This window comes from Gobius niger (genome assembly GCF_951799975.1).
Source record: "Gobius niger genome assembly, chromosome: 7".
In the NCBI taxonomy this organism is placed as follows: Eukaryota; Metazoa; Chordata; class Actinopteri; order Gobiiformes; family Gobiidae; genus Gobius; species Gobius niger.
This window is the reverse complement of record NC_136858.1, coordinates 697,012-975,301: the sequence shown is the minus strand read 5'-3', so window position 1 is coordinate 975,301 and position 278,290 is coordinate 697,012. Positions and strand designations below refer to the sequence as shown.

General features: G+C 41.4%; 3 protein-coding genes, 1 long non-coding RNA gene and 1 pseudogene across 5 annotated transcripts; 3 read left to right on the top strand and 2 right to left on the bottom strand.

The window, feature by feature from the left end:
- Positions 1-4,747: 4,747 nt before the first annotated feature.
- On the top strand, positions 4,748-11,007 carry LOC306965105 (protein fem-1 homolog B-like; the record flags this gene model as incomplete). The annotated part of the gene is made up of 5 exons (XM_079559348.1): positions 4,748-4,756; positions 5,021-5,159; positions 5,295-5,392; positions 8,464-8,576; positions 9,384-11,007. The coding sequence occupies 5 exons, from the start codon at positions 4,748-4,750 to the stop codon at positions 11,005-11,007; spliced, it is 1,983 nt and encodes a 660-aa protein (XP_079415474.1).
- A 33,969-nt stretch (positions 11,008-44,976) lies between these two features.
- On the top strand, positions 44,977-51,226 carry LOC306965104 (protein fem-1 homolog B-like; annotated as a pseudogene). Its single transcript has 5 exons — positions 44,977-44,985; positions 45,250-45,388; positions 45,524-45,621; positions 48,709-48,821; positions 49,611-51,226. The product of its transcript is annotated as a protein fem-1 homolog B-like (transcript).
- A 10,610-nt stretch (positions 51,227-61,836) lies between these two features.
- met (MET proto-oncogene, receptor tyrosine kinase) lies at positions 61,837-193,349 on the bottom strand. The gene is made up of 22 exons (XM_079560402.1): positions 193,149-193,349; positions 177,904-178,237; positions 174,959-175,810; positions 128,439-128,642; positions 119,331-119,450; positions 119,080-119,256; positions 117,557-117,714; positions 115,889-116,003; positions 114,013-114,149; positions 112,401-112,565; positions 108,993-109,092; positions 92,958-93,167; positions 87,102-87,242; positions 82,799-82,952; positions 80,622-80,756; positions 75,912-76,169; positions 72,255-72,335; positions 69,127-69,308; positions 67,466-67,575; positions 67,229-67,394; positions 65,870-66,006; positions 61,837-62,202 (listed from the first exon to the last, which is right to left on the bottom strand). The coding sequence occupies exons 2-22, from the start codon at positions 178,234-178,236 to the stop codon at positions 61,917-61,919; spliced, it is 4,221 nt and encodes a 1,406-aa protein (XP_079416528.1). The 5' UTR covers position 178,237; positions 193,149-193,349; the 3' UTR covers positions 61,837-61,916.
- LOC306965866 lies at positions 114,908-115,355 on the bottom strand. The gene is made up of 3 exons (XR_013793072.1): positions 115,318-115,355; positions 115,206-115,270; positions 114,908-114,945 (listed from the first exon to the last, which is right to left on the bottom strand). It is a non-coding gene; the product is annotated as an uncharacterized lncRNA (long non-coding RNA).
- Positions 193,350-255,551: 62,202 nt separating the features above from the next.
- On the top strand, positions 255,552-264,766 carry cav2 (caveolin 2). Its single transcript, XM_079560180.1, has 3 exons — positions 255,552-255,750; positions 261,097-261,284; positions 264,391-264,766. The coding sequence occupies exons 1-3, from the start codon at positions 255,589-255,591 to the stop codon at positions 264,539-264,541; spliced, it is 501 nt and encodes a 166-aa protein (XP_079416306.1). The 5' UTR covers positions 255,552-255,588; the 3' UTR covers positions 264,542-264,766.
- The last annotated feature ends 13,524 nt before the right edge of the window (positions 264,767-278,290 follow it).

Below are 278,290 nucleotides of genomic sequence, written 5' to 3'. Positions count from 1 at the left end.
ACGCGCTCGGAACTAAGTGGCGCTTGTTTCCGCACGGCCGCTTCTCAAGAGCACAGCTCTATGGTTGTAAACACCAGAGCGGAGCTCGCTGTGCTAAAACTCGTAGCCGGGCAGAGCCAGGTAGCGGAGCGGAGAACCAGGCTGTTGTAATCATCAAAACACGACTCAAACAAGAAGAAACTCCACAACGAGAGGCGAAGACAGGACGGAGGCGAACGAGGCGAAAGGACAAGACTCCCCCGCTACCGCCACAACAATACTGACAACTGCATCAGTGATGATTTACCATCAGGACCATCTACACTTTCATCCACTGTTACTTCAAAGTGTGACATGATAAAGTAACTTCTCTCCTTCCACCCCTCACCAAACACAGACTTTTACATCCTACTGTATCTACTCCTCCGTCGCTGCAAAGTGGTTTGCGCTAAATATCTTTACGCTGTAGCTACGATTTAAATTAAGATAAATAAAAACACAGATTTACGTAGCGTGACCACCTGTCCCTCTTTTGACTGTCCTGCAGAGCCATGTCGTTCTCCTCCATGCTTAACATGTCCCACTTTATCACTGAAGCCTTCATGATTTTTGTGTTTAACTGCTTAATAATATATTGCAATCTGTTGCTCGCCCAGTGTTATAAAAGTTGTAATAATGAAAAGATGTGTCTTTTTAGTGGGATAAAAAAAATACCTGATCTATAAAAAACTAAACTAATTCCTCTGTACTTCAAAGTTCTGCCAAATTGTCCCATTGGTCTGTTTAAACTATTTATGGTGGTCACACTATTTCAAAAGCAGAATAAAACTCCAACAGTCACACTGTTTCATCCGTACTTTAAATTTTTCATATCCATCCTTTCATGGCTCACAACAAATACATTTATGAACCATAAACACTGACACATTAATCCCTGCTATAGCAATACTGTGACAAAAATAAATAAAATGTTTCTCCTCTTTTAGGAAACCCCTCTGGTTGAGATCCTGGGAAAGAAATGAATCACCTGAGCTTCAGCAGAACATTTCAAGATTCTGTTTCCAGTCAGGACCTACTTCACCTGAATAAGAACAAAAGTACTGAATAATATAAAGACACTCTGAAGCTGCTCTCGCTCCTCGTCATGGACATAAGGACAGGCGTCTCTTAATGAGAGTCAAATGTTGCTGCTTTTGGGACAAACTAAGAAATTAAGAATAAATGATGTTATTTCTAGCAGAAAGATCCTTTGTTTAAAACATTTTTTCTCCTTTTATAATCTGCTCTAAAGTCATGAAATGTAGTTTTTCAATATAAATGCAATACATATCTGATTACTCGACAAATCGATGTAAATAATCAATAGTTGCAGCCCTAATATTTATGTAAGCGAGTGTGCATGCTCCCCTCTTCCTATAAAAGAGCGAGAGCTCTATAAAATTCGGGACGGTTCACATCCATTTCGGGGCGATGCCAAATGGTTTTCGGGACGGTGTCGGGACGGTCATGAAAAAAGTTAGTGTCGAGCCCTGGTTACGTTCTCCGTGAATACAATGGAAGCTGCTAAACCCGCGATGTCAGCCGGTCACAGTAGCATAACGGTCATATGAACGTGCAAGGCAAGGCAAGTTTATTTGTAGAGCACAATTCATACACAAGGCAATTCAAAGTGCTTCACAGTTGCATAAATATAAGAAAACAAATACAATCAATAAAAACATCAACATAGAATTAATCAATTACAGTAAGAGGCAAGAGTGTAGATAAAATACTTTCAGTTATATGCATTTTTAAGTCTTGTTTTGACTCGCTCTGTCTTGAGCACTATTTTTAAGTCTTGTTTTGACTCGCTCTGTCTTGAGCACTATTTTTAAGTCTTGTTTTGACTCGCTCTGTCTTGAGCACTATTTTTAAGTCTTGTTTTGACTCGCTCTGTCTTGAGCACTATTTCGCTCTGTCTTGAGCACTATTTTTCTTGCTCATTCACACAAAGTTACCTAACCTCTGTTTATGTCGCTCCTTCTCCTCTGGACATCAACATAAAATTTAATCAATTACAGTAAAAGGCAAGAGTGCAGATAAAATACTTTCAGTCATATTCACGGGCAAACAGAACTGTTTTCAGCCTGGATTTGAACATTGTCAGAGTTGAGGCCTGTCTCACATCCTCGTGAAGACTGTTCCAGATTTTAGCTGCATGAAACTGAAACGCAGCCTCACCGTGTTTATTATTGACTCTGGGAACCACCAGGAGGCCCCTCCCTGAAGTTCTCAGGGCCCGAGATGGTTCATACGGCTGTAACATGTCAGAGATGTACTTTGGTGCTAAACCATGAAAAGACTTGTACACAAGCAGAGCTGTTTTAAAGTCTATTCTCTGAGTGACAGGAAGCCAGTGCAGAGACCGGAGCACTGGACTAATATGGTCGTATTTCCTGGTCCTTGTCAGGACTCGGGCAGCAGCGTTCTGGATGTACTGTAGCTGTCTGATAGCTCGTTTAGAGAGGCCAGTGAGCAGGCCGTTACAGTAGTCTAACCTGCTGGAGACAAATGCATGGATAAGTCTCTCTAAGTCTGGTTTTGACACTATTCCTCTGATCTTAGCAATGTTTTTCAGATGGTAAAAAGTTGCTGATGTTATTGCTTTGATGTGGCTGTTTAAGTTCAGGTCTGAGTCCATGATTACTCCTAGATTTCGAACCAGATTTTTTGGTTTTAGGGAGAGAGACTCAAGGTGACAGATAACTCTTTGTGCCTGTGGGCCAAAAACAATTATCTCAGTTTTGTCTGAGTTTAGTTGGAGAAAGTTGTTTTGCATCCACAAACTGATCTGTTGGATGCAGTGACAGAGAGTATCTACAGGACGTGCACGCGCTGCTGGAGGTGGAAAAGGCGTCAGGAGCCACGTGCACTAACGTTACAGCGGAGAAAACAGCGGTGAGGGGAAGCGTGGTACCGCAGTGATAGAGAGATGCACGTACAACTTTGAGCTTTACACCCAGTCACACCGCCTAGCTTTGTCTGGTAATGCAAGTAATGTGATTGAAGTGCTTATACAGCGTCAGTGATTATGCGCAAATAAAGTTGTCGTTGGTTTGTCTGTGGTTTACAGCCACCTCTAGTTTGGAAATCAGTGCAGACTACAACAGCTTCTAGATATAATTGAATCATTATTATAGCAGTCTTATAAGCCTACTAGCATAAAGCAATCTGAACTATTCTACTATTTCACTAACATTAAAGCAGTACTAAGTAACGTGTTGACCTTAATAAATCCTTTCCGTAGTCCCTGTGGGGGTAATACAAGTGCTTATGGGATGATTGGAGGGTCTTTCATCTCCCCCTGGTGTCTCTGGACAGAAAACCATGTTTGTAACTTGACTGCCCCCGGTCCGGAGAAAGCAACACACACTAATGGAATCACGAAGAAGAAGCTAGCATGCTAACGGGCAAAGCTAACTGCGGGCTAACGTCACTTTAAACAGTATTTACAGCCAAGTTTGAGTGAAAAAAAATATTTCCATTGTATAATTGGATGCACAGTAACCCTCTCTCCCTTCGCCTTTCCTGTCAGTGTAGTATTTACTCTGCAATACATTTAATAAGTTAAAAAATCATAACTTGCTATGACACCTGCAGTTAGGCTTATGGCCTCTAGGGGGAAGAGTTACTTACTACTGCTTTAAATGTTATGTGAATATATACTGTAACATACTACGTAGAAAGGTGCAGCCTCTGTATAAACCTGAGTGTTGATTTTATTATAGGAAAAGTTTAAATTTTCCATATCAGTTGTCATTGAATTAACCTCTTAACCCCCACCTGAACTGAGCACATTTTCTCCAGTTTAAAAAGGTCACGATCAGTTTTGTAGGTCTTAGCTTTCAAATGAGGCATTAGTCTATAGGCTGTAAGTTTCAGAACAGAAGCTTTTACATTTGGGTAAAGCTAGACTGGAGAAAATGCACTAAGTTAAGGCGGGGGGTAAGAGGTTAAATTAGGGGTTGTTTGTAACTGTACTCACCACTGTGAGCTTTATCTATTAAAATACACACAAATAGAGGAACTGTCACATCCTCCATTTTATAAGATTATATTTAATTCTTGTTTTTAACCACTTTTTCATTGTGTGTATTTGGTCATGTTGCATCTGCAGTGTGAATGTACAAAATGTGAAGAAGAGCAGCACCACTGAAGGAACAGCCAGGAGTCACGTGTGTGTTCACTGCACACAATCAGGAACTTGAATAACCTTTGATACAGGTTAATATACGCTGTCATGGTGTGGTTATGCCGCGTCATTGCTCTTACGTTTTACTCTTATATTAAACAGAAATATTGTGACCCTCAGGTGGAAAATTTTGTCAGGGCCAGGGGAGAAGGAGGAGGACAAAGACGAAGATGAGAAGCAGAGGGAGCTGCGCAGGAGGAAGGAGGAAGTGGAGAAGCCCACCAGTGCGGGACACCATGCTCTGAAACCGGGACAAACTCAGGAAGCGATGCAGCGTTTAAGAGGAGCACTGGAGGCAACCAACCAGGTTTCACCTCCAAAAACATGCTGGTCAGGTTGGCCCACAGTTACAGCGCAGAGTCGCAGTGTTTCAGTGTTTCAGGACTAATTCTACATCTGGTAAGTGCAATTGTATAATGACAAATAATACTGTGAGTTTTACTTTTAATAATATGTTACTTGTTAATATTTTGATCATTTTTACTGATGTTGATGTGTTGTGTATTTTGCAGGACCTCAGGAAGGCTCTGAAGGACCATGGGAATGGTGAGAATGGAGAGAGTCCTGTTATCAATATTTTAGCATGTGCACAGAGCACAGAGCTTCAAGATTTTTGAAGTTTGGGCATTGGTAATATGAGTGAATTTGAGAGTGCGTAGCATCTATACAAGACAGCAAGCACTAGCTTGATCTTCTGTAGAAGCAGGTAACATGTTTCAGAGTGATCACAGGGTGTATGATCTGTAGGTGATGTGTAAACACACATTTTCACTGCATTTTCTGACATTTGTACTTTTATTCTTTAAACAGATTGATCTGGACTTTGAAGCACTGTTCAGTGATGAGGCTGGACTTTCAGCTAAGTACAAGAGCCAACTGTACAACCCCAATCTGACACCTAGTACTGAGCCGGACAAGGGGGAAATGGAGGACTACTCGCTATCCTGGGGTGAGTGCATGAACAAGCATCATTTTAGGGGATATAGGATAGTGTTGTACTGGACTGCTGGTCTGGAAGCATTTGAATAAGATTATCAGTAGCTGCTATAATTCCAATTGCTGTTATTATTTGTTTGCACTGCAGAAGAAGCCTGGCTGCCCCCACGACCAGTGTCCACACAGACGTCAAGGAAGAAAAGGCGGAGGCTCAGCATTGCCAAGGGATGCATCGACAAACAGAAGGTGTGCACGTGCAAAAAAGGGCTGGGTGCATTATTTTATGTCAGTCACTGACTTCAATGAAATATTGTATTTATATTTGATGTTTGAGAGTAGTGGCTAAAACGAGGCGTGATTGACTGATTATTGCTTTTGTCAGGAGGGCCAGGCCTGGGAAAACCTGAAAAGATGCATCACGTTCATCTCTGACGAAGGCGGTATTACAACTGTTGAAACATCTGAGGTAACAACCTTAATAATAAACCGCTTTTTCATATAGGCTAATATCTACTAATGCCTTTATGAAATAACCAAAAGTGATGTCTGAGTAGTCCACACATTCAATAGTTTATTGTGTTAAATGCAGCAGCAAATGCCCTGCTAAAAGTTAATGATGTTCATTTTGAACACAAACTTTTGAAGTTCGAAGGGTCTTGGCTGATTCTAGTCAGAATAGTTGCATGTAACAGTGACAATGTTTGGAGAGGTGTTTAAATGCACTAAATTATACAACCAGATCCAGGTGCTCCTTCTGTGCTCTGCTATGATGTGAAGTATAGTCACAGAAAACCTGGAAAAATAATGGACCCTCCAGATCCAGTGTTTGTTATCATACTGCCAATTTAAAAACCATTGCTGACTCAGGTTCTATTGTGACAAAATGACTCTTGGGTGGTGGTCGGCGGGGCCGATGGCACAGACTCGTTGCCTCGCTGCCATCAGTCTACCCCAGGGCAGCTGTGGCTACAATAGTAACTTACTACTACAAAGTATGAAGTGAATGAATAATGCACACAATTGTAAATCAACTTTGAGCATCTTGAAAAGCGCTGTATAAGCTAAGCTAATGCATTATTATTACCGTATTTTTTGCACTATAAGGAGCACATAAAAGCCTTTAATTTTAACAGTGCCTTTATATCCCGGTGCTCCCTTTGTATCAACTTCATTCGTACTGAATCGTGCCTTTGTTTGCAGATGAACCAGCATTAATTAATGCACCTTGTATTCCTTATTTATGAAAATAAACATTATCATTGATAATGCGCCTTATAATCAGGTGCGCCTAATGGTGCAATAAATACGGTATATAATTTAAATACTTTTTTCATATTAACGTATTTAATGACTATTTTATTAGCAGTTTTTGGGATTGCTGGATGAAGGAAAATCGCAAGGACCCCTCATACTGCGAGACACATCTCATGTATGGACAACTTGCCAAAAACCATCATTCATATGGACTGTTGGAAAAAGACTATTCTTCTAACCTACAACTACAATATCTGCAGCGAGTACTATAGTACTTTTCAACACATGCCTGTAAGTAGACCTTTGCATACGGGTTAAGGTATCGGGCGTTTGGTTCATCCTGCAATGCTAGTTCTGCTTACTAAAAGTGGCCCACAGAATACTGCTTTTGTCATTGAACAGTTCAACAAATATTGTACATTAAAAGTCCCTTATCAATGTCAGCACTTAGTGCTACAAAAACTAAAGTCTTTAACTGCATGTAAAAAGTGCATAAGCTGTAATTTAAACAAATGTATTGCAATAGTAGTTTTAATTGTTTATTTAAGGTAGTTTACACTATTGTTTGATTTTATATTGTGTTTGGAGCTAAAGACCACGGCTGCCTGGTTTATAAAAAAGACAAAGTGATACAACATTTTTCATGGTAGAAATCTGGCAGCTGAATAAAAGGTTGCATCTTTACATTTTAATCATGAAACATGTAATTTAATTTAAAAGGTTTAAAAGCCGTTTTGAATTTATATACTGATTCCTGAACCTTGTTTACATGTTAACTGTATTTTTTACGAAAATATTCTGGCAACCACAGCGTAAAAAGAAAAACTTTTTTTTTTTAGCTGTAGTTGCCATTTTTTCACCGTTAAAAATACGGTAAGGTATTCTGTAACATTTACGGTAATTCACTGGCAGCTGTAGTTGCCAGTGATGTAAACAGAGATGGACCAGAGCGGTGAGTCAATCCAAACGCGTGTTAGCTTGTGTGTTAGCATATTAGCATGTGTGTTAGCATATTAGCATGTGTGTTAGCATATTAGCATTTGTGTTAGCCATTTATGAAGCTGTGTTGCAGATGTCAACTCCTTAAAACTGCATTGTGAAGTAACTTCACTTATTGCTGTTTATTTATATTACGGCAAAGTATGTGCGGAGAGAGGGGGCGGAGTTAACTGAATCAAAGCGTTGTGTCTTCCGGGTTTGAAAAATACCTCCAGAAAACATTTATATTTATCACAAAAATGAGTGCTCCATAATGGTAGAGGTACAATATATCATATGAATGCCTATACTTAACTTTGGAATGGCTAAAATAGCATGATATAGATACAGACGGCATCGCGTCATAGAAGGGGGTGTGGCTTCGCCGAGGGGGAAAATAGAATCTTTAGAGAAACACAATTTTCCCCTCTTTTTTGCCATTTTCTGGTGGAATATGAACTTATTTATCATGCAAATAAAGTCAAGTGTAAATCGGGTCCATATGGATATTTTCTCACAGCAGATTGTTCAGTAGAAGTGAAAAAACGGCAGTTGTAGCTAGCTCGAGCTAACCGTTAGCATTAGCCCAATGCTAACATGTAGCATCAAGTTGCATCATTTTAGCATTCCCCGTTATTCATGTATTTATGGGCTGTTGAACCACTTTGCTCCTCCCCATGTCTTTGTATCATTATTTAGTAGAAACTATGTTCATATTTCAGCGTTTGTTAAAGTAGTTTTTGAATAATTAGAGAAAATATACATTTTTTCTAAATTGTTTTCCCCCTTAACTGGTTTCAAACATGACCATATATGGGCGACTCCAGAGATGCCGTCTGTATCTATAGATCCTTTAAATTAAAAACAAACATAAACTAAATTTTAAAAAACATGTTTTTATGTAAAGACTGGGTTGCTATGGTCACCAGCCACAGCCAAAGTGTTGTTACTGTTACTGTTTGTTTTACACATTAAACAATCGTTTTCTGGATAAAAAGATGGCGTCTCTGGAGGTAAGTAAACGTTTCCCGCGTCAGAGCTAGTGCTACATGTATTAACTGGAGGACGACCTGCTTCTCTCACAGACGTACGATCCACTGATGGACGCGGCGAGACACGGCCACCATGAGACGGTGGAACAGCTGCTGGACAGTGGTGGACTGGACACGGAGCAGCTGGGCTCCATCGACTTTGACGGGTCAGTGGATACTTTATTCAACTAACCAACAAACACGCTGCTAGCTTTCTGTCGGAGCATCTGAACTTAAATTAGCTGATGATTGTTCATGCACGATGCTGTTCCACCTCGTTCTCATTAAAGGGATATTTCAGGATTTTTGACATAGGGCCTCATTTCCTACTTATCCAGAGTTCTTATGTTTGAAGAGTTACGTGGCGCTAGGCTAATGCTAGGCTAGTGCATGTCTATGTCAAAGCACATCCAGCTGCTCCGTGTGCAGGTCAGTCACGCCTCAAAATAACTCCTCCCACCAGCGCGAGCGTCTCGTCTTCTCTCGGGTCAGTCTCATGATCGATCACAAACACAAACGCTCCGTCTAAACTCGCTTTTACACTGGATGCTGGATTTTTGTCTTTTTTTGCTGGATTTTTGTCTTTTTTTGCTGGATTTTTGTCTTTTTTTTGCTGGATTTTTGTCTTTTTTTTGCTGGATTTTTGTCTTTTTTTGCCTGATTTTTTTGTCTTTTTTTGCTGGATTTCTGTCACTTTTTTGTTGAGTTTTTGTCATTTTTGTCGCTTTTTTTGTCACTTTTTAGCTTTTTTTTGTTGCGTTTACATCCTCATTTTCTTCTCGTTTTTTGCCTCTGTTTTGAAGAAGCTTTTAGATTTGGAGAACAGGAGAAAACATGTTCAGGTTGGAGTTAAGAGGTTTACATGCATGTTCTTTAATGGATCATTTTTAGTCTGAAATATAGATTGATTGTGATGGATTATTGGCTCCATGTTGTTGGAACGTCTCTCATGTCTGAGTGTGTCCTGTGTGCAGGACGCTGATCCGCGGGGTGACCGCCCTGTGGTGCGCGGCCAGAGCAGGGCACTTGGAGGTGGTCCGTCAGTTGGTTCATCACCAGGCCAACGTCAACCACACCGTCCCCATCACCGGCTCCACCCCGCTGCATGTGGCCTGCACCTACGGGCACCTCGAGGTCGTGCAGTGCCTGTTGAAGCATCACGCCGACATCAACGTCACAGACCACACCAACAACACGAGCCTCATGGCCGCGGCGATGGAGGGCCACACCGGCGTGGTGCGGGTTCTGCTGGAGAGAGGAGCCGACCCCGACGTTAAGTCCCTCGGAGGAGCTACAGCGCTGCACTACGCCGCGGAGGAGGGGCTTGTGGACATCGTCAGGGAGCTGGTGGGTCGACGGGCTGCTGTGGTGGAGGGCGAACACGGCATGACGCCCCTGAAGCTGGCAGCAGTGAGATGCAAGGCTGATGTGGTGGAGTTTTTAACGGAAGAATGTGACGCCAAGAGCCGCGTCGAGGGGCTGGAGCTGCTGGGAGCGTCACTGGCCAATGATGAGGAAAACTATGACCTCAAGAAAGCGTTCCATTACCTCCATGCGGCCATGACGGAGCGTTGCAGAGACCCGCGGAGACCGATCCTCAAAGAGAGGCTGCCACACGTCGAGGCGTACGGGCCGCGCAGGGAGTGTGAGAGTCTGGAGGATCTGGAGAACATCCACGAGGACCAGGAGGCGCTGCACTTGGAGACTCTGATGATCCGAGAGAGGATCTTGGGCTCAGACAACATCTTTGTGCTCGACCCGCTCTTCTACAGAGGAGCGTGTTTCGCAAGTAGCCTGAAGTTTGACATCTGCATGAAACTGTGGCTGCACGCGCTGCGGCTGGAGCAGAGATACAACAGGAACTCGCACAACGCCATGCAGAGGTTTGTGAGGATCTTCTTCCAGATGGTGCGCCTCCACGAGCCTCTGGACGCAGTGTCTGTGGAGCAGGCGATGAGCTGCTCAGTGCTGGAGATGGAGCGCCTCATCAGTCGCGTGGACTCTGCAGCCAAGAAGGAGCGGCCTCAGGCTCGTAAAGACTACAGGTTCAACATCTTTGCCTTCCTGTTACTCTCCTTCATCTCCACCAAGACGACCTGTGGGGAGGAGCAGCGTGTGCAGATGAACAAACACATCTATCGCATGATTAAGATGGACGTGCGCTCTGAATTCGACTGCACGCTACTGCACCAGGCCGTCAGCTCACTCACCGTCGTCGACGGCAACTACGAATTGTGCAGATTCCCCGACGCGCAGGTGGTGAAGCTTCTGCTTGAATGTGGAGCTCAGGTCAACGCTGTGGACAAGGACGGTAACACGCCACTGCACATCATCGCCATTCACGACCAGTCCGTCGACTTCCGGACGCTTCACACCATCATCAGCAGCCTGGTGGAGGCGGACGCACACATGGACATGGCCACCAGGTTTAAGAGGACTCCCCTGGACTTGTGCTCCACCAGTGAGGCCAAGGATCTGCTCAGGAGCCAGACCAACATGAGCCTGCAGTGTCTGGCAGCGCGAGCCTTGAGGAGGCACAAGATCCCCTTCAAAAAATATCTCCCCAAAATCCTGTGGGACTTTGTTCAGATGCATTAAAGACGTTTTGAAGCAAACTAAAGCAGTGTTCATTCAGTTTTAGTGTTAATCTTCTGACAAAATTGTAATATTGAAAACAGTTAAGGGGGAAAACAATATGGAGAAAAATCTAAACTTTCTCTAATTATTCAAAAACGACTTTAACAAATGCAGAATTATCAACTCAATTTGATTTGTATAGCGCTTTTCATACATGTCATGTAACACAAAGAGCTTTACAGATTTAAAAACATTCTCTCACACCGACCTCCTTCCAAAAATACTAGTGATGCACGATAATGCCAATTTGAACCGATAACCGATAATTCCGCATGTCCCGATACCGATAACCGATAATTATGTATATATATATTTGCACTTTATTTTGTGACAAGAACTCAATGTAACAGTTGACAGTTCTGCACAAAATGTACTAACTCTACCAAGTTTTACTTTGGGTTTGGGTCTCTAACTTTTTCTAAAGCTCTGTTTTTTTTTACAGTTCCATCATCTGAGCAGGTCTGTCTCTGTTCATCTGTGTCACATCTTATTTTAAAAAAAAATAAAATAAAAGAATAATATTACTACTACTACTTCATTCCTAGTATTTTTCTTTTTGTGGACATCATACTAATGAATTCTTATTTACAATACTGGAATATAATCCTGCATTGGGCTCATTGTGGTTAAAAAAAAACATGCTGCGTGGCTCATTTCATCAATGTAAAACTTCTCTCGTTCATAGAGCTTCAATCGCGGGGCTATTGTGTTTATTTGATCAGAAATACGAAGATGATTATGGGTTTTTAGGCCCCGCTCTGTTCCAGTAACTTACGTGAGCGGATCCGCGGTTCACATTTCCTCGTCTTTTTCTCATTTTGTTGCAGTGCTAATGTTGAAGTTACTTCGATGTAAAAAGTCTAAAAACTCTTCCTTCACGGAGAGCGCCTGCACAGCTGTTTCTCTGGAATACTCGTGTTTTTCAGCTAAATACGTGCAAAGTCGGCCGTGGAGAGCGTGTATCTGACTGCTGCTGTAAATGTGCTGTCCTGAGTCTGCTGCAGCTCCGGGCTGCAGGACGTGGGGGCGGCGCCGCCGCCTGTTCTAATGTTTTATAGGTACATAGAAACCTTTTAGATAGAGACGAGACAAAGGCAAGTCCAAGTCCAAAGCGGAACATTTTATTGTCCTCCCCCCAGGAACATACAGGGCATACAAGGGTTCCTACCCAGCCTGTCACTACACCGCCGAGAGAAAGGCAGCGAGCTGGAGCCGCAGATTCAATGTAATTTGAGCTTATAATTATCGGGCCTAATTATCGGCCGAATTTTTTTTATCGGCTTTATCGGGGATGGCGCCAAAATGCCGATAAATGCCGATAATTATCGTGCATCCCTAAAAAATACAGACATATTGTCGCATTCACACTCCCCCCACCCACTGTAACTGCATAGGTTTTACACAGGAAATAAAGGCCCACGTCTCGTACTGATGTCTTGATGTTTCACTTTTATTCTGTATACAACAGCTCTCTCTCTCTGGACATCGTGAACACCGTGAAAACTAAAACAAATCAAACCGTACTTTGTCACTCTCTACCGTAGCTTACAGTAAACATTGCAAACACATTTTAAATGTTCATATTTACCGTTTGCGCCTCGTTAACCTAATTGCAGAAATCCATGCTCTCGGACCATGGCTCAATCCGAAACCATCAAATTGTATCCTCTAAGCACTAACACTAGCAACTGACTCCTTAACCTTTCATGGGGTCAACTGTTAGACCTCTATGCAGTTAGTGAACTAGACCTTCAGCAGCATTTGAATAATCCGTCCGTCCTTAAACAGGGGAAAGGGAAGTGACATCACATTTCTTCTTCTTTAAAGTTATTGGTGGAGTGCAGGCCAAACAAAAGCACAAGTCGCCCCCTACTGTACAGTGTCCAACAACAACATAGTGTCCAAACAAAGACATTTAAGGAGAAAAATAAATCCAAATGATCCAAACATTTCCCTTTAGTGTTATTTTATTTCAACAGCTGTTTCATAAAACTACATTATGCAAATGATCCATGTGGCTTAAGTTTCTACTAAATGAAAACAAAAGCATTTAATCTGTTTCCTGACTTTACTCTTTAACACTGACATGTGACTGAGCTGTGGGGACGACAACATGGATTTATCACTTTTATAAAGTTGTGCAGAATCTTAATTTTTAATTATTATTAGTTTTATTATTAAATGTGCTCCTGTCAATCAACAGTGGTTGCGCATGAATCACTCCAGGGTGGGGGCGAGGGGGGTGGGGGGATTTGGCGCAGTGGCTTGTGGGATGGCACATAGCTCCTAATCACTGGTTAGTTAGCATCAGAGGTCCCTATGCTAAAGTGGCCATGATAGTTAGCATCAAGGCTCCTTTTCCTAACTACTTCCTAACTAGGGATGGGCACCGTTAAACGGTTCCTACTTGGAACCGACCGAAAAGCTCCGGTCGGAGGCGGTATCGAAAAAATTTAATTCTTTCGGTGCCAACTTTCGGTTCTTTTTCTCTCCAGACGTCAATATGTGACCCGCAGTGAGTCTCAAAAAAGCTACATGAACGTGTGCGCAGATACTGACCCGCTTCAGCGCAAATGGAGCGAAGCAAAGATATATTTTATAGATGTAACTTTTAGCGAAGCAAAACTTGCTAAACTTTTGTAATAGAGATGACAGAGCCGCGGTCTGCGTCAGGACTGAGACAGGACGTAGACTACACCGGTTGTAAAACCCAGAGCTAAACAAAACCAGTTATAAACCAGGACTAAACCAGGACTGAATAAGAAACTTGAGCGTTTAGTCAAAGTGAAAAGCAAAAGAGAGCAGTGACAATAAGAAAGACGTCTTTACCTTTAGCGACAGACCCGGAGGCTGAGCTTACGTGCTCTTGTTTACAACTTTACAGCAGCTGCAGCGACAGGAATATCAAAGATGGTTTGTTGAAAGTGAGCGCTCACTCTGTATTAGACATTGTTGGTCCAGTTTTGGTAAATTGTCAGTGGCAGAGTGAGCGCTCACACCATATAAGGATCTTTGACGTGTGAAGTTGCTTTCGCTTCGTCGAACAGCACAGTGAGTTTAGAAAAGTTTAGCTGAAAGAAAACCATGTCCTGATGTGGATCTGTCCTGTCTCTGCAGCTTAAGAGGTAATAACGTCCTTTCTTTCTTTTTATCTCTGCTTAAGTGGAAATTGTGCTCAAAACACGAAGTCACAGGCGACGCTGCTGCTCCTGTGTAGCTTCTGCTGTGCTGTTTTAGGATTTTTTCCAGAACTATACTTTTATACACGTCATTTTTATTGAATTAAAATAACATTGGTATCGAAAAAAGTACCGTTAAGGCACCGGAACCGAAAAGCAGGTATCGTAAAAGTACTTGGTATCGAAAAAAAACGAACGGTACCCATCCCTATTCCTAACTGACTTACCAACTACGGTCATGTGACAAGTTACAATCAAAATAATAACAGTGTATGTTTTAAACAGAAGACTATTGGCTTTTAACCCCTTTTACTTACTATTTATATTTTTAACTAAGTAATTTTACACATTCGAGTACCCTTCATCGGGTACTCGAGGGTTCGTGGTGCCCTGTGGGGGGTGCTCCGGGAGTATGGGGTCCGGGGCCCTCTGCTAAGGGCTGTCCGTTCCCTGTATGAGCAGCAGGAGCTTGGTTCGCATTGCCGGCAGTAAGTCAGACCTGTTCCCGGTGCGTGTTGGTCTCCGCCAGGGCTGCCCTTTGTCACCGGTTCTGTTCATTACTTTTATGGACAGAATTTCTAGGCGCAGCCAGGGGCTGGAGGGTGTCCGGTTTGGGAGCCTCAGAGTCTCATCTCTGCTGTTTGCGGACGATGTTGTTCTGATGGCTTCAACGAACCAGGACCTTCAGCACGCACTGGGGCGGTTTGCAGCCGAGTGTGTAGCGGCCGGGATGAGGATCAGCACCTCCAAATCCGAGGCCATGGTTCTCCACCGGAAAAAGGTGGTTTCCCCTCTACAGGTCGGTGGGGAGTCCTTGCCTCAAGTGGAGGAGTTCAAGTATCTCGGGGTCTTGTTCACGAGTGAGGGACGGATGGAGCGTGAGATGGACAGACGGATCGGTGCGGCGTCAGCAGTGATGCGGTCGCTGTATCGGTCTGTCGTGGTGAAGAGGGAGCTGAGTCGGGGCAAAGCTCTCGATTTACCGATCGATCTACGTTCCCACCCTCAACTATGGTCATGAGATTTGGGTAATGACCGAAAGGACAAGATCGCGAATACAAGCGGCCGAAATGAGTTTCCTTCGCAGGGTGGCTGGGCGCACCCTCCGAGATCGGGTGAGGAGCTCAGTTACCCGGGAGGAGCTCGGAGTAGAGTCGCTGCTCCTTCACGTCGAAAGGAGCCAGCTGAGGTGGCTCGGGCATCTGTTTCGGATGCCTCCTGGTCGCCTCCCGCGGGAGGTGTTCCAGGCATGTCCTAGTGGGACAAGGCCTCGTGGAAGGCCCAGGACACGGTGGTGGGACTATGTCTCCGAGCTGGCCTGGTGTCGCCTCGGGGTCAGAACAGCTGGAGGAGGTGTGTGTGGAGCGGGAAGTTTGGGCATCTCTGCTGAGACTGCTGCCCCCGCGACCCAGCCCCGGATAAAGCGGAAGAAAATGGATGGATGGATGGAATTTTACACATGAGATTTACATTTTAAACCATCACTGGTAGTTTCGTAGCCTGACCACTACGTGTCCTGTTAAATGACCTCTTTAGCGTCAGCTACACTCCCACCAAATTACCTTGAACACTTTGAAGATGTTACTCTTTACACTCTTTATACAAACATCAATGGTCATTTCCAAAACAAAACATTTATAACCCGTTCATTAGCTGTCGGTTTACTCTTTAACTACTCTCAATAAGAACAACCAATTTTTGAATAGGTCTTTCAATAACAGATGGCTTATGTAAGCGTTCACCTTTCTTTCCCAGTTTGTGGTCTCCGACTTGTAAAGTCACCTTTCTCACCAGTCCATCAGCACCTTCATGTGCTTTAATCACTCTTCCAAGTGTCCATTGATTGCGAGGAATGTTCTCATCTTTGACAATCACAATGTCACCAACTTTCAAGTTACGTTTTGGAGCATGGCAACGCTGCCTCAGTGTTACGTTAGCTAAATACTCTTTTTTCTTCTTCTTTTCTTCTCCAGCGTTTCTTAGCAAACACATCTTCCCGAACAAAGTTACCAGGTGGGGGAAGTGGTACAGAACATTTCATGGTGATAAGATGGTTAGGTGTTATGGGCTCTAAACTTGTGGGATCACTTATGCTGTCAACAGTAAGTGGACGACTGTTTACAATGTACATTGCTTCATACAGAAAAGTTCTTAAGGATGCATCGTCCAGTCTTTCAGCACTTTACTCAGCACGCTCCTCACAGTTGTGATTTGACGCTCCCATGCGCCTCCAGCATGACTTGAGCTTGGTGCATTCATGAGGAAGTCGCATTGCCTTTCTGCAGGGCACGATTTTACTCTGTCATTGTCCATTTCATTTAGAGTTTTCGTCAGTTCATTCTTTGCTCCGATGAAGTTGGATCCTTGGTCAGATCTTATCTGTCTGACATGTCCACGGATTGCTATAAAGCATCTTAAAGCATTAATAAATGCGTCGGTTGTCATATCCTCTAGCATCTCCAGATGAATCGCTCTTGAGCTCAAACATGTGAACAGAAGGCCGTACCGCTTGTAAACCTTACGACATTGTTTGGTATAAAAAGGGCCAAAGCAGTCCATGCTGCAATAAGAGAATGGTGGCGAAGGCTCAATGCGGTCGTTAAATCTGCCATTATCTGTTGCTCTGGTGGAGTGCGAACTCTCCTGCACCATACACATTGCTTGATGTACTGAGCTACTGCTTTGCTTCCTCCAACAATCCAGAAGCCGTTCGCTCTGATCTCCTTTAAAGTTTGGCTTATTTTTTATCAAAATCACTATTTCAAAGGCAAATCCAAGGCTCTGTAAGTTGCTTTTTCAATAAGGGACGGAGGTAGGGGTGGTTTTTCATCGTTGCAGGAGCACATGGGCCGCTCTGTTAACTAGTAAACAATATTGAAAATTCCAGCCGCGCCGTTTTTCTGCGGTTTTCAGGTATTCTTGGGCGGGTTTGGCTGCCCAGACCTGGCAACCCTGCCTGGAACGCACCATTACTTACCTACTTACGGGGTCAGCGTAGCTGCTGCGCCGTTAGCATTTATCTCCGCTAACGCTAAATACCGATTTTGGTAAATATGACTTTTATAGCTGCAGGTTCATGTTTGGCTCATGGTTCTGATTAATAAGTCTGTTCAGTAACTCTCTGTTGAGTTTCACAAATATTGATTGTCGTATTAAAGAGTTTTTTGTAGTTTCTCGCACATCTGTGAACCAGGAGGTCGAGCTGTGACGTCACCACTTAACAAACGTGTTTCTACACCTGAAGTGAAGACCAGACAGGTACACATGAACTCGTCTATGCTCAGGCAAGAACATGTCTCAGTATGGAAAAACGGTGGCCTGTTCCTTTAAAGGGGGGTATTATGCAAAATGGACTTTTTCAAGCTTTCCATCATGTTATTATGTCACTCCCTCATTAAAAACATGCCTGAAGTGTTGCCTTGGCACATTCACGTATTTCTGAGTAATCTGAAAAAACTCTGATGGCGGCCATTTTAGGGATAGGTTTGCCTGAGTCCTCCTAGGAACGCCCCCACCTCCTGGAGACGCCTCCGAGCTTTCGTCACCAGCCGAGTAACCGACCACTGCTCCTCAGCAGAACCCCCTCCCCACTGATGCCACAGACAGCGTGTGGAGGGGGCGTGTCCGAAAGGGTCAGAGGTTCTTAAAGAGACAGAGGCCTATTTCAAGACATTCACTACAGCCATTTTGAGAGAGACATTTTATACAAGGCAGTTATTCTAATTTACTGCATTTACAGACCAACAGAAGGTTTTCTCATCATTGTAGTGTGATATAGACTGGTGCTATGGGACTGAAAAAAGCAGAATACCCCTCTTTAAAGGTAGTAATCAAATGTTCAATATCAGGCATCGTAACATAGTTCAGTATCTGGTAAATTATCAGGCAGACATCAGCATGAAAGACAACAAGGGCAACACGTGCCTCATGGCCGCAGTACAACACAGGCGCTCTGACGTGGTGCGCTTTCTGCTGGAGAAAGGAGCCGACGCTCAGAACTGGGCGGAAGCTACAGCGCTGCACTTTGCTGTGTGTAATGGACATATGGACGTAGTGAAGGAAGTATGGAGTGAATGAATAGTGCAATGTAAAGCGTCTTTGAGTGTCCAGAAAAGCGCTATATAAAACCGATGCATTATTATTATTATTATTAAGGAGCTAGTGAGGGGACGGGCTGCTGTACTGGAGGACACATGCGGCATTACGCCCTTGAAATATGCAGCAATGAGCTGTAAGGCTGGATAGTGGAGTTCATATTAGCCTTTGCTGATTGTAACGCCAACAGAGGATTCAAGTACGCAGAAAGCCTGGAGTGTGACGACTGCATGAAACTGTGGAGATACAATGATACAATGACGAGCCACATCTGCTGTTTCCTGGAACTCCTCTGTGAGATGTTGCACCTCGACGAGCCCCTGAATGCAGAATATGTGGAGCAGGTGATGGTTTTCACAAAGCGGAAGTATCGTCTTTGGCTCTAATGATTATATAATCAACAAAAACATTCTCAACTTCCTTTACATCAGCTATGTCTTCATCAAGATGACCTGTGACGATGAAGAGAAGCGTAAGCGGATGAAAAAACTGATCCATACCGTGTTTAAGTGGAACCTGCGCTACAGATGCAGTGCCACACTACTGATGCTGGCTACTAGATGGACACCCCTGGTCAGAGACAGCTACTGTAAGAAAAGTCTGTAAATTATACAGTAAAAAACTCTAATTTACCTACAGAAAAAGCATGTTAATAGTTTCATGGAAAATTACTGTTTATTTTACAGTGTATAACTATTTTTTTGAAAAAAGTGACATACTGTACATTTTACATACATTTGCTGCAAATATTACTGGTTTACTCTGTTATTGCTGAGTAAACTGTACTTTTTACAGATCAATTCTGTAAAATTATTTACCGTTAATGTAAATTTTACAGTTAGATAATGTAAAATGTACATTTTTACACTGTTAAATTTAAAGAAATGCAGGTTTTTATAATGACATATTCTGTAACCACAATTACGCCCATTTACTGTATTTTTCAACATATATTTTCTGTAATTATTACAGGTTTCCTCTGTTAATATTGAGTAAACTGTACTTTTTACAGGTCAATTCTGTAATATTATTTACAGTGAAGAAAGCCAACTTCACAGTTGGATAATGGAAAATGTACGTTTTTGCACCGTTAAATGTAAGGAAATGCAGGTTTCTATATTATATATTCTGTAACAACAATAACTCCCAATTTGTTGTATTATTGTAAATATATTTTCTGTAACTATAGGAGGTTTACTCTGTTAATATTCATAAACTGTACTTTTTACGGATCAATTCTGTAATATTATTTACAGTGAAGAATGTCAACTTCAGTTAGATAGACCCTAAAAAATGATTGGTTATAAAAAACTACCAATCTAGTTGGTTAAGCCAATATTGGCAAGATTAATGGTAACTGAGACACAACACCTCAAAACATACTTAATTCATAAATAAATACGTACATAGACCACATCTAAAATTATTATTTATGTGTCACAAACATTAACGCAGTGTATGAGTCAATCTACCCCTAAAAACATGTTAGAAATGTTTTGCCCATTCACTGTACATTTTTGGCCACCACCAAATGTTGGCGCTGTTGAGTCTCATTGTCAGAAAAGAAGAAGACGTTCAAAATAGGCACCGGCGTCAATGTTAGAGGAGCTTCAGCAGCACAAATCTGGTCCTGGACACAACTTTTAACGGTGAGTCTATGAACTTTAGTTGTATACTTATGCAAAGTCTATGTAGTCACTGTTTTTTTTGACAGTGTTTATTTTTTTGTTTTTTTTAAAGCTCCGAATTGTCAGAATTGATGGATGCTAGGCGATTAGCAGACTGAGTAGCAGAAGCTAGCCCTTTGTTGAAACAATATGTGAAATGTTGGGCTCCATCGGCTTTCTGCAGAGACATTAGTCATGGCTTTGCTAACGTGCTCTCTGTTAATGTGGGTTAATGTCACGATCGGTTAAGTCTCCGTTATTTTCTGCACTGGGGCGCCTAGCTATCGCCCTCCGTTAGCTAAAGTCGGTTTTATCATGGGTTACGTTCTCCGTGAATACAATGGAAGCTGCTAAACCCGCGATGTCAGCCGGTCACAGTAGCATAACGGTCATATGAACGTGCAAGGCAAGGCAAGTTTATTTGTAGAGCACAATTCATACACAAGGCAATTCAAAGTGCTTCACAGTTGCATAAATATAAGAAAACAAATACAATCAATAAAAACATCAACATAGAATTAATCAATTACAGTAAGAGGCAAGAGTGCAGATAAAATACTTTCAGTTATATGCATTTTTAAGTCTTGTTTTGATTCGCTCTGTCTTGAGCACTATTTTTAAGTCTTGTTTTGACTCGCTCTGTCTTGAGCACTATTTTTAAGTCTTGTTTTGACTCGCTCTGTCTTGAGCACTATTTTTAAGTCTTGTTTTGACTTTTTTTTCCTTGCTCATTCACACAAAGTTAACTAACCTCTGTTTTTGTCGCTCCTTCTCCTCTGGACACCAACATAAAATTTAATCAATTACAGTAAAAGGCAAGAGTGCAGATAAAATACTTTCAGTCATATTCACGGGCAAACAGAACTGTTTTCAGCCTGGATTTGAACATTGTCAGAGTTGAGGCCTGTCTCACATCCTCGTGAAGACTGTTCCAGATTTTAGCTGCATGAAACTGAAACGCAGCCTCACCGTGTTTATTATTGACTCTGGGAACCACCAGGAGGCCCCTCCCTGAAGTTCTCAGGGCCCGAGATGGTTCATACGGCTGTAACATGTCAGAGATGTACTTTGGTGCTAAACCATGAAAAGACTTGTAACAAGCAGCTGTTTTAAAGTCTATTCACCCAATGCGTGTGACGTCACGCCCCCCATTGGAACGCCCCTCCACTACGACAGACGTCAAAACAAACCGTGCGCGGCTAACGAAGAACAAAGTTTGTGTGAAAAACTAGCCAAAGTTGCCCTGTATTTTGTTGATTTTTGTTGTTGTAAAGATGGTCATAGCTGGTTGCGCGGTCGGCTGCGTGAACAGACAAGGGTGTAAGCCCAATTTATCTTTTTACCACATACCTACTAATCGAGACAGAAGGCAACGATGGATAGCAGCCATCAATCGTAAGGACTGGAAACCCTCCAAGTATTCACGTATTTGCAGCGAGCATTCTTTTTTATAACTCTTATATTTATTGATTTTGCAGCATAACACATTACATGATGATCTCAGTTTTATGTATGTTTACAAAATGAAAAAATAAACTAAAATGAACAAGTAAACATAAGACAGCGACCATTTGTCATGATAAAGCAAGAAATTCGAGTTACACAGATTCTAATGCCGTTTTATATGCTGACCATTTGCTCCATTTTTCTTTAAATTCAGCTTCTTTCAATCTTAAAATAAAGGTCATTCTTTCCATGGTGAATATTTCCTGCACAATGTCCATCCACTCGGTATGGCTGGGTGGCTCAGGTTTAAGCCATCTTCTTGTTATTGCTTTCCTGCCTGCTGACAATAATATCTTAACCAAATATTCATCATCTTTCTTCACATTAGACAAAAGGCCCAGATACACTGTGGCAAAAGATAATGGTACAGAATACTTCAGTACTTTGCATAAAGTAAAGTGGACAGACTTCCAGAAAGGAATTATCGCTATGCAGACCCAAAAGACGTGCGTGTGGTTAGCGTCGACAGTGCCACATTGCCTCCAACACATTTGTTGGGTGGACAGTTGTTTACTTTTAATAGATGGCGTGATAAAGAATCGAATGAAATTTTTCCAATTGAATTCTCTCCATTTTTGTGAATTTGTAGATGACTGAGACGTCTCACAGATTTTATACCATTCTTCATTTGAGATCGTGACGGCTGCTTCTTTTTCCCACTTTTCTTTGACATACAAAGTTGTGTTTTTCTGACAGGACATTAGGCTACTGTACAGCTTGGATATGATTTTGCGCGTTTTCTGTTGATATGCACCACACAGTGTCTCTAAAACTGCATTAGGTTCATTTTTAGTCTTAATTTCTTTATTGTAATATTCTCTTAGTTGCAGGTATCGGAAGAAGTCTCGATTTTCTAGTCTAAATTTGTCTTTAAGATATTGAAAACTTCTTACTTCCCCATTACTAATTAAATTACAAAAGGCTGTGACCCCTCTGTTGATCCAGTATTTGAACACTGAGTCATGCATTCCAGGTTTGAAGTCATTGTCATGGGCTACCCATCTTAGTATTTTTCTTTCTTTCTTCAATTTTACTTGTCTTGCTACACTATACCAAATTTCCATTGTGAATTGTACAATTGGGCCAAGTAATTCTATTAGATTAGTTGGTATCTTGTCCTCTCCCATGAGTGTCTGAATATTGTATCCAGGGATGCATGTCTCGATCTCTTTCCATCTGGCAAAATATCCAGGGTCACACCAGCAACACAGGTATCGCAATTGAGCTGCATAAAAATCCTTTTTTAAATTCGGAAGGGCCATGCCCCCCTTATCTTTTGGAAGCTGTAGTGTTGAATACCTAACTCTAGCCTTCTTCCCATCCCAAATAAACTTTGATAACAGTTTGTCCCACTCTGTGAATTGTTTTGGCGGTATATTCACTGGAAGGGCTTGAAATAAATAAAGCAGCCTCGGGAGGACGTTCATTTTTACCACATTTATTCTATCACTTAAGTCGAGTGGATAAGTAGACCATCTCTGGATGTCCGTTCTAACACTTTCGTTTATTGGATTGTAGTTAAAATTATATAGTAGTGAAGGATCTTTAGACAGAATTACTCCGAGGTATTTGATTTTGTTGGTGTTCCATTTTAGATCATATGTGCGAGCAGTATCGTTTGAGGGTGAATGATTGAACAGTAATATTTGAGTTTTGGAAATATTCAACTTGTATCCAGCATAAATATTATACTCTCCCAAAAGATCCAACAGTTTTGGAAGGGATATGTTAATATCTTCTAAAAATAATAGTATATCATCCGCAAACAATCCGATTTTTGGTTCTCTTTCGTTGATCGTAATCCCCTTTAAGTCTTCTTTCTGCCGAATCGCTTGAGCCAGGGGCTCGATGTATAAAGCGAAAAGGGTGGGGCTTAATCCGCAGCCCTGCCTACAGCCTCTACTGAGTTCAAACCTATCTGTCAGAGATCCATTCACTTTTATTCTTGCAGTTGGCTTATTATAAATTGCTCTAATACACTGAATGGAGTCATTAGTGAGGCCAAATTTCTCCAACGTTAGATATAAGAAATCCCAGTTTACTCGATCGAAAGCCTTTTCTGCATCGAGGCTGATCATGGCCGCTTTAAGCTTATTACTGGAAATATTGTGAATTACTTGAAGACTTCTTCTGATATTATCTTGTGTTTGCCTACCGATTATAAAGCCAGTCTGATCCTCATCAATTATATCAGAAATAAAGGTTTCAAATCGTTTAGAAATAATAGATGTATATAGCTTATAGTCCACATTTAAAATTGAGATTGGCCTATAATTGGCACAATTTTCTCTAGCTTTATTTTCTTTGGGAATCAGTGTAATAATTGCTTCCTTCCATGAGGGAGGTGTGTTGCCTTCTTTATGGATATAGTTTAAAGTTCTAAGAAGAAGTGGTTTCAGTTCGTCATTAAATATCCTATACCACTCACTGGGGAAACCGTCACTACCTGGGGCTTTATTTGCCTTTAGTCTACTTATTGCTTTATCCAGTTCTTTTGATGTAATTTCAGCTGTTATTGTTTTATTTTGAATTTCTCCTATACAAGGAAGGTCTAATTTATCTAGGAATGCTCTAATTGACTCTTTGTTTGGGGTGTCCTCTACTGAGTAGAGTTTGCTGTAATACTGATAAAAAATGTTTTCTATTTCTTTTGGCTCAGTTTGAAGCTTTTGCGAGGTAGGGTCTTTGACTTTCAGAATTGCTGAATCTGCTTGCTGTTTGCGTAATTTTCTAGCAAGCAACTTGGTAGATTTTGGGCCTAGCTCATAGTATGCTTGTTTTGTATATCTCGCTTTTTTCTCTACATCATCATCTAAATATTTTTCAAGTTGCAATTTCAATTTTTTAATTTCTTTTTGAGTGTCCTGATCCTTTTTCAGAATGAATTTTTCCTCTTGGTCCTTTAAATCTTTGATTAATCTTTGATATGCTTCAGTCCTTGTTTTCTTGATGTATGATGCCTTAGCTATTAGTTTTCCTCGTAAGACAGCTTTTAACGAGTCCCATAATATTGATGGGTCCACCTCCCCATTGTCATTCTCATCTATAAATGTTTTGATGTCCTGTTTGACAGAGCCAACGACTGATTGGTTATTAAGAAGGCCCACATTTAAACGCCATACAGTATGTTTTGGGTTATTCTGTAAATTAAGGGTTAAATAGATTGCGCTATGGTCTGAAACATCTGTGACTCCGATCTTAGATTCAGTTACTCGGTAGAGGTCTTCCTGTCTCATTATAAAATAATCTATTCTGGAATGTACCAAGTGAGGCACTGAATAATGAGTATAGTCCCTCATAGTTGAATGAAGCTTCCTCCACACATCCACCATGCCAGTCTCTTCAATCATAGTGTTAAGTAATTTTGTGAGACTTTTTTTACTTCTGTTTTTACTTGTGGTATCTAATTTCAAATTTAAAACTGAATTCCAGTCCCCTCCAGAAACACAGATCCCTTCCGCTTCAGCTGTGAGCGTGTTAAAGAATTCTTTATAAAATGTTGTTTCGCTTTCAGGTGGTGCGTAGATGTTAACCAACGTCATAAGATTATTTTCTATTTTACCCTTTACCACAATATATCGCCCCTCCTTATCCTTTACTTCTTTGAAAATGTTAAACTTAATTTTTTTGGTTACAAGTATTGCCACTCCCCTCCTATGACTTTGTGAATATGAGCTATAAAATATGTTATAACCAAATTTTGTGATTTTTTCGTGCTCTAAAGCTCCTAAATGTGTTTCCTGTAGCATGATGATATGCATATCATCTTTCCTTATCTTATTCATCACCCTTGCCCGCTTTACTGGGTTACTTAATCCATTGACATTCAATGACATTATTTTAACCTTTTGACTGTGCATCATGAAAGTAAGATGGATCAATTTGGTCGCTTGTCTTATAACCAACTTTAAACAAGAACATTGTAAATAAAAAGAAAAACAAAACAAAACTTAAACAAACAAAACAAACAAACTCAGTTGACTTCCAAGGTAGGGTATTTGTAATTCCCTTACTTTTGCCTGTATAGGGTAAGGGGAAAAGCCTCCCTCTCAGAGAGGGCCCCTCCCAGAACCAGTGTATAAACCTACAAAGAGCTTTTCCACTAATTCTACCTTAGGCGTTTTAGGTCCATCAAGTCAGGCCATTTGAATCATAAAAAAGGATGACAATACTAATGTTTAAATAGTTAACAGAAAGTGTCCAAATGCAATTCAACACACAGCTCTTTGGATCATAGTTTGTACCTAATTCCTTCTGGCCTCCGCGTCTTTCTCATCTCAGCTTAAGTATTGATCTTCCGTTGGAATTCCTGTAGCCGCTCCCGTGCTCTCTTGGCTGTCTCCCTCTCTCCGCGCCGGGACATGCGTTGCCATGTCGATGTTTGGTCCAGTCTTCGGGTCACTGATGTGCCGGTGTCGCTGGCGTTATCCTCCCCGTGGTGGTCCCCAGATAGAAGACCTCGGCGACGCAGCTCTCTTTCGGCTTCTTCCGCGTTGTTGTAGGTTTGTTGACCGTTCTCCCAATGGATACGCATTCGGGTGTATGGCGTCTGGAAGCGGATGCCATTCTCTTTCAAAATAAGCTTAACCTTTTTATAAGCTTTGCGTTGCTGAATCACGTCTGTTGTGTAATCGTGGTCAAAAAAGAGAGTTTTATCCCACAGCTGAATCTTCTTTTTCTGTTTCTGAGAACCGCTTCTTTGACTCTGTACTGTAGAAAGTTGACAACTATTGATCTCGGGGGTGCGTCGGGGGTCGGTTTCGGACCAAGTGAGCGGTGTGCACGTTGTATTTGGGCATCAGTCCCTTCTCCGATAAGTTTTTCGCTCACCAACAGTTTCTCGACAAGTTGAATGACAGAATCACCTTCCGTTTCCTCGGGTACCCCGTATATTCTGAGGTCGTTTCGCCTCCCCCTTGATTCCAAATCATCAACTTTTTCAAGCAATGCCCTTTGATCTTTTAGTGTCTCTTGGAGTACTTCATTTGCCGCTGCCGACCAGCTTTCCAGCTCTTCAATGCGTGCAGCCGCCTCCTCGAGTTTATTGTCATGTTCTTGCAGAGTTAGCGTCGCAGAAGCTAACTGTTGGCTCATCTGTTGGCTGAACTCTGACAGTTCTTCTTTTACTTCTCTCTTTACATCTTCTTTAAACGATGTTAGATCGGAGTTTAGCTGCGTTCGAAGGTTGCTTATTTGATCACTTATATCTTTCAAGCTTGGCTGAGATATCGAGTCACTGCCGTGTGCGTTCATGCTAGCATAGTTAGCATCAAGTGCATTTGCTTCGCCTCCTTTTTGCGTCCCTCTTGTTCCGCTTTTCCAGTCATCGTTTGGCTTCTTGTTTTAGCAACCCCACTCATATTCCGAGTCTTTTACCAAAACTTAGAATTTATTCGCTGAATTCAAGGGGTTTTAATCGCCTGACTTTACGGAGCCCTCGCTTCACGCGTCCATCTTGTTTCGTTGCATACCGGAAGTCGCAGCGAGCATTTTTTACAAGGTAAGAAGGTTAAACGTAAATATATTCCATAAGCAAGAAGACACAATCATAGCGTGTAAAAGAAGGATAAAGATAATAAGCAACAATCAGTAACTGAAATATGTCCCTACAGATGCTATGCTAAGTGCAGCCGCATTGGATTTGTTTGTTTATTTCGTAAAGGACTATCAGTATCAATTATAGTGCACGTGGTTACATTTGAATTGTTCTTAGTAGCAGTAAACCATGGATCTATTAGTGGTTAACACACTGATGATCACTAAACTACTCATTTATTTTACCAGGAGAGAAGAGCCAGGACCCCTTGTCACCTGATTATGTGCCATCTGTATTTGCCCACACCAAGTCTCCGACCAGAAGACATGCCCTGAAGACTCTCCAGAAATATGGTATCAGGCAAGAAATAAAGAGAAAAAGGAAGCTACTGTCATCTCAAAATGAAGACACTGGAGCACTCGTCAATCTCACTGTTGAGGCAACTGAACCTGAAGAGAACCATGAAAATGAAGCTAACATGTGTGAGAATGACACTTCCAATGGTGATGTGATGTGCCAAACGGACCTCAGTGCAGAGTACATTGAGGTACTTCAGAGTGAGTGTCAGGTTCTCCGAAGTGAGACATTTGCACTGAAAGAGAAGCTAAGCGTACACCTCCTTGAACAAAACAGTTTCAAAAACAAAGAAAAACTAAAAACACTTACAGGACTACACAGGTATGAAGTGTTTATGGCTGTTTTTGACCTAGTAAAGCCATTCCTCAAAGACACTAAACACATGACAAGTTTCCACCAACTGCTTATTACCTTAATGAGACTGAGAGGTAATTTGATGGTTTCACTTTTATCTTATCTTTTTGATGTTCATAGTTCCACTGTTTCCAGAGTTTTTACCAATGTGATTAATGTACTGAATGATATCCTTGTACCAGCATGTGTGGTATGGCCAGAAAGGGAGCATGTCGAAACATCTATGCCTATGTGCTTTAGAAAATCCTTCAAACATTGCATATCAATTGTAGATTGTTTTGAGATATTCATGGATAAACCAAAAGATCTGAAGGCAAGGGCACAGACATACTCTCAATATAAATCTCACAACACCATGAAATACCTTATAAGCATTACTCCTCAAGGCGTAATTTCCTTCATCTCAAATGGCTGGGGTGGACGCACGACAGATGCACACATTACAGCAAACAGTGGCTTTTTGGATCACCTTCTACCTGGAGATGTAATCCTCGCTGACCGTGGTTTCACAATCCAGAACCAAGTCGGGCTGTACTGCGCAAAAGTTGAAACACCTGCGTTCACACGGGGCAAAAAGCAGCTGGGTGCAGTTGAACTGGAAGACAGTCGAAGACTTGCAGCAGTCCGCATACATGTTGAGAGGGTCATTGGACAAGCACGCTCAAAGTATAAAATGTTGCATGGACCGGTGCCCATTAGTCTTTTGACCAGCGACGATGCAAAGTACACTACTTTGGACAAAATAGTGAGAGTAGCATGTGCCCTAACAAACCTGTGCCCTTCTGTTGTGCCAACTGATTAACAATCATCTTGAAATGTTTACTACACATCTACTGTACAGTTAGTAAAATGAAATCAGAAGAAAGAAGAAAGTGCAAAATCTAATTTATTTGTGTACTGTAACTTCACACATCAATGAATAAAAATGAAATTGAACATGTGTGTTTTTGTAAAACAGGTAACATTGTGCAAGAACTGCAATTATTGACATATAGACAGTAAACAGTATATTCCAAATATAGACCCGATCAGTTAATATCTTGCTCTTTCAGCGATTAGTAGCTGAAACAAATCGATTTTAAAACCTGAACTATGAATACATTTTTTACAAATAGGTTGCGTTCACATTATGGAATTCTATTTCAGATGGAGGGTAGGTGTCAATACAACAGAGAGAAACAGTTTATGAAAGAAATTCCCAAAAAGAATATGTCCAAATTCACAGAGGGTTCTCCCGCTGAATCAGTGAAGTGCGTTGCTTTGTTTTGTATATTACCTTGTCTGTCAGCAAGACATGTTTAAGTTTGTGCTCCATAACAAGTATATGGTGAAGAGCTAAAAAAAATAATGAAAACAAACCTGACCAACATCTCGCACGTGTTTTTGAATATTGTTTCTCCACTTTTTTACGACTTTATGAGGAAACCATTAGCCCATAGTTCATATGTGTTGGATGATATGAATTTGAACTTTGTGACAGTTTATTTTTCATGTGAATCGGCCCAATAATTACAGATAAATTGGCAATAAACTATAACAAAAAATGAACAGTTACACTAGTTACTGCCAACAAATTTTCAGTTGCCCTCCATGTGACATATCAACATTCTTAAGAGCCTACAGTTTAATATTGAGGTGAACACAACCTATTGCACAGTCTTAACACTAAACACTGTAAACAAGCATGAAGAGAGCTATTATAAACTTGGCTTTACTACTCCTTCTCTCCCACCACTGACTCTGTGCTCTGTGTGGTGTCTGATAGCTGCATTTCTGGACATGTATATATTTTGGCCAATAGCTCAGGTAAAATTGCTGCCCTATAGAACATTTCTACATGTTGCAATGCTTCTGTAAAGAAGACACTATCAGGAATAATCCTTTGTAAAAAACAATCTGATTCAGACCACACCATGAAGTCACAGTACATTCGCTCTGTCACAAACAACTGAGTTTGCACCTGGTAGTAGTACGCGTGATCTCTGCTCAGTGTGTAAATCCCATTTGTGTTGTCAAGGCAGAAATGCTTCTTGTCTGCGGCACCGAGAACTCCAGCACCTTTGGCACAATGTGGACACTTAATCTCCAAAACACCATTACCACAGCAGGTGCAGGAAAGCAGTGCATCTGGAGAAGCTCCGAGGTATGGCCATCGAGGGTTGATGTGCAGTCCGGAGTCACAAACTCTCAGGTCCTGATGCTGTGGTCCAGCGATGGCTTCATATGTCTGCCTCGCTATTTTTTCATGTTCGCATCCCCATCTAAACAAGAAAACCAAGTTATTATGATTTCAACCATTTCCTTTAAGGGTTTATACAGACAGAAGAGAGTTCAATTTAATGCTTTTTAATGTCATTTCTTAGAATTTGCAAACATTTCATCAAAAAGAGGAAAGATAATTGTGACTTCTATGTAAAAAAAAAATCGGTACATTTCAGCAAAAGCATGTTTTAGACCATCATTTTGGTATTTTTAATGAACTTATACAGTAAAATATGTTGAGTGATGTCATAATTTTTCCATAAATTAAATGCTTTTGAATGACTGCCTTGATTTTGGCTCAATACATTTTTTTGTACCCGCAGAAACCCTGTTCTCAGTCTTTAACTACAATTTTCCTATAAGCTCCTGAGACCGTTCCCTGAAAATGTCCTTAACATTGTAACACGTGTAAATAACCATCCATGGGAGACCCTACCAGGGGCACAAAGCCCCCAACAACAGAGCTCCAGGATCATTTGGGTGCTCAAACCCCTCCACCACGTTAAGGTGGTGGTTCCAGGAGGAGACGTATAAATGTGCTAATTCATATTTGATTTGAAAGATGTAAGCATAGTTTCACTATAAAAACATGTCTTGAATGTTCGTGTCATCATACTCATGCCTTGTTGCCACTGTCGAAAAGCGGCCCTGGTTGGGATAACATATCTGCCTAATCAAAGATTTGGAAGGATTTGTAGGGTTGGTTCTTGCTGCTGATTTGAACCTGGACGCTGTCACCCTGCCACCTCTCATGTCAAACCATAGCCTGGACTGTCCCTGTTGCCGTGTCTCTTCCTCTACTTTTACTCCCTACAACATTCAAAATAGCATTAAAACAACAATCGCAAATCAAATTTCAGTATAGCTTTGATTAAGAAAATCAGTTACCTGCTCCTGTGTGACTTCCATGTTCATGAATTCCTCATCACATTTCACCATGAGGTCAGAGGCAAACAACCCGCGGTTATGAGACTTGTATAACTCTGTCAGAGGCTTTGGTAGTTTGAGAGAAATCACCTTTGGCACAAACTGTTTACAGTACTCTGGCAATACCCTCAGGAGGCCACTCTTCTCTGATGCTGTTGGGGCTGCATTGTCCAGATCTTTATAGAATTTTTCTATGGCAGCCGTAGACACATCTCTTTTCGCTCTTTTCTTTTCAGGTTGTCTTGTATGGGATTTGGTGTTTGTGTCATGTTTCTCGGCTGGATTTGAAAAGTTAATTGCGGTTGCTTCTTCATAAAGAGCTTTGCCTGTTTGGACAGGAGGAAGGCCCCACTGCCTAGGTCCATCGGTGCAACTTTTATCCTCTAAACGTTTCACCCCCGAGTCAAGTGCGTAGAGGAGCGCTGTGACATGAGAGCACACTTCTCCCAGACCTGCTTTGCATGTGCAGTGGCCACACATTACTGTTCCATCCTTTTTACCGACACCCATGGCTTGAGAGGAGCTTCAGACTGACTGTGATGAACCTGAAATGATAAATAAAAGAGACACCTTTATATTGTTATAGTGGTGGACAGTGTTAGTCAAGTTTCTTAAAAAATTGAATATATTCTAGATTAGTAGTTACAGCTTTACTGTTTGTATTACATATTCCTGTATTAAAAATGTAGCCGAGTTACACTACATTACAAAAAATTGCAAAATATAAACTGAATATAGTAATGAAGCCACCGAGCAAAAGTGCAGTCAGAGATTTCCCTTTCCTCCATTCTCTTGTGTTTTGTTTAGACGACATTAACTACAGGCTGCAGATCTTATTCACCAGTGTCCAACTTGTTTGGCATTTTTTCCTTCATACATTTAAAAGCTCTTGTAACTCGAGTTACTTGAATTGTAATGACTAGTATATTCCTGTATTTTGTATAAGTAATAGCTATGTTATATTCCTTAGTTTCTGAAAAAAGTTAAACAAAATTGTAACTCGCTACTTTTGTAATACGTTACCCCCCAACACAGTGCACATGCTTTTCTGTGGGTTATTGTAAAAATAATATTGATCCAAAAAGCCTAAAGGCGTGCGTGTTAACACAAATACTGTAATTAATAAGCATTGATTGAGCAGGTCTTACCTTTGCCATTATGAGATACATTGTCCCTCCAGTGTGACAGTAGCATCTCGTCGCGGTGACCCAGCCAGCAACAAAAAACTGGTAAGCGTCAAGACTTTTATAAGCTTTTAAATCAGCTCCAGTATAAGGAGACACACCGTTTACCACATAATGGTATAAATCATGAGGGGTGAATTCTGGCAAAGTTGGCGATTTGATCAAATCGGTAAACAAAGCAGGAGGTACGGGTCTGTTGGCAAGCTAGCTATCGCTAACTTCTGTATATATCTCTGCCTGTGAGTCCCGACTAAATGTGCTACTTCAGCTGATAAGTCCACCGCGCTCGGACTTGCTGAAGCCATGGCTTTATCTCCAAAACAAAAACAACAACAATCGCAATCCTGGATCTTTCCCTCAGTGTAACACTTCCGTCCTGACTCCCGTCGCTCTCCGTGACGTCCGTTCCGGCTCACTCACATGATCACGTGACTACACGCAACGGGTCAATTCTCTGAGTGACAGGAAGCCAGTGCAGAGACCGGAGCACTGGACTAATATGGTCGTATTTCCTGGTCCTTGTCAGGACTCGGGCAGCAGCGTTCTGGATGTACTGTAGCTGTCTGATAGCTCGTTTAGAGAGGCCAGTGAGCAGGCCGTTACAGTCGTCTAACCTGCTGGAGACAAATGCATGGATAAGTCTCTCTAAGTCTGGTTTTGACACTATTCCTCTGATCTTAGCAATGTTTTTCAGATGGTAAAAAGCTGCTGATGTTATTGCTTTGATGTGGCTGTTTAAGTTCAGGTCTGAGTCCATGATTACTCCTAGATTTCGAACCAGATTTTTTGGTTTTAGGGAGAGAGACTCAAGGTGACAGATAACTCTTTGTGCCTGTGGGCCAAAAACAATGATCTCAGTTTTGTCTGAGTTTAGTTGGAGAAAGTTGTTTTGCATCCACAAACTGATCTGTTGGATGCAGTGACAGAGAGTATCTACAGGACGTGCACGCGCTGCTGGAGGTGGAAAAGGCGTCAGGAGCCACGTGCACTAACGTTACAGCGGAGAAAACAGCGGTGAGGGGAAGCGTGGTACCGCAGTGATAGAGAGATGCACGTACAACTTTGAGCTTTACACCCAGTCACACCGCCTAGCTTTGTCTGGTAATGCAAGTAATGTGATTGAAGTGCTTATACAGCGTCAGTGATTATGCGCAAATAAAGTTGTCGTTGGTTTGTCTGTGGTTTACAGCCACCTCTAGTTTGGAAATCAGTGCAGACTACAACAGCTTCTAGATATAATTGAATCATTATTATAGCAGTCTTATAAGCCTACTAGCATAAAGCAATCTGAACTATTCTACTATTTCACTAACATTAAAGCAGTACTAAGTAACGTGTTGACCTTAATAAATCCTTTCCGTAGTCCCTGTGGGGGTAAAACAAGTGCTTATGGGATGATTGGAGGGTCTTTCATCTCCCCCTGGTGTCTCTGGACAGAAAACCATGTTTGTAACTTGACTGCCCCCGGTCCGGAGAAAGCAACACACACTAATGGAATCACGAAGAAGAAGCTAGCATGCTAACGGGCAAAGCTAACTGCGGGCTAACGTCACTTTAAACAGTATTTACAGCCAAGTTTGAGTGAAAAAAAATATTTCCATGTATAATTGGATGCACAGTAACCCTCTCTCCCTTCGCCTTTCCTGTCAGTGTAGTATTTACTCTGCAAGACATTTAATAAGTTAAAAAATCGTAACTTGCTACGACACCTGCAGTTAGGCTTATGGCCTCTAGGGGGAAGAGTTACTTACTACTGCTTTAAAGGGGGCCTATTATGCAAAATCGACTTTTTCAAGCTTTACATCATGTTATTAAGTCATTCCCTCATTAAAACCATGCCTGAAGTGTTGCCTTGGCACATTCACGTATTTTCGAGTAATCTGTAGAAACTCTGATGGCAGCCATTTTAGGGATAAAACGCCTGATTCCTTCAGGAAACGCCCTCGACCTCCAGGATACGCCTCCGACCTTTCGTCACCAGCCGAGTAACCAACCACTGCTCCTCAGCAGAACCCCCTCCCCGCAGTGTCTAGCCCTAAGATGTAAACAGAGTCATCATGGATGATTAGCTTCATGTGTTGTGAACCGGAGCCACAGCAGACTTTTACAAAGACACACATCAGTGTTTCTGTTACCGAAACACCCAGGATTAAAACCGGTGACAAGAACGCTTATTTCAGTGTCTGGTTCTGCGCTGGCCTTGATGATGCACAGAGCCTCCGGAGAAAGCTAATGCTAAGCTAAACCTCGAGTCATCACGTGAAAACGAGAGATATGCACACATAAAGTCAATAAAACCACCACACACATAAAGAACCGTTTAACAATGATCACACACGGAGCCAGGCTTGTTGATTTGGAAGTTTATTGCTCACATTTCATCTACAATGGGTCATAGCCGAGTGGTTTTCTCCCGGAGCTAACAAGCTAGCCGCGACAAGCTAACGGGAAAATTCACTGAATACAAGCATATTATGCATTGAAAACGTCACTAAAACAGGCAACTGCTTGAAGCAGCCTTTATGATGATCACACACGGAGCCTGGCTTGTTGATTGTGTAGTTTATTGCTCACATTTCATCTACAGTGAGTCGTAGCCGAGTGGTTTCTCTCGGAGCTAAGGCACTATTAGCCGCGACAAGCTAACAACCTTCACCTTCACAACATTCATTGAAAACAGGCAGCATATTATGCACAAATAACGTCAATAAAGCCGGCAACTACTCGAAGCAGCCTTTACGATGATCACACAATGAGCCTGGCTTTACACATGTGTGGTTTATTACAGACTTTTCATCAACAATGAGCTGTAGTCGATTATAACAAGCTAACGGGGTAACCTCGAAAAACCATTGTCCACTTGCACAGATAATGTCCGTCTTTGAATCGTATGGGCTCCTGCAGATCCTGGTGTCGTCCATGGGGGTATAGTTAGAGATCCATAGGGCATGGCAGATGCAAAGAGATAGCCTCCAAACAGCAGTTATTTTTCAGGCAAGAGCCCCTTCCAAGCGTCCGGTGTGGAAGGTTCGTCTCCAAATAATATCCTGTGTGGCCATTGTTCACAAAGTGATAAACAGTAGGTCCTTTCCAACAATAAAAATTAAAATGCACCGATCGTAGTTTCAATACTTGAGACAACGAGCGGAGTGTTGTTGTGATGCCACAGACAGCGTGTGGAGGGGGCGTGTCGGAAAGGGTCAGAGGTTTTTAAAGAGACAGAGGCCTATTTCAAGCCATTTGCTAACGCCATTTTGAAAGAGCAATTTTATACAAGGCAGTTATTCTAATTTACTGCATTGACAGACCAACAGAAGGTTTGGTCATCATTGTAGTGTCCTATAGACTGGTGCTATGTGGCTGAAAAAAGCATAATACCCCCTCTTTAAATGTTATGTGAATATATACTGTAACATACAACGTAGAAAGGTGCAGCCTCTGTATAAACCTGAGTGTTGATTTTATTATAGGAAAAGTTTAAATTTTCCATATCAGTTGTCATTGAATTAACCTCTTAACCCCCACCTGAACTGAGCACATTTTCTCCAGTTTAAAAAGGTCACGATCAGTTTTGTAGGTCTTAGCTTTCAAATGAGGCATTAGTCTATAGGCTGTAAGTTTCAGAACAGAAGCTTTTACATTTGGGTAAAGCTAGACTGGAGAAAATGCACTAAGTTAAGGCGGGGGGTAAGAGGTTAAATTAGGGGTTGTTTGTAACTGTACTCACCACTGTGAGCTTTATCTATTAAAATACACACAAATAGAGGAACTGTCACATCCTCCATTTTATAAGATTATATTTAATTCTTGTTTTTAACCACTTTTTCATTGTGTGTATTTGGTCATGTTGCATCTGCAGTGTGAATGTACAAAATGTGAAGAAGAGCAGCACCACTGAAGGAACAGCCAGGAGTCACGTGTGTGTTCACTGCACACAATCAGGAACTTGAATAACCTTTGATACAGGTTAATATACTTGAACTCCTCCACTTGAGGCAAGGACTCCCCACCGACCTGTAGAGGGGAAGCCACCTTTTTCCGGTGGAGAACCATGGCCTCGGATTTGGAGGTGCTGATCCTCATCCCGGCCGCTACACACTCGGCTGCAAACCGCCCCAGAGCAGCTGAAGGTCCTGGTTCGTTGAAGCCATCAGAACAACATCGTCCGCAAACAGCAGAGATGAGATCCTGAGGCTCCCAAACCGGACACCCTCCAGCCCCTGGCTGCGCCTAGAAATTCTGTCCATAAAAGTAATGAACAGAACCGGTGACAAAGGGCAGCCCAGGCGGAGACCAACACGCACCGGGAACAGGTCTGACTTACTGCCGGCAATGCGAACCAAGCTCCTGCTGCTCATACAGGGAACGGACAGCCCTTAGCAGAGGGCCCCGGACCCCATACTCCCGGAGCACCCCCCACAGGGCACCACGAGGGCCCCGGACCCCATACTCCCGGAGCACCCCCCACAGGGCACCACGAGGGACACGGTCGAACGCTTTCTCCAGATCCACAAAACACATGTGGACTGGTTGGGCGAACTCCCACGAACCCTCGAGTACCCGATGAAGGGTATAGAGTTGGTCCAGTGTGCCACGACCAGGACGAAAACCGCATTGTTCCTCCTGGATCCGAGGTTCAACTATCGGCCGGATCCTCCTCTCCAGCACCCTGGAGTAGACCTTACCGGGGAGGACAAGATCGCGAATACAAGCGGCCAAAATGAGTTTCCTTGGCAGGGTGGCTGGGCGCACCCTCTGAGATCGGGTGAGGAGCTCAGTTACCCGGGAGGAGCTCGGAGTAGAGTCGCTGCTCCTTCACGTCGAAAGGAGCAGCTGAGGTGGCTCGGGCATCTGTTTCGGATGCCTCCTGGTCGCCTCCCGCGGGAGGTGTTCCAGGCATGTCCTAGTGGGACAAGGCCTCGTGGAAGGCCCAGGACACGGTGGTGGGACTATGTCTCCGAGCTGACCTGGTGTCGCCTCGGGGTCCCCCCAGAACAGCTGGAGGAGGTGTGTGTGGATCGGGAAGTTTGGGCATCTCTGCTGAGACTGCTGCCCCCGCGACCCGGCCCCGGATAAAGCGGAAGAAAATGGATGGATGGATGGAATATTGATACTACTCTGATTAAGATGATTAAAACTCCCTAATTCATAATAAGAATAAATATTGACTAAAAAAGTATAGAAATATAAATAGATAAATATTGTTAAAAATATAATTTAAAAAGACGTAATATGTATTTTAGTTTGACACCCCGAGCAGCCAATAGCGCTTTAGTCTAAAATCATCATTAACCAATAAGGTCAAGTCTCTCTCGACCTCTACGTGCTCTGTACGTGCTAGTCAGACATGCCAGAGACGCAGACTGAGAGAGACCTTGTACCTGCTCCGGGGAAGCTAACGTGTTAGTAGCAGCCTTTTTGGTGGAAAATACACGGTGCTAGGTAAGCAAATTCCAACCCTAATTAAGTAAAATATTGCTATATGCAGATGAATGACAATTCGTTTTATTAATTTAAGATTCTGAGAGTCCCAAAGGCTGCGAACCCATGCGAGCTGCGTAAACTCGTGTCCCACGTGTGAAGTAGCATGGTGAGTGCCATTCATTGTGTATGGGGGCTAGTTAGCATGCTAATCTCCGGATGCTAATCTCCGAGTGGTATCTCCGCCAGCTTTTCATTACAAAAACACACTTTTTAGAGTTAGAAACGATAAGCCAAGGTCCCAATTCATTTGATACGAAATACTACTTGAAGGTTTATGCAAAGTCACTTTTGTAGAGTTGTAAAATTTCCGTTTCTGTGCAAGATTGCTTATTTAGCACATGTTATTTCTTACCCCAGTGGTGCTAATGTGGGTTAGCCACTGTACAAAATTAGTAGGGTAATGTCAAGTGCTGGTACCTGCTTTGCGCCTGTTTTTTTTGAAGATTTTTAAGTTATTTTGGAAGAGAAATGTTTAAGTTTATGCATTTAAAGCCAAGAAGTGCTATTTTTGAACTTAAAGTATACTTGCTATACATTTTTGAGAAAAACTATTTTGTTACGGAATGTAAACTAATGTAAATTGGTTCATTTTAATTGTGTAATTTTTGAAGCCTGATGTTGTACAACTAGAAGATATTTTGAGCAAATGTAATAGCTTTCTAGTAGCCTGTAGTCATTATAGAATAGAATTTAAGCTATCGTCTGACCTGTTTCCAGGTCAGGTTTTTTATCGGAGTTGGATTCCAGAAGATTCTCCAGATCTGGATGGCGAGCCATAGCCCGAACCACACTAACTGGTATTGGTCCTGGACACAACTTTGAACGGTGAGTCTATGAACTTTAGTTGTATACTTATGCAAAGTCTATGTAGTCACTGTTTTTCTCCGAATTGTCAGAATTGATGGATGCTAGGCGATTAGCAGACTGAGTAGCAGAAGCTAGCCCTTTGTTGAAACAATATGTGAAATGTTGGGCTCCATCGGCTTTCTGCAGAGACATTAGTCATGGCTTTGCTAACGTGCTCTCTGTTAATGTGGGTTAATGTCACGATCGGTTAAGTCTCCATTATTTTCTGCACTGGGGCGCCTAGCTATCGCCCTCCGTTAGCTAAAGTCGGTTTTATCATGGGTTACGTCAGGGCTCGACACTAACGTAGTCCCGTCGTCCCGGGGACGGAAAAAAAAATGCACGGGACGAGATGAGATCTTACCCGGGACGGTCTCGGGACGATAGGCCTTTTATATATGTATTTTTAGGACTGCAATGATTCATCGATTAAATCGATGAACTCGATTAGTAAAATGCTTTGAATAATATTTTCCTGCTTCGATGATTTGCTTAAGTAATATTTCTCATTAAAACCGTATGAAACGGGGCCTACGCGCTCGGAACTAAGTGGCGCTTGTTTCCGCACGGCCGCTTCTCAAGAGCACAGCTCTATGGTTGTAAACACCAGAGCGGAGCTCGCTGTGCTAAAACTCGTAGCCGGGCAGAGCCAGGTAGCGGAGCGGAGAACCAGGCTGTTGTAATCATCAAAACACGACTCAAACAAGAAGAAACTCCACAACGAGAGGCGAAGACAGGACGGAGGCGAACGAGGCGAAAGGACAAGACTCCCCCGCTACCGCCACAACAATACTGACAACTGCATCAGTGATGATTTACCATCAGGACCATCTACACTTTCATCCACTGTTACTTCAAAGTGTGACATGATAAGGTAACTTCTCTCCTTCCACCCCTCACCAAACACAGACTTTTACATCCTACTGTATCTACTCCTCCGTCGCTGCAAAGTGGTTTGCGCTAAATATCTTTACGCTGTAGCTACGATTTAAATTAAGATAAATAAAAACACAGATTTACGTAGCGTGACCACCTGTCCCTCTTTTGACTGTCCTGCAGAGCCATGTCGTTCTCCTCCATGCTTAACATGTCCCACTTTATCACTGAAGCCTTCATGATTTTTGTGTTTAACTGCTTAATAATATATTGCAATCTGTTGCTCGCCAGTGTTATAAAAGTTGTAATAATGAAAAGATGTGTCTTTTTAGTGGGATAAAAAAAAAATACCTGATCAATAAAAAACTAAACTAATTCCTCTGTACTTCAAAGTTCTGCCAAATTGTCCCATTGGTCTGTTTAAACTATTTATGGTGGTCACACTATTTCAAAAGCAGAATAAAACTCCAACAGTCACACTGTTTCATCAGTACTTTAAATTTTTCATATCCATCCTTTCATGGCTCACAACAAATACATTTATGAACCATAAACACTGACACATTAATCCCTGCTATAGCAATACTGTGACAAAAATAAATAAAATGTTTCTCCTCTTTTAGGAAACCCCTCTGGTTGAGATCCTGGGAAAGAAATGAATCACCTGAGCTTCAGCAGAACATTTCAAGATTCTGTTTCCAGTCAGGACCTACTTCACCTGAATAAGAACAAAAGTACTGAATAATATAAAGACACTCTGAAGCTGCTCTCGCTCCTCGTCATGGACATAAGGACAGGCGTCTCTTAATGAGAGTCAAATGTTGCTGCTTTTGGGACAAACTAAGAAATTAAGAATAAATGATGTTATTTCTAGCAGAAAGATCCTTTGTTTAAAACATTTTTTCTCCTTTTATAATCTGCTCTAAAGTCATGAAATGTAGTTTTTCAATATAAATGCAATACATATCTGATTACTCGACAAATTGATGTAAATAATCAGTAGTTGCAGCCCTAATATTTATGTAAGCGAGTGTGCATGCTCCCCTCTTCCTATAAAAGAGCGAGAGCTCTATGAAATTCGGGACGGTTCACATCCATTTCGGGACGATGCCAAATGGTTTTCGGGACGGTGTCGGGACGGTCATGAAAAAAGTTAGTGTCGAGCCCTGGTTACGTTCTCCGTGAATACAATGGAAGCTGCTAAACCCGCGATGTCAGCCGGTCACAGTAGCATAACGGTCATATGAACGTGCAAGGCAAGGCAAGTTTATTTGTAGAGCACAATTCATACACAAGGCAATTCAAAGTGCTTCACAGTTGCATAAATATAAGAAAACAAATACAATCAATAAAAACATCAACATAGAATTAATCAATTACAGTAAGAGGCAAGAGTGTAGATAAAATGCTTTCAGTTATATGCATTTTTAAGTCTTGTTTTGACTCGCTCTGTCTTGAGCACTATTTTTAAGTCTTGTTTTGACTCGCTCTGTCTTGAGCACTATTTTTAAGTCTTGTTTTGACTCGCTCTGTCTTGAGCACTATTTTTAAGTCTTGTTTTGACTCGCTCTGTCTTGAGCACTATTTTTAAGTCTTGTTTTGACTCGCTCTGTCTTGAGCACTATTTTTAAGTCTTGTTTTGACTCGCTCTGTCTTGAGCACTATTTCGCTCTGTCTTGAGCACTATTTCGCTCTGTCTTGAGCACTATTTTTCTTGCTCATTCACACAAAGTTACCTAACCTCTGTTTATGTCGCTCCTTCTCCTCTGGACACCAACATAAAATTTAATCAAGTACAGTAAAAGGCAAGAGTGCAGATAAAATACTTTCAGTCATATTCACGGGCAAACAGAACTGTTTTCAGCCTGGATTTGAACATTGTCAGAGTTGAGGCCTGTCTCACATCCTCGTGAAGACTGTTCCAGATTTTAGCTGCATGAAACTGAAACGCAGCCTCACCGTGTTTATTATTGACTCTGGGAACCACCAGGAGGCCCCTCCCTGAAGTTCTCAGGGCCCGAGATGGTTCATACGGCTGTAACATGTCAGAGATGTACTTTGGTGCTAAACCATGAAAAGACTTGTACACAAGCAGAGCTGTTTTAAAGTCTATTCTCTGAGTGACAGGAAGCCAGTGCAGAGACCGGAGCACTGGACTAATATGGTCGTATTTCCTGGTCCTTGTCAGGACTCGAGCAGCAGCGTTCTGGATGTACTGTAGCTGTCTGATAGCTCGTTTAGAGAGGCCAGTGAGCAGGCCGTTACAGTAGTCTAACCTGCTGGAGACAAATGCATGGATAAGTCTCTCTAAGTCTGGTTTTGACACTATTCCTCTGATCTTAGCAATGTTTTTCAGATGGTAAAAAGCTGCTGATGTTATTGCTTTGATGTGGCTGTTTAACTTCAGGTCTGAGTCCATGATTACTCCTAGATTTCGAACCAGATTTTTTGGTTTTAGGGAGAGAGACTCAAGGTGACAGATAACTCTTTGTGCCTGTGGGCCAAAAACAATGATCTCAGTTTTGTCTGAGTTTAGTTGGAGAAAGTTGTTTTGCATCCACAAACTGATCTGTTGGATGCAGTGACAGAGAGTATCTACAGGACGTGCACGCGCTGCTGGAGGTGGAAAAGGCGTCAGGAGCCACGTGCACTAACGTTACAGCGGAGAAAACAGCGGTGAGGGGAAGCGTGGTACCGCAGTGATAGAGAGATGCACGTACAACTTTGAGCTTTACACCCAGTCACACCGCCTAGCTTTGTCTGGTAATGCAAGTAATGTGATTGAAGTGCTTATACAGCGTCAGTGATTATGCGCAAATAAAGTTGTCGTTGGTTTGTCTGTGGTTTACAGCCACCTCTAGTTTGGAAATCAGTGCAGACTACAACAGCTTCTAGATATAATTGAATCATTATTATAGCAGTCTTATAAGCCTACTAGCATAAAGCAATCTGAACTATTCTACTATTTCACTAACATTAAAGCAGTACTAAGTAACGTGTTGACCTTAATAAATCCTTTCCGTAGTCGCTGTGGGGGTAATACAAGTGCTTATGGGATGATTGGAGGGTCTTTCATCTCCCCCTGGTGTCTCTGGACAGAAAACCATGTTTGTAACTTGACTGCCCCCGGTCCGGAGAAAGCAACACACACTAATGGAATCACGAAGAAGAAGCTAGCATGCTAACGGGCAAAGCTAACTGCGGGCTAACGTCACTTTAAACAGTATTTACAGCCAAGTTTGAGTGAAAAAAAATATTTCCATTGTATAATTGGATGCACAGTAACCCTCTCTCCCTTCTCCTTTCCTGTCAGTGTAGTATTTACTCTGCAAGACATTTAATAAGTTAAAAAATCGTAACTTGCTACGACACCTGCAGTTGCGCTTATGGCCTCTAGGGGGAAGAGTTACTTACTACTGCTTTAAATGTTATGTGAATATATACTGTAACATACTACGTAGAAAGGTGCAGCCTCTGTATAAACCTGAGTGTTGATTTTATTATAGGAAAAGTTTAAATTTTCCATATCAGTTGTCATTGAATTAACCTCTTAACCCCCACCTGAACTGAGCACATTTTCTCCAGTTTAAAAAGGTCACGATCAGTTTTGTAGGTCTTAGCTTTCAAATGAGGCATTAGTCTATAGGCTGTAAGTTTCAGAACAGAAGCTTTTACATTTGGGTAAAGCTAGACTGGAGAAAATGCACTAAGTTAAGGCGGGGGGTAAGAGGTTAAATTAGGGGTTGTTTGTAACTGTACTCACCACTGTGAGCTTTATCTATTAAAATACACACAAATAGAGGAACTGTCACATCCTCCATTTTATAAGATTATATTTAATTCTTGTTTTTAACCACTTTTTCATTGTGTGTATTTGGTCATGTTGCATCTGCAGTGTGAATGTACAAAATGTGAAGAAGAGCAGCACCACTGAAGGAACAGCCAGGAGTCACGTGTGTGTTCACTGCACACAATCAGGAACTTGAATAACCTTTGATACAGGTTAATATACTTGAACTCCTCCACTTGAGGCAAGGACTCCCCACCGACCTGTAGAGGGGAAGCCACCTTTTTCCGGTGGAGAACCATGGCCTCGGATTTGGAGGTGCTGATCCTCATCCCGGCCGCTACACACTCGGCTGCAAACCGCCCCAGTGCAGCTGAAGGTCCTGGTTCGTTGAAGCCATCAGAACAACATCGTCCGCAAACAGCAGAGATGAGATCCTGAGGCTCCCAAACCGGACACCCTCCGGCCCCTGGCTGCGCCTAGAAATTCTGTCCATAAAAGTAATGAACAGAACCGGTGACAAAGGGCAGCCCTGGCGGAGACCAACACGCACCGGGAACAGGTCTGACTTACTGCCGGCAATGCGAACCAAGCTCCTGCTGCGTCATAGAGGGAACGACAGCCCTTAGCAGAGGGCCCCGGACCCCATACTCCCGGAGCACCCCCCACAGGGCACCACGAGGGCCCCGGACCCCATACTCCCGGAGCACCCCCCACAGGGCACCACGAGGGACGCGGTCGAACGCTTTCTCCAGATCCACAAAACACATGTGGACTGGTTGGGCGAACTCCCACGAACCCTCGAGTACCCGATGAAGGGTATAGAGTTGGTCCAGTGTGCCACGACCAGGACGAAAACCGCATTGTTCCTCCTGGATCCGATGTTCAACTATCGGCCGGATCCTCCTCTCCAGCACCCCGGAATAGACCTTACCGGGGAGGACAAGATCGCGAATACAAGCGGCCGAAATGAGTTTCCTTCGCAGGGTGGCTGGGCGCACCCTCTGAGATCGGGTGAGGAGCTCAGTTACCCGGGAGCTCGGAGTAGAGTCGCTGCTCCTTCACGTCGAAAGGAGCCAGCTGAGGTGGCTCGGGCATCTGTTTCGGATGCCTCCTGGTCGCCTCCCGCGGGAGGTGTTCCAGGCATGTCCTAGTGGGACAAGGCCTCGTGGAAGACCCAGGACACGGTGGTGGGACTATGTCTCCGAGCTGGCCTGGTGTCGCCTCGGGGTCCCCCCAGAACAGCTGGAGGAGGTGTGTGTGGATCGGGAAGTTTGGGCATCTCTGCTGAGACTGCTGCCCCCGCGACCCGGCCCCGGATAAAGCGGAAGAAAATGGATGGATGGACAGGTTAATATACGCTGTCATGGTGTGGTTATGCCGCGTCATTGCTCTTACGTTTTACTCTTATATTAAACAGAAATATTGTGACCCTCAGGTGGAAAATTTTGTCAGGGCCAGGGGAGAAGGAGGAGGACAAAGACGAAGATGAGAAGCAGAGGGAGCTGCGCAGGAGGAAGGAGGAAGTGGAGAAGCCCACCAGTGCGGGACACCATGCTCTGAAACAGGGACAAACTCAGGAAGCGATGCAGCGTTTAAGAGGAGCACTGGAGGCAACCGACCAGGTTTCACCTCCAAAAACATGCTGGTCAGGTTGGCCCACAGTTACAGCGCAGAGTCACAGTGTTTCAGTGTTTCAGGACTAATTCTACATCTGGTAAGTGCAATTGTATAATGACAAATAATACTGTGAGTTTTACTTTTAATAATATGTTACTTGTTAATATTTTTTTTACTTGGTGGTTGATCATTTTTACTGATGTTGATGTGTTGTGTATTTTGCAGGACCTCAGGAAGGCTCTGAAGGACCATGGGAATGGTGAGAATGGAGAGAGTCCTGTTATCAATATTTTAGCATGTGCACAGAGCACAGAGCTTCAAGATTTTTGAAGTTTGGGCATTGGTAATATGAGTGAATTTGAGAGTGCGTAGCATCTATACAAGACAGCAAGCACTAGCTTGATCTTCTGTAGAAGCAGGTAACATGTTTCAGAGTGATCACAGGATGTATGTTCTGTAGGTGATGTGTAAACACACATTTTCACTGCATTTTCTGACATTTGTACTTTTATTCTTTAAACAGATTGATCTGGACTTTGAAGCACTGTTCAGTGATGAGGCTGGACTTTCAGCTAAGTACAAGAGCCAACTGTACAACCCCAATCTGACACCTAGTACTGAGCCGGACAAGGGGGAAATGGAGGACTACTCGCTATCCTGGGGTGAGTGCATGAACAAGCATCATTTTAGGGGATATAGGATAGTGTTGTACTGGAATGCTGGTCTGGAAGCATTTGAATAAGATTATCAGTAGCTGCTATAATTCAAATTGCTGTTATTATTTGTTTACACTGCAGAAGAAGCCTGGCTGCCCCCACGACCAGTGTCCACACAGACGTCAAGGAAGAAAAGGCGGAGGCTCAGCATTGCCAAGGGATGCATCGACAAACAGAAGGTGTGCACGTGCAAAAAAGGGCTGGGTGCATTATTTTATGTCAGTCACTGACTTCAATGAAATATTGTATTTATATTTGATGTTTGAGAGTAGTGGCTAAAACGAGGCGTGATTGACTGATTATTGCTTTTGTCAGGAGGGCCAGGCCTGGGAAAACCTGAAAAGATGCATCACGTTCATCTCTGACGAAGGCGGTATTACAACTGTTGAAACATCTGAGGTAACAACCTTAATAATAAACCGCTTTTTCATATAGGCTAATATCTACTAATGCCTTTATGAAATAACCAAAAGTGATGTCTGAGTAGTCCACACATTCAATAGTTTATTGTGTTAAATGCAGCAGCAAATGCCCTGCTAAAAGTTAATGATGATCATTTTGAACACAAACTTTTGAAGTTCGAAGGGTCTTGGCTGATTCTAGTCAGAGTAGTTGCATGTAACAGTGACAATGTTTGAAGAGGTGTTTAAATGCACTAAATTATACAACCAGATCCAGGCGCTCCTTCTGTGCTCTGCTATGATGTGAAGTATAGTCACAGAAAACCTGGAAAAATAATGGACCCTCCAGATCCAGTGTTTGTTGTACTGCCAATTTAAAAACCATTGCTGACTCAGGTTCTATTGTGACAAAATGACTCTTGGGTGGTGGTCGGCGGGGCCGATGGCACAGACTCGTTGCCTCGCTGCCATCAGTCTACCCCAGGGCAGCTGTGGCTACAATAGTAACTTACTACTACAAAGTATGAAGTGAACTAATAATGCACACAATTGTAAAGCAACTTTGAGCATCTTGAAAAGCGCTGTATAAGCTAAGCTAATGCATTATTATTACTGTATTTTTTGCACTATAAGGAGCACATAAAAGCCTTTAATTTTAACAGTGCCTTTATATCCCGGTGCTCCCTTTGTATCAACTTCATTCGTACTGAATCGTGCCTTTGTTTGCAGATGAACCAGCATTAATTAATGCACCTTGTATTCCTTATTTATGAAAATAAACATTATCATTGATAATGCGCCTTATAATCAGGTGCGCCTAATGGTGCAATAAATACGGTATATAATTTAAATACTTTTTTCATATTAACGTATTTAATGACTATTTTTTTTGCAGTTTTTGGGATTGCTGGATGAAGGAAAATCGCAAGGACCCCTCATACTGCAAGACACATCTCATGTATGGACAACTTGCCAAAAACCATCATTCATATGGACTGTTGGAAAAAGACTATTCTTCTAACCTACAACTACAATGTCTGCAGCGAGTACTATAGTACTTTTCAGCACATGCCTGTAAGTAGACCTTTGCATACGGGTTAAGGTATCGGGCGTTTGGTTCATCCTGCAATGCTAGTTCTGCTTACTAAAAGTGGCCCACAGAATACTGCTTTTGTCATTGAACAGTTCAACAAATATTGTACATTAAAAGTCCCTTTTTAATGTCAGCACTTAGTGCTACAAAAACTAAAGTCTTTAACTGCATGTAAAAAGTGCATAAGCTGTAATTTAAATAAATGTATTGCAATAGTAGTTTTAATTGTTTATTTAAGGTAGTTTACACCATTGTTTGATTTTATATTGTGTTTGGAGCTAAAGACCACGGCTGCCTGGTTTATAAAAAAGACAAAGTGATACAACATTTTTCATGGTAGAAATCTGGCAGCTGAATAAAAGGTTGCATCTTTACATTTTAATCTTGAAACATGTAATTTAATTTAAAAGGTTTAAAAGCCGTTTTGAATTTATATACTGATTCCTGAACCTTGTTTACATGTTAACTGTATTTTTTACGAAAATATTCTGGCAACCACAGCGTAAAAAGAAAAACTTTTTTTTTTAGCTGTAGTTGCTTTTTTTTCAGCGTTAAAAATACGGTAAGGTATTCTGTAACATTTACGGTAATTCACTGGCAGCTGTAGTTGCCAGTGATGTAAACAGAGATGGACCAGAGCGGTGAGTCAATCCAAACGCGTGTTAGCTTGTGTGTTAGCATATTAGCATGTGTGTTAGCATATTAGCATGTGTGTTAGCATATTAGCTTGTGTGTTAGCATATTAGCATTTGTGTTAGCCATTTATGAAGCTGTGTTGCAGATGTCAACTCCTTAAAACTGCATTGTGAAGTAACTTCACTTATTGCTGTTTATTTATATTACGGCAAAGTATGTGCGGAGAGAGGGGGCGGAGTTAACTGAATCAAAGCGTTGTGTCTTCCGGGTTTGAAAAATACCTCCAGAAAACACTTATATTTATCACAAAAATGAGTGCTCCATAATGGTAGAGGTACAATATATCATATGAATGCCTATACTTAACTTTGGAATGGCTAAAATAGCATGATATAGATACAGACGGCATCGCGTCATAGAAGGGGGCGTGGCTTCGCCGAGGGGGAAAATAGAATCTTTAGAGAAACACAATTTTTCCCTTTTTTTTGCCATTTTCTGGTGGAATATGAACTTATTTATCATGCAAATAAAGTCAAGTGTAAATCGGGTCCATATGGATATTTTCTCACAGCAGATTGTTCAGTAGAAGTGAAAAAACGGCAGTTGTAGCTAGCTCGAGCTAACCGTTAGCATTAGCCCAATGCTAACATGTAGCATCAAGTTGCATCATTTTAGCATTCCCCGTTATTCATGTATTTATGGGCTGTTGAACCACTTTGCTCCTCCCCATGTCTTTGTATCATTATTTAGTAGAAACTATGTTCATATTTCAGCGTTTGTTAAAGTAGTTTTTGAATAATTAGAGAAAATATACATTTTTTCTAAATTGTTTTCCCCCTTAACTGGTTTCAAACATGACCATATATGGGCGACTCCAGAGATGCCGTCTGTATCTATAGATCCTTTAAATTAAAAACAAACATAAACTAAATTTTAAAAAACATGTTTTTATGTAAAGACTGGGTTGCTATGGTCACCAGCCACAGCCAAAGTGTTGTTACTGTTACTGTTTGTTTTACACATTAAACAATCGTTTTCTGGATAAAAAGATGGCGTCTCTGGAGGTAAGTAAACGTTTCCCGCGTCAGAGCTAGTGCTACATGTATTAACTGGAGGACGACCTGCTTCTCTCACAGACGTACGATCCACTGATGGACGCGGCGAGACACGGCCACCACGAGACGGTGGAACAGCTGCTGGACAGTGGTGGACTGGACACGGAGCAGCTGGGCTCCATCGACTTTGACGGGTCAGTGGATACTTTATTCAACTAACCAACAAACACGCTGCTAGCTTTCTGTCGGAGCATCTGAACTTAAATTAGCTGATGATTGTTCATGCACGATGCTGTTCCACCTCGTTCTCATTAAAGGGATATTTCAGGATTTTTGACATAGGGCCTCATTTCCTACTTATCCAGAGTTCTTATGTTTGAAGAGTTACGTGGCGCTAGGCTAATGCTAGGCTAGTGCATGTCTATGTTAAAGCACATCCAGCTGCTCCGTGTGCAGGTCAGTCACGCCTCAAAATAACTCCTCCCACCAGCGCGAGCGTCTCGTCTTCTCTCGGGTCAGTCTCATGATCGATCACAAACACAAACGCTCCGTCTAAACTCGCCTTTACACTGGATGCTGGATTTTTGTCTTTTTTTGCTGGATTTTTGTCTTTTTTTTTGCTGGATTTTTGTCTTTTTTTTGCTGGATTTTTGTCTTTTTTTTGCTTGATTTTTTTTGTCTTTTTTTGCTGGATTTCTGTCACTTTTTTGTTGAGTTTTTGTCATTTTTGTCGCTTTTTTTGTTACTTTTCAGCTTTTTTTTGTTGCGTTTACATCCTCATTTTCTTCTCGTTTTTTGCCTCTGTTTTGAAGAAGCTTTTAGATTTGGAGAACAGGAGAAAACATGTTCAGGTTGGAGTTAAGAGGTTTACATGCATGTTCTTTAATGGATCATTTTTAGTCTGAAATATAGATTGATTGTGATGGATTATTGGCTCCATGTTGTTGGAACGTCTCTCATGTCTGAGTGTGTCCTGTGTGCAGGACGCTGATCCGCGGGGTGACCGCCCTGTGGTGCGCGGCCAGAGCAGGGCACTTGGAGGTGGTCCGTCAGTTGGTTCATCACCAGGCCAACGTCAACCACACCGTCCCCATCACCGGCTCTACCCCGCTGCATGTGGCCTGCACCTACGGGCACCTCGAGGTCGTGCAGTGCCTGTTGGAGCATCACGCCGACATCAACGTCACAGACCACACCAACAACACGAGCCTCATGGCCGCGGCGCTGGAGGGCCACACCGGCGTGGTGCGGGTTCTGCTGGAGAGAGGAGCCGACCCCGACGTTAAGTCCCTCGGAGGAGCTACAGCGCTGCACTACGCCGCGGAGGAGGGGCTTGTGGACATCGTCAGGGAGCTGGTGGGTCGACGGGCTGCTGTGGTGGAGGGCGAACACGGCATGACGCCCCTGAAGCTGGCAGCAGTGAGATGCAAGGCTGATGTGGTGGAGTTTTTAACGGAAGAATGTGACGCCAAGAGCCGCGTCGAGGGGCTGGAGCTGCTGGGAGCGTCACTGGCCAATGATGAGGAAAACTATGACCTCAAGAAAGCGTTCCATTACCTCCATGCGGCCATGACGGAGCGTTGCAGAGACCCGCGGAGACCGATCCTCAAAGAGAGGCTGCCACACGTCGAGGCGTACGGGCCGCGCAGGGAGTGTGAGAGTCTGGAGGATCTGGAGAACATCCACGAGGACCAGGAGGCGCTGCACTTGGAGACTCTGATGATCCGAGAGAGGATCTTGGGCTCAGACAACATCTTTGTGCTCGACCCGCTCTTCTACAGAGGAGCGTGTTTCGCAAGTAGCCTGAAGTTTGACATCTGCATGAAACTGGCTGCACGCGCTGCGGCTGGCGCAGAGATACAACAGGAACACGCACAACGCCATGCAGAGGTTCGTGAGGATCTTCTTCCAGATGGTGCGCCTCCACGAGCCTCTGGACGCAGTGTCTGTGGAGCAGGCGATGAGCTGCTCAGTGCTGGAGATGGAGCGCCTCATCAGTCGCGTGGACTCTGCAGCCAAGAAGGAGCGGCCCCAGGCTCGTGAAGACTACAGGTTCAACATCTTTGCCTTCCTGTTACTCTCCTTCATCTCCACCAAGACGACCTGTGGGGAGGAGCAGCGTGTGCAGATGAACAAACACATCTATCGTATGATTAAGATGGACGTGCGCTCTGAATTCGACTGCACGCTACTGCGCCAGGCCGTCAGCTCACTCACCGTCGTCGACGACAACTGCGAATTGTACAGATTCCCCGACGCGCAGGTGGTGAAGCTTCTGCTTGAATGTGGAGCTCAGGTCAACGCTGTGGACGAGGACGGTAACACGCCACTGCACATCATCGCCATTCACGACCAGTCCGTCGACTTCCGGACGCTTCACACCATCATCAGCAGCCTGGTGGAGGCGGACGCACACATGGACATGGCCACCAGGATGAAGAGGACTCCCCTGGACTTGTGCTCCACCAGTGAGGCCAAGGATCTGCTCAGGAGCCAGACCAACATGAGCCTGCAGTGTCTGGCAGCCTTGAGGAGGCACAAGATCCCCTTCAAGAAATATCTCCCCAAAATCCTGTGGGACTTTGTTCAGATGCATTAAAGACGTTTTGAAGCAAACTAAAGCAGTGTTCATTCAGTTTTAGTGTCAACCTCTTAAGTCCCAGATCAGATTTTTTTTATTTTTCATTTTTTGTCAAATTTTTGTCTTTTTTCATCCATTTTTTTCACGTTTTTTTTATCACATTTTTGTCGCATTTTGTCACATTTTTTCGTAATTTTTTAAATCAAATTTGTGTCATTTTTTCGTCAATTTTTTGTCAATTTCTTGTGGCATTTTTGTGACATTTTTGCCACTTTTTCATCCATTTTTCGTCACTTTTTTGTCACATTTCCATCATTGTTTTCGTCTCAGTTTTGTTGCTATTTTCACAGCTTTTTTCCAGAAGCTTTTGGACTGGGGTAGAGCCAAACTGGAGAAAATGTGCTCGGTTCAGGTGGGAGTTAAGGGGTTAATCTTCTGACAAAATAGTATTATTGAAAACAGTTAAGGGGGAAAATCTAAACGTTCTCTAATTATTCAAAAACTACTTCAACAAACGCTGAATTATGTGTAAAGTTTTCTACTAAATAAAAATACAAAGACATGGGGAGGAGCAAAGTGGTTCAACAGCCCATAAATACATTAAAAAAACAGAGAATGCTAACATGATGCTACATGCTAGCATCGTGCTAATGCTAGCGCTAGCTAACGCTTGCTATGACTGCCGTTTTTTCACTTCTACTGAACAATTGCTATGAGAAAATATCCATATGAGCCTGAGTTACACTGGACTTTATTTGTATGTGATAAATAAGTTAATATTAAACCAGAAAATTGAGAAAAAGAGTGAAAAAGTGTGTTTCCTAGAAGATTCTATTTTCCCCCTTGGCGAGGCCACGCCCCCTTCTATCACAAGATGTCGTCTGTAACTTTAATTATTCAAAAACTTCTTTAACAAATTCTGAATATAGTTTCTACTAAATAAAGATACAAAGACATGGAGAGGAGCAAAGTGGTTCAACAGCCCATAAATACATTTATATAACGGAGAATGCTAACCTGATGCTACATGTTAGCATCGGGATAATGCTAACGGTTGTCTAGCGCTAGCTACAACTGCCGTTTTTTTCACTTCTACAGAACAATCTGCTGTGAGAAAATATCCATATGGGCCCGATTTACACTTGACTTTATTTGCGTGATAAATAAGTTCATATTCCACCAGAAAATGGCTAAAAAGAGTGGAAAAATTGTCTTAAAGATTCTATTTTCCCCCTCGGCGAGGCCACGCCCCCTTCTATGACACACTGCCGTCTGTATCTATACGGACGCCACGCCGCCATCTTGGTATACAGTCTATGGCTGTGTCCGAATGTCCACACTATTCCCTATATAGTGACTCCGTATATAGTGACTATATAGTGGTCCCTCCATTTTGTAGGGATGTCCGAATGTCCAGAGAGAAAAAAGTAGGGCACTCGAAATTTCCCACAATGCATCTCGAAAAGTAGTTAGCATCACTTAACGGGTCAATATAGACCCTTTAATTGTTTGTAAACATTCTGGGCTTAGCTGGAGGCAGGAAGTTGGAGTCCTATCTATTTCCATTGGAGCTATTGTCATGGTAACGATAAACAGATGTTTAACTGTTTTTGGTAAATAAACCTTATTTTATCGTCTCAAATGTCGTTCCTCTTGGTCTGGCACCTTAAGCCACAACAAGACCACATGTTTTAGTTGTAGTTTTACACTTAGAATCGCTAGTTTTAGTTTAATCTTATTTCTCTTGATCACTTCCTGCCTCCAGATGATGTCACTGATGATTTCAGCAGTTAAAGGGTCTATAGACCACAATGCATTGCGAGAGTGGGAGAAGAGCCTGACAGAGACAGGTCTCAGAACTAAACACGACTGAAGTAAATCAGCTGTTTCAGTTGTGTGTTTGTGTTTCTCATGAATAAACGACTTAAATATAAACGGTTACGGTGAAAAAATGCTAACGTTAGCCGCTAACCTTTAGCTCGAGCTGTTAAATGACCGATAGCTTCATGCTAATGTTAGCTGCTAACCTTTAGCTGGAGCTGTTAAATGACCGATAGCTTCATGCTAACGTTCGCTGCTAACCTTTAGCTGGAGCTGTTAAATGACCGATAGCTTCATGCTAACGTTAGCCGCTACCCTTTAGCTTGCGCTGTTAAATGACCGACAGCTTCATGCTAATGTTAGCTGCTAACCTTTAGCTGGAGCTGTTAAATGACCGATAGCTTCATGCTAACGTTCGCTGCTAACCTTTAGCTGGAGCTGTTAAATGACCGATAGCTTCATGCTAACGTTAGCCGCTACCCTTTAGCTTGCGCTGTTAAATGACCGATAGCTTCATGCTAACGTTAGCCGCTAACCTTTAGCTTAAGCTGTTAAATGACCGATAGCTTCATGCTAACGTTAGCTGCTAGCCTTTAGCTTGCGCTGTTAAATGACCGACAGCTTCCTCTCGAATAATCCAAGCCATTCATGTAAAATCCATGTTAAATATAAGTATCTGACTCGTATTTATCCATAAATATTCCACTGTCTCTGAGTTTGTTTTTTATCGCAAAAATACTTTATTCCCGGAGTTTAGCGACTTTTCGCAGATGTAGTCACTCAATCTGCTGGCGTTCGGACACCGGGCTCTGACCGACTTTAGAGCTAACGCTGGAGTGAATTTTTTTTATTTTCTTTTTGTGATGATGAAACCCATCATAACAACACATGCCAGTCTGATCAGAAGAATAAGGATTACTAATCAGTTTGATATTTTTGCAATATTCTTGCCACATTTTAAAAATGTATATACAGTGCCTCTCGAAAGTTTTCATACACCTTGAACCTTTGCACATTTTGTTATGTTTACAACCCTAAACATAAAGATTTTATTTTAAGTTTTTCTCCCATTTTTGTCAATTTTTTGTCCCATTTGTGTCCAATATTTCTCAGATTTTTTGTCCAATTTTTGTCTCATTTTTGTCCAATGTTACCATTTTTTTGTCACATTTTTTTGTGGCAGATGTATGTAAATATTACCCAAAGGTCTGTACATTCATTAATGATTCCTAACTAGGCTTTGGCCCCTCCCCTTTATGTGTTGATGGGTTGACAACAGCTGAAAAGTGAGATGTTTGGTGGCTAACGCTAACGGTATATGCTAACTATAGGGAAAATACATTGAGCAGGCTAATGGAATCTTATGGAAGTCTACCGGAGTAGCTTCTTTGCTAACTGTCCGCATCCTCAGGATCGAATGACGCTTTGGAAACACAGTCTTATATATTATGGATAAATATTCTGATTCCAGCCGCTGCTCGCTCCGTAACAAACGATGATAAACGACCCCGAACATAAACTCGTTCTCATGGATTAAACGTCCCGCTGCAGTTTGAAAAATCACTCTTTGATTTGTGCCTTTGATCTGATTCATTTTTATTTAATCAGCTTTAATTACCTCTGAGCTTCTTCATGGAGCTCCGCCCACGCTCCCGACCTCCCGTGACCTCTGACCCCCCGGCCCGCTCTGAAAGTCCACTCGCTTTTCACTACAGCGACAGAAGAGCAGCGACAAAATCTAATTCATGGACAGAGACGTCAGTTACACAGATTTTGGATCTTGTTTAGTTGTTTTTAGTTGTTCATGTTTTCTTCTGTTCTCCAAATTCTCCAAATCTAGAAGCTTCTTCAAACTAGCGACAAAAAATGAGAAGAAAATGAGGATGTAAACGCAACAAAAAAACGCTTAAAAGTGACAAAAAAGACAAAAATACAGTAAAAAATGACAAAAATCCAGCAAAAAAATTACAAAAATCCAGCAAAAAAATGACAAAAATCCAGCAGAAAAAAATAACAAAAATCCTGCAGAAGAGAGACAAAAATTCAGAAAAAAATGACAAAAATCCAGCAAAAAAATGACAAAAATCCAGCAAAAAAAGACAAAAATCCAGCAAAAAAATTACAAAATATCCAGCAAAAAATGACAAAAATCCAGCAGAAAAACAAAACAAAAATCCAGCAAAAAATAACAAAAATCCACCAAAAAAATACAAAAATCCAGCAAAAAAATACAAAAATCCAGCAAAAAATGTGACAAAAATACATCAAAAAAGTAATAAAAAAGTGACATAAACACATTAAAAAAAGTGAAATTAAAAGTGATGGAGAGAATGCATTTGGTTTTGTTAAGTTAAAAGTTATACTGTATTAATCTCTGTTGAGTAATTAGTTCTCTGCATTTGACCCATCCTCAGTGTCGCATGGGGCGACCCGTAGGAGCAGTGAGCTGCCAGCGTGGGGCGGCGCTCGGGGACCCGTCTCCATGATGTGGGGCCAGGCTGGTGGTCAGAAACACCTGGCTGGAGGATTCACCTATTGTACATGTTTTTATAACCTACCACTAACCTACGCAGAGAACATGCAAACTCCACACAGAAAGGCCCCGTCCAGGTGGGAATCGAACCCGGGACCTTCGAGCTGTGAGGCACGAGCGCTAACCGCTGCGCCACCGCGTCTTAGTTTCTTAGTTTGTCTCCTTAGTTTTAGCGGTTTAAAGATAAGTGACTACCGTAAATTCTCTAATACTGGCCTGTATTCCATTAGCGGCCGGGTCTCTGACAGAGGCCGGGTCTCCGACAGGGGCCGGGTCTCCGACAGGGGCCGGGTCTCCTACAGAGGCCGGGTCTCCGACAGGGGCCGAGTCTCCGACAAAGGCCGGGTCTCCGACAGGGGCCGAGTCTCCGACAGAGGTTCGCGGCTGACGGAGGCAAATTAAAGCCGGTCTCTAAAACAGGCCGGGGCTTTTATTAGAAACTATAACAGTAGAAATATTCCCCATGTTTGGAATTTGTCTCATACTGGTGTAAATGAAAACTCACGTGCAGGAAGTAACAAACGGGAACCCGGGCCGAGGGGGACGCTGCGGAGGAGCTGATCCGAGCGTAACTTTGACACAGATTTAGCCACTTTTCAAACCTCCTGTGACGATATTTGGAAACAGGGCAACAAATGTCGTGTGACCCTCCAGGGTTTTAATAAAGTCTCCATCGCGTCTTCAAAGCACGTCCAGCTGCTCCGTGTGCAGGTCAGTCACGCCTCAAAATAACTCCTCCCATCAGCGCGAGCGTCTTCTCTCGGGTCAGTCTCATGATCGATCACAAACACAAACGCTCCGTCTAAACTCGCCTTTTACACAAGAAAACAACAAATAATCTGATGCATGTGTGTCCTGTCAGCATGGTGGATGTTTTTGTTTTGATGCAGGCGGCGCAAAGTGAAGGAGGAGCTACTTTCCTGCGCGGAACCAACCTCCCAAAAAATAAATGCATTTTCATATATGCAACCTTTTAATGAATGCAAAGAATTGTATAAACATTGTAAAGTAAGAAAAAAAAAAGCTACACCTGTGCATTATATAGATACTGACGGCATCTCGTCATAGAAGTGGGCGTGGCCTCGCCAAGGGGGAAAATAGAATCTTTTGGGAAACTCAATTTTCTCTTTTTAGCCATTTTCTGGTGGGATATGAACTTATTTATCACATACAAATAAAGTCAAGTCTAAATCGGGTCCATATGGATATTTTCTCACAGCAGATTGTTCAGCAGACGTGAAAAAACGGCAGTTGTGGCTAGCGCTAGCTAACCGTTAGCATTTGCCCGATGCTAACATGTAGCATCATGTTAGCATTCTCCGTTTTTTTATGTATTTATGGGCTGTTGAACCACTTTGCTCCTCCCCATGTCTTTGTATCTTTATTTAGTAGAAAACTATATTCATAATTCAGCGTTTGTTTAAGTAGTTTTTAAATAATTAGAGAAAGTTTACATTTTTTCAAACATGACCATATATGGGCGATTCCAGAGACGCTGTCTGTATCTATACAAATAATGGCTGACTCCACACACACAATAACTTACATTAATGTGAAGTAAATTACCAATATATTGGTGCAAACGTGACATCTGTTCATAGCTAGTCAAAAAATCTGATCAAAAATATCAGAAAAAAATCAGAAAAACACAAATACATGTGTATAAGAGCGCCATCTGCTGTATTATCAGTGCACATGCTTCTACGTCACCACTGAAGAGCGTTCTACTGTTGCTAAGGACAAATGAAATCAAAGTGTTGGCTTTTTAATCATACTGTGATATAATCATACCGTAAAACTGTGATATTTTCCTCATCACAGGTATTATCTCACCAAATCAAGAAGAATGACAAAAACTGCTCACAAATGCTTTATTTTACAAAACATACCTTTATTCTGACAGTGTTTCTAAAGCTCTACAACATTTTACAGATAAACAGGACTTTTATTTTGAAACACAGTTTTACACAGGGCTTTTATTTACAAAGGGCACTTCCTCCAGTGTTGGATATTTACAGTAGTTCCACATTCAGCTTCTGCCTCTTCTTTTCACACATTTTTATTTATTTTCTTTAGGTTGAGTTTCGTAAAATCATCTTTTGAGAAACTTTTTCCACTTTTTGAGAACATCAGACGCAGAATGTTTCGGTCGGGGACTCTTTATGTTTCGCTACAGTTAGTCGTCTGTACAGTAGTCTCACACATATTTACAAACGGCAGTGTCTCGTGAAGCTGTTTTCACCCACAGGGACTTGAACCTTTATTATTCTTCATATATTTAGTGCAATTTAGCTCCTTTTCTCTGGTTTTCTCCTTTAGGCTTCAGGGAGTTTCTCCTCCTCTTTTTCCTTGCGTTGCCGTCACTTCTTTGCAGTATAGATACAGACGGCATCTCGTCATAGAAGGGGGCGTGGCTTCTCCGAGGGGGAAAATAGAATCTTTAGAGAAACACAATTTTCACTCTTTTTAGCCATTTTCTGGTGGAATATGAACTTATTTATCACATACAAATAAAGTCAAATGTAAATCGGGTCCATATGGATATTTTCTCACAGCAGATTGTTCAGTAGAAGTGAAAAAACAGCAGTTGTAGCTAGCGCTAGCTAACCGTTAGCATTAGCCTGATGCTAACATGTAGCATCATGTTAGCATTCTCCGTTTTTATATGTATTTATGGGCTGTTGAACCACTTTGCTCCTCCCCATGTCTTTGAATCTTTATTTAGTAGAAACTATATTCATCATTCAGCATTTCTTAGAGTAGTTTTTTAATAATTAGAGAAAATTTTCATTTTTTCAAAATTGTTTTCCCCCTTAACTGTTTTCAAAAATGACCATATATGGGCGATTCCAGAGATGCCGTCTGTATCTATCAAAAACGAGAAGAAAACGCAACAAAAGAGCAACAAAAACGTGACGAAAAAGTCACTAAATAGAGAGAAATCGCAATGATACAGTTTCTCCACAAGAGGGCAGTGTTTAAACAGATATAAGCACTTTATATTATTATTATACTTTTTACTTCTCAAGTAAAATAACTGTAAACTTATAAAGCTTTTGTTTAATCATACTGAGCTTAGTTTTAGTCATAATTGTCTCAACTTCAAATCAAAACAACGCTGCCCAAGAGGTGACTTCCTGTTTCGATCCAGCACGCCAAAATAAAAGCACAGCTCACTGATTATTACATTACAAGAATATAATGAAACATTTGAGTGTTTTGTCTGTTTATCGTTAGGCAGAAATAGAGTTGAACTAACGAATAAGACGGTGCTTTTATTTTGGCGAGCTGGAGCGAAACAGGAACCAATTTTAGTCTTGTTTGGACAACATGTGGATGCAATCACACATTTCTTCTGAAACGTGCAAAATATTGCGAGAAAAAAAATCGTTTTGGGAGTTTTTGAGACATTATCGCAATTTGTTTTCAGAGCTTTATTCAGCAAATGTTTGTATTTTAACTTAAGGCGAGACACTGCAGGTGAATAGGGAAAAACATGTATATTTACAGATATCAATTTGAAACTGTTGCTGTCGATCACTGGCATAAATGTGAGAAAAAAATACATGGCAAGTTTTCTGTTATTTTATCTTTTCATATAAGAACAAGGTGTTTTATGCCTAAAAATGCCCCAAATTTCCCATCTTTTCGGCGACGAAATCTGAATAATGGATAGAGCTACATTCAAATTTATGGTTTCATTTTATTGATGAATGAGTTGCCCAGACTTTCTCTGAGGGGATTTTGGATTTCTTGTTTAGTTTTAAAATAAGCTGTTTTTTAATTTTCGCCTTATTTTTTGACATTCAAAACTCAATAAATGGGGCTTAAGGGATTAAATAATAAAAAATCCCTCTGAAAAAATCTTCCAAATATTGTTCAGTCCAAGGCTGGAAAATGTGAAGTCTTTAGGTCCGACTGACGTGGACATAGTGTCGCCACAATGACAGAAAAATGTGTTTTGAGAAAAAGGCCCTTGAAATTGCATTCTCCCATATAAGTCTATGGGGGAACATTGAATCAGCGCAATATTTAAACATGTTATTGTGAAGATTCGGTATATTTTCTGTTTCCGGGTGAAAGCTTGTATGTTCAGAGACCAATTTGGCCCAAAACCTGAAAACTGAAAAAATTGAGTTTTGCCTGCAGTGTCTCCCCTTAAGCATTCATTATTCTTTAAACCTTTACCAACACAAACTGAATGTCTAATATCTTTGTTTCTGATGCTTCATAATGAAATAGAAATGATTCAACTCGTCGGGAAACTCCCTGAAGCCACTTTCTTGGTCTTTATTCCATTTTAATTTGGCCTAATTTGTTTTTGTCCAAACTCCGGAGCCAGAAACGTTTCCACATGAATCTGTGAAGAGGGTTTTAGACACGAAATCTTTGAAATGAAAAAAAAAAAAAAAAATTCACAAGACGACGACGAGCTGAGAGAGAAAAGTCGCCCAAAGTCACGAAAACAAAGAAAATTCACAGTTTTTTAGAAACTCGTCCCAAAGTTTCACATTTTCAGAGTGAGCTCCGTGTCCTCGGGAACGAAACGCAGGAAAAGCCTGAGTTTAGAGTCTGTTTCCGTGTGACCTGGTCTGAGAGTAAAACCGGAAAACCAAAGGGAGGAAGAGTCCGTGACCTCAGCGTCCTTTAGCTGAACTTTAACCTCACAGCAGGTTCCTCTGCTCCTCTTTAACCCCCGCCTTCACCGGGCACATTGTTTTACCCAAATCGAAAATCTTCTTCACTGGAGCTTACAGCCTATAGGCCAGAGTAACGCCTCATTTGAAAGCTAAGACCTGCAGAACTGATCTAAGCTTCTCACGTTTTTGTCATTTTTTAGGCCTGGGCACCATTAAACGATACCAGTCTGGTACCGGAAAAGGTCGGAAGCAGGTACCGGTTGGTCCAGGGACAGCACTGAAGGAAGTGACTTGGTTGTTTCATCCATCCATCCATTTTGTTCCGCTTTATCCGGGGCCGGGTCGTGGTGGCAGCAGACTCAGGAGAGATGCCCAGACTTCCCGATCCACACACACCTCCTCCAGCTGTTCTGAGGGGACCCCGAGGCCACATCAGGCCAGCTCGGAGACATAGTCCCACCAGCGTGTCCTGGGCCTCCACGAGGCCTTGTCCCACGAGGACAGGGGTAGGCAAGTTTTCTTGGCGGAGGGACGATTTTCCAGCACAACACTGGAAAAATGACCATCATGAGATAAATGACTTGAATTGCTTGAATAAAAGTTCTTCTATGTTGAATTTGAGTCGGTTTGAACCAATCCAATGCTAGCGCCAATGGAACAAGAATAAAACCCACTTGAAATCAGACAAATAATTGATTTTCACGTGAAATGACACAAAATAAGAGAATAACTACTACTAGAGGTTTTATCTCGTCCAGAATTTACTCAAACCTTAAATTTAATCTCTTAATTCAAGTAGATTTATGTCATTGCTTCTTTAAAACGATTCTTCTTCTTCTTCTTTCAAATGCCAGTGTTGTACATAATATATGACCTAATTGGGTGTATTGACAGTATTTCTTTCTTTCTCTCATTTAACTCTAATAGTGTCAAAAGTGGAGGCGACCAGGAGGCTCTGGAACAGATGCCCGAGCCCCCTCAGCTGCTCCTAAGGCGGCTGTTTCAGCTCAAATCATTTATTTTTCCCCCACAATTTTGCGCAGTTTATTTTTTTAAATTTTGTCCCTATTTTTTCAAAAAAATTTTACCAAATATTTTTCACATTTTCTGTACACATTTTTTTTGTGTCCCAATTTAACCCCATCATTTTTGATTACTAATATTTCCCCGCATTTAATTCCCAATGTTTTCCCTATTTTTTCCCCCTTAATTTTCCCCTTATTTTTGTCACAATTTTACCCCAAATGATTCCCCATTTTAGACTAATTTCTTGACACTGGAGATATAGTAAATGTGCAGATCTTCCACACATAATTATCACACAATATTTGAGTAAAGGTATTGATAAAAGTATCGTTGAAGTACCGGTATTGACATTTTCTTTACATTTCCCAGCGCTACTTTTTTTGTCGTATTTTCCTCACGTTTTTGCAACATTTTTGTAACGTTTTCTTTGCTTTTTTGTAGTGTTTTGGCCACTTTTTTTTTTTTTTAGTGTACTGTAATGTAACTGTGATTATGCCACAAACATGTGACCGAAAAAAGCAACAACACAACCAAAAAGGACGAAAACGTGACGATCACAACGAGGAAGAAGCTTCGATCAGCTCTGTCGGCCTTAGCTTTCAAGGCTGTAAACTCCCGTCGAGAAGCTTTTGGATTTGAGTAAAGCCGAGCTGGAGGCGGGGCTTCGTCTCTGTCTGTAAAGTGTGAGCTAAATATCGATGTAGCCCAAAGATCTGTCGCGGAACAGCGCCCCCTGCGTGGTGAGGCTGAGCAGCGCGCTCTCGCCGCTGGACTCGCCGGACGAGGAGCCGCCTGCAGGGGGCAGCAGGGAGGGGTAGGGGCTCAGCTTGTCGATGTTGACGTAGGTGGTGTTGAGCAGGACGTAGTGCTCGCCGCTGAAGGAGGAGAAGATGGAGGAGATCCGGGACACGAGGTCGGAGAAGGAGGGCCGGCGGTCGGGGCGCGGGTGCCAGCACTCGATCATCAGCGTGTACCTGGGGGAGAGGGCGGGGTTAATGCTCCATTATAGACAGATGTTAAATTCAAACATTTCATTGTATACACATTAAAGGGGCTAGATGCAAGTTGGTCATTTTTATACTCACTACTGCCACGTCAGGTCAAACGTGCAACTGCAGCTTCTATATTAAGCTCATCCATGACGGCACTTCAGACCCGAATTAAAAGCTTTCTGAGTGACAGTGCAGGATTTTAAAGGCAGTTGTGGTGAACAGGTCTGAGCTCATTCTACACATTAGGACATGGAGGAACATGTAGGGGGAGGAAAATACTTATTTTTAACATTTTTAACCCCTTAACTCCCACCGGAACCGAGCACATTTTCTCCAGTCCAAAAGCCAAAACCGAAAAAGTGAGAAAACATTTATGAAAAAATGACAAAAATGTGACAAAAAAATGACAAAAAATGTGACAAAAAATGTGATAAAAAAGTGACAAAAAATGGACCAAAAAATGGACCAAAAAAAATGACAAAAATGTGATAAAAAAATGACAAAAAATTTACAAAAAATGACAAAAAAAACGACAAAAATTTGATAAAAAATTTACGAAAAAACTACAAAAATGTGACAAAAATGTGATAAAAAATGGACGAAAAATGAAAAAAAATTGATAAAAAATGACAAAAAAATTACAAAAATGAGTTGAATACTAACAAAAGAATGATGAAAAATGGATGAAAAAATGACAAAAATGTGACAAAAAAAATACAAAAAATTTACAAAAAATGACAAAAAAAATGACAAAAAAATGACAAAAATGTGACAAAAAATTACAAAAAAAAAAAAATTACAAAAATGAGTTGAATACCCAACAAAAAAATGATGGAAAAAAAAATCTGATGACGTGAGGAAAAAGATCCTCTCGGTTCAGGCGGGAGTTAAGAGGTTAAACTCCGTATAGTCCCTTTAAAGGTTTTTTTATGAAAGCATCAATTAAAATCAGTGATGTCAGTAATAAAGTACAATACCACTTAAAAGTTTGGGGTCACTTAGATCTTTTTCCTCACATCATCAGATTTTTTTCCCATAGTTTTTTTGTTGGGTATTCAACTCATTTTTGTAACTTTTTTGTCACATTTTTGTCATTTTTTCAATAATTTTTTTTATCAAATTTTTGTCACATTTTTTTTGTCACATTTTTGTCATTTTTTCGTCAATTTCTTGTGACATTTTTGCCACTTTTTCATCAATGTTTCGTCACTTTTTTGTCAATGTTTTCTCACTTTTTTGTCACATTTCCATCATTGTTTTCGTATCAGTTTTGTTGCTATTTTCACAGCTTTTTTCCAGAAGCTTTTGGACTGGGGTAAAGTAAACTTTGGAACAGTCAGGAACATTCTTTGAAGATCTTCGCTTTCTGTTCAGAACTTTTGACTCCACTCAGACACATTAATACAAATTACAATCCAAACAATCTACAGTTCTTTAGTCGAGTAAAATGACTCAAAGTTCAGACGCCGTTGGCAGCTCTTTGTTACAAGAAGCTAAAAGCATCTGCACATAAATAAACATGCTACGAGGTCATTGCAAAACTATGTCTCCACAATCTTCAGGTTTTCGGCCAGTTCTTCCTAAAACACCCGTATTTCAGCGGCTCCGGCACTTTTAAGTGTTGGAATGACGGATCCTCCACAGACTTCAGACTCTGTAACTGTCCTCCTCCAGCACCACTCATCACCTTCTGTTTTTACACTTCTCCCAAACATCTCAGAGGCCAGACCTTTCCAGTCCCGTGGGAATGGGCTTCAGGAGCAGTGGTAGTAGCAGTAGCAGTATTAGCAGTAGTAGTATTAGTAGTAGTAGAATTAGCAGTAGTAGAATTAGCAGTAGCAGTATTAGCAGTAGTAGTAGTAGCAGTAGCAGTATTAGCAGTAGTAGTATTAGCAGTAGTAGTATTAGCAGTAGTAGCATTAGCAGTAGTAGTATTAGCAGTATTAGCAGTAGTAGTATTAGCAGTAGTAGTATTAGCAGTAGTAGTATTAGCAGCAGTAGTATTAGCAGTAGTAGTATTAGCAGTGGCAGTATTAGCAGCAGTAGTCTTAGCAGTAGTAGTAGGAGCAGTAGTATTAGCAGTAGTAGTATTAGCAGTAGCAGTATTAGCAGTAGTAGTAGTAGCAGTAGTAGAATTAGCAGTAGCAGAATTAGCAGTAGTAGAATTAACAGTAGTAGTATTAGCAGTAGTAGTATTAGCAGTAGTAGTATTAGCAGTAGCAGTATTAGCAGTAGTAGAATTAGCAGTAGTAGTATTAGCAGTAGTAGTATTAGCAGTAGCAGTATTAGCAGTAGTAGAATTAGCAGTAGTAGAATTAACAGTAGTAGTATTAGCAGTAGCAGTATTAGCAGTAGTAGAATTAGCAGTAGCAGAATTAGCAGTAGTAGAATTAGCAGTAGCAGTATTAGCAGTAGTAGTAGTAGCAGTATTAGCAGTAGCAGTATTAGTAGTAGTTAAATGCTCCAGTCCATGTACAAAATTACTGGGACGGCATTTTAAGGAAGGGGGCCCGGGGAGAGGGGGAGGTTGATTTAAACAAAAATTAAACAGAGTCTTTTAACATGAGCTGCTTTTCCCTGCAGTCTGAAAGATAAATATAGAAGAATATTTTTATTTTTGTTAGTCTCTGGCAGTTTTTCTGTCAGTGGTTCCCCTGTAATGCCCCAGCCCCTGTTTACTCAGATCCGCCCCTGCTCAAAGTATATGAGCCTTCCCAAGTCCAGTCTTTTTGGAGCTTTGGTCAAGTAAGTCCATCCATCCATCCATCCATTTTCTTCCGCTTTATCCGGGGTCGGGTCGCGGGGGCAGCAGTCTCAGCAGAGATGCCCAAACTTCCCGATCCACACACACCTCCTCCAGCTGTTCTGGGGGGACCCCGAGGCGACACCAGGCCAGCTCGGAGACATAGTCCCACCACCGTGTCCTGGGCCTTCCACGAGGCCTTGTCCCACTAGGACATGCCTGGAACACCTCCCGCGGGAGGCGACCAGGAGGCATCCGAAACAGATGCCCGAGCCACCTCAGCTGGCTCCTTTCGACGTGAAGGAGCAGCGACTCTACTCCGAGCTCCTCCCGGGTAACTGAATCAACCCCATGAACTGCTACCTTAACGTGGTGGGGTTGTTTGAGTGCCCGAATGATCCGAGGAGCTATGTTGTCTGGGGCTTTATGCCCCTGGTAGGGTCTCCCATGGCAAACAGGTCCGAGGTGACGGGTCAGACGAAGAGCAGTTCAAAAGACCCATATGGACGTACAATATTCAAGGACCGTGACGTCGCCCGGCATGGCGCAGCCGGGGCCCCACCCTGGAGCCAGACCTGGGGTTGGGGCCCGAACGCGAGCGTCTGGTGGCCGGGTCTCTGCCCACGGGGCCCGGCCGGGCCCAGCCCGAAGGGACGACGTGGGCCCGCCCTCCTGTGGACCCACCACCCGCAGAGGGATCCGTAGGGGTCGGGTGCGGAGAGGACTGGGTGGCAGTCAGAGGCAGGTGCCTCGACGACCTGGTCCGCATGCACAAGTAAGTCTCAAGTCCCGAAAATTGCGACTCAGTCTGACTCGAGTCAAGTCATGTGACTCGAGCCTCCCGCCTCTGGTAGTAGTTGCAGTAGCAGTATTAGCAGTAGTAGTAGCTGCAGTACAAATACTCACAGTGCGTCGGGGCAGAACTCGGGCTGCAGGAGGCGCCGTCCCTGCATCAGGAACACGGTGATGTCGAAGGAGTTCACGTCCGAGTACGGAGGAGCTCCTCTGGTCATCAGCTCCCACAGCAGCACGCCGAACGACCACTGAAACACAGGCTACATCAGAGGCCCTTCCACACACGACCACAGACCGGCTACAGGGTGTTTATCTCTGATTATCTCCATATCCACTAAAACAAAAACTTTAGGTTTGTAGCTTCACAGTGAACTCCAGAAGTGAGTTTAGGTTAAATAACGTTTTAAAGGAATCTTGCGATGACCAGAATTTGTTGACATATTGCACAGCGGCAGTAGTAGCAGCAGTAGCAGCAGGAACAGTAGCAGTAGCAGAAGTGGTAGCATTAGCAGTAGTAGCAGTAGCAGTAGAAGTAGCAGTAGCAGCAGTAGCAGTAGAAGTAGCAGCAGTAGCAGTAGGAGTAGTAGCATCAGTAGGAGCAGTAACAGTAGCAGCAACAGTAGCATTAGCACTAGGAGCAGTAGTAGTAGGAGCAGTAGCAGCAGTAGCAGTAGGAGTAGTAGTATTAGCATTAGCAGTAGCAGTAGGAGTAGTAGTATTAGCAGTAGCATTAGCAGCAGTAGCATTAGCAGTAGCAGTAGCAGCAGTGGCAGTAGCAGTAGCATTAGCAGAAGCAGCAGTAGCAGCAATGGCAGTAGCTATAGGAGCAGTAGCATTAGCAGTAGCAGCAGTAGCAGCAATGGCAGTAGCTATAGGAGCAGTAGCAGCAGTGGCAGTAGCAGTCGTTATAGGAGCAGTAACAGTAGCAGTAACAGTAGCATTAGCATTAGGAGCAGTAGCATTAGGAGCAGTAGCATTAGGAGCAGTAGCATTAGCAGTAACAGTAGCAGAATTAGCATTAGGAGCAGTAGCATTAGGAGCAGTAGCAGTAGCATTAGCATTAGCAGCAGTAGCAGCAGTGGCAGTAGCAGTAGCTATAGTAGCAGTAACAGTAGCATTAGCATTAGGAGCAGTAGCATTAGCAGTAACAGTAGCAGCATTAGCATTAGGAGTAGTAGTAGTAGCAATAGGAGCAGCAACAGTGACAGTAACAGTAACAGTAGCATTAGCAGTAGCAGTAGTATTAGCATTAGGAGCAGTAGCAGCAGTAACAGTAGCAGTAACAGTAGCATTAGCAGTAGTAGCAGTAGCAGCAGAAGCAGTAGCAGCAGTAACAGTAGCAGTAACAGTAGCATTAGCATTAGCATTAGCAGCAGTAGCAGCAGAAGCAGTAGCAGCAGTAACAGTAGCAGTAACAGTAGTAGTAGCAGTAGCATTAGCATTAGCATTAGCAGTAGCAGCAGCTCGTACCACGTCAGACTTGTGCGTGAACTTGTGCGTCTGCAGACTCTCCAGGGCCATCCACTTGACGGGCAGCTTGACCCCGCTCTTGTTGTGGACGCTGTAATACTCTTTGTCGTAGACGTCTCGAGCCAAACCGAAGTCGGCCACTTTGACCGTGTAGCTCTCGTCCAGCCTGCAGCAGAGACCAGAGTCAGACCACTTTTACTTCACCAAGTCCGACACACGGCACACAGAGTTCCTCACATGCAGTTCCGCGCCGCCAGGTCTCTGTGGACGAACTTCTTGGAGGCCAGATACTCCATCCCTCGAGCCACCTGCAGCCCGAAGCCCACCAGGTCCTTCACCGTGGGGTTCTGAGCGGGACAGAGGAGAGTCACAGTGAGGTCAGGATGATTCACACGACCGTCGCCTCACGGGGCTTCACAAACACGCCTCATTCACCCAGAGGAAGACAGAGGAACCAGGAAACAGTACAGAAGGTTTTCAATAAAACATCTGTTCCTCAATACCAGTGTTGGTCAAGTTACTTTAACCTCTTAACTCCCGCCTGAACCGAGAGGATCTTTTTCCTCACGTCACCAGATGTTTTTTCCATAATCTTTTTATTGGGTATTCAACTCATTTTTGTAACTTTTTTGTCATTTTTTGGTCATTTTTTTGTCATTTTTTGAATCCATTTTTTATCACATTTTTTGTTATTTTTTTTGTTATTTTTTGTCAATTTAAAAAAAAAAAATTGTCACATTTTGTCAATTTTTTGTCACATTTTGGTCATTTTTTTGGTCTTTTTTTGGTCATATTTTTGTCATTTTTTTGTCAATTTTTTGTCAATTTCTTGTGACATTTTTGCCACTTTTTCATCAATTTTTCCTCACTTTTTTTGTCACATTTCCATCATTGTTTTCGTCTCAGTTTTGTTGCTATTTTCACAGCTTTTTCCCAGAAGCTTTTGGACTGGGGTAAAGCCAAACTGGAGAAAATGTGCTCGGTTCAGGTGGGAGTTAAGGGGTTGAAATAGTAACTTAGCTACGGTTATAGTTACTTCTTTCAAAAGTAATTCAGTTACTTTAAGTTACCCGTTACTTTCAAAGTAACTAGGTACTAGGGAAAGTAACTTTTAACGCAGAATTCTCTTGTTAATGTATTGCCTCCCTAACTACTACATTTTTTAATAGTATATTTAATTTCTAATTCATTTATATAATGTACGGTTGAGTTGCTTATATTGGTTTTGTTAAGGTGTAACTGTCATAAAATTTTCGTCACATTTTTGTTGAGTTTTTGTCACATTTTTGTTGAATTTTTGTCATTTTTTTGTTGACTTTTTGTTGAATTTTTGTCAATTTTTGTTGAATTTTTGTCAATTTTTGTTGAATTTTTGTCACATTTTTGTTGAATTTTTGTCATTTTTTTGTTGAATTTTTGTCATTTTTTGTTGAATTTTTGTCATTTTTTTGTTGATTTTTTGACATTTTTTTGTTGAATTTTTGTCACATTTTGTTGAATTTTTGTCACATTTTTGTTGAATTTTTGTCACATTTTTATTGATTTTTTGTTAATTTTTTGTCACATTTTTGTTGCATTTACATCCTTGTTTTCTTCTAATTTTTTGTGGCTCTTTTGGTGCTTTTTTCCCCAAGAATCTTTTTGATTAGGGTAAAGCCAAACTGGTGGGAGTGGGAGTTAAGAGGATAAATCACAGTAACGATAAACACGTTAATGATTTTAACAAACTATCTAGTTACTGTGCTCGTTATTACAATAATAATGTAGTTACTGCACCAACACTGCTCAATACTACTGTGAATGAATACTGTAAACTGTGAAATACTGTGAAACTGAAGTGGGAGAACTTCAAAAGAGAGTGACTGAGAAACTCTGCGTCTCCCGGGTGTAAAACTCACGTGTCCCTCGTCCCGGATGAAGTTGCGCAGGTCCCCGTGCTTCATGTAGGGCAGGATGACGAGTGGGGAGCCCTCTGGTGGCAGACAGATGCCCAGCAGCGACAGGACGTTATCGTGGCTGAAGTCCTTCATGATGATGCCCTCCTTCAGGAACTGGGACACCTCCTCCAGGTCCGTGATCCCTGACACGCGTGTGCACACCGGTCATTACTCAGATCAGAGAAATGAGGCTTTAAACCCCCCCAAAAACACTGAACCCTCGTCGTCCTGACTGAGATTGAAGTGGATTTAATGGCACATCCGTCTCTGTCACAATAATCACATTTGGTTTTGGGGGTAATTCTATCAGAGGGTCGGGTTCGGGTCACGAAAACAGAAGCTTCTTTAACCTTTGTCTCTGTATTTTCTGTTTAAAACAAACTCAACCTGCACTTTAGGAAACAGCAAAATATGTGAAACTAGAAATTCACAACAATGGAATGTTTTTTAATGCCGTTTTAACGTCCAAATAACAAATCTATGCTTTGATTTATCCACTCTATCGATTTGCAAACATTAGATTAAGCAGAGGAATGAAGTAAACATTGGATATTTGGGACCCTTGTGTGGCCTATTTCCATCTCGTCTCTTTTGTCGTTTACATGAAACAACAAAAGAGACGAGATGGAAACAGTGACGGATTTGAGGATCTATACTTTACTCGAGTAGTGTTTGTGTTCAGAACTTTTGCTAAACAACCACAGTGAGCCAGATGTGAAGTGTTTGTAGTTTTCAGAGTAGAGCCGCTGCTCCTTCACCTCGAGAGGAGCAGCTGAGGCTCGAGCATCTGTTTCAGGGCCTCCTGGTCGAGGTGTTCCAGGCATGACCTATTGGGAGGAGGTCCAGGTCCAGGACACGCTGGAGGGACATGTCTCTGAGCTGGATCAGGAAGTCTGGGCATCTCTGCTCAGAACCGTGACCCGGAAGAAAATGGTCTTATCTTATCTTTTAACTGCATTGGCTTCTCACACCTGTTGTATACATGCGTTTCCAATGACATCACGCATAGTTCCGGCGGCCATTTTGAATAGTGAGGTAGAATTATGCAGTAACAACAGGTAACAACATCTCTACTCAGGACTGACAGTGGCATTTGTGTGTACTCGTAATCATTGCTCAAGAAGAAAAGAGTAAAAACTCGGCCCCACAGACGCACGTTTATGTGAAAAAAACAGCAGATGTGGCTCAGATGTAGCAGCTCTGTCTGTGGAGCTACAGCAGGATTTACTCTGAAGACTAATAAAACAATAAAAACAATAAACCATCTCACGTAGCAGCAAAAATGGTGGATTTTGCGTTTTCAGTTGATCTCTGATGTCTCGCTCTGTCAACAAAACATCTCATTATAATGCGCTCATAGATACAGACGGCATCTCGTCATAGAAGGGGGCGTGGCTTCGCCGAGGGGGAAAATAGAATCTTTTGGGAAACATAATTTTCCCTATTTTTTGCCATTTTCTTGTGGAATATTAACTTATTTATCACATAAATAAAGTCAAGTGTAAATCGGGCCCATATGGATATTTTCTCACAGCAGATTGTTCAGTAGAAGTGAAAAAACGGCAGTTGTAGCTAGCACTACCTAACCGTTAGCATTAGCCTGATGCTAACATGTGTATCTATGGGCTGTTGAACCACTTTGCTCCTCTCCATGTCTTTGTATCTTTATTTAGTAGAAAACTATATTCATAATTCGGCATTTGTTAAAGTTGTTTTTGAATAATTAAAGAAAGTTTAGATTTTTTTTCGAAATTATTTTCCCCCTTAACTGTTTTCAAACATGACCATATATGGGCGATTCCAGAGATGCCGTCTGAATGAACACATCAAAGAGGGAAACAGAAAACCTGTCTCTGTGATTTTTACAGTTTGTCATGTCGACAGAGTTTCAGTCTCAGTCAGTGTTTAAGCTGCTCAAGACGTTAGCATGCTACTGGTTAGCACCTGCCAATGGCTTCAACACGATAAACATGTGTGGCTCACATGTATGAACACTGAGGAAACACTACAGTAACAGCTCAGCTCAGACCAGGGTTCAGGGCTTTCTTTTAGAGAGGTCAGAGCTGAGCTGTTGAAGCTAACTGGTAGCATGTTAGCATCTTGAGCAGCTTAAACACTGACTCACTGGTTTCTTCACATAAACGTGCGTCTCTGGGGCCGTGATTTTACTGTTAACTTCAACAATGATTACGAGAACATACAAATGCCTCTGTCAATCAGTCGTCTTTCTCTTATACCCTGAGTAGAGGTATCGTTACATGTAGGACTGCATAATTCTACTTCAGTATTCAAAATGGCCGCCATAACAACAAAAGTCACATGACTGAAAAGCTTGTATACATTCCTTGTTTGTGCAGCACTTTGGAAACTGTCTTCGTTGGTGAAATGTGCTGTGTAAATAAAGTTTTATTGGGCAGGGCAGGGCAGCTGTGGCTACTGCGGTAACTCACATCCAGGGGCGTCGGACTGGGGGGGTTAAAGGGTACTGTGTACCCAGGGCCCAGAGCAGGGTGGGGCCTTAAAAAGTGCTGCAAAAGTGTTCGGTATTGTACTTTCTAAGTTTCCTCATAATTGATACTGTAAGAATTGAACACAACCTGAAATACAACGGATGCTAGACAGAATTTTGCACAAACAATAATGATGGATGAATTTAAAAATGTGCCAAATGGTTCAGCCGGCTTCAAATATGGTGCGAGACTAATGTGGTCTGATAATAATCATTATGCAGAATATTCCACCACCAATTTAAATATCTATATCACAACCGGGATTGAAGGTTATTCAATTTCTGTAACTGAAGCCGATCCAGATGAAATTTCAAGTCAAACATTGAGTACACAACAAACTAAAAAATAAAACAATGAACTAAGTATCCAGGACTAATCTAGATTTTAGGTCGCTGTGTATAATAAAGTTATAATAGAAAATAAATCAACTGCGCTGTCAAACCACTGTTATGTGGTTAAAGAACAAGAAATATGAGGGGGGTCCAAAAAGATAGTTTGTACCAAGGCCCCAGAATTTGGTGCTACGCCCCTGCTCACATCCACCGAGTATGGAGTGAATGAATAATGCATTAAACTCACTGTTGAGACTCTTGACGGCGCAGTGCTGGTTCTGTCCCTCCGGCTCCAGCAGAGTCCCGTGGAAAACACACCCGAAATGTCCTACAACCACAAACATTCACAGTTTAACAAACAGAGAACACGTCCTAAAGAGCGGAGAGGATCCCGATGGAGATATTCAGTTTCTGACTCGAGCGCCGTTAATCTTCCCCCGTCTTCAAACACCTCGCGCTCCCCGATAATAAAACAACAGCGGGTTAATCTGCGTCTCCACGGATCCTTCAGAAACGTTCACGCTTCGTCCGGAGCTCCTCGAGTTTCTCCGTCTGAGCCGCCGCGTGAAACCGGAGACGCCGCTTTCACTCAGACGCTCCAAACGCAGATATTCACGGCCGACGCGAGGCCTTCGGATCGAGGTTAAACGCGGAGATCGGAATCAGGCAGAGCGGGAACGTCCGACTGTTTAAGATTTAGATTCAGTCAGGAACAAAATGGGGAAAAATGGCTCCAAAAACGATCATTACAAACACACATTTAAGTCCACTTTTCATCCTGATGCTGCCGTTTGTTCGGTGTAAAAGCAGATGAATAACTTCTTCTTTAACCTCTTAACCCCCGCCTTAACCAAGCACATTCTCTCCAGTGTGGCTTTACCCAAATCTAAAAGCTCCTTGAAAAAGTGGCAAAAATGTGTAACGAAAACGTAAAAAAAGAGCAGCAGAAAAGTGACAAAAATGACAGAAACCACGTCACTGTGCATGTGGCCCAGATGCAAAATAATAAAAAAAATCCCCACAGAAAAAGTTGCATAGTGCACCTTTAATTCAGTGTTTTTCAACCTTTTTGGAGCCAAGGCACATTTCTTTCATTGAAAAATCCCAAGGCACAAAACCAGCAGAAAATGTTCAAAAATGTAGCTCTGTGGCCTATTATCAACATTCACAATATAAATATATATATTCACAATAAAAAGTCGTTCTCATCAAAGTGTCGTGAATAGGAACACCGTATAACAGGGGTAGGCAACGTTAGGCCCGGGGACTAAAACCGGCCCTCTATCATCAAACTCTGGCCCTCGAGATGATTTTGAGAAATATTATGACCCAAATCAGAGATGAAATGCTTGTTAAAGTGCTCTAGAAATGTGAAAAATACTGTCAATTCCTTAAAATGTCTTGGCAGAGCAGCCTTTTAGGCCATAATCCTAAAAGAATGCTCTAAGAACACCAAGAAATGACTTAAATCTACTTGAGTTAAGAGATTAAATCTAAAGATTGAGTAGATTTGGTCTGGCCTTAAAGCAGATAAAACCTATTCTTGCCAATGGAACAAGCACACGTTTTTGCTTAATTCAGATTATTTTGTATAATTTCCAGTGAAAAATAAAAACAATTTACAGTAAAAGTTAATTTGGGGGATTTCTATTTGTTCCACTGGCATTGGTGTTTTTATCTGATCTTAGATTAGTTCAAACAGACTCAAATTTAGCATAACAATAACTTTACTCAAGTGAATTTTAATAATTTATCTAATTTAAGATGGACATTTTCCCAGTGTATATGATGTACAGCACTGGCATATGTAGAAAGTGATGCTTTACTAATTGCTTTAATTGGAGGGTCCGGCCCTTGGTCTTTTGACGATGAAGAAACCTGGCCCTCCACTGAGCAAAAACACTGCTTTAAAGCTACACTGCGTAAGATTTTACCCAAAAAAATAAATTGAAATTGAAAGCATTTATTATATGACTTTTATATTAGATTATACTTCATAATTGTAAAAATACTTCATAAATGCACAAACAAACATGTGCTTGTGCTGTGAGCGACTCGGCTCTACTAAGACATGACTGTAGTTTTACTGGGAGTGGGGGCGTCTCCAGCTCGTCTCCATGGAGATGTCGACTGAAGGCAGCAGAATTTGAGATTTAATCAAGTTAAGTTCACATCCAAATCCATTCTTTGATTACCCACTGCAGAATGAGTACTTTCTGTATTGAGCTGGTCATTAGGACCATGTTTATTATTGATGAACAGTATAGTCCAAAAAGTTACACAGCGTGCCTTTAAATAAACAAGACAAAATAGATGGTGCATATGGAAAAATATATATATTATGACAATTGCTAGACTCCAGATGAGTTTTGAAGATGCAAACTGAATATCGTTTCCAGAAAAGGACTGAAACGTCAGTAACGGTCCCTCTCTCTCCGTTTCGGGGCTGTTTTGGAGGTCGCGGGGCAGTAATCACCGTGGCGACGCCCGGTCACGTCTGAAGTCACGCTCCTAAAGCTCCACTTACCCATTAAACTCTGAGAACTGTAACATGGGGCTTTTATTGTGGAGGAGCAGAGGGCCTTTGTTGTGGCGGGACAGAGGTGGAGCTCAGTAGAAGTGTTGGGGTAACGTTACTTCAACAAAATACGGGAATATATTAGTCACTGAAGTAACTGGAGTCAGCGGTGCATTTAATGGTTTGTTTTGAGGTACGAATGAAAAATGTCACAGCACCAAATCAAGCTGGACGTAGTTCTGCCCATTAGACGGTGTTTTTACTCTTAGATTCAGCAGATCCTCCTCCCGGGCCGTCCTGTTCAGAGGCTCATGATCCCCTCGATTAAAACACCACGCGATTACTCAGATCCATCTTTGTTATTAGATTCACATTCAATTACCTGCCCAGCCCTGGTTAGTCCCGCTTTAGCCCCAGTCTAGTCCCAGTTTAGTCCCGATCTGAGCCTGGCTTAGCCCCAGTTTAGTCCTGATCTTGTCCCGGTTTAGCCCCAGTTTAGTCCCGGTTTAGCCCCAGTTTAGTCCCGGTTTAGCCACAGTCTGGTCCAAGTTTAGTCCCGATCTGAGCCTGGTTTAGCCCCAGTTTAGTCCTGATCTTGTCCCGGTTTAGCCCCAGTTTAGTCCCGGTTTAGCCCCAGTTTAGTCCCGGTTTAGCCACAGTCTGGTCCAAGTTTAGTCCCGATCTGAGCCTGGTTTAGCCCCAGTTTAGTCCTGATCTTGTCCCGGTTTAGCCCCAGTTTAGTCCCGGTTTAGCCAGAGTTTAGTCCCAGTTTAGCCCCAGTCTAGTCCCAGTTTAGCCCAAGTTTAGCCACAGTCTAGTCCCAGTTTAGCCCCAGTTTAGTCCCGGTTTAGCCCCAGTTTAGCCCCAGTTTAGCCCCAGTCTAGTCCCAGTTTAGCCCAAGTTTAGCCACAGTCTAGTCCCAGTTTAGCCCCAGTTTAGTCCTGGTTTATTCCCAGTCTAGTCCCAGTTTAGCCCCAGTCTAGTCCCAGTCTAGTCCCAGTTTAGCCCAAGTTTAGTCCCGGTTTAGCCCCAGTTTAGTCCCGGTTTAGCCAGAGTTTAGTCCCAGTTTAGCCCCAGTCTAGTCCCAGTTTAGCCCAAGTTTAGCCACAGTCTAGTCCCGGTTTAGCCCCAGTTTAGTCCCAGTTTAGTCCCGGTTTAGCCACAGTCTAGTCCCGGTTTATTCCCAGTCTAGTCCCGGTTTATTCCCAGTCTAGTCCCGGTTTGGTCCCGGTCTGGTCCCGGTCTGGTCCCGGTCTGGTCCCGGTCTAGTCCCGGTTTATTCCCAGTCTAGTCCCGGTTTGGTCCCGGTCTGGTCCCGCTCTGGTCCCAGTCTGGTCCAGGTCTGGCCCCGCTCTGGCCCCGGTCTGGTCCCGGTCCGGGCCTCACCTCGGCCGATGACCTGGTTGAGGTGCAGCAGGAGCCGGTCTCGGCTGATGACCACGTGCTGGACCTCCCTGAGCAGGTCCGGGTGGAGGCAGGTGGGGTCTATGTGCACCGGAGCGCCCCCTCCTGTCAGCAGAGGGGACGTGAACTCGTCTGGCCCCAGGGCGCCCCCGGTGGCCCCGCGGTGGTGGTGCAGCAGCTCTCCGCTCCCTCCATACACGGGCGCCGCGCGGCACGACTCCGGGCGCTCGCCATTCTGATCTGGAGGAAACAGAAGTTAGCAGTTAGCTTTGCCCGTTAGCCTGTTAGCTTCTTCTTCTTCTGTGGTTTTCTGACCAGGGGGAGATGAAAGACCCCCCAGTCGTCCCATCAACATTGTATTACCCCCAGAGGGAAACAAGTTGCTTAGTGCTGCTTTAACCTCTTAACTCCCGCCTGAACCGAGAGGATCTTTTTCCTCACGTCATCAGATTTTTTTTTTCATCATTTTTTTGTTGGGTATTAAACTCATTTTTGTAACTCTTTTGTATTTTTTTTGTAATTTTTTGTCACATTTTTGTCTTTTTGTCTTTTTTTTGTTGTCTTTTTTTGTCAATTTTTTGTCAATTTTTTTGTCGTCTTTTTTGTATTTTTTTTTACAAAAAAAATGTGTCAATTTTTTTGTAATTTTGTCAAATTTTTATCAAATTTTTGTCACATTTTTTGTCTTTTTTTTGTTGTCTTTTTTTGTAATTTTTTGTCAAATTTGGGTCTTTTTTTGTATTTTTTTGGTCACATTTTATCACATTTTTGTCATTTTTTAGTCAATTTTTGTCACATTTTTGTCATTTTTTGTCGTCTTTTTTGTCATTTTTTTTGTAAAAACAAAAAATTTGTCAATTTTTGGTAATTGACAAATTACAAAAAAATTGGTCAATTTTTTTGTAATTTTGTCAAATTTTTATCACATTTTTGTTGCATTTTTGGTCTTTTTTGTTGTCTTTTTTTGTAAGTTTTTGTCAAATTTGGGTCTTTTTTGGAATTTTTTTTGTCAATTTTTATCACTTTTTTTTTTTTTTGTCAATTTTTTATCATATTTTTGTCATTTCTTTGTTACATTTTGGTCATTTTTTGGTCACATTTTTGTAATTTTTTTGTACATTTTTTGTCAATGTTTTCTCACTTTTTTCTCACATTTCCATCAGTTTTTGTCTGAGTTTTGCTGCTATTTTCACAGCTTTGGTGGAGCGCGGGGTCAGGAGTTTGTAAACCCTGGGCCCTGGATGGAGCGCGGGGTCAGGAGTTTGTAAACCCTGGGCCCTGGATATAGCGCGGGATCAGGAGTTTGTAAACCCTGGGCCCTGGATGGAGCGCGGGGTCAGGAGTTTGTAAACCCTGGGCCCTGGGTGGAGCGGGGGATCAGGAGTTTGTAAACCCTGGGTCCTGGATGGAGCGCGGGGTCAGGAGTTTGTAAACCCTGGGCCCTGGGTGGAGCGGGGGATCAGGAGTTTGTAAACCCTGGGTCCTGGACGGAGCGCGGGATCAGGAGTTTGTAAACCCTGGACCCTGGATGGAGCGCGGGGTCAGGAGTTTGTAAACCCTGGGTGGAGTGGGGGATCAGGAGTTTGTAAACCCTGGGCCCTGGATGGAGCGCGGGGTCAGGAGTTTGTAAACCCTGGGCCCTGGGTGGAGCGCGGGGTCAGGAGTTTGTAAACCCTGGACCCTGGGTGGAGCGCGGGATCAGGAGTTTGTAAACCCTGGGCCCTGGGTGGAGCGCGGGGTCAGGAGTTTGTAAACCCTGGGCCCTGGGTGGAGCGCGGGGTCAGGAGTTTGTAAACCCTGGACCCTGGGTGGAGCGCGGGGTCAGGAGTTTGTAAACCCTGGGTCCTGGATGGAGCGCGGGGTCAGGAGTTTGTAAACCCTGGGTCCTGGGTGGAGCGCGGGATCAGGAGTTTGTAAACCCTGGACCCTGGATGGAGCGCGGGATCAGGAGTTTGTAAACCCCGGGCCCTGGATGGAGCGCGGGGTCAGGAGTTTGTAAACCCTGGGTCCTGGGTGGAGCGCGGGGTCAGGAGTTTGTAAACCCTGGGTCCTGGGTGGAGCGCGGGGTCAGGAGTTTGTAAACCCTGGGTCCTGGGTGGAGCGCGGGGTCAGGAGTTGAACGCTGTGATCCGATTCGCGGTCCACAAAAGCTCAGAGAAACCGGACACTGGAGCCGATGCTGAAACGCACGACGGCGCTGCGGGCTTTGAACCCGACACGGAGCAGAACAAACTCAGTCTTTCTAGTTCCAGGGCTTGAAATTGTGGCCAAATTTATGTGATGTTTGCGACGGCAGACGAGCGCACAACTTCCAAAAAAGCTTCCGTCTGGCTGGATGAGCTCATATCTTACCGGAGAATAAAGAGGATTTCGTAAAGGGTTGTTTTGCCGTTCTTTACCCAAAGCAAATTGGGCACAAGAGCGGGCACTGAGGGCAATAATGACGCGATCAGTTAACCTCTTAACTCCCGCCTGAACCGAGAGGATCTTTTTCCTCACGTCATCAGATTTGTTTCCATCATTTTTTGTTGAATACTCAAAATGACAACTTTTTTGTCACATTTTTGTCATATTTTGGCAATGTTTTTAGCACATTTTTGTCACATTTTTGTCACATTTTTGTGTAATTTTTTTGTCAATTTTTGTCACTTTTTTTTATCACAGTTTTTTCATTTTTCTGTAGCATTTTGTCACATTTTTGTCATTTTTTTGTCATTTTTTGTCAATTTTTTTTGTCAGTTTTTATCACATTTTTGTCATTTTTTCATCAATTTTTTGTCACATTTTTTGTCATTTTTTTGTCTTTTTAAAAAAAAAAATTTAATCAAATTTTTGTCATTTTTTTTAAATCAAATTTTTGTCATTTCTTTGTTACATTTTGGTCATTTTTTGGACACATTTTTGTAATTTTTTGTCAAATTTTTATCACATTTTTGTCATATTTCTGTAATTTTTTTGTGACATTTTTGGTAATTTTTTTTGGTCATTTTTTGTGATTTTTTTGTGAATCACATTTTTGTCAATGTTTTTAAATCAAATTTTTGTCATTTCTTTGCTACATTTTGGTCATTTTTTGGCCACATTTTTGTACATTTTTAGTCAAATTTTTATCACATTTTTGTCATATTTCTGTAATTTTTTCGTCACATTTTTTGGTCTTTTTTGTCATTTTTTTGTATTTTTTTTGTCCAATTTTTATCACTTTTTTTTTTTTTTTTTGTCAATTTTTTGTCATTTCTTTGTTACATTTTGGTCATTTTTTGGTCACATTTTTGTCAATTTCTTGTGACATTTTTGCCACTTTCTCATCCATTTTCCCTCACTTTTTTGTCAATGTTTTCCCACTTTTTTTGTCACATTTCCATCACTGTTTTCGTCTCAGTTTTGATTCTCTGCAGGCGGCTGTAGTTCTGAAGCGTGGGCCGCTCCCTGCTCCTCGGGGGGACACTTTCCTCCCTGGTTCTGAAGCACAGGCTGACTTCACGTCGCGGTGGATCCGTGTCGCGTTGGCCTCGAGGGCGTGTCATTACGGAAACTCGAGCCGCTTCATCACAGACGCGCTCGCACCGCCGTGATTACACAAAACACCAGAAACACCGTCCGCCGGCTCGAAGGACCAGTCTGAGCGGCGGCCTCGCTTTACTGTACAGCCGGCTCCGGTTACTCTGAGGACACCGGAGTAACTATGGGCCTGAGGCGGAGGGCGAACGCGAGGAAGGAGCAGTGTTTTAGTTTCCCCTCAGCACAGGACTATATTTACCTTCATGTAAACAGACTGTTCCTAAAGTGCTCAGAGGGAAATGTGCTTAAATTTACTTTATTTTAATCTGACTGATGTCGTCCACAGACTCGTGCTGTAGCAGTAGTAGCAGTAGTAGTAGCAGTAGTAGTATTAGTATTAGTAGTAGTAGTAGTAGTAGTAGTCGCAGAGACAATATGGACCTAAACATGTATCATCTATAACGACATGATGATTTACTAAAGTTCTTAAACATATTTCCTCAGTCTGAGCAGTGGTCTCTGAAAGATATTCTTCAGTTTGACTTTCACACTAAAACTCTCCCAGCTGCTGGGACATTGACGGCTTTTATTTTGTAGGGACAACAGGAAGCCTGTCGCTGCTGTTAGTGACTGCACTGACGTCCATATCAGTGCAGGTTTCTGTACTTTCGCTTTGCCGCAGACACAGAGTATTAGTTGTTTCCAAAAAGAGTCACAGGAGGTTTGAAAAGTGGTTAAATCTGTGTCAAAGGCGACGACGTTTGGATCAGCTCCACCTCGCAGAGTTCCCTCTCGGCTTCAGTTTGTTTACATCTGTACGTGAGTTCATTCATACCGGTATGAGACACATTCTATCATGGGGAAGATTTCTACTGGTACACAATAATCGCCAACCGTAAGTAGCAGTAGCAGTAGTAGTAGTCATAGTAGTAGTAGTAGTAGTAGTACCTTCGAGCAGGGTGGTCCTGTAGTCCACAGACTCGTGCAGTAGCAGTAGTAGTAGTAGTAGTAGTCATAGTAGTAGTAGTACCTTCGAGCAGGGTGGTCCTGTAGTCCACAGACTCGTGCAGTAGCAGTAGTAGTAGTAGTAGTAGTCATAGTAGTAGTAGTACCTTCCAGCAGGGTGGTCCTGTAGTCCACAGACTCGTGCAGTAGCAGTAGTAGTAGTAGTAGTCATAGTAGTAGTAGTACCTTCGAGCAGGGTGGTCCTGTAGTCCACAGACTCGTGCGACACCATCTCGTTGGTGGGGCTGACGCTGCGGGCGTTGGCCAGTCGGTCCAGGTGCTGGATGTGTCCTCTGCCGTCGTACCACACCTCAGACAGGTCTGAGAAGAACAATAATAAACAATTAAATAAACTTCAGACAGGTCTGAGAAGAACAATAAAAAACAATTTAAAGAGGGGGTATTCTGCTTTTTTCAGTCCCATAGCACCAGTCTATATCACACTACAATGATGACCAAACCTTCTGTTGGTCTGTAAATGCAGTAAATTAGAATAACTGCCTTGTATAAAATGTCTCTCTCAAAATGGCTGTCGTGAATGTCTTGAAATAGGCCTCTGTCTCTTTAAGAACCTCTGAGCCTTTAGACACGCCCCCTCCACACGCTGTCTGTGGCATCAGTGGGGAGGGGGTTCTGCTGAGGAGCAGTGGTTGGTTACTCGGCTGGTGACGAAAGCTCGGAGGCGTCTCCAGGAGGTGGGGGCGTTCCTAGGAGGACTCAGGCAAACCTATCCCTAAAATGGCCGCCATCAGAGTTTTTACAGATTACTCAGAAATACGTGAATGTGCCAAGGCAACACTTCAGGCATGTTTTTAATGAGGGAATGACATAATAACATGGGGTAGCTAGTCTATAGGGAACTTTTTTCAATATTTTCCATCTGACACTGCATGGAATGTCAGTTTTTAAAGGCCTATCTACTGCTTGTTCAATTAAAAATACAATATTTGGTACGATATATGACAAATGAAGGTTTTATTTGGGTTATTTGGGCCTGACATCCTAGGGTAACGTTGGCTCCCGACTTGGGAACCCGTGATGTAAAAAAAAACAGTTCTTTACCTTAAGCTAAAATGTTGAGGTTCGGCCCTTGGTGTTTTGGCGATGATGAAAATTGTGGCAAAAGCCTAGTTTTAGTAGAAAAAAATCAACTATTGTAGCCAAAAGGTAAACAACAACACCACCTCATTCATTTAACTCAAAGATAATGCCTCATGTATCTTTATTGACGTCAACAACCTTTGCAATAAAAGTTGGAAAAATGGAAAAGTCGATGCTAAGGAGTGAAACAGCGCCCCCAATTTGACACTGGTGGCCAAAACATGAACTGCATCCATATTTACCATTGGGAATTAATGGATTAAAGTACTTTTTTTTGGTCAAATTTATGTCACATTTTTGTATTTTTTCGTCAATTTTTTATCAATTTTTTGTCATTTCTTTGTCACATTTTTGTCATATTTTTGTAATTTTTTGTCACATTTTTTTGTCATTTTTTCGCACATTTTTTGTCAATTTCTTGTGACATTTTTGCCTCTTTTTCATCCATTTTTCCTCACTTTTTTGTCAATGTTTTCTCACTTTTTTGTCACATTTCCATCATTGTTTTCGTCTCAGTTTTGTTGCTTTTTTCCAGCTTTTTTAACATGTATCTTTATTGACGTCAACAACCTTTGCAATAAAAGTAGGAAAAATGGGAAAGTCGATGCTAAGGAGTGAAACAGCGCCCCCAATTTGACACTGGTGGCCAAAACGTGTGCTGCATCCATATTTACCATTGGGAATTAATGGATTAAAGTACATTTTTTTGTCAAATTTATGTCATATGTTTGTATTTTTTTGTCATTTTTTTATCAATTTTTTGTCATTTCTTTGTCACATTTTTGTCATATTTTTGTAATTTTTTGTCACATTTTTTGGTCATTTTTTCGCACATTTTTTGTCAATTTCTTGTGACATTTTTGCCTCTTTTTCATCCATTTTTCCTCACTCTTTTGTCAATGTTTTCTCACTTTTTTGTCACATTTCCGTCATTGTTTTCGTCTCAGTTTTGTTGCTTTTTTCACAGCTTTTTTAACATGTATCTTTATTGACGTCAACAACCTTTGCAATAAAAGTAGGAAAAACGGGAAAGTCGATGCTAAGGAGTGAAACAGCGCCCCCGATTTGACACTGGTGGCCAAAACGTGTACTGCATCCATATTTACCATTGGGAATTAATGGAATTAAAGTACTTTCAGGCGCTCCCTTTAAGCCTCTGTCATCTTTAATGTGGAGCTACTCTTTGCTTGTACATCATGAAGTCCCAAAGCGTCAGTATTAGTACTTGTTGCAGTAGTCGTAGTAGTGGTAGCAGTACTGACCGTCGATGTGCTTGTTCCTCCTCCACAGCAGCAGCGAGCCCAGCCCCAGCAGCAGCAGCGACACACACACGCAGCCCACGATGAGCCCCGTGAAGTCCTGGTCCTGGGCCAGCGTCACTTTGCCCAGGTCGCGGATGGAGTCGGCCTGACGCCACTGAGGAGCGAGCGAGCGGAACACCCGATTATCACCACACATCACCACAAACACGACTCCATCTCATCCTTTTACATCCCGTTCCCTTTCAACAGGCCGTGATATCAGTGGGGCTGATGTTCCAGATCTCCTTCATAAGCCCCGGTTACGATAAGGCGTCCGTTATGGAGCGGAACGCTGAGTCTAATATCCTCAGGGCAGATGCGGCGTCTGATAGAGCGCGCTGCTGCCTCTGGTGGTGATACGCGGTCGCTGCAGACGGGCTGATGTGGCGGAGATAGACGCGCCTCATTTCACTGGGTTTGATGTTCCGCTGTTATCTTGCCAAAGCGTAAAGACCGGGCCGATTTAATAAACGGATCTGGAGCGAAGGACTTGTTTATGTAACATCTGAGAGTTTGAGGAAGAGCTTGGGAAATAACTGGCACTCTTAGGATGTTTATGACATATTTAAGTGTCTGTTTGTCGTGTGAGAATATGTCGCTGTTGGTGATTGAAAGACTTGTTACAATAGCGATAAAAGGGAATAGGTTTGTTGCACAATGTGGCTACGCTAGTTCCTCTGAGCTGAAGCTGTGGGCGCTTGTACTTCCGGTTCGTATTCATTTCCATTAAGATTAGCTTAGACCAGTGAGTTCCTGGTAGAAATATTTCCATAGAGGAGACGTTTATGTTTGTAAGGATCAGTGAGTTTGTCTTGAAGCTAAAGGCTAAGCTAAGTCATCAGATTTTTTTTTTCATCATTTTTGTCACTTTTTTTTCATTTTTTGGTCACATTTTTTTTTTTTTTCATTTTTTCGTCAATTTTTTATCACATTTTTGTTTTGTTTTTTGTCACATTTTTGCCATTTTTTTGTCAAATTTTTATCACATTTTTATCACATTTTTGTCATTTTTCGTCAATTTCTTGTGACATTTTTGTGACATTTTTGCCACTTTTTCATCAATTTCTTGTCCCTTTTTTGTCCCTTTTTTAATCACATTTTTGTCATTTTCTTGTCACATTTTTGCCATTTTTTTGTCACATTTTTATCACATTTTTATCACATTTTGTCACATTTTTGTCATTTTTCGTCAATTTCTTGTGACATTTTTGTGACATTTTTGCCACTTTTCCGTCATTGCTTTCGTCGAGAAAATGTGCTCGGTTCAGGTGGGAGTTAAGCGGTTAATGCATTACACAACTTGAAATAGTGCCTTTATATATATTTTTATAGCATGTTAACCTTTAGCTTCAAGACAAACTATCAATCCTTCATGATCACAGGCGTCTCTGATCTGAACTTCATGATTTGAACACAGTAAATGATCATCGACCGGGAACTCACCGCCCACAACATAATCTTTGGAAAATATGATTATTATTCCAGGAAAAGAAAACAGACAGGAAGTCCAGGCGCTCACACCTTCAGGTCAGAGGAACTAGCATAGCCACACCGTGCAACAAGCCAATTGATAGAAAATGTCACTAAAATGTCTGTAATGATTCTTATTCTGATATCATTGATGGATGATTGAGGACAATCTTTGTTTGAAATCAAAGGTTATTTGTGCCTCTTTTGAAGAAGGTAAAAAGGTTCTATCTTTTTTGGCTACATGACATAATGTAGAAGAGGAAAGTCTTTGTCTCGACATCTGAGTCTGTTGTGTCCAGTGCATTTAAGAATCTGAACCAGAGCAGTGTTTTCTCTAAGGTCTGCCCAGTTCACTTCTCATCACAGTCTCAGTCCGACCTAACGACCTCACGTGAACAAGGACGGACTGTGAGAGCTAGAAACGAGTTTGAGCGGCAGAGATTTGACTCAACTGCCTCGGACTGTCAAGGCTTGAAACGGGAGAATTCAGGTACGGCAGCTTTAAAACAGCGTTTATGCTTCGTCTGCGTGTCAGAGGGAACTCGAGGACCGGGCAGGAGGTGCTCGAGGACCGGGCAGGAGGTGCTCGAGGACCGGGCAGAGGGAACTGGAGGACCGGGCAGGGGGAACTCGAGGACCGGGCAGGGGGTACTCGAGGACCGGGCAGAGGGAACTCGAGGACCGGGCAGAGGGAACTCGAGGACCGGGCAGGGGGTACTCGAGGACCGGGCAGAGGGAACTCGAGGACCGGGCAGAGGGAACTCGAGGACCGGGCAGGGGGTACTCGAGGACCGGGCAGAGGGAACTCGAGGACCGCGCAGAGGGAACTCGAGGACCGGGCAGAGGGAACTCGAGGACCGGGCAGAGGGAACTCGAGGACCGCGCAGAGGGAACTCGAGGACCGGGCAGAGGGAACTCGAGGACCGGGCAGAGGGAACTGGAGGACCGGGCAGGGGGAACTCGAGGACCGGGCAGGGGGTACTCGAGGACCGGGCAGAGGGAACTGGAGGACCGGGCAGGGGGAACTCGAGGACCGGGCAGGGGGTACTCGAGGACCGGGCAGAGGGAACTCGAGGACCGGGCAGAGGGAACTCGAGGACCGGGCAGGGGGTACTCGAGGACCGGGCAGAGGGAACTCGAGGACCGGGCAGAGGGAACTCGAGGACCGGGCAGGGGGTACTCGAGGACCGGGCAGAGGGAACTCGAGGACCGCGCAGAGGGAACTCGAGGACCGGGCAGAGGGAACTCGAGGACCGCGCAGAGGGAACTCGAGGACCGGGCAGAGGGAACTCGAGGACCGGGCAGAGGGAACTCGAGGACCGGGCAGGGGGTACTCGAGGACCGGGCAGAGGGAACTCGAGGACCGCGCAGAGGGAACTCGAGGACCGGGCAGAGGGAACTCGAGGACCGGGCAGAGGGAACTCGAGGACCGGGCAGGGGGAACTCGAGGACCGGGCAGGAGGTACTCGAGGACCGGGCAGGGGGAACTCGAGGACCGGGCAGAGGGAACTCGAGGACCGGGCAGGGGGAACTCGAGGACCGGGCAGGAGGTACTCGAGGACCGGGCAGGGGGTACTCGAGGACCGGGCAGAGGGAACCCGAGGACCGGGCAGGGGGTACTCGAGGACCGGGCAGGGGGTACTCGAGGACCGGGCAAGAGGTACTCGAGGACCGGGCAGGGGGAACTCGAGGACCGGACAGGGGGTACTGGCAACTATTTCAGATTGAGAAAAAAAAAAGGGGGGACTAAACATTATTTTGAAAGGAAAGACGCTACTATGCAGTAAAATGTTCACCTTTGGGAGAATGTTCGGTTTATTTTGAACGCAACATTGTCTTTTAACCTCTTAACTCCCGCCTGAACCGAGAGGATCTTTTTCCTCACGTCATCACATTTTTTTTTCCATAATTTTTTTGTTGGGTATTCAACTCATTTTTGTAACTTTTTTGATATTTTTTGTCATATTTTTGTCACATTTTTGTCATTTTTTCATCAATTTTTCATCTTTTTTTGTTGGGTATTCAACTCATTTTTGTAACTTTTTGGTCATTTTTTTTGTCAATTTTTTATCACATTTTTGTCATTTTTTCATCAATTTTGTATCACATTTTTGTCGTTTTTTTGTAAATTTTTTATCCATTTTTTGTCATTTTTTTGTCATTTTTTGGTCACATTTTTGTAATTTTTTTTGTCATTTTTTTGTCATTTTTTGGTCACATTTTTGTAATTTTTTTGTAATTTTTTTATCAATTTTTGTCATTTTTTGGTCACATTTTTGTCATTTTTTTGTCAATTTTTGTCATTTTTTCATCAATTTTTCGTCACTTTTTTGTCAATGTTTTCTCACTTCTTTGTCACATTTCCATCATTGTTTTCGCCTCAGTTTTGTTGCTTTTTCACTGCTTTTTTCCAGAAGCTTTTGGATTGGGGTAAAGCCAAACTGGAGAAAATGTGCTCGTTTCAGGTGGGAGGTAAGGGCTTAACTAATAAAGTGCTTTTAAGTGATTGCTTTTGAAATAAACTGAGGTTTGGGGCACAGAGACGCCACTAGAAGGTCCAGGGGGTCCGCAAGACACAACAGGTTGGGAACCATCGACGCAGTTGTGAACATGGACCTTTTATTTTGTCTCCGAAGTCTCGTCTCTGAATTCAATTGGATTAAACCAGCCGGTCCAAATGAATGAATCATTATTGAAAGCAGAAAATAAAGTAGCTTCTGTGTAGATTCAGGTGGACATTGTGAACAAAGAACATGGCCTGATCAGGGACGGTCCTGAACTGAACGTCTCTCACCTGGACCTGCAGCTCCCTCTGATGCAGCTCCGTGGGGACGGTGCACTCCAGGGTGTTGCCCACGAGGGTCAGAGTCTCGCAGCTGTGGTTGGACACAGTGAGGACCTGGCACTTTATGGCCTCGGTGTCCATCCGGTCGCCCTGAGGGGAAGACGAGAGGCTCACACTTACACACAGGGACAGAAGACAATATGAAGCAATGGTTTAAAGGGATATTTCAGGATTTTCAACATCATTTCCTATAGTTATCCAGTGTGTTGCTGATTTCTGGAGATATTTTTTCTTATATTTGAAGAGTTGTGATGCTAGGCTAGTGCAAGGCTAGTGCATTTCTATATCTGTATCAGCTAGCCTGCATAACACCAGACTAACCATAGAAATGTCCATAGAATCATGTTTGGAATATAACTGACCTGACCACAACAACTTATACAGCCCTTTAACCTTTCTGTCTAAACTGTATTTAACCTCTTAACTCCCGCCTGAACCGAGAGCATTTTCTCCAGTTCAGCTTTACCCAAATCCTGTAGGCCTGTGTAACGCCTCATTTGAAAGCGAAGATCTACAAAACTCATGTAAATGAATCTTTTTTCCTCACGTCATCAGATTGTTTTCCATCTTTTTTTGGGGGGGTTTCAAACTCATTTTTGTCATTTGTTTTTGGGTCATTTTTTGTAAATGTTTTTGTATTTTTTTGTCAATTTTTGTCACATTTTTTTGTAATTTTTTTTGTAATTTTTTGTCACATTTTTTATCCATTTTTTTTTAATTTTTTGGTCACTTTTTTTTCATTTTTTAATGTAATTTTTTGGTCCTTTTTGTCACATTTTTGTCAATTTTTTTTTAAATATTTTTTTATTTTTTGATCATTTTTTGTCACATTTTTAATGTCATTTTTTGGTATTTTTAGTCATTTTTTAGTCATTTTTTAGTCATTTTTTTTGTCATTTTTTGTCATTTTTTGTCGTTTTTTGTCCATTTTTTTGTCATTTTTTGGTCATTTTTTTTGTCATTTTTTGTTGTTTTTTGTTGTTTTTTGTCAATTTTTTTGTCAATTTTTAATGTCATTTTTTGGTCTTTTTATTGTCCCATTTTTGTCACATGTTTTTGTCCATAGAGTCATGTTTGGAATATAACTGACCTTGCATCACATTTTGAGGGACTATTTTCTCGCAGATCACTCCGCCGCTGCGTAGCTTATACAAACACGAAGCTGATGCTGCTCAAATATAACGTCTTTTAAATGATTCTATGGACACAGCCATTTATATGGTTAGCCAGGCTAGCTGATACCATAGACATGCACTAGCCTAGCACTAGCCTAGCGCCACGAAACTCTTCAAACATAAGAACTGCATGAATTACAAAAAAAAAAAAAATCTCCAGAAATCAGCAACACTCTGGATAACGAGGAAATGAGGCCCTGTGTCAAAAAGTCAGAGAAATCACACTGAAGCTAAATTACACAACAGTTTAGTCAGATTTCAGCGTTTACGGCGGCGAATCCCGCTGTAAAACGATCGTTAAATGAACACGTTTCTTCGGTGCGGATCATGCGTGTGCGGCGTAAATAACCCGCGGGTTTAAAGGAAGTGAAATGCGGCAGAACGAAGCGGCGCTGAGAGCTGGACTCGGAGAGGAACAGGTGCAGCGTCCGTGGAGAATCTGCAAATCCACTCTGACCCCGAGGAATGTCCCGCTCTCTGCACGGCGAGAACTCCCTCAGTCCTGGTTCTAGACCTGCTGTTACGTCTCCTGTCAGAGCTGAAGAGACCCTAAGGTTTGTCCTGGACGTCAGAGTTTTTTAAGAATTATGTAGACCAGGGGTGGGCAAGTTCTCTTAACGGAGGGACAGTTTTTTTTTTAAAAGACCGAGGGCCGAAGCCGCCAGTTTTAGGCCAGAGTAAAGCACTACACTGGAAAAATGGCCATCTTAAATGAGATAAATGACTTAAAATTGCTTGAATAAAGGTTCTTTGTGTTGGATTCTAGTCTGTTTAGACTAATCTAAGATAAAGATACAAATGCTGATGGAACAAGCAAAAAACCCACTTTGAAATCAGACAAATAGTTTTTCACTTGAAATTATACAATATTTTTGTCGCATTTTGTCATTTTTTCATCAAATTTATGTCATATTTTTGTCAATTTTTTGTATTTTTTTTTGTAATTTTTTCGTCTTTTTTTCATCAATTTTTTTAATCACATTTTTGTAGTTTTATGTCACATTTTCTCACATTTTTGTCACATTTTTGTCATTTTTTTTGTCATTTTTTCGTCAATTTTTCATCAATTTTTATCACATTTTGTCACATTTTTGTCAATGTTTTCTCCCTTCTTCTTCTTCTTCCCTTCTGTCACATTTTTGTCACATAAATGACTTAAAATTGCTTGAATAAAGGTTCTTTATGTTGGATTTGAATCTGTTTGGACTAATCTAAGATAAAGATACAAATGCTGATGGAACAAACATAAAACCCACTTTGAAATCAGACAAATGGTTTTTCACTTGAAATTATACAATATTTTTGTCAAATTTTTGTCATTTTTTCGTACATTTTTCACCAATTTTTTTTGTTATTTTTTGGTCACATTTTCTCACATTTTTGTCATTTTTTTTAATCACATTTTTGTCATTTTTTTAATCACATTTTTGTCATTTTTTTGGTCATTTTTTTGGTCATTTTTCATCAATTTTTCGTCACATTTTTTGTCAATGTTTTCTCACTTCTTTGTCACATTTCCATCATTGTTTTCGTCTCAGTTTAGTTTTGTTTTGCTGAACTAGAGAATATTTGCTTGGTTAAGGCGGGGCTTCATCAACAGACCATTTCCTTAATGTTCTGATATTGTTGAGGAGGAGGTTTTGTGAGCTTTTCATTCGCAGAGGCCGCAGAGGTGAAGGTCTCTCCTCTTTGCCATTGTCGTCACTTTTTATTCCCTTATGTGTTTTTGTCACTTTTAAATGGCGCTTTTGTTACTTTTTTTGTTATTTTTTTGCTGGATTTTTGTCATTTTTTTGCTGGATTTTTGTCATTTTTTTGCTGGATTTTTGTCTTTTTTTGCTGGATTTTTGTCACTTTTTTGTCCCTTTTTTGCTGCTCTTTTGTCACTTTTTTGCTGGATTTTTGTCTTTTTTTTGCTGGATTTTTGTCATTTTTGTCAATTTACATCCTCTTTCTTCGCCATTTTGAAGAAGCTTTTAGATTTGGAGAATTTGGAGAACAAGAGAAAACATGTTCAGGTGGGAGTTAAGAGGTTAAACTATGTATCAACAGTATAAACTATTCACTGACTTGAACTGGTCAGTTTCTGCCCTAAAACTCGGGGACTGGACTGTTTAGTTGAAAACAAAAGGCAACAAAAAAGCATCAAAAATACAACGAAGAAGGGAAGGAAAAATCTTTGAACCACTTCGTAGGTCTTAGCTTTCAAATGAGGTGTGAGCTCCAGTCGAGAAACTTTTAGATTTGGGCCTGATTTAGACCTGAACTGGAGAATATTTGCTTGTATGAGTTGTGCTTCTGTGCAGATGTTCTCTCTCTGTTCTCAGGCCTGGTCGGTTCCCAGGCTGTTAGCGACTGTTAGCGACTGTTAGCTGTTTTTAGCGCGTGATGCTAATTGTGTGTGATGTGTTGTCGTTCTCCCGTGAAGCGCGAGTTTAGACTGATCTGAGCCAAAACAAACAGGCAGCACAGCCGAGGACAGAGGGGGAAACAGAACGGACTGAGGAGACTGAGGAGAATATTAAGATTTTTTGTTTGCCACAGTACAGAGAGTTATAATAATGAATTTTGGCGACTGAACTGACTCAAATCTGTCAAATTTAGCAGAACTGTCCAAAACAAGCCCAGGATTCCCATCTTACCCAGAGACGCTCATGTCCTGGTCGGTCTGTGCAGGTGGAGAAGAGAAAAACATTTACATTCATCCAGATTGAAGACTAAAAACTGAGCCCGGGCCTGTAGGACTGTGGCTCGTCCCTCGGGGGCCGCGGACAGAACAATGGTGTGAATGAAGGGCGCACTGATGAACTCTGGGAAACGCCGTCCGCTTCCTGTTTGTGCCCGATTACTTCCTGTCTGTGTGACCTTCACCCCCGCGGCCTCGGAGAATGAAAAGCTCACAAAACCTCCTCAACAATATCAGAACAATATCAGAACAATATCAGAACATTAAGGAAGTGGTCTGTTAACGAAGTGTCACAAATACAGACTTCAAAGACTTTCAAAAACATTCAGTCTTTGTTTGGCTCAAGTCAGAGGTTTGGAAACACAGAAGTGGAGCTGACGGTTACAGCCGACTTTCACAAAAAACAAAGTCTGCGCTGTTTTATCTACATGACAGACACTCAACAGTGTAGAAGTTCATTTGGTTTGATCATGTTCTTCAAAAATCATTGTAAAAAAGTCTAACTCTAATTATATGTTTTACAACATTAGTCAAATATTGAACCTCTTACCACCCGCCAAAACCACATGCATTCTCTCCTTTTTGCCATTGTTGTCACTTTTTTAATGGCATTTTTGTTCCTTTTTTTTGTTCTTTTTTTATGTATTTTTGTCACATTTTTGCTGGATTTGTGTAATTTTATGCTGGATTTTTTCAATTTTTTTGCTGGATTTTTTCCATTTTTTGCTGGATTTTTGCCATTTTTTTCTGGATTTTTGTAAATTTTTTGCTGGATTTTTGCCATTTTTTTCTGGATTTTTGTCTTTTTTTCTGGATTTGTGTAATTTTATGCTGGATTTTGTCACTTTTTTGCCATTTTTTTGCTGGATTTTTGTCATTTTTTTGCTGGATTTTTGCCATTTTTTTGCTGGATTTTTGTCATTTTTTTTGCTGGATTTTTGTCATTTTTTTGCTGGATTTTTGTCATTTTTTTGCTGAACTTTTGTCATTTTTTTGCTGGATTTTTGCCATTTTTTTGGATGGATTTTTGTCCCTTTTTGCTGGATTTTTGCCATTTTTTTGCTGGATTTTTGTCATTTTTTTGCTGAACTTTTGTCATTTTTTTGCTGGATTTTTGCCATTTTTTTGCTGGATTTTTGTCATTTTTTTGCTGGATTTTTGTCATTTTTTTGCTGAACTTTTGCCTTTTTTCTGCTGGATTTTTGCAATTTTTTTGCTGGATTTTTGTCATTTTTTTGCTGAACTTTTGTCATTTTTTTGCTGGATTTTTGTCATTTTTTTGGATGGATTTTTGTCCCTTTTTGCTGGATTTTTGCAATTTTTTTGCTGGATTTTTGTCATTTTTTTGCTGAACTTTTGTCATTTTTTTGCTGGATTTTTGCCATTTTTTTGCTGGATTTTTGTCATTTTTTTGCTGGATTTTTGTCATTTTTTTGCTGAACTTTTGCCTTTTTTCTGCTGGATTTTTGCAATTTTTTTGCTGGATTTTTGTCTTTTTTTTTGCTGAACTTTTGTCTTTTTTTGCTGGATTTTTGTCACTTTTGTCAATTTACATCTTCATTTTCTTCTCGTTTTTTGTCGCCATTTTGAAGAAGCTTTTAGATTTGGAGAATTTGGAGGAGAAAACATGTTCAGGTGGGAGTTAAGAGGTTAAACTATGTATCACCAGTATAAACTATTCACTGGACTTTTTAGTTGAAAACAGATCTTGTTGCTTTGTCTTCACCCACATCTTGCTTGAGGGTTTGGCAGTAGTTTAAGTTTGGGACGCCGTCACAGATCCCGTCCTGCTCCACTCTGGCAGGATCAGGAGAAGGGACTGCACAAGTATCGATACCCCCTCAAATACCTGCTTCGATACCACTTTTAGAATCGATTTAGTTTTGTGAAATCTCTCTTTTTTTTAAACCCTACTTTGGAGTCAAGTTTAAAGCTCAGTCTCACCTTCAGCTCCACGACGCTCTTGTTGTCTTTGGACGTGAGCTTGGGGTCCTGGAACAGCGGGTCCTCCACGTAGACCAGGTCCCACTGGCCGGTGCTGAACCCGTCCAGGATGAAGGAGACTTTGGTGACGAGCGGCGGCTGCAGAGACAGCTTGGCCAGAGACGGCGTCGTGCACTGGATGGTGGTGTGGTTCTCCCCGAACACGCAGCTCTGGGACACAGAGGAGCCTCAATGAAGACCGTGAACTTTGACATATCATACCACGGACATGTGATCAGTGACAAGACGTTTCCACGGCTACAAGGCAAAAATTACTTCATTTTGTTCTTGCAGCTCAGTGTAACCTCATAGTAATGCTAACGGCCGCTAACGACAGAGTACACGGTAAAGTGAACGGCCAAGTACAGGGGCGGACTGGCCTTATGTCCATTCTGGAAGAGCATTGTCTTAAATGACCTGAATTGAGGAAATGTATCTTGTTTTGAGCGGTTTTCACTCATTCAGACACTTTTCCTGATCGGACCAAGTTTCCTTTGCTTGTTTGAGGACATTTCAGACCAGTTCTAGGGTAAATCTCGCTTGAAATAAGAAAGTAAAATTGCCAATGAGATAAGACCAATTTTCTTACCCCATTGGCAAAGAAAATGACCTGAAATATGGACGAAATGTATCGAAACGAGTCAGAAACATCTCAGAACAAGTGAAATAATCCAGGACAAATGCCCAACAACAATTTAACTAGTCAAAACAGCTATAATTTGGATTATTATGCTCAAATTGAGATGTTTATACAGATCTAGTTAAACACTTTTTGCAGTGCGAGCTTTACCCAAATCAAAAAGCTTAAAAGAAAAGCATTCAAAAACAAAAATGTGTTGGAAAAGCAACAAAAAAGTGACAAAAACACAACAAAATGTGAGGAAAAAAGTGGCAACAAAGCGATGAAAAAACAACAATAACATGAAAAAAATGCAGCGACAACGTGACAAAAAGCTACCATCACACTGAATTTTTGTCATATTTTTGTTGAATTTTTGTCACTTTTTATAAAATTTTTGTCACATTTTTGTTGAGTTTTTTGTCTTTTTTTGTTGAATTTTTGTCACATTTTTGTTGATTTTTTGTCACATTTTTGTTGAATTTTTGTCACTTTTTTGTTGAATTTTTTTCACATTTTTATTGAATTTTTGTCACATTTTTGTTGCATTTTTTGTCATTTTTTTGTTGAATTTTTGTCACATTTTTGTTGAATTTTTTGTCATTTTTTTGTTGAATTTTTGTCACATTTTTATTGATTTTTTGTCACATTTTTATTGATTTTTTGTCACATTTTTGTTGGTTTTTTGTCATATTTTTGTTGAATTTTTGTCACTTTTTTGTTGAATTTTTTTCACATTTTTATTGAATTTTTGTCATTTTTTTGTTGAATTTTTGTCACATTTTTGTTGATTTTTTGTCACATTTTTATTGATTTTTTGTCACATTTTTATTGATTTTTTGTTACATTTTTATAGATTTTTTGTCATTTTTTTGTAAAAAAAAAAAAAAAAGTAATGAAAAAGCAACAAAAACATGACAAAAATGCAGCGACAACGTGACAAAAAGCTGCCATCACTTTTCTAGATTTGAGCTTTCAAATGAGGCGTTACAGCGTTTCTCTCCAGTCAAGAAGCTTTTAGATTTGGGTAAAGCCGAACTGGAGAAAATGCTCTCGGTTAAGGCTTGTAAGAGGTTAACATGTGTATTTGTGGAAGTGTCACATTTACGCTGATTTGGGCCAGGCTGACCAGAGTCCAGGGCTGTTTCTCAGTCCCAGTCCGGCCCTGGCCAAGTATGACACGTTTCATGATATTTATATATTTTTTGTAGTTTTCTATCATGTACATATCACAAGATTACGTGTAATGTCTATTAGATGTGTGTCTGTGAATCCGACCCATGAAAAGCAGAAACTATACAGGATTTAGCATTTAGCTTCTAGCTCAGACGACACTTTTAGACGCTAAATTATATCTGAAGTGAATGATCCAAAGCTCTGTACATGTATGAATGACAGCTCCCGCGGCTCCAGGCATGTCCTATTGGGAAGAGGCCTCGTGGAAGACCCGGGACACGATGGAGGGACTGTGACTCCGAGCTGGCCTGGTGTGGCCTCAGGTCCCCCCCAGAACAGCTGGAGGAGGTGTGTGTGGATCGGGAAGTCTGGGCATCTCTGCTGAGTCTGCTGCCCCCGCGACCCGGCCCCGGATCAAGCGGAAGAAAATGGACGGATGGATGAAGCTGAAAACATCTCAATCGTTTACACTGCAAAAAGTGCCCTACTAAAAACAAGAAGAAAAAAAAACTTAAAATAAGACATTTTGTCTTGTTTTAAGGAAAAAATTCTGCCAATGGGGTCAGCATTTTTTTCTTGCTAAGAATTCTTATTTCTAGAATATTTTTCTCATCATGAAACAAGAAAGAAACACTAAATTTAAGCAAATAAATAGCTAGAATTAAGCAAAATGTCCTCAGAAAATTGAATAATTTAAGGAAAACATTCTTATTTAGTGAAAAATTGTGGATATTTTACTTAAATGTTGCTTGATTTAAGTAAAATGTTCTAAATTACACATATTTTTGAGCAAAATGTTCTTAATAAATACTAATATTTAAGGAAAGTATTGCCCGGAGACCCGCCTCCATGATGTGGAGCCAGATGGTCAGAATCACCTGCTGGAGGATTCACCTATTGTACATGTTTTTAGTGGCAGACACGGGGAGAACATGCTCCACACAGAAAGGCCCCGTCCTGGTGGGAATCGAAGCCAGGACCTTCGAGCTGTGAAGTGGAGGCTCTAACCGCTGTGCCACCGAGCCGCCCACTTTAAAGAATGGATTGTATTAATCTGTCTGTGAGAATCAGTTCTTAAATTAGGAGTTGTTGTGATCTTATTTTTTCTTAAAATAAGAACAAATATTCTTTGTCTAAAGCTGAAGAAGATTCAAAAAGTGTTTCTTTCTTGTTACAAGAAAAAATATCATGTTTTTAGCCAATATATCTGAACAAGAAATGGCTCGATTTTATTTCCTAAAACAAGATTTTTTTTCTCAAGAAAACTTTGCTCCACAAAACATTATTACTTTTTAAGGAAAAAATAAGAACTTATTTCTTAAAGTAAGACATTTTTTACTTGCTTAGAATCCACTTTTTGCAGTGTATGATTTGAGATGTTTGGTGGCTAATGCTAATGGCTATAGGGAAAATACATTGAGCTAATTGAACTGTCCGCATGCATAAGGATCGAATGACACTTCTCCTTTTTATTTCTACGCCCTTAAGGCTCTGGGTTTGGGCATGTGGGGTTAAAGTTCGGGTTTTATCTCTTACCACGTTATGTAACTCCAAAATACAAATACACAATACTCCATTTTGCATGTAACCCATGAAGTTATTACACACTGTTAGGTACAATGTAAAGTCTACAGTATAAGCCTGGTTGCGTGTTTACTGTCAGCTCTAACACGCGTGTCGCCGCGGCCACAGCGTGACTGAGCGCCGCGTGTCTGCTCCGTAATCACAGCTGTAATGGAGTCGCCGGAGGGAACGATAACGCGCCGGAGTAAACCCTGTGTTTGTCTCTGAAGGAGCCGCTCCTTCGCCCCGGGCCACGTCTGTCGCCGCCGCCGCCTCTTCACAATGGACTCCGGCTCGTAATAATCCGCGTTCGCCTCCACGCGTAACCACGGCGACGGGTTTAATGCGCCTTCACACGGGACGAACACAAAGGGGAGCGTCGAGTTTGGACACGTTCAGTGCGGCTGTGAGCGAAGAGCCACCGCAGGAGCAGATCAGGAGTTACTTTGACTTTGATACTTCACGTGTATAAGTTAACCTGTTACCACCCGACATTTGAAAGCTAAGACCCACAAAACTGATCTTTTTCCTCGCGTTGTTGCTGTGTTGTGTCACCTTTAGCATGTTTTTCATTTTTGCAACATTTTTGTAGAATTTTTGTTGAATTTTTGTAGAATTTTTGTCATATTTTTGTTGAATTTTTGTCACATTTTTTTAAAAAGTTTTTGTCACATTTTTGTTGAATTTATGTTGATTTTTTTGTCATTTTTTGTTGAATTTTTGACACATTTTTGACACATTTTTGTTGAATTTTTGTTGATTTTTTTGGTCATTTTTTGTTGCATTTTTGTCACATTTTTGTTGAATTTTTGACACATTTTTGACACATTTTTGACACATTTTTGACACATTTTTGACACATTTTTGTTGATTTTTTTGTTGATTTTTTTGTTGATTTTTTGTTGATTTTTTGTTGAATTTTTGTCATTTTTTAATTGAATTTTTGTTGATTTTTTGTTGAATTTTTGTCACATTTTAGTTAAATTTTTGTCACATTTTTGTTGATTTTTTGTCACATTTTTGTTGAATTTTTGTCATTTTTTAATTGAATTTTTGTCACATTTTTGTTGAATTTTTGTCACTTTTTTGTTGCGTTTACATCCTTGTTTTCTTTTTGTTCTCTTTCTGTTTTGGTGCTTTTTTCCCCAAGAAGCTTTTTGATTTGGGTAAAGCCAAACTGGAGAAAATGGGATCCGTTCAGGTGGGAGTTCAGAGGTTAAACTAAAGTCACTGTTTCTGAGCCTCATGTGCCGGATCGCTCCCTGTGAAGTCACTCCGGTTCAGTTCTGGGCCAGACTCGGGTCAAGCGTGGAACAGAAGCCGAACTTCCTCCCGTCCCGCCGGCCGCGCTCCCTGTGGCCCCGTCACCGCCCACTCACGCCTCCCAAATCACTCAGAGCCCAGTCCGGTCTGCGAGTGGCCCAGACGGGGAAACGCTGAGGCCGCTGAGGTCCAGACTGTGTTAAAAGCTTCAGCAGAGGTGAGAGAACAGCTGCTTTACCCCAACCGCAGCGGGAGGCAGAGACGAGGCGACGACAGGCGGCTCCCACCGGGGCGTTTAAAGAGAAACCAGCCGCGGTCAGTCGGCCAAGGAGCAGGCCAGACGAGGGCCAGACGAGGGCCAAAGAGCAGGCCAGACGAGGGCCAGACTCAGACCAAGGAGCAGGCCAGACGAGGGCCAGACTCAGACCAAAGAGCAGGCCAGACGAGGGCCAGACTCAGACCAAGGAGCAGGCCAGACGAGGGCCAGACTCAGACCAAAGAGCAGGCCAGACGAGGGCCAGACTCAGACCAAGGAGCAGGCCAGACGAGGGCCAGACTCAGACCAAAGAGCAGGCCAGACGAGGGCCAGACTCAGACCAAAGAGCAGGCCAGACGAGGGCCAGACTAGGGCCAAAGAGCAGGCCAGACGAGGGTCAAACGCAGACGAGACGAGGGTGAAACGCAGACACTCAAATGCTGGACGTACAGTGGGGGAAAAGCATTTTGTCAGCTTCCCATAGACTTTCTATTGAATTTTGGCCAAAGACAATGTGCCTGAATTTCTCTCTGTACGGCAACACGACGGGGACAAACCCTCTTCCTCGTCCCAGTCAGTGGCAGTGACATCTGCACAGCGCCATCTACTGTGCCGAGTGCGCATTATTAAACCAAACACAAGGACAAATGGACTTTTGACTTTGGAGCTTTTATAGAAATGTAGTGGAGCAGAAAGCCCTTCTCTTTGGTCCTCATGGAGATGATGCCGCTGTAATGCCGCCCCCTGGTGGCCACGGGCGACTCCAAAAGTGACTTTGGACCTTGTTTAAATAGCTTAGACGAGTTGATGTGTGCCTGTCTGGTCTTCATGCGTGCCCTCAGTCACACAAAACGTCCAAAGATGTGGTTAGCATTTGGCCTCTCCCAGTGTGTTCCTATGGCTCCAAACGGGGGTGAAGTCACAAAGACCAGACAGGTACGGATCAACTCGTCTAAGCTCAGGTAAGAACAGATCTCGGTCTGGAAGAACGGTGGACTGTTCCTTTAAAATCCTGGCTCCAAAGAGTTTCTCTTCTTCTCGAAAAGCTCTGATGTGACATGTGACCACACTGGGGGAGGCCATGTTTTACCCACGCTGGTTCTTGTGCAACGGAAATAACAAGCTGAAGTTTAAATCTTTGATTGACAGGCTCTGGAGCTCTGTGGGGGGGCGGGACTTCCCCCGATTTTCCGCCCTTTTAAGGAACAGGCTTCGTAAGAGGAGATTGCGCAGCCATGTTAATGAACTTATGTGATCTGGGACTGTGAATGGGCTGAATGTGGGGCTGGTTTTTATCAGTGTTTATGGATGTTTAAAAATCTTTTTTGCAGTTTTTTTTTACAGCGATTGCCTTTGCTCTTCATGGGTTTGCTGATGCACTTTAACTAAAAGCAATAAATGTATATTTTTGAGTTTTTGTCACATTTTTGTTGAATTTCTGTATTTTTTTATTGAGTTTTTGTCACATTTTTGTTGAATTTTTGTCACATTTTTGTCACATTTTTGTTGAATTTTTGTCACATTTTTGTTGAATTTTTGACATTTTTTTGTCGAATTTTTGTCACATTTTTGTTGAACTTTTGTCACATTTTTGTTGAATTTTTGTCACATTTTTGTCACATTTTTGTAGAATTTTTGTCAATTTTTTGTAGAATTTTTGTCAATTTTTTGTTGATTTTTTGTCATATTTTTGTTGAATTTTTGTCACGTTTTTGTTGAATTTTTGTTGAATTTTTGTCACATTTTTGTTGAATTTTTGTGGAATGTTTGTCACATTTTTGTAGAATTTTTGTCAATTTTTTGTTGAATTTTTGTCATATTTTTGTTGAATTTTTGTCACGTTTTTGTTGAATTTTTGTTACATTTTTGTCACATTTCTGTTGAATTTTTGTCACATTTTTGTAGAATTTTTGTCATTTTTTTGTCACATTTTTGTCACATTTTTGTTGAATTTTTGTCACTTTTTTGTTGAATTTTGAATATTTTTTAAAATATATTTACAGTCAACAATCATTGAGCAAAAACATTACATTTACTCAAGTACAAGTCAAGTAACCTTTTCAAGAAACTGCACTTGTACAGATTAGTGATGTCATTCAGTATTTTTACTGCTTCTTTCAGTGTTAATGAAGTATCTTTGCTCTTACATGATTAAAAAAAAATACTTGTGCCACTGTGAGTATGAAGTTACAAACACATAATACATTTTTATGGTATTTTCTTTGGAAACATTAGGATTTTCACATTATTTTTGTTTCTCATCCTTTATGAAACATAAATCAGACTTTTACTCAGTTACTCAGAGTACTCAAGTAACATTTTGTACTTTTTACTTTTACTTGAGTATGAATTCAGGTCATATGTTTTACCCTCTCTTGAGTAACACTGTGGTAACTCCGTGGCCTCCTCTGGCTCTGTGACGAGTGTGGGTGGACCCGCTCACTCCCTGCCCTCCCTCGCCGCACACTCAGCGCTCCTGCTCGGACTGAAGTGTTTTTGTCCCTGAAGTGTTTGTTCGGGGTCAGTGCGGTCACGAACACACGGGAGCGAAACGCCGCAGCTGAGCAAACGCCAGCACGCGCCGCCGCTTCCACCACACGGGTCCAAGTGCAGGAACAAACACGTCTCTGTCACCGGCTCCCAACGCTGAGGCCACTTTCACAAGGGCACTTTCAATTTTAGATTCAGGTAAAGCCAAACTGCAGAGAATGTGCTCGGTCCAGGTTAGACATGTGAACTCTGACCCCGCTTTAACCTCTGAACTCCCACCTGAACGGAGCCCATTTTCTCCAGTTTGGCTTTACCCCAATCAAAAAGCTTCTTGGGGAAAGAAGCACCAAAACAGCCACAAAAAATGAGAAGAAAACAAGGATGTAAACGCAACAAAAAAGTGACAAAAACAACAAAAAAATGCGACAAAAACTCAACCAAAAAGTGACAAAAATTCAACAAAAAAATGACAAAAATTCAACAAAAAAATGACAAAAATTCAACAAAAAAGTGACAAAAATTCAACAAAAATGTGACAAAAACTCAACCAAAAAGTGACAAAAATTCAACAAAAAAGTGACAAAAATTCAACAAAAATGTGACAAAAATTCAACAAAAATGTGACAAAAATTCAACCAAAAAGTGACAAAAAATCAACAAAAAAATGACAAAAATTCAACAAAAAAATGACAAAAATTCAACAAAAAAGTGACAAAAATTCAACAAAAATGTGACAAAAACTCAACCAAAAAGTGACAAAAATTCAACAAAAAAGTGACAAAAATTCAACAAAAATGTGACAAAAATTCAACAAAAAAATGAAAAAAATTCAACAGAAAAATGACAAAAATTCAACAAAAAAATGACAAAAATTCAACAAAAAAGTGACAAAAATTCAACAAAAAAATGACAAAAATTCAACAAAAAAATGACAAAAATTCAACAAAAAAATGACAAAAATTCAACAAAAAAGTGACAAAAATTAAACAAAAAAATGACAAAAATTCAACAAAAAAGTGACAAAAATTCAACAAAAAAGTGACAAAAATTCAACAAAAAAGTGACAAAAATTCAACAAAAAAATGACAAAAATTCAACAAAAAAGTGACAAAAATTCAACAAAAATGTGACAAAAATTCAACAAAAAGTGACAAAAATTCAACAAAAAAATGACAAAAAATCAACAAAAAAATGTGAGAAAAATTCAGCAAAAATGTGACCAAAAAAACAACATAAAAAAAGGTGACACAACACAGCAACAACGTGAGGAAAAAGATCAGTTTTGTGGGTCTTAGCTTTCAAATGAGGTGTTACACATTCGGTTTAGGCGGGTGGTAAGAGTTTAACCGAGCACATTCTCTCCAGTTTGATTTTACCCAAATCTAAAAGCGTCTCAACTGAAGCTTACAGCCTATAGGCCAGTGCCTCATTTGAAAGCCAAGAACTGATCATAACTTTTGTTACATTGTCAGTGTTTTTTTGACGCTTTTTCATTCTCGTTTTCGCTGCTGTTTCGATGCAGTTTCTCCTCAAGGTTTTAGATTCAGGTAAAGCCAAACTGGAGAGAATGTGCTCGGTCCAGGTGGGGGTTAAGAGGTTCATTCCTGCCTGATTTCTGGAGCTTTGAGGAGAAATTAGATTATTTTTTTTAACGCATTTTGTCAAAAAGTCCCATGGAGCGAATCTTTGTAACTACTATATGAACAAAATAAAACCACACACTTAAACCTGGGTCTTACTTTAGATTTTGTCGCTAAAAAAATCCACCATTTTGTCTGTTTTTCTGCATAAAACGCCTGATATTGACATGAAAAGATGAAATGACAGAAAACTTGTGATACATTTGTGTCTCATATTCATGTCCGGGATCCACAGCAGGAGATTCAAATCATTATCTCTGAATTATCATTTTTTCCTTATTCACCTGCAGTGTCTCCACTTCTGCTCATTACGAGGCAGACTCGCTTTCAAGTGAAGGCAATTTGAGCACCGGGTTCTGCATGAGGAAACTACATCAGCACATGGTCGAACAGAGAAAAGGTCTTTTTTACTCAAACACAGGAGCTTTATTGACGGGAGAAAACAGCTGCGGCTCCACAGTCTCTCCTGAGCTCCAGCTGTGAGTTTATCCTGAAAACGCCGGAGTTTCAGACGGTTCTTACAGACGACAGGTGTTAAAGAGCGAGACTGAGCGAGACCGAGCGAGACCGAGCGCTCTGACGGGCCGCGGCGAAGGGCCCTCCATAAAGACGCCGGCGCTTTCATGTGTGTGGGAAACGGAGCATGTGGATTTACAGATGATTGACCAGAGAGTTTTCTCTTATATCAGACTCTAACCCACAGCCTGAATCTGCCCCAGAGGAGTCAGTAACTGAGTACATTTACTCAAGTACTGCACTCTGAGGATCTGTTCTTTACTTTGTGTAGTATTTGTGCTTAAGAGAACTTCGAAATCAAAGGAAAGGGGTTTTATTTGTGACATGAAACCATTCACTCCGTATTCGGTGGTGCTTCCTTTAACCCCTTAACTCCCACCTGAACCGAGAGGATCTTCTTCCTCTTGTCGTCAGATTTTTTTTATATCATTTTTTTGTGAGGTATTCAACTCATTTTTGTAACTTTTTTGTCAATTTTTTGTCAACTTTTTATCAATTTTTTGTCATTTTTTTTGTCACATTTTTGTCATTTTTTGTTATTTTTTTGTCCATTTTTTGTCATTTTTTGTCATTTTTTGTCTAATTTTTATCACATTTTAGTACTTTTTTTGTCACATTTTGTCACATTTTTGTCATTTTTTGGGTAATTTTTTGTTACATTTATGTCATTTTTTCATCTATTTTTTGTCATTTTTTTGTCACATTTTTGTCATTTTTTCGTCCATTTTTTGTCAATTTCTTGTGACATTTTTGTGACATTTTTGCCACTTTTTCATCAATTTTTCATCACTTTTTTGCCAATGTTTTCTCACTTTTTTGTCAATTTTTTGTCATTTTTTGTCTAATTTTATCACATTTTTGTAATTTTTTTTGTCACATTTTGTCACATTTTTGTTATTTTTTTCGTCCATTTTTTGTCAATTTCTTGTGACATTTTTGCCACTTTTTCATCAATTTTTCATCACTTTTTTGCCAATGTTTTCTCACTTTTTTGTCACATTTTCATCATTGTTTTCGTCTCAGTTTTGTTGCTATTTTCTCACCTTTTTTCCAGAAGCTTTTGGATTGGGGTAAAGCCAAACTGGAGAAAATGTGCTCTGTTCAGGTGGGAGTTCAGGGGTTAATTACACACAAACTAAACGCCTAAATGTTTGTCACAGAACTGAGCTCCATGACAGTTTTTGTGTCACGTGGAGAGTTCCAGCCAAAGACACCTGGGATGGAACACCTTGTTTTGGCTCTTTGTATCCGGGCACAGACGGGCACGGGGCGGCTGTTACGTAAGGCCCGTGTGTGGGACCTGCCTGAGCCCGTCCCTGACCCCGCCCCTGATCCCGCCCCTGACCCCGCCCCTGACCCCGCCCCTGCCCCCGCCCCTGCCCCCGCTCTGACAGACGGGATCAGCCGGGGGGATTATCCGTTTAAACACAGCGCCCCGGGACACAGACGACACCGAGCTGCCAAAGTCTGTTATGGTTCAGGCGAAAACATGACAGGAACAAGTACTTCCAATACTTTTACTGCCAAACATGACATGAGTACTTCAACTACAGAGGGCTCAGTCAGACGTGAGGGAAAGTACTGAAGTATACAAAGCACAAGTGTCAGGAGAAAGAACTTTGCACCTGATGATATTTATCTTTCTCTTAATGCTAATAATGCATGGGCAGAGAGAGGGGGCGGAGCTAACTGAATCCAAACGTCTTGTCTTCTGGGTTCGAAAAATACCCCCAGAAAATAGTAATATTTCTCACATAAATGAGTACTCCATAGTACTTACTTTGGAATACCGATGCTGGTAACACTTTACATTACGGGCCGGTAAGTCCTTGGTACTTACAGTGGTGCTTACGGTGACAAAAATTCAACAAAAAAGTGACAAAAATTCAACAAAAAAGTGACAAAAATTAAACAAAAATGTGACAAAAATTAAACAAAAAAAAGTCAAAAATTCAACAAAAAAGTGACAAAAATTCAACAAAAAAGTGACAAAAATTCAACAAAAAAGTGACAAAAAATTCATCAAAAAATTGAAAAAAATTCATCAAAAAGTGACAAAAATTCAACAAAAAAGTGAAAAAAATTCAACAAAAATGTGACAAAAATTCAACAAAAATTCAACAAAAATTCAACAAAAAAGTGACAAAAATTCAACAAAAAAGTGACAAAAATTAAACAAAAATGTGACAAAAATGAAACAAAAAAATGTCAAAAATTCAACAAAAAAGTGACAAAAATTCAACAAAAAAGTGACAAAAATTCAACAAAAAAGTGACAAAAAATTCATCAAAAAATTGAAAAAAATTCATCAAAAAGTGACAAAAATTCAACAAAAAAGTGAAAATAATTCAACAAAAATGTGACAAAAATTCAACAAAAATTCAACAAAAATTCAACAAAAATTCAACAAAAATTCAACAAAAAAGTGACAAAAATACAACAAAAATGTGACAAAAATGTGACAAAAATGTGACAAAAATTCAACAAAAAAGTGACAAAAAATAAACAAAAAAAATTCAAAAATTCAACAAAAAATGACAAAAAATCAACAAAATTGTGACAAAAATTCAACAAAAAAGTGACAAAAATTCATCAAAAAAGTGACAAAAAATCATCAGAAAAGTGACAAAAATTCATCAAAAAGTGACAAAAAATCAACAAAAGAGTGAAAAAAAATCAACAAAAATTCAACAAAAAAGTGACAAAAATTCAACAAAAAAAAGACTAAAATTCAACAAAAATTCATCAAAAAAGTGACAAAAATTCAACAAAAATGTGACAATAAACTTTATCTGAGTCACATTTATTACAGAGTGATGAAATAACTAAAGACAGATCAAAACAGTATGAAGGAAATGAGTGGTTCTTATTCTTATGGCCACGTCCTGTCTAGAGTTTTATCAAAGATCTTTGTTCGGAGCCTTAATAGAAACGCACTGGAGCAGAAAGTGTTATTTATTTTTCCAAAGATACTAAAATCCTGCTCAGAAACTCTGGACCAGCTGAGCCGCTTCGTGTCTTTATGGGCCGTAATAAAGTGGGACAGATCTGGATTCTTTAACGCTGACACGGGACAGACTCTGCTGCTGTCGGCACAAAATCAACCTGTCTGCACTTCCACTCGGAGGTTTACGGTAACGTCTGTGTCGGCGTCGGAATGACTTTACCAGGACTCTGCGCTCTGTCGCCCGATTAAAGACTTCCTCCCCGGCGACCACAGCCACGAGACCGTCAGCTCTACCCAAATCGAAAAGCTTCTTGGAAAAAATGGCATTAAAACGCAAACAAACAACGCATCAAAAAAGTGACAAAAAAATCGACAAAATGCTAAAAAAACAGTGACAAAAATGACAAAAAATCGCTAAAAATGCAACAAGGAAGTGACAAAAAATAAACAAAAATTCAACAAAAAAGTGATAAAAAAAAGTGACAAAATTAAACAAAAATGCAACAAAAAATCCACACAAAAAAAAAAGTGGTTAAAAATTGATAAAAATGCAACAAGAAAGTGACAAAAAATAAACAAAAATTCAACAAAAAAGTGATAAAAAAAATGGACAAAAATGAAAAAAAAAAGCATCAAAAAGTGACCAAAAAATCGACCAAATGCTAAAGAAAAGTGACAAAAATTACAAAAAATTGATAAAAATGCAACAAAAAAGTGGTTAAAAAAATGGATAAAAATGCAACAAGGAAGTGACAAAAAATAAATTCAACAAAAAAGTGATAAAAAATGTACAAAAATGCAACAAAAAATCCACAAAAATGCAAAAAAAAAGTGGTTAAAAATCGATAAAAAGGCAACAAGAAAGTGACAAAAATTACAAAATTCGATAAAAATGCAACAAGGAAGCGACAAAAAATAAACAAAAATTCAACAAAAAAGTTATCAAAAAAATGACAAAAATGCAACAAAAAATCCACAAAAAAACAACAAAAAAGTGGTTAAAAATCTATAAAAATGCAACAAGGAAGTGATAAAAAAAATGGACAAAAAGGCAAAAAACGTGACAAAATTAAACAAAAATGCAACAAAAAAAAGCATCAAAAAGTGACAAAATGCTAAAAAAAGTGACAAAAATTACAAAAAATCGATAAAAATGCTAAAAAAAAGTGGTTAAAACATCGATAAAAATGCAAAAAGAAAGTGACAAAAAATCAATAAAAATTCAACAAAAAGTGATTAAAAACATGGACAAAAGTGCAATGACAAAATTAAACAAAAATGCAACAAATCCCCCACAAAAATAAAGTGACTAAAAAGCGACAAAAAGGTGAGACAAAAATGACAAGAAAGTGCCAAAATGCCAAAGTAGATAGAAAAAATGACTGGTATTGTGGATCTTAGCTTTCAAATGAGGCATTACACTGGCCTATCGGCAAAGAGGAGAGAGTGCATTCTGTTTTGGAGGGTGGTAGGAGGTTAAGCGCTTGCAGGACAAACTACAAAAACTTCTCCCACTGTGAGTTAAACACTGTCCATCTCCTGAATATATCACTGGAGCCCATGATCAAAACACCAGCACGTGGCCACACCCACCCACAGGGGAACATTACAGTCTGGTACGGTCTGTAGGAGGCAAAGCTTGGAGAGGAACTGCTGCTAATGAGAGTCTAATGACACTTCCTGCGCCAGGTTTCACAGAGCGCCCCCTGTCTGCACGAAGGTCTAATCTACAGCCCGATCCTCCACTCTCCTTCAGGACGACGATGAAAGTGTATCTGCGTGACCTCTGACCCCTGGAGCGGCTCCGGTCCAGCTCTGACTCACGTCTGCGGCGCCTCAGACTCTTCCATGTGTTTCCATTCCTGTGGATCGGGTTCCTATTGTCGGAGCTCGAGCTTTTACAACGACAAAAACAGGCGCGAGCGAGAGGCCGAGGAGCCGACGTCTGCAGGAGATGACAGCAGGAAACAATATTAAAGCAGTCGTCGGGACCGGGGTGTAGCTCTCAGTCATTTCTGTGTGGAGTTTGCATGTTGTCCTCGTTCCCCAACACTAAAAACATCCGTAGAGAAGCTTCCATTCCATTAGAAGATACAATCATCCAATCAGAAAGCAGAAGGAGCTCCAGATCCTCAATCCCAGCTCCTGTCCCGGTCAGTGCCAGAGCAGCCTCCTGACCTCTGGAGGGTCTTAGCTTTCAATGTTCATGTGCAAGTCCAGCTGTTTTAAAGCACGAAGAGCCTCCTGCAAACACTCTCTTTAAGTTTACTCCATCGACACGTCCTCCAGAGGCTCTGCTGCAGCTTCATGAGGGAAACGCCCCTTTCACAGCCAAGAATAATCGATTAATCACAAAAAATGACAAAATTAAACACAAATGCAACAAAAAATCCACAAAAAATCCAACAAAAAAGTGACAAAAAAAATCGACAGAATGCTAAAAAAAATATGACAAAATTAAGAAAAAATGGACAAAAATGCAAAAAAAAAAAAAGTGGTTAAAAATCGATAAAAATGCAACAAGAAAGTGACAAGAAATAAACAAAAATTCAACAAAAAAGTGACAAAAAAATCAACAAAATGCCCCCCAAAAAAAGTCGTTAAAAATCGATAAAAATGCAACAAGAAAGTGACAAAAAAAAATTAAAATTCAACAAAAAAATGATGAAAAAATGGACAAAATGCTAAAAAAAAGTGACAAAACTTACAAAAAATCGATAAAAATGCAACAAAAAAGTGACAAGAAATAAACAAAAATTCTACGAAAAAGTTATTAAAAAAAAAGACAAAAATGCAAAAAAAGTGAAAAATTAAACAAAAATGCAACTAAAAATCCACAAAAATACAACAAAAAAGTGACAAAAAAAATCAACAAAATGCAACAAAAAAAAAAGTGGTTAAAAATCGATAAAAATGCAACAAGAAAGTGACAAAAAAAAATTAAAATTCAACAAAAAAATGATGAAAAAATGGACAAAATGCTAAAAAAAAGTGACAAAACTTACAAAAAATCGATAAAAATGCAACAAAAAAGTGACAAGAAATAAACAAAAATTCTACGAAAAAGTTATTAAAAAAAAAGACAAAAATGCAAAAAAAGTGAAAAATTAAACAAAAATGCAACTAAAAATCCACAAAAATACAACAAAAAAGTGACAAAAAAAATCAACAAAATGCAACAAAAAAAAAAGTGGTTAAAAATCGATAAAAATGCAACAAGAAAGTGACAAAAAATAAACAAAAATGCAACAAAAAATCCACAAAAATACAACAAAAAAGTGACAAAAAAATCGACAAAATGCTAAAAAAAAAAGTGACAAAAATTAGAAAGAATCGATAAAAATGTGACAAAATTAAACAAAAAAGCAACAAAAAGGTGATGCAATTATCAACAAGATGAATTGATTCCTAAAAGAATCACGTGTTGCAGCCTTATTAGGGTTACAGGACGTGTGAGGATTGGCCTGTGTGAGTTTACGAACACCTTAAGCCCTGATCATGTTCCTATAGGCAGGGAGAGACTCACCACGTGGAAGACGTGCTGGTCGTGGCTCGTGGTGAGGACCATCTCCGGCTGCAGCCCGGACTGGAGGAAGAAGCCGTGAGCGGAGACGGTGCAGCCGCCGCTGGAAAACACACACACACACAGGGGTTCAGTCTGGATCAGTGACAGAATGTCCCATCAGTGACACCATCCACACATGGAGTCACGCAGACGTCAGAGTTCAGAGAGTTTTAGAGTTGCAAGGGTACAAAAAACGTATTAAAAAGACTGCGATTTCCATAAACGGGAGATCTGAACTGTATAATTTCCATGTTTTCTGGCCTATTATGTACAAATATATACGACTCAGAATGTTAGGAGCAGATCGTGAACATTAGGCTTCCTTAAAACAATCCTCTGAGCGCTGTGATCCAAATCCAAGCTGTCAGAGATACATTGTGAAGAACACCCACCAATCAACATCTGGTTTACAACAGCTGGACATGAAAGTCAGATCTTTTCTTCAGATACACACTGTACCGAGAGAATATCCATTCTTTGCATTGATCGTTTGAGATCTACATGTCTTTTATTCCATATTTTAGGACCACAAACGGACACACAGAATCTTTTTTGGGGATTTTAAATTGATCCAAGCCCCTTAAATTGTATTTCCCCCTCTCTTTCAGAAATCAACTGTTGAATGTTTAGAGGTAGTTGCTTATTTTTAGCTTTGTTCTTTAATTGAGCAGTTTTAAAAGTGATCCTGTCATGAAGTTTTAGAATTTTGGCTTTAGTAAACAGTGGATTAGTGTGGTCTATGTAACCAGTGTTGTAAATTGTTCTTATTGTTCTTTTTTGAATGATTAATAATGGCTGTAAGATTGTTTTCTAATTATTACCAGCAAAGTATGTCAAGTAAGGCGTAAGTAATAAAAGGTGAAAGCATAACTGTATTGGCAGGGCCGGACTGGGACTGAAAAACAGCCCTGGACTCTGACCAGCCTGGCCCAAATTAGCGTAATTGTGACTTCCACAAATACATATTTTAACCTCTGACCCCCCGCGTTAACATTAACCAGTGCATTTTCCCCAGTTCGGCTTTTTATTATTATTTTTTTGATCGGTATCATCAGCAAAAAGAACGGGAAAGGTGGTCGTAGAAACAGAAGCAAAATTATTCATATAAATAATAATGGTCCCAAAATTGAACCTTGTGGCACACCATACTCCACGGAATTCCTTTTAGATTCATGTTTTTTTATACTGGGCTTTACCCAAATCTAAAAGCTTCTCGACTGGAGAGCAACTATGTAACGCCTCATTTGAAAGCTGAGACCTACAAAAGTGACAGAAACTTTTCGTCACGTCGCCACATTTTTGTCACATTTTTGTTGTTTTTTTCATTATTTTTTCTATCATTTTTTGTCAAATTTTTGTCAATTTTTTGTCACTTTTTTGTTGAATTTTTGTCACTTTTTGTTGAATTTTTGACACTTTTTGTTGAGTTTTTAATTACTTTTTCGATCATTTTTTGTTGAGTTTTTGTCACATTTTTGTTGAATTTTTGTCACTTTTTGTTGAATTTTTGTCAAATTTGTGTCGAATTTTTGTCACTTTTTGTTGAATTTTTGTCACTTTTTGTTGAGTTTTTGACACTTTTTGGTTGAGCTTTTTGTCACTTTTTGTTGAATTTTTGTCACATTTTTGTTGAATTTTTGACACTTTTTGTTGACTTTTTAATTATTTTTTCTATCATTTTTTGTTGAGTTTTTGTCACATTTTTGTTGAATTTTTGTCAATTTTTTGTCGAATTTTTAACACTTTTTGGTTGAGCTTTGTGTCACTTTTTGTTGAGTTTTTAATTCTTTTTTCTATCATTTTTTGTTGAATTTTTGTCAAATGTGTGTTGAATTTTTGTCACTTTTTGTTGATTTTTTGTCACATTTTTGTTGAATTTTTGACACTTTTTGTTGAGTTTTTAATTATTTTTTCTATCATTTTTTGTTGTGTTTTTTTTGTCTGTATTTTTCTCATGTTTTCATCCCCTTTTTCTCACTATTTTGATGCTTTTCTTTTTAGCTTTTAGATTGGGGTAAAGCTCGCTTGAGGCGGGACCGGTGGCCCTCGAGCCAGTGGCCCTTCTGTGCTCTTCCAGAACGGACACATGGCCAGTCCGCCCTTGTGTATTGGCAGCGCAGACCGGATTAAGAATTTTGCCTTTGGGGATGAATAAAGTTTCTCTCTATCGATGCATATTGTCAGATTCTTACCACACAGTGTTTTGTTGCATCACTAATGACAGAGATGTGGCTGATTTGTCTAAACAGAAGAACCGTTTGTAAATCAGCCGCGAGCCGGACTTCAGAGAGAAATACACGAGTCCACAAACCCAGAGAGAAAAGGGTTTTTGAAGTCTGTAATAAAAAGGTTCCCACAGTAACTCCCCGCGAGCCGCTCACTCATCACCTCCTCCTCCTCTGACTCCGGAGAAACTCTACACTCACCCCGCACCCAGGCTGATCTCAAAAACAGACGGGATTACGGAAGGAAAAAGTGCCGAAAACGTCAAATGATCCACTCGGAAATGTAAAATATGGCTTTTCTCCGGCGTTTACGGTTTATTTGAGGAGGATTCTGGTGTGACTGACAAAAATTCAATGAAAAAGTGATAAAAAATTGGACAAAAATGCAAAAAAAAGTGATAAAATTAAACACAAATGCAACAAAAAATCCACAAAAATCCAACAAAAAAGTGACAAAAAAATGGACAAAATGCTAAAAAAAAAGTGATAAAATTAGAAAAAATGGACAAAAATGCAACAAAAAAGTGACAAAATTAACACAAATGCAACAAAAAATCCACAAAAATCCAACAAAATGCTAAAAAAAAGTGTCAAAAATAAAATAAAAAATGGACAAAAATGCAACAAAAAAGTGATAAAAAAATGGACAAAAATGCAGAAAAAATTGACAAAATTAAACACAAATGCAACAAAAAATCCACTAAAATCCAACAAAAAAGTGACCAAAAACTCAACAAAATGCTAAAAAAAAAAGTGACAAAAATAAAAAAATGGACAAAAATGCAACAAAAAAGTGGTTAAAAAATTGATAAAAATGCAACAAAAAATCCACAAAAATACAACAAAAAAGTGACAAAAAAATCGACAAAATGCTAAAAAAAAAAGTGACAAAAATGAGAAAAAATTGACAAAAATGCAACAAAAAAGTGATAAAAAAAATTGACAAAAATGCTAAAAAAATGTGACAAAATTAAACACATATGCAACAAAAAATCCACAAAAATACAACTAAAAAGTGACAAAAACAGACGGGATTACGGAGGGAAAAGTGCCGGAAAACGTCAAATGATCCACTCGGAAATATAAAATATGGCTTTTCTCCGGCGTTTACGGTTTATTTGAGGAGGATTCCGGCGTGACTGACCTGACGAAGGACCTGGACGGCTGGATGCTGTTGATGACGGGGTCCTCGTTGTAGGTGAACAGCTTCGGGGCCGTGATCTCCACCGAGTCCAGGGTGATTCGCACCGGCTGCGGCGAGGGGCGGGGCTGGGGCGGAGTCTTGCAGGTCACCATCGACGACGTCAGGCTGCGGACACGGAGGAAGAGCGAGTCAACCGCGGCCGCCATGTTTGTAGTTCTTTACAAAGTCTGCTATGAACCACCGAGCTACAGAGCGGACACTAATGGAAGGTTAGATCGTGTGCTCGGGAGGGACGGTCTGCTGTGATTTCGTATAGATCTATGAGTTGGTTTGTCTAAAAATACAAATAATCCTAATCCTAACCCTAAAGTTAACCATTTCCCTGGCCCTAACCTTAACCTCTTAACTCCCACCTGAACATGTTCTCTCCAAATTCTCCAAATCTAAAAGCTTCTTCAAAACAGAGGCAAAAAATGAGAAGAAAATGAGGATGTAAACGCGACAAAAAAGCTAAAAAGTGACCGAAAGAAGCGACAAAAATTACAAAAACTCAACAAAAAAAGACAAAAATCCAGCAGAAAAAGACAAAAATCCAGCAGAAAAAAAGACAAAAATCCAGCAGAAAAAGACAAAAATCCAGCAAAAAAAAGACTAAAATCCAGCAGAAAAAGACAAAAATCCAGCAGAAAAAAAGACAAAAATCCAGCAGAAAAAGACAAAAATCCAGCAGAAAAAAAGACAAAAATCCAGCAGAAAAAGACAAAAATCCAGCAAAAAAAAGACAAAAATCCAGCAGAAAAGGACAAAAATCCAGCAGAAAAAAGACAAAAATCCAGCAAAAAAAAGACAAAACTCCAGCAGAAAAAAGGACAAAAATCCAGCAGAAAATAAGACAAAAATCCAGCAGAAAAAAGACAAAAATCCAGCAGAAAAAAAGACAAAAATCCAGCAGAAAAAAGACAAAAATCCAGCAGAAAAAAAGACAAAAATCCAGCAAAAAAAGACAAAAATCCAACAGAAAAAAAGACAAAAATCCAGCAGAAAAAAAGACAAAAATCCAGCAAAAAAAAGACAAAAATCCAGCAAAAAAAAGACAAAAATCCAGCAAAAAAAGACAAAAATCCAACAGAAAAAAAGACAAAAATCCAGCAAAAAATTACAAAAATCCAGCAAAAAAAAGACAAAAATCCAGCAAAAAAGTGACAAAAAACCAGCAGAAAAAAGACAAAAATCCAGCAAAAAAAAGACAAAAATCCAGCAAAAAAAAGACAAAAATCCAGCAAAAAATCCTAAAATCCAGCAGAAAAAATGTCAAAAATCCAGCAGAAAAAGTGATAAAAAGTGACAAAAACACATATGGGAAATAAAAAGTGACGACAATGGCAAAGAGGAGAGAATGGATTTGGTTTTGGCGGTTAATTTGTGTCATGATATCTCATGTTTTCACAGCAGACTGTCCCCCCGGAGCATACGATCTAGCACTGACCCTAACGGAATCAGCGCTTCGGCCATGTTTGTAGTTCTTTACAAAGTCTGTTATGAACCACAGAGCGGACACTAACGGAATCAGCACTCCGGCCATGTTTGTAGTTCTTTGTGTGAGTGACGTCACCTCTGGATCTTGCAGACTCCTCTCCCGATGGTCACCTCCCTCTTGTTCCCGGAGTCTAAGAACGCCCCGCGGATCGTCAGCATCGTGTTCCCGGATTTAGGCCCAAACGTCGGGAAGATCTCGTGGATCACCGGCTCCTGGACACATTTAGACACAGCACGTTTTTCTACAGACATAAACATGAGGATAAAATGTATCGCAAGTTTCCTTTCAGCTTAAGTTTTCATATCCAAAGTGTACCTGTGGAGTCCCCCAGGGGTCAATCTTGGGACCCCTCTTATTCACTGATACGGGTGAACATGGGCCTGTAGATACTCTCTGTCACTGCATCCAACAGATCAAAACAACTTTCTCCAACTAAACTCAGACAAAACTGAGATCATTGTTTTTGTCCCACAGACAAAGTGTCACCTCGAGTCTCAGGTTTGAAATCTAGGCAGAACCAGAAATCAGAACCAGAACCAGGAAACTCTGCACTGGGGAGTCGGGGAAAGCTGCAGACCCGGAGCCGAGACAGATCTACCGTGAAGCTTTTGGTGAAGGTTGATGTTGATCTACTTGACGCACGTGAGGAGTTAGTCGGCTGACTTATTTACATTTTTTCGTGAAAACAAAACAAATTTCTCATGAACAAATTTGGAAAGTGTGATTAGAAGCTTCTGTTGATTGATGAAGATGACATAACATCGAACAGCAGACGGATTGCTTGTTATTTCTGTTCCTAAACGATCCTAAACCTAACCTAACCCTAATCTTAACCTAACCCTTACAACCCTAACCTAACCCTAATCCTAAACCTAACCTAACACTAATCTTAACCAAACCATAACAACCCTAATTTAACATAACCTGCCCCTAAACCTAACCCTTACAACCCTAACCTAACCCTAATCCTAAACCTAACCTAACCCTAATCTTAACCTAACCCTAATCCTAAACCTAACCTAACCTAACCCTAATCTTAACCTAACCCTAACCTAACCCTAATCTTAATCTAACCTAACCCTAACAACCCTAACCTAACCCAACCCAAACAACTCTAACCTAACCTAACCTAACCTAACCTAACCTAACCTAACCTAACCTAACCTAACCCTAATCTTAACCTAACCTAACCTAACCCTAATCTTAACCTAACCTAACCTAACCCTAATCTTAACCTAACCCTAACCTAACACTAATCTTAACCTAACCTAACCTAACCCTAATCTTAACCTAACCCTAACCTAACACTAATCTTAACCAAACCATAACAACCCTAATTTAACATAACCTGCCCCTAAACCTAACCCTAACAACCCTAACCTAACCTAACCCTAATCTTAACCTAACCCTAATCCTAAACCTAACCTAACCTAACCCTAATCTTAACCTAACCTAACCTAACCCAATCTTAACCTAACCTAACCCAAACAACCCTATCCTAACCTAACCTAACCTTAATCTTAACCTACCCGTAATCCTAACGATTTAAAAACCCAACTGAACAATAACTGTAAAGCATAAATGATGAAACAAATAATAATTCGTGGATCTGCTCCGACCAGCAGAGGGCGCACTCTCTCGGCGGATCTGCCTCACCGTCGCGGATCTGTCTCGGCTCCGGGTCAGCAGAGAACTATGACTGTCTCAGGGAGGGGCCTCCTGGTGGGTCCCAGAGTCAGGACTAAACACGCTGAGGCCTTTTACTGTAATTAACTCATTTTTATGCTGATGTTTTGTGGATTTGATCTGTTTTCTTGTCATTTTTTGCCGCTGTGAAGCACTTTGAGTTGCCTCCCGTCTTTAGCCGCTGCCGTCTCCCACACAGGAAACGACCATATATGGATGACAGCCTCATCTCGGCCCCTCCCCCCTCACGTCTCTCCTTTCTTACCCCGAAAGTGAAGCCCTCCATCTTGGCCACTTTGCCTCTGCTGGTGACTTTGACGTCTCCGCTCTTGGCCGTGAAGTTGGCGCTGAAGCCCGGCGTGCACTGCAGCTCGGTCCACCTGGAGACGAGGAAGAAAAACAACCCGATTATCCCCGGGCTAACTCGATCAGCGCGGAAACAGGGCGGCCATTGTGCGGGGACGGCGGCGGACGCGGCGAGGGGGCGGAGGGGCTGAGCGTGTGGATTTTTGCGAGTAATTACGCAGTTAGCGCGGTCATGTGATCGCACGGACACAGGAAGTGCTGGTAAACAGAGTCATTCATAAACAGAGGCCCCGTGTTTGTGTGAGCAACAAATAACTTCATAAACAACAGGAGGATTACAGCTGGAAGCAGTACTTACAATGCTTGGTTTTTCGATACCGATACCTGAGCGATACTCTTTCCGATACCGATACTATACTATTTGTCATCTAGAACCAGGAAAAACAAATGTACAAGATTGGGTTCATCTCCAATGTCAAGAAATGTGTGAAAAATAGAGAATAATTTAGGAAAAAAATGGTGAGAAAATTGGGGGAAATCAAGAAAAAAAAAAGGAAAAAAAAGAGGGAGAAATAGGGAAAATATTAGTAATACAAAATCAGCAAAAATAAGAGAGAACAATTTGGAAGAGCAAGAAAAAAATTGATAAAATGGGAAAAAATAGGGAAATAATTTATAAAAAATCTGAAAATAAACATTTATTTGAGCTGAAATAACCAAGTCTCCTCCTTTAACCCCCTGATCCCCCGCTTTAACCGAGCACATTTTATCCAGTTTTACCCAAATCTAAAAGCTTCTCGACTGGAGCTCACAGCCTATAGGCCAGCGTTACGCCTCATTTGAAAGCTAAGACCAACAACACTGATCTCAGCTTCCTCCTCGTTTTTGCTGCTTTTAGTACATGTTTTAGTCACACACAGTTACATTATGATGACGTGACAAAAATGACTAAAACTAGGAAGAAGTTATGGCTGGGCAATTAATCGAACTTGAATCTAATCGAGATTTTAATAAAGGTCGATCACGATTATCGTGTGGTGCGTTTTAATTGGGGAGAATTGGCCGGTCCTGTCCTTCCATTCTGGAAAAAAAATGAGGACGGAGCAATGCTGCAGCGCCTGTCAGGTCAATCCCAGGGAAACACTCGGCCCAAACAAACAGGAAGCACAGGACGACACATGCGGCACCAAGAGGACCTGGTGATTTTAGTGTAAAATCAGCTACAAACTCGTCTAAAACAGGAACACGTGAGGAGCCTCAGAGACCAGGACTCACACGGGGATGAAGACTTTACCTTTAAGAGGAAAACTATCGCTATATTTGGACCATGTGGATTTGTTTTGAAGCTGCAGCTAACAGGGAACTGTACGTTTGATTGTCTTTTTCACTAGTAAATGTGCGGAGAAACTGCACGGTTAAAGTGAGGGTTAGGGGGTAGATTCTGTCCCAGGACCAACAGCATCAAAACCTAAGATATAAGAGCATCTGTTTTCGATTCTTTCATTTTCTTTCTTCGTTCCTCAACGTTTTTCCGATCCCAGACTGGTATCGTTTAACAGAACCCAGCTCTAAGTCAGACACACAGTTGGCGAGAAGCTGCAGGTGAAGAGGGAAAAGGTTTCCTGACCTGTTGACCCCTCCTTGGCGCTCCAGTCTGCAGGGGGCTCCTCCCACCTTCACGCTCACCATGGAGCCTCGGAAGTTCTCTGTTTTGTCGAAGCCGAAGTTCCTCCCACAGATGGTCAGAGATGTGGAGCCGTGCAGAGGAGCGCTGCTCGGCCAGAACTGAAGAGGAGAGAGATTAGGGTTTGAGGAGCTGGGACGTTTATGGGAGACCCTGTGTCTGTGTGGAACTGCAGGATCCCAGGATCCCAGGGTCCCAGGGTCCCAGGGTCCCAGGGTCTCAGGGTCCCAGGGTCTCAGGGTTCCAGGATCCCAGGATCCCAGGGTCCCAGGGTCCCAGGGTCCCAGGGTCCCAGGGTCTCAGGGTTCCAGGATCCCAGGATCCCAGGGTCCCAGGGTCCCAGGGTCCCAGGGTCCCAGGGTCCCAGGATCCCAGGGTCCCAGGGTCCCAGGATCCCAGGGTCCCAGGGTCCCAGGGTCCCAGGGTCCCAGGGTCCCAGGGTCCCAGGGTCCCAGGGTCCCAGGGTCCCAGGGTCCCAGGGTCCCAGGATCCCAGGGCTCCTGAATCCACAACATGCTGAGGGTCAGAACCTGGAGAATTCAACCGATGAGTTAGTTTTAACCTCTGCAATTGTATTTTTGATCGCAGAGTAAAATGCAACAAGTATGCTAATGCTAACGGCAGCGTGCTAATGCTAACGGCAGTATGCTAATGCTAACGGCAGTGTGCAAATGCTAACGGCAGTATGCTAATGCTAATGGCAGTGTGCAAATGCTAACGGCAGTATGCTAATGCTAACAGCAGTATGCTAATGCTAACGGCAGTATGCTAATGCTAACGGCAACAAATCCCAGCTTGGACAGAAACTATGACTGAATCACCCAAAGTAACAAAATAAAACCGGGCTCTCCTGGAGCGGCCAAGTATTGGATCATAGACCAGGCGTTTGGAAAAATCGGCAAAAATATCGGCTGAGAATATCGGCATCAGTCAATAATAATCTAATAATCCCCAAAACATCGGCACCGGCCTTAGAAAAACCCATTTTGGTCGACCTCTTGTAGTAGTAAATTAGTAATCTCCGGAGCGCAGTACTCCTGGGGTATTGTAGCAGTATTAGCAGTAGTAGTAGTAGTAGTAGTAGTAGTAGCAGTAGTAGTAGTAGTAGTAGTAGTTGTAGTACCTTGGTAATCTCCGGAGCGCAGTACTCCTGGGGTATTGTAGTAGTATTAGCAGTAGTAGTAGTAGTAGGAGTAGTAGTAGTACCTTAGTAATCTCTGGAGCGCAGTACTCCTGGGGTTTTGTAGCAGTATTAGCAGTAGTAGTAGTAGTAGTAGTAGTAGTAGTAGTAGTAGTAGTACCTTGGTAATCTCCGGAGCGCAGTACTCAGTACTCCTGGGGTATTGTAATAGTATTAGCAGTAGTAGTAGTAGTAGTAGTAGTAGTAATAGTAGTAGTAGTAGTAGTAGTAGTAGTAGTAGTAGTAGTAGTAGTAGTAGTAGCAGTAGTAGTAGTAGTAGTAGTACCTTGGTGATCTCCGGAGCGCAGTACTCCTGACTCCACCCGTCCGGGTCCGGGCACTGGCTGGACCTGGTGCAGCGGCCGTTACACCACCCACACTCCGTTACCCTCGACGACAGCAAACAGGAAGTGCAGGTGGTCAGCTGATCACAGCCCGGGCCAATCAGAGGCACCGATGTGATCTGCAGGAAGAGGACGGTCACACAAAGATACTCGACCTCCTCAAAACTGGAGACGGGGGGGGGGGGGGGCGTACCTTGTTGCCGGTGGCGACGAGCAGCCGGCCCTGGTCCCGGAGCAGCAGCGCCGACGTCACGGGGGCGGAGTCAAGGGCGATGTTTACGTGAGGCGTCGAGACGAAACGAGAGAACAGGAACTGCAACAAAGCAGACGTCAGTGAGAACTTTTCCGTTAGCCTGTTCTGTTGTTAGCATTGTTAGCATTAGCCTCAAACAGTATAATATATAAATAATGATCAGGGAAAACCTTTGCACGTGTATAGGGAACAATGCACTGTGTCATGATGCACAAAAGTGACGATGCTAATTTAGCTTAGCCGCCGGGGCTACGACTATAAACCAGCCTCATGTCAGGAAGTCACACTCATCACTTTATCGCTTTACACCACCATTTTATTTTCTATTTTGTTTTGCATTGAGAGCCCAGGGGCGCAATTCATTATAAAGCAGCTTAGACAAATTAGAACGCATTTTATATTGGGATTATAAATACTGCCTAATAATGAACATTTAGGCCCATGACTCAAAACATGACTCCGCCCCCTCCTTACTGACGTCGCAACCATCCACTACTCCACAAGACTGTTTGAAAACGAGTCTTCATGTGTTTCTGGTCAGCTTCAATGAACAGGTTAGGGGAGGCCTCTGGAGGGTCCTACACCTTGATGTTCGGGAGACCCCAGCTTTGTAGCAGCTGTTCTCTTAATCTGATGTGTTTGTCTGGCAGAAACCGTCCTCATTGTGCCGTTATCTGCACAAACCTGTGTCTCTGAATCATCCACAAATCTCTTAACAGTATGATGACTACGCTTAGTCCTTCATGAAATATCGAAGGTTTTCATTCCTAGACCAAGGCATTCAACTATTTCAGCAGAGAGATCCTTTTTGTCTCTCCAATACTCTCTCCAAAATAAGGAACCCACAGTTTTATGGACCTGCACAGATCTGTTCCCATTCATTTTCAGTTATTTATTCCCATTTTACCTTAACATTGTTTGCCCTTAGGCTTTTAAAGTGGCAGTGTTTGTTTGTTCTGTTTTTTTTATCGTGTCTTTTTACGTATTTAACATTTCGCACTTTGAGCTCTTTGCACATTTTTTTCCAATGTGGTTTTTCAAACTGCAAATGGCCAATACAATAAATCTGAATCTGAATTCATGAGTTTCATTGATTTTTTTTTATTTTATTTTTTTTACCTTTTGACACTGACGTACAATTTGCATAATAATTTGGAACATACACTGCAAAAAGTACCTTCCTAAAAACAAGTAAAAAAAATCTTAAAATTAGACATTTTATCTTGTTTTAAGGAAAAAAATCTGCCATTATAAAACAAGAAAGAAACACTAAATTTAAGCAAATAAATAACTAGAATTAAGCAAAATGTCCTCAGAAAATGGAATCATTTAAGGAAAACATTCTTATTAATTAACTAATTCATCATTTAGTGGGTATTTAACTTAAATGTTGCTTGATTTAAGCAAAATGTTCTAAATTACTCACATTTTTGAGCAAAATGTTCTTAATAAATACTAATATTTAAGGAAAATATTGCCCGCGCCCGGAGACCCGTCTCCATGATGTGGAGCCAGATGGTCAGAATCACCTGCTGGAGGATTCACCTATTGTACATGTTTTTTGTGGTAGGGGAAACGTATGCAGACACTGGGAGAACATGCTCCACACAGAAAGGCCCCGTCCTGGTGGGAATCGAACCCATGTATTATCTCTGTGAGAATCAGTTCTTACATTAAGAGTTGTTGATCTTAGTTTTTCTTAACATAAGAAAAATATTCTTTGTCTAAAGCTGAAGAAGATTCAAAAAGTTTTTCTTTCTTGTTACAAGAAAAAATAGCATGTTTTTTTAGTAAATATATCTGAACAAGAAATGGCTGGATTTTATTTCCTAAAATAAGATTTTTTTTCTCAAGAAAACTTTGCTCGGCAAAACATTATTACTTTTTATGGAACAAATAAGAACTTATTTCTTAAAGTAAGACATTTTTTACTTGCTTAGAATCCACTTTTTGCAGTGTAGTGTATAAATGATGCACTTGAACTGAGCAATGTTACAACCTGACTATTTCCTGTTTGGACATTTAGAACACAACCCACCCACTACTACTACTACTACTACTACTACTACTACTCCTACTCCCACTACTACTACTCCTACTCCCACTACTACTCCCACTACTACTACTACTCTATGTTCCTTTCACACACATTTGAACCGAAACATAAACATTTTTCCTCATTATTCCAGATTCTAAATCTTCCCCGTGTCCTCCGAGCGCTTTGACCCCGCGACCCCGTGACCCCGTGACCCGCCGCCACCTGAAAACCATAAATCATCATTTCTCTCATTGTTTTGGCGAAGAAAGAGCTGTCGACATTCCACGTTCACTTCCTCATCCTGACTGTACGGCGTCCATCCCTGACTCCGCCCCCTCCTCCAGCGCTAACACAATCAGCCGTAATTCAGCCGCACATTACCCGCACAGAGGAGCGGCCTGTGCGGCGGCGGGAAGAGCCGCATTATTCACATTAGGCGCATTACGGCGAGGACAAAGGCGCCGTTTAGCGGACGGAGGGACTGGGAACGGAGCGGAAAACTGGGAATTCTGCTGGGAACGGCCGCAGTCTGAGTAAAGGGTGACTCGGAGCGACAGTGTGGGGGGGGGGTGAGGTTAACCCCTTAACTCCCACCTGAACCGAGCACATTTTCTCCAATTTGGCTTTACCCCAATCCAAAAGCTCCTGGAAAAAAGGTGTGCAAATAGCGACAGAACTGAGACGAAAACAATGATGGAAATGTGACAAAAAAGTGAGAAAACGTTGACAAAAAAATTACAAAAAAATTACAAAAAAATTACATAAAAATTACAAAAAAATTACAAAAAAATTACAAAAAAATTACAAAATTACAAAAAATTACAAAAAAATGGCAAAAAATGTGACAAAAATGTAACAAAAATGTGACAAAAAATGGATGAAAATATGGATGAAAAATGACAAAAAAATGACAAAAAAATGACAAAAAAATGACAAAAAATGGACAAAAAAATTACAAAAAAAAATACAAAAAAAATACAAAAAATGTGACGAAAAATGTGACATAAAAGACAAAAAAAGCAAAAAATGACAAAAAAATGACAAAAAAACGACAAAAAAACGACAAAAAAACCGACAAAAAATTACCAAAAAAAGGACAAAAAAATGACCAAAAATGACCAAAAAAAGCCAAAAAGGACAAAAAATGACAAAAAATGACAAAGAAAAAGAAAAAAAAAAGACAAAAAAAATGTTTTAAAAAAAAAATGTGACGAAAAATGTGACAAAAAAATACAAAAAAATGAAGAAAAAAAACAAAACAAATTACAAAAAAATGCAAAAAAAATACTAAAAATGTGACAAAAAAAATGACAAAAATGAGTTGAACCCCCCCCCCCCCCCCCCCCCAAAAAGATGGAAAAAAAATCTAATGACGTGAGGAAAAAGATCCATTTAGATGAGTTTTGTAGGTCTTAGCTTTCAAATGAGGCGTTACACTGGCCTACAGGATTTGGGTAAAGCTGAACTGGAGAAAATGCTCTCGGTTCAGGCGGGAGTTAAGAGGTTAAACACAGTTTAGGTCTGGGTGAATACTCGATTCTGATTGGCTGGCGGGGGCTAACACAGGCGTGCATTATTTTTCATACAACCACACACGTAGTCCGGTAATTAAATCACTGGGATATCACTCCGCTGGGGGCATCGCCATAGCAACGCATTAACACAACGGAATCAGATAAACGCTTAATTAGTGACTGACGGGAACGAATGAGATGGATTTTGTGGCTAATTTCAACAAAATTTTTGATAAATGGGAAGTAGAGGAGAAGCAGCTGGGTTAGATGTGAGCTTTACATTTCTATTGAAAACATTTAAGGCACTATTCATTATTTTCAGACCGAGATTAAATGATCCCTGCACTTAAAGCAGCACTAAGTAACTTCTTTACCTTAATAAATCCTTCCCGTAGTCCCTCTGGGGGTAATACAAGCGTTAAAGGGATGTTTCAGGATTTTTGACATGGGCATTTCCTAGTTATCCAGAGTGTTGCTGATTCCTGGAGATATTTGTTTTGTAATTCATGCAGTTCTTCTGTTTGAAGAGTTAAAGAGTGAAATCAGGGTCTAACCTCAGACTTAACCAGGCCTAAGCTGTGACCCCTCAGCCGCTCATTTGCATGAGGTCTGGGTCTCGGTCTTTGCTCAATTTGGTTTGCAAATTCTGAGGGGGACAACGGACTTTAGCGGGAAAACAGGTCTGAGCCAGGTCTGGGCCAGGTCTGAGGTCTGAACCAGGTCTGAGCCAGGTCTGGACCAGGTCTGAGCCAGGTCTGGAGCCTCTCACAGTATTCATCGCCTTAACAGGTGCTCAGTTAAAACCAGTCTGTAATAAACCTGAAAGAACTCTCTCTCCTCCAAAATCACGACTGCTTTCAGCTCCAGTTTTACCCAAATCTAAAAGCCTCTTGACCCGAGAGGCTACAGCCTATAGGCCAGGGCAACGCCTCATTTGAAAGCTAAGGCCTACAACACTCATGTCAGCTATGAGTCCATTTTCTTGCGCTTTATCCGGGCTGAAAAAAATAAAAAAAATCGCACACCCTCCTCACGTCCCCTCCGTCACAAACCCGACAGTTGTTGCAGATATTTTCACGCTTTCGTCCCGATTCCCACCGAAATTCCTCCCCCCCCCCCCGGTCTCTGAACAGCTGTATGGTCCGCTCAGTCCGCCGCAGGAGAACTGTCATGGCCGCCCTCGCATTAACCCGTTTGGGCACACTCTCCACGCAGCTGCTTCCCCCCCCCCCCCCCCAGCGCCTCCAGCGAGGATCCCCTTTCACAAACACATGAGCTCACGCGCTTTTCACATTTCACCACAGTTTACACGTTACTACCACAACAACTACTGCGGATACTACTACGAATACTACTACTACGACTGCAGGACCAGGCCCTCGCCCTCCTCCCCGCACCCGGGTTTGCATGTGGTTCAGGGCTTGGTGTCGGCTGGATTTGTTTTGCAAATGAAGTGGGTCACAACGGAATCCTGCAGGACTAAACCAGGACATATGTTTCTCCAGAGCAGAAGAGAGATTAGAGATTACAGATTACTGATAACAGATTACAGATTACAGATTACTGATTACTGATTACTGATTACTGATTACAGATTACAGATTACTGATTACACCCACAACTCGGATCAAACCAGAAAGATCAGATACAACAGAGTTGGATGTCCTGTTCATTCCCATTTGTATTTCTGATTAACCTCTTAACTCCCGCCTGAACCGAGAGGATAATTTTCCTCACGTCATCAGATTTTTTTTCCATCTTTTTTTTGTTGGGCATTCATTTTTGTAACTTTTTTTGTCATTTTTTTGTCATTTTTTGTCACATTTTTGTCATTTTTTCGTCAATTTTTTATCACATTTTTGTCACATTTTTGTCATTTTTTCGTAAATTTTTATCACATTTTTGTCAAATTTTTGTCAAATTTTTGTCATTTTTTCATCAATTTTTATCCCAGTTTTGTAACATTTTTTTGTCATTTTTTCGTCAATTTTTCGTCAATTTTTTATCACATTTTTGTTATTTTTTCGTCAATTTTGTATCAAATTTTTGTCACATTTTTGTCATTTTTTCGTCAATTTTTTTTCACATTTTTGTCAATTTTTTTTTCAGTTTTTCGTCATTTTTCGTCATTTTTTCATCAATTTTTTATCAAAAATTTGATCATTTTTTGTCACATTATTATCATTTTTCCATCAATTTTTTATCACATTTTTGTCACATTTTTTGTCATTTTTTCGTCATTTTTCGTCATTTTTTCATAAATTTTTTATCAAAAATTTGATCATTTTTTGTCACATTATTATCACTTTTACATCAATTTTTTATCACATTTTTGTCATTTTTTCGTCAATTTTTTATCACATTTTTGTCACATTTTTTGTCATTTTTTGTCATTTTTTCGTCATTTTTTGTCATTTTTTCGTCCATTTTTCATCAAAAATTGGATCATTTTTTGTCACATTATTATCATTTTTTCGTCAATTTTTTATCACATTTTTTGTCATTTTTTGTCACATTTTGTCATTTTTTCGTCCATTTTTTATCACATTTTTTGTCATTTTTTGTCACATTATTGTCACATTTTTTGTCAATTTCTTGTGACATTTTTGGCACTTTTTCATACATTTTTCGTCACTTTTTATCAATGTTTTCTCCCTTTTTTGTCACATTTCCATCATTGTTTTCGTCTCAGTTGTGTTGCTATTTTCTCATCTTTTTTCCAGAAGCTTTTGGATTGGGGTAAAGCCAAACTGGAGAAAATGTGCTCGGTTCAGGTGGGAGTTAAGGGGTTAAAAAGTTAAACCGAACTGAGCTCTGAGTCGGCGTCAGGTGTTTGAAGCTCAGTGAAAGTCCGTCTGACCCTCGACCCCTGACCCCTCCCTGACCTTTAGCCCCTGAGCTCAGCGCGATCGAACATCTGAACAAACACGGGCCGAAAGCGACTCCCGCGCTGCAACAACACGCCGTCCCAGAGGAGGAGCCTGTGCAGATACTGGAAGATCTGCAAAATCATCTCCGATGTCAAACAATGTGTGAAAAAAAATCAGAATAATTTTGGGGGAAATTGGGAGAATTAAGGTCATTTTTGTAAAAGCAAAAATAAAACAAAAATAAATTAATTTTAAAAAGGGCAAGAAATAGAGGGAAAATTGGGGGGAAATTAAAAAAAAAAAATAGGGTGAAACAGGGAAAATATTAGTCATAAGAAATCAACAAAAAATAGATAAAACAAATTGGGGAAAATGTGTTGGACATAAATTGGAAATTGGAAAAACAAAACAAAAAAACAAATAGGTGGAAAGGGAATACATAAGTAATAAAAAGTGAGCAAAAATGAGAGGAAAAAAATTGGGAAAATTAGAAAAATTGGGTCAAAAATAGGTCAAAAATTGTGCACAAAATATTGGAGAATTTGGGAAAAATTTGGGGAAAATTGGAGAAAAATTGGGAAAAATTGAAGAAAAATTGGAGAAAAATTGGAGAAAAATTGGGGGGAAAAAGGAAAAAAATATTATTTATTTGAGTTGAAACAACCAAGTCACCACCTGCGCACGGTGGTGCAGTGGTTAGTGCTCTCGCTTCACAGCTAGAAGGTCCTGGGTTCAATTGGCTTGTTGCACAATGTGGCTACGCTAGTTCCTCTGAGCTGAAGTTGTGGACGCTACTACTTCCTGTTTGTATTAACTTCCATTAAGATTAGCTTAGACACGTTCGAATCATCGTATTTTCTAAAGATTCTGTGGTGGACAGTGAGTTCCAGGTAGATGATCACTTCCTGCAGGTGAACGAGTTTCTGTACAGTGTTAATATTTCCGTAGAGGAGACGTCTATGTTTATAAGGATCAATGAGTTTGTCTTGAAGCTAAAGGCTAACATTAATTTCATGCATTATACAATTTGAAATAGAGCCTTTTATTCATTTTTTTTTTATAGCAAGTTAGCCTTTAGCTTCAAGACAAGCTATCAATCCTTTATGATCACAGGTGTCTCCTCTGAACTTGTCACATCAAGATTTGAACACACAGTAAATGATCATCTACCGGGAACTCACTGCCCACAACATAATCTATAGAAAATATGATTATTGTTTCAGGAAAAGAAAACAGACAGGAAGTACTGGCGCTCACAACTTCAGGTCAGAGGAGCTAGCATAGCCATACCGTGCAACAAGCCAATTCCCACCTGGAATCTGTGTGGAGTTTGCATGTTCTCCTTGTGTCTGTGCAGGTTTCCTCCGGGTACTCCGGTTTCCCCTACCACTAAAAACATGTACAATAGGCCAGGGTGAATGACATTCCAGTCAAGAGATTCACAGACTGTAAAAATGTTATATGATAGTTAAAGGGATGTTTCAGGATTTTTGACATAGGGCCTCATTTCCTAGTTATCCAGAGTGTTGTTGATTTCTGGAGATATTTTTTTTTGTAATTCAAGCAGTTCTTATGATTGAAGAGTTCTCGTGGTGCTAGGCTAGTGCAAGGCTAGTGCATTTCTATGGTATCAGCTAGCCTGCATTAAAAACAGTCTGACTCGCTCCACAGAGCACCTGAGGCAAATCACTTATAACACCAGACTGACCATATAAATGTCTGTGTCCAAAGAATCATGTTAGGAATATAACTGACCTGCATCACATGAATGATCGCATTTTGAGGGACTATTTTCTCGCAGATCACTCCGCCGTCCCGTAGCTTATACAACCACGAAGCTGATGCTGCTCAAATATAAGTTATTTTAAATGTAAAATGGTTAAAATGACTCTATCTCCAGGTATCAGCAACACTCTGGATAACTAGGAAATTAGGCCCTATGTCAAAAAAATCCTGAAATATCCCTTTAAAGCAAGGGATGCCCATTATAGATTTGAAAACTTTGGAATGGTATTTTTTAGAGAGGTCATTTGTAGAAGCCTTTTCCCCCAAACATTCGCTCATAATTTCCCATTCTAGTATTTTACGGTTCCTGCTTTCAACACTTTCATTTTTTCTGTACCAGTAGAACCTGAACGGTTTCCCCGACACCACACCTTTTTTTTGTCACATTTTTGTCACATTTTTGCCACTTTTTCATAAATTTTTTGTCATTTTTGTCATTTTTAATCATTTTTTAATAATTTTTTGTCACATTTTTGTCCTTTTTTGTCAATTTCTTGTCACACTTTTTCATAAATTTTTGTCACTTTTTATGTCAATTTTTAATCAAATTTTTGTCTTTTTTTCATTTTTTGTCATTTTTTTGGTCATTTTTGGTCATTTTTTGTCACATTTTATGTCACTTTTTATGTCAATTTTTTATCATGTTTTTGGTCATTTAAAAAAAAAAAATTGTCACTTTTTGTCATTTTTTTAATCATTTTTTTAGTCTTTTTTGTCATTTTTTATCATTTTTTGTCACATTTTTGTCACTTTTTATTTTTTTTGTCAATTTTTTGTCACACCTTCATGAGTGATTTCAGCGCGAGCCGTTCCTGGATGATGTTAGTATCTGAGGACTCACCTGCAGGTGGCGCCCGTCGCTGGTGCCCAGGTAGGCCACCGTCCGGCCGTGCACCGAGGCCACGGTGATGGAGGTCAGCAGGGTGCCCGACAGCTCCCGGTGCCAGTGCTCCAGCCGGGCCATGAACTGGGTCACCTGGAGGCGGTAGGTGCCCTCCCTGCCCTGGTGCATCCCCTCGTGAGGGTCACAGTCGTCTGAGGACGTCTGCTGGGAGAGAAGAAGGAGAAGAAGGAGGAGGGGAAGGAGATGGAGGAGAAGAAGGAGGAGGAGATGGAGGAGAAGGAGATGGAGATGGAGATGGAGGAGAAGAAGGAGAAGAAGGAGGAGGAGAAGGAGATGGAGGAGAAGGAGAAGAAGGAGAAGGAGAAGAAGGAGGAGGAGGAGAAGGAGATGGAGGAGAAGGAGATGGAGATGGAGGAGAAGGAGAAGAAGATGGACAAGAAGGAGAAGGAGAAGAAGAAGAAGGAGAAGGAGAAGAAGAAGAAGAAGAAGAAGAAGGAGAAGGAGAAGAAGGAGAAGAAGAAGAAGGAGGAGAAGAAGAAGGAGAAGAAGAAGAAGGAGGAGGAGGAGAAGAAGAAGGAGAAGAAGAAGAAGGAGGAGGAGAAGAAGGAGAAGGAGAAGAAGAAGAAGAAGGAGGAGAAGAAGGAGAAGAAGAAAAAGGAGAAGGAGACGAAGGAGATGGAGATGGAGAAGAAGAAGGAGAAGAAGAAGAAGGAGGAGAAGGAGAAGGAGAAGAAGGAGAAGGAGAAGGAGAAGAAGGAGAAGGAGAAGAAGGAGAAGGAGAAGAAGAAGAAGGAGAAGAAGAAGAAGGAGGAGAAGAAGGAGAAGGAGAAGAAGAAGAAGAAGGAGAAGAAGAAGGAGAAGAAGGAGAAGGAGGAGAAGGAGAAGAAGAAGAAGGAGAAGAAGAAGAAGGAGGAGAAGAAGGAGAAGGAGAAGAAGAAGAAGAAGGAGAAGAAGAAGGAGAAGAAGAAGAAGGAGGAGAAGGAGAAGGAGAAGAAGGAGAAGGAGAAGGAGAAGAAGGAGAAGGAGGAGAAGAAGGAGAAGAAGGAGAAGAAGGAGAAGGAGAAGGAAAAGAAGGAGAAGGAGAAGAAGGAGAAGGAGAAGAAGAAGAAGGAGAAGAAGAAGAAGGAGGAGAAGAAGGAGAAGGAGAAGAAGAAGAAGAAGGAGAAGAAGAAGGAGAAGAAGAAGAAGGAGGAGGAGAAGGAGAAGAAGGAGAAGGAGGAGAAGGAGAAGAAGGAGAAGGAGGAGAAGGAGAAGAAGGAGAAGGAGAAGGAGAAGAAGGAGAAGGAGAAGAAGGAGAAGGAGAAGAAGAAGAAGGAGAAGAAGAAGAAGGAGGAGAAGAAGGAGAAGGAGAAGAAGAAGGAGAAGGAGGAGAAGGAGAAGAAGAAGAAGAAGAAGGAGAAGGAGACGGAGAAGAAGGAGAAGGAGAAGAAGAAGGAGAAGAAGAAGAAGGAGGAGAAGGAGAAGGAGAAGAAGGAGAAGGAGAAGGAGAAGAAGGAGAAGAAGGAGAAGGAGAAGGAGAAGAAGGAGAAGGAGGAGAAGGAGAAGAAGGAGAAGGAGGAGAAGGAGAAGAAGGAGAAGGAGGAGAAGGAGAAGAAGGAGAAGGAGGAGAAGGAGAAGAAGGAGAAGGAGAAGGAGAAGGAGAAGGAGGAGAAGGAGAAGAAGAAGAAGAAGAAGGAGAAGGAGACGGAGAAGAAGGAGAAGGAGAAGAAGAAGAAGGAGAAGGAGGAGAAGGAGAAGAAGGAGAAGGAGGAGAAGGAGAAGAAGGAGAAGGAGAAGGAGAAGAAGGAGAAGGAGAAGAAGGAGAAGGAGAAGAAGAAGAAGGAGAAGAAGAAGAAGGAGGAGAAGAAGGAGAAGGAGAAGAAGAAGGAGAAGGAGGAGAAGGAGAAGAAGAAGAAGAAGAAGGAGAAGGAGACGGAGAAGAAGGAGAAGGAGAAGAAGAAGGAGAAGAAGAAGAAGGAGAAGGAGAAGGAGAAGAAGGAGAAGAAGGAGAAGGAGAAGAAGAAGAAGGAGAAGAAGAAGAAGGAGGAGAAGAAGGAGAAGGAGAAGGAGAAGAAGGAGAAGAAGGAGAAGGAGAAGAAGAAGAAGGAGAAGAAGAAGAAGGAGGAGAAGAAGGAGAAGGAGAAGGAGAAGGAGAAGAAGAAGAGTGTTATTACTGTGAGGATTTAGAGGATTTACACAGACATGACTCAGATGTTGTGCCTGGAAGAACGGTCCTGCTCCACTGTGTGATTTTTCCTCCCCTTCCTTGTTATTCAAATATATAATTCCACACGCCGCTAGAGGGCGCTGCAGGCTAATCGAGCAGCAGGAGTGAGCGAGAAGCGGAGGTTACTCTGAGAAAACAGAACAAAGCTAAATCACGGGCTAAAAGCTCGACGGCCACAGCGAGAGGAACGATCTCACCGATGAGAGCTTGGAAAACGTGCTGCCGGGAGAGGCTCGTCAGCGGTGCAGCCACGCCTCCAGGTCGTTGCCGCGGCGACTGTTCAGACGTGACACCGAGGAGGAAGATTTCAGTGGATTTGGAGTGAGATGGAGAGTTTGGTTTGTTCTTTATGCTATAGTTTATCTGACCTGTTTATGAAGCTAACCACCCATGTGCTACGTTAGCATTAGCCGTAGCCTGTTCAGCCTGTTCATGTCTGGTTCTGTCGATGGTTTGTGAGTTAAAAATACTCAAATTCCTCATATTTGCTGAGTTCCTTTTGCAGAAGAAAACCGTAGTGGAAGCGGCAGCTGCTCGGGCTGCGATTTCTGCAGATTTGCTCGTGAGTCCGTGATGTTTTGAAGCTCCGCACCTGTCGAGGTCCGTCTGAGCTTCACGGGGCTTTGGGGGAAACCGTTTAACACCGTGATTCAGGGAAACGGGTTCTGCTCTGGGTCGACTCAGGGTTACATTTCACACAATGGACATCCTCACATTCATACGACTTTACTGCAGATCTGGAACCTGACAATGACTGAAAACCTGAGACACGTTTGTCCCTCACACTAACCCTATATTTACGTCTCTACTTTGAATTCTCTTCCTTTTCCCTGCAGCGTTTAAGGCCTTAGTGTTTGCTATAGAATGATCCACAGAGTCAACCTCTTAACTCCCGCCTGAACCGAGAGCATTTTCTCCAGTTCAGCTTTACCCAAATCCTGCAGGCCAGTGTAACACCTCATTTGAAAGCTAAGATCTACAAAACTCATTTAAATGGATCTTTTTCCTCATGTCATCAGATTTTTTTCCATCTTTTTGGGGGTATTCAACTCATTTTGTAGCTTCTTTGTTATTTTTTTGGTCATTTTTTTAAAGTCAATTTTTTTGGTCATTTTTTTGTCACATTTTTTGTAATTTTTTGTCACATTTTTGTAATTTTTTGTCATTTTTTGTCACATTTTTGTCACATTTTTGTCAGTTTTTTTGTCATTTTTTTGTCAATTTTTAGTCAATTTTTAGTCCATTTTTTGTCATTTTTTGTCACATTTTTGTCACATTTTTGTCCATTTTTTGTCTTTTTTTTTCAATTTTTTGTCACATTTTTGTCCATTTTTTGTCTTTTTTTTTCAATTTTTTGTCACATTTTTGTCACATTTTTGTCCGTTTTTTGTCTTTTTTTCGTCACTTTTTTTGTCAAGGTTTTCGTCACTTTTTTGTCACATCATCATTGTTTTCGTCTCAGTTTTGTTGCTATTTTCTCACCTATTTTCCAGAAGCTTTTGGATTGGGGTAAAGCCAAACTGGAGAAATGTGCTCGTTCAGGTGGGAGTTAAGGGGTTAAATCATAAAAAGCAGATACAGTTTTATATTTGAGCGGGAGGTCGTCTATTGTGTCACCTGATGCCTGTGTTTTTGGGGCCCCAGTGTGTCGCGGGGCCTGGGGGGGGGGTCTGCGGTCTGACGAGGGGGGGGCAGTGGTGGTGCGTGGGCAGGTGGAGAGAGAGGAGGGGGGGGGGGGGGTAGTACTCCCAACATAAGCCCCACTGAAGCTCATCTTTCAGCGGGGACAGCTCGTAACGCGGGCCCCCGCTCCGGCCCCGCGGCCCCCGGGGGGAGCGCGGCGGCGGCGCGTGGGAACAGACACGACGCGAGAAACGGCCGCAATGACAGATCGAGTTTTATTACGGATTTTACCGTGAAAATGTGAGGAGAGTGAGAACGTGTGGGGGGAGGAACACAACGGTTTCAGCTCAGACCTGCCCCGGGGCGGACAGGCACTGGAGTGGCTGCCGGTCTGCGTTTTCAGCCTCTGGCAAAATCAATCACTGACTGAGGTCATTGTTCGGCCACAGTGAGACCTGTGGACACGGATCATTAGTTATCAAAGTAACTTCAGACCCGTGACTAACGACAGGACACGCCAGACTCACACAACTACTTTTAACTATCAGTACTACTACTATACTACTATACTACTTTACTACTGCTATACTACTACTACTACTACTACTACTACTACTACTACTACTACTACTACTACTACTACTACTACTATCACTACTATCACTGCTATCACTACTGCAGGGTTTCTAGTATAGCCAATTCAATGCTTATTAATGCAATATCATTGTCCAAAAACAAAAATGGCGGCCGACACTGGTTTCTTTTGCTCTTTCGTCAGTTTTATCCATCCATCCATCCATCCATTTTCTTCCGCTTTATCCGGGGCCGGGTCGTGGGGGCAGCAGTCTCAGCAGAGATGCCCAAACTTCCCGATCCACACACACCTCCTCCAGCTGTTCTGGGGGGACCCCGAGGCGACACCAGGCCAGCTCGGAGACATAGTCCCACCACCGTGTCCTGGGCCTTCCACGAGGCCATGTCCCCCTTGTCGTCAGTTTTAAATCATCAAAAATATTAAATCTCTAAAACTGGAGCATGAAACAGCGTTCGAGTCGTTCCTCGTGAATAAGGAGGTTTTTGAAAAGGTTTTCTTGCCGCTTGTCACTGCGACGTATCCAGCGTATGAAAAAGCCTGAAGTTTGGCCTTTGGGCCTTTTTTGGCGACAAAATCTGATTAAATGGATCGAGCCAGGTTTAAATGTAGAAAAGGCGGATGAATATCGTCGCACCAAAGTGACGACCCGTCAATTTACAATTTCCCAAATACGTCTATGGAGAAACAATCAATCAGTGAATGATCAAACATTAAACTCCTGAAAAAGACACTTTTGCCTGTAGTGTCTCCCCTTAAAGAGGGTGTATTATGCAAAATTGACTTTTTCAAGCTTCACATCATGTTATTATGTCACTCCCTCATTAAAAACATGCCTGAAGTGTTGCCTTGGCACATTCACGTATTTTTGAGTAATCTGTAAAAACTCTGATGGCGGCCATTTTAGGGATAGGTTTGCCTGAGTCCTCCTAGGAACGCCCCCACCTCCTGGAGACGCCTCCGAGCTTTCGTCACCAGCCGAGTAACCAACCTCCTCAGCAGAACCCCCTCCCCACTGATGCCACAGACAGCGTGTGGAGGGGGCGTGTCTAAAGGCTCAGAGGTTCTTAAAGAGACAGAGGCCTATTTCAAGACATTCACTACAGCCATTTTGAGAGAGACATTTTATACAAGGCAGTTATTCTAATTTACTGCATTTACAGACCAACAGAAGGTTTGTCATCATTGTAGTGTGATATAAACTGGTGCTATGTGACTGAAAAAAGCAGAATACCCCCTCTTTAAAGGCCCTGTACCTGTTTTTTTACTACAAACACTGAAAGAAGAACACATTAGTAGCATCGCAATTCTTAGTTATGAGTTTAGGGTCACTTTTCAGGGTCACAAATCCAAGAAAACTCACCTGTAAGTTTATGAAATTCATACAAATGTGTGAGTTTACAACAGACTAAAGCAGGACAAAACAAATCCCGTTCCACTGCTAGAAAAAAAACAATCAGGCATAGCTCCTTTCAGTAAAAAGTCCAGCCAAAACTTACGAGGAAAAGTAGATTTAACCTCTACTATGATACTACTATGATGATTTGATGATACTACAAACACTGATTCTGAACACAGACTTTACTCGTCCCAACATCTGCAAACAGACGGGATCCACAAACTCTACAGATCTAGAAGAACTAAACTCCTGGTTTGGCCTCGTGCCCTCTGAGGTCCTCGTCTAAACCCTCCTGATCTCCGTTTATTTGTCCCGTCATAATGAGCTCTCGCCTTGTGCGGACGATTCAAAACAAACTCCAGGCCTTTCCCCGTCGATGACTCTCTAAACGTTTGACCCGTTAATCATTACTTCACAGCTATTTCAGACTCTTTGAAACCCAGCCGACTGTGACTCCTGCCCACACTGGTCACACACTGGTCACTTCTACAGCCTGTTTTTGTCCTCCTTTACCTCGGAGTGACTGAACTGCGAGTCTCTCAAAGCGAGTCTCGACAATAGCGAGTCATAAATCACTTCTCTGTATTTGCCTCGCGTGACGTTCGAGGTCCGCTTAAACTCTGGAGATTTCGGAGCGAGGGCCGCGGCTCAAGGCTGCGCGGGACAATGAGCGGAGGAAGTGTGGGCCGAGGCGGGAGCGCAGCTGCGGCGGAGCATCCCGACCCGTTTGTGGAAGCTTTAAACTTCCACAGACGGCGGCGCGTTTTCCTCCAGAATTTGTTGGGATTTATCTGAATCAATTCTTTGTTCTGCCCGTCAATTGTTCCCGGTTCCACTGGCGGCGATAAAAACCCCGACTTCCTTAACCCCGCCCCCTTAACACTTGAAATTCTGAGCCTTTTCTTCACCAAACGGAATGGATCTTTTTCCTCACGTCATCAGATTTATTATTTTTTAATCATTTTTTGTCTTTTTTGTCACATTTTTTGTATTTTTTTGTAATTTTTATTTTATTTTTTGGTCTTTTTATGTCATTTTTTAATATTTTTAGTCATTTTTTGTCACATTTTTGTCACATTTTTTGTCATTTTTTTGTCGCATTTTTGGTCTTTTTCTTTGTCATTTTTTGTAATTTTTTTGTAATTTTTTGTCTTTTTTGTCATTTTTTTGGTCACATTTTTGGCAAAGTTTTTGTCTTTTTTTAAATCAATTTTTTGACATTTTTTGTAATTTTTTTTGTCTTTTTTAAATATTTTTTGTCATTTTTATCACATTTTTTGTCATTTTTAGGTAAATTTTTTGTCTTTTTTTGTGATTTTTTGTCACTTTTTTTCGTCACATTTTTTGTCAAAGTTTTCTCGCTTTTTTGTCACATTTCCATCATTGTTTTCGTCTCAGCTCTGTTTTCTCACCTTTTTTCCAGAAGCTTTTGGACTAGGGTAAAGCCAAACTGGAGAAAATGTGCTCGGTTCAGGTGGGAGTTAAGGGGTTAAAAGTAAAATTACGAGTTACTTTGTTAGTTACATTCATCAGCTCGTCCGCCTCAACATGAAAATGAACCAGTTCTGCCAAAACTCGTGTCATTGGAGGTGATTTTTAACATCAGCAAAGCTCCACAGATTCATGAGTCCCTGATGTCTGATGTTCTGCCTGTGTGTTCACGTTGATCACGACACAAAAGAACCTTCTTGACTTGTGGAACCTGATCCAAAACGAGCCTCCTGAACACGGACCACGTTTCCACCGCATGTACTGGGCTCGAATGTCCCGTTATTACACTGTTTTTTAGGAGCTGAAAGTTCCACCGAGGGCAGGAGTCGGGGCCACTGAACGCCTCCGCACTCGCCTCCGCTTTTGTGCCCAGAACAACGGCCGGAGATAAGGTTTCAGCCCCAAAAAAGCCTCCGGCGGGCGGAGCTGCGGAGTCACAAACACTGGGGAAACTCGAGAGGGGGAGATTCATGTGGGGCCGTCATAACTGAGGGGAGAGGAGGCGAGGAGGGAGGAGAGGAGGGGAGACGAGGAGGGAGAGGAGACGAGGAGGGAGAAGAGATGAGGAGGGGAGACGAGGAGGGGAGACGAGGAGGGAGAGGAGACGAGGAGGGGAGACGAGGAGGGGAGACGAGGAGGGAGAGGAGACGAGGAGGGAGAGGAGACGAGGAGGGAGAAGAGACGAGGAGGGAGAAGAGATGAGGAGGAGAAGAGATGAGGAGGGGAGACGAGGAGGGAGAGGAGACGAGGAGGGAGAGGAGACGAGGAGGGGAGACGAGGAGGGGAGACGAGGAGGGAGAGGAGACGAGGAGGGAGAGGAGACGAGGAGGGAGAAGAGATGAGGAGGGAGAGGAGACGAGGAGGGAGAGGAGACGAGGAGGGAGAAGAGACGAGGAGGGAGAGGAGACGAGGAGGGAGAAGAGATGAGGAGGGGAGACGAGGAGGGGAGACGAGGAGGGAGAGGAGACGAGGAGGGGAGACGAGGAGGGAGAGGAGACGAGGAGGGAGAGGAGACGAGGAGGGAGAAGAGATGAGGAGGGGAGACGAGGAGGGGAGACGAGGAGGGAGAGGAGACGAGGAGGGAGAGGAGACGAGGAGGGAGAAGAGACGAGGAGGGAGAGGAGACGAGGAGGGAGAGGAGACGAGGAGGGAGAGGAGACGAGGAGGGGAGACGAGGAGGGAGAGGAGACGAGGAGGGGAGACGAGGAGGGAGAGGAGACGAGGAGGGAGAGGAGACGAGGAGGGAGAAGAGACGAGGAGGGAGAAGAGATGAGGAGGGGAGACGAGGAGGGAGAGGAGACGAGGAGGGAGAAGAGACGAGGAGGGGAGACGAGGAGGGGAGACGAGGAGGGAGAGGAGACGAGGAGGGAGAGGAGACGAGGAGAGGAGACGAGATGAGGAGGGAGAAGAGATGAGGAGGGGAGACGAGGAGGGAGAGGAGACGAGGAGGGAGAAGAGACGAGGAGGGGAGACGAGGAGGGGAGACGAGGAGGGAGAGGAGACGAGGAGGGAGAGGAGACGAGGAGGGAGAAGAGACGAGGAGGGAGAAGAGATGAGGAGGGAGAAGAGATGAGGAGGGGAGACGAGGAGGGAGAGGAGACGAGGAGGGAGAAGAGACGAGGAGGGGAGACGAGGAGGGGAGACGAGGAGGGAGAGGAGACGAGGAGGGAGAGGAGACGAGGAGGGAGAAGAGATGAGGAGGGAGAGGAGACGAGGAGGGAGAGGAGACGAGGAGGGAGAAGAGACGAGGAGGGAGAGGAGACGAGGAGGGAGAAGAGATGAGGAGGGGAGACGAGGAGGGGAGACGAGGAGGGAGAGGAGACGAGGAGGGGAGACGAGGAGGGAGAGGAGACGAGGAGGGAGAGGAGACGAGGAGGGAGAAGAGATGAGGAGGGGAGACGAGGAGGGGAGACGAGGAGGGAGAGGAGACGAGGAGGGAGAGGAGACGAGGAGGGAGAAGAGACGAGGAGGGAGAGGAGACGAGGAGGGAGAGGAGACGAGGAGGGAGAGGAGACGAGGAGGGGAGACGAGGAGGGAGAGGAGACGAGGAGGGGAGACGAGGAGGGAGAGGAGACGAGGAGGGAGAGGAGACGAGGAGGGAGAAGAGACGAGGAGGGAGAAGAGATGAGGAGGGGAGACGAGGAGGGAGAAGAGACGAGGAGGGAGAGGAGACGAGGAGGGAGAAGAGACGAGGAGGGAGAAGAGATGAGGAGGGGAGACGAGGAGGGAGAGGAGACGAGGAGGGAGAGGAGACGAGGAGGGAGAAGAGACGAGGAGGGGAGACGAGGAGGGGAGACGAGGAGGGAGAGGAGACGAGGAGGGAGAGGAGACGAGGAGGGAGAAGAGACGAGGAGGGAGAAGAGATGAGGAGGGAGAAGAGACGAGGAGAGGAGACGAGGAGGGAGAGGAGACGAGGAGGGAGAGGAGACGAGGAGGGAGAGGAGACGAGGAGGGAGAAGAGACGAGGAGGGAGAAGAGACGAGGAGGGAGAGGAGACGAGGAGGGAGAAGAGACGAGGAGGGAGAAGAGACGAGGAGGGAGAAGAGACGAGGAGGGAGAGGAGACGAGGAGGGAGAAGAGACGAGGAGGGAGAGGAGACGAGGAGGGAGAGGAGACGAGGAGGGAGAGGAGACGAGGAGGGGAGACGAGGAGGGAGAGGAGACGAGGAGGGGAGACGAGGAGGGAGAGGAGACGAGGAGGGAGAGGAGACGAGGAGGGAGAAGAGACGAGGAGGGAGAAGAGATGAGGAGGGGAGACGAGGAGGGAGAAGAGACGAGGAGGGAGAGGAGACGAGGAGGGAGAAGAGACGAGGAGGGAGAAGAGATGAGGAGGGGAGACGAGGAGGGAGAGGAGACGAGGAGGGAGAGGAGACGAGGAGGGAGAAGAGACGAGGAGGGGAGACGAGGAGGGGAGACGAGGAGGGAGAGGAGACGAGGAGGGAGAGGAGACGAGGAGGGAGAAGAGACGAGGAGGGAGAAGAGATGAGGAGGGAGAAGAGACGAGGAGAGGAGACGAGGAGGGAGAGGAGACGAGGAGGGAGAGGAGACGAGGAGGGAGAGGAGACGAGGAGGGAGAAGAGACGAGGAGGGAGAAGAGACGAGGAGGGAGAGGAGACGAGGAGGGAGAAGAGACGAGGAGGGAGAAGAGACGAGGAGGGAGAAGAGACGAGGAGGGAGAGGAGACGAGGAGGGAGAAGAGACGAGGAGGGAGAGGAGACGAGGAGGGGAGACGAGGAGGGAGAGGAGACGAGGAGGGAGAGGAGACGAGGAGGGAGAGGAGACGAGGAGGGAGAAGAGACGAGGAGGGAGAAGAGATGAGGAGGGGAGACGAGGAGGGAGAGGAGACGAGGAGGGGAGACGAGGAGGGAGAGGAGACGAGGAGGGAGAGGAGACGAGGAGGGGAGACGAGGAGGGAGAGGAGACGAGGAGGGAGAGGAGATGAGGAGGGAGAGGAGGAGGGAGAGGAGACGAGGAGGGAGAAGAGACGAGGAGGGAGAGGAGACGAGGAGGGAGAGGAGACGAGGAGGGAGAAGAGACGAGGAGGGAGAGGAGACGAGGAGGGAGAAGAGACGAGGAGGGAGAAGAGACGAGGAGGGAGAGGAGACGAGGAGAGGAGACGAGGAGGGAGAGGAGACGAGGAGGGAGAGGAGACGAGGAGGGAGAAGAGACGAGGAGGGAGAGGAGACGAGGAGGGAGAAGAGACGAGGAGGGAGAGGAGACGAGGAGGGAGAAGAGACGAGGAGGGAGAAGAGACGAGGAGGGAGAGGAGACGAGGAGGGAGAGGAGACGAGGAGGGAGAAGAGACGAGGAGGGAGAGGAGACGAGGAGGGAGAGGAGACGAGGAGGGAGAGGAGACGAGGAGGGAGAGGAGACGAGGAGGGAGAGGAGACGAGGAAGGGAGAGGAGACGAGGAGAAGAGGAGACGAGGAGGGAGAGGAGACGAGGAGAAGAGGAGACGAGGAGGGGAGAGGAGACGAGGAGAGGAGACGAGGAGAGGAGACGAGGAGGGAGAGGAGACGAGGAGAGGAGACGAGGAGGGAGAGGAGACGAGGAGACGAGGAGAGGAGGGAGAGGAGACGAGGAGAAGAGGAGACGAGGAGGGGAGAGGAGACGAGGAGGGAGAGGAGACGAGGAGGGAGAGGAGACGAGGAGGGAGAAGAGACGAGGAGGGAGAGGAGACGAGGAGGGAGAGGAGGAGGGAGAGGAGGAGAGGAGATGAGGAGGGAGAGGAGATGAGGAGGGAGAGGAGACGAGGAGGGAGAGGAGACGAGGAGGGAGAGGAGATGAGGAGAAGATGAAGAGGGAAGAGGAGACGAGGCAGCGAGGAGGGAAAAGGAGGAAACAAGGAAACGAGGAGGGGGTGAAGAGGGAAGAAGAGGAGACGAGGTGACAAAAAAAGTGATGAAAAAATGATGAAAGTGACACAAAAGTGACGAACAATTGTTAAAAAAGCCACAAAAGAGAAACAGAAAAGTGACAAAAATGTGTGATGAAAACGGAACAACAACACGACAACAACGTCAGGTGAATGATCCGTTTTTCTGAGTTTTGTAGGTCTTAGCTTTCAAATGAGGCGTTACACTGGCCTATCGGCTGTAACCTTTTAGATTTGGGTAAAGCTGACTCACACAGATGCAAAGATCCTTCTCTTGGACAGACTGTCGGGACGTCTCTCTCCAAAGTCCGAAATAGTTTTTAATCAGCATGAGCCTCTTATTGTCCGTAAAGCCGTGACCATTAGCAAAGGCATGCTAGCTCCGCCGTCCCAGAAATAGCCTCGTATCTCTCGCTAACGCTACGAAATGTCCCGGACTTAGCGGCCCCTCCCTCCCCCGGGACCGGAATACCCCGACCTTTGACCCCGGCGTGTTTGGCGTCTGCAGCATGTGTTTCCCGGACCGTGAGCGGCTGAAAGGGAAAGCTGCGCGTGTGTTAGCGTGTGTCGCTAACGCGCCGAGGGCTAGCTCCGCACCTGGGCCACGGCGGCACGTCCCGCCGTAAGCTAACACCCTCTGGAGGCGCTAACGGTTTTAAAATGTGTGTAAACGTGTGAGAGCGTGACCTGGAGGCGACGGAGAGGGAGAAATGTTCACGGCTCCAGGAGAAACGACAGTATGCGGATGATGTCACAGCGCTGGAGGCTCAGCTCTGACCTTTGAGGAACGTTATCGGGATAAATATGAGAAAAAAATGTACTGCAATTTTTCTGTCATTTTATGTTTTTTTTATGTTTAGCTGCAGAGAACCAACAATCCAGAATTCTGTGTTAAAGCTGTGGACACATGATGTGGCTCGTTTGAAAGCTGAGACTCTCAGCTCTCCATAGGTGAAAACAGTTTACTTCTACGTGTCTCGGTTCCTGAGAAATCTGAGCTAAACAGAGGCTAATTTTGATCAAAATCACAGATTTTTTTCTAGAAACAGAGAAAACGGGGGGTTTTATGAAACACTCTCCTTTCTGATTAACTCCTCTCTCCTCTCTTCTCTCCTCTTCTCTTCTCTTCTCTCCTCCTCCCTCTTCTTCTCCTCTCTCCTCCTCCCTCTTCTTCTCCTCTCTCCTCCTCTCTCCTCTCTTCTCTTCTCTCCTCTTCTCTTCTCTCCTCCTCTCTTCTCTCCTCCTCCCTCTTCTTCTCCTCTCTCCTCCTCCTCTCTTCTCTTCTCTTCTCTCTTCTCCTCTCCTCCTCTCCTCTGTCCTCCTCCCTCTTCTTCTCCTCTCTCCTCCTCTCTCCTCTCTTCTCTTCTCTCCTCTTCTCTTCTCTCCTCCTCTCTTCTCTCCTCCTCCCTCTTCTTCTCCTCTCTCCTCCTCCTCTCTTCTCTTCTCTTCTCTCTTCTCCTCTCCTCCTCTCCTCTGTCCTCCTCCCTCTTCTTCTCCTCTCTCCTCCTCTCTCCTCTTTTCTCCTCTTCTCTCCTCCTCTCTCCTCCTCTCTCCTCCTCTCTCCTCTTCTCTTCTCTTCTCTCCTCCTCTCTTCTCTCGCCCTCTCTCCTCTTCTCCTCTCTCCTCTCCTCTCCTCCTCTCTCTCCTCTTCTCTCCTCCCACTCTCTCCTCTCCTCCTCTTCTCTCCTCCTCTCCTCTTCTCTCCTCTCCTCTTCTCTCCTCCTCTATCACTCCACTTCTGTTCATCACAGAGCTACCAAAATCAACTTTTTACGTTTTTGGCACTTACTATGTTAAGATGTTCATGAATGTTCTTGAAAGCTAAGAACCTCCAAAAAATCCCTCTGAGCAAAAGACATAAATGTAAATGAAAACACAAAATGGCAGAATACATTCGTCGTTTCTAACTTTCTCACTTTGTAACATCCAGCCCAAAGCTCCACAAAGACAAAATGATGGTGATGTTTGAGATGAGGAGTTTCTGTGTCAGTCTGACCCGAACCAAAACGCCATCGATACTGAGCCAGATAAGAGTCAGAGTCGCCTTATCTCCCACACTTAAAGGTGCTGGAATTTTTGGAGAGTTGACGGAATTGTGGAAAAGCCGTGGTGTTTGCAGATGTTTCAGTGAAGAACAGGGGTGGGGAGGAAGGGCATCTGAGACACGGAGCTCACCTGAGACCCCACACTTTGTCTCCAGGCAGGACATGACGGCCTCCTGAGGCATTGTTTGGGGATTAAACCTGGATTAGCTCAGATTAAACCCGGGTTTGAGTTTAGGATCTTTCTGTTTGGACAGTTTAAAGGGGAGAGTTTAACCCCTGATCTCCCACCTGAACCGAGCACATTTTCTCCAGTTTGGCTTTACCCCAGTCCAAAAGCTTCTGGAAAAAAGGTGAGGAAATAGCAACAAAACTGAGACGAAAACAATGATGGAAATGTGATAAAAAATGTGACAAAAAAATTACAAAAATGTGACAAAAAAAATAAAAATTTGACAAAAAAATGACAAAAATGTGACAAAAATTAGATAAAAATTTGACAAAAAAATGACAAAATGTGACAAAAAAAATGACAAAAAATTGATAAAAAATGGACGAAAAAATGACTAAAATATGACAAAAATGTGACAAAAAAGTGAGAAAACATTGACAAAAAAATGACAAAAAATGTGACAAAAAAATTACGAAAAATGTGACAAAAAATGACAAAAATGTGAGAAAATGTGATAACAAATTACAAAAGTGTGACAAAAAAATGACAAAAAAATGACAAAAAATGTAATGTAGGAAAAAATGTAGGAAAAAAAAATCAGATGACGTGAGGAAGGAATTTAAGAGGTTAAAGGGGAGAGTTTAAAGGGGAGGTGTCATGGCGCGGGTCAAATGTAAAAGGAGCTAAACGAGGCAAACAAACACTCGTCTTTGAAAGCTTGAAGAGAAAATAAACAGTTTTTTTAATGGTCTATTTGTCCTTATTTTACCCCATTGTGCACCAGAACAGAGGGAGCAACAACAGGAACAGGAGTACACACTGAAGTACTCGCGAAGTACTTGTACACGGACGAGCAGTCGCTGCTCTGTGGTGCGTTCACTGCCCGGGCTCGTGCTGCGTTTGAAGGGCAGAGGAAATGAGACGGTCCGGGAGGAGGAGCAGCTGACAGACACGAGCAGGAAAAAGCTCTTTTTATCAGAAAGTGTTGAAACGCAGAGGACAGAGGGTCAGTGAACGCACCACGGAGAGGGAGGAGGAGGAGGAGGTGGGAGAGAGGAGGAGGGAGGAGGAGGAGGGGGAGGAGGAGGAGGGAGGAGGAGGAGGAGGATGGTGGAGGAGGAGGAGGAGGGAGGAGGAGGAGGAACAAAGGTTTAAGCAAAGGCACTTCAGGCATTTATCGTCTCAGAGTAAAAAAAACAAACTCTCCATTTACAATATTTACTTTGTGACGTTTTCTCGATTTTGTCTGAAATCACTCCAGCACGGCAGCGCTCCACCGTGTACTGTGTACATGCGTGTACATGCGTGTACATGCGTGTACATGCGTGTACATGCGTGTACATGCGTGTACATGCGTGTACATGCGTGTACATGCGTGTACATGTACATGCGTGTACTTGGTTAAATACTGACATATTTGGTAAAAGTGTTTGAGCTTTGAAGAGTCCAAAGGTCGTCCATCATTTTAATTGGTCTGAAAATCAAAGTGAGCTGAAACGTTTTTAATGTTTAACTAAACATCTGATACAGGCTGCACGGTGGCACAGTGGTTAGAGCTCGTGCTTCACAGCTAGAAGGTCCTGGGTTCGATTCCCACCTGGTCGGGGCCTTTCTGTGGAGTTTGCATGTTCTCCCCGTGTCTGTGTAGGTTTCCTCCGGGTACTCCGGTTTCCCCATCACTAAAAACATGTACAATAGGGTAATCCTCTAGCCAGGTGTTTCTGACCATTAGCCTGGTTCCACATCATGGAGACGGATCCCCGAGCGCCATGGGTCAAATGCAAATGAATTTCCCTACGGGGATTAATAAAGTATAACTTAACCTTACCCTTAAAGGGGCTAGATGCAAGTTGGTCATTTTATGCTCACTACTGCCCCCTCAGGTCATACGTGTAACTGCAGCTTCTATATGAAGCTCGTGCATGACGGCACTTCAGACCCGAGTTAAAACCCTTCTGAGTGACGGTGCAGGGTTTAAGAGGCAACAGGTCTGAGCTCATTCTACACATCAGGACATGGAGGAACATGTGGGGGAGGAAAATACTGAATTTTAACATTTTTAAACTCCATATAGTCCCTTTAAGTCACTGCCGCCATGTTTCCACCATGATGCACATCGACGCTGAGGGAGCGCCGCTGACGTGGATAATCCATGAACTACAGAAAGCCTTCAGAGGAGAGAGAAGGAGGCGTGGCCACTGTGAAGGTAAGACTGAGCGTGCGTCGCCCTCTGTGTTTCTTAACCTCTTAACTCCCGCCTGAACCGAGAGGATCTTTTTCCTCACGTCATCACATTTTTTTTCCATCATTTTTTTGGTCATTTTTTGTCACATTTTTATCACATTTTTGTAATTTTTTTTGTAATTTTTTGACACATTTTTGTAATTTTTTCGTCAGTTTTTATCAATTTTTTTGTTACATTTTGGTCATTTTTTGGTCAATTTTTGGTCAATTTCTTGTGACATTTTGTGACATTTTTGCCACTTTTTCATCCATTTTTCGTCACCTTTTTGTCACTTTTTTGTCACATTTCCTCATTGTTTTCGTCTCACTTGTATTTTACTATTTTCACAGCTTTTTTCCAGAAGCTTTTGGATTGGGGTAAAGCCAAACTGGAGAAAATGTGCTCGGTTCAGGTGGGAGTTAAGGGGTTAAACATTAAGCTAAAACCGAGGAAATGTAAACAACAAGCTCAGATTCACACCGAGATCGATTAATTCATGACGGATAAAAATCGCTCATGGCAGATGTTTTACAACCCTGTCCATCAAAATTATGGAGGTAAGTTTTCCATAGAGAAACCACTGGTGTTTATTATCCGCACGGAATCCCCCCAACAACACTCAGATGCAGATGCTACAAAAGAAACACAGCTTTCATTCCTTATATCATGTCCGAGTGAAGTGTCTTGCTCAAAGGCTCCTCCTCCCTCTCGTGTCCAGGCGGAGCTGCCGTTTCTCCAGGACAGGAGGAAACGTGTTTATTTTCATCCTCGACTTGAGCCACATTCAGGCTGCGACTTGTGCCAAACTTTTTATCAAATCTCCTTTCACTGTTTTTAAAGAAACACACGCACGCTTACGGAGAGGGGCATTCTGGGTAATGGGGAAGGGAGCTTCAGACACAGGGTTGTTTAAAGGGATATTTCAGAATCATGTTTGGAATATAACTGACCTGCATCACATTTTGAGGGACTATTTTCTAGCAGATCACTCCGCCGCCGCGTAGCTTATACAACCACGAAGCTGATGCTGCTCAAATATAAGTTACTTTAAATTACTCTATGGACACAGACATTTCTATGGTTAGTCTGGGGTTATAAGTGATTTGCCTCAGGTGCTCTGTGGGTCACACTGTTTTTAATACAGGCTAGCTGATACCATAGACATGCACTTTGAGTTCAGGATCTTTCTGTTTGGACAGTTTAAAGGGGAGAGTTTAACCTCTTACCACCAAAACCAAATGCATTCTCTCCTCTCACTTTTTATTTCCCTTATGTGTTTTTGTCATTTTTTTATTACTTTTTTGCTGGATTTTTGTAATTTTTTTCTGATGGATTTTTGTCATTTTTTTCTGATGGATTTTTGTCATTTTTTTCTGATGGATTTTTGTCATTTTTTGCTGGATTTTTGTAATTTTTTTCCTGGATTTTTGTCACTTTTTTCTGATGGATTTTTGTCATTTTTTGCTGGATTTTGGTCATTTTTTTGCTGGATTTTTGTCTTTTTTCTGATGGATTTTTGTCTTTTTTTTTTTTTTTTTTTGCAGGACTTTTGTCATTTTTTTGCTGGATTTTTGTCATTTTTTGCTGGATTTTTGTCATTTTTTTGCTGGATTTTGTTTTTTTTGCTGGATTTTTGTCATTTTTTTGCTGGATTTTTTTTTTTTTTGCTGGATTTTTGTCATTTTTTGCTGGATTTTTGTCATTTTTTTGCTGGATTTTTTTTTTTTTGCTGGATTTTTGTCATTTTTTGCTGGATTTTTGTCATTTTTTTGCTGGATTTTGTTTTTTTTGCAAGATTTTTGTCTTTTTTTTTGCTGGATTTTTGTCATTTTTTGCTGGATTTTTGTCATTTTTTTGCTGGATTTTGTTTTTTTTTGCTGGATTTTTGTCATTTTTTTGCTGGATTTTGTTTTTTTTTTGCAAGATTTTGGTCATCTTTTTCCTGGATTTTTGTCACTTTTTTCTGATGGATTTTTGTCATTTTTTTGCTTTTTTTTTTTTTTTTTGCAGGATTTTTGTCATTTTTTGCTGGATTTTTGTCATTTTTTTGCTGGATTTTGTTTTTTTTTGCAAGATTTTTGTCTTTTTTTTGCTGGATTTTTGTCATTTTTTTCTGATGGATTTTTGTCATTTTTTTTGCTGGATTTTTGTCATTTTTTTCTGATGGATTTTTGTCATTTTTTTGCTGTTTTTTGTTTTTTTTTTGCAGGATTTTTTTCATTTTTTTGGTGGATTTTAGTCACTTTTTTCCTGGAGAGCACCTGAGGCAAATCACTTATAACACCAGACTAACCATATAAACGTCTGTGTCCATAGAATCATGTTTGGAATATAACTGACCTGCATCACATTTTGAGGGACTATTTTCTAGCAGATCACTCCGCCGCCGCGTAGCTTATACAACCACGAAGCTGATGCTGCTCAAATATAAGTTGTTTTAAATGAAACATGGTTAAAATTACTCTATGGACACAGACATTTTTATGGTTAGTCTGGTGTTATAAGTGATTTGCCTCAGGTGCTCTGTGGGTCACACTGTTTTTAATACAGGCTAGCTGATACCATGGAAATGCACTTTGAGTTCAGGATCTTTCTGTTTGGACAGTTTAAAGGGGAGACTTTAACCTCTTACCACCAAAACCAAATGCATTCTCTCCTCTCACTTTTTATTTCCCTTATGTGTTTTTGTCACTTTTTTATTACTTTTTTGCTGCTCTTTTGTCACTTTTTTGCTGGATTTTGGTCATTTTTTTGCTGGATTTTTGTCTTTTTTCTGATGGATTTTTGTCTTTTTTTTTTTTTTTTTTGCAGGACTTTTGTCATTTTTTTGCTGGATTTTTGTCATTTTTTGCTGGATTTTTGTCATTTTTTTGCTGGATTTTGTTTTTTTTTGCTGGATTTTTGTCATTTTTTGCTGGATTTTTGTCATTTTTTTGCTGGATTTTGTTTTTTTTGCAAGATTTTTGTCTTTTTTTTGCTGGATTTTTGTCATTTTTTGCTGGATTTTTGTCATTTTTTTGCTGGATTTTGTTTTTTTTGCTGGATTTTTGTCATTTTTTTGCTGGATTTTGTTTTTTTTTGCAAGATTTTGGTCATCTTTTTCCTGGATTTTTGTCACTTTTTTCTGATGGATTTTTGTCATTTTTTTGCTTTTTTTTTTTTTTTTGCAGGATTTTTGTCATTTTTTGCTGGATTTTTGTCATTTTTTTGCTGGATTTTGTTTTTTTTTGCAAGATTTTTGTCTTTTTTTTGCTGGATTTTTGTCATTTTTTTCTGATGGATTTTTGTCATTTTTTTTGCTGGATTTTTGTCATTTTTTTCTGATGGATTTTTGTCATTTTTTTGCTGTTTTTTGTTTTTTTTTGCAGGATTTTTTTCATTTTTTTGGTGGATTTTAGTCACTTTTTTCCTGGAGAGCACCTGAGGCAAATCACTTATAACACCAGACTAACCATATAAACGTCTGTGTCCATAGAATCATGTTTGGAATATAACTGACCTGCATCACATTTTGAGGGACTATTTTCTAGCAGATCACTCCGCCGCCGCGTAGCTTATACAACCACGAAGCTGATGCTGCTCAAATATAAGTTGTTTTAAATGAAACATGGTTAAAATTACTCTATGGACACAGACATTTTTATGGTTAGTCTGGTGTTATAAGTGATTTGCCTCAGGTGCTCTGTGGGTCACACTGTTTTTAATACAGGCTAGCTGATACCATGGAAATGCACTTTGAGTTCAGGATCTTTCTGTTTGGACAGTTTAAAGGGGAGACTTTAACCTCTTACCACCAAAACCAAATGCATTCTCTCCTCTCACTTTTTATTTCCCTTATGTGTTTTTGTCACTTTTTTATTACTTTTTTGCTGCTCTTTTGTCACTTTTTTGCTGGATTTTGGTCATTTTTTTGCTGGATTTTTGTCTTTTTTCTGATGGATTTTTGTCTTTTTTTTTTTTTTTTTGCAGGACTTTTGTCATTTTTTTGCTGGATTTTTGTCATTTTTTGCTGGATTTTTGTCATTTTTTTGCTGGATTTTGTTTTTTTTGCTGGATTTTTGTCATTTTTTGCTGGATTTTTGTCATTTTTTTGCTGGATTTTGTTTTTTTTGCAAGATTTTTGTCTTTTTTTTGCTGGATTTTTGTCATTTTTTGCTGGATTTTTGTCATTTTTTTGCTGGATTTTGTTTTTTTTGCTGGATTTTTGTCATTTTTTTGCTGGATTTTGTTTTTTTTTGCAAGATTTTGGTCATCTTTTTCCTGGATTTTTGTCACTTTTTTCTGATGGATTTTTGTCATTTTTTTGCTTTTTTTTTTTTTTGCAGGATTTTTGTCATTTTTTGCTGGATTTTTGTCATTTTTTTGCTGGATTTTGTTTTTTTTGCAAGATTTTTGTCTTTTTTTTGCAGGATTTTTGTCATTTTTTTCTGATGGATTTTTGTCATTTTTTTTGCTGGATTTTTGTCATTTTTTTCTGATGGATTTTTGTCATTTTTTTGCTGTTTTTTGTTTTTTTTTGCAGGATTTTTTTCATTTTTTTGGTGGATTTTAGTCACTTTTTTCCTGGAGAGCACCTGAGGCAAATCACTTATAACACCAGACTAACCATATAAACGTCTGTGTCCATAGAATCATGTTTGGAATATAACTGACCTGCATCACATTTTGAGGGACTATTTTCTAGCAGATCACTCCGCCGCCGCGTAGCTTATACAACCACGAAGCTGATGCTGCTCAAATATAAGTTGTTTTAAATGAAACATGGTTAAAATTACTCTATGGACACAGACATTTTTATGGTTAGTCTGGTGTTATAAGTGATTTGCCTCAGGTGCTCTGTGGGTCACACTGTTTTTAATACAGGCTAGCTGATACCATGGAAATGCACTTTGAGTTCAGGATCTTTCTGTTTGGACAGTTTAAAGGGGAGACTTTAACCTCTTACCACCAAAACCAAATGCATTCTCTCCTCTCACTTTTTATTTCCCTTATGTGTTTTTGTCACTTTTTTATTACTTTTTTGCTGCTCTTTTGTCACTTTTTTGCTGGATTTTGGTCATTTTTTTGCTGGATTTTTGTCTTTTTTCTGATGGATTTTTGTCTTTTTTTTTTTTTTTTTGCAGGACTTTTGTCATTTTTTTGCTGGATTTTTGTCATTTTTTGCTGGATTTTTGTCATTTTTTTGCTGGATTTTGTTTTTTTTGCTGGATTTTTGTCATTTTTTGCTGGATTTTTGTCATTTTTTTGCTGGATTTTGTTTTTTTTGCAAGATTTTTGTCTTTTTTTTGCTGGATTTTTGTCATTTTTTGCTGGATTTTTGTCATTTTTTTGCTGGATTTTGTTTTTTTTGCTGGATTTTTGTCATTTTTTTGCTGGATTTTGTTTTTTTTTTGCAAGATTTTGGTCATCTTTTTCCTGGATTTTTGTCACTTTTTTCTGATGGATTTTTGTCATTTTTTTGCTTTTTTTTTTTTTTTGCAGGATTTTTGTCATTTTTTGCTGGATTTTTGTCATTTTTTTGCTGGATTTTGTTTTTTTTGCAAGATTTTTGTCTTTTTTTTGCAGGATTTTTGTCATTTTTTTCTGATGGATTTTTGTCATTTTTTTTGCTGGATTTTTGTCATTTTTTTCTGATGGATTTTTGTCATTTTTTTGCTGTTTTTTGTTTTTTTTTGCAGGATTTTTTTCATTTTTTTGGTGGATTTTAGTCACTTTTTTCCTGGAGAGCACCTGAGGCAAATCACTTATAACACCAGACTAACCATATAAACGTCTGTGTCCATAGAATCATGTTTGGAATATAACTGACCTGCATCACATTTTGAGGGACTATTTTCTAGCAGATCACTCCGCCGCCGCGTAGCTTATACAACCACGAAGCTGATGCTGCTCAAATATAAGTTGTTTTAAATGAAACATGGTTAAAATTACTCTATGGACACAGACATTTTTATGGTTAGTCTGGTGTTATAAGTGATTTGCCTCAGGTGCTCTGTGGGTCACACTGTTTTTAATACAGGCTAGCTGATACCATGGAAATGCACTTTGAGTTCAGGATCTTTCTGTTTGGACAGTTTAAAGGGGAGACTTTAACCTCTTACCACCAAAACCAAATGCATTCTCTCCTCTCACTTTTTATTTCCCTTATGTGTTTTTGTCACTTTTTTATTACTTTTTTGCTGCTCTTTTGTCACTTTTTTGCTGGATTTTTGTCACTTTTTTGCTGGATTTTTGTCATTTTTTTGCTGGATTTTTGTCTTTTTTTTTTGCTGCTTTTTGTTTTTTTTGCAGGATTTTTGTCACTTTTTTTGCTGGATTTTTGGTTTTTTTTGCTGCTTTTTTTTTTTTTTGCAGGATTTTTGTCTTTTTTTTGCTGTTTTTTGTTTTTTTCTGATGGATTTTTGTCTTTTTTTTGCTGGAGAGCATGAGGCAAATCACTTATAACACCAGACTAACCATATACACGTCTGTGTCCATAGAATCATGTTTGGAATATAACTGACCTTGCATCACATTTTGAGGGACTATTTTCTCGCAGATCACTCCGCCGCCGCGTAGCTTATACAACCACGAAGCTGATGCTGCTCAAATAAAAGTTATTTTAAATGAAACATGGTTAAAATGACTCTATGGACACAGACATTTATATGGTTAGTCTGGTGTTATAAGTGATCTGAGCTTTTTTAATGCAGTCTACTAGTTACCATAGACATGCACTAGCCTTGCACTAGCCTAGCGCCACGAAACTCTTCAAACATAAGAACTGCATGAATTACAAAACAAAGATCTCCAGGTACCAGCAACACTCTGGATAACGAGGGAATGAGGCCCTATGTCAAAAATCCTGAAACATGCCTTTAAGGCCTGGAGGAGCCTGAACCTTCCCTCAGACCCGTCTCAGATCTGACCTCAGACACAGCAGCTCCTTAATGTCAGAGATAATTGGTCCGAAGCGTGTTCTGTATTAGCGTGAACACTTTCCCTCGTGTGGAGCGGCCCTGGATTCCTGAGCGCTTTTCTGAGATCGGAGCCAAAACCTGACGTGATTTCTGCTTCTCTCCTTTTTCAGCCCGAGCTCGAGGCTGAGGCTCCAACGCGACGGTTCCTTAAGTGTTTGGCAGAAGCCGAGGCCAAGAGTCAGAAACACGTGAGAGAAGAGCGAGGCCGAGGACTCGTACGGCGAAGGTACGAGGAGCAACAGGTCCCTGGGCCCTGGGTGATGTTTTACATGTTTATGTTCCTCGTGTGACTGACGTCTGCACTGCGGCTGACTGGAGGCGCTTCTCTGTTTAACCCCTTAACTCCCACCTGAACTGAGCACATTTTCTCCAGTTTGGCTTTACCCCAGTCCAAAAGCTTCTGGGAAAAAGCTGTGAAAATAGCAACAAAACTGAGACGAAAACAATGATGGAAATGTGAGAAAAAAAGTGAGAAAACATTGACAAAAAAAGTGACAAAAAATTGATGAAAAAGTGGTAAAAATGTCACAAAAATGTCACAAGAAATTGACAAAAAATGGACGAAAAAATAACAAAAAATTGACAAAAAATGACCAAAAAAGGACAAAAAAATGTAAAAAAAAAGGACAAAAAAATACAAAAATGTGACAAAAAATTGATAAAAATTAGACAAAAAAACGACAAAAATTTGATAAAAAATTGACGTAAAATTGACGGAAAAATGACAAAAATGTGACAAAAAAATAAAAAATGAAAAGTGAGAAAAAAATGACAAAAAAGTTACAAAAATGAGTTGAATACCCGACAAAAAAATGATGGATAAAATCTGATGACGTGAGGAAAAAGATCCTCTCGGTTCAGGCGGGAGTTAAGAGGTTAAACCTTTTGTTGACATTCTAAATGAAATGACATTGAGCCTTCGATTGATGCACGAACACCGATGAGAATCCAAATGAAGAAGCAGCTTTTTAAAGGTAAACAAAAGCCAGTTGATCAGCTAAACCCATTGAGATCTACAAATATCTTCTTCTTAAGAGGCACCAGGAGCCCAGCTGCTGCTCCTTTCACCTGCTCCCACTGAGGATGTGATGAAGAGCAGGGCTGAGCTCACCCTGGACTAAACCAGGACTAAACCAGGGCTAAACCAGGACGAAACCAGGACGAAACCAGGACGAAACCAGGACGAAACCAGGACGAAACCAGGACGAAACCAGGACGAAACCAGGACGAAACCAGGACTAAACCAGGACGAAACCAGGATGAAGCCAGGACTAAACCAGGGCTAAACCAGGACTAAACCAGGACTAAACCAGGACGAAACCAGGACGAAACCAGGACGAAACCAGGACGAAACCAGGACGAAACCAGGACGAAACCAGGACGAAACCAGGACGAAACCAGGACGAAACCAGGACGAAACCAGGACTAAACCAGGACGAAACCAGGACTAAACCAGGACGAAACCAGGACGAAACCAGGACGAAAAAAGGACTAAACCAGGACGAAAAAAGGACTAAACCAGGACTAAACCAGGACTAAACCAGGACTAAACCAGGACTAAACCAGGACTAAACCAGGACTAAACCAGGACGAAACCAGGACGAAACCAGGACGAAAAAAGGACTAAACCAGGACGAAAAAAGGACTAAACCAGGACTAAACCAGGACTAAACCAGGACTAAACCAGGACTAAACCAGGACTAAACCAGGACGAAACCAGGACGAAACCAGGACGAAACCAGGACGAAACCAGGGCTAAACCAGGACGAAACCAGGATGAAACCAGGACGAAAAAAGGACTAAACCAGGACGAAAAAAGGACTAAACCAGGACTAAACCAGGACTAAACCAGGACGAAACCAGGACGAAACCAGGACGAAAAAAGGACTAAACCAGGACGAAAAAAGGACTAAACCAGGACTAAACCAGGACTAAACCAGGACTAAACCAGGACTAAACCAGGACTAAACCAGGACTAAACCAGGACTAAACCAGGACTAAACCAGGACGAAACCAGGACTAAACCAGGACTAAACCAGGACTAAACCAGGACTAAACCAGGACTAAACCAGGACTAAACCAGGACTAAACCAGGACTAAACCAGGACTAAACCAGGACGAAACCAGGACTAAACCAGGACTAAACCAGGACTAAACCAGGACTAAACCAGGACGAAACCAGGACGAAACCAGGACGAAACCAGGACGAAACCAGGGCTAAACCAGGACGAAACCAGGATGAAACCAGGACGAAAAAAGGACTAAACCAGGACTAAACCAGGACTAAACCAGGACGAAACCAGGACTAAACCATGAGGCTAAACTCAACTCCAGGTCCAGTTTTCCAGCAGGCCGGGTTGAACGTGAGAAAGCGAGTTTTAAAGGTGGAAAAGTGTCAGAAATAACGTTCCTGGAGCAGCTGCCGTTTCCACAGACTTTCAGCCCAAATCACAAACTGGAGAGAGGGTAATTATTGAGTTTGGTTTGAGGCCGGAGCTCAGAATAACATGAAGCACAGGCCGGACCACAGCCGGACCACGGACCACAGCCGGACCACATCAGAGGACGAGGGGAAACCTGCCTCTGCACAGACACAGCAGAGGAAGAGGAAGAGGAAGAGCAGCTCATCTTCACAGTTTATTCACGAGGTCGTTTTAATGCTCACTTTCACCCATGCAGAAATCAGTGCTGAACATTTACAACATTCACTGCAAAATGAAATATTCTAAAGTAAATCAGGCACAACAGGAAACTTTAAAGCAAACAAACTGCAGCTGGAAGTTTCTTAGACAAGAGGGAAAACGCTGCTCAGTGACGCTGGTTTGGAGACTCGTCTGTAAAGTCGTCTTCTCTTAAACCCGGCCTGAACCGAGATCAGTCTTTAAATGTTCTCGGAAAAAGCACCGAAATTGTGCCAAAAAAAGGAATAAAAATAAGACAAAAAAGTGACAAGGCAACAACGCAAGGGAAAACGTTAGATCAGTTTTGTCGTCCTTAGCTTTCAAGTGAGGCGTTACTAACTCTGGCCTGCAGACTGTGAACTGCAGTCTGGCTTTATTAACCCCTTAACCCCCGCCTGAACCGAGCACATTTTCTCCAGTTTGGCTTTAACCCAGTCCAAAAGCTTCTGGAAAAAAGCTGTGAAAATAGCAACAAAACCGAGACGAAAACAATGATGGAAATGTGACAAAAAATGTGACAAAAAAGTGAGAAAACATTGACAATAATGTGACGAAAAATTGCTGAAAAAGTGGCAAAAATGTCACAAGAAATTGACAAATAATTGAGGAAAAAATGACAAAAAATGACAAAAAATGACAAAAAATGACAAAAAATGACCAAAAAAATGACAGAAATTTGATAAAAAATTGACTAAAAATGACAAAAAAATTATAAAAACTTTACGAAAAAAAAAATTAAAATAAAAAAAAGACAAAAATGTGATAAAAAATGGATGAAAAAATTACAAAAAAATGACAAAAATGTGACCAAAAAATGACAAAAATTTGATAAAAAATTGAAAAAAAAGACAAAAAATATGATAAAAATGGGATAAAAATTTGACGAAAAAATTACAAAAATGTGACAAAAAATTACAAAAAAGTAACAAAAATGAGTTGAATACCCAACAAAAAAATGATGAGAAAAAAAGTCTGATGACGTGAGGAAAAAGATCCTCTCGGTTCAGGCGGGAGTCAAGAGGTTAAAGGGACCGTTACCAAACAGTTTTTTCTCTCTTTATGTAGAGAAAATCTAAGCGTTTGTTGTAAAAGTGTAAGTTGTGGAAAAGCCTGACGTCTGCAGGGGAACCTTTCATTCCAAATCTGAAGAGAGACAAAAGTAACATCCAACCCCATGAGAAATGTGAATTCTTAAACTTTAGATGATTCCTGTGGAGCAAAAGTAAGAAGTTCTCGACACAAATATAACTCTAAACTCTCCTAAAGTAAAAAGTCCTTCTGTGGCGCGGAGTGAAAGGACCGAGTTAATGATTGTCCTTTAAACAAACGTGAGTGAAATACCTCGGGCCCGGTCCTGCTGACGCGCTCAGGAGCTCCCGTGACTCAGGGCTTGTTTTGGAGGATGTGGGAGTAACGGTGCAGATACTACAAAAGAATACTGTGTGAAGTACACGCAGTACGTGGAGTGCAGGAGCGGCAGGTCCGGGCGCGTTCGGACAAAAGGAATGATGTTCCTAATCTTTTTATACGGGTCCTTTTTTATCTGCAGCTCCGGGAAAACACCGCTCCCTCCGAAATAACACGGGGTTTATCTTTACAAGGAGGATTTGTGTCGCGGCTCCATGAGCCAGGCCGGGCCGGGCCGCTCTCACACTGAGGGGTTCCCAAAGCGGGGGTCGCGGGATGATTTTGAGGCAGTTTTTTTTTACATTGATTTGATTGAAAACAGCACATTATAGTGAATTAACCCTGGTTTGAGTGTTTTGCACCAAAAATCATAATAAAATCTAACTGCATTTTACAGAAAGGGGTCCCAAGTTGCCAGATTTTTTCGAACACAAGAATCAGCCCAACAACAAGAGCCACACAAGGCAAAGCTAAAGGCACAAAAAACAGATTCTTTTTTACTAGATTTGATTCACAAACGCGTAAACATCAGGCCCATTGTGACTTTAGATCCTTCGATGTATCGGTCGCATCTTATCACCGTTTTCAAAATTAGACATTATAAAGAGCCAGTGTTTTTGAACGGCTCTTTAAAACGAACAGATCCTAAACGCTAGGGATGCACCGATACCGATGCCAGTATCGGGTATCGGGCCGATACCACATGCTTGTACTCGTACTCGTACTCATTCATGAGGTCCCGATACCAGAAACCGATAACATTTGACGCGCGGCCAACGCACCTACGAGAAAATAGCAACAAACTGGATAAGTGTTTAGTGTAAACTATGAATTGTCCTTGTTATTTTGATCCGATAATGAGAAATATGTTATGAATCCGGATTTATTATGTGATGTCCAGAATGTGCACCTTCAACCTTATGCAAGAGCAACACAAGAACGTCATGAGCTAATGACTTTACTGTTGGGATTTGCAATTCCTCAGTCTGGAATTGCCGCATAGATCTCATGGTTAAAGCCTAAATATACATTAAAAATGATTGTGCTGTGAGCAGTAGTTTAAGTTGTGTAAGTCTGAAAGGAGGGGGAGGGCCTTATAAGTTATAACTAACTTCTTCCTACTCCCTTTGAGCAGCACTAATACCTCTTATGTTGTGAAAAAATCTGTATGTTATATGTATACTATACCTGTATGCATCTGTTGCTCAAATAAACTAGAGAAATGAAATGAAATAAATACAATAATCCACATAGAGCTGACTTTATTACAGACTGCGCTCTCTAAACCAGAGTCTGAGCTGGATTTAACCAGAGCTTAATGTTGTTAGTGCTGCAGCGTCTGCAGTGTTTACAACATACAGGCTAACGTTGCTAACTCGCGGCTAGCGGTTTTGGCCATTCTGACGCAGTTTTATGCCCAGGGGTTTATTCATCTGAAAAACTAACCCAGCGACTAAAAAGTCCTCAGAAAATCCAGATTAAAGACATACAGCATGTTTATATTGAGCGGTCTAAAATGTGACAAAATGTGAAAAAAATGTGACAAAAAATGACAAAAAAATTACAAAAATGTGACAAAAAATGACAAAAAATTGATAAAAAATTGACAAAAAATGACAAAAAAATGACAAAAAAATGACAAAAATGTGACAAAAATGTGACAAAAAATTACAAAAAATTAATAAGAAATTGACGAAAAATTAAAAAATATTACAAACTGCGTTCTCTAAACCAGAGTCTGAGCTGGATTTAACCAGAGCTTAATGTTGTTAGCGCTGCAGCGTCTGCAGTGTTTACAACATACAGGCTAATGTTGCTAACTCGCGGCTAGCGCAGTTTTGGCCATTCTGACGCCGTTTTATGCCCAGGGGTTTATTCATCTGAAAAACTAACCCAGCGACTAAAAAGTCCTCAGAAAATCCAAATTAAAGACATACAGCATGTTTATATTGAGGAAAATGAGCTGCAGCATGAACAATGAAAACGCTGTAGCTTCTCGCTAAGTTACTACAAACACACGAGAAAATCTACAGGAGCTGAAGTAAAGACGAAAAGAGACCATTTAAGTAACATCTCAATACTATTGTTAAATAAAAATACATAAATGAATAAAGCTCAGGCATTGGGAGCTTTAGGACATGGGCTTTTCTGTCTATGATGGACAGAGACATAAAAATAAAAAATTATATTGAATGAAAATAAAAATAAATAATAAATGGCTTCAGCTCAATTCTAATATAACTGCTCTTAAATGTGTCGCCGACTTTACTTAAGGAAATGTACATGAGTAAATTTACTAATTACAAACCAATCTGCTGTGAAAAAGTAAGAATGTTGAAGAAAATGCCTTGTACTTGTATCGGTATTCGGTATCGGCGAGAACTTAAATCAAAGTACTCGTATCGGTTTTAGAAAAAGTGGTATCGGCGCATCCCTGCCAAACGCTGTAAATCATCTAGAAAAAATGCACTTTTCTTACGCTTTTTTCACATAAAAAGTTCCATAATACACCTTTAAGTGGAGCCGTTACATTTACTTTACTGCTACGTTATGGTCAATACCGATCCCTGACCGATACCAATACTTATATATAAATATTTGTCTTCCAGAACCAGAAAACAGAACAGTACTGTTTAGGGCTGAACGATCTCGATATCGATACGATATAACTAAGGTGAAAACCAAGCATTTTCTAGGACTTTTTCAATTAATTACATGAGGTTTAGTGCGATTAAAAATATGAATCGGAATTAATCGCACTTAACTTTCGACGCTTCAGTTTCTTTTTTCCTGCAGACGCTGCTCAGGCACAAACACGTAAAGAACAAAAACAACCTGACTCTTAAAGTTATTCACAGTTAAACGCCGACATAAACCTATTTACAAAGATCATTCTCCAAAAAGTGCCTCACATCTGCACTTCAGATGGAAAATACAAAGAAGCATCGAAAATATACCTCGAAAAATAAATACAACCCCTAAATATGTTATATAATATATTAAGTGCAATTAATTACTTACAAAGGACAAAATTAGCTCAATTAAAACACTTTAATCGAGTCCCACCACTAATAAAAACATAATAATAAAGAGTCTATCTATATCGTTTATATCGATTTCAGTGTTTTTTTTTAACGTTCCTATATCGATATCATTACGATAACGATATGTATCTTTCAGCCCTAATACTGAAAAAATAATCATTTATTTGAGCACTTCCTGTGATGCTGTTCCTGGACCAACAGCAAACTTGGAGCTAAAGATATTTTACTTTATTTATCACGATACTGAGGCCGATACGATACGTGTTGAGATACAATACGATTATTCCAACGCAGAATTAAATGTATCATTTTTCATTGAATCAAACTCTGATATTTCCCCCCATGAGCAACAAACCTGGATTCAACTAAACCCGATGTATATTTTCTAGTTGAGCATCAAAAGTACTGAGATACAGAGTTTCCGGTACGATTTTTGAAGTACCTAAACGTATTTTTCGATGCCATATTGGAATCGTTAACACTTCCCAGCCCTTTTGTTGTGACGAAAAATGGCTGAAAAAGTGGCAAAAATATCACAAGAAATTGACAAAAAATGGACGAAAAAATGTCAAAACATGACGAAAAAAATGACTAAAATTGGACAAAATTGGACAAAAAACAAAACAAAAATGTGACAAAATGTGATGAAAATGTGACAAAAAAATTTGACAAAAAAATTTGACAAAAAATAAAAAAAAAGACGAAAAAAAGACGAAATAAATGACAAAAATTTGATAAAAATTTGACAAAAAATTACAAAAAAATGACACAAATGTGACAAAAAATGATCAAAATTTCATAAAAAATTGACAAAAATGTGACCAAATGTGACAAAAAAAATTGATAAAAATTTGACCAAAAAAATGTGACAAAAATTGACAAAAAATTGACAAAAAATTGACAAAAAATTGTCAAAAAATTGACAAAAAAATTACAAAAATCTGACAAAAATGTGGCAAAAAAATGGATGAAAAAATGACAAAAATGAGTTGAATACCCAACAAAAAAATTATGGAAAAAATATCTGATGACGTGAGGAAAAAGATCCTCTCGGTTCAGGCGGGAGTTACGAGGTTAAAGGGCCCGTTACCAAACTGTTTTTTCTCTCTTTTATGTAGAGAAAATCTAAGTGTTTGTTGTAAAAGAGCTAAAGATATTTTACTATATTTATCCCGAGATACAATACGTATATTCCAACGCAGAATCAAATTGAAATGAAAAATGAAAAATGTTTCATTGAATCAAACTCTGATATTTCCCCCCATGAGCAACAAACCTGGATTCAACTAAACCGATGTATATTTTCTAGTTGAGCGTCAAAAGTACTGAAATACAGAGTTTCCGGTACGATTTTTGAAGTACCTCAACGTATTTATCGATGCCATACTGGTATCGTTAACAAGGGCTGGGCCCTTTTGTTGTGACGAAAAATTGCTGAAAAAGTGGCAAAAATATCACAAGAAATTGACAAAAAATTGACGAAAAAATGACGAAAAAAATGACAAAAAAATGACAAAAATGTGACAAAATGTGATGAAAATGTGACAAAAAAATGTGACAAAAAAAATGACACAAAAAAAAAAATGACGAAAAAAATGAACAAACTGTGATAAAGATTTGACAAAAAAATTAAGAAAAATTACAAAAAAATTACAAAAATGTGACAAAAATGTGACAAAAATGTGAGAAAATGTGATGAAAATGTGACCATTTTTTTTTTTAAAAAGACGAAAAAATGACCAAAATGTGATAAAAATTTGACAAAAAATTACAAAAAAATTACAAAATGTGACAAAAAAATTACAAAAAGATATTTTCTAGTTGAGCATCAAAAGTACTGAGATACATGTGTTAAACTGGAATCGTTTAACACGTTGCCAGATTCTGCCGGTACATCCAGCTACAAATTCAACCTTAAGTGACACAAGTGACTATTCCTGGTCTGAATCAGCTCCAAATCAGTGCCAGAGCAGAACTCTCGAGGTTCTTAGCTTCCAAATGTGGAACGAGGACACACGACCTCCCAGCGTCTTCACGTTTAAAGCAGCACTTCACGACAAATGACCCGTCGTCGTGTCACTTTTCCAATGACGCCACCGCCGCCTGACACCGACTCGTCTCTGGAATGTCCCGCTTCCATTACGGGCCCCACATATTTCTCTGCGCGCGGCTAACGTAGCAGCTAACGTGGCGGCTAATGCAGAGCGGCTAAAGTCATTTCCAGCGTCTCTCTGTGAATTATCATCTGATTTGCATCGACCCGCGCGGCGCCGATCGAATCTAAGCCTGACTGATTGGATTGGAGCGGCGGCCATTTTAATTAAGAGGCTCGAGGTAACGGATGAGGCGGTCGCTAAGAGGCGGTCACTAAGAGGCGGTCGCTAAGAGGCGCGGCGTGATTTATGGGACAATGCCGAGCGTCTGCAGAGGAACGTAACGGCTGGTTTTAGGGGAAATGGGATTAATACAAGTTCATTTTGTTTTTTTTAATTATTGAAGGAGGCAAAAAGTCATAAGTGATGCTTTTTAAGCCCTTACCCCCCGCATTAACAAGCACATTTCCCCCCGTTTGGCTTTACCTAAATCTAAAAGCCTCTTCACTGGGGTTTACAGCTCATAGGCCAGAGTGATGCCTCATTTGAAAGCTATGTTGTCACTTTTTACGCATTTTTGCCTTTTTTTTTTTAACTTTATTTGACAGTTTTGTTGGTCTTTTTTTTTTTTTTTTTTTACCATTTTTGACCATTTTCATTCTTGACCAATTTTTTTGGGACATTTTTTGACCTTTTTTCTTTTTGCCAATTTTTTTTTGACATTTTTCTTTTTGCTAATTTTTTTTTCACATTTTTTGTTTTTGCCAATTTTTTTTCACATTTTTTGACATTTTTCTTTTTGCCAATTTTTTTTTGACATTTTTTCTTTTTGCCAATTTTTTTTTGACATTTTTTGACATTTTTTCTTTTTGCCAATTTTCTTTGACATTTTTTGTTTTTGCCAAATTTTTTTTGACATTTTTTGACATTTTTCTTTTTGCCAATTTTTTTTTCACATTTTTTCTTTTTGCCAATTTTTTTTTGACATTTTTGACATTTTTTCTTTTTGCCAATTTTTTTTTGACATTTTTTGACATTTTTCTTTTTGCCAATATTTTTTTTCAATTTTTTTTCTCTGCCATTTTATTTTTTTACATTTTTTAAGAATTTATTATGTTGGGGTTTTTTTGTTACTTTTTACGTTTTTTTATTTTTTTATTTATTTTTTAACTTTTTTGACTGTTTTTTCTCTGATACTTTAGTGTCCGTTTTCATCTAGTTTTTGACGCTATTTTGAGCTCTTTTCAAGAAGCTTTTAGATTTGGGTAAAGTCAAACTGTGCTTGGTTCAGGAGGGGGTTCAGAGGTTAATGCAGAACTATTTGTTCCATGTCAGACACAAAACAAAAAGAAACTGTCTGTGAATATTTCATTGTTTTAAGTTGAGACGCTGGATTTTCCTGGATAAATCTCCGACTTAAAGTGAAAACATCCGAGAATAAACATCACAAAGGAAGAGTTTGGTCTTTTCTTTTTACACTGACTTTAAACTAAGATGTTAAAGGAACAGACCTGTGTGTTTCCAGACTGAGATATGTTCTTATCATAGACGAGTTCATGTGTACCTGTCTGGTCTTCACGCGTGTCCTCAGTCACGTAAACACAGCACAGGCGGCGTTAGCATTTAGCCTCTTTAGCTCCAAACCAGGTGGAGATAGAAGCTAAGCTCTCCCTGTTTAACCTCTTAACTCCCGCTTGAACCGAGAGGATCAGATTTTTTTTCCATCATTTTTTTGTTGGGTATTCAACTCATTTTTTAAAAACTTTTTTTGTAATTTTTTCGTCAATTTTTTGTCACATTTTTTTCATTTTTTTGTCACATTTTTTTCATTTTTATGTCACAGTTTTATCACATTTTTGTCACATTTTTTGTATTTTTTTGTCACATTTTGACACATTTTTGTCTTTTTTTTGTCAATTTTTTGTCAATTTCTTGTGACATTTTTGCCACTTTTTCATCCATTTTTCGTCACTTTTTTGTCAATGTTTTCTCACTTTTTTGTCACATTTCCATCATTGTTTTCGTCTCAGTTTTGTCGCTATTTTCACAGCTTCACACCATTTAAGTAACATCTCAATACTATTGTTAAATAAAAATACATAAATGAATAAAGCTCAGGCATTGGGGAGGTTTTGGACATGGACTTTTCTGTCTATGATGGACAGAGACATAAAAATAAAAAAATATATTGAATGAAAATAAAATAAATAAATAATTGGCATCAGCACAATTCTAATATAACTGCTCTTAAATGTGTCGCCGACTTTACTTAAGGAAATGTACATGAGTAAATTAACTAATTACAAACCAATCTGCTGTGAAAGAAGTAAGAACGTTGAAGAAAATGCCTTGTACTCGTATCGGTATTCGGTATCGGCGAGTACTTAGATCCAAGTACTCGTACTCGTACCGGTTTTAGAAAAAGTGGTATCGGTGCCTCCCTGCCAAACGCTGTAAATCATCGAGAAAAAATGCACTTTTCTCAAGCTTTTTCCACATAAAAAGTTCCATAATACACCTTTAAGAGGTGTATTATGGGTCATTTTTTTTGGTCAATTTTTTGTCTTTTTTTTGTCCATTTTTTGTCAATTTCTTGTGACATTTTTGCCACTTTTTCATCCATTTTTCGTCACTTTTTTGTCAATGTTTTCTCACTTTTTTGTCACATTTCCATCATTGTTTTCGTCTCAGTTTTGTTGCTATTTTCACAGCTTTTTTCCAGAAGCTTTTGGACTGGGGTAAAGCCAAACTGGAGAAAATGTGCTCAGTTCAGGTGGGAGTTAAGAGGTAAAAGGCCCTATACCCGAAGTTTTATTGCAAACAATGAAAGTGGAAGCACAAAAATGCTACAAAAATAGCGTGAAAGTTTATAAAATTGATACAAAGGTTTTATCATTTGACCACGTTGTTTTCCCTCAAACGTTTGCAATATCCAAAAGGAAGACAAAATAAATTTCATTCCATTTCTACAAGTGAAATTAGGTATAGTTACTTTAAATGTGGCACAGGAGAGGTGTTTGCTCAGATAAAAGTTGATGTTGGGAGGAGGTGAGCGCAGCCTGAAGGAGCTCGTTATTGTTAAACACAAACTGAGGCGCCGAAACGCAGTAAAAGAGTTATTACGGAGCCGTTACAGAGTCAATAATGATAAAGCAGCAGCTGAGAGGTTTGATACATGAGGGATAAAGATCTCATTCAAACACAAAACAGGCAAAACAGGGAGGATGGACTCGCTATCGGAGAGAAAAGAAGAGCTGAATCTGGAAAAAAGGACAAAAAACAGAGAAATTATGATTTCAAGGCGAGGAGGAAGACGGAGTGAAAGCACAGATCCATTTTTTATCTTTCTTTGACCTTGATTCAAACAGAAAATCAGAATCTGTCTAAAGCGTCCGATTGGATCAATGATGGAGAAACTTTCTGACAAATGATTTAGACGTGGTGTCCCGGGTTTTCGCATCAGAACCTGACCTAAAACTGGCACATTTACAGACACGTTGATTAGTTGCATTGTCCCTGTTCAAATAAACTAATATAAGTATTTACTCCTCCCAGTACATGCAGGTGAAATGACTCTGACTCTTTTAGTGTCCACACACAGAAAGTGACAAAAATCCAGCAAAAAAAGACAAAAAAACAGCAAAAAAATGACAAAAATCCATCAGAAAAATGACAAAAATCCATCAGAAAAAATGACAAAAATCCAGAAAAAAAATGACAAAAATCCAGCAAAAAAAGACAAAAATCCAGAAAAAAAATGACAAAAATCCAGAAAAAAATGACAAAAATCCAGCAAAAAAAGACAAAAATCCATCAGAAAAAATGACAAAAATCCAGCAAAAAAATGACAAAAATCCAGCAAAAAAAGACAAAAATCCAGAAAAAAAATGACAAAAATCCAGCAAAAAATGACAAAAATCCAGGGAAAAAAAAGACAAAAATCCAGAAAAAAAAGACAAAAATCATTCGATCGGGGATGGTCAGGGCTGCCCCTTGACCCCATGACTGTTTAACATCTACATTGATGATTTGTCTGAATCATCCATCCATTTTCTTCCACTTTCCGTTGCCGGGTCATGGGGGCGGCTGTTGGAGCTGCACCAGGCCCTATAGCGCCTCCTGCAGGTGGTGGGTCCACAGAAGGACTGGGCCTGATGGTCTCTCATAAGGAGCTTCTGATCTGCTCTTTGTCTGACCCGTCACCTATAGGACCTGTTCACCCTGGGAGACCCTACCAGGGGCTCCAGGATCATTCGGGCTCAAACCCTCCACCACGTGAAGGCGGCGGCTCCAGGAGGGGCTGCATTGGAATAGTTTTATTGCCATTACCCGTCAGAAGCTTCGAAATATCTTCAGATCTTTTTATGACAGAAAAACAAGCTCCCAGAGTCGTAATTGAAACGGCCACATGCCGGAGCCTCAGCGCGGCCGCAGAGATGCAGAGTTTATGGTTTTATGGTCAGAGCAGCGACAGACGACAAGCGACAAACGATTAACGCTCTGTCCACAACCGCAGATAAGAACTGATAAAGGAGACCACGGAGGTGAACAGGATGTAAATATTCACACAAAAACAAAACAGTGTTTGAATCCAGGGCCGGCCCCGCATTGCATAGGTGACCCCGGCGGCCAACGCGGGAGCCATCTGGCTGGAGGGGGCGCCGAATAACGCTTTCATTCTTGAACTCAATGAGGTCCATGCTCCCGCCATCTACAACGCCGAGTTTCTGACATAAGTTTGGAACAGAAGGTGATAAAGACGTGTGGTTTTGGAAACTAGAAATTTCAAGCTTTCAAACAACCCCTCTCCGCTCGTTCTACGCCTCCTTCTGTGGACCCACCACCTGCAGGGGGCGCTATAGGGGCTGGTGCAGCTCCAACAGCCGCCCCCACGACCCGGCAACGGACAAGTGGAAGAAGATGGATAATAGATAATCATGATAATATAACAATGATAGCCTACTCATTATAAAATAAAATAAAATAAAATAAAATAAAATAAAATAAAATAAAATAAAATAAAATAAAATAAAATAAAATAAAATAAAATAAAATAAAATAAAATAAAATAAAATAAAATAAAATAAAATAAAATAAAATAAAATAAAATAAAATAAAATAAAATAAAATAAAATTAAATTAAATTAAATTAAATTGTCCTTTTCTATATCCAAAGTGTGTCCAAATGCCTGGGATAAAGAAACACTGTTTGTTAAATTCAGAAAAAGGTTTTGTGCATAAGCTCTAGAGAAACACAGAAATATAAATGGAGATCAACACATTTATATCATTTATCATGATCAGTGTAATGCCTCATTTGAAAGCTAAGACCTACAAAAGTGACTTACCGCATTTTTGTCACATTTTTTGTCACATTTTTGTTGTGTTTTGTTGCTTTTCTGGCTCGTTTTCATCCTCATTTCCGTCGCTCTTTTGATCCTTTTCCTTTAAGCTTTTAGATTTGGGTAAAGCTCAGTTAAGGCGGGGGCTAAGAGGTTCAGTCCGCCCCTGGACTCAGGACCAGGAGGAAGGTTTGTCGCTGCCGTGTCACAGAGGGAAATTCAGGCTCAGGATCCTGAAGCTGCAAAGTTAAACCTCTTAACTCCCGCCTGAACCGAGAGGATCTTTTTCCTCACGTCATCACATTTTTTTCCATCATTTTTTTGTTGGGTATTCAACTCATTTTTGTAACTTTTTTGTAATTTTTTCGTCACATTTTTGTCTTTTTTTTTTCTTTCATTTTTTTGTAAATTTTTTTTGTTTTTTTTGGTCAAATTTAAATCACTTTTTTTTTTTTTTTGTCACATTTTTGTCCGTTTTTGTCAAATTTTGGGCATTTTTTTGTCACATTTTTGTCATTTTTTGTCCATTTTTGATCAAATTTTTGTCACATTTTTGTCACATTTTTGTCACATTTTTGTCATTTTTTGTCATTTTTTGTCACATTTTTATCAAAGTTTTGTCAATTTTTTGTCCATTTTTTATCAAATTTTTGTCACATTTTTGTCACTTTTTTGTCACATTTTTGTCACTTTTTTGTCACATTTCCATCATGGTTTTCGTCTCAGTTTTGTTGCTATTTTCACAGCTTTTTTCCAGAAGCTTTTGGACTGGGGTAAAGCCAAACTGGAGAAAATGTGCTCGGTTCAGGTGGGAGTTAAGGGGTTGACCGAGTAAATCCTTCAGTACTTTCAGTAAGGAATAATTTGACACTGGACATTTTTGCAACAAATCTTGTGAGAATTCATCTAAAACATGCTTTTTTTAGGGCCATGTTGAAAATGTTTCCCCAGAATCGGCCTCTGGAAGTGAGTGTTTTCCAGGTGAGTGTCGTTCCTCAGCAGAGGCGTGTTGTAAACCTGTAAACCTGTAAACCTGTAAACCTGTAAACCTGCCTCCGGGACGTGTTTCTCTGCCGCGCTCGTGTCGGGGCCCGAGGCCTCGGATAGACTGCTTTTATTCGGGATAATGACAATAATGACGGCTCCTGCGCTGACCCGGGATCAGCCTTCGCAGCGGCGTCAGGGGGAAAGAATGTGTTTAATAATCTCACAGCCCCGCCCACGCCTCTGTCAGCGCCGCAGCACGACACGGGGAGGGCGGTCAGGAGCGTCATGTGACCTGTCATGTGATCTGTCATGTGACCTGTCATGTGATCTGTCATGTGATCGGTCATGTGATCGGTCATGTGATCACCTGAGTCTGAGCAGAGACGACTCCACGGGACGGACGTTGGTTTGGTAAGAACATGTTTCCCCACATCACATCACGCCTGTGCTTCAGATACAAAACCCTACTGTTGGTTTTGAAATCACTGAATGCTCATATTTACTGAAATCAAATCCTATTTCAATCAAAAAAATATTATATTTTAACATAGGACCTTCCTTAAGCAGCTTAAAATTCTTAAATCCATTAAACTTGTGACTTTTTGGACAGTTTCTGCTTGGATTTGTTTGCAGGATGTCAGAATAACCTCCCAGAGCTGCTGTTTGGATGAAAACTGCCTCCCACCCTCATAGAAGTTTTGCTTGAGGCTCCAAAGGTTCTCAATAGGGTTGGGGTCAGGGGAGGAGGGGGTCCACATCATGAGTTTCTCTCAAATCTCTTATCAGTACGATGACTAAGTTTAATCTTTCATAAAATATGGAAGGTTTTCATACCTAGACCGAGGCATTCAACTATTTCACGCTTTTCATCAGCAGAGAGATCCTTTTTCTTTCCCATATTGCTTGAAAATGATGATCTGCTTAATACAGTTTTTCTCTTAACTGGGCTTAACCTGAAAACGAATCATCCCAGGTCTCTGAGATAAATGTCAGTGATTCAAAGAGCCCGAGACACAAAACCACCCAAATTTTTGTCATTTTTTGTCACATTTTTTGTCACATTTTTTGTCACATTTTTTGTCACATTTTTTGTCATATTTTTATCAAATTTTTATCACATTTTGGTCATTTTTTGTCACATTTTGTCAAATTTTTGTCATATTTTTGTTTTTTTTTGTCAGTTTTTGTCAAATTTTTGTCAGTTTTTGTCAGTTTTTTATCAAATTCATGTAATTTCTCTGTCACATTTTTTGTCATATTTTTATCAAATTTTTGTCACATTTTTGTCAGATTTTTGTCATTTTTTTGTCAGTTTTTATCAAATTTTTGACTTTTTTTTTTGTCATTTTTTGTCATTTTTTTTAATCAAATTTTGGTCATTTTTTTGTCATATTTTTTGTCATATTTTTGTCAAATTTTTATCACATTTTTGTCATTTAAAAAAAATATTTTTTTTGAAGTCGACAAGTCGGAGTTTGGAAAGTTTTAAACCAGGACTGGATTCCTTTTAAAAGTATAAAAAGAATCCAGTCACTTTCAAATAATTATCACAGAAAACATCCACTAAACTCCAGGGTCATGTTTCTGCAGAGGACGTTGTATTTTCTAAAGAAGTACAGACTTTGGTAAGACCTGAGCGTGACGTCTACACTCCAGGTGATTCTGCTGAAGGTCGTGACGTCTGATCTTTTCCTGCAGTCAGTGAACGCCTCTCAGTCTTCAGTGGAAGCGGCTCTTCCTCCTAACGAAGCTCAAACGTGTGTAAATCCGCCTCGGCGCGTGATTCAGGGCGGAGGAATGGCGTTGTGTAACGGAGAGCCAGTGAGTAATGGAGTTTCCCGCGCCGCTCGAACGTGCCGCGACACTTAGAGGTTTGTAAACAGATGCAAAGGTTCGCAATCAGCGGCGAGCGGACGGAGCAGAGACTCTGTTAGTGAAGCCGTGTTTAAGACCTGAGTGTCACAGGTTTCCCAGAGTGAGACCGAGAAATCACATTAGAGTTAGTTCTGTTTGTGATTTATCATAGTTTAACCTACGTACCCCGCCTTAACCCTGCACAATTTCCCCAGTTTTACCCAAATCTAAAAGCGTGTTGGAAAAACTAGTGAGATAATAGCAAAAAAAGTGGGACAAAAATGAAGATGAAAAATGTAATGAACCTCTTACCACCCGCCAACACCGAATGCATTCCCTCCTCTTTGCCACTGTCGTCACTTTTTATTTCCCTTGTGTGTTTTTGTCACTTTTTTAATGGCACTTTTGTTACTTTTTTTGTTATTTTTTGCTAGATTTTGGTCACTTTTTTTGCTGGATTATTGTCACTTTTTTGTCACATTTTTTTTGCTGGATTTTTGCTATTTTTTTGTTGGATTTTTGTCATTTTTTTGCTGGATTTTGGTCACTTTTTTGTCACATTTTTTTGCTGGATTTTTGTTATTTTTTGGTGGATTATTGTCACTTTTTGGTCACATTTTTTGCTGCTGTTTTGTCATTTTTACCTGGATTTTTGTCATTTTTTTGCTGGATTTTTGTCTTTTTTTGTTGATTTTTGTCTTTTTTTGCTGGATTTTTGTCTTTTTTTGTTGATTTTTGTCTTTTTTTGCTGGATTTTTGTCACTTTTTTTTGCTGGATTATTGTCATTTTTTTGGTGGGTTTTTGTCATTTTTTGCTGGATTTTGGTCATTTTTTTGCTGGATTTTTGTCACTTTTTGGTCACATTTTTTGCTGCTCTTTTGTCATTTTTTGCTGGATTTTTGTCATTTTTTTGCTGGATTTTGTCTTTTTTTGCTGGATTTTTGTCATTTTTTGCTGGATTTTTGTCTTTTTTTGTTGATTTTTGTCTTTTTTTGCTGGATTTTTGTCACTTTTTTGTTGGATTATTGTCACTTTTTTGTCACATTTTTTGCTGGATTTTTGCCATTTTTTTGCTGTTTTTTTGTCTTTTTTTTGCTGGATTTTTGCCATTTTTTTGTTGGATTATTGTCACTTTTTTGTTGGATTATTGTCACTTTTTTGTTGGATTATTGTCACTTTTTTGTCACATTTTTTGCTGTATTTTTGTAATTTTTTTGCTGGATTTTTGTCATTTTTTGATTGATTATTGTCACTTTTTTGTTGGATTATTGTCACTTTTTTGTCATTTTTTGCTGGATTTTTGTCTTTTTTTAGCTGGGTTTTTGTCACTTTTTTGTTGGATTTTTGTCAATTTTTGGTCACATTTTTTGCTGCTCTTTTGTGACTTTTTTGCTGGATTTTTGTCAATTTTTGGTCACATTTTTTGCTGCTCTTTTGTGACTTTTTTGCTGGATTTTTGTCATTTTTGTCAATTTACATCCTCATTTTCTTCTCGTTTTTTTGTCGCCATTTTGAAGAAGCTTTTAGATTTGGAGAATTTGGAGAACAGGAGAAAACATGTTCAGGTGGGAGTTAAGAGGTTAAAGAAAAACAGTAAAGTGACAAAAATCTGACGACAAAGTGACAAAATGAGATTCCAAAAAGACGAGAACGCGACAAAAACACAGAAAACGTGCTGGAAAAGCAACAATAACAACACAAACTTCAGGGACCCTCCGTGATCCTGAGCGTTCGGGGTCCGGAGTTGAATTCCCAGCTGCTCCGCGAGCTCCAAACACACACATCCCTCACGCTCCGATGAGAGACAGAAATGTCCCGCATTCCTCCCGGTCCTTCGACTACACACACGGACTCAGGAATCAAACCCACGACCACAGTTTGAAATCTGGGGATCATCGTGAACGGTCAGATTAAGTCCATCACATCAGAACCAGACTTGGGGAGATCAGACGGTCAGACTGTTGCTCACTGGCCTCTCTGAACTAAACGAGCTGCAGAACGTCCAGACCTGCTGAACCAGTCCTGACAAGAACCAGGAAACACGACCATATTAGTCCAGTGCTCCGGTCTCTGCACTTCCTGTGATCGGGAGAGCGGTCGTGGGGGATGAACGGACTTTCTCTCTCACGACGTGAACATTGTTTAGCTCACGATGGGTTAATAAAGTTTTTAGTTTGAGTTTGAGTTTTAGGCTTAAAGGGGCGAGATGCAAGTTGGCCATTTTATACTCACTACTGCCCCCTCAGGTCAGACGTGTAACTGCAGCTTCTATATTAACCTCTTAACTCCCATCTGAACGGATCCCATTCTATCCAGTTTGGCTTGACCCTAATCAAAAAGCTTCATGGGGATAAAGCACCAAAACAGCCACAAACAATGAAAAGAAAACAAGGATGTAAACGCAACAAAAATGTGACAAAAATTCAACAAAAAAATGACAAAAATTCAACAAAAAAATGACAGAAATTCAACAAAAAAATGACAAAAATTCAACAAAAAAATGACAAAAAAAGACAAAAAAAGACAAAAAATCAACCAAAAAGTGACAAAAATTCAGCAAAAAAATGACAAAAATTCAGCAAAAAAATGACAAAAATTCAACAAAAAAATGACAAAAATTCAACCAAAAAAGACAAAAATTCAACCAAAAAGTGACAAAAATTCAACCAAAAAGTGACAAAAATTCAACAAAAAATGACAAAAATTCAACAAAAAAATGACAAAAATCTAACAAAAAAAGACAAAAATTCAACCAAAAAGTGACAAAAATTCAACCAAAAAGTGACAAAAATCTAACAAAAAAAGACAAAAATTCAACAAAAAAATGACAAAAATTCAACAAAAAAGTGACAAAAATTCATCAAAAATTAATTAAAAAATCGTCAAAAATTCAACAAAAAATCAACAAAAATTCCAAATGCTCCATCAGAGCATCACCTCCTCTTGTGACCCCTCCCTCACAAGTGGCGAAGGCGATGAGTAGCTCCGCCCCTCAGAAAATAATTCTCCAAGAGCCACAAGATCTGGCTTTGGAGAAAACGGCTCTAAAGTTTAGTCTCATGTGTCCTGTGTATGTTTGTCCTGTCTTTAGCCGCTGCTGTCTCCACACAAAGGAAACGACCATATTTGGACTCCAGCGTCATCTCGGCCACAGCCTTTCCTGCTACACGTGGATACCAAACATGTCGGTATTTGTGAATGAATACTTATTTCTAGATGACTTTCAGCAGCTTGGTTAAGTTGAGGCGCAGGAGGAACGTTTAAACTCCAGAGATTGTGAAAACCAAAGAACTGACTCAGACACATTCCTGGAAATTACAAAAGACGTATTCACTCATTTCAGCACTCAAACCGCCTCCACTGCCCACACGTCCTGTGTTTAAACTGGGCTCCGTAATAAAGCACCTGTTTCCCTGTGAGAGTCTGCTCAGACGTGGGGCTCGAGGCCGTTTATCCGCCGCCGCGTTCGCTTTCTGCTCCGCCCCGGCCCGGCTCAGAATAGCTCCGAGAACCCTCCCCGCTCTCGGCCTCATGTGGAAAAAAAAAAAAACCCAAATGAGTGAGGAGCTCTGCCCCGGCGGCGCTTTGTCATTAACAACGCGCCGCAAACTATTAATCTGACCGAGCGCCGCCGCCGAGATCCGCCCGGGATCGTCCTGGAGCTCAGAGACCGCGGAGGATTCAGGACGACATGACCGAGGGATACATGAGTCGGTTTGAACTTTTTCAATACTTTAACGACACCTGCTTTTCGGTACCAGGCTCGGGTTGGGCGATGTCCCCTTGATTGGCCGTTGACGATGTTTACAGTGAACCATCGTGATCTCATTATAAGCATTTTTTAAAGACATTTACAGAGCCTATATATGATCCATATTACTATTTATGTTAGGAAAGTGTGAGATTGCAGATAAATGGATCTAAACTAAACCTGATCTGAGCACAGTCATGGAGCACGACTTTTGCAACAGTTACAAAATGTGACAAAAAAGTGAGAAAAAAATGACAAAAATGTGACAAAAATGTGACAAAAAAATGACAAAAATGTGACAAAAATGTGACAAAAAAATGACAAAAATGTGACAAAAAAATGACAAAAAAATGACAAAAAAATGACAAAAAATGTGACAAAAAATGACAAAAATGTGACGAGAAAAAGAGAAAAATGTGACAAAAAATGACAAAAATGTGACAAAAATGTGACAAAAAAATGACAAAAATGTGACAAAAAATGACAAAAAAATGACAAAAAAATGACAAAAAAATGACAAAAAAATGACAAAAAATGTGACAAAATTGACAAAAATGTGACGAAAAAAAGAGAAAAATGTGACAAAAAATGACAAAAATGTGACAAAAATGTGACAAAAAAATGTGACAAAAAAATGACAAAAATGTGACAAAAAAATGACAAAAAAATGACAAAAAAGTTACAAAAAATTTTGATTGAAAATTTAGACACTTTTCCTGATCGGACCAAGTTTCCTTTGCTTGTTTGAGGACATTTCAGACCAGTTCTAGGGTAAATCTCGCTTGAAATAAGAAAGTAAAATTGCCAATGAGATAAGACCAATTTTCTTTCCCCATTGGCAAAGAAAATGACCTGAAATAAGGACGAAATGCATCGAAACGAGTCAGAAACATCTCAGAACAAGTGAAATAATCCAGGACAAATGCCCAAGAACTTCTTAACTAGTCAAAACAACTAAAATGTGGATTATTATGCTCAAATTGAGATGTTTATACTGATCTAGTTAAATACTTTTTGCAGTGAAGACTTATCACACTAATACAAATGTAAATCGGAGCTTAGACAGTGGGTCAAAACAACCCAATAACATTCATTTTAACAGACACAGTTAATGTTTCCGTGCAGTTTCAGATGGAAAATATTGCATTTAAGTTCCCTATGGACTTGCGACCCACTGAAAATGGTTCTGTGACCCACTTTCAGGTCACGACCCCCCAGTAGAGAATCACTGTTTATCATTATATATGACCAAGCGGGATGTTCTGGCAGGACATTAAAATACTGACACTACGTTTTAAGAGTACTTCAACAGGTATTTGATCTTATTTTCATATTAATATTTCTCATAATCAGTTGGGGGCTAAAGGTTCTGTGCTGGGCCTGACGTTGCCTACACCTGGTATATGGTATATTGCAGAAAGTACAGTCTGAATATACGAACCGCACTAAACTGATCCAGAACAAACCAGCGAAGGACTTTCCTGACAAAAAATGACAAAAAAATATTTAAAAAGAGACAAAAATGTGATAATAAATTGACAAAAAAATTACAAAAAATTGACAAAAAAATTACTAAAAAATGACAAAAATGTGAGAAAAAAATGACAAAAAATTGACAAAAAATTGACAAAAAATTGACAAAAAATTGACGAAAACATGATAAAAAATGACAAAAAATGATAAAAATTTGACCAAAAAAAATGAAAAAAAGACAAAAATGTGATAATAAATTGACAAAAAAATTACAAAAATGTGAGAAAAAAATTACAAAAAATTGACAAAAAAATTACGAAAAAATGACAAAAATGTGAGAAAAAATGACAAAAAGTTGACAAAAAATTGACAAAAAATTGACGAAAAAATGATAAAAAATGACAAAAAAAAATGAAAAAAAGACAAAATGTGATAATAAATTGACAAAAAATTACAAAAATGTGAGAAAAAAATGACAAAAAATGACAAAAATTTGACCAAAAAAATGAAAAAAACACAAAAATGTGACAAATAATTGACAAAAAATGACAAAAAATGACAAAGATTTGACCAAAAAATATAAAAAAGAGATAAAAATGTGACAAAAAATGGACCAAAAATTTAAAAATAATGTGATAAAAAATGACCAAAAAAAATTACAAAAAAAAAAGTTACAAAAATGAGTTGAATACCCAACAAAAATATGATGGCAAAAAATCTGATGACGTGAGGAAAACGATCCTCTCGGTTCGCACTAAACTGATCCAGAACAAACCAGCGAAGGCCCTCCTGCCTCTCTTACCGTGTCGTAGCAGGCCGGGCCCTCCGTCCCGGTGAAGTGGCTGGGCTCGGCGGTGCTGCAGCTCTCCATGTAGCGGCGGATGTTGATGTTGATGTACTTGAGGGTGAACACGCACACGGCGGAGTTGGCCGTGGGCTCCGTGGAGTTGGGCTTCCCTTTGGCGAAGGCGGTGAACAGCACGTCCTCGTCGGGCCCCACCTGCAGCTGTTTCTGCAGCTCCGCGTCGTCCCCGACCTTCCCCACGTGCGCCGCCTGCAGCAGGTTGAACACGTCGTCCTCGCTGGAGCGCCGGCGCCGCTTGTGCGTGCTGAAGCACTGCAGCGGCATCTCCACGTAGCGGCGGATGACGGAGTCGGACGCGCACATGCGGACGATGCGCGTGTGGAAGGTCTGCGAGTCGCGGCTGACGCGCTGCACCGTCAGGAAGTACGCGAACGGGCCGCTGTGGAAGGCGTGCACGTAGCGGAGGTAGTACTTCCCCTTTAAGGACGCGTGCAGGTCCATGTGGGCGCCGCCGGAGAAGAACGTGAACCCGTTCTGGCTCGTCTTCATCTTCCGCAGCGAGATGGCGTGCGTGTGGGGCGTGGCCTCGCTCCCGGGGATCTGCGAGTTCCCCACGAAGAACTTGATGACGTTGCTCTCCACGTTGAGGACCTGCGACCCGGCGGCGCTCACGACCACGTCCGACGGCAGCGGCGCGCCTTTGCCGAGCTTCACTTTGTCGGCGAAGCAGTAGACGTCCTCGTCCACGCCGTACGGGCCGCCGCCGTCGTCCAGCACGTGGCGCCGGCAGATCCCGTTGTCCGCCGAGCCGCAGCTGTACAGGCCCTTATCGTAGATCTTCTCCGTCACCTGGAGGAAACGAAACAGAAGCTGAGTCTGGACCAAGGCCGTGGGAACCCAGGGTGCTGAGGGCGCTGCAGCAGCCCCTGGTGGATAGTTTGTGAACTGCAGGCAATATCAACCCCTTAACTCCCACCTGAACCGAGCACATTTTCTCCAGCTTTACCCCAATCCAAAAGCTTCTGGAAAAAAGGTGTGAAAATAGCAACAAAACTGAGATGAAAACAATGATGGAAATGTGAGAAAACATTGACAAAAATTTGACGAAAAAGTGATACGAATTTGACAAAAAATTGAGAAAAATTTGAGGAAAAATGGAGAAAAAATGGACGAAAAAGTGACAAAAATTTGACAAAAAATTGATGAAAAAATTGATGAAAAAATGGATGAAAAAATGAGAAAAAATGGACGAAAAATTGAGAAAAAATGGACGAAAAAGTGATAAGAATTTAACAAAAAAATGTGAATAATTTAACGAAAAAGTGACGAAAAAATTTACAAAAATTGACAAAAAATTGACAAAAAAGTGAGAAAAATTTAACGAAAATCTGACAAAAATGAGACGACTGCCCAACAAAAAAAGTGATGAAAAAAAATCTGACGTGAGGAAAAAGGTCCATTTAGTTTTGTAGGTCTTTCAAATGAGGCGTTACACTGGCCTACAATATTTGGGTAAAGCTGAACTGGAGAAAATGCTCTCGGTTCAGGCGGGAGTTAAGAGGTTAATAAATAGGATTTTTGCACAGAAAAAGTATTTTGGGGGTAAATTTTGTCCCTCAGCACCTCCTGACTAAAATATCTTCCCACGGCTCTGCTCACAGCCATGTTTATGTAACTACAATCAAACTACAACGAAAGAAAAAGTCGTCTAAAGTCTGCAGATGTTTTGGACAACTTTTAAAACTAAGTACAGACGATGACTCAAGAACCTTCATCGAACACCTGTACGACTGAGAGCCTACGCCGCACCTGGAACACGCTTCGATTGAGGACCATAACAATTTAAATGCAGAGCTCCTCTACAGCCTGCGGGGGCGCTGCAGCAAAACCATCTACTTTGCTGTCCGGCCTCTGTCGCTGCTGAAATCTGTGGTTTCTGCTTTATATTTACGAGTCATGTTAACTCTTAGCTCTAATCACAGAGGGTCTGCTCATGCGTTTGCATTTTTAACCCCTTAACTCCCACCTGAACCGAGCACATTTTCTCCAGTTTGGCTTTACCTCAATCCAAAAGCTTCTGGAAAAAAGGTGGGGAAATAGCGACAAAACTGAGACGAAAACAATGATGGAAATGTGACAAAAAAGTGACGAAAACGTTGACAAAAAAGTTAAGAAAAAATTATGAAAAAGTGGCAAAAATGTCACAAAAATGTCACAAGTAATTGACGAAAAAATGACAAAAAATTGACAAAAAATTGACAAAAAAATGACAAAAATATGATTTAAAAATGACAAAAATGTGATAAAAAAATGATAAAAAAAATGACAAAAATATGATTAAAAAATTGACAAAAAAATGACAAAAATATGATTAAAAAATTGACAAAAAAATGACAAAAATATGATTAAAAAATTGACAAAAAATGTGACAAAAATGTGAGAAAAAAAATGACAAAAAAGGACAAAAAATTGACAAAAAGATTGACTAAAAATGACAAAAAATGACAAAAAATTGACGAAAAAATGACAAAAATGTGACAAAAAAATGACAAAAATGTGATAAAAAATTGACAAAAAAATGACCCAAAAAAATGACAAAAAAGTTAAAAAAATGAGTTGAATACCCAACAAAAAACTGATGGAAAAAAATCTGATTAGAGGAAAAAGATCCTCTCGGTTCAGGCGGGAGTTAAGAGGTTAATAGAACCGTCTACATTCTGTAATGAAAGTCGTGATTGTCTCTGTTCTGTTTACTCGTTTGTTTTGGTTGTTTGTTTTCTCCTCACTTCAGAGTTTGTCTGAACCGAGACCAGGGTTTGCTCCTCTGGCCCGGATCAGAGTCCAGCTCCTCGCTCACACCTCAGAGGAACCGGACTCAGACCCTGGACTCTGGACTCAGCTCCAGAGCCTGACTGTTTGTGAATGGTTAAATAAACGGTTACCAGGGCGATGTTGTGGTTGTCCACGGCGGCGCTGGAGTTGCCCGCCGTGTGCCCGCAGGTCTCGTTCCGCCGCAGTGGCCCGGTGCGGTGCTCCGACAGCCGGGTCATGTTCGGCGCCAGGGCGTAGATCCGGTTTGTGGCTCCAACGTAGACGACTCCGTCCAGCGCCGCCATGTGGTGGACGGGGAACTCGGAGGAGAACGTCGGGAGGTCGTAGGTCACGCTCAGGTCCAGCTTGGCGGTTTCAGACGAGCGGTCGCACTGAGCGGCGGCCGAGCGGAGGAGCGACAGGAGGAGGAGGAGGAGCGACGGGGAGAGGAGGGGGGCGCACATCCTGGAGGAGAGAGGAGACAGTTATACATCCTGAAGGAGAGAGGAGACAGTTATAGAGTCTGGAGGAGACACATCCTGGAGGAGAGAGGAGACACAGTTATACAGTCTGGAGGAGACACAGTTACAGTGCCTCTCGAAAGTATTTATACACCTTGAACTTTTGCACATTTTGTCATGTTTACAACCCAAAACATAAAGATTTTATTTTGATTTTTTTACTGAACGTTCACACACAAGTAACAGACAACTGTGAAGTGAAAGCAAAATGATACATGATTCTGTTATTTTTCATAGTATTCATACAGCATGAATGAATACTTTGTGGAACCCCCTTTTGCTGCAATAACAGCAGAAAGTCTTTTGGGGTCTGACTCTACAAGATTTGCACATGTAGAGACTGACATTTTAGCCCATTCCTCTTTACAAAACAACTCCAGCTCTGTCACATTAGAAGGAGAGCGTTTGTGAACAGCAGTTTTCAGATTATTCCACAGATTTTCAATAGGATTTAGGTCAGGACTTTGACTGGGCCATTCTAACACATTAATATGTTTTTATTGAACCATTCCATTGTAGATTTATCTTTGTGTTTAGGGTCATTGTCCTGCTGGAAGGTAAATCTCTGCCCCAGCCTCAGTTCTCTTGTGACTCCAGCAGGTTTTCCTCCAAAATGTCTCTGTATTTGGCTCCATCCATCTTCCCAACTATTCTTACAGTCTCCCCAGTCCCCGCTGAGGAAAAGCAGCCCCACAGCATGATGCCCCCCCCCCCGTATATTTGACACTGGGGATGGTGCACTCAGGACGATGAGCAGTGTTAGGTTTGCTCCACACATAACGTTTTGCATTTGGGCCAAAAAGTTCAATTTTTGTCTCATCTGACCAAAGCTCCTTCTTCCACATGGAGCTGTGTCCTCCATATGACTTCTAGCAAACTTCAAACAGGATTTCTTATGGCCTCCTTTCAATAATGGCTTTCTTCTTCCACTCGTACATGAAGGCCAGATTTGTGTAGATACGACTTATAGTTGTCCCATGTACAGTTTCCCCCAGCTCAGCGGCAGGACTTCACAGCTCCTCCAGAGATATCATGGGGCACTTGGTTGTATTTCTGACCAGTGTTCTCCTTGTTCACTCTGATATTTTAGGTGGAGGACCACGCCTTGGTAAGTTGGCAGTGGTGCTTTACTCTTTCCATTTCTGAATGATGGATTGAACAGTTGCTCCGGGAGATGTTTAAATCTTGGGAAATCTTTGTATAACTTAACGCTCCTTTAAACTTCTCCACAGCTTTATCCCTGACCTCTCTGGTGCTCCTTGACCTTCATGATGTTGTTTAGTGACCAATACACTCCGACCACAGCTCTGAGGGCCTAAAAGAACAGCTGAAATTATACTGAGAGTAGATTACACACAGGTGCCTCTATTTAACCGTTAGGCCAAGGTGTGAACATTCTGGAGTCATTAGAAATGTTATAAAGGCAATTTAATGCACTCAGAAAATGCTGTATGAATACTTATGCACGCCCCACTTTTCACTTTTCTAGTTTTTGAAAAATAACAAAATCATGTATCATTTTGCTTTCACTTCACAGTTGTCGGTTACTTGTGTGTGAACGTTCAGTAAAAAAATCTAAATAAAATCTTTATGTTTAGGGTTGTAAACATGACAAAATGTGCAAAAGTTCAAGGTGTATGAATACTTTCGAGAGGTATAGAGTCTGGAGGAGACACAGTTATACAGCTTTGAAAACTGAAGGTTGTAGGATCGATTCTACCTCAGACTCAGGGAGAACAGGCAAACTCCACAGAAAGACGAGTGAATCTTCAGAGAAACATGGAAAATTGGCGAAAAATGACAAAAATATGACAAAAAAAAGACAAAAATGTGATAAAAAATTGACGAAAAAATTGCAAAAATATGACAAAAAATGACAAAAAAATGACAAAAAATTGTTTAAAAATTGACGAAAAATGACAAAAATATGACAAAAATGTGACAAAAAAATTGATTAAAAAAAATGACAAAAATGTGTTTAAAAATTGACAAAAATTGACAAAAAAATGAGACAAAAATGTGACAAAAAAATTACAAAAATTTGATTTAAAAAAAAAGACAAAAAAGTTACAAAAATGAGTTGAATACCCAACAAAAAAATGATGTAAAAAAAAGTGATATTGATGATCAAGTGTTTATATGTTGATATGTTTGACAGGTCTGAGGTGATATTGAGTAAAAGACCTTTAAAACAAAAGACAAATACAAAAATGTGACAAAAAATGACAAAAATCGGATTAAAAATTGACAAAAATATGACAAAAATGTCACAAAAAAATGACAAAAAAAGTTATAAAAATGACAAAAAAAACTATGTAAAAAAAAATCTGATAATGATGATCAAGTGTTTATATGTTAATATGTTTGACAGGTCTGAGGTGACACTGAGTTAAAGACCTTTAAAACAAAAGTTTGCCGTGTCATGTCTCGTCCGGGCTCCTCCTTGTGTTTGCCAGTACGTGAGCGCACTGACAGTTTCCCTCGTCACGTATGTCTGAACTTAAACACGGAACCGTCATGTCAAACACAAAGCTCCCTCTGTCTCAAAGTCTCCCATTGTGTCCTGACGTTTACTCTGGGTCAACTCAACATCAGCGACATCCTGCTGCGGCGCCCCCTGTGGGCAGGACCTGACGCTGAAGGGTTTAAGTCCAGTTTGGCTTTGGGTCCAACTGTGTCAACACCAAACCCTTAAAGACACTGAATCACAGGGACAGAGGGATGTTGTTCATCATTACACAATGGAAAATAAATACTGTTTTGGTTCAAAAAATGACAAAAATGTGACAAAAAATGACAAAAAAATGACCCTAAAAAATTACAAAAATGTGACAAAAATTTGATAAAAATTGGACAAAAAAAGACAAAAAATTGACAAAAAATGACAAAAATGTGACAAAAAATTGATAAAAAATTGACGAAAAATGACCAAAAAAAGGACAAAAATGTGACAAAAATGTGATAAAAATTGGACAAAAAAAGACAAAAAATTGATAAAAATGTGACAAAAAAATGACAAAAATGTGACAAAAATTTGATAAAACATGACAAAAATGTGACAAAAAAATGACAAAAATTGGATACAATTTTGACGAAAAATTACAATTTTTTAATAAAAAATTAACGAAAAATGACAAAAATGTGACAAAAAAATGACAAAAATGTGACAAAAATGTGACAAAAAAATTACAAAAAATGTGATACAAATTTGACAATAATACTGTTTAAGTGGCGCTAGCCCGCAGTTAACTTCACCCGTTAGCCTGTTAGCTTCTTCTTTGTGATTCCATTAGTGTGTATTGGGGTCTCCGGCCCGGTGGCAAGTTACTGAGTGCTGCTTTAAGGCAGAAACGCAAAGAAAAATCGATACACTCCTTCAAACGGAGGAAAGAAGTGACATTTCGATCTTCCACAGTGGAGAGAACAGGCAACTTCAAGAGAAACTGTGAGTAAAACTGACAAAATAATTGACAATATGTTTTGGACGGTAATTATGAACTCGGGCTGACACCGTTAAACGATAACAGTCTGATATGGAAAACAAACGTTTTGATTCAACAGGTATCAAAAAATAAAAAGGATTGAAAGGAGGGATTTTTCCCAATCCCGTCATGTTTTATCACTTATATTAGTAATATTTTTTTCTCCAATTTATTCCCAATTTCCCCCCTTTATTGCCAAATATCTGAGTATGTATCGTGAAAAAAAGTGTTTTTTTGTATTCAATTTTGCTCATTTTTATTTCTAGTATTTTCCCTGTTTCCTTCAATTTAAAAAAAAAAATTAAAGGGACTAGACGGAGTTTACAAATGTTACAATTCAGTATTTTCCTCCCCCCACATGTTCCTCCATGTCCTAATGTGTAGAATGAGCTCAGACCTGTTGCCTCTAAAATCCTGCACTGTCTCAAAAAGGTGTTACTCGGGTCCGAAGTGCCGTCATGCACGAGCTTAATATAGAGACTGCAGTTACGAGTAAGACCTGAGGTGGCAGTAGTGAGTATAACATGACCAACTTGAGTCTAAGCTTTTTTTTTCTTAATTTTGCCACCATTTCCCCACATTCCTTGACATTGGATTTGAACCCAATATTGTAAATTTGCAGATCTTCCACATATTATTGTTCTGTTTTCTGGTTCTAAACCAGTGGTTCCCAAAGTGGGGGTTGGGATCCCTCGGGGGGTCAGGAGGCCTTGGGTGGGGGTCCCCAAATGATATCAAGATGAAACAAAAATGCTACTGTTTTTAGTATAAACCAGCCCATAATTAGTGAAAACCATTAAATTATTCAAAATAAACAGTTTAGATGCATTTGAACTTGATTATAACATGTTTTTCTTCCCTGAAGTAGCGCAAGAGCCAACAACTTTATACAATGGGGGCCCCGAGTTGTTGTATGTTTGTTGTTTGTTTGGGAACCCCTGCATGTGCAAGTATCGGAAAAAGTATTTTTTAAAGTATTGTGATCGGGAAAAAAACGCAACCAGCCCGACTATGACGAGTCAAAAAACAACCGTGAAACGCCATTATTATCAAAGGAATTTAGACTTAAAGCCAAAATTCAGTGACATCCCAGGCCATAACATATGTATTCAAACTGGCCTTTTCCTCCCCCTGAAAGTCTTACTAATGTGTTTTTTTTCTTGTTTGTTAAACTTTCTTGGGATGTGTGACAGTGTTTTGGGAATTGTGTTGTAATGTGTGACTATTTGTACTGTTTGCTCTGTAAAGCACTTTGGTGGGACTTTCCTGGTTGCTGAAATGTGCTTTATAAATAAATGAACTTGACTAATGGTGTCAGACAGTATGTGATTATTTTTGGCTGAGTCTTTGTAAAATCTGCCGAAAAGTCAATAACGGTGACAGTGGAACAAATGAAGGGGCCTCTGATCAGAGTCTGTGCCCAAACAAAGGCCCCTCAGAGCGGAGACATTTACTCACTCGGCCGCCGCCAGTGAACGCACCGCGCGCAGACCGAGCGGGCCCTGAACCCCCCGCCGCGGTCACACATTCATCCGTCTGCGCTGACCGACTCTGACTGGGCTCTGGTTTGGCCCCGTCAGCCCAAAACATGCACAATAGGTGAACGCTCCGGCAAACACAACGCTCCACATCAGATTTGATTTGACCACATTCTTGTCGGGAAACTTTATAACAGCTGAATGAATGAATAATGTACTGTAAAGCTTAATAACTTAACCCCTTCACTCCCGCCTGAACCGAGCACATTTTCTCCAGTTTGGCTTTACCCCAATCCAAAAGCTCAAAACTGATTGCTATTTTCCTCTTGGGATCCATTTCTAAACCCAGTATTGATGTACGTTGTATTGTGTTTTCTGACAATGTGCTTTAATTTACTTTATTTTTTTGACAATTGCGTGCCTCATATTTGCTTTTAATTTTAACTTATGGAGGTTGCCACTCATGAAGCCCCTTGAGGGTTTTCGGCAAAACTTCCATCACATTTGTGAAACCAGATGTAATCAGGCTATTGTTTTATTATGTGAAAATAAATCAAATCAACTGAGATGAAAAGAATGATGGAAATGTGACAAAAAAGTGAGAAAAAAGTGACAAAAAAAAGACAAAAATGTGACAAAAATGTGACAAAAAAATGAAAAAAAAAAAGTCAAAAATGTGACCAAAAAAAAGACAAAAAAGTGAGAAAACATTGACAAAAAAGTGAGAAAACATTGACAAAAATGTGACAAAAATGTGATAAAAATGTGATAAAAAATGACAAAAATATGATGAAAAATTGACAAAAAAGTGACAAAAATGTGACCAAAAAAAAAGACAAAAAAGTGACAAAAAAGTGACAAAAATGTGACAAAAAAATAAAAAAAAGTCAAAAATGTGACAAAAATGTGACAAAAAATAAATAAATAAAAAAAAGGGAGAAAACATTGACAAAAATGTGACAAAAATGTGATAAAAATGTGACAAAAAATGACAAAAATGTGATAAAAAATTGACAAAAAAATGACAAAAAAATGACAAAAAAGCTACAAAAATGAGTTGAATGCCCAACAAAAAAACAATGTAAAAAAAAAATCTGATGACGTGAGGAAAAAGATCCTCTCGGTTCAGGCGGGAGTTAAGAGGTTAAAGCAGAACTAAGTAACTCTTGCCCCTAGAGGCCAGAAGCGCCACTGCAGGTGTCGTACATGTTGTGTTTTTTACTCATGAATCGTCCGTGAGAGTAAATCCTACGCTGACAGAAAAGACAAAGGGACAGAGGGATGTTGTACATCCAGTTACACAATGGAGATCATTTTATTCACTCAGACTTGGCTGTAAATACTGTTTAAGTGACGCTAGCCCGCAGTTAGCTTTGCCCGTTAGCCTCTTAGCGTGACTCCATTAGTGTGTATTGGTGGCTCCGACCCGAGGCAGGGAAAGTTGCAATTGTGGTTTTCTGGTCAGAGACACCAGGGGGAGATGAAAGACCCTCCAATCATCCCTTTAACACTTGTATTACCCCCACAGGGACGAAGGGAAGGATTTATTAAAGGTAAACAAGTTACTTAGTTCTGCTTTAAACTCCTTTTTCTTCCTCCTTAACCCCCACCTTAACAAAGCACATATTCTCCAGTTCAGCTTTACCCAAATCTAAACGTTTCTTGACGAGAGACCTCATGTAAGACCGAAACTGATCTTTTTCCTTGCGTTGTCACTATTTTGAGTTTCATTTTGTAGCATTTTTGCCACTTTTTCTATCGCTTTTCAGCACTTTTTTGTTGCTCTTTGGCAGTTTTTTTGTTGCATTTTCCCCCACACATTTTTATCTCTTGTTGCGCTTTCATCCTCGTTTTTGTCACTATTTTGATGCTTTTTTAAGAAGCGTTTCTGCTCATGACAAACTGGAGAAAATACTTGGTTCAGATCATAGACTGTAGACTTGACAGGCTCCGCCCCCTCACTCCTCCCCGTTTATCACAGTGACCACGTTCGAAAGGGAAATCATGGTGGATTTACAGACTCCTCCTCCCTGCTGTGACGGAGCATGTTCCTAATAAGGGCATGAGGGCGGGATCTTCACTGTAGACCCCGCCCTCGCACCATTAGCTCTGATGCTAACGGCCTGTCAATCAAAGTCCGGCCCTCATTAGCACGAGATTTCTAAAACGTTCCTACGAAAACCCGCCTGGTTTCTTTAATTGTGACAAACCCAGCGTCATCACTGGAGAAATAGAAGTTTTTTCCTTCTTTTTGCCACAGTTTCTCCCTCTTTCCCCCATTTCCACACATTCCTTGACATTGGAGATGAGCCTGATATGTATGAAATCCCCAAACATCATTTTCTTTCTACCACAGAGATCACGGGGAAGTGTCTGGGGCAGGAAGGGCATCTGGTGCATAAATCTGCCGTATCCGTGGCGACCGGTCGGCGGCGGAGCGACGGCGACAGGTGCGGAGGAGGCGCAGCGTTTGGCGCCAAAAGAGGGAATTCCTCAGATAACACTGGCCTGAATCACGCTGCATTCAAGGACCGCGGGAGGAAGTCACGTCTTACTCTTCAGGGACGATGATACTTCATGAGTGAATAACGTCGGGAGGAAGATGTTTCCATCAAGGTCGAAACATTTACTATGACGTCTTCAGAGGCGGGAGGTAAAGGGGCGGAGACTTTGCATGAACTCATTTATGATCCAGTGTTGTTTTATCAGACTGTGATTGTCTCTCAGATCATGATGAACTCTGACCTCTCACCACACGCCAAAACCACAGGCATCATCTCCTCTTTGCCATTGTCGTCACTTTTTGTTTCCCATATGTGTTTTTCTCACTTTTTTGCTGCTGTTTTGTCTTTTTTTCTGGATGTTTGTCACTTTTTTTTGCTGGATTTTTGTAATTTTTTTTGCTGGATTTTTGTCTTTTTTTTGCAGGATTTTTGTCTTTTTTTGCTGGATTGTTGTCTTTTTTTTGCTGGATTTTTGTCTTTTTTTGCTGGATTTTTGTCTTTTTTTGCTGGATTTTTGTCTTTTTTTTGCTGGATTTTTGTCTTTTTTTGCTGGATTTTTGTCTTTTTTTGCTGGATTTTTGTCTTTTTTCCTGGATTTTTGTCTTTTTTTTGCTGGATTTTTGTCTTTTTTTTTGCTGGATTTTGTCATTTTTTTCTGGATTTTTGTTAACCTGGCTAACACCATGCTGCTGTGTGCGCTCGAATTATTTCGAACTGCACAACAGCCTGGGGACCATGGCCAAATCTCCGGTGGATTTGGGAACCAATCACAGAGCGAGGAGGGACGGCAAGACGATGACGAGCTATTCGATATACGGAAGCTTGTAGTTTATTTACGGATAATTTAAAAAAAAGTTTATTTACGGATCCAACATGACGGCAGCAGACGCGATGGTATTTTTTGATCAAGCTTTAGACCTTGTTCTAAATAATTTAGCTCAAAAGTTTACAGCGGGTACGTCATACGTCATCTCATACGATGATATGATTGGCTGGGGCTACGTGCAGACGCATGAGACTTTTTTTTTTTTTTTTTCGTATCGCCCAATAAACGACTATGGACGATCGTAAACCACACCTCTCCTACGAGAAAATGAATTGGTGTCCCCAGACTAAATATCACTTGTGATTTTAGTCTGGTGTTAGCCAGGCTAGATTTTTGTCACTTTTTTGCTGGATTTTTTTCTTTTTTTTCTGGATTTTTGTCTTTTTTTGCTGGATTTTTTTCTCATTGTCTTCTCATTTTTTGTCGCTGTTTTGAAGAAACTTTGGAGATTTGGAGAATTTGGAGAAACATGGTCAGGTGGGAGTTAAGAGGTTAACAAGGAGGAGATGGAGGATCCATTACACTGAAACTACTAAAACAATATTGTAAATACTGCACACACTAAATGAATACACTGTAAGACTGATACAAACATGGAGTCAGTCGTTTCCAAAAGCTCTTCTTTGTGTCAAGCACAAACTAAAACTGTCCCGTTCAAACCCTGAGTCAGACGTGAACACGATGATTTGTTTGAGACTTTTCATTTCTGCTCTAAAAGGTCAATTAAACAGCGCTTTTCTGCCCTCATCAGCTTTACAGTCAGGAACCATCACCTGTTCACTCTCAGGCAGTGACCAGTGTGCACAGATTGACTCTCAGGCAGTGACCAGTGTGCACAGATTGACTCTCAGGCCAGTGTGCACAGACACTGGAGACACGCCGGGTGAACTGTCCTGCAGGTAAACTCCTTTGGACTTTTTTCCAACATTGAAAATCCCTGGACCTTCAGAATCAGAATTGTTTTATTGCCCTTGTTACGAACAGGTTCACAAACTCGATCAACTCCTGTGTTTTAGACACAACGAGATCTGAGGACGACGAATGTGTTCACGACACAACAAATTGAGACTGTGCGCTACGGCTGGTGATAAATCCAATTGATTCGATTAATTCATGCTTTTAAAGCAGTACTAACTAACGTGTTTACCTTAAAGAGGGAGTATTCTGCTTTTCTCAGTCCCATAGCACCAGTCTATATCACACTACAATGATGACCAAACCTTCTGTTGGTCTGTAAATGCAGTAAATTAGAATAACTGCCTTGTATAAAATGTCTCTCTCAAAATGGCTGTAGTGAATGTCTTGAAATAGGCCTCTGTCTCTTTAAGAACCTCTGAGCCTTTAGACACGCCCCCTCCACACGCTGTCTGTGGCATCAGTGGGGAGGGGGTTCTGCTGAGGAGCAGTGGTTGGTTACTCGGCTGGTGACGAAAGCTCGGAGGCGTCTCCAGGAGGTGGGGGCGTTCCTAGGAGGACTCAGGCAAACCTATCCCTAAAATGGCCGCCATCAGAGTGTTTACAGATTACTCAAAAATACGTGAATGTGCCAAGGCAACACTTCAGGCATGTTTTTAATGAGGGAATGACAGAATAACATGATGGAAAGCTTGAAAAAGTCAATTTTGCATAATACCCCCCCTTTAATAAATCCTCCCCGTAGTCCCTGTGGGGGTAATACAAGTGTTTATGGGATGATTGGAGGGTCTTTCATCTCCCCCGGTGTCTCAGGCCAGAAAAACATGTTTGTAACTTCGCTGCCACCGGACCGGAGCCACCAATACACACTAATGGAATCACGAAGAAGAAGCTAACAGGCTAACGGGTGAAGCTAACTGCGGGCTAGCGTCACTTTAAACAGTATTTACAGCCAAGTTTGAGTGTAATTGGATGAACAATATCCCTCTGTCCCTTTGTCTTTCCAGTCAGTGTAGGATTTACTCTCCAAGATATTTAATAAGAATCATGGAATGGAATAAAAATCGCAACTTGCTACGACACCTGCAGTTGCGCTTATGGCCTCTAGGGGCAGGAGTTACAAAGGTGAGTGTGGGGTTTTCGTTGTGCTCGAGTGAGATTTCTTCACTAAAATAAAGTTTCCCCGAGTCTGATTCTTTCAGCCTGGCAGCATCTCACTAGTGCGGAGACAAACACGGCCCGAGCTGAAACATAACTCCGCCCCTTTCCCCTTGAGTCTCCATGGAAACGGCTGTCAGTCACAGCAGAGCTCAAGGGGATGAGAAGTTTTACTTTTCCGAGCACACAAGTAATATTTAAAACAGAAATAATAATAATTTAAATGGGCCTAATTGTCTTTAACCTAAATATAAATGAGCAGGACTGAGGGTTTTCTTCATTATGAAAGATCAGGAGAACTTTTAAGTTTAGTTCCAATAAAATTGATTAAAATTGTCCAAAACCCTTTTAACCCCTTAACTCCCACCTGAACCGAGCACATTTTCTCCAGTTTGGCTTTACCCCAATCCAAAAGCTTCTGGAAAAAAGCTGCGAAAATAGCAACAAAACAAGGATGGAAATGTGACAAAAAAGTGAGAAAAAATTGATGAAAAAGTGGCAAAAATGTGACAAAAATATGACAAAAAATGACAAAAATTGACAAAAATGTGATTAAAAAAATGTGACGAAAAAATGACAAAAATATGTCAAAAAATGACAAAAAAATTTATGAAAAACTGACACAAAAAGTGGCAAAAATGTGAAAAAAAAATTGACAAAAAAATGACAAAAAAGTGACGAAAAATTGATGAAAATTTATGAAAAACTGACACAAAAAGTGGCAAAAAATGGACAAAAAAATGACAAAAAAAATGACAAAAATGTGACAAAAAATGACAAAAAAATGACAAAAAAGTGACGAAAAAGTGGCAAAAATGTGACAAAAAAATGAAAAAAATTTGATTAAAAACTGACAAAAAATGACAAAAATGTGACAAAAATGTGATAAACGTGACCCTCTTGGTTCAGGCGGGAGTTAAGAGGTTAATTATTAACATGTCGACAAGCGATAATGCAAGACATTTGAATCGATTAGGCTATGAAATATCGAGTCTCATCAAAAACAATGGCCAGGTTTGGTGCCACTCGCACATCTTTGAGTGATCTTTGCATCTTCCGCAGAGAAAACTCCTCCTGAGGCTGTAATTCTAAATAAAATACTTGCATAATGACACTTAATGAACATTTGTGTGTGTTTTCTTTCATATCTGCTCTTACAGTGAGTAGTAGTAGTGTAGTTTGCAGCTGTGGGCCGTGTTTGTGTGAAGACAAGCTCATTTTGTCGCTCAGCGCTCACATTGTTGTGAAGTGAAGTCGTGACGCGGCGAAGCGGGGCCGTGTTTTGGCCGTTTGATCCGGTGAGTAATGGGCCCCGAGCGCGAGGCACCTGCAGCAGCACAATGAGAGCGCGAGGCCTGGGGTCCGAGCGCCAGACAAAAGGCACGGGACGACTCGGTGTGTGCGCGAAGCGAGCGGGAAGCTGAGTCACGTCAGAAACACCGACACGACACACAAACGCAGGAGGGGGGAGAGAGGGGAGAGAGGGGAGAGAGGGGAGAGGGGGGAGGAGAGAGAGAGAGGAGAGAAAGGAGAGGAGAAAGGGGAGAGGAGAGAGGAGAGAGGAGAGAGGGGAGAGAAGAGAGAGAGGAGAGAGGGGAGGGGAGAGAAGAGAAGAGAGGAGAGAGAGGAGATGGGAGAGAAGAGAGGAGAGAGAGAGAGGAGAGGAGAGAGAGAGAAGAGAGAGGAGAGAGGGGAGAGGGGAGAGAGAAGAGAGGAGAGAAGAGAGAGAAGAGAGGAGAGAGAGGAGAGAGGAGAGAGAGGAGAGAGGCGAGAGGGGAGAGAGAGAGAGAGGAGAGAGAGGAGATGGGAGAGAAGAGAGGAGAGAGAGGAGAGAGAGGAGAGAGGAGAGAAGAGAGAGAAGAGAGGAGAGAGAAGAGAGGAGAGAGAGGAGAAGAGAGGAGAAGAGAGGAGAGAGGGGAGAGGGGAGAGAGAAGAGAGGAGAGAAGAGAGAGAAGAGAGGAGAGAGAGGAGAGAGGAGAGAGAGGAGAGAGGAGAGAGGCGAGAGGGGAGAGAGAGAGAGAGGAGAGAGAGGAGAGAGGGGAGAGGGGAGAGAGAAGAGAGGAGAGAAGAGAGAGAAGAGAGGAGAGAGAGGAGAAGAGAGGAGAAGAGAGGAGAGAGGGGAGAGGGGAGAGAGAAGAGAGGAGAGAAGAGAGAGAAGAGAGGAGAGAGGGGAGAGGGGAGAGAGAAGAGAGGAGAGAAGAGAGAGAAGAGAGGAGAGAGAGGAGAGAGGAGAGAGAGGAGAGAGGAGAGAGGCGAGAGGGGAGAGAGAGAGAGAGGAGAGAGAGGAGAGAGGGGAGAGGGGAGAGAGAAGAGAGGAGAGAAGAGAGAGAAGAGAGGAGAGAGAGGAGAAGAGAGGAGAAGAGAGGAGAGAGGGGAGAGGGGAGAGAGAAGAGAGGAGAGAAGAGAGAGAAGAGAGGAGAGAGAGGAGAGAGGAGAGAGAGGAGAGAGGAGAGAGGCGAGAGGGGAGAGAGAGAGAGAGGAGAGAGGGGAGAAGAGAGGAGAAGAGAGGAGAGAGGGGAGAGGGGAGAGAGAAGAGAGGAGAGAAGAGAGAGAAGAGAGGAGAGAGAGGAGAGAGGAGAGAGAGGAGAGAGGAGAGAGGCGAGAGGGGAGAGAGAGAGAGAGGAGAGAGAGGAGATGGGAGAGAAGAGAGGAGAGAGAGAGAGGAGAGGAGAGAGAGAGAAGAGAGAGGAGAGAGGGGAGAGGGGAGAGAGGAGAGAGGAGAGAAGAGAGAGAAGAGAGGAGAGAGAGGAGAAGAGAGGAGAAGAGAGGAGGGAGGAGAGAGAAGAGAAGAGAGGGGAGGGAGGAGAGAGAGAGAGGGGGAGAGGGAGGAGAGAGGGGATTTGGTTTATATGGGAGAGGAGGAGAGGATAGAGGGGAGAGGAGAGAGGAGAGGAGAGAGAGGAGAGAAGAGAAGAGGGAGAGAGGAGAGAGAGGAGAGAAGAGAAGAGGGAGAGAGGAGAGAGAGGGGAGAGTGGGTTTGTACAGGAGAGAAGAGAGAGAAGAGAGAGAAGAGAGGGGGAAAGGAGAGAGGAGAGAGGAGAGGGGAGAGGGGAGAGGGGAGAGAGGAGAGAGAAGAGGAGAGAGGGGAGAGGATAGGGGGAGAGGGAGGAGAGGAGATGGGTTTATATTGGAGAGGGGGAGGAGAGGGGAGAAGCGGAGGAGAGGATAGAGGGGAGAGGGGGTAAGAGAAAGGAGAGGGGAGAACTGAAAGAAGGAGGAGAGAAGTAGAGAGAGAGGGAGTTGAGACAGAAAGAGAAAGGAGAGCAAAGAGAGCGAGACACCAGTCTGGTATCGGACAAAAACAAAGTTTAGGTATGACTGGTATTGAAAGCAGGTACGTAAAAAAATAGATAAAATCTTCATAAGTTGATGCTGTCGGTCATCCAAGTGTTAAATGAAAAAAAAAAGAAGTGAAAAAGGGGAAAAAATTAGAAAAAAAATGGGAAAATATGGAAAAACAAGTGAAATGTTTTGAATATATTTGGGAATAAATCACATTGAAAAATTGGGGGGAAAAGTGGAAAATTTAGGGGAAATGAAAAATTTGGAAAGTGTTTTTTTTCTGTGTAACAAATGTTAGAAATGCAAAATAAATGAAATGGAAGGAAAATGACTGAATTAGGATTATTAATCAGTTTATGGTTCTGTAGGGAGAAAAGTATCGTTCTGTATCGGTATCGAAATAAAACAAAACAAGAACGACACCCAGAGTGGAGAGAAGGGAGGAATTGGTTTATACAGAAGAAGAGAGAAAAGACTGGGGGGGGGAGAGAGAGTGAAGTGGGGGGGCGAGAGGAGAGAGAGAGCGAGCGCGAGGGCCAGGGGGGCGGAGAGAGAGACGCGCCTTTACGCACCAAAGTCAAGTTACGAGCAGCGGAGGATTCAGGGGAGAGATCTGGGATTAGACCTGGATCAACACGAGCGTGGCAGGTCTGAGCTGGACCCGCGGGCTCCACAACAACAACAGCAGCAGCAGGAGAGAGGGATGTGGAGGACAAGGAGGGATCAGAACTTAGATCATCAGAAGATCCAGCCCCAAGAAGTTCACATTCACTCCACATGTCCATATAAGTGCGTAAAACCGCGTAAAAATAACTTCACTGTTGGAAAGTGGGATATTATCGACCCGCTGTTGGCACGGGGGGGGTAAAGGTCTGAATGTTTGTGCAGAGCAAACCAAAGGAGGGTCAGGTGGTCACCGCAGCGGGGACTAAACCAGGACTAAAGCAGGTTTAAGACCGAGACAAACAGAGTCAAGAAGGAGATGATGAAGAAAATTACGCAATTACGCACGGAAATCGAGCAGAATCAGTGCGTAAATGAGTTTTACGCAGAATCATGATAAACATCGGGGGCTGTAATTCCTGAACTGAACCCGCACATGAGTCACACAAACACAACATGAACTTAACCAGATCCAGCAACAAAGTGCGTCAAAGAAGAAGCAGAAGAAGAAGTAGAGGAAGAAGAAGAAGGAGAAGGAGGAGGTCACCTGTTCGCAGCAACTTCTCTTCGTTTCAAATCATATTCCGCTGCGCTCTGGCCAAACGTCCGTCCTCCTGAACCAAACTCTCTTTTCTCCTTTCTCTTCAGTAATAATAATCCTCTGCAGCGCGGTCCGGGCTCCTCTGTGTCCGCGAGGAGGAGGAGGAGGAGGAGGAGGAGGAGACGGAGCGAACAGGGACAAGTCCTTCTTCTTTCCAGCCGCGCGGAGCTGGATCTGCGGAGTCCGGAGCCGCCAGCCTCTACACGCGCTCCGCCGCCAGGCCCCGCCCACCCCACCCCCCCGTGCTCCCCCTCTCTCAAGCGCTCCGGGTGACGTAGACAGGTGTGGAGGACAATGGGGATGTGTTGAGCTCAGGCCGTTACGGGGAAAACGGAGAAAACATGCAGATTAGGGGCGGATAAGCGCGCGTTTACGCACGACAATGGGAGGTTTGTGTTACTGAACAGTGGCTCAACTTTTGGAGGAGTTTTGTCACAGAGTTTACTTTTACTTTTACTTAATATTCTGAAGAATCAACACGTGTGGCTGCTCTGCCCACATGTCGGAAAGAATCAAAGTTTTCATTTATTTTTATCTTAAGGATTTTTTGCTTTATCCACTTCCAAGGTGTTTTCTATTTTTTTTTTTTAATGGCTACGTTAACCTCTTACCACCCGCCAAAACAGAATGCATTTTTTTTAATTTTTTTTCATCTCTTTTGTCACTTTTTTGTCACATTTTTGTAGTTTTCTTGTCATTTTTGTATCACTTTTTTGTTGTGAATTTTTTTTGTTGCATTTTTGTTAAAATAAAAATGTTTCACTTTTTTTTTTGCATTTTTGTCGATTTTTAAAAATATTTTTGGTTGATTTTTAAAATATTTTTAGTCGATTTTTTAAATAATTTTTGTCGATTTTTTAAATATTTTTAGTCGATTTTTTAAATATTTTTTGTCGATTTTTTAACATATTTTTGGTTGATTTTTTTAAAAAAAATTTGTCGATTTTTTTTAGTAACTTTTGTCACTTTTTTTTAAAAGCATTTTTATCGATTTTTTGTTGCGTTTACATCCTTGTTTTCTGTTGCTGTTTTAATGCCATTTTTCAAGAAGCTTTTAGATTTGGACAAAGCTGAAAAAAAAACTGAAAATGTGATCGGTTCAGGTGGGGGTGAAAAAGGTTAAGTGTGTTTATTTTATTTTTTTTGTGTTTACATCCATCCATTTTCTCCCTCTTTGTCTTGGGGCAGCAGATGCCCAGACTCCCCGATCCACACAGACCAGGAGGAGCCAGAAACAGCTGCTCCTCTCGACGTGAAGGATCAGCGACTCTACTCCGAGCTCCTCCTGGGAGACTGAGCCAATCTGTGTCGATCGTACAACATGAAACATGAAACATATAATCCATCCATCTTCTTCCACTTGTCCGTTGCCGGGTCGTCACACTGCACCAGCCCCTATGGCGCCCCCTGCAGGTGGTGGGTCCACAGAAGGACGGCCTCATGGTTCAAACCGGGCCTGTTGGTCTCATAAGGAGTCTGATGGTCTGAGAGAAGAACTGTGGCAGGAGGTCCGGGTCTGTGTGGACCCTCCTGCCTGAGGGGAGGGGCGTGAACAGTCCGAGTCCAGGGTGAGAAGGGTCAGCAGTGATCCCACACGCCTCCAGGTCTTCATGAAGGACTAAACCAGGATAAAACCAGGACTAAACCAGGACTAAACCAGGACTAAACCAGGACTAAACCGGGACGAAACTGAACCAGGGCTAAACCAGGGCTAAACCAGGGCTAAACCAGGACTAAACCAGGACTAAACCAGGGCTAAACCAGGAGTAAACCAGGGCTAAACCAGGGCTAAACCAGGAGTAAACCAGGGCTAAACCAGGGCTAAACCAGGACTAAACCAGGACTAAACCAGGAGTAAACCAGGGCTAAACCAGGAGTAAACCAGGGCTAAACCAGGGCTAAACCAGGACTAAACCAGGGCTAAACCAGGGCTAAACCAGGGCTAAACAAGGGCTAAACCAGGGCTAAACCAGGGCTAAACCAGGAGTAAACCGGGCTAAACCAGGGCTAAACCAGGACTAAACCAGGGCTAAACCAGGGCTAAACCAGGAGTAAACCAGGACTAAACCAGGACTAAACCAGGAGTAAACCAGGGCTAAACCAGGAGTAAACCAGGGCTAAACCAGGACTAAACCAGGGCTAAACAAGGGCTAAACCAGGGCTAAACCAGGGCTAAACCAGGAGTAAACCGGGCTAAACCAGGGCTAAACCAGGACTAAACCAGGGCTAAACCAGGGCTAAACCAGGAGTAAACCAGGACTAAACCAGGAGTAAACCAGGGCTAAACCAGGAGTAAACCAGGGCTAAACCAGGGCTAAACCAGGGCTAAACCAGGGCTAAACCAGGACTAAACCAGGACTAAACCAGGAGTAAACCAGGGCTAAACCAGGAGTAAACCAGGGCTAAACCAGGGCTAAACCAGGGCTAAACAAGGGCTAAACCAGGGCTAAACCAGGGCTAAACCAGGAGTAAACCAGGACTAAACCAGGGCTAAACAAGGGGTAAACCAGGACTAAACCAGGAGTAAACCAGGGCTAAACCAGGAGTAAACCAGGGCTAAACCAGGGCTAAACCAGGACTAAACCAGGGCTAAACCAGGGCTAAACCAGGGCTAAACAAGGGCTAAACCAGGGCTAAACCAGGGCTAAACCAGGAGTAAACCGGGCTAAACCAGGGCTAAACCAGGACTAAACCAGGGCTAAACCAGGGCTAAACCAGGAGTAAACCAGGACTAAACCAGGACTAAACCAGGAGTAAACCAGGGCTAAACCAGGAGTAAACCAGGGCTAAACCAGGACTAAACCAGGGCTAAACAAGGGTTAAACCAGGGCTAAACCAGGGCTAAACCAGGAGTAAACCGGGCTAAACCAGGGCTAAACCAGGACTAAACCAGGGCTAAACCAGGGCTAAACCAGGAGTAAACCAGGACTAAACCAGGAGTAAACCAGGGCTAAACCAGGAGTAAACCAGGGCTAAACCAGGGCTAAACCAGGGCTAAACCAGGGCTAAACCAGGACTAAACCAGGACTAAACCAGGAGTAAACCAGGGCTAAACCAGGAGTAAACCAGGGCTAAACCAGGGCTAAACCAGGGCTAAACAAGGGCTAAACCAGGGCTAAACCAGGGCTAAACCAGGAGTAAACCAGGACTAAACCAGGGCTAAACAAGGGGTAAACCAGGACTAAACCAGGAGTAAACCAGGGCTAAACCAGGAGTAAACCAGGGCTAAACCAGGGCTAAACCAGGACTAAACCAGGGCTAAACCAGGGCTAAACCAGGACTAAACCAGGGCTAAACCAGGGCTAAACCAGGGCTAAACAAGGGCTAAACCAGGGCTAAACCAGGGCTAAACCAGGAGTAAACCGGGCTAAACCAGGGCTAAACCAGGACTAAACCAGGGCTAAACCAGGGCTAAACCAGGAGTAAACCAGGACTAAACCAGGACTAAACCAGGAGTAAACCAGGGCTAAACCAGGAGTAAACCAGGGCTAAACCAGGACTAAACCAGGGCTAAACAAGGGCTAAACCAGGGCTAAACCAGGGCTAAACCAGGAGTAAACCGGGCTAAACCAGGGCTAAACCAGGACTAAACCAGGGCTAAACCAGGGCTAAACCAGGAGTAAACCAGGACTAAACCAGGAGTAAACCAGGGCTAAACCAGGAGTAAACCAGGGCTAAACCAGGGCTAAACCAGGGCTAAACCAGGGCTAAACCAGGACTAAACCAGGACTAAACCAGGAGTAAACCAGGGCTAAACCAGGAGTAAACCAGGGCTAAACCAGGGCTAAACCAGGGCTAAACAAGGGCTAAACCAGGGCTAAACCAGGGCTAAACCAGGAGTAAACCAGGACTAAACCAGGGCTAAACAAGGGGTAAACCAGGACTAAACCAGGAGTAAACCAGGGCTAAACCAGGAGTAAACCAGGGCTAAACCAGGGCTAAACCAGGACTAAACCAGGGCTAGACCAGGGCTAAACCAGGGCTAAACCAGGACTGAACCAGGGCTAAACCAGGATGAAACCAAGGCTAAACCAGGACTGAACCAGGATTAAACCAGGACTAAACCAGGACTAAACCAGGGCTAAACCAGGACTAAACCAGGACTAAACCAGGACTAAACCAGGACTAAACCAGGACTAAACCAGGACTAAATCAGGGCTAAACCAGGATGAAACCAAGGCTAAACCAGGACTGAACCAGGGCTAAACCAGAACTAAACCAGGAGTAAACCGGGACTAAACCAGGACTGAACCAGGGCTAAACCAGGAGTAAACCAGGACTAAACCAGGACTGAACCAGGACTGAACCAGGGCTAAACCAGGACTAAACCAGGAGTAAACCAGGACTACACCAGGACTAAACCAGGACTAAACCAGGGCTAAACCAGGGCTAAACCAGGACTAAACCAGGACTACACCAGGACTAAACCAGGACTAAACCAGGACTAAACCAGGGCTAAACCAGGACTGAACCAGGGCTAAACCAGGACTAAACCAGGAGTAAACCAGGACTAAACCAGGACTGAACCAGGGCTAAACCAGGGCTAAACAAGGAGTAAACCAGGACTAAACCAGGACTAAACCAGGACTAAACCAGGACTAAACCAGGAGTAAACCTGGACTAAACCAGGACTAAACCAGGACTAAACCAGGACTAAACCAGGACTAAACCAGGACTAAACCAGGACTAAACCAGGGCTAAACCAGGACTGAACCAGGGCTAAACCAGGACTAAACCAGGAGTAAACCAGGACTAAACCAGGACTGAACCAGGGCTAAACCAGGGCTAAACAAGGAGTAAACCAGGACTAAACCAGGACTAAACCAGGACTAAACCAGGAGTAAACCAGGACTAAACCAGGAGTAAACCAGGACTAAACCAGGACTAAACCAGGACTAAACCAGGAGTAAACCAGGACTAAACCAGGACTGAACCAGGGCTAAACCAGGACTAAACCAGGAGTAAACCAGGGCTAAACCAGGACTGAACCAGGACTAAACCAGGACTAAACCAGTACTAAACAAGAAGTAAACAAGGGCTAAACCAGGACTAAACCAGGACTAAACCAGGACTAAAACAGGACTAAAACAGGACTAAACCAGGACTAAACCAGGATTAAACCAGGACAGAACCAGGAGTAAACCAGGGCTAAACCAGGAGTAAACCAGGGCTAAACTGGACTAAACCAGGGCTAAACCAGGACTAAACCAGGGCTGAACCAGGACTAAACCAAGACTAAACCAGGGCTAAACCAGGACTGAACCAGGGCTAAACCAGGGCTAAACCAGGATTAAACCAGGGCTGAACCAGGACTGAACCAGGATTAAACCAGGGCTAAACCAGGACTAAACCAGGACTGAACCAGGGCTAAACCAGGATTAAACCAGGGCTGAACCAGGACTAAACCAGGGCTAAACCAGGGCTAAACCAGGAGTAAACCAGGACTAAACCAGGACTAAACCAAGACTGAACCAGGGCTGAACCAGGATTAAACCAGGGCTGAACCAGGACTAAACCAGGACTAAACCAGGATTAAACCAGGATTAAACCAGGACTAAACCAGGACTGAACCAGGATTAAAACAGGATTAAACCAGGGCTAAACCAGGACTAAACCAGGGCTAAACCAGGGCTAAACCAGGAGTAAACCAGGACTAAACCAGGACTAAACCAAGACTGAACCAGGGCTGAACCAGGATTAAACCAGGGCTGAACCAGGACTAAACCAGGACTAAACCAGGACTAAACCAGGATTAAACCAGGATTAAACCAGGACTAAACCAGGACTGAACCAGGATTAAAACAGGATTAAACCAGGGCTAAACCAGGACTAAACCAGGACTACACCAGGATTAAACCAGGATTACACCAGGACTATGAAGCATCACCAACTCTTTGGCTCTTACTGGAGGACGGTGAAGATCTGCCTGAGTGCTGAAAGCTCTGCTGTGCTTTGGGGGCGGAGCTTGGTCCTAAAAGAGAATAAAGGCTGATGACTTTCTCCGATACTGGCCTCATTGTTTAAACCTTGACTCACGGTGATATCACTGTCATCCCCACAAAGGCCTATGTTCTTCATAACCGTGCGGCTCCTCCCTGACCTCCTGCTTCAGCCTTCGCTACATGTTCGGGAGGGAACGTTTCTGAGTTTAACCTTGAACTGTTTTTATTCTGTGAAGCTCCTTGTTCTCGGGTTTTGAGGCGTGAGCGACTGCAGAGGAATGTTTCACCTGCTCTGACTCACAAACAGAAGAACATGAATGACTGACCACAGACGTCCTGAATCACTGACCTCGTAACCAAGTGCCCTTTTCTCTCTGATCTTTGAGTCGGCTTCACCCAAATCCAAAAGCAACAGTGTTACGTTATTTTGGGTGAAGCCAGACTGGAGAAAATGTGCTCAGTTCAGGTGGAGGTTAAAGCAGAACTCTGTAACTTGTTTACCTTAATAAATCCCAGTCCCTCAGGGGGTAAAACAAGCGTTAACCTCTTAACTCCCGCCTGAACCGAGAGCATTTTCTCCAGTTCAGCTTTACCCAAATCCTGTAGGCCAGTGTAACACCTCATTTGAAAGCTAAGATCTACAAAACTCATCTAAATGGATCTTTGTCCTCACGTCATCAGATTTTTTTCCCCATCATTTTTTGGGGGGGTTTTCATCTCATTTTTGTTACTTTTTTGTAATTTTTTTGTCAAATAGTACATATTTGGTCAGTTTTTGTCATATGTTCATAATTTTTTCATCATTTTTTCATCATTTTTCATCATTTTTTCATCATTTTTTTGTAAATTTTTCGTCTTTTTTTTTGTTTTTTTTTAAATATTTTTTGTCACATTTTTGTCATTTTTTGTTCAATTTTTTGTGACATTTTTCCCACTTTTTCATCATTTTTTGTCAAATTTTTGTAAATTTTTTGTCCGTTTTTTGATAATTTTTTGTGACATTTTTCCCACTTTTTCATAATTTTTTAGTCAATATTTTGTCAATTTTTCGTCATTTTTTTGTCCTTTTTTGTCAATTTTTTTGTCACATTTTTGTCAATTTTTTGTAAATTTTTTGTTACATTTTTTTCACATTTTTGTCACATTTTTTTTGTAAATTTTTTGTAATTTTTTTGTATTTTTTGGTCATTTTTGGTCATTTTTTGTCATTTTTTTGTTAATTTTTTGGTCATTTTTTGTGACGTTTTTGTCATTTTTTTCATATTTTCGTCAATTTTTTTGTGATATTTTGCCACTTTTTAAAAAATCCTTTTTTGGTCATTTTTTGGTAAATGTTTTGTCCGTTTTTTGTCAATTTTTTGTTTAAGTTTTCTCACTTTTTTGTCACATTTCCATCATTGTTTTCGTCTCAGTTTTGTTGCTATTTTCTCACCTTTTTTCCAGAAGCTTTTGGATTGGGGTAAAGCCAAACTGAAGAAAATGTGCTCGGTTCAGGTGGGAGTTAAGGGGTTAATGGGATGACTGGAGGGTCTTTCATCTCCCCCTGGTGGCTCCGACCAGTAACCCACACTTGCAACTTTCCTGCCTCTGAGTCGGAGTCACCAATACACACTAATGGAATAACGAAGAAGAAGCTAACAGGCTAACGGGCAAAGCTAACCGCGGGCTAGCGTCACTTAAACAGTATTATTTCTTCTTCTGAGACACTGAAGAGGCACCAAGAGCCCCCCCTACAGCACAGAGGAGGCGTCACAAGAGGAGTTGGAGGGAACAAGGAAGGGACAAATGAGGAGGTATCCGGGCAAGACTCACAGCAACTCACACTCAAACGTCCTCGTGAGACGTTTAAGTGACTTTAAATAAACGGGCCACATGTGCCTCTGTTCACAGTGTGTTATATTTATCCTTTAACACAGTCGAGCGGTTTCTTGTTTGTTTGTTGGACTTGTGTTTTCTGTAAACGCCATGTGGAGCCCAGCTGAGGGGCGCGGCCCACGTGTTGAGGACCGCAGGAGAGAGAGAGGGAGAGAGAGAGAGAGGGGGAGAGGGAGAGAGAGAGAGGAGAGAGAGAGAGGGGAGAGAGGGGAGAGAGGAGAGAGGGGAGAGAGGGAGGAGGAGAGAGGGGAGAGAGAGGGGAGAGAGAGAGAGAGAGAGGAGAGAGGGAGGAGGAGAGAGGGAGAGAGGGGAGAGAGAGAGAGAGAGAGGAGGAGAGAGGGAGAGAGGGGAGAGAGAGAGAGAGAGAGAGAGAGGGGAGAGAAAGGGGGGAGAGGGAGGAGGAGAGGAGAGAGGGGAGAGAGGGAGGAGGAGAGAGGGGAGAGAGAGAGAGAGAGAGGGCAGAGAGAGGGGGGAGAGAGAGAGAGAGAGAGGGGAGAGAGAGGGGAGAGAGAGAGGGCAGAGAGAGGGGGAGAGAGAGAGAGAGGGCAGAGAGAGGGGGGAGAGAGAGAGGGCAGAGAGAGGGGGAGAGAGAGAGAGAGGGCAGAGAGAGGGGGGAGAGAGAGAGAGAGGGGAGAGAGAGGGGAGAGAGAGAGGGGAGAGAGGGAGAGGAGAGAGAGAGGGAGAGAGAGAGAGGTATAAATATACAGAGGCAGAGTGACGAGGCCTCCAGGAATTAGACCACACCACCACAGACCAGGGCTAAACCAGGGCTAAACCAGGACTAAACCTGGATTAAACCAGGACTAAACCAGGACTAAACCCGGATTAAACCAGGACTAAACCAGGACTAAACCAGGGCTAAACCAGGGCTAAACCAGGACTAAACCAGGACTAAACCAGGACTAAACCAGGGCTGAACCAGGGCTAAACCAGGATTAAACCAGGATTAAACCAGGATTAAACCAGGACTAAACCAGGGCTAAACCAGGACTAAACCAGGACTAAACCAGGATTAAACCAGGATTAAACCAGTGCTAAACCGGGACTAAACCAGGACTAAACCAGGACTAAACCAGGACTAAACCAGGATTAAACCAGGATTAAACCAGGACTAAACCAGGATTAAACCAGGATTAAACCAGGACTAAACCAGTGCTAAACCAGGGCTAAACCAGGACTAAACCAGGACTAAACCAGGACTAAACCCGGATTAAACCAGGGCTAAACCAGGACTAAACCAGTGCTAAACCAGGGCTAAACCAGGACTAAACCAGGACTAAACCAGGACTAAACCAGGACTAAACCAGGACTAAACCAGTGCTAAACCAGGACTAAACCCGGATTAAACCAGGGCTAAACCAGGACTAAACCAGTGCTAAACCAGGGCTAAACCAGGATTAAACCAGGACTAAACCAGGACTAAACCAGGGCTAAACCAGGATTAAACCCGGATTAAACCAGGAGTAAACCAGGATTAAACCAGGACTAAACCAGGACTAAACCAGGATTAAACCAGGACTAAACCAGGACTAAACCAGGACTAAACCAGGATTAAACCCGGATTAAACCAGGACTAAACCAGGACTAAACCAGGGCTAAACCAGGACTAAACCAGGATTAAACCAGGACTAAACCAGGAGTAAACCAGGGCTAAACCAGGGCTAAACCAGGACTAAACCAGGGCTAAACCAGGACTAAACCAGGGCTGAACCAGGGCTAAACCAGGGCTAAACCAGGACTAAACCAGGGCTAAACCAGGGCTAAACCAGGGCTAAACCAGGGCTAAACCAGGATTAAACCAGGGCTAAACCAGGGCTAAACCAGGACTAAACCAGGGCTAAACCAGGGCTAAACCAGGGCTAAACCAGGGCTAAACCAGGATTAAACCAGGATTAAACCAGGGCTGAACCAGGGCTAAACCAGGGCTAAACCAGGGCTAAACCAGGGCTAAACCAGGATTAAACCAGGACTAAACCAGGGCTAAACCAGGACTAAACGAGGACTAAACCAGGATTAAACCAGGGCTAAACCAGGGCTAAACCAGGACTAAACCAGGGCTAAACCAGGGCTAAACCAGGACTAAACCAGGGCTAAACCAGGACTAAACCAGGACTAAACCAGGACTAAACCAGGACTAAACCAGGACTAAACCAGGACTAAACCAGGACTAAACCAGGACTAAAGCAGGACTAAACCTGTCATATCCACAGACTGTGCCTCATTAGGTTTCATAATAAATAAGAGGACGTTTCATGAATCGAAGCAGCTCCGCGGCGTCAGATCCGAGCGGCGATCGCCTCACGCGTCTCCAGTTTAATAAAAGCCCCGGAGCCGCGGGAGGAAATCAAAGATGGCGGCCGATAGCGGACAGGAAATGGAGCCAGGTCTGATCCTCTCACTTCCTGTCTGAGCGCAGGTTTATTACGATAACGTCTCATGAAGAGCGGAGCGAGGTCAGAGCGGGTCAGAGCAGAAACAGAGACAGCAAACAGGCCCCGGGGCGCAGCAGGTACCACTCGGGCTTCACAGCTGGACGGTCCCGGGTTCAACCAATCGTAGAAGAGAATGAAGCTAAACACACCTCTTTCCTTCATAAAAGACTTGTTTGTGTAAGTATGTTATGTCCAGACCGGCTCATGTGGGGACAGGTACAAGTAGCAGCTGAGGGAGGAGCCACACCCAGGAGCAGCTGAGGGAGGGGCCACACCCAGGAGCAGCTGAGGGAGGGGCCACACCCAGGAGCAGCTGAGGGAGGGTCCACACCCAGGAGCAGATGGGGGAGGAGCCACACCCAGGAGCAGATGGGGGAGGGGCCACACCCAGGAGCAGATGGGGGAGGAGCCACACCCAGGAGCAGATGGGGGAGGAGCCACACCCAGGAGCAGCTGAGGGAGGGGCCACACCCAGGAGCTGCTGAGGGAGGAGCCACACCCAGGAGCAGAGCGGGAGGAGCCACACCCAGGAGCAGCTGAGGGAGGAGCCACGCCCAGGAGCAGCTGAGGGAGGAGCCACACCCAAGAGCAGATGGGGAGGAGCCACACCCAGGAGCAGCTGAGGGAGGAGCCACACCCAGGAGCAGCTGAGGGAGGAGCCACACCCAGGAGCAAATGAGGGAGGAGCCACACCCAGGAGCAGCTGAGGGAGGAGCCACACCCAGGAGCAGCTGAGGGAGGAGCCACACCCAGGAGCAGCTGAGGGAGGAGCCACACCCAGGAGCAGCTGAGGGAGGGGCCACACCCAGGAGCAGCTGAGGGAGGGGCCACACCCAGGAGCAGCTGAGGGAGGAGCCACACCCAGGAGCAGCTGAGGGAGGAGCCACACCCAGGAGCAGATGAGGGAGGAGCCACACCCAGGAGCAGCTGAGGGAGGAGCCACACCCAGGAGCACCTGCACACAGGAGGAAGAGGGAGGAGCCACACCCATTATTATCTATATATTGTATAAATAATCCAAAACGCTGCTGCTCGAGTCCTGATCGGAACCAGGAAACACGACCATATTAGTCCAGTGCTCTGGTCTCTGCACTGGCACTCAGAGAACAGACTTTCAAACAGTCTTTTCGTGGTTTAGCACCAAAGTCAGAGCCGTATGAACCACCTCAGGAGAGGAGCCCACACAAGTCAGCGAAGTGGACGACTGAGAAGAAGAAGATCATTGTGAGTAAATAAAGTCCTTCCTTCAGTTCCTTCTGCTTGGACACTTTGACTTTGGTAAAAATCATTTAAAAAAGTGCCTTGTTTATTCGTGCCGACTTTGTTTAATCCAAACTTGAGCTCAGATCCTGTCGTTTGTTCCTCCCGGGTTTTGGACGGCGCAGAAAGTCGTGTTTATGAATCCATGAGTGTCTCTGAGCGGAGCTTTGTGTAAATCCACTCCAGACCTTTTCAATATTTAGACAGAGACTTTTAAAGCCTCAGACAGAAGAGAGCGGCTCAGAGTCCATAACAAACATCAGTCATTGTTAAGGACTTGGTTTGTACAGCGCTTTCACAGACACGGTGAAGAAGTGCTTTACTGATGCCAGGGCAGACCAGGGCCGGACTGGGACTGAAGAACAGCCCTGGACTCTGACCAGCCCGGCCCAAATTAGTGTAATTGTGACACTTCCAGAAATACATATTTTAACCTCTTACCGCCCGCCTTAACATTAACCAGTGCATTTTCCCCAGTTTGGCTTTTTATTATTATTTTTTTGATTGGTTTCATCAGCAAAAAGAACGGGAACGGTGGTCGTAGAAACAGAAGCAAAATCATTAACCTCTTAACTTTCGCCTGAACCGAGAGGATCTTTTTCCTCACGTCATCAGATTTTTTTCCCATCATTTTTTTGTAATTTCTTTGTCAATTTTTTGTAATTTTTTGGTCAAATTTTTATCAAATTTTTGTCATTTTTTGTCACATTTTTTATCAATTTTTTGTAATTTTTTGTCACATTTTTGTATTTTTGTAGTCACATTTTTAAAACATTTTAGAATTTTTTTGTAATTTTTTGACACATTTTTGTCATTTTTTCGTCAATGTTTTGTCATTTTTTTGTCATATTTTTATCACATTTTTTTAATTTTTTGTCACTTTTTTGTATTTTTTTGTCAAATTTTTGTCATTTTTTTGTCACATTTTTGAATTTTTTTGTCACATTTTTTGTCATTTTTTGTCAAATTTTTATCACATTTTTGTAATTTTTTTGGTCACATTTTTGTATCTTTTTTGTCCAATTTTTATCACATTTTTGAAATATTTTTGTCACATTTTGTCACATTTTTGTCATTTTTTAAAAATATTTTTTGTCACATTTTTGTAATTTTTTCGTCCATTTTTTGACGAATGACGGCCTCGTGGTTCTAACAGGGCCGGTTGGTCTCTCATAAGGAGCTTCTGACCCGTCACCTATAGGACCTGTTTGCCCTGGGAGACCCTACAGGGGCACGAAGCCCCGACAACAGAGCTCCAGGATCATTCGGGCTCAAACCCTCCACCACGTTAAGGTGGCGGCTCCAGGAGGGGGCGCTGAACCTGCTTTTTTGTTTTGGTTCTTGTGTGACAAAGGAGCAAAACCAAAACATAAACAGTTTCCTGTTGTGATCAAAGTTCCTTTAGGAGCAGATACATCTTTAGAAAGGATAAAAGCAGAGATTCTTTTGTGTTTGTGATTTTAAAGACCTTTAGTTTAGACTCTGAAAAGCCGTACATTTGTCTCTGCCTGTAAATAAATCCTTGAGGTTAACTTCTGTTTGGATCAGTTTCTTAAAGCAACACTGCGTAACATTGTAGACAATAAATAATGTCAAAATACAAGCATTTATTTTATGACAGATCATCACTGAAAGATGCCTCATAAATGTCCAAACAAACATGAGCCTTTGCTGTGAGCGGCTCAGCTTCCTAAGATATGACTACGATATGACCAGGAGTGGACACGCCTCCCGCTCGTCTCCATGGAGATGTGACTAAAGTCAGCAGCTCAGAATCCATTCTTTGATGATCACCCACTGCAGAAACAGATTTTTAGTTTCGAGCTGGTCATCGGGATCATGTTTTGTGTCGATGGCAACAGTGTAGTCCAAAATGTTACACAGTGTGCCTTTAAATTAGAGCTAAATGAGAAAAAACTGAACTTTAGCACATGGTCATTTCTCACGATACGGATCTTTATGATACGCGGTAAGAAACACAATCAACAAATATCTTTTCATTGTAGAGTAATAAAGAAACCGAGCGAGGAGTTTCTGACGACACTTCACTGAGATCAGGAGGTGACGGTGGAGCAGGTGAGATCCAGGTGAGATCCAGGTGTCAAACATCTGGAAACATCCTGAAGAAGCACATCCTCGGGGCGTGAGGATGATGTCACACACAGGCCTGTAATCTCCTGTTGTGTCACGGATCAGTCACGAAGACACGAGCGCAGAACCAGAGCTGTTGGTTTCAGTAACAGAGTTCAGGCGGAGCGTCTTTATTGTACATTTAGGTCAGCTTTACCCAAATCCTGTAGGCCAGTTTAACGCCTCATTTGAAAGCTAAGATCTAAACTCATCTAAATGGATCGTTTTCCTCACATCATCAGATTTTTTTTCCATCATTTTTTTGGGGGGGGTTTCAACTCATTTTGTAACTTTTTTGTACATTTTTTGTCACTTTTTGTCACATTTGTCCTTTTGTTGTCCAATTTTTGCCACTTTTTCATAATTTTTTGTCAATTTTTTTTCAATTTTTCGTCAATTTTTTGTCCTTTTTTTCAGTTTTTTGTCTAAGTTTTCTCACTTTCTTGTCACATTTTTGTCATTTTTTCATAATTTTGTTGTCAATTTTTTGTCAATTTTTTATCAAAACTTTGTCACATTTTTGTCACTTTTTCATCATTTTTTTTCCATCATTTTCTGTCAATTTTTTGTCATTTTTTAGTCATTTTTTGTACATTTTTTCATCATTTTTTGTAAGTATTTCGTCAAGTTTTCTCACTTTTTTGTCACATTTTTGCCATTTTTTCATAATTTTTTGGTCAAGTTTTGTCAAATTTGTGTCCGTTTTTTGTCTAAGTTTTCTCACTTTTTTGTCACATCTTCATCATTGTTTTCGTCTCAGTTTTGTCGCTATTTTCTCACCTTTTTTCCAGAAGCTTTTGGATTGGGGTAAAGCCAAACTGGAGAAAATGTGCTGGTTCAGGTGGGAGTTCAGGGGTTAAGTGAAGCCGTGAGACACTTCAAGGCTTTCCTGGTCAAAAGTCTCATAAAGCTTCAGAGCTTCAGAGCTGCTTCATTCTGTTTTAACTCTTGTTAGTGATTACCTGGACCTGCTCAACACATGTTTACATTCAATTCTATTTTATTTTATTTTATTCAGGCCAAACTGTTCAAACAGTAAGAAACACGACCAGAACCTGTCCATAAACAGCTGCCCCTGTTTGATTCAGTCTTTCTGTGTGGAGTTTCTCAACCAAAAACATGCTCAATAGGGGAATTCTCCAGCCTGGTTCCAATTGTTTATTCATCATGTTTTGGTTTTATTCATCGGTGCACAATTGTTTTATCTCTATGACTGTTTTTTCTTTTGTTTCTGTATCTTATTTAACCTCTTAATCTCTTAACTCACCTGAACGGATCCCATTTGCTCCAGTTTGGCTTTACCCTAATCCAGGGGTGTCAAACTCATTTTGGGTCGCGGGCCGAAATTCAGCTCCCACGGCGGGTCGTGGGCCGCATATAATATAAAAAATAAATTAAAAAAACTCTTCCTCACCTTCCGCGGGCGGTCTCTTTCTCCTCCTGCTCGGGTCCTCTACCAGAGGCCTGGGAGCTTGAGGGTTCTGCGCAGTATCTTTGCTGTTCCTAGAACTGCACTTTTCTGGACCGAGATGTCTGATGTATTTCCTGCTGGAGCCACTCCTCCAGTTTGGGGGTCACTGCCCCGAGTGCCCCAACGACCACGGGCACCACTGATGCCTTCACCCTCCAGGTTTTCTCCAGCTCTTCTCTGAGCCCCTGGTATTTCTCTAGTTTCTCGTGTTCCTTTTTCCTGATGTTGAAGTCTTGGTGTTGCTATGTCGATCACAATGGCTTTCCTCTGCTCTTTGTCACCACCACAATGTCCGGTTGGTTCATTACCATTTTGTCCGTCTGTATCTGGAAGTCCCACAGGATCTTAGCTCGGTCATTCTCGACCACCTTTGGAGGTGTTTCCCACTTTGACCTTGGGGTTTCCAGCCCATACTCTGCACAGATGTTCCTGTACACTATACCAGCCACTTGGTTATGGCGCTCCATGTAAGCTTTCCCTGCAGCATCTTACACCCTGCAGTTATGTGCTGGATTGTCTCATTGGCCTCTTTGCACAGTCTACACCTGGGGTCTTGTCTGGTGTGGTAGATCTGGGCCTCTATTGCTCTGGTGCTCAAGGCCTGCTCCTGTGCAGCCATGATGAGCCTCTGTGCTGTCCTTTAGTCCGGCTCTGTCTAGCCATTGGTAGGATTTCTGTATATCCGCCACTTCAGTTATGTTTCGGTGGTACATGCCGTGTAGGGGCTTGTCCTCCCATGACGGGACCTCCAGCACCTCATCTTCTGTTCCCCATTGTCTGAGACATATATATATATAAAAATGAAAAATATAAATATTATTATAAATTATTAATAATAAGCTGTGATTTGTTCAAAGCCCCAACTTGACTGTAGCTTCATTAATAACAACGGCTCACACTTGTATTGCACTTTACAAGCCTGTGTCACAAGTTTCTACATAGTCATTATTCACTCACTCCACACTCAGCGGTGGTAAGCTGTTATTAAAGCCACAGCCGCCCTGGGGCAGACTGTCCATTTACCACATGGCTATATCATGTGTTGTTCATATCCTGAGCTCTTATGTCAGTGCCCTCTGCTGGACACGTGTGGAACTCTGTCCTTTTTTAAAATGTATTATTTAATGCCCCCTAGTGGCTTGAATGAGCATTCTGGTTATTCTTTAAAAAATCATAACTGCACAGGAATGGCCGAGAGACTTACTTATTTTTCCTACATACTCTGGAATTTACAGAGCAGGGGCCGGATTAAATCATATGTTTGACACCCCTGCCCTAATCAAAAAGCTTCTTGGGAAAAAAGCACCAAAACAGCCACAAAAAATTAGAAGAAAACAAGGATGTAAACGCAACAAAAATGTGACAAAACTTAACCAAAATGTGACAAAAATTCAATAAAAAATCAACAAAAATTCAACCAAAAAGTGACAAAAATTCAACAAAAAAGTGACAAAAATTCAACAAAAAAGTGACAAAAATTCAACAAAAAAGTGACAAAAATTGAAAAAAAAAAAATATATATATATATATATATAATAGCCAAATAGGACAGAATGCATTTGGTTTAGGCGGGTGGTAAAAGGTTAACCCCCACCTTAACCGAGCACATTTTCTCCAGTCCGGCTTTACCCAAAACTAAAAGCTTCTCAGCTGGAGTTCACAGCCTTTAGGCCAGTGTGACGCCTCATTTGAAAGCTAAGGCCTACACGACTGATCGGAGCGTGTTCATTATTCTTCCGTTGTCACTTTATGTTGCGTTTTTGTTGCTTCTCCGGCGTTTTCATCCTCATTGCGTGGCTATTTTTACGCTTTTTTGTCGAACTTTGACACGTGACCTGACGCAGCCGCTCACGAGGCCGTTTCAAACACCTGGCTCTGCGTCGGAGGAGCCCACAGGATCCATCCATCTGTCCCCGGTCCGGCAGCGCCCTCTGCAGGACACACACAGTAAACAGCGCCTCATGATGATGTCTCAGGTTACAGATAAAAAGATAAAACCTAAACGACTTTATACGTACTTATTTTATTACATTTCATTTTGTCTTATTCTGTGATTCACAAGCAGTGCCGGGTCCGTTAATAGACGCCGCTCTGGTATCGGGAAAGAAGGTTGAGGCACTACCGGTATCTCAGAAAGAAAAGTATCACATTGTTTTTATATGTTTGGATCTGAGTTTCGATGCTGTTGGTCCAGAGACAGCATTAACCTCTTAACTCCCGCTTGAACCGAGAGCATTTTCTCCAGTTCAGCTTTACCCAAATCCTGTAGGCCAGTGTAACGCCTCATTTGAAAGACCTACAAAACTAAATGGATCTTTTTCCTCACATCAGATTTTTTTTCATCACTTTTTTGTTGGGCAGTCAGCTCATTTTTGTCAATTTTTTTGCTTTTTTTTGGTCAAATTCTTATCACTTTTTTGTCCTTTTTTTCAGCCATTTTTTCTCAGTTTTTCGTAAAACATTTTCTCACTTTTTTGTCAAATTTTGGTCCATTTTTGTCGTTTTTTGTATATTTTTAGAAACATTTTTGGCACTTTTTCGTCAATTTTTTTCACTTTTTTGTGCATTTTTTGTCAAATTTTTCGTCAATTTTTTCTCACTTTTTTGTCCAATTTTTGTCCATTTTTGTTGTTTTTTGTACATTTTTTCTACATTTTTTGGCACATTTTCGTCAAATTTTTCTCAATTTTTCGTCCTTTTTGTCATCCATTTTTCTAAATTTTTCGTCAAATTTTTCTCACTTTTTTGTCAAATTTGTGTAGTTTTTTGTCGCTTTGTTGTCCATTTTTTCGTCAAATTTTTCTCACTTTTTTGTAATTTTTTTGTCAATTCTTGTCGTTTTTTGTAAATTTTTCTTACATTTTTTGGCACATTTTCGTCAAATTTTTCTCAATTTTTCGTCCTTTTTGTCATCCATTTTTCTAAATTTTTCGTCAAATTTTTCTCACTTTTTTGTCAAATTTGTGTAGTTTTTTGTCGCTTTGTTGTCCATTTTTTCGTCAAATTTTTCTCACTTTTTTGTAATTTTTTTGTCAATTCTTGTCGTTTTTTGTAAATTTTTCTTACATTTTTTGGCACATTTTCGTCATATATTCCTCAATTTTTTGTGATTTTTTTGTACATTTTTTGTCAAATTTTTCTCACTTTTTTGTCCATTTTTTGGTCAAATTTTTCGTCAATGTTTTCTCACTTTTTTCACATTTTCATCCTTGTTTTCGTTTCAGTTTTTTCCAGAAGCTTTTGGATTGGGGTATAAAGCTGGAGAAAATGTGCTCGGTTCAGGTGGGAGTTAAGGGGTTAAAGGAAGTGACTTGGTTGTATCAGCTCAAATATTTTTTTTATTTTCCCCATTTTTTTTGACACATTTCTTTCTTTTTCTTGCCCCAATTTTTGTCTCGTTTTCCACATTTCTATCTTGAATTTCTGCCCATTTTCATTACTCATATTTTTCAAATTTCCCCCCAATTATCCTCCATTTTTGCCACACATTTCCTGATGTGTAAATCTGCAGATCTTCCACACAGTATTTTGTTTTCTGGTTCTAAACAGCAAATATTTCAGTATCGGAAAAAAGTATCGGTATCGCTATTTGAAATCCTTTCCCACTGCCTGGAGCTTTGGCTGAAATGTGTGCAACATGTTCCATTGGAAGTGTGTGATGGCGCTGCGTCTCCACTAGAGGGCGCTGCTGCTTCGTGAAGACGCCTCTGTCTTTGTGCCTGGATTGGAGAAAGTTCCACTGAATCTCAAAGCCAACATTTTACTCTGATACTTTTAGTAATACAGCAGGAGTATTGTATTTTTGGAGTATTTGACCTCCTCCTCCATGCCTGACAAGTGCATTTTCTCCAGTTCAGCTTTGCCCAAATCTAAAAGTCTTTGTCGCTTTTCATTCTTGTTTTCATCTCATTTCATTGTTATTTTGATGCTTTTTTCTAGAAGCTTATAGATCTGTTCAGCTCCGTTTGTTCAGAATAGAATCATTTTAACCATGTTTCATTTAAAAGACCTTATATTTGAGCAGCATCAGCTTCGTGGTTGTATAAGCTACGCAGCGGCGGAGTGATCTGTTAGAAAATAGTCCCTCAAAATGTGATCATTCATGTGATGCAGGTCAGTTATATTCCAGCCTAGCATTAGCCTAGCGCCACAAAAGTCTTCAAATATAAGAACTGTATGAATTACAAAGAAAATATCTCTATTTGTTTTTGTTTTTTTCATTTTTGTAAAAAATTTTTGTCATTTTTTTGTCATTTTTTTTCATTTTTTTGTCATTTTTTGTCATTTTTTTGTCATTTTTTGTCACATTTTTTGTCACATTTTTTGTCATTTTTTTGTCATTTTTCGTCCATTTTTTGTTCATTTCTTGTGACATTTTTGGCACTTCTATCGACAGACATTTATATGGTTAGTCTGGTGTTATAAGTGATTTGCCTCAGGTGCTCTGTGGAGCGGGTCAGACTGTTTTTAATGCAGGCTAGCTGATACCATAGAAATGCACTAGCCTAGCACTAGCCTAGCGCCACGAAACTCTTCAAACATAAGAACTGCATGAATTATAAAAAAAAAATACCTCCAGAAATCAGCAACACTCTGGATAACTATAGGAAATGAGGCCCTATGTCAAAAATCCTGAAATATCCCTTTAATGTTTCTGTGGAACCACATACAGGCCGTGGTGACCAGTGTCGGGAGGATTACTGTAAAAAAGTAATAAGTTGTAGTTACTTGTTGCATCTCCACAAAAGTGACTGCGCTGAGTTACAGTATGATAAAAGTAACTCATTACTGGATAAAGTAATGACTGAGTTACAAACAAACATGCGGCTCAGGTTTCCATCCCCACGTATTTTTGAGTAATCTGTAAAAACTCTGATGGCGGCCATTTTAGGGACAGGTTTGCCTGAGTCCTCCTAGGAACGCCCCCACCTCCTGGAGACGCCTCCGAGCTTTCGTCACCAGCCGAGTAACCAACCACTGCTCCTCAGCAGAACCCCCTCCCCCCTGATGCCACAGACAGCGTGTGGAGGGGGCGTGTCTAAAGGCTCAGAGGTTCTTAAAGAGACAGAGGCCTATTTCAAGACATTCACTACAGCCATTTTGAGAGAGACATTTTATACAAGGCAGTTATTCTAATTTACTGCATTTACAGACCAACAGAAGGTTTGGTCATCATTGTAGTGTGATAAAGACTGGTGCTGTGTGACTGGAAAAAGCAGAATACTCCCTCTTTAATATAAATCACAGTGTCCACCGGGCCCATTGTCTTTATATTTATGTATAAATATGGCGCATAATTACACATATATACATATATTACACAAATGGAAACTGGATTGTTGGAACAGCCAATGGAGCAGCAGATGCAGCATCATGTGACACACGTGCAGGAAAAGCTGGTCGACATTACCCTCTTAACCCTCACCTGAACAGAGCACAGTTTCTCCACTTTGGCTTTACCCAAATCGATCGAGGGCCGAAAATAATACAGAACATCGATTTGGTCAAAGCCCCAACTTAACTGCAGCTTCATTAATAACAACGTCTTGCACTTGTATTGCACTTTACAAGCCTGTGTCACAAGTTCCTCAAAGTCCTCCATAGTCATTATTCACTCACTCCACACTCAGCGGTGGTAAGCTGTTATTGAAGCCACAGCCGTCCTGGGGCAGACTGTCCATTTACCACGTGGCTATAATGTGTTGTTCATATCCTGAGCTCTTATTATGTCAGTGCCCTCTGCTGGACACGTGTGGAACTCAATGTAAGGCCCCCTAGTGGCTAGAATGAGCATTCTGGTTATTCTTTAAAAAATCATAACTGCACAGGAGACTTACGTTTTTTCCACATACTCTGGGATTTATGCTCTACTGGGCAGGGGCCGGATTAAATCATCTCATTTGAAAGCTAAGACCTACTAAAGTGATTGTAGCATTTTTGTTACATTGTCGCTGCAGTTTTGTGACATTTTTCAGCTTGTTTGTTGTTTTATCCAGAAGCTTTTGGATTGGGGTAAAGCCAAACTGGAGAAAATGTGCTCGGTTCAGGTGGGGGTTAAGAGGTTAAAGGTTATTTCTTAACCCCTTAACTCCCACCTGAACCGAGCACATTTTCTCCAGTTAGGCTTTACCCCAATCCAAAAGCTCCTGGAAAAAAGGTGTGAAAATAGCAACAAAACTGAGACGAAAAAATGACAAAAATGTGATAAAAAATTGTCAACAAATGGACCAAAAAAATGACAAAAATGTGACAAAATGTGACAAAAAAATTACAAAAAATGTGACAAAAATGTGACAAAAATGTCACAAAAATGTGATAAAAATTGACAAAAAATGGACCAAAAAATTACAAAAAAGTGATAAAAAAACGGTCAAAAAATGGACCAAAAAAATGACAAAAATGTGACAAATAAATTACAAAAAAGCGATAAAAAAGGTCAAAAAATGGACCAAAAAATTACAAAAAAATGACAAAAATGTGATACAAAACGGTCAAAAAATGGACCAAAAAAATGACAAAAATGTGACAAAAATGTGATAAAAAAATGGACCAAAAATGGACCAAAAAATGGACCAAAAAAATGACAAAAATGTGATAAAAAATTAGTTGAATCCCCAACAAAAAAATGATGGAAAAAAAAATCTGACGACGTGAGGAAAAAGATCTCGGTTCAGGCGGGAGTTAAGAGGTTAATGAAGTTGTGATTATGGAGCTTAAATGTGCTGTTATCTGTTTTCTAAATACTCTCAAATGAAAGAAGTAACTTTACCAGAATACAGTTACTAGTTATCCATCCATACTAGTTAAATGAAAGTATTCCAAACACAGAGTCACTCCCCATGATTGTGCCGCAGATCAGGCCTGAACACTGTTTTCCACTGCAGTAAAATGATCCCCAGTCTGGTTCCTCCAGGCCGGTCCCGCCGCTCGTATTGTGCCATTGTTCGTCCCGCGCTGACGCTGAGGCTCAGGCCGTGACTCACTCGCTCCAAGATTTTTCCAAACTTCCACAAAGGCGGGAAGCGGAAGCAGGAATAGAACCGGACGCCGTTAATGAGCAGGACAACAATGAGGGGCTGAAAACACAATCGGCGTGTTCCAGCGGCGTGGAACAGATGCAGAGATTAACACGGAGTGAAGCTCGGCGGGTTCAGGAGCCGCATTCCTTTAAAGGGTCAGAGTGGGAATCCAACATGGCCGCCGAGCTGTGGCCAACAATACTACAAGAAACTAAATCATATTTAATCGCAATGAATGTTGAGGCTTTAGGATGAAAACTGGAAGAACCAAGATGGCCGCTGTAGAGCCAGAATATCTTTTTTACTTGTCTGTATATAGTTCTATGTCCCTGCACAGTTTCTTCTTTGCATGATGAACAAATCAGAACGAACTTGATATCTGTTCATTTCAAAGAGCCGTTCAAAAGACTGGCTCTTTTTATTATAGAATTGTAATAACTTCTGCCAGAAAACTCACACTATCTAAGACACGATTGATAAAAGTTGGAAAACTGGGGTTTGATCTGTGATTTCCTTAAAGAGGGGGTATTCTGCTTTTTTCAGTCCCATAGCACCAGTCTATATCTCACTACAATGATGAGCAAACCTTCTGTTGGTCTGTAAATGCAGTAAATTAGAATAACTGCCTTGTATAAAATGTCTCTCTCAAAATGGCTGTAGTGAATGTCTTGAAATAGGCCTCTGTCTCTTTAAGAACCTCTGAGCCTTTAGACACGCCCCCTCCACACGCTGTCTGTGGCATCAGTGGGGAGGGGGTTCTGCTGAGGAGCAGTGGTTGGTTACTCGGCTCGGAGGCGTCTCCAGGAGGTGGGGGCGTTCCTAGGAGGACTCAGGCAAACCTATCCCTAAAATGGCCGCCATCAGAGTTTTTACAGATTACTCAGAAATACGTGAATGTGCCAAGGCAACACTTCAGGCGTGTTTTTAATGAGGGAATGACATAATAACATGATGTAAAGCTTGAAAAAGTCCATTTTGTATAACACCCCCCCTTTAACTTTGTGAAAGGAGTGAAACAGCGCCCCCAATTTGACGCTGGTGGCCAAACAGTGTACTGCACTTACCATTGAGAATGAATGGGAGAGAGTTGGTTTTACCCTCTCCTTCGTTTCGCGTAAGGGTCTGGAGCTTCTCGGTTGAGCTCCGTTACCAGGTGGGAGGGGTGAGCTCCTTTGAAACGATTGGATCAGGTTTTCGTTAGCGTTTGGTCGTGACGTAGCGCCCGAGTGAGTGAAGCGAGCTCTTCATGACTCTTGGGGGCTGTTCCTTACACATTCTGAGGCTTCAATTTTAATTTCTGGATATTTGGGAGCTGAGCCAGGACCGTTTGATATAATAGATCCATGGCCAGGCGGGATTGAAGAGCTTCCATCACCTACAAGCCCCGCCTCCCCCGCTCGCTGAATGGTCGGTTTGACCCGTGTGTACATTATTTCTTATGTAACTGAAGCAAACAGAGGCAGGTGTCTGATGGAGCCGCCTCGAGGCCGCACTGCCTGGTTTTTCTTATCTTAGGTATTTCCCAAACAGATGTGTTATACAGATGTGCTGTGGAGCAAGTGGTTGAGAAACAGATTCTGTGCAGCAGCTGCAGAAGAGAGAAGTGAGTTCATAAAGTTCACATACAGCGGGGGAAGTCCTGAACTCTGTCAAACTAAGAGGTGTGTGAGAGGAAGAGGAGGGACAGGAGAGGAGGCAGAGGAGGGGAGGGGGGGGGGGAGCAGGGAGTGAGTAGAGGAAGAGGAGGGAGAGAAGAAGAGAGAGAGAAGAAGAGAGGAAAGAGAAGAGGAGGGAGAGGAGGGGGGAGAGAAGAAGAGGGGAGGGAGAGGAGAGGAGAGGAAAGAAAAGAGGAGGGAGAGAAGAGAAGGTAGAGAAGAATAGAGGAAAGAGAAGAGGAGGGAGAGAAGAAGGGAGGAAAGAAAAGAGGAGGGAGAGAAGAAGAGAGGAAAGAGAAGAGGAGGGAGAGAAGAAGAGGAGGGAGAGAGAGGAGAGCAGGGAGTGAGAAGAGGAAGAGGGGGGAGAGAAGAAGAGAGGAAAGAGAGAAGGAGAGAGGAAAGAAAAGAGGAGGGCGAGAGGAGAAGAGAGGAAAGAGAAGAGGAGGGAGAGAAGAGGAGGGAGAGAGAAGAGGAGGGAGAGAAGAGGAGGGAGAGAGAAGAGGAGGGAGAGGAGAAGAGCATGGAGTGAGTCGGGGAAGAGGAGGGAGAGAAGAAGAGAGGAAAGAGAAGAGGAGAGAAGAGGAGGGAGAGAAGAGGAGGGAGAGAGAAGAGGAGGGAGAGAAGAGGAGGGAGAGAGAAGAGGAGGGAGAGGAGAAGAGCATGGAGTGAGTCGGGGAAGAGGAGGGAGAGAAGAAGAGAGGAAAGAGAAGAGGAGAGAAGAGGAGGGAGAGAAGAGGAGGGAGAGAAGAGGAGGGAGAGAGGAGAAGAGAGGAAAGAGAGAAGAGGGGGGAGAGAAGATGAGAGAGTAGAGCAGTGAGGGAGGAGAGGAGGGAGTTATCAGAGCGAAGGAGGAGGAATAACATGGATTAACCTCTGACATAAAGAATCCGAGGCTCAGGAGGAGACGAGAGGAATGTTCCTCTGAGTTCATACTATCATTTCAGCCCTCAAATTACTCAAACAAAACCGTTTCTGTAAACACAGGAGCCATAAAAAGCATTATTAAGGCCTTTAATCAAAATGTCTTGTAAAATATTGACTAATTTTACTTTTTCGTCGTAATTAAAACCCCACTTTATCCTCCTGTTCCTGACCTCCTGCTCATGACCTCCTGCTCATGACCTCCTGCCTGTGGCTCGGTTCATATCGACCTCATTCACGGTGACCGCTCCTTCTCCTCCCGCCCCTCCCTCCGCTCCCTCCTCTCCCTCCTCGGCCTGTTCTGGTCCCAGATAAGACCGAGGCTCTGAGTCTTGGCTCTGGACAGTCGTCTGGACCGTGCAGAAAGAGCCTTGTTTGGTCACGGAGTCCTGAGTCTGCAGAGTTTAGACGGAGGTGCTCAGAGCGGAGGCCGGAGCTGCTAAGTAACACAAAGAGCAACATCACAAACGCTCAGGGGTGAACGGCGTCGCCTCTGTGTCAGTCCACACAAACACGTGAACATCTTACATGGAAATAAGACTAAATAAATGAATAAAGAATCTGGAGCAGTCAGGCCCTTTCTCAATGAATGCGCTGTCCATTTTATACTCACTACTGCCACCTCAGGCCATACGTGTAGCTGCAGCTTCTATATTAAGCTCTTAACTCCCACCTGAACGGATCCCATTTTCTCCAGTTTAGCTTTACCCTAATCAAAAAGCTTCTTGGGAAAAAAAGCACTGAGAAAGAAAAGAAATGAGAAGAAAACAAGGATGTAAACGCAACAAAAAAGTGACAAAAGCTCAACAAAAATGTGACAAAAACTCAACAAAAAAAATGGCAAAAAATTCAACAAAAATGTGACAAAAATTCAACAAAAATGTGACAAAAATTCAACAAAAAATCAACAAAAATTCAACCAAAAAGTGAAAAAAAATCTACAAAAAAGTGACACAAATTCAACAAAAATTCTACAAAAAATGTCAAAAATTCAACAAAAAAGTGACAAAAATTCAACAAAAAAGTGACAAAACTTCAACAAAAAAGTGACAAAACTTCAACAAAAATTCAACAAAAATGTGACAAAAATTCTACAAAAATGTGACCAAAAAAATGTATATATATATAAAAAAGGTGACACAACACAGCAACAACGCAAGGAAAAAGGTCAGTTTTGTGGGTATTAGCTTTCAAATGAGGTGTTACACAGGCCTATATAATGGCCAAAGAGGACAGAATGCATTTGGTTCAGGCGGGTGGTAAGAGGTTAAGCTCATCCATGACGACACCTCAGACCCGAAGTAACACCTTTTTTTAGTGACAGGATTTTAGAGGCAGTTGTGGTGAACAGGTCTGAGCTCATTCTACACATGGAAAATACTTAGTTTTAACATTTTTAAACTCCGTATGGTCCCTTTAAGTATATTGTGAACTCAGACATTTGTGGAGAAAACACTGTAGATCTAATTTTAAAGCCATCAATCTCATGGACTTGCAGGATAGTTTTCTTGCATTCTTCTGAAAGTGACCCTGAAAAGTGACCCTGCAGATTGTGAAAAGAGCCTATAAACATGTCCCTGTGAAGAAAAGGAAAGCTACTATTGTTAGGAAGATTAGAGATGACTTTTTATCCCCACACACATTTCAATTTAGTGGCTTCCTCTTTCATTGTTTGAAATGAAAATATCAGGTATAGGGCCTTAACCCCTTAACTCCAACCTGAACCGAGCACATTTTCTCCAGCTTTACCCCAATCCAAAAGCTTCTGGGAAAAAAAGGTGTGAAAATAGCAACAAAACTGAGACGAAAACAAGGATGAAAATGTGAAAAAAGTGAGAAAAAATTCATGAAAAATTTAGGAAAAAATGGACGAATAAGTGATAAGAATTTGACAAAAAATGCGAATAATTTGACGAAAAAGTGAAAAAAAATGGACAAAAAAAAATCGAAAAATTGGACGAAAAAGTGACCAAAACTTTGACAAAAATGAGATGACTGCCCAACAAAAAAAAGTGCTGAAAAAAAATCTGATTATGTGAGAAAAAAGATCAATTTAGTTTTGTAGGTCTTTCAAATGAGGCGTTACACTGGCCTACAGGATTTGGGTAAAGCTGAACTGGAGAAGATGCTCTCGGTTCAGGCGGGAGTTAAGAGGTTAAAAAGGGACTATACAGAGAATAAAAATGTTAAAACTAAGTATTTTCCTCCCCTACATGTTCCTCCATGTCCTCATGTGTAGAATGAGCTCAGACCTGTTCACCACAACTGCCTCTAAAATCCTGCACTGTCGCTAAAAAAAGGTGTCACATCGGGTCCGAAGTGGCGTCATGGATGAGCTTAACCTCTTACCACCCGCCTAAACCAAGGTCAAAGGTCAAAGTTTATTTATAAAGCTCATTTAAAATACAGTTGACACTGCCCAAAGTGCTTTACATGTTTCAGTGAGAGACAAATATATATATATATATATATATATATACATACACACAGTACAAAATAACAACATGCTCAACTCAGCTGTTAAAAGCCAATGTATAGAGGCGTGTTTTTAAGAGTGACTTAAAACTCTCAATGGATGAGGCTGACCGAATGTTCAAAGGGAGCTCCTAAACCAAAAACCAAATGCATTCTGTCCTCTTTGGCTTTTATATAGGCCTGTGTAACACCTCATTTCAAAGCTAAGACCCACAAAACTGATCTTTTTCCTCCTTTGTCACCTTTTGTATGTTTTTTATTTTGGTCACTTTTGTTGATTTTTTGTCACTTTTTTGTTGAGTTTTTGCTGAATTTTTGTCACATTTTTATAGAATTTTTGTCACATTTTTGTAGAATTTTTGTCACTTTTTTTGTTGAGTTTTTGTCACATTTTTGTTGTGTTTACATCCTTGTTTTCTTCTAATTTTTTGTGGCTGTTTTGGTGCTTTTTTCCCCAAGAAGCTTTTTGATTCGGGTAAAGCCAAACTGGAGAAAATGGGATCCGTTCAGATGGGAGTTAAGAGCTTAATATAGAAGCTGCAGTTACACGTATGACCTGAGGAGGCAGTAGTGAGTATAAAATGGCTAACTTGCATCTCGCCCCTTAAAGGAAGAACACAAGGCAGCGCGATGTACATGAGGAAATGAACGTGAACGTGACCTCTTCACCACACCGGGCCTCGCAGTGAGAAGCTCTTGAGATGTTTGCCCAAATCCATCACTGTTAATGAAACATCTCTGACCTCTGAGCGACCGTGATCCTCCTGAACGTACTTCACGGCTTTATGCTTCAGCCTGGTCTCTGTCAGAGTCACGTCTGAGGAGGAAACGCTCCACACTTCACTTCGCTCAAACAAACCGGAGGAAGATCTTCATCGCCTCGGGAAACACTGAACAGGAGCGTGACCTCTGACCTCGGGAAGCGCTCCTGTAACTCAGCTCTTCCTGTGAGAGAAGAGGAGCGTAAACACTCCACTTGTTTATGTTCGACCCGTCTCTAAGGGCACGCGTTGGGACAGGAGCGTTATTAGTGCTGTTGTGCATGTTTTAGGTTCACTCGCCTCTCCGAGAGGACTGTTTAATGAACAGTCTTCACAGTCTGACAGCAGTGAGGATGAAGGACCTGAGGGTGCTTCAATCTGCCACTGAAAGAGCCGCTCAGCTCCTCCTCTAGGTCCACCGGTCTGGCCTCTCAGTTTTCTTACTTAATCAAGCTTTACCCAAATGTAAAAGGAGGAGGGGGGAGGTGTTGTCCATGATGGAGGTGAGCTTGGCCAACACCCTCCTGTCCCTCACCTCCTCCACAGAGCCCAGAGCTGACCTGTTCTTGTCCCGCTCTGTGCGGCCCGGGGCCCAGCACACGGCAGCGCAGTGGAGAGCAGAGGCCACCACAGAGTCATAAAGGCCTGCTCACTCTGAAGGACCTCAGTCTCTTCAGAAGGACCTCAGTCTCCTCAGAAGGACCTCAGTCTCTTCAGAAGGACCTCAGTCTCGTCAGAAGGACCTCAGTCTCGTCAGAAGGACCTCAGTCTCTTCAGAAGGACCTCAGTCTCCTCAGAAGGACCTCAGACTCTTCAGAAGGACCTCAGTCTCCTCAGAAGGACCTCAGTCTCCTCAGAAGGACCTCAGTCTCTTCAGAAGGACCTCAGTCTCTTCAGAAGGACCTCAGCCTCTTCAGAAGGACCTCAGTCTCTTCAGAAGGACCTCAGACTCTTCAGAAGGACCTCAGACTCTTCAGAAGGACCTCAGTCTCCTCAGAAGGACCTCAGACTCTTCAGAAGGACCTCAGACTCTTCAGAAGGACCTCAGTCTCCTCAGAAGGACCTCAGTCTCTTCAGAAGGACCGCAGTCTCTTCAGAAGGACCTCAGTCTCCTCAGAAGGACCTCAGACTCTTCAGAAGGACCTCAGTTTCTTCAGAAGGACCGCAGTCTCTTCAGAAGGACCGCAGTCTCTTCAGAAGGACCGCAGTCTCTTCAGAAGGACCTCAGTCTCTTCAGAAGGACCTCAGTCTCTTCAGAAGGACCTCAGTCTCGTCAGTAGGACCTCAGTCTCGTCAGTAGGTGGAGGCGAGAACGATCAGTGGAGACATCACGCACAAAACGTACAAAACATCTAAAACAATGATCAGCCCTGACAGAAAGTTGGCACAACAAAGACGTTGAAATGTGGGGCGGTAGAAAGTACAAATACAAGTGGTAAAATACAAAGACAAAACCTAAAATACCTACAGCTTGAATGATACGAGGCAAAGACAGTTCAGAAAAACATTGTAGTTCTCCTACTTTTAAAATCTAAATGGAGTTTCTAATGACGCCTTGTATCGTTCACATTGTCTTCTGGCCCAAATCATTGTTTATCGATTAACATCCTCGAAATTCTCCACATGCATCCTTACATTCTTACGTCCTTACGTCCTTATATCCTTACATCCTTACGTCCTTACATCCTTATATCCTTATATCCTTACATCCCTACATCCCTACATCCTTATATCCTTACATCCCTACATCCTTACATCCTTACATCCTTACATCCTTACATCCTTATATTCTTATATCCTTACCTCCTTACATCCTTACATCCTTACATCCTTACATCCTTATATTCTTATATCCTTACCTCCTTACATCCTTACATCCTTACATCCTTACATCCTTACATCCTTATATTCTTATATCCTTACCTCCTTATATCCTTACATCCCTACATCCTTACATCCTTACATCCTTACATCCTTACATCCTTACATTCTTACATCCTTATATCCTTATATCCTTATATCCTTATATCCTTACATCCTTACATCCTTACATCCTTACATCCTTACATCCTTATATCCTTATATCCTTACATCCTTATATTCTTATATCCTTACCTCCTTACATCCTTACATCCCTACATCCTTACATCCTTACATCCTTACATCCTTACATCCTTACATTCTTACATCCTTATATCCTTATATCCTTATATCCTTACATCCTTACATCCTTACATCCTTACATCCTTACATCCTTATATCCTTATATCCTTACATCCTTATATTCTTATATCCTTACCTCCTTACATTCTTACATTCTTACGTCCTTACGTCCTTACGTCCTTACGTCCTTACGTCCTTACGTCCTTACGTCCTTACGTCCCTACGTCCTTACATCCCTACATCCCTACATCCCTACATCCTTACATCCTTACATCCTTACATCCTTACATCCTTACATTCTTATATCCTTATATCCTTATATCCTTACATCCTTACATCCTTATATTCTTATATCCTTACCTCCTTACATCCTTACATCCTTACATCCTTACATCCTTACATCCTTACATTCTTATATCCTTACCTCCTTACATCCTTACATCCTTACATCCTTACATCCCTACATCCTTACATCCTTACATCCTTATATCCTTATATCCTTACATCCTTATATTCTTATATCCTTACATCCTTATATCCTTACATCCTTACATCCTTACATCCTTATATCCTTATATCCTTACATCCTTATATTCTTATATCCTTACCTCCTTACATTCTTACATTCTTACGTCCTTACATTCTTACGTCCTTACGTCCTTACGTCCTTACGTCCTTACGTCCTTACGTCCTTACGTCCTTACATCCCTACATCCCTACATCCCTACATCCTTACATCCTTACATCCTTACATCCTTACATCCTTACATCCTTACATCCTTATATCCTTATATCCTTATATCCTTATATCCTTACATCCTTACATCCTTACATCCTTACATCCTTACATCCTTACATCCTTACATCCTTATATCCTTACCTCCTTACATTCTTACATTCTTACATCCTTACATCCTTACATCCTTACATTCTTATATCCTTACCTCCTTACATCCTTACGTCCTTACGTCCTTACGTCCTTACGTCCTTACGTCCTTACATCCCTACATCCCTACATCCTTACATCCCTACATCCCTACATCCCTACATCCTTACATCCCTACATCCTTACATCCTTACATCCTTACATCCCTACATCCCTACATCCTTACGTCCCTACATCCCTACATCCCTACATCCCTACATCCTTACATCCTTACATCCCTACATCCCTACATCCTTACATCCCTACATCCCTACATCCCTACATCCTTACATCCTTATATCCTTATATCCTTATATCCTTACATCCTTACATCCTTATATAAGATAAGATAAGATAAACCTTTATTAATCTCACAAAGGAGAAATTCACTTGTTACAGTCCTTACGTCCTTACGTCCTTACGTCCTTACGTCCTTACGTCCTTACGTCCTTACGTCCTTACGTCCCTACGTCCTTACGTCCTTACGTCCTTACATCCCTATATCCCTATATCCCTACATCCTTACATCCTTACATCCTTACATCCTTATATCCTTATATCCTTATATCCTTATATCCTTATATCCTTATATCCTTACATCCTTACATCCTTATATTCTTATATCCTTACATCCTTACATCCTTACATCCTTACATCCTTACATCCTTATATCCTTACATCCTTATATCCTTATATCCTTATATCCTTATATCCTTATATCCTTACATCCTTATATTCTTATATCCTTACATCCTTACATCCTTATATCCTTATATCCTTATATCCTTACATCCTTACATCCTTATATTCTTATATCCTTACATCCTTACATCCTTACATCCTTACATCCTTATATCCTTATATCCTTATATCCTTATATCCTTATATCCTTACATCCTTACATCCTTATATCCTTATATCCTTATATCCTTACATCCTTACATTCTTACATCCTTATAATTTGTGACCGAGGGGTTTAAATCAGCAGAAAAGCGAAACACGGGGGAGGGACGGGGGAGAGGCTCTGAGGAGGAGAGTTTGGAGAATTCCTCAGTGATTAAGTCTCATCACATTTCTCATGATAGCACAAACCAAACACTCAGACTTTATCAGGTTATTTATACAATCAGTTTAAACTCAAGGGATCGTCCTAGAACTTTAATCTGTGGAGTAAAACCACTTCAGCCACACGAGGGCGCCGGTCTATGTTCTTCTCTTCCTTTGAACGGCAGTGAAAGGCAGTGTTGATAATATTTAAAATGTTTTGTCTCGTCTTCAGCCACGGGGGAGCTCCACGTTCTGCACCCAGGCAAAAAAAAAAAAACTAACCTTGTGGGCTCATAAACATCGTGATAAAGATGTCACATGGTCTGATCTGTGTTTAAAGTGCGTGTCCTGGAGTGACCCTGAGCGCTCGCTTCCCGTTTGTGCTAACGAGGTTCTGGAGATGATTAGGAGGTTCTCCCCGAGCTGCAGCTGCACCCAATTCAGTCTAACTTTAGCAAACACAAAGTATTTTCCGACCGCGGTGAGTCACAGCGGCGGGAGGGAGGGCGGGAGGGAGAGAGAAGTGAGAGGGGAGGGAGGGCGCTCAGTAATAGTGGACCTGAAACAGCCGAGGTTCAGTTCTGTAAAGTTCCATCCTCTCGCTCTGACGACACATGTGGGTTTCCCCTCCTCCCCCCTCTCCTCCCCCCCTGTACGAGGAGGAGGGAGCAGCTGCAGGAGGCCAGTATTTGACACACTTTTTCCACAGGACTTCCCTCAGATGTGGCGCTCGTTGCCGGAGGTCTTCCCCGTCTCCGCTCCCGACATGTTTTCACAATATTCCACTTGTTTTTCTCCCCCCTCTCTCTTCTACTATATCTCTCTCCCCCTTTCTCTTACTTTCTCTCTCTCTCTCTGGTTGTAAAATTATCTTTTGAGGAGGTCATTGGTTTGGTTTATGTGAAGAAACCAGTGACTCAGTGTTTAAGCTAAGATGTTAGCATGCTACTGGTTAGCATTTACCTCACACTCCCTCAGACCACATTTTATGACCAATTCAGGCAGAAATGTGAGGAATTCCAAAGGGTTCACATACATGTAATAACACACGTCCTGAACGGTGCAGACGTGTGTCACTCCATGAAAGATTCAGTAAACTGTGCGACTGAATCTGACACATTTGTTAAAGGATCTATATCATGCTATTTTAGCCATTCCAAAGTTAAGTATAGGCATGTATATATTGTACCTCTACTATTATGGAGCACTCATTTTTGTGATAAATATAAGTGTTTTCTGGAGGTATTTTTCAAACCCGGAAGACACAACGCTTCGATTCAGTTAACTCCGCCCCCTCTCTCCGCACAAACAACTTTACCGTAATATAAATAAACAGCAATAAGTGAAGTTACTTTACGATGCAGTTATACGGAGTTGACATCTGCAACACAGCTTCATAAATGGCTAACACACAAGCTAATATGCTAACACACAAGCTAATATGCTAACACACAAGCTAATATGCTAACACGCGTTTGGACTGACTCACCATCTGCTCCATCGTTGTTTACATTATGGGACTTGTGTTGGTTATAAAAGTTAATCCACTTTGGTTCTGGCGAAGGTTCACCAAACATCCATCAGAGACAGTCACAGAAAAACAATATTTTGGTGATAGTCGCCGAATCCCGGAGAAAAAAAAAGACTTCAAGTGGCCACTTCTTGAAAAAAGTTGAACAAACTCCTGTTCTCGTAGCCAAACGCGCTTCTTTTTCTCCGTGACATGATCGTTAGGTAAGAATAAAGAACAGGCGTGTCCAGAGTAGGTTATAACGAGCTCCATCTTCAGCTACAGCGCAAACATGACTGATCTGTTCAGACGCTCAGGGGATGTGTTTGTTTTGGCCTCAGCTGACCTGGAAGCACCTCGGGCACATCCGTTTTTATTTTTATTTTTTTTATCTTTCATCTCTCTTACGACAGAGATAATGAAAAAGCTGTTTTACAAATTAAAATCAGTCCGTAAGCATAGAATTAAGACATTACATTACAGACGTCGAGCACTTCCGTTCCGTTGTTACGACACAACTGAACACTCAGTCGTTCACCAGGAGAGGGCGGAGCCTCAGAGAGCAGGATTCAGGAGGATTACTGAGAGCTGCGTGAATGAAGCCACAAACCACTCTGGGGGTGTTTTTGATAAGGAAATAACATAACAACATGGCTAAAAGCTCCAAAAAGTCGATTTTGCATGATATAGGACCTTTAAAGTTTGTGGGGGCCATCTTGGGATGATCTGGGTCTGGGTGATGATGATGATGATCTGGGTCTGGGTGATGATGATGATCTGGGTCTGGGTGGTGATGATCTGGGTCTGGGTGATGATGATCTGGGTCTGGGTGATGATGATCTGAGTCTGGGTGATGATGATGATCTGGGTCTGGGTGGTGATGATCTGGGTCTGGGTGATGATGATCTAGGTCTGGGTGATGATGATCTGGGTCTGGGTGATGATGATCTGAGTCTGGGTAATGATGATCTGAGTCTGGGTGATGATGATCTTGGTCTGGGTGATGATGATCTGGGTCTGGGTGATGATGATCTGGGTCTGGGTGATGATGATCTGGGTCTGGATGATGATGATCTGGGTCTGGGTGATGATGATCTGGGTCTGGGTGATGATGATCTGGGTCTGGGTGATGATGATCTGGGTCTGGGTGATGATCTGGGTCTGTGTGATGATGATCTGGGTCTGGATGATGATGATCTGAGTCTGGGTGATGATGATCTGAGTCTGGGTAATGATGATCTGAGTCTGGGTGATGATGATCTAGGTCTGGGTGATGATGATCTGGGTCTGGGTGATGATGATCTGGGTCTGGGTGATGATGATCTGGGTCTGGGTGGTGATGATCTGGGCCTGGGTGATGATGATCTGGGTCTGGGTGATGATGATCTGGGTCTGGGTGATGATGATATAGGTCTGGGTGATGATGATGATGATCTGGGTCTGGGTGATGATGATGATGATGATGATCTGGGTCTGGGTGATGATGATCTGGGTCTGGGTGATGATGATCTGGGTCTGGGTGATGATGATCTGGGTCTGGGTGGTGATGATGATCTGGGTCTGGGTGATGATGATCTGGGTCTGGGTGATGATGATCTGGGTCTGGGTGATGATGATCTGGGTCTGGGTGATGATGATCTGGGTCTGGGTGATGATGATCTGGGTCTGGGTGGTGATGATCTGGGTCTGGGTGATGATGATCTGGGTCTGGGTGATGATGATCTGGGTCTGGGTGATGATGTAGGTCTGGGTGATGATGATCTGGGTCTGGGTGATGATGATCTGGGTCTGGGTGATGATGATCTGGGTGATGATGATCTAGGTCTTGGTGGTGATGATCTGGGTCTGGGTGGTGATGATCTGGGTCTGGGTGATGATGATCTAGGTCTTGGTGGTGATGATCTGGGTCTGGGTGGTTATTAGACTCTGGCTCTGCTCCCGGAGGTGAACCCTCGCCCCTCAGGGAGAAGCTCCAGGGTTGGGTTTGACCCGCTCTCTCCTGAACAGCAGCAGGAGCAGAAGTGTTGTTACCGTCTCTTAGGAACGGCGTCTCTGAGTTTCCTCCTCGGCTTTTCCTGAACCCGCGCCAGGAAACTGTGAGCAGCAAAGCACTGTGGGTAAGAGCGGGCGGTGGAGGGAGGGGCCGCAGACCTCACTCATCCTCTGCTCAATGTGGAATATCATTTGGAGTTTTCAGAGCTCAAGCTTATGCAGCAACTTTGTCTCTTTTTGAGGAGAACATCCGTTAGACTCACAAACATCCACTTCCTAATTTAAAAACAAAACCTCTCTCTTTGAAATGGCTCAGCATCGCATGATTGGCCTGTTTTTATCTTCTGTTTTTATCTTTTTAAATGATTACGTTACTGGCTGCGACTGCATTATCGCTTCTACAAAGTGTTAACGGGATAAAGGGTTTTGGCAGAGACGCTCGGCAGATTCCTGAACGCTGAGCTCATCTCCAACACCTCCGCACGTCCACTGTCCACAGCTCTGTCCCCGAGAGAAGAGAGACAAGAGAGAGAAGAGGGACATCAGGGACAGGAGACAACGTCCACTGTCCACAGCTCTGTCCCTGAGAGAAGAGACAAGAGGGTCATCAGGGACATGAGGGACATGAGGGACATCAGGGACATGAGGGACATGAGGGACATGAGGGACATGAGGGACATGAGGGACAGGAGATAACGTCCACTGTCCACAGCTCCGTCCCTGAGAGTGGAGACAAGAGGCTCAGACAGGAGGTAAATGGCCTGACTTCATCTGTTTCCAAGAGGGTGCAGAGTCTTTGCAGAGTCTTCTTGGTGGCACAGCTGTAATAATCTGAGCCGGTTCAGAGGCCGATACGACTCAACGCGAGAGACACAGAAAATGTCCAGAAGTGACTGGATTCACAAACCTGCCGCGTTCTGAATATTGTCTCCACTTTTGGACGCCTTTATGAGACCGCCATGTGACCTTAGATCATACAGCCCCAATCAAAAGTTTATGACAAGTTGAAAAATGGTAAAAAATCACATTTTGCAAGGTTAGATCTTAAAGGCACACTGCGTAACATTTTGGACTATACATCATCACAAAACATGTTCACCTCAACAATAAACTGGACCAACATCCTGTGCAAGAAGGGCCACAGTCGCCTCCACCTTCTGGGGAGAGACCGTAAATGCTCTAATATAGGCCGGGGCCTTTATTTACTCAAGGGCATCTCGGACCAGGCCTTTATTGGAACCAGGCCACAATTAGAGACAGGCCTTTATTTCTATTTGAGCAAAACGGACGACCAGGAAAATGAAGAAAAACAAGATTTTTGTCCATTTGGACAAAAATCGGCCGGGTCTTAGCTAGTCTCCACATTTGATATTCTGAGATTATGAGTGATGACAAAGAAATGTCCAACCTGTCACACAGTTCAGCTGTAGACCAGTGGTTCCCAACCCATTTCAAAAACTATGGCCACTACAAATGTGTAAAATAATGAATGCTAAAAATAATTTCAAACAAACAGCAATTGGAGTGTTTGATGCACCCGTGCTCCTTTCTTATAAACTACAACGACAATATTTTCGCTAAACTCAGGGAATAGAATTCAAGAGACAGTGGAATAATTATGGATAAATATTAGGGGTTCAGCTCTAACGGTTTGGGTCACGGTGCAGGACCCGTGGTTTGGAGCATGACGGTAGTGTGCAATCAAAAAATAATAAGTAGGTTTTGAACTGAAATAGCCTAATGATGTTGTTAGACAGTATTTACAATAAAATTGGCAATGCTTTCCAAGCTGCTTTAGAATAAAATGTACCTCTGGGCTCACAATACGTGAAAGCAAAATAGAAAACAAATGGTACAGCAGCAAAGTAAAAAAAAAAGAAAGAAAAAAACTACGCAGTGCAGGCCATGCGCTCGTTAAGTGGTAGTTTCATTGTCGCTGTTACTCACACGGAGGAGAAATCAGTCGGAGCAGCGCGTTTGATTAGAGGATCGTGTTGGAGCAGGTTTTGGGCAATGTTTTGCGTGTACTTAAACAAAGACACGCAGATGTCTTTTGGAGGATGTAACTGTACCTGTGCGGAGCGTCTGCAGGGTAGCGGCGAGTGACGATGACACACATCGCCCTGTGTGGATGCGCGCACACATACACGCACACACGCACACACACGCACACACACGCACACACACGCACACACACGCACACACACGCACACACACATACGCACACACCGCCCTGTTTGGATGCGCGCACACGCACACACGCACGGCAGCACCAACCACGCACACACTCAGTACTGTCGCCAGGCTTCCTGGTGTTCCCAAACGGTCTCCCATCCCAGTCCTAACCAGGCCCGTCCCTGCTTAGCTTCAAAGTCGGTATGGGAAATAAACATGGCGGCGCCCAGGCGGCGGCCATTGAAATTGCGTTTTCTATAATAGATTAGGTTAATTAATTAACATTTCAAACCTTCTCCCAGCGGCTGGAACATTGACGCCTTTTATTTTGTCGGGACAACAGGAAGTGTTTCGTTGCTGTTAGCGGAGCTTTGACATCAGTGTCACTGCAGGTTTCTGTTTCGTTTTTACCGCAGACCGGATTATTTGTTGTTATCTTGTGTAAAAGGCGAGTTTAGACGGAGCGTTTGTGTTTGTGATCGATCATGAGACTGACCCGAGAGAAGACGAGACGCTCGCGCTGATGGGAGGAGTTATTTTGAGGCGTGGGACTGACCTGCACACGGAGCAGCTGGACGTGCTTTGAAGACGCGATGGAGACTTTATTAAAACCCTGGAGGGTCACACAACATTTGCTGTTTGCCCTGTTTCCAAATATCGTCACAGGAGGTTTGAAAAGTGGCTAAATCTGTGTCAAAGTTACCCTCGGATCAGCTCCTCCGCAGCGTCCCCCTCGGCCCGGGTTCCCGTTTGTTACTTCCTGCACGTGAGTTTTCATTTACACCAGTATGAGACAAATTCCTAACATGGGGAATATTTCTACTGTTATAGTTTCTAATAAAAGCCCCGGCCTGTTTTAGAGACCGGCTTTAATTTGCCTCCGCCAGCCGCGAACCCGGCCACTGTCGGAGACCCGGCCTCTGTTGGAGACCCAGCCCCTGTCGGAGACCCGGCCCCTGTCAGAGACCCGGCCGCTAATGGAATACAGGCCAGTATTAGAGAATTTACAGTATTTATTTGTAGTTGGTAAGAATATGATTACTTCCATTCCACCAGCCTTCAGACCTTCCCATGGATGAAACAAGTGTGTTCCTTTAGCAGCTCTTTTTGGACCAAGGCAGGACCAAAGCTTTGGGACTGGAAGGAATTGAGTTTGATCCTTCAACATAAGAGTCTCTTTATTTGATTTCCATCTCTTTTCCACTTCCTTTGTCTGCACGTCATGTAGAAGAAGAAGAACCTAAATGACCCTCAGCCTCCGGAAAGGATCATCTTTCCCAGAGCTCATGAAGACAAAGTTTGTCTTTTTAAGAGTCTCCTCGTTTCCAGATCCCGGCGGACACTTGTGCTCGCCGTAACTCATCCGTAACGCGGTCTTTAACGGGACGCGCGTCTCGTTCTCCGGGGAATCGTGGACTTTTAAATAAAGCCAGTGTGATTGAAGACATGTGGGGTTTGGCCTAAAAATATCCGGCTCAGAAAAGTGTGTGAGCTCCGTGTGTTCGGGAGCGCGGCGGCAGAACGAGTCTATAAAAGGACATGGAGCTCAAGTTTACATGAATCACAGAAACACTCACGAAACACTCACTCTCTGAGGTTTTATGGAAGGAGGGTTTTACTACGGACTGGGTGGGGCGGGTGCAGTGAGCGGAGGAGGCCATGGGGGGCGCTGTATATGAATAAACTACTTCTTCTTCTGTTTCAATGTAAGTAAAGGGTATTTGATCACCCACACCTACAAGCAAATGTTCTCCAGTTATTGTCCAGGTATCCAGGCATTACCCAAATCTAAAAGCTTCCTGGAAAAAGCGTCAAAATAGAGACGAAAACAAGATAAGGATGAAAACCCAACACAAGCGGTTTTGTCGGTTTTTCTTTGAAGATTTCCGAGGTCGAAAAAACTCCTTTCTCAACTGTCTCACACAAGTGAAGCAGTGGATAAGTGAAAATAACCTTCAGCTGAGACACTTGTTATTATGGCTCCACTATCAACCCTGAGCCTTTCAGCCAAAACAAAGCTGAGGAACTTAGAGAGATCTGTGACAAGTCCATGGCTGTATCCGAATGTCCACACTATCCCCTATACAGTGACTATATAGTCCCTATATAGTCACTGTATAGTGCTCACGCCATTTTGTAGGGGTGTCCGAATGTCCAGAGAGAAAAAAGTCGGGCACTCGAAATTTACCACAATGCATCTGGAAAAGTAGTGAGCATCGATGGTCACTAAACGGGTCAATATAGACCACAATGCATTGCGAGAGTGGGAGAAGAGCCTGACAGAGACAGGTCTTTAAACTAAACACGACTGAAGTAAATCAGCTGTTTCAGTCGTGTGTTTGTGTTTCTCATGAATAAACGACCTAAATATAACCGGTTACGGTGAAAAGATGCTAACCTTTAGCTCGAGCTGTTAAAGCAGTACTAAGTAACTCTTCCCCTTAGAGGCCATAAGCGCAACTGCAGGTATCGTAGCAAGTTACGATTTTTTTACTTATTAATTGTCTTGGAGAGTAAATACTACGCTGACAGGAAAGGCGAAGGGAGAGAGGGTTACTGTGCATCCAATTATACAATGGAAATATTTTTTTTCACTCAAACTTGGCTGTAAATACTGTTTAAAGTGACATTAGCCCGCAGTTAGCTTTGCCTGTTAGCCTGTTAGCTTCTTCTTCGTGATTCCATTAGTGTGTATTGCTTTCTCCACACCGGTGGCAGTCAAGTTGCAAACATGGTTTTCTGTCCAGAGACACCAGGGGGAGATGAAAGACCCTCCAATCATCCCATAAACACTTGTATTACCCTCACAGGGACTACGGGAAGGATTTATTAAGGTAAACAAGTTACTTAGTACTGCTTCAAATGACTGATCACTTCCTCTCGAATAATCCAAGCCATTCATGTAAAATCCATGTGAAGTAAAAGCGTATCTGACTCGTATTAATCCATAAATATTCCTCTGTCTCTGAGTTTAGTCTTTATCGTAGAAATACTTTATTCCCGGAGTTTATTGAACTTTTAGCAGATGTCGTCACTCAATCTGCTGGTGTTCGGACACCGGGCTCTGACCTACTTTCGGCGTCTCTGAGCTCAGCGTGGGGGGGGATTTTTTTTGTTTTCCTTTTTTTGTGATGACGGTAACGCCTGTAAAAGTGCTAAAACAGTCGTTCTGTTTCATAAAATAAACGTTTGTAACAATAAATAAATTCAGATTAAAAATTAAAAAAACATATCTGCAGCCGCAGCGCGCCTGACGTCACGCAGCGCGGAGAAAGTCGTGGCTTGTGTCCGAAACGCCAACAGAATCAGTGACTATATAGTCGACTATATAGTGACTATATAGTGACTATATAGTGACTATATAGTGCGGGCCTGTGTAGTGAATGAGGGGCTAGTATAGGGACTAGTGTGGACATTCGGATACAGCCTATGTCAATGGAGCAACATACTAGACCGCTGGTAGAGAACTGCTTTTTCCAGTTGAAAACATCTCCAAGCTGAGGTCCATGATGTCCAGAGAAGAGCTTGAGATGATTATTCTTCATGCATTTGTGTCGCCTGGACCACAACAACAAAAAAGAGCCAGCTCGGTTGCAGTCAGTCCAAAACACGGGCACAAGACTTTAGACTGGCTCTCTGTTGAATTTCATGTTACATTTAAAGTCTTGGTGCTAATGTTTCAAGCCCTACATGATCAAGGTCCTTTCTACATTTACCTTTTTAGATTTGGGTAAAGCAAAACTGGAAAAAATGTGTTAAAGTGCACTGAGGCGAGACACTGCAGGTGAACATGATGCTCCTCAGCGATCCTCAAAGATCTTTAATAATATTAGAGTCTTTGCTGCCACCGAACCGGAGTCACCAATACACACTAATGGAATCACGGAGAAGAAGCTAACAGGCTAACTAGCTCCACTTAAACAGTATTTAAAGCCAAGTTTGAGCAAAATAAAGTGATCTCCATTGTGTAACTGGATGAACAACATCCCTCTGTCCCTTTGTCTTTTCTCTCAGTGTAGGATTTACTCTCAGGGACAATTAATGAGTAAAAAACACAACATGTACGACAGCTGCAGTGGCGCTGATGGCCTCTAGGGGCAGGAGTTACTTAGTTCTGCTTTGACCTCTTACCACCCGCCTAAACCAAATGCATTCTGTCCTCTGTGGCTATTATATAGGCCTGTGTAACACCTCATTTGAAAGCTAAGACCCACAAAACTGATCTTTTTCCTCACATTGTTGCTGTGTTGGGTCACCTTTTGTATGTTTTTTTTTCTTTTCTTTTTTTTCTTGTTTGTCACATTTTTGTTGAGTTTTTGTCACATTTTTGTCAAATTTTTGTTGAATTTTTGTTGAATTTTTGTTGATTTTTTGTCCTTTTTTGTTGAGTTTTTGTCATTTTTTTGTTGAGCTTTTGTCACAGTTTTGTTGAGTTTTTGTTGAATTTTTGTTGAATTTTTGTTGAATTTTTGTAATTTCTTTGTTGAGTTTTTGTCAAATTGTTGTTGAATTTTTGTCACTTTTTTGTTGAATTTTTGTCATTTTTTTGTTGAGTTTTTGTTGAATTTTTGTCATTTTTTTGTTGAGTTTTTGTTGAATTTTTGTTGAATTTTTTTGTTGAGTTTTTGGCAAATTTTTGTTGAATTTTTGTTGAATTTTTGTTGAATTTTGGATGAATTTTTGTCACATTTTTGATGAATTTTTGTCACATTTTTGTTAAATTTTTATTCACATTATTGTCACTTTTTTGTTGCGTTTACATCCTTGTTTTCTTCTCATTTTTTGTGGCTGTTTTGGTGCTTTTTTCCCTAAGAAGCTTTTTGATTCGGGTAAAGCCAAACTGGAGAAAATGGGATCCGTTCAGGTGGGAGTTCAGAGGTTAACTACAGACTGCAGATCTTACACCAACCTCCAAATTGATCTATTTTGCTGCTTTTTATTTGCGGGAGTTTCGTACATACATCTAACCGCACTTAATATATTCCTGTGTTTTGTTTAATATGCTTTATTCCTCATTTAGTTCCGTGTCTTTGCGTCACAGTATAGTCGTTTTGAGTCACATTATTTTCTCGCATTTTTGTCACATTTCTGTCATGCTTTCATTGCTTTTTTGTATCATTTTGGCCACATTTTTTTTTTTAGTGCAATAGTTAAGCAAAGGAAAAAACATTGTCGTTTGTTCCAACGTGTTGCTACGGCGACGTGGTATCTGGAGTAAAGATCTTTGGCAGCCGCTGTTGGAAAAGCCTGTCATGGAGGAATCTGCCAGAAGCTTCACACGACCTTCAACTTTGAACCACATTTACAAATATGTATCCGACTACAGTAATACGTGGAAATACTCGCACTTTTTACTGCCACTAAAAGTATCTCACTATTGTCCAAAAACAACACTTCGGCCGCTCCGTTTCCTCCAGTTCCACTGAAGTCATTGTGTGGAGTTTTGAACAATATGGAGGAAACTGGAAAAATGGTTGACATTTTTCTGCCCGGTTTGTCGCCTCGAGGTGAAATGGAAAGTCTGACTCTGCACCTGTCGCTCGGATCGGGACAAACACACATAGAAGGACGTGAGTGAACCGTGAGAGCACTGAGCTGTATCTAAAGTCTGGAACGAGGTCCGAGTCTGGACACAATTAACAACCCTTAACTCCCACCTGAACCGAGCATCTCCAGTTTGGCTTTACCCCAATCCTAAAGCTTCTGGAAAAAAAAAGGTGTGAAAATAGCGACAGAACTGAGACGAAAACAATAATGAAGATGTGACAAAAAAGTGAGAAAACTTGGACCAAAAAGTGACGAAAAAATGACAAAAAATGGCAAAAAAGTGACGAAAAAATGACAAAAAAATGATAAAAATTGACAAACAATGGATAAAAAAATGACCCAAAAAAATAAAAAAAGGGAAAAAAAAGATTAAAAATGACCCAAAAAATGGCAAAAAATGACCCAAAAAATGACCCAAGAATGACAAAAATGGATTAAAAAAAATGACCACAAAAATGACAAAAAAAATGACAAAAAATGACAAAAAATTGATAAAAAAAGACAAACAATGGATAAAAAAATGACCCAAAAAATAACATAAAATTGATTAAAAAAGGACCCAAATAATGGCAAAAAATGACAAAAAATTGACAAAAACATGACCAAAAAAACGACCAAAAAAATGACAAAAAATGTGACAAAAAGAGACAAAAAATGGACAAAAAAAGGACAAAAAATGACCCAAAAATGACAAAAATTGATTTAAAAAAATGACCCAAAAAATGGCAAAAAATGGACAAAAAATTACCCAAAAACATGACCAAAAACATGACAAAAAATGAACAAAAAAATGACAAAAAATGAACAAAAAAATGACAAAAAATGGATTAAAAAAATGACAAAAAAGTTACAAAATTAGTGGAAACCCCCCCCCCCCCCCAAAAAAAAAGATGGAAAAAAATGTGATGACGTGAGGAAAAAGATCAAATGAGGTGCTACACTGGCCTACAGGATTTGGGTAAAGCTGAACTGGAGATAATGCTCTCGGTTCAGGCGGGAGTTAAGAGGTTAAGCGTGCTTTTACCTCCTGCAGTATTTACATAAGCTTTCTGCTCCTCTTACTGTCTTTGTTCCACTTAATCCTGACCTGCAGCGGTGCATTCCTGTGTATCCTCCTCCAGCACCGAAGCGCCGTGACTCACCGGATTCTTTCCACCAGAACTCCTCAAACACAGGACGCAGAACTGCTCAAAGACACGGCTCTGAACTCCTCAAACACAGGACGCAGAACTGCTCAAAGACACGGCTCTGAACTCCTCAAACACAGGACGCAGAACTGCTCAAAGACACGGCTCTGAACTCCTCAAAGACACGGCTCTGAACTCCTCAAACACAGGACGCAGAACTCCTCAAAGACTCTGAACTCAAAGAAGTCAAAGGAGAGAATGTCAGCGGGAGCACCGGGTTAATTAAGGTTTAGAGTCTTTCCTAAACAAATACACTAAAGTCGCTGCATGTTCATACACCTATTTAACCTCTTACCACCCGCCTCAACCAAATGCATTCTGTCCTCTTTGGCTATTATGTAGGCCTGTGTAACAGCTCATTTGAAAGCTAAGACCCACAAAACTGATCTTTATCCTCGCCTTGTTGCTGTGTTGTGTCACTTTTTTTGTGTGTGTTTTTTTATTTTGGTCATTTTTGTTGAGTTTTTGTCACATTTTTGTATAATTTTTGTCATTTTTCTGTTGAGTTTTTGTCAATTTTTTGTTGAGTTTTTGTCAATTTTTCGTTTAATTTTTGTCAATTTTTTGTTGAATTTTTGTCACATTTTTTGTTGAATTTTTGTCAATTTTTTGTTGAATTTTTGTCAAACATTTTTTTTATTTTTGTCACATTTTTTTTTATTTTAGTAAATTTTTTGTTGAATTTTTGTCAATTTTTTGTTGATTTTTTGTCACATTTTTGTTGAATTTTTGTCAATTTTTTTTTTATTTTTGTCACATTTTTTGTTGAATTTTTGTCAATTTTTGTTGAAGTTTTGTCATTTTTTTTTTTTTTGTCACATTTTTTTTTAAATTTTCGTCAATTTTTTGTTGAATTTTTGTCAATTTTTTGTCAATTTTTTGTTGAATTTTCGTCAATTTTTTGTTGAATTTTTGTCAATTTTTTGTTGAGTTTTTGTCAATTTTTCGTTTAATTTTAGTAATTTTCTGTTGAATTCTTGTCACATTTTTTTTATTATTTTTGTCAATTTTTTGTTGAATTTTTGTCACATTTTCTTTTTTAATTTTTGTCATTTTTTTGTTGAGTTTTTTCACATTTTTGTTGAGTTTATGTCACTTTTTTGTTGCGTTTACATCCTTGTTTTCCTCTCATTTTTTGTGGCTGTTTTGGTGTTTTTTCCCCAAGAAGCTTTTTGATTAGGGTAAAGCCAAACTGGAGAAAATGGGATCTGTTCAGGTGGGAGTTAAGAGGTTAAAGTAAAATGTCCTGTGTGATGAAACTAAACTAGAGGAAAAGCCAAATACTGCTCACTCCAGAACAGCAGGTTGCGCTGTGACGAATGGCAAAGAAGAAGGTTTGTCCCTGTCGTATTTCAGGCCATGTTTTTGTTTTTGTCCTCAAAAACAGCTCCTCTGGCTCCACATCACACACCAAATCCACGACAAAACCCTGACCTCGCCCCTCCTCACCTGACTGACCTCCTCCTCTCTCCTGCCCGCCTCGAGCCTCCTGCCCTGACCTCCGTAGCACCGACTCACTCCCACTCTTCAAATCCAAACTCATCTGTTTAGAAAGGCCTTCTCACTATGACCATAACGGTGGATCTGATACCACTAAGTAATGAAGAGTGCAGGACCAGTGTTAGGGTTAGGCTGTGGCTGATTGGCTGGCTCTAACATTGGCCCTGGACTCTTAAAGGGGGGGTGTTATGCAAAATTGACTTTTTCAAGCTTTACATCATGTTATTCTGTCATTCCCTCATTAAAAACATGCCTGAAGTGTTGCCTTGGCACATTCACGTATTTCTGAGTCATCCGTAAAAACTCTGATGGCGGCCATTTTAGGGATAGGTTTGCCTGAGTCCTCCTAGGAACGCCCCCACCTCCTGGAGACGCCTCCGAGCTTTCGTCACCAGCCGAGTAACCAACCACTGCTCCTCAGCAAAACCCCCTCCCCACTGATGCCACAGACAGCGTGTGGAGGGGGCGTGTCGGAAAGGCTCAGAGGTTCTTAAAGAGACAGAGGCCTATTTCAAGACATTCACTACAGCCATTTTGAGAGAGACATTTTATACAAGACAGTTATTCTAATTTACTGCATTTACAGACCAACAGAGGGTTTGCTCATCATTGTAGTGTGATATAGACTGGTGCTATGTGACTGAAAAAAGCAGAATACCCCCTCTTTAAATCATTTCTTTTCATGGGAATCCACCAATTCAATACATTCATTTACAGCAACGATAATCAAAAGCATTAATTCATTGCATTCTCAATAACTTGGCGGCGCTGTGATGCCGTGGGATCCGTCAGGGACTCCCGTCAGCCCTGGGTCCACAGCCTGTCCGTCCATGGGAGTGGATCTCTCCCTCTGTGGTTTCTCTTTTCTCCCTCATGGGTTTTTTCCTCGCCGCGTGGGAGAGTCTCAGGGCTCGTCCCCACCTGCCGCTGAGGCTTATTTGGACTCCATGTTTATGTTGAATGTTTATCGAAGTGTTTTCTTTTTCAGCAGATGCTTCAGCGCTTCATCCGCGAGCGCCGCCGCCCTGCAGGTCGCCTCTGTCATCGCGTCCACATTTGCAGAAACCGTCAGTGTGCGCTTTGTGCGAGCTGTCGACTCTGGGTAAACGCAGCGAGAGCGGCGCCCGCGTCACGCCGTAAACTCAGAGCCTCGTAAATCCGCCCTTTTAATCGGGACTCGTCGGGGTTTTATTGCCACACGACGCTCGCTCCATAAATCAGGTATTTTTCGACGTTGTGCAAAAGTACATTGGAGCCAGGCCTCGTAGCAGTAAACAACATTTCAGAATCCACCGCAGAGAAACCGGCTGCACATTTTCACAAACCCCAGAGTTCATCGTGAGGAAGCTCTGCCCCGGCCTCGCTGTCACGGGTTCAAGTCCTGTACGCGTCACACAGATTTAAGGCCGCCATGTCGAGGAACAATGTGGACTCAGGATCGAAGTGAAGGACGATCATCGCTCACGAAGAGGCACAAGTTAAACAAACCACATGTGGATCTGTTTAACCTCTTACCCCCCGCCTCAACCAAATGCATTCTGTCCTCTTTGACTGTTCTATAGGCCTGTATAACACCTCATTTGAAAGCTAAGACCCACAAAACTGATCTTTTTCCTCGTATTGTTGCTGTGTTGTGTCACCTGTTGTATGTTTTCTATTTATTTATTTTTTTCAATTTTGTGACATTTTTGTCACTTTTTTGTTGAATTTTTGTCACATTTTTGTTGAATTTTTGTCACATTTTTGTTGAATTTTTGTCACTTTTTTGTTGAATTTTTGTCATTTTTTTGTTGAATTTTTGTCATTTTTTTGTTGAATTTTTGTCATTTTTTTGTTGAATTTTTGTCATTTTTTTGTTGAATTTTTGTCATTTTTTTGTTGAATTTTTGTCATTTTTTTGTTGAATTTTTGTCATTTTTTTGTTGAATTTTTGTCACATTTTTCTTGAATTTTTTTTGTTGAGTTTTTGTCACATTTTTGTTGAATTTTTGTCACATTTTTGTTGAATTTTTGTTGAATTTTTGTCACATTTTTGTTGAATTTTTGTTGAATTTTTGTCACTTTTTTGTTGAATTTTTGTCATTTTTTTGATGAGTTTTTGTCACATTTTTGTTGATTTTTTGTCACATTTTTGTCACATTTTTGTTGAATTTTTGTCACATTTTTGTTGATTTTTTGTCACATTTTTGTCACATTTTTGTTGAATTTTTGTCACATTTTTCTTTAGTTTTTGTCACATTTTTGTCACTTTTTTGTTGAATTTTTGTCATTTTTTTGATGAGTTTTTGTCACATTTTTGTTGAATTTTTGTCACTTTTTTGTTAAATTTTTGTCACATTTTGGTTGATTTTTTGTCACATTTTTGTCGCGTTTACATCCTTGTTTTCTTCTCATTTCTTGTGGCTGTTTTGGTGCTTTTTTTCCCAAGAAGCTTTTTGATTAGGGTAAAGCCAAACTGGAGAAAATAGGATCCGTTCAGGTGGGAGTTAAGAGGTTCAAGGAACAGGCCACCGTTTTTCCACACTGAGATCTGTTCTTACCTGAGCTTAGACGAGTTGATGCGTACCTGTCTGGTCTTTGTGTGTGCGCTCAGTCACGCACATGCTGTTAGCGTTCAGCCTCTCCGAGCACAGGTATAGCTCCAAACACTTCTGAAGGATCACATGTTGACCTAGTGACTAAACAGTCTACCTGTGTGTGATCTGATGTCAGTTTAAATACAGCTGCTCTGTGATGGTCTCAGAGGTCTGTTCTGAGGCTATTGTGGAGCAGAAGCATCATGAAGGTCCGGGATCAAGTTATTGAGAAGTATAAAGCTGGGTTAGGTTATAGTGTACAGTTAAATCCACCATCCAGGAATGGAAAGAGTCTGGCCTCACTGCAAACCTACCAAGACCCGGCCGGACAAGGACAGCACTGACCACAGCTGTTACAGAGAAGCCTGTGATGACCCTGGATGAACTGCAGAGAGACACAGCTCAGGTGGGGGAAACCGTCCACAGAACAAACGGCACAAATCTGGCCTTTATGGCAGAGTGGCATTTTTAAAAGAAAGCCATAAGAAGTCCCGTTTTCTGTTTGCCAGAAGCCTCATGAGGCTTCTTTCACTGGGTCCACACAGGGGCGGACTGGGACTGAAAAACATTTTTTTGTTGAATTTTTGTCACATTTTTGTTGATTTTTTGTTGAATTTTTGTCACATTTTTGTCACATTTTTGTTGAATTTTTGTCACATTTTTGTTAAATTTTTGTCACATTTTTGTCACATTTTTGTTGGGTTTTAGTCACATTTTTGTTAAGTTTTTGTCATTTTTTTTGTTGAATTTTTGTCATTTTTTTGTCACATTTTTGTCACATTTTTGTCACATTTTTGTTGGGTTTTAGTCACATTTTTGTTGAGTTTTGTCACATTTTTGTTGAATTTTTGTCACATTTTTGTTGAATTTTTGTCACATTTTTGTTGAATTTTAGTCACATTTTTGTTGAGTCTTTGTCACATTTTTGTTGAGTTTTTGTCATTTTTTTGTTGAATTTTTGTCATTTTTTTGTAGAATTTTTGTCACATTTTTGTTGAATTTTTGTCACATTTTTGTTGAATTTTAGTCACATTTTTGTTGAGTCTTTGTCACATTTTTGTTGAGTTTTTGTCATTTTTTTGTTGAATTTTTGTCATTTTTTTGTTGAATTTTTGTCACATTTTTGTTGAATTTTTGTCACTTTTTTGTTGAATTTTTGTCACTTTTTTGTTGAAAAAGCCTTTACTTTGACTAAACGATTCCTGGACGACTGAGAGCGTTCCGTAATTTCCTGATTGTCACTTTTTTGTTGAATTTTTCTAATTTTTTTGTTGAATTTTTGTCACTTTTTTGTTCAGTTTTTGTCACATTTTCGTTGAATTTTTTTCATTTTTTTGTTGAATTTTTGTCACTTTTTTGTTCAGTTTTTGTCGCATTTTTCTTGAATTTTTGTCACATTTTTTTCACTTTTTTGTTGAATTTTTGTCACATTTTTGTCACATTTTTGTTGAGTTTTGTCACATTTTTCTTGAATTTTTGTCACATTTTTCTTGAATTTTTGTCACATTTTTCTTGAATTTTTGTCACATTTTTGTCACTTTTTTGTTGAATTTTTGTCACTTTTTTGTTGAATTTTAGTTGAATTTTTGTCACATTTTTGTTGAATTTTTGTCACTTTTTTGTTGAATTTTTGTCACTTTTTTGTTGAATTTTTCTCATTTTTTTGTTGAATTTTTGTCACTTTTTTGTTCAGTTTTTGTCGCAGTTTTCTTGAATTTTTCTCATTTTTTTGTTGAATTTTTGTCACTTTTTTGTTCAGTTTTTGTCGCAGTTTTCTTGAATTTTTGTCACATTTTTGTCACTTTTTTGTTGAATTTTTGTCTAATTTTTGTCACTTTTTTGTTGAATTTTTGTCTAATTTTTGTCACTTTTTTGTTGAAAAAGCCTTTACTTTGACTAAACGATTCCTGGACGACTGAGAGCATCCTGTAATTTCCTGATTGTGACTTTTCAGCAGTGGATCAGTTGTTTCACGCCCAGCATTAAAATTCCTTCCACGGCCTCGAACACAAACAGGAGCCGGGGGCGGGGCAGGAAGTGGACATTGTTCTCCGGACCCTGAGCAGCTGCAGGAAGAGCTCCTCTGATCCACGGAAATGTAGACGGAGGGAACGAACCCCACACTAAACAAATCTGTGGCTCAACGAACTTCTGCCAAATCCACAGACGGGATGCAAATGTCTCAGAGCGACCCGGCCTCAGAGCCACTCGGCCTCAGAGCCACTCGGCCGGAGCATTTGCATCGAAACATTTAAAACAAGTCACTGCCAGGACACTCCTGACTCACAACAAGGGAGCGGACTTTGGATTTCTGAGATAGACGTTGTTCTGCTCGTTACTGAATATTAAGGGATAATGTGTGGTCATTATTTTCCCGATAATGACCAGCGTTCTGTACATGATCCCGCTTATTATACGGCCCTGCATCGTGAAGAGCCGTGTAATAATCGTTGATCAGACAGAGCACAGCAGGTAAAGGCAGAATTAGCGCGAAGGAGGCACATTTTCAAAGTTCAATAACTGAAAGGGACCATAAGGAGTTTAAAAATGTTTAAAAAAAAAGTATTTTCCTCCCCTACATGTTCCTCCATGTCCTAATGTGTAGAATGAGCTCAGACCTGTTCACCACAACTGCCTCTATAATCCTGCACTGTCACTCAAAAGTGTTACTATTGCGGCTCCTCGTTGTTTAATCCGCTTATACCAGGGTCCCACAAACGTAACATTTATAATAAATGTTTTTTTCATTGACTAAACTCACTAAACATGCCAGACTACGGGACTATTTTCTGTGGGTTAGTAGCCGGTCACTGAAGGCTCAACATCAGCACAGAATCACAACACAACAGGACTAACCCGGCACTTTTATGTGAAAAAATGACAAAAAAATGACACAAAAATGCAAAAAATGATTAAAAATTAAAAAATTAAATAAATAAAAAAGACAAAAAAAGACAAAAAAATGACCAAAAAAAGATTTTAAAAAATGACAAAAAATGACAAAATAAATGACAAAAAAAAGTGTAATATCCGCAGCTATTACGAGGATCTCAGTCAGGCTCAACGACACAACATCAGCACAGAATCACAACACAACAGGACTAACCCGGAAACACTTTTCCGTGAAAAAATGACAAAAAAATTACTAAAAATGACAAAAGAAATGACAAAAAAAAGACAAAAAATTAAAAAAATATATAAAAAAAATTAAAACAAAAAATACAAAAAATGATTTTAAAAAAAGACACACAAAAAAGACTAAAAATGACTAAAAATGACAAAAAAAAAGATATTAAATAAATGACAAAAAATGACAAAAAAATGACAAAAAAAATGACAGCTATTACGAGGATCTCAGTCAGGCTCAACGACACAACATCAGCACAGAATCACAACACAACAGGACTAACCCGGAAACACTTTTCCCTGGAAGTAAACACCGATGTGCGGCACTCGTGGGCAGGAGTTATTTCACTTTTACGCTGTTTAACCTGAAGCTAGCTAGCTAGCTCAACCAGCTCAACTGTTTATGGAAACAGCTGCGGTGGAGTCGCTCACACCTGGGCCCCCCCAACTGAAACTTTTATGTTTGACTTTACTAATCCAGACAAATATGCTTAAATGTTGGGATCATTTTATGTACGTCTGAAAATTATGAATAGCCTTAACCGTTTTCAATAGAAATGTAAAGCTCATATGTTATTAACAGTAGCTAACCTAGCTGCTCACTCTCCTCTACAAACATTTAGCAAACACTAAATCCATCTCATACGTTCCTGTCAGTCACTAATTTCGCCTTTATCTGATTCAGCTGTGTCATGCGTTGCTATGGCGACGCCACAGCGGAGTGATATCCCAGTGATTTAACTACCGGACTACGTGTGCGGTTATACCAAAATAATGCACCAGCCAATCAGAATCCAGTATTCACCCAGACCGTGGTATAATTGGGTCTGAAGCGCCGTCATGCACGAGCTTAATACAGAAGCTGCAGTTACACGTATGACCTGAGGGGGCAGTAGTGAGTAAAAAATTACGTACTTGCATCTAGTCCCTTTAAAGACACTGTAGAAAAGCTCTCCTTCCACACAGACAGTGACACCAGGCCTATGAGCACCGGGACCTCCTGACCTCAGTGTGAAAGGGAAGAGAACACAATGATCAGCCACAGTGGATTTCTTCTTCCCTGATGCACGGGCGTATTCCAAAATGACCACGTCAGGATCCATCAGGCTCACAGAGTGAAAAAGTGGATCAGGGAGCATGAGATCAGATCTGAACCTCATTGACAATCTTTGCAATGTGCTGGGGAAGGCTTTGTGCAGTGGTCACAGTCCCCCATCATCAATAGAAGATGGCGAAACATTAACGACACTAGATCTTTGTTTAAGTTTATTAAAACAAAACCATAGCTCAGCTTCACTGTAGTGATAGAAAAGTGCTGAGATGTTCTGACAGATGGTGAGACATAGTTCACATTTTGTCCATAACTGAGCTGTCGGTTCTTGCGTCTGCGCTTTGGGCCACGATCCATCACTGAGCTCAGTCCGTCCAACACATACCGAGAGCTCCAGCTTCTGTAGGACTGACCTGCCTGTGAACCTCCATCAGAGTCAGTTATCATCACTGCACCTCCACCGCTTTACTGACACAAATGTACAACAATAAAACCAAAATGTCCCGTAACTATTCATCACATTGACCTGAACTGAGTCTGGTGGTGTTGAGGACGTTCTGCTTCTCATCGCAGAAGCTTCTTCTGAAGACGAGGCACAAAACAGAGTCACAAGGAAAGAGGAGAGAAACTGCGGAGGATCTTCAGTCAAAACATATTTCAAACCAGTCAACAACAACAATAACAACCATTGCTGCACCATTGCGATTGACTGTGGAATTGCGGGAAGCGAATGCAGAAATTGCATAAACTGTTCAAATTGCATAAGTGGCTTAATTTGCATAATCTAATTTGCATAAACTGGTAAAATGCATAAAATGTCATGTTGCATAAACTGTATTCACCTTATTCCGCCCCGCCCACTTTTGCCACTTTTTGGCAACTCGTTGTCCAGACACTTCCGGTCGAGCGCGAAACCCGTTCATTTAAAGGGGAAAATATTCTCAGCTCAAATCTGATGTTTAGTCGATTGATTTGTGTAAAATGGCAGATGTTCATTTGTACCAACATGTCGACACTGCAGCGTTTCTCAGCGCGGCCGAAAAACGGCTTTGTTTTCGTGCAGTGACTGATTTTATGTGGACTTCTCCAGCCCCATGTTAACACATAGGAGAAAAGGGGCGGGACCAATTCATGGCGGCGCCCACGCGAACCTCCGGAATAAGGTGGATAAACTGCATAAAGTGGTAAAATGCTTGAATGGGTTAATTATGTAAATTGCATAAGCTCTTTAAAATTCATAAATCCTAAATGGCATAAACTCTTAAGTTGCATATACGGTTTAAAATGCATAAACTGGTTAAATCCCATAAAGTGGTTACTTTGCATAAATTATTAATATTGGTAAATGGTCTCAGCTTATATAGCGCTTTTCCACCTACATTAGGCACTCATAGCGCTTTACAGCGCTTTTCACCCATTCATACTCCCATTCATACACCAATGTACGCAGACACTGGAGGCAATGTGGGTGAAGTGTCTTGCCCAAGGACACAACGACAATGTGCACTTTCAGGAGGTGGGATTCGAACCACTGACCTTCTGATCATGAGACGACCCGCTCTACCATCTGCGCCACTGCTCTAGAAAATCGGGAAAAAGATGGAAGAGGAATAATAATAAAGAACATGAAAACCATTAACTGATGACAATCAATGAACCTCTTACCACCAGCACCGACCAAACACATCATCTCCAGGTTTTTGTTTCACTCATGCAACGAAACATCCACTTTAGTCGCTCACAGACTCCAAACTTGACAAGATTTTGAAGTTGTTTTCAGAGGGACTTTTTCAATCTGTAATTTCCAGCCTCATTTATTCAGCTTTGAACACAAAAAAACAAGGCCATTTTAATTCACTTATGATTAGCTTTTTCCAAAACTAAACAAGATCCAAAATCCATCCATTTTCCTCCACCGATCACATTATGGCGCCCCCTGCAGGTGGTGGGTCCACAGAAGGACGGCCTCATGGTTCTGACCGGGCCTGTCGGTCTCTCATAAGGAGCTTCTGAACCGCTCTGTGTCTGACCCGTCACCGAGGACCCACGAAGCCCCCGACAACAGAGACAACAGAGCTCCAGGATCAGTCAGGCTCAAACCCTCCACCACGTTAAGGTGGCGGTTCCAGGACGGGAAGACAAAACCCCCCCTGAGAAATCCAGATATGATGTGCATGTAAATCTGACAGGGGAACAAGGGTTTTTGCTTTTAAAGAGGGGGTATTCTGCTTTTTTCAGTCCCATAGCACCAGTCTATATCACACTACAATGATGACAAACCTTCTGTTGGTCTGTAAATGCAGTAAATTAGAATAACTGCCTTGTATAAAATGTCTCTCTCAAAATGGCTGTAGTGAATGTCTTGAAATAGGCCTCTGTCTCTTTAAGGCCAGACACTGCAGGTGAACAGGGAAAAAATGTATATTTACAGATATCAATTTGAAACTTTTGCTGTCGATCACTGGCATAAATGTGAGAAAAAAATACATTGCAAGTTTTCTGTCATTTTATCTTTTCATATAAGAACAAGGTGTTTTATGCCTAAAAATGCCCCAAATGTCCCATCTTTTCGGTGACGAAATCTGAATAATGGATAGAGCTACATTCAAATTTATGGTTTAATTTTATAGATGAATGAGTTGACAAGACTTTCTCAGAGGGGATTGTGGATTTCTTGTTTAGTTTCAAAATAAGCTGTTTTTTAGTGGAAAAATTTGTAAAAATTTAATTTTCGCCTTATTTTTTGACATTCAAAACTCAATAAATGGGGCTTAGGGATTAAATAATAAAAATCTTCCAAATATTGTTCAGTCCAAGGCTGGAAAATTTGAAGTCTTTATGTGCTGCTGACGTGGACATAGTGTCGCCACAATGACAGAAAAATGTGTTTTGAGAAAAAGGCCCTTGAAATTGTGTTCTCCCATATAAGTCTATGGGGGAACATTGAATCAGTGCAATATTTAAACATGCTATTGTGAAGATTAGGTATATTTTCTGTTTCCGGGTGAAAGCTTATATGTTCAGAGACCAATCTGGCCCAAAACCTGAAAACTGAAAAAATTGAGTTTTGCCTGTAGTGTCTCCCCTTAAGAACCTCTGAGCCTTTCCGACACGCCCCCTCCACACGCTGTCTGTGGCATCAGTGGGGAGGGGGTTCTGCTGAGGAGCAGGGGTTGGTTACTCGGCTGGTGAGGAAAGCTCGGAGGCGTCTCCAGGAGGTGGGGGCGTTCCTAGGAGGACTCAGGCAAACCTATCCCTAAAATGGCCGCCATCAGAGTTTTTACAGATTACTCAGAAATACGTGAATGTGCCAAGGCAACACTTCAGGCATGTTTTTAATGAGGGAGTGACATAACAACATGATGGAAAGCTTGAAAAAGTCCATTTTGCAGAATACCCCCCTTTAAATGAAGAAAAATGGACTTGGATATCAGTGCACTTGAAAAAGGAAGTTTTTGTTTTTTGTTTAAAGGAACAGGCACCGATCTTCAGGAGCAAATCGACGTCCGCGTGCTCCTCAGGTGTTATTACTCCTGACAATATAGTTCCCCCCGGCTTAGAAAATCAACATGTTTAATTTTGTGTAACTATACTTGGATCGTGTAAATACTCAGGTAACTGTATTTAAAAAGGGGAAACATGGAAGAGCTCGGTCGCTTCCAACTTCACCGTTTGGCCCCATAGAGGAGAGGAGGAGAGGCTAAATGCTAAGTGACTGAGAGCACACACAAAGTCCAGACAGGTACACAACAACTCGTCTAATATCTCGTGTAAAAAACGTGTCCTGTTCCTTTAAGTGCAAACAGACTTGTTCCACAGGCAGAATCTTTACTTGGAAATAGGGCTGCTCGATTATTGAAAAAATAATAATCACCATTATTTTTTGTCATAATTGAAATCACGATTATTCAACGATTATTTGTTGCCTTTAAAAAAATGTCTTTCTTTATTTTATTTATTTATTAATCAAAACACTACACTACACTTTATGTTTTCTGGACAGTCATAAAAGTACAAATGATTTCAAGTACGCCTTGATTAAAGAGAGGTCTCTGTTTCACACCTGCCCCCTGCTGGCCAGCCCTCACACCCGCGCAAGCAAACTAAGCAGTGCGGCCTGATGACATCATCACACAGCGCCGTTTGTTTTTATGTCAGACAAAAGCATGAGCCGCGGCACGTGAAAAGTGAAGGGAAAATAATCCCAGCGGCCTGAAATAACGCAAGTCTGCTTTGCAAAAAAAAAATGGCCAAAAAAATAAATAAAAAAAAAATTGAAAAAAAACAAAAAAAAATTGGAAAAAAAAAAATATATTATCGATTTTTTGCGATTATGCTAATTTTGTAATCGTTTACTGTTGTAATCGAAATCGTAATCGAATTTCGATTAATTGCATAGCCCTACTTGGAAAGTTAAGTTTTCTCACGTGAGGCAAATATTATTAACTTATTAGTCCATGGGCCAGACCAAATATCGGTACCGAAAAGGTGGCAAAGGCTATCATTGATTTTTAAGTAGGTCCATGTCTGAGGTTTATATTTTTGTATGATAGCCTTTTTAGAGTTACAGCTTTATCATAGTTTTCAGCTATTGAAGTGAACCAACGCCATGTCAAAAAAGTCGCTTTTGACACTGGTCCATATTTTGGTTGAGGCCATTTCCAGCCCATTAGATACTGATTTACACCATTGTATTTGGTATCATTGTAAAGAAGACATTTTCATGTTTCATTTGAGCCCAAATGTACTACTCTGTGACTATTACCGTGGTAACCAAAGCTCCTCAAACACAAACCTGAGGACGTTTTTTCACCATTTTCATAAAAACAGTTTTACTATGTTTAACGCTGTTTCTTCAAGGAACATCACAGAGACAAATGTTTGATACTGGGCCACTCTCTAGACTCTGACGATTCAGGAAATGTATAACATGTCAGTACTTTCTCAACTTAAGGCCTCACAGTGAGCCCCGAAGTAAAAAATATCCACCTCACATGAGCCTCTCCCATTGAAATAAGCCTATATCTGCCATTCTAAGGTTGGAACCGCTGGTGAGACATTCTGTCCAGGACAGGCCAATGCAACTTGAAATTACATTTGTGGAGAAGAACAGTTCTGTATTTTCACCAAAAAGTTGTTCATATATTTTATATTTTATAGCTATTTATCATAAACTATGCCATACACACAATGGCATTCTGTTTCTTTCACTACTATAATATAGTCCTGTACATTTGTCTAAAATGTCTCAATAATCCAAGATAATTCCAAAGGTTTGTCTTTGTAGACACCACATGGTCATGCCAAAAATACCACATGTATTTGTTTTACACTTAGTTAATGTATTTGCTGTAGAAAACTGTGCTCTGTTCTGAAGCTGAATTTGCCATAAACCACACGTTTACTATGAACATCACCCTTTTTTACTGAGTAAATGAATAAAGTAAATAATTTTGTAAGGTAATTTCAGTATAGTTGTTTTATTTCATTACTAATAAAGGAAATATAGTAGTATAAAGATGGTGAGGTGTGAGGTGTTAAAACCAGGAAATGAAGAGTCAACACAAAACTACAGCTTAGCCTCATCCAGAACTAAGCAAAAAGTTATTTTAAGTTCTTTGTACTTTTTTGTACTTTTTTTGTGTGTGTACGTTTATTTTTTATGTTGTGTAATTTATTTATTTTCTTCCCAGGCATATTGAGTCTGTGCACATGAAATATACTGTATAAATGAATAAACAAAATTTTACTTATTAGTTTTATGGACAGAACTTAAAGACACAGCCAGGAACCGGAGGGTGTCCGGTTTGGGAACCCCAGGATCTCAGGTGTTGTTCTGTTGGCTTCATCAAACCAGGACCTTCAGCTGCCCTGGGGCGGTTTGCAACCGACTGTGAAGCGGGATGAGTATCAGCACCTCCAAATCCGAGGCCATGGGTGGCTTTCCCTCTACAGGTCGGTGGAGAGGCCTTGCCTCAAGTGGGGGGGTTCAAGTGTCTCAGTGTCGTGTTCACGAGCGAGGGACGGATGGAGCGTGAGATCGATAGACGGATCGGTGCGACATCATCAGTGATCGTTGTTACTGTGTTTGTTGTGGTGAAGAGGGAGCTGATTTACTGATCGATCTATGTTCTACCCTCACCTATGGTCATAAGATCTGGGTAATGACCAAAAGGACAAGATCGCAGATACAGGCGGGTGAAAGGAGTTTCCTCAGTCAACTAAGAGGAGCTTGGAATAGAGCCACTGCTTTTCCCATCATAACTTAGCAGATAACAAACCTGTTGATGATTGTGGAGGTTTAAATGTAGAGTTGTGCCCATATCCTGAATTTTTATTCTTCATGCTCTTCAGAATATGCTGGAAACAAATCTTTTGGCGATGGCACTTATTGAGTTGTCATCCCGGACTGTGCCACCTCTGCAGGTTCAGTATCACCTCAGGCTGACAATAGTTATATCGAGCCCAGTCAAATGCAACTAGAAAACTGTCTCTCGGAAGCTCAGCAGGCTCCACCTCTGAAACCATTCCTTTGGGATTGTCTCTTGTTGCCTCTTGTGCACAGTTTATCTCAACACCTCAACAAGTGTAGAGTGAAAAAAGAACATGCAAATTGTAGCATGAGAATACTTTATCCAGCACAAGGAATGTATCACAAGAGTTCTTTTGTTGAAATTTGTGTTTTTGAAGATACTTCATATGCTCAGACTAGACTCAACAAGGTGCACATGAAATGTTGTATGAGGAGATGAAAAACAGCAAGTATGCAAAGGGAAGTGGTGAGGACAATGCAGAAGAACAAGGGTCTGAGGCCGATTGATTCTAGATTTGGACATGCACAGAGAAGGGATCGAGGTCCAGAAGAAGACAACGAAGTGAAGATTTATGGATATTCCGAACTTTTACAACTGTTTGTGAACTGTAATTCAGATAATGGATTTCAATTGGAGCCACAGATCGAAGCTGTACGTTATTGTGCCTTTACAATAATTAACCATTTAACTCATCCATCTGCCCCTGGAACATGTCAGGAGCAGTGGACAGCCATGCTCATGTTCAGAATCACCAAGTTAGAGGATTATCCTCCTGTGCATCTTTTACGTTGATGGAAGAAACCAAAGCACCCCAAGAAAATCTGTCCAGACACAGACAGAGGATGTAAACTCCACAAAAAACACCTAAATTGAACTTCATGCTGAGAGGCAAGAGAACGCTAAGCACTAAGACTAACCACTGAGGGCATGCAATCTCTCCTGCGCATTCAACACTTTTTGGGCCAGATCTTCCACCTGGCGCAAGGACAGTGCTGCTCCAAACAAGACAAGACCCATTGTAGAAGGTTCATACTGTCTTCTTAGGTTAAGGCTATTGTAGTTTTGTTTCTTATAGTAAGACAGAAAGGTTTAGTTTACCTGCTTGACTAGTTTCGATCACTTCCTGTGATCTTCCTCAGAAGCGGAGCTTACGCCCCCTACTGAAAGTTACTGAAAGTAACAAGTATCACCGCTGGATCAGAGAAGCCATCGAGATCAGGAAACGTGCACCAACATCTATGAACCGGGACGAGGGAGCGTACACCTTATCACACACTTGGGACGCCGTCCTGGAGAAGGCGCCAGTCAGTAGGGGGCGTAAGCTCTCCCTACTGACTGGAAAATCCATGTAAGCTGCCTACGACACGACACCTCCACCACCAGGTGTCGCTTCTGAGGAAGATCACAGGAAGTGATCGAAACTAGTCAAGCAGGTAAACTAAACCTTTCTGTCTTACTATAAGAAACAAAACTACAATAAGACAAGACCCACATTCTTTTCCTAGTTTACATCGTGCTGCCTCATGTTCTTCCTTTAGTGTTATGGGCTTCTATAAGCTCTATCAGGTCAAACTAAAAACTTGAGTTAACCACTGTCTGTGTCTGAGAGAAAAAGATGTAAAGCCGGTCCTGCTATGTTTCCAGGTTGTACTCAGCCGTAATTCACCCCCACTCTTACACCACCTTTCTCCCTCGCCCCTTCCCGGTCGCGGAGTCTGGTTGGAAGAAAACACAACATTGCCATTGGTCACAAGTCGCCATTGTCAACTGTTGCAGGAAAAGCTTGGTTCTTGGATAACCAACTGTCTAACCAACTGCAGTTTGTGTGTCTTCTTGGACATAAAGGTATTCCCTTCGCCCTTTTCTATCAGCATAATGGTTTTTGTACAAGGGGATTCAAGAGTGACTGAATGTCTAGCTGTCACCTCACAGCAAGAAGTTCCTGATATCCCAGGCCATTTGGGACCTTTCTGTGTAGAGTTTGCATGTTATTCTTTTCGTTTCATGTCCCCTGAGTTAATTTTCTGTAGAATCCAGTTCTATACGGTAGAACACCTTGGTACTTCTAACCTAGCTTTTGGCTCAAAATCTAGCGATAGTTAACCCCCTTTTGTCCCTTTTGTCTCCCATTCGACGGCACAACTCTCTAGAAGCAAAAGATAATGGTGTCTGCAATGTTATATCGCTAGAAATGTTATTTTTTTACCAAATACAAATGTAAAATGACGTGGTTTCAATAGTGAATGAGTGAAAGTGAATGAGACTGTCAGTGAGTGCATTGTGTAGGCTACATAATATGGATATTATTTTTACAATTTAGGATACAGTTTATATAATACAGAATAATTGTAATTTTTATAAATGTAATTTCAAGTTGCATTGGCCTGTCCTGGACAGAATGTCTCACCAGCGGTTCCAACCTTAGAATGGCAGATATAGGCTTATTTCAATGGGAGAGGCTCATGTGAGGTGGATATTTTTTACTTCGGGGCTCACTGTGAGGCCTTAAGTTGAGAAAGTACTGACATGTTATACATTTCCTGAATCGTCAGAGTCCAGAGAGTTGCCCAGTATCAAACATTTGTCTCTGTGATGTTCCTTGAAGAAACAGCGTTAAACATAGTAAAACTGTTTTTGTGAAAATGGTGAAAAAACGTCCTCAGGTTTGTGTTTGAGGAGCTTTGGTTACCACGGTAATAGTCACAGAGTAGTACATTTGGGCTCAAATGAAACATGAAAATGTCTTCTTTACAATGATACCAAATACAATGTGTAAATCAGTATCTAATGGGCTGGAAATGGCCTAAACCAAAATATGGACCAGTGTCAAAAGCGCCTTTTTTGACATGAGGGTGGTTCATTTCAACAGCTGAAAACTATGATAAAGCTGTAACTCTGAAAAGGCTATCATACAAAAATATAAACCTCAGACATGGACCTACTTAAAAATCAACGATAGCCTTTGCCACCTTTTCGGTACCGATATGCCAGATTTTGGGGTTTGGCCCATGGACTATATCTTTAGTGGGTGTATTTTAGATCCAGTTTTTCCCCCAGTTTTATTATTTTTATCTTGTTCCCGGTCATGTATTTCGTGCGGTGTAACTCTGTGTGAGCAGAACTTCAACCTGAAAAACAACTTCAGCCTAATTGATGTGACTTAGTCTAAATGTCGCCTCCGCCTCTGCGCTAATGACCGCGCGCTCTGAACAGTAGCGTCAGTCATCGCCCCCGTGCGCGCCCCCGCGGTGCCCGGGAGCGCGCACGTCCCCGTGAGTCCGCGCCGTGTTGCCTTTCGCCCGCGCTGCTCTGTGCCCCCGCCGCGCGTCACGATGGGTCTGGAGAAGGAGAGACTGGACTCCAGCGTCATCATGGACGAGGACGAGTTCAACCGATCCCTGGAGCCCATCCTGTCCGGGAAGCACGCGCCGTACGCGGGCGCGGCGGGCGCGGCGGGCGCACGGGACCCGCAGGACGTCAACGCGCACCTCAAGGTAATTACGCAGCGGACGCACGCGGGAAAGCGCCTGTCAGGGTTTGGATGATGGAGTTTGGGAAAGTTCATTGTGTTGGAAAGGTTTGTGCGCGCGGTCAATACCTGGAAGTGCGCGCGTCAGAGGCGGCACGAGCGCGATGTGATCACCTCCAGCAGAGTGAAAGTGAGACAGGTCAATGGTGGGACAGATTAAATATGTGTCACTGAAGCGTTTCCTTTTGGCCCAAAGTCACAGAAACAAGTCAGAAATATCACAGTCCGGAAGGTTCGGGCCAGGGCTGGAAGTAAAATGGGCCCCGGGGCTAAGGTTTTTTCAGGGGCCCCCATATGTATGTCTGTCTGTCAGATTTCTCTCTCTCTACAATGGAAAGCTAAATGAATGATAAAAAAAAAACAATTAAATATATTTGAGCTCCATAGATACAGACGGCAACTCGTCATAGAAGGGGGCGTGGCCTCGCCGAGGGGGAAAATAGAATCTTTAGAGAAACACAATTTTTCACTCTTTTCAGCCATTTTCTGGTGGAATATGAACTTATTTATCAGATACAAATAAAGTCCAGTGTAAATCGGGCCCATATGGATATTTTCTCACAGCAGATTGTTCAGTAGAAGTGAAAAAACGGCAGTTGTAGCTAGCGCTAGCTAACCGTTAGCATTAGCCCGATGCTAACATGTAGCATTCTCCGTTATTGATGTATTTATGGGCTGTTGAACCACTTTGCTCCTCTCCATGTCTTTGTATCATTATTTAGTAGAAAACTATATTCATAATTCAGCGTTTGTTAAAGTAGTTTTTGAATAATTAGAGAACATTTAAATGTTTTCAAAATTGTTTTCCCCTTAACTGTTTTCAAAAATGACCATATATGCCGTCTGTACCTATGGCCCTGGTGGAAGAACCGTTACTGCCAGACTGGTGGGGGGGCATATTTAAGAGAGAGATTTTTTATTTTATTTTAATGGTGCAATTTGGTGCATTCTCATTTTAATGCATATTTAAATTTCTGAGCCAACTCAATGACAACGGCTCAGACCTTGTTTGGACCTAGTTTATTCCTGGTTTATTCCTGGTTTTGTCATCAGATGACTTGGTACAAAGTCATCTGATTTACACATGAGCGAGTCTGCAAAGAGAGAGGGAACTCTTTTCTCCTCATGCCGAGGGGCCCTTCAGCCTGCTGGGCCCCTGGGCTTAGCCCCTGTGAGCCCTGCATGAATCCGGCCTTGGTTAGGACACAATATGGTTCATTTCTGAGAAAATAAGGGATTTTTTTTAATGGCTCAAATGCAACAAATCTATGCATTAATCATTTCTAAAACATTTATTTATTGGTTTATCTGGTTGGGACAGTGCATGCTAATGAACATACATGTAAACACGCCCCACACGCCCCACACGCCACACACGCCACACGCCACACGCCCCACACGCCACACACGCCACACCAGAACGTGCTGTTCTGAGGACAAGCAGAGCCGACTTTCATCAATATTTGGGTTGTTTTGACCTCAGCTCCAGAAGTGTTGCAGATCCAGGCCTGAGCGGAGCCTTGGGCTGATTTCCATCCGCTGTCCCTCACTCGCATTCTCATTCATCCTGCCTATTGTACATGTTTTCTCTGCTGTAAACTGGGATTTACATTCATAGGTGCTTCAGATGTTTGCTATAGATGCTTTGAAAAACCCTCCAGGGAAAAAGTGTCGCTCGATCAAACAAAAGCATTGACAGTTAACAGGTCCCGGGTTGGAGCCCTGGAAGCTACTTTTCATTTTATTTTTTCAAGTAAATAAGTGCAGCGTTTGTCATTGTAAAACCGTACGACGAAACTGTGCTCAGGAGTCATTCCCGAGCCAAACCAGACCAGCATGTTTTAGATGAAACCTGACAGGCTGCCTTCAGTCCCCTCTGAAACAGTGCACCGCCTCCTGAGCTTGTTCCTGTTTCAGAGCGTGGTGTCCTGCACTGGTCAGCTCCACCCTCCTCCTCCTGTCGTCGCTCCCTGAACGGCCAGTCTCTGACATAAGCAGCCGATGATGAGTGGAGCTCCGACCATGACGTCACCTCCTCCAGACAAAGCTACTTTAAACTAATCCACTGATTCAAGCTGGTTTTATTCTGTAAATGGATGATTGTTTTCCACCGATATCGTTCATGGCATTTACGGGCGAACCAGAACAGTGCAACAAAAACAAGACATTATTTATGTTCTCACACCCAGCACCGGCTCCAGAACAAATAAAGATTCTCACCATCAGAATCTACTGTGATGCACCAAAACTGAGGGTGCAAAGCTTTTAGAAGAGGGTCCCAATGCCCCCTTTGGCCCCCCCTGTAGAACCGGGCCTGCTCACACCAAACAGTCTGAGTCTGAGGCAGGAAACACAAGCACATGATCCACTTCCAGCACATCCTCCGAACTTGACCTCCTGGGTTTGTCTCGAGAGTGAGTGAAACGTGAAAAGCAAAGCGGTTTGTGTTGAAGAGTGAAGGAAGCGGTGAGTAATGGCTGGTCAGGGCGGCCCACTTCACTTCACGCCGTTTTCTTACAGGCGTAGTTTTCCAGGTCTGTGTCGTGGATCGGCTCAGTGGAAAATGTAAGGTCACTTTTTAAATGGAGGCAAACACTGGAGGTTTAGTCCAATAAGAGCTCAGAGCTGCTGGGGAGGGAAGAGACTGCAGGTAGAAGAGAGAGGGTTTAATTCAGCTGCATTTGTGTGTTCTTAGTCAACTAGAAAACGTCTAGAGCAGGGGTCACCAACCTTATTTCAGCTGAGGGCTACTTTAAGAGCATTAAGTTGTTTGAGGGCCACCAGTTAAAAACAAATCCTAAAGACTTTAATGTACACTGTTCACTTATAGGATATTGACCCCACATTATATTAAAATAGCTTTATTTTAAACTCATACTGAGTCACAAGAACCGAAATAACTGTAATTTTAAGAATTAGATTCAAGAAAATGTGTTTTACACTTTAGAAAAAGTCCCAAGGGCTACTGGACATGCCCCAAAGGGCCCCTGGGTGCCCGCGGGCACTACATTGGTGACCCCTGGTCTAGAGTGACTGTGATTCCCATAACACGCTTCCCTCCCCCTCGACGAGGCCACGCCCCCTTAGATGACTTGTTGCCATTAGGAAGTTAGGAATGAGTTTGGACACAACTATACCTTTTAAAATGACAGTACAAGCTTTCAGTCATGTGACTTTTGTTGTTATGGAGGCCATTTTGAACACCAAAGTAGCATTATGCAGTACTACAGCATGTAACAATATCTCTACTCAGGATATAAAAGAAGGATGACTGATCGACAGTGGCATTTTTATGTACCTTTACAAGACTCACATTTATGTGAAGAAACCAGTGAGTCAGTGTTTAAGATGTTAGCATGCTACCAGTTAGCATTTAGCTTCAACTGCACAGCTCTGACCTCTCCAAGAGGAAGCCCTGAACTACACTCAAAACCTTTGCTACAACATGTGACAGAGGTCAGAGCTGTTACTGTCGTATTTCCTCAGTGTTCACAGATGTGGCCACACATGTGTTTATCGTGTTGAAGCCACAGTTGCTAACCGGTAGCATGCTAACATCTTGAGCAGCTCAAACACTGAGACTCTGTCGACAGAGAAAGGTTTTCTGTTTCCTCTTTGATGTGTTCATTTAGTCTTCAGAGTGAAGCGGATCTTTTTCCTGCTGTAGCTCCACAGACAGAGCTGCAACATCTGTGCCACATCTGCTGCTTATATCACATGAACGTGTTTTAACTGTTTTCTTCTTGAGCAATGATTACGAGTTCATAAAAATGTCACTGTTGATCTGTTGTCTTTCATTTTCATCCTGAGAAAAGATATTGTTACATGTTGTAGTACTGCATAATACTACTTCGGTGTTCAAAATGGCCGCCGGAACTGTGCGTGATGTCATTGGAAACGCATATATATGGCTGATGTGGCGTTGTTGGTTATAAATGGCGGATGTGAGGGTGGTGTTGTTGATTATAAATGGCGGATGTGAGGGTGGTGTTGTTGATTATAAATGGCGGATGTGAGGGTGGTGTTGTTGATTATAAATGGCGGATGTGAGGGTGGCGTTGTTGATTATAAATGGCTGATGTGAGGGTGGCGTTGTTGATTATAAATGGCTGATGTGAGGGTGGTGTTGTTGATTATAAATGGCGGATGTGAGGGTGGCGTTGTTGATTATAAATGGCTGATGTGAGGGTGGCGTTGTTGATTATAAATGGCGGATGTGAGGGTGGTGTTGTTGGTTATAAATGGCTGATGTGAGGGTGGTGTTGTTGATTATAAATGGCTGATGTGAGGGTGGTGTTGTTGATTATAAATGGCGGATGTGAGGGTGGTGTTGTTGGTTATAAATGGCTGATGTGAGGGTGGTGTTGTTGATTATAAATGGCTGATGTGAGGGTGGCGTTGTTGATTATAAATGGGCGGATGTGAGGGTGGCGTTGTTGATTATAAATGGCGGATGTGAGGGTGGCGTTGTTGGTTATAAATGGCTGATGTGAGGGTGGTGTTGTTGATTATAAATGGCGGATGTGAAGGTGGCGTTGTTGGTTATAAATGGCTGATGTGAGGGTGGTGTTGTTGGTTATAAATGGCGGATGTGAGGGTGGCGTTGTTGATTATAAATGGCGGATGTGAGGGTGGTGTTGTTGATTATACATGGCGGATGTGAGGGTGGCGTTGTTGGTTATAAATGGCGGATGTGAGGGTGGCGTTGTTGATTATAAATGGCGGATGTGAGGGTGGCGTTGTTGATTATACATGGCGGATGTGAGGGTGGCGTTGTTGATTATAAATGGCTGATGTGAGGGTGGCGTTTTTGATTATACATGGCTGGTGTGAGGGTGGCGTTGTTGGTTATAAATGGCGGATGTGAGGGTGGCGTTGTTGATTATACATGGCTGATGTGAGGGTGGTGTTGTTGGTTATAAATGGCGGATGTGAGGGTGGCGTTGTTGATTATAAATGGCGGATGTGAGGGTGGCGTTGTTGATTATACATGGCGGATGTGAGGGTGGCGTTGTTGGTTATAAATGGCGGATGTGAGGGTGGCGTTGTTGATTATACATGGCAGATGTGAGGGTGGCGTTGTTGGTTATAAATGGCGGATGTGAGGGTGGCGTTGTTGATTATAAATGGCGGATGTGAGGGTGGTGTTGTTGATTATAAATGGCGGATGTGAGGGTGGCGTTGTTGATTATACATGGCGGATGTGAGGGTGGTGTTGTTGATTATAAATGGCTGATGTGAAGGTGGCGTTGTTGATTATAAATGGCGGATGTGAAGGTGGCGTTGTTGATGATGGACTTCTGATCCGCAGGTGGTGTTTGAAGACGTGATCGCCGAGCCAGACTCCGCCCACAGCTTCGACGGCGTGTGGGTGTGGAGTCACGCGGGCTTCGAGCTGGTCAAGTTCCTGTTCTATCGGCTGCTGACCGCGCTGCTGGCCGTGCCCATGGCCTTCCTGCTCGGGCTGGCCTTCGGACTCATCAGCGCCGTGCACATCTGGTACGTTTGGGAATATTCAGATCCTCCAGCGAGGTACTCATGGGTTTGTCACAGGGTCTCTACACCAGCAACAAGTTAAAGCAAACATCTTTAATGACTTTTAATGACTTTTAATGTTTAATCCCAGGGGAAGGCCTGTATTAAGATATTTTTCCATAAACCGCAGTTGCAGATAATGCCCCGTTCATGTGGTTCTGGAAAAATGGAGATAAATATTTGCCTCGGTCTGAAAATGTGAAGAATTTGAGGAGTTTGTGTCAAAGTTGACGTCAGGCCCAGAACAGTCAACAAAAGAGGAGAGAGAGGGGAGAGAGAAGAGAGAAGAGAGAGGAGAGAGAGGGAGAGAAGAGAGAGAGGGGGAGGAGAGGGGAGAAGAGAGAGAGGGGGGAGAGAAGGAGAAAAAGAGAGGGGGAGGAGAGGGGAGAGGAGAGAGAGGGGGAGAGAGGAGAGAAGAGAGAGGGGGGAGAGAGGAGAGAGAGGAGAGAGAGAGGGAGAGAAGAGAGAGAGGGGGAGGAGAGGAGAGAGAGGGGAGAGAAGAGAGAGGGGAGAGAAGAGAGAGAGGGGAGAGAAGAGAGAGAGGGGAGAGGAGAGCGAGGGGGGAAATAGGAGAGAGAGGGGAGAGAGGAGAGAGGGGGGAGGAGAGAGAGAGGAGAGAGGGGAGAGAAGGGAGAGGGGAGAGAGAGAGAAGGGGGAGGAGAGGGGAGAGAAGAGAGAGAGAGAGAGGGGGGAGAGAGGAGAGAAAAGGGAGAGAGGAGAGAGAAGAGAGAGAGGAGAGAGAGAGAGAAGAGAGAGGGGAGCATAGACTGTAAAACATAATGGACGTCTTATGCTCACTCCTCCCCGTTTACCAGAATGACCACGGCCGTGGGGCAATTCATGGCGGATTTACAGACTCCTCCTCCCCAGCTCTGACGAAGCATGTTCCTAAAAAGGACATACGGGCGGGATTTTCACCGTAGACTCGGCCCTTGCGTGACGTGTAGCTCGCGCTGCTCCAATGCTAACAGTCCGAGCCTCATTAAGTACGAGATTTCAAAAACTCATATTGAGAAAACCAGCCTGGTTTCATATATTGTTATTAACCCAGCGTTATCTCAGGAGGAATATCTAGCCTAGTCTAGTGTTGAAACAATTGAAACCAGGCTTTAAAGTAGTTTTTTTTTTCGGGATGTCCCGATCTGATATGCAGTATCGGTAGCCGATCCGGACATTTTGAGAGTATCAGATTGTATTGGATTTAATTTCCGGCCTGCAGGTTCATCACAGCGCTGTGGTAAACCCGAAGCCGCTGCAGATTCAGGACCACGCCCACAATGCCATCGCTAAGCTAGGCTACTCTCGCTAACAGCCGCTAACACCTGCAGCCTGAACACTCACACTGAGGACAATCAGTCGCTAAAACATCATAACGGCAAAGAGAAGTTTCCTTTGCAGAGCTTCAGTAGCTTCTACAGAGGAGCCAGGAAGACGGAGACGAGAGGCTCTTGTAGGTTTCACACTTGTGTTAATTAGCCATGTGCTCCTCATGTTTATGTCTTTTACATGCCCTAAATGAATGAAATAGACCTGAATGGCCATTGAAGCAGATAGAGCTGAAACTATATTATATAGTAGTTTTTCATGTATTCTTAACAAAAGTAAAGCTTGTATTTTGTTGTGCTGGTTGAACTCATGGTCTGGCCTTAAATGATGTTTTTCTGATCCACCTGCAGAGTCTCCGTCAGACTCACTCCTGACTGAGGCCTCAAATAAATCAGTCAGAAGGTTAATTTCTGCTTCAGGCTCTTTCCCAAAGATAAATCAGTAAAAAAGTGACATAACTCTCAGTTTCCCACTCGGGCGCAGGTGGAGCTCTGATTTAAAGCTCGTCAAATACTGTCAGAGAAGAACAAATTATGCAACGAGTGGATATTAGTGTTTGACCGAGGAGTGACCCAGCGGCACGGCTACTTTACTTTACTTTACTTTACTTTACTTTACTTTACTTTACTTTACTTTACTTTACTTTACTTTACTTTACTTTACTTTACTTTACTTTTTCCTCCAGAATCTCCAGGACCAATTGTTTGGAAGGTTTTCACCGCTGACATTTTCTCATTTAGTTTTAGTCTTGTTTAAGCCGACTAAATCTAAGTTTAATTTAGTCAACTCTGCATTTATAATATTGATCATTCTTAAACTCTCAACCCCGACATTTGGCTTTACCCAAATCTAACAAGCTTCTTGAAAAAAAGTGTCAAAACAGCGACAAAAACACCATAAAAAATGGATGAAAAAGCGAGGAAAAAATGCGAAGAATAAAGCAACAAAAAATGACAAAAAATCAAGACAAAAACGCGGCGACAACTAAACAAATAAAGTCATTATCAGTTTTGCAGGTCTTAGCTTTCAAATGAGACGTTATTCAGGCCTCGAGGCTGTGAGCTCCAGTCCAGAGGCTTCTAGATTTGGGTAAAGCTGAACTGGAGAAAATGCGGACGAGTGCATTTTTCCAGTTGGGATTTACCCAAATCTAAAAGCCTATAGGCCTCATTTGAATTCTGGAAGAGCACAGAAGGGCCACTGGCTCTAGGGCCACCAGTCCCGCCTCAACTGAGCTTTACCCAAATCTAAAAGCTAAAAAGAAAAGCATCAAAATGGCGAGAAAAAGAGGATGAAAACAAAACAAAAATGTGCTGGAAAAGCAACAAAAAAGTGACAAAAAAAGAGGATGAAAAGTCAACAAAAACGTGAGAAAAACACAACAAAAAATGACAGAAAAAATAATGAAAAAAAACAACAAAAATATGACAAAAATTACGTGACAAAAAGTTTCCATCACTTTTGTAGGTCTTAGCTTTCAAATGAGGCGTTACATTGTTGCTCTCCAGTCGAGAAGCTTTTAGATTTGGGTAAAGCCCAGTATAAAAAAATGTGAATCTAAAAGGAATTCCATAGAGTATGGTGCACCACAAGGTTCAATTTTGGGACCATTATTATTTATTATTTATATTAATGATTTTACTTCTGTTTCTATGACCACATTTCCAGTTCTTTTTGCTTCCCGGCCCCGCCCCCGCTTAAGGCTCATAGTAGTGGCTTGATGACCTGTTCCCTGTGATTCCAGGCTGGTGACGCCGTGTGTCCACAGCCTCCTGATGCTCCTGCCCTCGGCCCAGGTCATCTGGAGGAGTCTGACCGACGCCTTCATCTCTCCTCTGTTCTCCAGCGTCGGCAAAATGTTCTCCTCCGTCCGGGTGAGCGCCGTGGAATACTGACCGCCACGGGGGGGCGGAGCTAATCCTGCGAGCGCCATACTGAGGCGGGAGTCTACAGAGGACAAGCGGAGAATGAAGAGCCCCTTGAGGATTCCAATGGAATAAACAAACAACAACAGAACTGACTTTAGCGAGAGCTGGAACCTCAGTTTGACCGTTCACCCACTCTGACGATGGAGGTTTAGCTCCTCCAGAAAATCACTGGCTTTGGATTGAACACGTTCGCCCAAGGATGAGCTGCTCCACACTTTCTGAAATCACTCCCTCTCCCCTTATGCACCAGACAACTTCACTTCTTCACTTGTTTAGAAGCGTCAAACTCCGAGGTGAAGTCATCGTGAGGTCCTCAGCTGATTCTAGTCCTGACTCTGATGTTTGCAACACAAACAAGCGAATATTAGCCTGAAGTTAGCAACACAAACGAGCGAATATTAGCCTGAAGTTAGCAAAACAAACAAGTGAATATTAGCCTGAAGTTAGCAACACAAACAAGCGAATATTAGCCTGAAGTTAGCAACACAAACAAGTGAATATTAGCCTGAAGTTAGCAAAACAAACAAGTTCATATTAACCGGAAGTTAGCAAAACAAACAAGTTCATATTAACCTGAAGTTAGCAACACAAACAAGCGAATATTAGCCTGAAGTTAGCAACTCAAACAAGTGATTATTAGCCTGAAGGTAGCAACACAAATAAGTGAATATTAGCCTGAAGTTAGCAACACAAACAAGTCTATATTAGCTTAAAATTAGCAACACAAACAAGCAAATATTAGCCTGAAGTTAGCAACACAAATAAGTGAATATTAGCCTGAAGTTAGCAACACAAACAAGCAAATATTAGCCTGAAGTTAGCAACACAAATAAGTGAATATTAGCCTGAAGTTAGCAACACAAACAAGTCAATATTAGCCTGAAGTTAGCAACACAAACAAGCAAATATTAGCCTGAAGTTAGCAACACAAACAAGCGAATATTAATCTGAAGTTAGCAAAACAAACAAGCGAATATTAGCCTGAAGTTAGCAAAACAAACAAGCGAATATTAGCCTGAAGTTAGCAAAACAAACAAGCAAATATTAGCCTGAAGTTAGAAAAACAAACAAGTGAATATTAGCCTGAAGTTAGCAACACAAACAAGCGAATATTAGTCTGAAGTTAGCAAAACAAACAAGTGAATATTAGCCTGAAGATAGCAACACAAACAAGTTCATAATAGCCTGAAGTTAGCAACACAAACAAGTTCATAATAGCCTGAAGTTAGCAACACAAACAAGCGATTATTAGTCTGAAGTTAGCAAAACAAACAAGTGAATATTAGCCTGAAGTTAGCAACACAAATAAGTGAATATTAGCCTGAAGTTAGCAACACAAACAAGTGAATATTAGCCTGAAGTTAGCAACACAAACAAGCAAATATTACCCTGAAGTTAGCAACACAAACAAGCGAATATTACTCTGAAGTTAGCAAAACACACAAGTTCATACTAGCCTGATTGAACTTTTGTACACGTCGGACATTTAAAAAGCCGCAGACTTTAAACATTTCTGAAAGTTTCCATTCTCATTCTTTTCTCCATAAACAGCGTGAGAAAGAAACGTCTTTTCTCACTAAAGCAAAGCTCACAAACAAACCAGAGTTAAGGCCCATTCATCCTCCACAAGACACGAGATCTTTGTTCTTGTTCTGGAACGAGGACAAAGTTGGTCTGGGCTCTGACATTTCATACTATACAAGACGTGTTACTGCTGAACGGCCACGCCCACTTTTTCAGCCAAAACAATCAGGAATTACAGAAATAAAACGAGCCATTTGAGTTTTCTATTATAAATGTATCAGACATGGTATTGCAAACATTGGTTAAATCATGTTTGACGTCTGTGTAGACTCTCAGGTTTTGTCCATCCAAGAACCTTCATGAACATGTTGGTGATGTTTCCCAGTGTTTGATGAAGGTCTAAGGTGAACAAGCCTGTCCATGAGCCTGACCACTTTTTTATCACTCACTTCTTTCACGCAGGAAACTCCAGGCTCCTCTTCCTCCTCATCCTCATCCTTACCCAAATCATCCACGTGTTTCTGACCTTGTAATCCTTCAGTGAAGTATTTTACTGCCTCAAAACTATCCTTGTCGTCTCCTGTTTTCCACACCGGTTTTAGGAAGTAGACATTGGCTGTTTCCCAATTGCCAGGATCCTCGGCGTCTCGACCACTTCGGACGTCATTCGCGTCATCACGGCGCCGCCAAGTGGTTCCATTTCACTTGGACCACTCGCCCCCTCGCAGCTCGACTCCTCCGTTTGGCTCATTTACGAAGGATACAGCAGTGGATCCTCCGCTGCCTCGGAGAGCTGAAATTACCCATGATGCACTGCAACATAGTTTCTTTTTTCTTTTCTCGCAAAACTTTATTAGTTTGAACTCACTTTAAAAAAAGTTTGGTTCCACATAAACAGTTTCCTGGCCTCTGTTATTCATAAAACAGTTGTTTTAATGAGCATAGATTGACACGTGACATGACGCAGCCGCTCCGGAGGCCGTTCCATTTGAGCTCAAAGGCGGCGGAGAGAGGACACTCCGCTCCGTTTTGGAGGAGCCGCCACCGAGGACGTCAACGAAGTGGCCAAACGGAGGACGGATCCTCGCAATTGAGAAACAGCCATTGGATTCTCACTTCCTTGTTCTGGGAAAATGTACCCCGCCCACAAAAAATCCAGCCAATCACAGCCAGAGTTCTCACAGCCCTGCCGAAATAGTTCTGCTGAACCAAAGTGTCAAAAAGAGCTGCTGAACAGGAGCTCCTAGTCTTGTGGAGTATTAATTAGTTATCACAGATAAATAAAAGGCTTTCATCATTCAGTGTCATTATCCATCCGTCATTTACGGAAAAAAAAGTCCAGAAAAATAAGTGAATTACTTGATTTAGACATTCAAACAGTCATATAGACATTTGTGAATGAAAAACAAAGCTGCCATGAGACCTAACAGGATTTTATTGGTGATGGAAAAGCCAGTTTGAAGAAGAAGTAAGCTTAAAATTAGCAACACAAACAAGCAAATATTAGCCTGAAGTTAGCAACACAAACAAGCGAATATTAGCCTGAAGTTAGCAACGCAAATAAGTGAATATTAGCCTGAAGTTAGCAACACAAACAAGTGAATATTAGCCTGAAGTTAGCAACACAAACAAGCGAATATTAGCCTGAAGTTAGCAACACAAACAAGTGAATATTAGCCTGAAGTTAGCAACTCAAACAAGCAAATATTAGCCTGAAGTTAGCAACACAAATAAGTGAATATTAGCCTGAAGTTAGCAACACAAACAAGCGAGTATTAGCCTGAAGTTAGCAACACAAACAAGTTCATAATAACCTGAAGTTAGCAACACAAACAAGTGAATATTAGCCTGAAGTTAGCAACTCAAACAAGCAAATATTAGCCTGAAGTTAGCAACACAAATAAGTGAATATTAGCCTGAAGTTAGCAACACAAACAAGTTCATAATAACCTGAAGTTAGCAGCACGAGCGAATATTAGCCTGACTGAACTCTTGGACATTAATAAGTTCCTTGCATTTTTTGTTTTGGGCTGAGTTTGTAAGAATGTGTCAGATGAAGACTGTATCTTTGTGATATATCAGACGTTCAAAAAGCTGCAGACTTGACACATTTCTGAAAGTTTCCATTCTCGTTCTTTTCTCCATGAACTCCTTTTCCCACTTGTTTCTGTGACATGAATCCCCCTCTTTACGTTATCCTCCACCTTCAGCCGGACCTGCACATGTGCTCATGTTTCCAACCACAAATGTATGTTTCTGCTGAAGGGAAGTGACTATTTTTGTCCCATTTATTTAACAAGGACCTGCTGCCATGGCAACCTCCTCTGTCCAAACACGGCCCGGCACTTCCTCCTCCCGCTCTGGGCCAGGGCAGAGTCCAGGCTTTAGGGAGAGAGACCTGTGACTATGGGCGTGAGGCGGGAGATACAAAAACTGTTTGCAGGAAAAGTCATTAATTGGAGTCAACGTTTTATAAGAAATTCTCATTTAATGCGCCTTCATTTTAGCATAATTTATTTAAGGACTTTTCATGTGTTTGGTCTGGTTTCCTCTCCCACCAAAACATGTATAATAGGGTTTCCTCTGGAGCAAAGATTCCCCTGAAAAAGAGATTCTGAATCTGACTGGGATTCCATAATACCACTAAGTCATCTATCTACGCTTTAAATAAAGTAAACTTTACTCTAAACTTTGGGAACTGAATGAACTCGAAAACACAAGTACAGAAGAACCTCTTATCAGACTTAAAGTGATCATCTGGAAGTCTAAATGTTGAACACATTTTATAAAATATGCAAAATCGACACCAGGTTTAAAGTTTAAAGTTAGCAAAACAAACAAGATTATATTAGCCTGAAGTTAGCTACACAAACAAGTTCATATTAGCCTGAAGTTAGCAAAACAAACAAGTGAAAATTAGCTTAAAATTAGCAAAACAAACAAGTGAATATTAGCCTGAAGTTAGCAAAACAAACAAGCGAATATTAGCCTGAAGTTAGCAAAACAAACAAGCGAATATTAGCCTGAAGTTAGCAACACAAACAAGTCTATATTAGCTTAAAATTAGCAAAACAAATAAGTGAATATTAGCCTGAAGTTAGCAAAACAAACAAGTGAATATTAGCCTGAAGTTAGCAACACAAACAAGTTCATATTAGCCTGAAGTTAGCAAAACAAACAGGTGAATATTAGCTTAAAATTAGCAAAACAAACAAGTGAATATTAGCCTGAAGTTAGCAAAACAAACAAGCAAATATTAGCCTGAAGTTAGCAACACAAACAAGTGAATATTAGCCTGAAGTTAGCAAAACAAACAAGCGAATATTAGCCTGAAGTTAGCAAAACAAACAAGCGAATATTAGCCTGGAGTTAGCAAAACAAACAAGCGAATATTAGCCTGAAGTTAGCAACACAAACAAGCGAATATTAGCATTTTATAAAATATGCAAAATCGACACCAGGTTTCGCATTTTCATGTAAAGTAATAATATATATATAGTTTTATTGTAAAGTCCCTCCTTCCCGGATCTCAGCGACCAAGCAGAGTCTAGTCTCCTCCCGTGTCGACCAATGAGACGAGCTTTTCCTGTGAACCCGCCTGTCAGGTCCAATCAGGAGGGAGGGGGAGGAGCCTGTTCCTGCTCTCCTCATTTTGGGGGGCTTTCTGGTTAAAGGAGTTTGATTGTTTACTTTACAATTTGACTCTATTGCTCCTCACTTTGCAAACTTACAGACTATCACTTTAACTTATTGAGTACAAGTTCATTTCTAACACATCTCCATTTTGATTTGATCTTGAACAACTGACTTCATCGTTTTATCCAGATGAACTCTGTGTAGTTTACTCAACACGCCCGACTTACAGCAACATTGAATTATAAGTTGTTTGAACTGGCATTTGCAAACATAATTTACAAGTAAAACCAAGTACAGACAGTTTTACTCCCCTTTACCAGCACTTACATTATTGGATTAAAGATGATCTTACACCTTTGAAGAAAACCTGTTTATTTCATGTATTTAAGAGTGTTTTAACATATTTACTCTGATGAGATTATGATGTGTATATAATGGCTTTGCTTTGAATAGATCGGAAACAGAGATATTTATGTTGTTTCATGTTCAGGTCAAATTGTGTTAATATATAATCGAGAAAAATCGTTGATTTTACTGTATTTTCAGAATAAAGTTACTTTAATCTCCAAATGTTTCTGTATTTACTGATGTCACACTGAGCCTCTCCTTGATTTTTATTCCAGGGTGTGTTTTTGGTTGATTTATATTTCCCCGCTGTAAACATTCTTTAGGACAAAACTCCCTTCAACACAAATGAGCTCATACATTTAGAACGCTTCCTGTTTCAGTCCAGCACGCCACAATAAAAGCACCGTCTAATTCATTAGTTCAACTTTCTTTCTGCCCAACTATTAACAGACAAAACACTTCAAATGTGTGTATTTAATTATATTCCTGCTGAACTAATCAGTGCTTTTATTTTGGCGTGCTGGATCGAAACAGGAAGTTGTTTTGATTTGAGGTTGTGCACAGTCAATTTAATAAAAGTTATATTTGTTCTTATCTCACGGCGGCACAGCAGAGAGAAGGTCTTCTACCACTAGAAACATGTACAATAGGTGACCTTCAGCCTTGGCTCCACATCTGGATCTGGGTCAAATGCAGAGGAAACATTTCTCTACGGAGCCTCAAAGGGAGTCTTGAGTTAAGGAGAAACACGAAGAAACTTTTTTCATTGATGATTTAAAAATGAATCACGCAGAAGCAACGGGATTGAATCTGTCCTGTAGTTTTGTTTATTATACCATTATTAACCTCTTACCACCCGCCTAAACCAAATGCATTCTGTCCTCTTTGGTTATTATATAGGCCCGTGTAGCACCTCATTTGAAAGCTAAGACCCACAAAACTGATCTTTTTCCTCGCGTTGTTGCTGTGTTGTGTCACCTTTTATATGTTTTTTTTATTACGTGGAGAAAACCAAGGAGATGCTTATATACACACGCTCACCCGCCCTGGACTTGGCCCCCACCATCATTCATAATCAGACTGTTGAAAGAGTAAATAATTTTAAATACCTTGGACTCACTCTGGACAATATGCTCACCTTTGATCAACATGTTACAGACATTCACAAACGGTCCCAACAAAAACTCTATATCATCCGCAAACTCCGCGCTCTATGTGTTTCCCCACACCTCCTGCTCCTCCTGTACAACAGCATCATCCAACCCATCCTGCTCTACTGTTCCCCCTGCTTCTTCAACATGCTCACCATCAAAAACAAGAAAAAAATCACCAATAAGAAAGCAGTCACACGCCTCGCACGAACTATAGCCATGGACCCCGATCACCCTCTCCACACTCACTTCGTCCTGCTGCCATCAGGCCGTAGGTACAGGACTCCGCGGTGGGAGAGGGTACGCTTCAGGAAAAGTTTTATCCCCTCCGCCATAGCCGCATTGAACGACCTGTAATTCCCTCCCCCCCGCATATTCTCTTTAGCGTAGTGTGCTGTTACTGTCTTTGGCTTGTCTTCTGTGTCTTTTGTGTGTGTCTCTGTGACGGCTGTGAAAACAAATTTCCCCCTGTGGGACAATAAAGGTCTATCTATCTATCTATCTATCTATCTATCTATCTATCTATCTATCTATCTATCTATCTATCTATCTATCTATCTATCTATCTATCTATCTATCTATCTATCTATCTATCTATCTATCTATCTATCTATCTATCTATCTATCTATCTATCTTATTTTTTATTTTGTTTTTATTTTTGTCACATTTTTGTTGAATTTTTGTCACATTTTTGTCACATTTTTTTTGAATTTTCGTCACATTTTTGTCACATTTTTGTTGATTTTTCGTCACATTTTTGTTGATTTTTCGTCACATTTTTGTTGATTTTTCGTCACATTTTTGTTGATTTTTTGTCAAATTTTTGTCACATTTTTGTAGATTTTTTGTTACATTTTTGTTGAATTTTTGTCACATTTTTATTGAATTTTTGTCACATTTTTGTTGAATTTTTGTCACATTTTTGTTGATTTTTTGTCACATTTTTGTTGATTTTTCGTCACATTTTTGTTGATTTTTTGTCACATTTTTGTTGAATTTTTGTCACATTTTTGTTGATTTTTCGTCACATTTTTGTTGATTTTTCGTCACATTTTTTCACATTTTTGTTGATTTTTTGTCACATTTTCCTTGAATTTTTGTCACTCTTTGGTTGCGTTTACATCCTTGTTTTCTTCTCATTTTTGTGTCTATTTTGGTGCTTCTTTCCCCAAGACGCTTTTTGATTAGGGTAAAGCCAAACGGGAGAAAATGGGTTCCGTTCAGGTGGGAGTTAAGAGGTTAAAATGGTATAAAAGCAACAGGGCGTAGGATTAAACACAGTAAGTTCTTCTCACTCCTTTGGACCTTTTCATTTGTAAACTGCAGCTGGTTCAAAATGAATAAAATACTAAAGAGAAAGTGCTCCTCTGTGTTTCTGCAGGAGAACATTTCGATCATGTTTGTGTCTGACGCGCCTCATAAATCTCTCCCTGTGCTGAGTCACGTGTTTGCACTAAACTCACTGGAATTAAACCTGGGGCTGATCAGCCGCAGGTTTGTTCCGGTTCCAAAACACCGTGGACCGTGTTCTGACCTGCAGCCTTCACACATCTGCACCTGACCCGACCCGACTGGCTTTGATCCGAGCTGCAGCGTCAGAGGTTTTCTCCTGATTGTCTGATGAAAGATAAAGGCTTTCTGGGCGAGGTCACTTCCCTGATGATGTTTTCACTGGAGCTGTTCAAACTTCCCTGATCCGACTCCGACTGTACAAACTAACGCAGAGCTTTGCATCGTTAGGTTGATTTTGAAACCAGGACATGAGCGATGCCAGAAAACGGAAGAATGATGTGTGGAAGATCTGCACATTCACAATATCGGGTTCATGTGCAAAGTCAAGAAAAGTGTGAAAGATCATTTGGCAAGAAATTGTGGCAAAAATACGGAAAAATTGTGTTGATTTGAGCTGAAAACACCAAGTCTCTTCCTTTAATTCTGTCCCTGGGCCACATTTTTGTTTAATTTTTGTTGAATTTTTGTCACTTTTTTGTTGAATTTTTCACATTTTTGTTAAATTTTTGTCACATTTTTGTTGAATTTTTGTTGATTTTTTTGTCACATTTTTGTTGAATTTTTGTCACATTTTGTGGAAATTTTGTCACATTTTTGTTGAATTTCTGTCACTTTTTTGTGGAATTTTTGTCACATTTTTGTTGAATTTCTGTCACTTTTTTGTGGAATTTTTGTCACATTTTTGTTGAATTTCTGTCACTTTTTTGTGGAATTTTTGTCACATTTTTGTTGAATTTTTGTCACTTTTTTATTTCATTTTTGTTGAATTTTTGTCACATTTTTGTTGAATTTTTGTCACATTTTTATTTCATTTTTGTTGAATTTTTGTCACATTTTGGTTGAATTTTTGTCACATTTTTGTTAAATTTTTCTTAGATTTTTGTTGAATTTTTGTTGAATTTTTGTCACATTTTTGTAGAATTTTTGTCACTTTTTTGTAGAATTTTTTTTTCACTTTTTGGTTGAATTTTTGTGGATTTTTTGTGGAATTTTTGTCACATTTTTGTTGATTTTTTGGACCAACGGCATCAAGATCCACAGATGTAAGTTTTATTGTTTTCGGTACCTGCTTCATCCTGCTGTGAAATGTCCCGTATCGTAAAGATAAGATAAGCCTCATCTACAGTATCCGATCTTATCTTTACGATACGGGACATTTCACAGCAGGATGGATCACGCCGGGCTCACATTAAATCCGGTTAAGGTCCGGTACGGCCTCCACGATGTGAGAAAGTCATTAAAACCAATGTTACACACTCACACTGCTCCGCCAAGTCCGGGTCCGGTTACCAAGGCCGTCCGGCGGCAACGGGACCGATCCACAAGAAGTCTATTTGTGCCGGAGCATTAACCCCTTAACTCCCACCTGAACCGAGCACATTTTCTCCAGTTTGGCTTTACCCCAATCCAAAAGCTTCTGGAAAAAAGGTGTGAAAATAGTAACAAAACTGAGACGAAAACAATGATGGAAATGTGACAAAAAGTGAGAAAAAATGACAAAAAATGGACAAAAAATGGACAAAAATTTACAAAAATAATGATGAAAATGGACAAAAAATTGACAGAAAAGTGAGAAAAATTTGACAAAAAAAAAAAAAATGGATTAAAAAAAGTGATAAGAATTTGACAAAGAAATGCGAATAATTTGACGAAAAAGTGACAAAAAAGTCCCGAAAATTTGACAAAAATGAGACGACTGCCCAACAAAAAAAGTGATGAAAAAAAATCTGATGATGTGAGGAAAAAGATCAATTTAGTTTTGTTGGTCTTAGCTTTCAAATGAGGTGTTACACTGGCCTACAGGATTTGGGTAAAGCTGAACTGGAGAAAATGCTCTCGGTTCAGGCGGGAGTTAAGAGGTTAATGGACAATAGCCTGAATCTTCCCCACTTCACTGGGGAGAGTCATTGTTCTGGCAAATACAGCTTTTATTTACAAAAACATCCTATATACAGGGCGACTTATCAGAACGTCAGTGAGAGCGGCAGTTTGGGGAAAATCCGGACTGGATCAGGACCAAACCCGGACCGTAGAAAATGTGAGCCGGTTTGGATAGAAAAATATTGAAATAGTTAGTTTTAGGCGGATGTTTGAGGCGATTCGTGACATCACAAGGTTCTTCTGTAAGTAAGTAAGTAAGTCATCTTTATTTATACAGCACCTTTCACAGACAAAGGCCACACTAAAAAGTCGATTTTGCATAATATAGGACCTTTAAAGCGTCATTTTTTATATTCATGGGGCAACAGAACCATTTCAGAACCTCTGGTCTGGGGTTCAAACCCAATGAAATTTACGAAAAAATATGACAAAAATGTGATGAAAATTTGACACAAAAGTAAACATTTGACAAGAAAAAGACAAAAAATTGACAAAAATTTGACAAAAAAATGACAAAAATGTGACAAAAAAATTACAAAAATGTTATAAAAATTTGACCAAAAAAATACAAAAAATGGACAAAAATGTGACAAAAAATGACCAAAATTTGATAAAAAATTCACGAAAAAATGACAAAAATAAAGACAAAATGTGACAAAAAATGACAAAAATTGATAAAAAATTGACAAAAAAATGACAAAAATGTGACAAAAAATGACCAAAATTTGATTAAAAAAAATCACCAAAAATTGACAAAAAAAATGACTAAAATGTGAAAAAAATTACTAAAAATTTGATAAAAAATTCACAAAAAAATTCACAAAAAAATGACAAAATGTGACAAAAAATGAAAAAAAATGATAGAAAATGTGATACAAATTTGACAAAAATGTGATAAAAATTTGACCAAAAAAATGACAAAAATGTGACAAAAAATGGACGAAAAAATTACAAAAATGTGACAAAAAATTACAAAAATGTGTTGAATACCCAACAAAAAAATGATGGAAAAACAATCTAATGACGTGCTTCACAACACAGTTAAAAGCAGAAATAACATTACAATATAAAAAGGGGTCAAAACAACACAGAAATCACAGCAGCCCAAAAGTAGCTAATTAAAAGCTTGAACAAATAAATGTGTCTTAAGTTTGCTTTTGAAAGAATCAACAGAGTCAATACAGCGCAAAGAGGGCGGAAGATCATTCAGAGCCTGGAAGGATCGGTCGCCTCGAGTACGAAAACTCGTACGTGGAACCTTCAGCAGATTCTGATCCACAGACCTCAGAGCCTCACAGGGGAGTAAGGCTGGACCAGAGCACTGAGATAAGACGGAGCCTGACCGTGTACGGCTCTGAAGGCTAGAATCAGAACTTTACACTTGATCCTATGGGACACTGGCAGCCAATGAAGCTGTTTTAAAATAGGAGACATGTGGGTCCTCCAGAATTCTCACTGCAGAGTTTTGCACTAATTGCAGTCGAGAAGCTCCTTCTTGTTAAGACATGAAAATAAACCGTTACAGTCTAAACGTGAAGACACAAATGCATGGATGATCAGCTCCAAATCATTACGTGAGACCATATTCCTAAGTTTAGAAATGTTCCTCAGTTGAAAGAAGCAGTTCCTGGTTAGCTGCTCACAGCGCTGCACTAATGACATGTCTTTGTCAAAAATAACTCCCAAGTTACGAAGGCTTGGTTTCGCAGACTGGCCTAACTCACCCAGGAACTGTTTAATCCCTGGAATAGAATCATCAGGTGCGACTACCAGGGTTTCCATTGTTTTATTTCCACTAGACAATGGAGCAGAGAGTTTAACTTCTGGATTTCAGATGGTTTAAACACTACAAAAAGTAAATATCAAGCATTGGCTTAAATGACCTGAATTGAGGAAATGTTTCTTGTTTTGAGCGGTTTTCACTCATTTAGACACTTTTCCTGATCGGACCAAGTTTACTTTGCTTGTTTGAGGACATTTCAGACCAGTTCTAGGGTAAATCTCGCTTGAAATAAGAAAGTAAAATTGCCAATGAGATAAGACCAATTTTCTTACCCCATTGGCAAAGAAAATGACCTGAAATAAGGACGAAATGTATCGAAACGAGTCAGAAACATCTCAGAACAAGTGAAATAATCTAGGACAAATGCCCAAGAACTTCTTAACTAGTCAAAACAACTAAAATTTGGATTATTATGCTCAAATTGAGATGTTTATACTGATCTAGTTAAATGCCAGTGTGAAGTCATGGTGAGGCCCTGACATTGACACAGTTCCCTGGATGAGCTCATGTCGGAGGAGACGCTGATGTTTAAAACCAGTTCTTCTTGACAGATTCACGAAGTTCCTTTTGAATCTTCACCTGCAGCTCGGAGGAAACCGTCTCTGCAGAAAGTTCCCATGTCCCAGTGCTTTTCAAACACGCCCGGACAAACACCCCAGATCATGTTTTATAACTTTAAATCATTGCCGCGGGAGAAACGCTGCAGCAAAGGCTCATGTTCCAAAGGCTCTGATTTATTTTTATGACAAACAAAGCAAGAACAACCAACAGTTTGAAGCGTTTCAGGGATAAACGTCTGACAGAATGAGACGGTGCAGGAGCTTTTTGTCCGTGAGTTTCCTTTGAGCTGCAGGTAAAGCTTCATGAATGTGTCTTCATGAAGAAGAACTGGTTTTAAACATCAGCGTCTCCTCCGGCATGAGCTCATCCAGGGAACTGTGCTCCTGTCAGGGCCTTACATGACTTCACACTGGTGTAAAGTCTGACCACATCCTTCAAATATTTCTGCTGCGAATACATGCACCGCGTTCCAAATGATTATGCAAATTACATGTTTAGCCACCTCAAATGAGAGTCGACAAAAAAGTGACAAAAAATGACAAAAAATGGGACAAAAAAATGACAAAAAATGTGACGAAAAAATGACAAAAAAGTGACAAACAATTGACAAAAAATGACAAAAAATAACAAAAAATGACAAAAATTGAAAAAAAATGGACAAAAAATGACAAAAAAATGACAAAAAGTGACAATTGACAAAAAATGACAAAAAATAACAAAAAAAATGAAATAAAAAAGACAAGAAAAATGGCAAAAATGTGACCAAAAACATTGACAAAAAATTGACGAAAAAATGACAAAAATGTGTCAAAAAATGACAAAAAATTGACCAAAAAATTGACAAAAAATGGACGATAAAATGACAAAAATGTGTCAAGAAATGACAAAAATGACCAAAAAATGTGATGAACAATTGACTAAAAAAATGACCACAAAATGACAAAAAAGTTACAAAAACACCCAACAAAAAAATGATGGAAAAAAAAAGAGTCAGCATCATTTTCAAGTCTTTAACTGGTAGAGGATCATTTAATGTGGTTGAAAAACACCTCCCAGTGAGTAAAAACTTAAAAACGTGTGAGTTTTTGGAGAGTTTCTGCTTGGATTTGTTTGCAGGATGTCAGAATAGCCTCCCAGAGCTGCTGTTTGGATGAAAACTGCCTCCCACCCTCATGGATGTTTTGCTTGAGGCTCCAAAGGTTCTCAATGGGGTTGAGGTCAGGGGAGGAGGGGGTCCACATCATGAGCTTCTCTCTGCAGCCTCTGGAGTCTCCCGAACATCAAGGTGTAGGACCCTCCAGAGGCACCAGCGGCTTCAA

Coding starts and splice junctions, on each gene's coding strand:
- met (XM_079560402.1), bottom strand. CDS start 178,236: ATGTGCGCCCCCCTCCTCTCCCCGTCGCTCCTCCTCCTCCTCCTGTCG. Junction 109,093..112,400: donor CCGTCCAGGTCCTTCGTCAG/GTCAGTCACGCC, acceptor TGTGTTTTCCAG/CGGCGGCTGCACCGTCTCCG. Junction 82,953..87,101: donor AGAGGGAGCTGCAGGTCCAG/GTGAGAGACGTT, acceptor CTCGCTCCTCAG/TGGCGTCAGGCCGACTCCAT.
- cav2 (XM_079560180.1), top strand. CDS start 255,589: ATGGGTCTGGAGAAGGAGAGACTGGACTCCAGCGTCATCATGGACGAG. Junction 255,751..261,096: donor ACGTCAACGCGCACCTCAAG/GTAATTACGCAG, acceptor TCTGATCCGCAG/GTGGTGTTTGAAGACGTGAT. Junction 261,285..264,390: donor ATCAGCGCCGTGCACATCTG/GTACGTTTGGGA, acceptor CTGTGATTCCAG/GCTGGTGACGCCGTGTGTCC.